The 255711-nt window shown below is 46.6% G+C and overlaps 5 protein-coding genes across 8 annotated transcripts; 4 read left to right on the top strand and 1 right to left on the bottom strand.

The window, feature by feature from the left end:
* Window positions 1-10266: 10266 nt before the first annotated feature.
* On the top strand, window positions 10267-59320 carry LOC108928017 (CTD small phosphatase-like protein). 3 transcript variants are annotated; one of them, XM_018741753.2, is made up of 8 exons: window positions 10267-11092; window positions 45630-45787; window positions 47230-47262; window positions 52766-52867; window positions 54941-54997; window positions 55649-55741; window positions 57464-57649; window positions 58379-59320. In XM_018741753.2, exons 1-8 carry the CDS (start codon window positions 11017-11019, stop codon window positions 58502-58504), a joined length of 831 nt encoding a protein of 276 aa, XP_018597269.1. In that variant the 5' UTR covers window positions 10267-11016; the 3' UTR covers window positions 58505-59320. The 3 variants fall into 3 exon arrangements, with proteins under 3 accessions (XP_018597269.1, XP_018597270.1, XP_018597268.1); XM_018741754.2 differs by lacking the exon at window positions 47230-47262; XM_018741752.2 differs by lacking the exons at window positions 10267-11092; window positions 45630-45787; window positions 47230-47262; window positions 52766-52867 and adding an exon at window positions 53273-53975.
* An 8924-nt stretch (window positions 59321-68244) lies between these two features.
* LOC108928009 (1-phosphatidylinositol 4,5-bisphosphate phosphodiesterase delta-1-like) lies at window positions 68245-92905 on the bottom strand. Of its 2 annotated transcripts, none has more exons than XM_018741732.2 (15): window positions 92781-92905; window positions 82669-82827; window positions 77508-77736; window positions 76972-77101; window positions 76374-76602; window positions 75996-76197; window positions 75479-75623; window positions 75215-75367; window positions 71649-71798; window positions 71150-71309; window positions 70901-71017; window positions 70498-70676; window positions 70256-70391; window positions 69896-70045; window positions 68245-69184 (listed from the first exon to the last, which is right to left on the bottom strand). In XM_018741732.2, the coding sequence occupies exons 1-15, from the start codon at window positions 92809-92811 to the stop codon at window positions 69093-69095; spliced, it is 2262 nt and encodes a 753-aa protein (XP_018597248.2). In that variant the 5' UTR covers window positions 92812-92905; the 3' UTR covers window positions 68245-69092. The 2 variants fall into 2 exon arrangements, with proteins under 2 accessions (XP_018597248.2, XP_029109317.1); XM_029253484.1 differs by lacking the exon at window positions 92781-92905 and adding an exon at window positions 87280-87548.
* Window positions 92906-113031: 20126 nt separating this feature from the next.
* Window positions 113032-153303, top strand: map3k22 (mitogen-activated protein kinase kinase kinase 22). Its single transcript, XM_029253485.1, has 19 exons — window positions 113032-113174; window positions 122298-122382; window positions 123180-123227; window positions 124401-124445; window positions 133028-133140; window positions 135005-135042; window positions 136732-136831; window positions 136999-137139; window positions 137908-138022; window positions 139240-139373; window positions 139484-139557; window positions 141012-141073; window positions 142543-142614; window positions 142960-143124; window positions 145749-145897; window positions 146297-146428; window positions 149266-149395; window positions 150245-150422; window positions 152711-153303. Exons 2-19 carry the CDS (start codon window positions 122364-122366, stop codon window positions 152937-152939), a joined length of 1944 nt encoding a protein of 647 aa, XP_029109318.1. The 5' UTR covers window positions 113032-113174; window positions 122298-122363; the 3' UTR covers window positions 152940-153303.
* Window positions 153304-168203: 14900 nt separating this feature from the next.
* Window positions 168204-236449, top strand: LOC108927988 (serine/threonine-protein kinase OSR1-like). The gene is made up of 18 exons (XM_029253587.1): window positions 168204-168454; window positions 182511-182623; window positions 201746-201854; window positions 206468-206609; window positions 217909-217964; window positions 223091-223200; window positions 224407-224508; window positions 225713-225846; window positions 226462-226510; window positions 227917-227982; window positions 229053-229175; window positions 231432-231467; window positions 231659-231817; window positions 232381-232445; window positions 233220-233272; window positions 233683-233751; window positions 234223-234287; window positions 234494-236449. Exons 1-18 carry the CDS (start codon window positions 168385-168387, stop codon window positions 234566-234568), a joined length of 1596 nt encoding a protein of 531 aa, XP_029109420.1. The 5' UTR covers window positions 168204-168384; the 3' UTR covers window positions 234569-236449.
* Window positions 236450-240488: 4039 nt separating this feature from the next.
* slc22a13a (solute carrier family 22 member 13a) lies at window positions 240489-250829 on the top strand. Its single transcript, XM_018741701.1, has 10 exons — window positions 240489-240863; window positions 241274-241377; window positions 241924-242078; window positions 242328-242496; window positions 243123-243243; window positions 243337-243431; window positions 243605-243819; window positions 249664-249772; window positions 250123-250326; window positions 250758-250829. The coding sequence occupies exons 1-10, from the start codon at window positions 240489-240491 to the stop codon at window positions 250819-250821; spliced, it is 1611 nt and encodes a 536-aa protein (XP_018597217.1). The 3' UTR covers window positions 250822-250829.
* The last annotated feature ends 4882 nt before the right edge of the window (window positions 250830-255711 follow it).

The raw sequence follows: 255711 nt of genomic DNA, 5'->3' as shown, positions 1-255711 counted from the left end.
CGTTAAGCGACACATGTCTGTATTATATTATAAGCAAGTTACAAATGTCAGCAAAACTCAACTGCACACACACACCTTGTCTGAAGCCGCTTGTCCCATGCGGGGTCGCGGGGAGCCAGAGCCTTACCCGGCAACACAGGGCAAGGGGCTGGGGGGGGAGGGGACACACCCAGGATGGGACGCCAGTCCATCGCAAGGCACCCTAAGCGGGACTCAAACCCCAGACCTACCAGGGAGCAAGACCCCGGTCCAACCCACTGCACCACCACACCCCCTCAACTTCCCTGTAATCATGCTATTTTATTCTCCTGGTTGTGCCGGTGCATGTGCTGTATCCTAACCCTACTATGTTTCTCTAATGTACTCCGTGCAAATATGAAATTATTAATTAATTTTAATCTTCCACCTGATGGGCAGCATCCTGTGTTGCCATAAATAGTGGCTATGTAGAAAAATAGGGTTCAGATGATAGGGGCCGTATAGATTGAATGAAGGAATGCTCTTCGAAGCTCTAAGAGTTCAGCTCTCTGGGTCTAAACTGTGGACTGCAATGTTCAGAACAGCAGCAGAATGTCGACAGGTCTACCATCACCTCAAGAGAGGGAAAAAAATTTACAAGCTTTATGATCGACTGCACTGTCTGGAAAGACATGATCAGCACCTCTCATGATATGATGGTCCCAAAGCCACCCAAGCAGAACGGGGTGAAACTATCACTCACTGCAAAACACACTTTTGCAGATATATTGTAGCGCAGTGCGCTCCGGCTTCGGATGGGGCAAAGAAGGACGCACGGACACCCTTCGTTACGAACATTTATCGGAACACTGGCACAAAAGAAATAACGTTCTTGGTCCGAGAATCCCATTTCCTCAAGGGCCTACACCTCAAGACAGCCCTCCCAGCCTACTTAGCATCTCTCAGACTTTCTTCCCTTCCCACTCCCAAACACAGTCAACCCCTTATATTCCCCGTAAATCCCCCTAGTGGTTGAACAGAATCCCATTTTACCCATAATTCAACTATTTACAATAAACACATTTTCCCGCTCAAAGCCTCGGTAAGGCGGGTCATTACATTATGTTCCTTTCACCTATTTGCTTTATTCAGACCCCAGACTTTCTGTTCTTTGTCCTCATCAACAGTTAAGAAGAACATTTTGATAAAAAAGCTTTTCAGGTTAGACATGGATGAAGTTTGGCTGACATAACCGGGGTGGAAAATATCCATACTCAATGTAGGATCCTGTAAAAAATGTCTTAATAAATACCTTTTATTATGCATTTTCAAAGACAAAGTTTCTCTGACCATTGGTTCCATGATCGATGCAATAAAGAGGAATACGAAAACCTCGCTCTTACCCATGACGCTGTAATTAGACTCTTTATCGAAGTCGACTGTATTTCTATTTCTCAATCATAGGACTCGAGCCATTTATTTCTGTTTACCACTGCAAACATGTCCACACTTGTAAGATCTCGGAAGCTAAGCAGCGTTGAACCCGGGTCGAACTCGGGAGGTGGTCCGAGTTACACTGGGTAAATAAAAATTCACAAGAGGCTATTGACCTACATGATTTCTTTGAGCAATCCATTGTGCTGCTTTACAAAACAACACTTCTATAAGTGCTGTATAAGTGAAAAAAATACACCAAATTCAACCAAACCTTTCAAAGAGAAGTATTTCTGGCACCGGCTTGCAAATGACTTCTCTTTCAATGTCAGTCCTCGGCGCTGAGTCCCGCCAGCTTGGCACAAAGCACTGCCTGAACGATGAGCGGCGTCCCTCATCCCGAGCGCGGACAGGCAGGACACGTCAGCCCAGATGTGATTTAGAGCCACAGGCTTGGCTCGTGAACTTGTCTCAGACATTCCCTTCCCCGGGGGGTCACCTTGGGGCTCCGGGTTTTCCGGCGCGGCTCGAGCGAACTCACGATTTCCTGCGAGGTCATCGGAGGCTGCCGTTTGGCTCAGCGCCTCCCCGCCGCCAGCCGGCCCCCGGCCCGTCGCGGGGCGTCATCTTCAAGGCAGAAATGTTTCGCCCGGGAACATCTTTGTCTTCCTACGAGATGAATTGTCAAGGGAACGCCCGTTTTCCTTCCTGCAACTTCCCGTTCCTTAACGATGCTCCGAGAAGGGTGCGGGACGTTTGACCTTGGAGAAACCTCGGCAAAGTGCTGAAAGGCACTTTTTCCCTTGGCTTCCACAGGGGCATGTGGATCTGCGTTACAGTAGGTGGGCCGCCCGCTCTATAATTAATAGTGCCGTCCTAACGTGCCAAGTTCCAGTGGAGCGGTGGAAGTTGGCAGCAGCAGCAGCAGCCTAGTAGCAAACTGCATGGTGTGACCCTCTCAATATTTGCTATGTGATTCAAGTCACCCCACGTATCGAACAGAACAGACCAGAACCCTGCACCATCACTCTTTGAATCTGCCTGATTAAACATCAGGAGCTCGATAACAAGATAAAAATCCCTGCCCTTGTGCAGTCAGTGAGATGCGTTTCAGTTAATAAACATTTCTTTCTAAATCGAAAATAACGTTCGGTTTTGTGCCCGTTGCGTCCGACAAAATCGATCAAATTTTACCCCCTGTTGTTCTAAGTTTGCAAGGCATTGTTTTTCCTGTTTTTTACATTTATTTATTTAGCAGGCGTTTTTCTCCAAAGCAACTTCCAATGAACTCTATGTAGTGTTACCAGCCCACACACCTTATTCACCGCGGTGACTTACACTGCTAGATACACTACTTACACTAGGTCACTCATCCATACATCAGTGGAACACGCACACTCTCTCTCACACACTATAAGGAACCTGAACAGCATGTCTTTGGAGTGTGGGAGGAAACCAGAGCACCCGCAGGAAAGTCACACAGACACGAGGAGGACATGCCAACTCTATACGGACTCAGCAGTGATCGAACCCACGTCCTCCTGCACCAATCAGGCGCTGTAAGACAGCAGTTTTTCATCTCCTGATGTCTGAATTAGCTTGATGAGGACGTTTCAGAAGAATGACACCAGACTGCACAATCAAACGGAACAGGTGAGTTAACCTGAGATCAACTGATGAGACCTCGAAATTACATGGTGAGGATAAGAGAAATCATTGATGCTATGCTGTAAATTTAAATTGCAGGGTACAGAGCACAGTCAAAATGTGGTATTTTACATAGGATAATTTTATGCAAATCTCTGATTAATTTCAATATTTTTTGCATTTCTACAACAAGCCTTAGTTTTGTACTCATAAAACTGGCAATGTCTCACTAGTGACATATTGTAACGCACAAATGGCTGGTGCACAGCTGTTGTTAAACCTTTATAACTGTTATAAACCTTTATAATTTAATTATTTAATGAACATTTCAACTTAACATAACAACATTAGTTACCCTATGATGGATTGGCATGTGAGTGGCGCAGTGGGTTGGATGGGGTCCTGGCCTCCGGTGGGTTTGGGGTTTGAGTCCCGCTTGGGGTGCCTTGTGGTGGACTGGGGTCCCGTCCTGGGTGTGTCCCCTCCCCCTCCAGCCTTACACCCTGTGTTGCCCGGTTAGTCTCTGGCTCCCTGCAACCCCCCCTATGGGAAAAGCGGTTTCAGATGTGTGTGTGTGTGTGTGTGTGTGTGTGTGTGTGTGTGTGTGTATGGATTGGTGTCCTGTCCAAGCTCTGCCCAATGCAGCTGGGATAGGCTCTGGATCCCCATGACTCTGCTCAGGACTAATGGTGATTGAAATTGGATGGATAATGATCAGACTTAAGGCCTTGGTCATGGCCTACAAAGCAGCAATAAAACTGCCCCCACATATCTAGAGGACTTGATCAACCACAACACCCCAAGCAGACTGCTACGCTCTTCCACATGTGCCCACTTGGTGGTCCCACGCACGAAGGTTCTCAGTTCTGGCTCCGCTGTGGTGGAATGACCTCCCCCTGTCACTCAGAACTGCTGAATCTCTGTCCACATTTAAAAAGGGGCTGAAAACTCATCTCTTCCAGACTCACTTGGCCCATCATCTCTTAAGTTCATGTAAGGTGTAAATGTTCATGCAGCATAAGATCATCCCTGAAGAACCCTTTACACAGCTACTGCTGTAATGTAACGTAAATGTTTTTATGTATCTCAAAAAAAAATATCACTGGGAAGATGGTCAGGAATCGTGGATATTCGGATAAAGTTTTATGCAGCTACTCGTGTGATGAACATTGATTTATATGGTGGAAAGAAACAAACTGCACTTAAAAATCACACATCTGCATCTAAGTGTCTCTTCCTGCTAATGTATTTTCTATGAGATGTTCATCGCTTTGGAGAAAAACGTCTGATAAATGAATAAATGTAAATGTAAATGTAATGATATTAGTAATATTTTTGACACAGGAAGCATATATGAATATGATAGGAAAGGACAGCTGCAAAAGGTAACTGCCTGTAAGGGTGAATTTTATGCTATAAATTGCATAGACTGGAAATTGCCTGAAATCTGGCGAGTAAATGAACTGAATCCCTCGAACCACTGCGAGGAAAAAAACGGCAGCAAAGCGATTGGCTGCTCCATGGTGAGCACGTCCTCATCCCACGCTCTGCCACTTATGCAATGGAACTGTAAACAAAAGGCGCAGACTCACGTTTTTTTTTTTTTTTTTTTCCCTACCCCCCATTTATTTATTTATTTCTCTCCAAGCTGTTACGTAACCGCTGTGCACAAGGACCACACAACAGCCCGTTTAATTTTCCTCCCTTTGCATCGAACAGAAACGCAGACACACAGGACTTACGGGACCAATTTCCTCTTTTCCAAACAATTATTGCACAATAAAAAACTCACTTTTTTTGCACTACCACTTTTAAATCTGTTTACATTTCCATTTACTGAGTCGACCACAGCACTGCACTTTATTCCAGGGTTTCGAGTTGAGTAGTTAGTTATCCTGAACTGTACTGTAGTATTAATAGTATATGTTGGATACGTTGTATATGTTGTCCTCTGTGTCACTCTGATGTCTCTTCTAAACATATTGCGGAAGTGACAATAAAGTTGACTTTCACTTGGGTTAAGGGGCTGCCGGCTCCGACTTCCAGCTATTGACACGCGTTTCATCTCTGCAGTCCCGTGACTTTCGCACGGCACTGCGCCGTGCAGTCGTTTCGCTCGAGAAGTAATCAAAACCATTGCATTTATTTATTCAGAAAGCGCTTTTCTCCAAAGCGACTTCCAATGAACTCTATGTAGTGTTACCAGCCCACACACCTTATTCACCGTGGTGACTTACACTGCTAGATAGACTACTTACAATGGGTCACTCATCCATACATCAGTGGAACACGCACAGTCTCTCTCACGCTCTGTCACTCACACACTATAAGGAACCTGAACAGCATGTCTTTGGAGTGTGGGAGGAAACCAGAGCACCCGCAGGAAAGCCACACAGACACGGGAGAACATGCAAACTTCACACAGACTGAGCAGGGATCAAACCCATCTCCTCTAACACCACCCAGGTGCTGTGAGACAGCAGCACAACTCGCTGTGCCACCGTTAAAAGTCATTCTCGGCAGCCCCAAGTGATCCTTAGCCTCGTTCTCACCAGTCGTACTCAACCCAGAGCTGCCACGTCCCTAAATGGAACCGCGGAGATCCTGCTGTCACGCTTCCTTCTCATCACGGAAGGATGAAGGATCCATCACTGTCCGGTTCACGTGACGCGTGAGCTTAATTTATGTGGCGTCTCTGTGACTCAGTGTCCCCGGTACAGCCGAACCCATAACTGCGCAGCTGTCGGAGTTCTGTACTCTGAGCGCTGACCAATGACCCTCTCGCCGTTGTCTTTGGTCCCCGCCTGCAAACATCCGTGTCGAACATTATATTTTGGCCCAATTTTGTCCACTTTTCTATCAGATGCTCCTTGATTCTTCATTTGGCCTCCTAACCCTCCCCCCATCCTCACAAAATCAGCTCCGTTACCAATTAATATAAACTCAAACTCACTCAGCTCTGTCCAAAGCCATCAAACGCGAGATCTCGTGGAATCGAGAAAGTCCACTTTTTTCTTAAACGAGACAGCTGGTTAAGACCGCGCCGCCGTTTTAATGAAATCCGGCCTCTGAAACCGTAATTGAATTTTGTACATTTTCCCCAGAGTGACAAACCAGCAGCGGAAAAGTTTGCTCACGTATGGATTACGATGCAGGCGCTGTGCTGCAAACACACACCGCTCTGATATCCGTCTAATAATGCGCTCTGTAGTTTGGTTTTTACACTTGGAATAATTTCAGTAAAGTTTTCTTCTTAAATTAGGTTTTACTACTGCAATGGACTGTTGATAAAATAACAACCTATCCTTCCAATGCTGTTGGACACCGAAGACCTTCGATATGAAAGTAAGACATATGGTACTTCTAACAATGGGGTGCGGTGGTGCGGTGAGTTTGACCGGGTCTTTCTCCCAGGGGGGTCTTGGGTTCAAGTTCTGCTTGGGGTGCCTTGTGACAGACTGGCGTCCCGTCCTGGGTGTGTCACCTCCCCCTCCAGCCTTAAGCCCTCTGCTGCTGGGTTAGGCTCTGGTTTCCTGCAGCCCCACTTGGGACAAGTGGTTTCAGTCAGTCATTAGGGGACAGAATTTGTGTTGTCCTGGTGCAGCAGGAGATTTTAATCCCCATTGTTTGGTCTTCCATACATGTGTCTGAGTCAACAGGTTTTTCCTCCTTATAATCCTCAGAAAGTCTCATACTTACATTTTACTTTTATTTACTTACTTTTCTCCAAAGCAACTTCCAATAAACTCTATGCAGTGTTATGAGCCCACACACCTTATTCACCACAGTGACTTACACTGCTAGATACACCACTTACACTGGGTCACTCATCCATACATCAGTGGAACACACACACACACACACTCTGTGTCACTCACACACTATGGGGGAACCTGAACAGCATGTGTTTGGAGTGTGGGAGGAAACCAGAGCACCCAGTGGAGAAAAAGCAAACTCCACACAGACTGAGCAGGAATTGAACCCACATCCTCTTGCACCACCCAGGTGCTGTGAGACAGCAGTGCTACCCCAGATTACAATTATGACTGTTACAAGCTTACAATTATTTACCCATTTAAAGAGATTTTTTTCTTCCCTTTTTCTTACAGGAGCAATTCAGGGTAAGTACCTTCCTCAAAGGTACTACAGCCAGAGGTGAGGATCAAACCAGCAACCTTCAGATCCAAAGGCAGCAGCTCTAATCTCTGTGCTACCAGTTGTCCCACTTTCTGCTTTGCTGCAGCGTCATAAAAATGAAAGCATCATGTGGACTGCTCACTGTGCCCTTACTCTCTCGCTGGGTGCATATGGTCAAATTAATTTGCCCCTAGAAAGAGATGGTGAGTGAGTCCTGTCAGCGAAGCTCTTCCACTGCTGAGCCCCTCCTCCCGCTGTCTTCAAAGCTGGAGTGTCCCCTTTACCATTTGTGCCCAGGGTAAGTCATACCTAAATATAGAGCATGGTGACAAGCCCTTCTCCCGTCCAGTCTGGCAGGCTCCAGGAGCGCGGTGTGGGCTGGATTAGGAAGCGTTCCTGTTACTGAAGGTGTGGTCAGAGACTGGTTGCCATCACTGCTGTCTGAGAGCAAGTTGGAAGGTAGAGCTGGAAGACCAGGAGTGGGTTCTGCTCTTCCCTCCCAGCAACACCGATTCCATCCTCATCGAGGGAAATCGTTCAGCGTTAGGAGCGATAGGTGCTTCCAGGGCCGGTAACGCTCACGCTGTGCTCAGGAAGGGAGGCTGCAGCTCACTGGAGTTCATTCAGCCTTAACGCCAAAGCCAAAGTGCGTTGTGAAGTAAACTATACTTTCATTGTTCTTTGCTCATTGCATAATTTGCAACCTAAAAAATCTTGCACTTTCCATTAAATGCACGAAGGATTTATTTAGAAAGGTCGTCACATTTACATATATAGCAGATGCTTTTCTTCAAAGCGACTTCCAATGAACTCTGTGTAGTGTTACCAGCCCACACACCTTATTCACCAGGGTAATTTACACTGCTAGATACACTACTTACACTGGGTCACTCATCCATACATCAGTGGAACACACTCTCTCTCTCACTCACACACTATACGGAACCTGAACAGCATGTCTTTGGAGTGTGGGAGGAAACCAGAGCACCCAGAGGAAACCCACGCAGACATAGGGAGAACATGCAAACTCCACACAGACTGAGGGCGGATCAAACCCATGTCCTCTCGTACCACCCAGGCGCTGTGAGACAGCAGCGCTATTCTCTGTGCCACACAACATCTGGCAAAATGTATTTTGGAAGTGTACCTAATACACACACACTTTCCAAACCGCTTATCCCATATGGGGTCGCGGGAGCCTACCCGGCAACTCAGGGCGTAAGGCCGGGGGGTGAGGGGACACACCCAGGACGGGACGCCAGTCCGCCTCAAAGCACCCCAAGAGGGACTCGAACCCCAGACCCACCGGAGAGCAGGACTTGGTCCAACCCACTGCACCACCGCACCCCCTTGTGTACCTAATAAATACAAGAAAAACAAGAAGGTTTATGTGTCAAATGCGTACAGATGCAATTTTATCCTAAAATACAAACATATAAAACAAGTAACTTATGGTGTACAAGGGCTGATTGTCTTTTACGTGGTGCTGACTCAAATACTATAAATAATAATCATAATAGTCAGAATAATGAGGAGAAATTAGGTAAACAGCCAAAGACAGTCACATGTGCGTTGAACATCCGTTTAAAAAGTCTCGCAAAAGCACTACCAGAAGCGTGATGCGCACGCACACACACACGCGTTAGCTCAACCCTCTAGCATGAATAACTGTGGAATATGAAACCCTATGACTTCTTCAGCAGGTTAAACTTTTACCAGCTGAGCAGACACTCAGAGATATATAAAAATGAGATTGAGCAACTCAAGTACAGTTTGATTTGATGACGTCTCCATGAGACTTGTGGAAGACCAAAGATCAGGTGAAGAGATAGTGTGGAAACAGTTGTCTCACAGCGCCTGGGCGGGGCTAGAGGATGTGGGTTCAATCTCCACTCAGCCTCTGTGGAGTTTGCATGTTCTCCCTCGGTCTGTGTGGGGTTCCTGCGGGTGCTCTGGTTTCCTCCCACACTCCAAACACATGCTGTTCAGGCTCACCGATAGCGTGAGAGTGACAGAGAGTGTGTGTGTGTTCCACTGATGTATGGATGAGTGACCCAGTGTAAGCAGTGTATCTAGCAGTGTAAGTCACCGCGGTGAATAAGGTGTGTGGGCTCATAACACTACATAGAGTTCGTTGGAAGTCGCTTTGGGGAAAAGTGTCTGCTGAATTAATAAATGTGAATGGATGAATGATTCCAAGAGATTGGACACAGGTTGGCTTTACAGTTTGGTCCAGAGCAAATGTATTTAATGCTCTCAAACCTGTGCATATATATATATAAATAAATCCACTGCCGTGCTGCCTGTTTAATCCCCAAAGTATGCCCTTGTTTCACCTCTCTCCATTTTCCGCCGATGGTTATTATTTGCAGCCCGCATCAATTCCTGCGCTCTGGCCCCGGCATACCAATAAGCCGAGGGTGTACAGCACTGTCACACACCGCAGTCATCACCATGCCCTGCCATTGCAGCAGGCGAATGGCCCTGTCCCTGTCCATTGCCTTTGAAAGGCACAGGAGAGAGCACCCATCACGGACCCCCTGCGTGTACTTAACCCCTTGAGATGTGTACCTGGACTGTTCATTCATTCATTCATTCATTCAACAGTTTTCTTTGTTTTTTGTTCTGCAGTATTCAGCTCATTCTAGTTTATGATCCTGTTTTGTAAATACCTGATACAAACACACACACACTCTATTATATTAATTATAGACATATTATGCCAATTTTTAACTGGGATGTAGTAACATCCGATGTTTAGAATAGCAAATAGAAAAATCAGATATATATATATATATATATATATATATATGAAAGAAAATCTTTTATTTTACATAAAAAAGAATTTTTATCTCCAATTTGGGCCTATTTTGGAATGCTACGGAATTTTCTGCGCGAACCTTCCACCCGCTTTTAGCTTTGAAACAAAACAAAGGCAGCCGTATCGCGACATAGATGAACAACACGGCGCGTAACGCTTCCATGCGCGAGATTCAGGTGAATCTCCCGCCTCGACGTCGCGACAAACGGCTCATCTCGCGCTCTCGCGAGCTGACGTCGCCGCGGAAACGCGTTCGTCGCGCGCGCCGGTGTCGCGACAGCGCGGATCAAACGTCGCGGCGAGCGCCCGAAGGGCTCGCGGCGCTCGCTCGCGTCGTCGACAGGGAACGGGATTCGCAAGCAAGCGCGTCGGAGGAGCGCGCCGTTTGATTTGTCGCGCGAGGGGCGGGGGCGTCGCGGAAAGCGCCTCCTCCTCCTCCTCCAGCGCCAGCGCCGCCGATCCGGTCGCGCGTCCCACACACCCGCCGCCTCCATGTTGGACTGGTCGCGGACGGACGGTTCCTGCTTCGGCGAGCGCTCTGCACGAGGACCAGGGCGACACGGTCGCGCGCCGCAGCGGCGGCGATAATAAATACGGCGAAAAGGACGCAGAGGGGCGCGGGGCTGCTTGCCTTTTTTATTTTAAATTTTATTTAATTCTATTTATTCTTTCTTCCAGCGCGAAGCTTTTGAACCGAGGCGCCGGCGTCGTCGAGCCCGGGGGTGCAAATACTAGCGTGCAGCTTCTTCTCTTTTCTTTTCTTTTTAATGTTTACGCTGGTAATGACTGAATTAGTAGTTTTATTTGCGGCTCGTGCGCGCGCGGAGGAGGCTGATGTTGCTCGGTGAGGGAGGAGGAGAGAGAGGAGCAGGGCAGGGGGCCGAGGCTCGCGCGCTGTTAGCTCTTAGCCGCTAGCCAGCAAACCCTTGTAAATCAGCAGTACATCAAAGTGAGTCGAACAACAACAACAACAACAAAAAAAAAATTGAGAAGGGAAAAGGAGTTAAAATCCAGTTTCCATGGACAACACGTCCATAATCACCCAGGTTTCGAACCCCAAGGAGGAGGAGATCATCTCGTCGAGCCAAGAAAAAGGTGAGCGCCTCTCTCTCTCTCTGCCAGCTGTGTTGTTGTTCTCCAAATTATAATGAACTGTTAATAATAATAACGGTAATAATGCAATGCGCGCAACTTGCTCCCCAACGCCGGGTGAGCCGTGGTGCTGCCTAGTTTGGTCCCTCGCTAACGTGCTACTACTAGTTAACTCCTAGTTACCGCGCGCGCTCACTTCTCTTCTGCCCTCCGCGCGCTGCGCTGGACGAGAAACGGTTCAAATCAATTTCGTTGATTGAATTTCGTCGCGGCGCGTGAAGAGCGACCGGCGCCGTTTGTTATGAAAGGTCGCGGCAGAGCCGTCAGTCCGCGCGCGCACTCTCAGCACCGAACGCCTCGTCGGCTTTTTTTTTTTTGATTTTATTATATTATGTTTAATGTTGCTCTGCTGTGTATTATTTTTATTAGTAACTTCATTATTCCGGTTCGCTTTTTTGGTTTTAATCTTTTTTTTTTTTTTTACGCTCGACTCGCGGGACGAATTACGGAACTGGCAGGTTTGTCAAAGATTTTTTTAGCTGCGAATAATAACGTGAATAAATATTATGGGCACGTAGCTTATGATTATGGGTGTTTTTACTGCAAAATGTGTAATCGTAACAATAACGGTGGAAACTCTGAGGTAAATGTGAGCAAAGGAAGATGTTATAACTGAGGTAACTGGTATTATATTATAAATATGATGTTGTATAATAATACTGGTAACTGAATAATGTTTATAGAAACTTGAGCAAAGGAAGCTTAATAATAATAATAATAATAATAATAATATAACAGTGATAACTGAGGTAAGTGTGGTACTGTAAACATGACATGTGAAATGTGTATAATACTGATAACTCAGCTAATCTATAGAAACCTGAGTAAGGAAACATTATTATTATTATTATTATTATAACTGAGGTAGCTGCGGTATATAAACATGTAAATTATTGTTGTCTAATAAAAATACCGATAACTGAGTTAATGTGTATAGGAACCTGAGCAAGGGTACCTACCCTAAATTGCTTAAGTAAAAAATTATGCAGCTGTATACGAGTAAATAACTGTAACCTTAACACTAAGTCGCTTTGGAGAAAAGTATCAGCTAAATTAATAAATGTAATGTAAAATGCAGGTGTTATAATAAAAACAATAGTAATAATTGTGATGACTGAGGTAACGGGTATAGCAACCTGTGTAAAGAAGCATAGTAACAGTGGTGAGTGCGCAAAATGTATAGAAATGTATAGAAACCTGAGGTAACAACAACAGTTATAACCAAGGTAAGTGTAGTAAAGATGAGTAATAACACTGAGTGTAATCATGTAGAGCCTGAGTAAGGTCATGTAATACTAATAGTCGTCATATTTGAGGTAAGTGTTTTCATAAAACTGTATAACAAGTGATGACTGAGGTAACCGATGTTTAAACCTCAATAAAGGTGCTTTATGATAGTAATACAAACATGGGTGAAGCTGTGTAATCATAAGTGATAACTGATGTAACTGGTATGTAAACCCGAGTGAGGGTGCGTTATTATAATAACTGGTAACGGTGAGACCTTGAGTAAAGCTGTGGAATAATAATAGTATCTGTGGAAGCTGAGGTCCCTGTGGTGTAGAAACCAAACGTGTGTAATGATAATAATTACAGTGATAGCTGAGGTAACAGTGGTGTTCCAATCTGTGGTGTATTAACTGTGATAACTATGGTGTAGATGACTGATTATCAATGATAATTGTGATAACAGTGGTGTAAAAAGTCATATAGTTGAATACTTCTCTACCGTTCTGCATTTTTCCCCTCACATATATTCCATTTTCCTGTTCATTTCTATTACATTTTCATTATATTTAAAATTTTTAGTATATTACTGTATTTCTAGATCATTATATTTCTTACCGTTATTTTTTTTTAACCTTATTTTATCTTATTTTTTATCAGTACATATTCTTTATATTTCTGGAGTGTTTCTAATTTCCTTTATTTGTATTTCCTTATTTTTATTATCTCTGCTATTAGTATGTATCACGGACAGTCGGAAAAGCATTTCACTGCACGTCGTACTAAGTGTGGTTGTGTATGTGACAAAGTTTGAATTTGATTTGAATTTTGAAAGGTGCATAAATCTGTGTGAAGAAAATTGACAGAGTGTGACGAGATGTGCGCTGGTAAAGGAGGCTGGACGCCCTGTTTGTTAGCAGCATGGTGCATCTACGCGTCCTCTGAGCTGCCTGCCCCCCATCCTCCCCGTTTGTTTTCCATTTTCTATACAGTTCGCTTTGATGTAATGACCACCATGCAGACTTGCACCGTGAGCTTGCACACCACGGGACATCAGCAGCAGATGCACACAACACAACACTTATATGGGGAATTTGAGAAAAGTAGTCAATACGAGTTGATGAGATGGTAAGAAACTGCAACCTGAACGTCTGTGAAACATCAGACAGATACCTGCAAATTATAACTTAGTGAACTATGTAGTGCTACAGAATGCGTATTTGGCTTTACTTGGGTGTCTTGTCATTGTAGGATTGTAGTATTCTAATTTTCACCTGGTTTTGCATTACTTCATCCCCAAATGTGTTGATTAAAATTATATCGTGTCTTTTGGGATATCCAGTTGCTTCTGTATAATAGTGGTTTTCCATGGCAATAAATTATGAAAATAATTTATTAATGGAGGTAACAAGCTATTAAGATCAGGACGTTTGAGGTAAGTTGCAGAACATTATATTTTCACCGTTTATTAAAAAAAAAAGAAAAAAGGTCAGTGATTATTGATTGATGCTTTCATTTCAGTGCACCAGTAAAATCACAGATGAGTAAATGGAGAAGAAAGGTTTTCACTTGGGCCAATTCATTAATTTGTAGAGGTATGTAGGAGCTTCTGGCAAATCTGCTCTATATTCAGTAGAATTTCTTCTTCTGAATGTAAGATCATCTTGGTTAATATTCTGCTTTTTTCTTCAGTTCGCCCTTTACATACGTAAAGTCGTTTTGCTTTCCCTCCTGGCTGTTAGTAGGATTTATCTAAATGGTAATAAAATTACTAAAACATACTGAAGCACTTTCTCTTTGTCAACACTCAAGTAAACTAGCTTTATATGCTTAGTTACGACCTGAACTAACTTTATATTGGCTAATCTCCAAACCATGTATAAGATGTGTTTATGTAATAGTCCTGGAAGGTGTTTTGTTTTCATGCTGTGTCATATATAATGGGAACTTTAGTGTTATGTCGAAGATTTAAAATAACCAGGGAGCTTTATTTGCTGTTGTACTTGCTGCAAACATTAATTCAGAAATGTTCTGAAATAATTGTGCCTGCTTTTCAGTGACCTTTTTGTTCAGCAGATTGTTCAATGCCTTTACATTTTACTTTGCTTTGTTGTTTTTTTTTTTAATTTTTGTTGTGTTCCTCAAATGTTCCCTCTTACTCTGTTTAGGAACATTTCAGAGACACTGTATTTGCACAGTTTGTGTAACCAAAAATTATAATCTTTGGAATTTTTCCCCCATTTTTCAAACTACTGTGCCGAACAACCTACGTTTATGAATACAGTAATCTTTCAAGTGTGATTTCCTCAAAGATTACCAAGAATTTGACATACAGGCATGTGTCGCTTAATGATGGCGAGAAGTTCTAAGAAATGTGTCGTTAGGCGATTTCATCGTTGTGCGAACATTCTAGAGTCTGTTAATACAAAGATAGATGGTATAGCCTCGATGCAGTCAAGAGACGGGGTAAACATGAGATTTATGACGCTGCTGCCAGCAAACTGTTTTACAGTAAACTTTATATAAGTAGAGAGTACACTGTAAAATAACGATAAGTACAGTGTAGTGAATACATAATCCAGTAGTATAGGTGTTTACCATTATCAAGTATTATGTATTGTACATAGTTGTATGTGCTATACTTTTATAAGATTGGCAGCGCAGTAGCACCACTATGAACATGTAACACGTTGCGTTACGACAGCTTTGATTTCAGTAGTCGATTAAAGAATTTTTCAGCTCCGTTATAATCTTATGGGACCACTGTTGTATACATGGTCAGTTGTTAAGCGAAACGTCGTTAAATGATGCATGACTATTTTCTTGTAGCGAGATTTTTATTTTCTTTTACCCTGTGTTGGTTTTAGAAGGATGGAAGGTGAACCTTAGAAAGGATGTTTTCTTGTGACTGGGGAGTTGCCATATTGGTCTGCTTGAAGGATCAGAAGATACTTCAGACATCTCAGGATCTTTCAGTTGGACTTTGAGGTATAATAATGATTCCTTAATGGAGAATTACAACTGTGTATGTGCTCTTGTTGCCTTCACCATGTTGGAATAGGCGTGCATTTTGAGCCTCAAGGTCACTGGCAATGCAAGTACACACTGAACAGTGAAATACATATTTGGTAGCTCAACAGGCCAGTGCAGTGGAGCTCTGAACAGTGTTCATTGGTCATCTGTACACCCCGCGAGTGTGTGTAGTGACTGGTCTGCCTCTACGTTGGGCTATGCCACTCGTATGGAGGAGAGCAACCAAACCGTTAACTCAGACTGCCTGACCTTCCATCGCTCTTCATGGTGGATTCTGACACACAGATTAGCCTGTCAAGAGCATTTGCTCTCCCTCTTGAGTAGCGAAATCACAACATGGCCTGAAGCTCTACATGTTGTTGCTACAGAGCGACACAAACAGAAGTTGTGTGCATTTCAGCCTTTATTGTGTCTTATTTTTCTTTTATTCCTCCTTGATTAGTAGGTTTTTAAATGAAACTGCAAACCTCCGTTTCAGATATGGTAGACTGAACCTCGTTGCCTAAAGAACACGGTAACAGTCTTTTATGTCTGTTAAACACAACAGCCTTCAGCTTCTCTGTTTTGCTTCTCTATTTTGACAGACACATTTAAACCTTTTAATGTTCTCTGGCCAACGTGTAAAAGGAGAACAGATTAAAATCTCCATGGTTGCTTCCACGTGTTTTTACAATTCCTCTGGCCCGCGGTCTCTGCAGGGCTTCCTAATGTCACACTGCCCCGTGGCTGTCCTCGTTGGGAGCTCTGTTCTGTGGCATTCCAAATTTGGTGAAGTATCTGTTACGGAAAGGGTTGTACGCGATGTAAATGCCAGTACTACAGCTGCCCTGTCACTCCCCAGACTCCTCAGTTGAAGACCATTGTCAGGTTGGCCTGCAAAGATAGCTGCACTCATGATGATGGTTTGTATGATTTTATGTGAGCAGCGATAGTGGCGTTGCTACCGTCCTCTTTTCCACTGTTATTTATTCTCTGTCTTATAGTTGGAGAACTTCTGTCGTTTTTGTTTGGGTTTTTTTTTTTTGCTAGTAGGTAATGGATACCTTTAGCATGGACTGGCTACTCCAGTGGTTTTTCAGAGGTTTTCACCAGGGCTGTGGAGTCGGTACACAAAACCTCTGACTCCAGTAACCTAATAATTGCTTCCAACTCCAGAAGTTTCACATTTATTTTGGGGGTTGACTTATCTAGCGAATATAGGCCTAAACCTATATTACACCTCTAATTTTTGGGGGTTGACTTATACGCCGGTATACCGGGTACATTTTCTTCGACTCCAGTAACCCAATAATTGCTTCTGACTCCACAGCACTGGTTTTCACGTTGATGCATGGTGGCTCTTTCTCATTTTGAGTGTACTGTGTGCCAAGGGTTCAGTTGTTTCTCCTTGGCTTGAGGATTCAGTAGAAGATCCATGGTGTCAATTTGACCCATTAGTGCAAGTTTCCCATCTGATAGACCCCACGTATCAGTGCTAAGATGGTTATTTTCACCAATGGTTGAGCTGTTTTGCCAACATCACCACTTTTGGTATCTGTTTACTTTGGCTTTATACAACTCCCTTTTTGGGGGGGATTGCAATTAGCACATTTTTGTCTGATAATGCAGGCATGTTTTTGTTGGCTTTTCAGTGAGTGTTGTGATTGCTTTGGAATGGATGTGGAGTGGCTTGTTAAAACAGGGTTTTTACGTTCCCATGTTGGATTACCGTGCCTTTTTTTTTTTTTTTTTTTTTTTTTTTTTGGCTGATGATCTGATATGGACTGCAGCAGCGGGCTTCTGTCAGTAGGTACCTGTTTTTGCCTTGCGTAGTTTTCACGTTCTGTGATCCCATGGATTTCCACCTGGTGCTTTGGTTTCATCTCTTAGTCCGAAGACGTGTTTTAGGTGAATTGGTGCATCTAGATTGCCTGTAGTGAGTGAATTTGTGGCTGCAATTACCCTGCAATAGACCGGTGTCCCAGCTGTATTGTACCTTGCTCTTCACCTTATGCTGCCTGCATACGCTTTGGACCACTACAGCCCTACTTTGGACATGCGGTCATTGAGGATGGATGGACAGCTTCTGAAGGTCCTCTGTTCCGTAGCAGAGTTTGTGTTTTTGCACAACCTGGTCGGTTTTTGCACGTGCTGGTCTCTCCCAGATCTCTCGTTTTGAGGCCGGTTCTTGCTGCGGCTGTTTTGTCATCTTGAGAACCCAGTGCTTGTGATCTTGGTCTAGGAACTTGTTGGCCCTTATGTGACTTCAGAAGTTAGGAATGAGGATGCTGCTGCACTGTGTCTTTTTTAGTGACACTGGCTGGAAAGAGGAAAGTTTTCACTCTTCTAGGTCATTTGCCACTGCAGTTACCATTGGTTTCTTCCTAGGGTTAGAAAGCAAGGTGTTTGGAGGGAGACAAAAAACATTCCAACCACTCAATGTATCTTATTCCCTGCTCCTGCATAATTTGGCGTCTCACTTTGTTCAATTCGCCATGAACCATTTACTAATTTTCACCACCTCATTTGTGTTTGTCAACACGGCAAGCTCCTCGACGCTGCCATGGGCGTGTTTGACACCGATTACATGGAGTTATAGCTCATCATAACACTCGCAGCCAAGTGCTGTGAATGGCTACCAAAGCATCTGACTCTGCAGGGGGATTTTGGGCTTTTTTTGCAGCGTTACTTTCACGCACACAGGCCTTACACCTGTACGTAATTTCTTTCAAGCTATTTGGTATTTTTGTGGAATTGGCACTCGCTGTTCCACTGTTGAGTACTTAGCGCCCAGCTGAACTCTTTTGCAGTGGAGCAGCTCACACTCCCACATAGCCTGCGGGGGATGCACCGTTATTATCGTCACATCCAGTCTGAGCACAGCCTGAACGGTTTCAGCACAGGTCCATTTAACGGACGCTGCAGGTGCTTTGCAACGGGACGGGCGTTTCATTCTGGGGATGTGAAGGTGTTGGCATGTTGTGCCGGGTTCAGCTGGGGAACCCGATTACAATTAGGCAGCATGGTGGCACAGCGACTAGTGCTGTTGTCTCACAGCACCTGGGTGGTGCAAGAGGACATGGGTTCGATCCTCACTCAGTCTGTCTGGAGTTTGCATGGTCTCTCGGTGTCTGTGTGGGTTTCCTCTGGGTGCTCTGGTCTCCTCTCGCAGTCCAAAGACATGCTGTTCTGGTTCACCCATAGTGTGTGAGTGACAAAGAGAGTGTGTGTGCGTGTTCCACTGATGTATGGATGAGTGACCCACTGTTAGTAGTGTATCTAGCAGTGTAAGTCACTGCGGTGAATAAGGTGTGTGGGCTGATAGCACTACAAAGAGTTCATTGGAAGTTGCTTTGGAGAAGACTGTCTGCTACATAAATGTAAATATAAATCACTGTTCCGGTCCACGTGTGGTGGCAGTGTAATTAGCTTTGAGCGTTACGGGGCTGTGGTGTGCTGGATTGTATGTGAATGAAACAGTGATGGGGCGAGGGGGTCTCGAGAAGGTTACAGTGACCACCTTCCCACCCCTTCTGTCCTTGTGTTTTTCTGGTGCAGATGGGCTCTCAGCAGTTGCTGACAATATTATCCGCAGGTAACAGGATGATCCTACAAAGATGGATGGATGGATACAGTAGTTCCTCCTTGATGCTCCCATTTTGTTTCTCTTTTTTTTTTCCCCGCCCTGTTTTTGTGTTTCCTGAGGATTAAGAATCTGTTAGGTCTTATTTATTACTGTATCACTATACAGTGTGTTGTTAGCATAATAATTAAAGCTGTAATGTTGCAATCTGAGGAAGTGGTTTCAAATGTAGCCCCCACTGCAGTAACTCTGAGTACAGTCCTTACCCTCAATTGCTACAGTAAAAATTACCCAGCTGTATAAAAGGTTAAATAATTGTAAGAAGTTCAGTATGCACACCTAAAATTTTAAATCAAACTGGAAAAAACATTCAGCTAAATTTATGAATAGTAATGATCATGAAAAATAATTTTGAAGGTTAATTCATTCAAATGTTATATTTTATGTCTAATGACATTTTGTATACATTCACTGTAAGAGTTGTATGTTTAAAATAGTTGTGACGATTCCTTGAGTAAGTTGAATTCCTACCCTTGAATCAAATGTTCTGTTTCGAGAACTCGTTACATTATTTTTTGTGACATTAACGTGTATCGTTCATTATTATATAGTTATGCACCTCACTGTGGAGCAGCACCGCACCGGGATGGTAATTGCAGTAGGTTGTGCCAGCAGCTGATATAACCGCACAGGATGAGAGGGTTTTTTGTTTTGGTTTGTTTCTGGGCAGAGGTGTGGACTCCTAATATGTCCACTGCACACTGCAGCCCAGTAATGCACCTTCCTTTGGTCTGCCAACCACCATTGCAACGTGTGTGTGTGTGTGTGTGTTGTCTTTTGCTGTTCTTCTAACCTTCTTGGGCATTGGTTTTTTTTCCTCCTACAAATGCCAAAAAGCCTTCCAATAAAACATACTTTATTTTTCATTGAAACCACATGCTCATGTTACGCTTACTTTATTCCTAACATGTACTTAAATTATAACTTGCACTTTTTTGCTCTACTTTCCATTCTAAGTAGAACATGGAATGATAAAATATGCAAAGCAGTGTTGATTTTCTTTATTTTGGTGTACTTGTGCCTTAGCTTTTGGATCTACCTTGGAAAGGAATTTGAAGGATGTTTTTTGTTGTTTATTGGATGTAATTAAGTTTTTTCTTTTTTTTTAAAGAAAAAAAAAACCCGATGTGTTGTTAATATGGTCCTTAAAGACTAAATGGCTGTCGTTTGCACTTAAGCTTATATTTTGTTTCAATTAAACATGCCCTGATAAAAATTTAAATTTTTATAAAACGAAACAAAGCAATTGGTCATTTTAAGAAACTTACTGTACTGTTTTCCTCTCCTGTATATTTTCCATTGCTGTTTAGTAAATGTACAAGTATTTATCTGAGTAGTTGATTAATTGGTAGAGTGCTTTATCATTAAAATAATAGTTACAAGCCCTAGTTTACACTGATTTCAGTGCCGATTGTTCACTGATGAGACCCTTCACCAGGAGATAGTGATGGTGTGACACTGGTGCGTAGCAGCCTGCACTCCAAGGGTCCGAAAGGAGAGGAAATCCCTTCCACGTTTGTCACTGATTGCACTGTGTTTGATCTTCAGGTGCGTTTGTGCCCAAGTGAGTTATACATTTTTATTGTACCTCTGAAATGGAGTTGCATTTTAAAGAAAGTGCTACGTTTGGCTTGGAATTAGTAGATGCTTGTTCCGGAGCGTAGGAGGTATGAAGCGAGCTGCCAGGGGAGGCCAGCGGAAGGATGGATCTGTGGGCCGAATGGAAAGATGAGCTGGAGGGAGGACAGGAGCTGGAGCGAAGAGTGCAGGCGGAGAGTGCGGAAGACGTCCTGTTTGCGGTTCCGACGGCTGCAGCTCCCGCTCGCGCTCTCCTTCGACGGAGCGTGGAAATGCCCTCCGGCAGCTGGCTTTCAGATGATAGAAGCCACATGAATGCGAGGCACTGTTTCTGGGGGGTTTGTTCTTTAGCCTGGGTGAGAGGCAGACCTGACCCTCCCCACACACACACCCCCCCCCCCCCATCTCTGTTGTTTTCCTGTGGAAATGAGGCTGGGGTTGGGGGGCAGTTCCGGTTGGCTTCGCGCCCTTTTGCCACATGCTTGATTAAGCCTCTCTCAAGCCTTCTGTTGAAGATCTTCAAGGATATATCCTCTTGTCTTTTTAAAACTGCCAGTATAAGAGATTAGCATCTCTTTCAGCTGCTGGTTTGTAACGTAGGCTCTTACACATTAATGCTCGGTGTTGTTGTTCAGCGCAAGATTCACCCCCCCCCCAGGCTTTTTCAGATTTTTTTTACATTTCCCCCCCCCCCGTGTACCATGATGGAAAAATGTAGTGGTATTGTTTTTCTGTTAGTGGAGCAATGTCTTTCATCGTGGTTGGCAGGGTATCCAAAAGGCCGGGGATGGAACTGAGTGAACGGCGCTCTCCTCAAAGCGTGTTACATCGCCCGATGTGGCCCATATCCCACAGAGTGAAATGAAAAGGGTGGCTTACAGCATGCACATCACAGGAGGTGTGTGACTGTGTTGGTGTGGGCGTTGTGCTTCGGGGGAGCTGTAAGAATTGTATAATTGGCCTTCGCTGAGTTGGGGTAAAACTGAAGGAGTAAATAATACGGTACAACAACAAATAACACGGGGGAGGTTTGAAAGTTAAATTGCACGTGTGGAGTCCAGTGTTGTAGACGTGTGACATCAGGCAGAGTGGTGAAATGTCCCTGTAAGGATGATGACTGGAGCAGTGCCACAAAAACATGGCTCTTTCCACCACCTTTGGGGATGTGATACAAACACTTCTTGGGTCTATGCTGTGTGGCCCAGCCGACTGCAAAGCTTTCACTAGATGTTGCTATTAGACTCAAGTGGTAAGTGGGTGTAGCACGCCGAGGGGGCGGAAACGGGGGCAAAGCAGCCACAGCTGGGGCTGATTACCTTCCCTATTTCTTCCCCGGTGCCTGGCAGTAGAGAGGAGAGCGAGAACAAGGAGGAGAACGAGACAGAGACGAACCCAAGCTTGAACTCGATCCCAGAGACGACACCCATGTCCCGACCGACCCGACTCTCTCAGCCCCCCTGACCCGCACGAAACCTCATCCTACCTGTTCCCTGGTCCCCCTTTTCCATCCCCTTCCTTCTCCCTGCTGTAAGCGCAAATAAAAGCCTTCTTCAATGGGCAGCTGCACCTCTTGTCTCCTGCCTCGTCTCTTACAATGGGTCTCCACCCTCCATGACCCCCTAGTAGGCCTCCGATCAACAGCAAAAAAAAAAAAAAAAAAAAACAGCCGGCTGCACCTGAATCCTCCTCAGTCCTATTCCCCTTCCTCCGACATAAGCTGAGTCATAGGTTCTTTCACAGCTCGTTGGCCAGCGAGGTTGAAATGGTCTGTCACCAGGACCAGTGTGGTTTTTAAACAAAAATTAATTCTGGAATCAGTAGCTAGAAAGAGTAGAACTGTAGCTCTAAGACCTTTTGAGACCCTTGTAAGAAACTGATGGACCGAGTGAATCGTCAAACCGCCTTGCAGAATTTCCCGTCATGCTTCGGGCTTTGATGTTTTGGGCAGCGTTGATCTCCAGGCTGCTTAACCATCTGCCAGCTGAGTAGCCTGTTAGCTCTGGTCTACATTTTGTAAACCGAAGAGGTAGTGGTGTGCCGGTTGGATGAAAAGATATGGATTATATCACGCTGTGAGTACCGAAAGGTAACAGTATGCCGCACTTTTGCAAATACAGTGATGTGGCACAAAATACACGTTTACTTTGCATCTAGAGTGACTTTGGTCTTCTTTTTTTTTCTTAACAAAGATTTCAGGTGTTATTTTAATGGGACTGACAGAAAGAAAACATGTCAATGATCAGTAGAATCTACAATATGAACACATGGTGTCTCCAGCTGTCAGATTGCTGTGTTCCAGCAGAACCACAAAATTTATTAGGTGAAACATTGAATGAGCACCAACATCTGTTCTAGCAGACACATCCCGAGTGGTGCTTGAGTTACTCTTGCAAGTCAGGTATTGAATTTTCTAAAACTGCACCTATATCTTTGTGTTCTCCCTTCATTCTTGCATGTGCTAGTGCTCTGCTTCGCTGTAGGTCCGATTAACCCAGGTTTCTGCTCACAAATCCGCCCGAGTCTCCCCTCTGGTTGACGGAGAGATCTCAGATTGACGAATTCCGCTGCAGCGCTGTCGTTCCTCACGTAGCTGAAAGGATTTGTCGTTCCACCTACGTAGCTGAAGGCAGAGTCGCTGACTGTTGCCCCAGTGGCTTGTTCTAAATTGATAGAAGCAAGAGATCTGTGTCTCTCAGGGTTCCAAAAAAATTGCGTGTGGGAATAGAAGACACGGTGAACCCTTCCTAAATTGATCTGTTTACCTGGATCAGCATCCACCCTTGCACCAAGCGCTTTGTATCTGCGCTAAGAGCCCACTGTCAGCATCTCCAGTGAGCGAGACGGCATCTTCCCATCATGTAGTCTCCTGGGATACGTATACAAAAACGTTTGATCGCAAAATATGTAGAAAAAGGTGATGGATCCTCGATGTCTCTTGTAGAAATATTCCTAAATACCCACGAATTCCTGAGTTCAGGAGTGTAATGTGCTGCTCAGAATAGGATCTAAATAATAGTTACTAGTAATTTAAATTGGAAAAAACATAACCAGAGTCTTGAACTTCTTGCGGATGATTACAGGAAGCCACTGGAACGAGACGAAGGGAGATTCATGCAGGCAAGTGAAATAAAACATGCTGCAGAGTTCTGTAACAATTGGAGAAGCTTCATAGACCAGAGGGGCTGGAAAACTAGATGACGGGACCTTGGAGTAGTTCTTGTGAGAGTTTAACGCAGCCTGGTTGAGGAACTGGGTAGAGTGTGGTTTGCGGAGCTGCAGGATTGGATGGATGTTGAAGAAGATATGTCTGCTAAAGGGAGTTATGGCTGTGGTGTGTTGGGAGAAGCAAAAGGAGTAATTTATTAGTCTCAGGCTTTTGACTGTTGGCGAGGAGACCCAAAGCCCACAACCTGTGAGTGAAGGCTCATTGTTTTGAGCTGTGAGAGTTCTGATATTCTCAGGAACTTCTTTATGGAAGGAAATTGTATGAGCTGTTTCGTCAAAGTCAACGGTGTCTTTTTGATTGAATGGAATCTCTTCATGTTAGCAGGAGCAGACACAAATGTCTTTGAATGTGCTTTTGTTATTGTCGATGCATTCCATCAGATTTGAGGGCAGCTCAGCCTGTCGCTGTGTTTCCAGGAAAGCAAGAGTCACAGAACAGCAGGGATGTGCTGCTGATTCTATCAAGAGTGTAAGGAAAAGGTTCAAGAAATCACGCAGGGCGCATGCAAGAAGATCGTGAGATCTGTGAGCTGCTCGGTCGCCTGTGAAAATGTCCTGTAAACATTAACAGTGTTGTTGGAGCGCACGCTGTCATGTCATGAAGTGGCCACTACTCATTTATCCCAGAAATACGTCTGCCTCTTGGCTGGTTTTGTTTCCGTTTTCCGTCACTCCACTCGACAGAGAAACCACAGAAAGCCGGGAGCTGATCTTTGCCTCTCTGTCCCTGCGACGCTGCCACTGACCCATTCGGCGCTGGAAATGCTGCTGCCTAAAGAGCTGCTCAGAGGTGCCGAAACACTGCCAGACATTGTGTGTAAAGCCACTAATACAACATTCCTTGATTTTCCGATAAGCATAAGATGTATAAACATTTGATAAGTGGAGTGATTCCTCTGGCTCCAGCTTTGTGACACACTGAGGACAATGAGGTGTGAACTCGGTGGCGTTTATAACACCCGTCTATCCTGTGGTCCCAGAATCGTGGGTTAGGAAGAAACCACATGGCTTTGCTGTAATAACTTTAAATCAACCAGATATCACTAAACAGACAGGGTTTTAATCTTTAATCACATTAGCATGATTCTGAGCACATGAACTCCAGCAGAAGAGCCAGTTAGATGCCTGTATTCTTCTGGAGCTTATTGAGGACACTTGGACCTCCATTACAAAGCCTGGGGTTACAGTAAATGCAGTAGCAACGTGTAGATGATATTCGGCTTTGCCCTCCCACTGTGGTCATCGTATGTCAGCTGCTATAGCTGGTTCCAGTGTCTGCTTGCGGTCATGAGAAATGAGTCAGATTAGGGAAACAGTGATTTATTTTGGTCCACTTGTGTCTTCTAATGCATGAAGACAGCTGCCATGCTGAGATAATACCAGTGTCAGTTATCGTCTATCATTTCAAAGGTCTTCTAGCAGTTTTGGTTGTATTTCAATGTATGGAAATGCACTGTGGAAGATGATGGATGAAATGATTGAACAGGGCACTAGGCTTGGGTTACACTAATGTGTTTCTGTTGTAATTTCATAATGCAATGGGCAGTGTAGTAACTAAGGCGCCAGACTCGGAACAGTATTTAGAAAACGGCTTTGTGTCTTTTATGCTTGCACCTGCGTGAGACTTTATAGTCATTCAAACTTTTTTAAACCTAGAACTTTTGGTTTTGTCTTTTTCAGTCGTAACTGCAGTGCTGTGAAGCCCGAGTAAAGAACGCGTTCGAGCTGCACGTGAGAATTTCTTGCCGAGCTTCCTCCGAAAGGGGCTGCTTCTCTCTCCAAAATCCTCAGTTGCCTGCAGACAGTTTGCTCCATCTGTTCTACCTGCCACCTGTGCTACACCCATTAATATCAGAACAGAAATGCATAAAAGGACAGATGAAATGTACCTTTCCTCTGTGTACTTATGTATTATGTACATCTTTGGGGGAAGAAACTGTAATTTTGGTTATGCTTTTCCCATTGGTCGCTACAAGTTCCAATTAAAACATTGTAATACGAGATGCACGGCTCGTACCCGGATACAGTGAGAAGCACCGTTTGGAGGGTCTCAGATTCTTTACCCCTTTTAGCTTGACCTGAACCGACATGTTTTATCGGTGGCATAAATAGGCCTGCTATTTAGGACCAGGCTCAGAACATTTGACCCCTGGTCGAGGGGTGGTTGGCTCATGTCTCTAGCAGAGCACGCAAAGTACCTGCTGAATTGCTGTAATAGGTCGATGGTGTGACCCTAACCCTCCTGCAGTGACTGACTGTCTCCAGCACATACTGCGTGCCAGCCTTCATGAGGGCATTTGGACATTATGCATGTTGCCGTAGGAGTGGAAACGCAACGGAAATGCAGTCATGGAAAGAGAATGGATGTGTATCATCGTGGTCTTCAAGACAACCTCCGTCACGTTCTCTTGGGTCATATTGTGGCTTGGAAATGCTTCATGAGAGATAGATAGTGGGTTTAACTTGCTTTCTGCAGGTTAAAATTTCAGAATCCAAAATGAACCTTTCGGAAGTAGTAGCACTGCAGGCAGGAAGAGCCCCAGTCGTGTGAAACGGCGACAGACAAATGTTGGGCTTTATCTTTTGGTCTCGACTCATACGTACTGTGGCATCCTACCGCTGGTGTAAATGTGTCATGGATTACTTTAGGGAATTGTTTCAACAAAAGTTTTTATTCCTCAGTGGTAAATTCTTTATTCATCATCAGTAACCACCTTTTCTAGTTGCAGGGTTGCGGAGGTCTGCAGCCTATGCTGGAAACATACGGCATGAGGCGGAAGGGGAGGGTCCGCACCTCTCTGGATTTTCTTACACACACACACAGCTGCTTTTTAAGGTGTAAAAAGTGGAGGAAGCAATGGCAGTTTAAAGGTGTTTAATTTGACCTGTCAGAAATGAGTGAGAAGAGAATTTTCCGAAACAAATGGGCGCTGTTGGGCTGTTGCTGAATGCTCAGCTTAACCAGGCCCCTTTTCATAGACGCAGCTCCTCAGCTCTTTGGTATGTGGCTCTGCCTAAGCTGTAGGACCTGGCACGCAGTTCTGATCACGTGTTTGCGCGTTGGGAGCGCTCTGTTTATTTGCGCCTATGAGCCGGTGGCTTGTCGACTCTTAAAGGGCCGAGTTGTGTCGTGTGATCTTTTCTGTGGTTACTTCTGTGCTCTTTTCCTCTTACTCCATTTTCTTTCACCTAGTTTTTTTTTTGTGGTTTATGCAGAGTCTCCAGGGTGATGCTTCCTCTTTGGTTTCAGTCAGCGTGTGGTTTGTACAGGTGAGCGGTGAACTGAAACTTGACTGCGGAGGGGTCTTCACATTAGTAACTGTGGGTACATGAAGTTCACCGAAACACTAACCCAAAACCACAGCGTGTGTAGTTATTTCCACATCCTCTGGAGATGTATGCAGTCGCATCTTATTAACCATTTATTTAGCCTCTTAGTTGACTTTTAGCTGCTCTCCTTGTCTTAGTGAGGTGATGGGCTGCACATTGGTCTGTATGAGGCAGAAGTTGAGGTTGTGTGCTGAGTATTTTTTAACCCTAACTTTACATAATGATATAATTTTGATGTTGCCAGGGGCAGCTGGCAGCGTAGTGGTTAAAGCTGCTGCCTTTGGACCCAAAGGTCACAGGTTCGAATCCCACCTCCAGCTGTAGTACCCTTGAGCAAGGTACTGCAGTAAAGTTACCCAGCTGTATAAATGGTAACTTACTAAGTAGGTTGACATGGTAAGTCCCATTGGAGAGGAGCATTGTCTAAATAAATGTAAAATAACTACAACTGAAGCTTCCGTTCTACGAAACTTGTTTGGCATCGTATCGGGAAGATAGCAGCAATTGTCAGTTCCAAAGCTCACTGGACAGCTGAAAACATGAAACGTGTCAGCTGACCTGTTGCACATAAACTTTTTTAAAGAAATGAGCTGCTCTGTGGATTGTCACCATTTTAGTACCACATTACATGCTTTAGCAATCTGCATTTTTGCCTTGCAGGCAGTTTTGTTTACAAAGGCTGTTGCCCCCCAGGTGTGAATGAATGGCGCTAAATAGACAACTTAACAACAGGTTTCTCTAAAGCCTATTAACCTTCTAGCTGTTATTTCCATAGAGAACTGCCAAGTGCTACGCTGCGTCCTGTTTGATGCAGTGCCGTTCAGAAAGTGGCAAAAAATTAATTACGGCCCCCTGAGATACGTTGCTGCTGCAATGGACATGAGAGGAAATCTGCGAACCCGGTGTTGCTTTGTAAGCAGAAACCTTTTGTTTGGGTGTCGTGTCTTCTGCGGAAAAATTGTTCAAAAAATTTTTTTTCCCTTTCTGAAACTCAAGTAGATTGAAGTATGTAACTTCCCCTTGTATGACTCCTGTTCCCAGAATGCATTTCAGTTGCTTCAGTGATCATGAATGCTAGAGCGGTTCTCGCTGACCATGGGTGGTCCTTGACCCGACCGTGTGATGCAGCTTGCGTACAATTTATGAAACCCAGCTGCTGCTAATGACCGTTTGAGTTGAGATGGGGTGGTTGGTAATGGGGTACCTTGTAGTCTAAGGTTTTCTGGTTGAAATCCCACTTGTGTTGTAACCAGAGCTGTGGAGTCGGTGGACAAAACCTTCAGCAAGGAGAACATACATTTATTCATTTAACTGACACTTTTCGCCAAAGCAACTTACAGTGTTAAGGTTACAATTATTTACCCATTTATACAGCTGGGTAATTTTATTGGAACAATTGAGGTTAAGTACCTTGCTCAAGGGTACTATAGCCAGAGGTGAAGCTTGAACCTGCAACCTTTGGGTCCAAAGGCAGTTGCTCTAACCACTACGTTACAGCCTGTCCCCGTGCAGAACCCACATTCTCTCTCACCACCCAGGTGCTCTGAGACAGCAGCGCTACTTGTGCCACCGTGCCACTGCGAGTCTGTACATTTTTACCGACTCCGATTCCACAGCACTGGCTGTAGCACCCTTGGTAAAGCTACCTATGCTGAATTTGTCAAGGTAAGAATACCTTGCTGTATAAATGGGTAAAACTCTTATAAGTCACGTTTTTTAAAGATGTTGACTCTATAACAATAAGGATTTCGGGGGGTTTTTTTGTTTTTTTTTTTTTTTTCTTTTCTTTTCTTTTTTTTTTTTGCTGCTGGCGATAGCGGTTGACTGACTTCTCCCCGGAAAGCTCTCGACACAGGAAGGTAAGTGACGGGCACATTTACCTTCAGCACCGTCATTCCGGAGGATAGGCTAAGTGGAAATGTGGCGTGCTCGTGCCCAGTCGCTGTATGTGGGGCATCCCGAGCTCGTCCACCTCACAGCAGCTATGGCAATACCTGGAAGGGCCCACGACTGGCACTGTTTGTACTCTTCTGGGGATGTGAGCCACTCTGCCGAGACACTTGAAGCAGCTCACCCTGGTCTCAGCTGGACTTTCCCCGGCGGCAGGAGCTTGTGGTTTATGGTTCTACGGCACATTTGTGAGCAACTGCTTAGAGCTTTGTAGCTGTCATGGTGGCAATGAGCAGTCGGGCCCTGTCCTAGAGAACATCCCAGCTGCTGGAAAGGACCGCTATTTGTGAAACGTTACTTGTGAACTGGAGATGTACATTATATTTATACAGCAGACCTTTAAAAGAGCAGTCCGGGGTTGAACATTAATTTTACAGTAAATGATCCTTACGCCATCATGGATCCTTTCTCGGTTTCATTATTTAGATATTTTTATGCAGATGCAATTTCGAAAAACCAACTGGGTATTTTTTTTAGTAGAGCAGTTATGTAGGCCAATTTGCCAAAAAGCTGTCTACACTTGCTGTCTTGAGGTAAATTTAATCAGCAGCTTCTGATTATCTGGTATTTTTGGTGTAAACCGATTTTTAGCTGTGCTGCATTGATTCTCTTGGCACACTGCTGTCTTGCAGTGGTTGAAGACCCCAAGCAGAAAGTCTGGAAGCCTGTGAGACTAAATGAGGTTCTTCTGGTGCCTGGAAGGGAATGTAAAGGAAATATAAATTTCACAAAGGAATTATTTGCCCGATAGGAACAGTTAGATTGAAAATGTGGAGTGGCACGGTGGCACAATGAGTAGTGCTGCTGTCTCACAGCACCTGGGTGGTGCAAGAAGACATGGGTTCGATCCTCACTCAGTCTGTCTGGAGTTTGCATGGTCTCCCCGTGTCTGTGTGGTTTTCCTCTGGGTGCTCTGGTTTCCTCCCACACTCCAAACACATGCTGTTCAGGTTCACCCAGAGAGTGTGTGTGTGTTCCACTGACGTATGGATGAGTGACCCAGTGTAAGTAGTGTATCTAGCAGTGTAAGTCACTGCGGTGAATAAGGTGTGTGGGCTCATAACACTACATGGAGTTCATTGGAAGTCGCTTTGGAGGAAAGTGTCTACTAAATAAATAAATGTAAATAAGTGAAAATAAATACGGGCGAGCAGGTAGCCTAGTGGTTCAGTCACATTCCATGCAATGGACTCAGTTTACCCTCAAGGGCTCTGTTAAAATTATTCAGCTCTATAAATGGTGAAACAATTGTACATATGTTAGTATGGAAGCCTCAAGTTGTAAGTCACTTTAGAAAGGAGTGTTGGGCACATCAGTCAATCAATCCAGGCTAAAGGCCATAACATGCAGCAGAATCACTGTTAATGAGAGAATTGAGATTTTCTTTGAAATTAGTACAATAGTGAGACAAAACTTGTGCTTTAGGTTTATCACTTAACAGATGCACTGCATTTATAGAGAGTTAGCAGACGGGTCCATAAAGCATATCTCACTGCAGGCCGGACTCTAAGTGGGACCATCGTGGTGCATTCAGACCATGTAGGACCCATCTACCTCCAGACAGGGCAAGACAGTCCCGATCAGGACGTCTTCGTTGACCAGATTAATTTTTTTCCAGTCTTGTTTGAGTTTTGCCTCCGGGAATTCATTGGACTGCAGGTTTTCTCTTGGTGAGGACATGGGTTACTGTCTAGGATGTGTCAGAAGATGCTGCTAAAGACTTGTGATGTTTGAATGGTACGTACTCCGTTTAACGAATACTTCTTTTCCGTCCTTCCGGCCGCTTCGGTCGCACTCTCCGCCGTCTGTCCCTTTTCGCCGTTCCCTTTGACTGCCAGCCGCAAGGCGGCCCACATCTGTGTTTGTGCTCCCTTTGAAACGTCAGTAATGCAGAGTCCGTTTTAAAATATTCATGGAGTTTCTCTCACTCGGTTTTTAGTAGTCCAGTTCAGCAGCGCTTATACACTCACTCTGCGAAATTCCGGTTGAGGATTCGGAATAATCTGGTTATGTTTATGACGTTAATACTGTTTGCACGCGTTATTTGTAATCGTGAATTTGAGACTTTTTTTTTTTTTCCCCGAGCTGTTTTCGTGATGCCGAGTACTGTTAGAGCAGTTTAAGGAGCTTGATTAGCAGCCAAGAAAGAGATCTGCTGTACTCGTGTAGTTTATAACCTGAACTGCAGTGTGCACAACCAGCTGTATAAACAGCCGCATAGGAGTTTGTAAAACTGTGAGTCAATTTGGGTAAATAAGTGTCTGCTGTGTAAGTAAGTAATGGGTTATAATGTAATCTAAGAATTCCACACAGGTCCTGGTACATTGTCGTAACTCAGTGGAAGTGCTGAATACCAGGAATTCAGCGATGTCCTCCAGAGAAGAGACTTTCTTCCAAGGCAGAGGTTTTAATCTGAGCTTTGCACTATTTGTATAGCTGTGCATGTCCAGCAGTGAATGTTCCTCACCGTGTTTCCGCTCAACATGGGGATCATGGTGTCACATCCGTCTGGCTGCGGCGTCAAAAACCGCTCCCAACTGTCTCATCTGCAGGCTTCTTCCAGCATTGCTGGAACCTTAAGCTGCTCCAGATACGGTTACCCGCCGCGAAGACGATAATGGGCTGTCAGATTTCCTTTAACTGCACCACACAGCCAAGGAAATGTCTTTTGTACCTCTGAAAATGCAGTCTCTTGAAGGTTATAGAATGTGTTGAAGGTATCATTGCGATAACACTTGTAAAGGTCAGCGTGAAATGATCAGTTTCCCCCATGTTTTCAGTCTATTTTACTTCCGTCGAAAAAGATGGAGCCCACGGACCGATAAAGTAACCATCACTTTGACAGGTGACACGTTTCTGACATCTTGTCTACAATATATTTGTTAGCGTTTACCAGTTGAATGGAAAATTATTTAAAAATCCACAGAAATCCACGTAGGGCAAGGCGAAGGCTATTTGAACCCATGTTTTGTAGCCCCCAGTTAGGTGGACCACTTTGACATTGTAGTCATTTCATCTCCTTTCCACATGGTTTTGTTCTCTTATTGCATCTGTAACTTTTTTTCTGAGAAATCAATCTTCAGTCATCCTCATTATAAAAATGTGAAATTCCTGCCAAGAGTACAGGCCAGTGAAGCACTTCATTTTCTTTGGGCAGTGGTCCACGGTCTGTTTGCCCATTCCTAAGAAGAGTTTCTCACAACACAGCACTTCTCATCCTCAGTCTAAGATTTGAAGAACCCTTAGGTAACATTGTGTCCGATTCTCAAAAGTTGAGAGCATGTGCTACTCCACCACTGGACCACCACTGGTTAGCTGGCCGTGGTTACTGTGCTGTAAAATGTATTGTGTCGCTTGCGATTTCTGTTCTGCCATCTTTACCTTGGTGCCCTGCTGTGTGGTCTTGTTCTGTACCTGTTGACTTTCACTTAGGCAGTTCATTTCTGTCACCTTCTCATAAGGGTTTTTTTCCCGCCTACAGTCTCAGTTTTGTTATGGCTGTATTCTTAGCCACGTCATGAGTGAATCTGCAGGTGGAGAGAAGGAGTTCTGTGAGGAGGGGAACCGTGATGGAGCAATGGCTTGGGGGACTTGCCAGCTGCTACCAGGGCTGTGGAGTTGGTACACAAAACCTTCGACTACAGTGACCCAATAATTGCTTCCAACTCCACAGCACTGCCCAAAAGTTGCACGTTATTTTGGGGGTTGTCTTATTTGGCAAACATAGGCCTAAATCTATATTACACCTCTAATTTTTGGGGGTCAGTTTATATGCTGGATCGATTTATATGCCGGCATACCCTGTATGATACATTTAGTCGGAGTTGGTAAATTTTTTCCGACTCCAGTAACCCAATAATTGCTTCCAACTCCACAGCACTGGCTGCTACAAGGACTTTGAGGAGCAGAACACATCGCACTGTTGGTTGCGCTCCTAAGAAGAGACAGTTGGGAGTCCATGCTGGGGCCAGGCAGTGTAGTACCAGTGGTGTCCCGTTTCTGTAGTAGCAGTGAAATGTTATTTATTTGTGCAAAGCTGAAAGTCAGCCGGGGGGCGCGGTGGCACAGCGGGTTTGGCCTGTGCCTGCTCTCTGGTGGGTCTGGGGTTCGAGTCCTGCTTGGGGTGCCTTGTGACGGACTGGCGTCTTGTCCTGGATGTGTTCCCTCCCTCTCCAGCCTTGCACTCTGTTTTGTGTGTGTGTGAGAGAGAAAGTCAGCCCCATGTTTAAGCCTCACATGTTATTGCTTGCTATAGGACTTAACGTTCAAGGAAGTACTCGCTTCTTACTGTACTTCACCCTCCCTCAAAGAGCACTTTTTTCCCCGCCTAACTCTGTGTTTGGGAGGGTGTCAAGCCGACGTATCGGGCCGTCGACCATTGCTCTGCTATTCCATCGATCCTCACACCACGCTGCGGGATCAAGCAGACCGGAGCCCACTGAGGAGCCACTGTGTGCACACGGTAAGACAGAAGCAATGTACCACCCCCTTACCACGGCCAAAACCCATCAGGCAGGAGCTATTAGGGAATATGGCGTGGGTGGACATTCCTTTCTCAGCTGCAGAACAAGAATGAACTGGTGCCAGTTGGCATTGTTCCCACACAGATGCCTGTCTCACCCTCTATATATGTGTAGGTGTGTGTATATGTGTGCGTGTGTCTTTTTTGTGTGTGTCTGACTTACTACGGGTAGTGAATACTGTAACATTTCAGGCTGCTGTCAATCGTCCGCCTTAATGCCACATTTAAACAGCAGTGGGCTTTCGAAGGCGCGCTTAAGCCCTCGGAGATCAGCGATACTCATCAGCTGCACTGACTGACAATTGGAAACTTTTTTTTAGAAAGTGGTTATTTAAAAAGCAAGGCGGTAATTGTGTGTGGGTGCCTTGTTCTAGGTGTTCCGGTTGATATGAAGTCTCATGTCCTGATTTTCTCTCGGTGGGTTGCTGCTTAAGTGCATCCTGATATTGTTGAATTTCTCATTGCTTTGTGTAACCAGTTTGAAACAACCTTTGAATGTAAAACATGTTGTTTTCCTCCCCCATTAGTCAAAAGACTGGATGTTACAGAAAATAAAAATTAATAATATGTAGTCTCGATCCTGTTCCTTACACAGAATGACTGAATGGGATTTGTATATCCCAGCCTCGTGTAGCACCTTCTTCTTGTGTCTTTTCAGCCTTGACTCGCAGTGCTGTGGAGTCGGAAGCAATTATTGGGTCACAGGAGTCAGTAAAAATGTACCGACTCTGCCTAAACGTATCGTATATGTCGGCGTATAAGTTGATCCAGCATACAAGTCGACCCCCAAAATTAGGGGTGTAATATAGGTTTGGGCCTCTATTCGCCGGATAAGTTGACCCCCAAAATGATGTGCAACTTTTGGGAAGTGCTGTGGAGTCAAAGTCGGAAGCAGTTATTGGGTCACTGCAGTCGGGAGTTGATGGTTTTGTGCACCGACTCCACAGCCCTGTTGACTAGACAGCATCTCGGCCGCAAACCCCGAGAACCGATGAATGAGAATATCGTTGTCAAGGTATTTGGCTTTAATAAGTCATAAGATGCAGGTGAGATAAAACGAAGGCGGTTTCACTCAGAGTCATGAGTGTAGTGGTGGTGAATGTCCGCGCTGCTTTTGTCTATGAGCAAAGGTCCATCTCCCAGTCCTAGTTTGTCATTTACGCCGCTTCTCATGAACTCTTTCTGTTCTCTGAAAGGGGCAATGGTGTGTTTACATCAATCAAAATCTGTACGGAAACGCAGTGACAGAATGCGCTCACACCCAGCCTGGGCGTTTAGTGTTCAGACCCCTTTTTATTGTTCACCCCCACAGAAAACGCATATGCAGTACGGTGCCTTAGTAGCGTTGTACCTTTTACTGAACATCCTCACTTTTCCCTTTCACTCAGCATATAAACACATCCTCTACTCCTGCTTCATTTTTTCCCCCTCAAAACTTTTTGGTTCAGGGTGATCTCATAGGTTCAGCGTTTTTAGACACGGTGGTACATACGCAAATTGGCTCTTCGTAGGAAAAATACTAAATTTATCTTACACACCGAACGTCTGCATTGTTGTACATCACCTCTTCTTTTCTCCTCCCATGTTGGACTGTTGGCTCATGTTGTACCAGACAATATCATTTGTGCTTAGCTGTTCTCAAGTGTATGCAGATGCTCCTCTACTTACGATGTTAAACAACCGCGAGTGTAAACAAGCGATACTGCGTTGAAAGCATTTTTTATTTTGTGTTTTCGCATCCCATCATATCTACTAAACGCCCATGTGTGTCTCCTGCTTAAATTTGCCAAGCTGTGGACCATGTTGTTCAATAGGTACGCTACTGTATTCTTTTTCCACTTACGATGGGTTTATCGGAACATAACCTCATCGTAAATCGAGGAGCATCTGTATTGTGTTTGTTGCATCTGAGAAACATTTGTTTGTGTACATGCCTTAAGTGTGGAGTCCTTATGTCGAGCACAGTGACGATTATTGCCGACATGACGTCTCTGGCCTTGGTGCTGGCTGCCGGAGAGCTTTGGGGAGATTGTGCAAAACCCTTCTGGTGTAGCTCCATTGCTGGATCAGTGCCAGGCCAACACTGCATGTTTCGGTGGCCCCTCATTGAGAAATCGAAATTTTACTGCTTGTCCCTGAAGACATTCAAGTGTTAGGAGTCATCACAGAGTAGAGCTTTGTGACTTGAGTCCTTGTCATCGCTCACGTCTGCTCATTATGCTGCTTTGGGAGATCTTTGCAATTATGCACCACAGCAGCCCTTTCGGCGATACATTCTGGGCAACAAAAGGGTTAATGCTGGTCATCAAAGCTCTAGTTGCATAGGAAGCGTGGCTAACGATTCAAAAGCAAATTCAAGAGCTCTCAGGCCAAGAATGTGACACTTGTAATGTTTGAGGTGATCCAGGCACCCTTTTGCAGCGCATTTGCCAGCTCAACCCTCTTTTTGAATAATGTTATAAGCACATTAAAGGTGACTCGGCTGTCTTTTGCAGGCCACTCCCTCTTGGGTGCTTCTCCCTTTTCCCTCCATGTCTTTCCAACTATGTTTTTTTTTTTTTTTTTTTTTTATAAAAAAAACCAGCAAGGGGACACATTGATTCGTCTTAAGCCCGGCCATTGTTCAGGTTAATGATCCGTGAACACACTCAGCTGTTCACCCTCTGAAAATGTTGTGGCACTGCAGTCAACAGCAGGGAGAGTTCAAGGCCTGAAAGTAGCCAACCCATGACCTCTGTGCAAAGTTGAGTTCTTACCAGAGCAGCGGTAGTTGAAATCATGTTGCACTAGTAGAAGAGTGGTCAATGGTTGGAGGCTGTTTGTCCGCTAACTGCTTGCTTCTTTTTGTGTAAATTAGCCATGGAGCAAGATGATCTTCAATAAGACCCCTATGCTTAATATGTGCTCTTTTAGTCGTCTGACGCTGCTTTAGTCACTAGCGGTGGTACTGTGCAGTAATGTCCTCAACTAGTTGGTTTTCTTGGGCTTTAGACTAACTGTTATATCTTGGATTTTGTTTCACATTAATGTTTAAACTTTGTTAGAGTCCTTGGTATTCTTTAATTCTTCATTTGTCACTATTCTTTATAGCCACTGTCAATAAATCAGTTTTTCCATGTACAGTCATGCGCCACTTAATGACGTTTTACTTAATGACTGAGCTAATATATGACGGTGGTCCCATAAGATTATAATGGATCTGAAAAACTCTGATCGACTAGTGACGTCGTTGCGCAGTGTGTCACTCGCGTGTTCGTGGTGGTGCTGCTGTCAACAAACCTACTGCGCTGCCACTCTTTATATAAAAGTATAGCACATACAGACTGGAATTTAGCATCTTTCGGAGTAGACCGCGTCGTCGTAGAAACTAATCCCAACATTTCGTTTCCTATGTTGGAAACATCCTCAGCGTTCTGCATCGTAAACCGTTAGACGTTGTCTTCACGGATCATGGTGACTTGGTATAGCACATATAATTATGTACAGTACATGACAATGATAATAAACACCTATGTTACTGGTTTATGTATTTACTATACTGTACTTTATTGTTGTTTTACAGTGTACTCTTTCTACTTATAAAAAAATTTACTGTAAAACAGTATGCTGTGTTATGCCAGCAGCAGCGTCATGAATCTCGTATTTACCGCGTCTCTTGACTGCATCGAGGTCATACCATCTAGGTTTGTATAAGTTCACACAATGACGAAATTGCCCAATGACACATTTCCTAGAACGTATCCCCTTCGATAAGCGACACGTGTCTGTATGTTCAGGGTTTATTTGCCAACTGAAGACAAGGTCTTGAAATGATCCCCTTGACATAGTTAGAACACTCCTACCAGCAAAACGGGTATGTGTTCTTTTCTGTTTTTCTGTGTACCGGCACTATCACCTCTGCCCTAGAAATAACCCTCTTGGGCTCTGGGTGATGCCGGAGATACCGTGGTTGTCAGGCAGTCCCGCAGTGTGCCGAGTAACTGTAGAGCGTTTGGCCCGATCCCAAGTGTTATATAGTTATTGCACGCTTAGTTTAGTCTCTAATGCATATGAGGAGTTGTTTGTGCTTTGAGCTCACAGTGAGTAGACGTTAGCTTTATCTGTGACAGCAAGAGTTTTTACCCTCAGTAAAAATACCACGGGCCTCTTATTGCATCAGCAGTGTCAGGTTTGTTGTTTTTTTCCTTCATTTCAAGCCCTGTTTGCAGTCATTTATTTGAGGGTTTGCAGAACATGCTTTGAAACTTCAAATAGTTGTTCCACCCTCTCCTCTTCCTCCTGTGAGCTATTAAAAAATTCATTTGAATTATGCTGAGCCCGACAGCCTTTGAGGAGTGCGAGCTTTAAGATCGAACTCAAAAGATAAATATGTCGTCAAAAGGATCGAGGTGATATCTTTGCAGACAGTCAGAAGAAATGGACTACCATACTTGAAGTTGAGCTCTGGAGCATTGTGGCAACGGCTGAATTCCTCAGTCGTTCTTTGGATTACCTACACTGGAGAGCTCTCCCCATTGCTGCCCCATGCCGTTTCGGTGGTGTCAGTACAGTGCCAACCTCTGCAGCATCGTTTGGAGCTTGGATCCATCCGATGGAATAATTCAGAAGCCTTGAAGCACACTGTTCAGGAGGGTGCTGGCTGGCCAAGAGCTGCTTGAAATACTTGATTTTTTTTCTTCCTTTTCACCGAGCTTCATTTACTAGGACAATGGGGAAGTCCTTGGTTTGTCTGTCGTCTTGAGACGATTGCCGGAGACGCAATTTGTTTGTGTTTGAGATGTAATTGCTGAGTGCCAATTCTATCTATTGTTCTGTGTTTTTGTTTGTTTTTCAATCCAAGTGTATTCCCAATGTTGATGCACATGAGGAGAAAAAAAACATCAGTATGACCTTGAAGGAGTATAAATGAATAAGTCTTTTTATTTAATGGGCATATTTATGGGCGTTTAAGGAAAACACAAGGTTTCTGGCAAGGAGGCAGCCGTGCCTGTCGGCAGCTAGGATGTGAAGTTGTTGACCATATGTTAGTTGGTAATTTGAAATGTAGTCCTCAACAAGAAGGAAACCGCCTCTGTTCTTCCTACAGCAGCCAGTTTCATCTTGCCCATCTCATCTCCTTAGCTCTTTGTGGTTGCAGGTTGCTCAGTTGTGATGCAGGAAGCTTGATGCCTCCACCGTTTTAAAATTGATATTAATTCCTCTACTTTCAGTTAATTGATACAATGGTTTTGTTACACACCGATCAGCCACAACATTAAAACCACTGAGAGGTGGAGATTTTGGTCCATCTTCTGCTGGGAAACCTTGGGTCCTGGCATTCATGTGGATGTTCCTGGCTTTCATGTGGATGTTACTTGGACACGTACCACCTACCCAACGATTGTTGCAGACCACGTGCACCCCTTCATGGCAACGGTATTCCCTGAGGGCAGTGGCCCTGCCACACTGCAAAAATTTTTCAGGAATGGTTTAAGTAACATGGCTAAGAGTTCAAGGTGTCGACTTGGCTTCCAAAATCCCCAGATCTCAATCCGATCGAGCATATGTGGGATGTGCTGCAGAAACAAGTCCAATCCACGGAGGCCCCACCTCGCAACTTATAGGACTTGAAGGATCTCTTGCTAGCGTCTTGGTTCCAGATACCATAGCACATCTTCAGAGGTCTTGTGGAGTCGATTGCTCGATGGATCAGAGCTGCTTTGGCGGAACGAGGGGGACCTACACAATATCAGCCAGGTGATTTTAATGTTGTCGCTGATCGGTGTATTTTCTTTATTATAACAGGTATATTCTGAGGTTTCCAGTGTTTCCCTGATCATGGCAATGAGATAGTGGGTGTTATGAACTGCAGGTGGCGTAGTGGTTAGAGCCACAACTGAATGTGAATCTCCGCTCCTGCTGTAGGACCCTTAAGGTACAGTCTTCCCCCACCCCACGAAGGTGATGTTTGTGAAAAATCCTTTGTAAGGTGAATTCTCATAACGAAGTAAAGATGTGATTACAATTAGTTTCAATAGTAATTTTTATGTGTTCATGAGCCCCAAAATTGAGATGCATTTCTGCTGAAATATCGTCAGCTTCCATCCAGATGGATACAGTTACTTTGGTAGTTATTACATTAGTTGTAAGTAGCTTATTATACAAACTTCACACTGTCAGTCGCTTGGAGAAAAGTGTCAGATGAATAAATTTATAATAAGTACTGCGTCACAGAGCCGGTATTTCATGCTTGGTTCATGCACATTCCCATGCCTCTAATAACCGCCTTGTTCCACGAGAAGGAAATTGGTTTGGAACATACAGGAAGATGGTACTTCACCGTGGTCCGCTCCCTCGGTGCATCGGCCGGAGGTGTCCCCACACCTACTGAGTGAGTTCACTGTCTCATCCGATCGTCGTACATTTTTCAGTAGGCCTTTCTTACACTCCGCAAGTGTTGACGGTGCCATTGAAAACCACCAGTGTTTTCCATGTGAATTATTAAACTGCCCGAGAGTGAGGGCTCCCCCCCGACCCCCACCTTCATATCTCTGCAGCTCTTCTCTCTGTACGCAGGTGTACATACGGGTTTCACAACCATAACCCCTAACACCCCCCCCATGGCTGCATTAGTTGTTCAGCAGTGCCGTCGTTGAAACGGGTTTTTGAAACCGTGTTAATACGACTTTAATATTGCAGTTATTTTTATGGATCTAGGAGGTGGTGTGTTTTTTTTAGGAAAGCGAATAGATATGAATAGTACAGAAACCCAGACAATGTGAGGTTCCATTCAGTGACTTTACAAATAGTGCAGATAATTAATAATTGGCCAAATTTTTTGGATTGTGAAAAAGCACAATTTACATGATACTTTTCTCTAAAGCAACTTAGTGTTAAGCTGTTTACAGTTATTTACCTATTTATACAGCTGGGTATTTTTAGGGTAAGTACCTTGCTCAATGGTACTACAGCCGGGGGTGGGGATCGAACCTGTGACCTTGGGGTGCAAAGGCAGCAGCTCTAACCACTACTGTACTACTGCTGTCCCCAGCAGCCACACCGCTCATGTTGTTGATCGTTTTACTCAAGCGAACAGGAGAGAGGAGCGGATGCCTGTTAGTTCTGCCCTAAGCTGGGGTCTGTCGTGTCTCGCACCCCCCCAAACGAAGCGGTGTTTTTCCACTCTGTGGGCTCTTCCTGTCAGGAATGACTGGAATTTCCTGTGTTTCATTGCTGGCTGTTTTTCGACTGGGTGCGGACCCACCCTCACCCATCCTCCACTACATGCTCCACCCCTGGCTGTCATGTGGCCGTGTGACAGCATTGAGGTATGTGTGTGGAAGCAGGCGACACCCTTCAGTCCTCTTCTTGACAGCTGCAGGGTTTCTCGCCCTCTTTTAGTTGTAAGTGCAGCGCTGTTTAGAAAGTCTTAAAGGTGCCGGAGTGGTCCCTCGTGGGCAGAGTGAGCCTTGGGGTCTGCAGGCTTCCGTTGTGTCCCTATACACTGATTGACCGTTCTTCATTTAGGAAGAAAATTAATCTTCCAGCATCACCTTATTTCCTTTCAGGCAGAAATGAAGCCGCTGGTGGGAAATTGGTCCAAACTCAGCATTGGTTTCTATGCAGAAAAATGTATCATCATATAAATGATCAGTTAGGAAAGAACATTTTTTTTATTTAACAGATGCTTTTCTCCAAAGCGACTTCCAATGAACTCTATGTAGTGTCATCAGCCCACACACCTTATTCACCAGGGTGACTTACACTGCTAGATACACTACTTACACTGGGTCACTCATCCATACATCAGTGAAACACACTCTCTCTGTGTCACTCACACACTATAGGGAAACTGAACCACATGTCTTCGGACTGTGGGAGGAAACCAGAGCACCCAGAGGAAACGCATGCAAATACGGGGAGAACATGCAAACTCCACACAGACTGAGCGGGGATCGAACCCCCGTCAGACAGCAGCACTGCTCACTGCGCCACCCTGAAACAAACCATAGAACAATAGGACATGCTGGGAAAGAACAGGAAACCTGTAGCGAGAGGTACGTCGGTGATGGCTGCTGTGAGGGCTGTCTGGATCTTCACTTTGTACAGCCCCCCCCACTGTAACCGTAACTCACTGTAATTACCATGGGGCAGCTGGTAGCGTAGCGGTTTGGACCCAAAGGTCGCAGGTTTGAGTCACACCTTCAGCTGTAGTACCCTTGAGCAAAGTTCTTACTTTAAATTGCTCCAGTAAAATTACCCAGCTGTATAATTGGGTAAATAATTGTAAACAGCTTAATATTGAAGGTTCCTTTTGGGTGTCAGTTAAATAAACGTAAATGCAAACTGATATCCTACCGGTTCCCTGCTTCACAAGACTATGTACCTGGAGAATAAACCAGAAATGGACCCAGAAGGCCACTTCGGTCCTTCCGTTGGAAGTGGTGCTGTCAATGATTGTAGTGCAACACAGGGACTGTCGCTTGCGTCCTCACTGTAATGTGAGCATTTTGAACAATATCATCTTTGCACACGTGAAGTTGTTCTGGAAGTTACCGTGAACTGCTGTACTACGTGAGGACGTGTGCTTGGTGGAGCCTTGTTACGCTGTCGCACTGATGTTTACCTTTGCTGCGCATTACTGTTTCAGGTGGGTCTGTGGTCCAGTAGCTGTGTGTATGGAGGACGGCAGTGGAGCTGTGAGCGAGGGCCAGGGAGCCTCGGCTGTGTTTCAGCGGGTCAGCATGGCCGCGCGGCCTGGGATGTGACAGCGCACTGTGATCCTCACCTGGATTTAGGCCAATTCCAGGCCAACGGGAGCATCGGTCAGCACAGCCGATCTGACAGCGACACTGCACTCGCTCGCTGTTCCCTGCGGAGTCCGGATGGGGGTGGGCTCTGCCTGCTGCCTGGAGGGCGTGGAGGTGGAACGCAGCCCTTACATAGGCTGCGCACGGTTCCCTCCCTCTGTCAGCTTGCTACGCTCCAAGGGCAGCGAGGAGCGCGGGAAAATAGAGACAAGCCCTCGAAATGGAGGGGCCGCCAGCCAGTGGGGCGGGACGGGGCGGCTCATTTTTCCACTGCGGCCCTATTTATAAAGCCCCACTTGTTGATGACCTCAGTGCTGGTTTTTAGCCCTGTGGTGAAGGCCCTGGAATGGAGGGGGATCATTAAGACCATAGAGCTGCGTACTCTTGTCAACTGTACGTTGGCTACTGTGGTATCAGGTGACCCGACCCCTGGAAACTAATTCTGGTCCTTGCTTGGAGCTCTCGCACTGCTGCCACCTTCCTCTTGCTTCTTATGGCAAGAATATATATTATATATATAATTTTTTTTTTTTTTTTTTTTTTTTTTTTTTTTTTTTTTTTTTAAGCAGCTGTGCAACTTGCACCGTACGAGGACATAACAGAAATGATTTTTTAAAAGTTTGGCGGGACACACTTAACGAGCACTCTTTCTCGGCGGAGTTTAAGCCTTTTCCTTTCGGCAGGTGCTGCAGCCTGCACTTCCCACCCACTCACGATCGGCCGCCGACTTCGCCGTTGCCATGGTTTTCTCGGCTTCTCTTATATTGCAGAAGTGCTCGCAATGTGGACGCCGCCCTCCGTGTGTTTTTCATAGCTCCTCGACGTGATAAGGGGGGGCAGTGCTGTCAGGATACGCGGCAAGGGTCAGTAGCCCTTTTTCAGTCACTAAGGGCAGGGGTTACAGTGGTATCTGAAAAATGTGATGGTGTCCTACTCTTGTTGTTGTTTACAGTGCGATGTTTATTGCGACGCTGCGGAGTAAAGCGTGGCGCCCGCAGCCCTCGGTGAAAGTGTCGAAGCGAAGGCCAGCGACCTGGAGACCTGGGCCACATGTTTTTACTTCGCTGCAACCGCTCGCTTTGGGATAGGAGGGGCAGGTTTAGAGCCTTGTTACCCGTCTCAGTTTGTAGAGCTTCGGCTTTTATGGAGTGCCAGGGTGAGCAGCTGCGGTGCGGTGCGAGAGCCGGTTGGCCCCGCCTTCCTGACCGGTGGGGTGGCCCTTGGGCCTGTTCACAACACCAGGCATTCCGGGCCTGTTCACAACACCAGGCATTCCGGGCCTGTTCACAACACCAGGCATTCCAGGCCTGCAGTCGTGCATGAGAGACTTTTCTGGTGTTGAGAGAACCCTGCCGTAGTGTTGAGAAGGGCACCACCTGGAACAAGAGGCCCCCCCGACACAGGGAATAGCTGCGTGTCATCGGCGGGCTGTGAGCACAGCCATGGTGGTATATATGGATCCGCTTCCGGAAGCTTCTCAGCATCCACAGCGCCTCCCTCGAAAAGGATGAAAACATCAGTCCCCCTCTCACCGGGGTCACACACTTGCAGCTGGAAATGCCTTTTTCCCAGTCATGCAATTAGATCTCAGGGAGTGTGTGTGTGTGTGTGTGTGTGTTTGCGCACAAACGCACATGCATGTTTTGAGGAATTCCCAATTTTTTTCTTTTTTTTTGGCGGGCGTTGGTAATGCAGTTGAAACCCAGCCCCTCAAAAGCAGAAGGGAAAAGAAAGTGTATGAAATTGCATGCTGCGAGCGGTGCGACAACGGTCTCCGCAAACAGTTAAACTCGTGCACTTTTCCTCGGCTCAGGTTGCGCGATGCGAAACAGAAAGGCCTGTGTGTTGCATAATGTGTGTGAGTCACCCTGGTGGTCTGTTATGGTAATCTCAGCTTTCAGCCGCCGCTCCGAGACGCTGTTCCCACCCTCCTCCTACATGCACATCGGCCTCCGTACAGGGCTCGACGAGAGCAGGCGCAGGCTTCGTTTTTACCTTCACTATGTCTAACTGGACTGCGACACTCTACACATCCAGCAGGGGTTTTTTTTTAATTAGGTTGTGGGTTGAATTTCTTGCTTCCATAGATGATACAACCTTGTATGATACAGACATGATATGATATAGAGCTCATATTGTGGTTCCAAGTGCAGGGTGTACATTTACAGTTTCTCCAAAGCGACTTATACTTTTAAGGTACTTACAGCTATTTACTCATTAATACATCTGAGTAATTTTACTGGAGCAATTCAGGGTAAGTACCTTCCTCAAGGGTTATACAGCTGGAGGTGGGATTCAAACCTGCAACCTTTGGGTCCAAAGGCAGCAGCTCTAAGCACTACGCTACCAGCTGCCTCCCTGTGTGTCCATCATATATACCTTCAGCACAGTGCACATCTGATGTACCTCGAGTCGTTAACTACAGCCATTCACACTATTTGCCGTATAACACGCACATTAAGTCACACATACACACACACGCTGGGGTAATTCAGAGTCACAGGTTTAACTGAAACACATGTCTTTGGACTGTGGGAGGAAACCAGAGCACCCAAAGGATACCCGTGAAAACTCCGCACTTGTGGGAGGAAACCAGAGCACCGAGAGGATCCCCATGAAAACTCTGCACTTGCTGAGCCGGGTTTGAGCCCGTCGCCCAGGAGCCACGGGGCACCAGCGCTACCTGCTGTGCCACTGTTACTGTCGGTGGAGGGTGCGAAGGCCCGTTAGCCACAGTCACACATGTCGTCATCCCTTTGCCCGGTCATGCGTTTGCCCCTCCTCGTCCCAGCTCACCCTTATGCCTCGCAGCCCAGCCACAGGAGAGCAAGGATGAAGCGGTAGCTGTCAGGCGCTGATTTGGTGTTGGCAGGAGAAGCACCGTTTGATTAAGTGGAAGTAAAGCAGCAGTGGCAGGATCTCCCTTTACCCGCAATGCTGGCCAAAGCGGGAGTCTCGCTGCCGAAAGCTGCCGTAACCCCCAAGTGGCCCCCTACCGCACCGGTGCGCATCACAACACGTTACCGCGTTTGGCACCGTGGTGAGTGTGCTGCTGATATGATGGTGCAGCCGCTTATTTCCCGCATAAATGGTTGCAGACGGCTGCTGTCGCCACATTGCTGCGTCGGGATGTCGTGCCATGAAAAAAGTTTGGAAGAGTAACAGCCCTTCTTTCACTCCTCCCCCCCATTTCCCCTATTTCAGTTTCCCAGTCCAACAGCAGCTTGAAGAAACAAAGGAGCAGGAGCATCTTCAGTACTTTCTTTTGCTGCTTCCGGAGCTACAATGTGGAGCCTCCTTCCTCCAACAATAACACCAGCTCCCTGCCACCCCCTGTGGAGGAGAATGGGACTCTGCCCAAGGTGAGAGTGTTCGGCGCTGCCCCCTACAGGCTGATCTCTGTGTGTGTGCGTGCGCGCGTCCGTGCGTCCGTGTATGTGTGTGGGGCACAGACCTGCTGGCTGCTGCTGCTGGAAAGAGCTGTGCGAACACTGTAGACCTCTTATTTAGGTGAGTTTGTTTTTATAGTTTGGCTCCGCTCTTTGTCCCAAACATCTTGCCACACGCAGCTTTTAAATCATCCCCGTTTCCTTTTGTGGTGACAGAGAGGCATGAACTTTGGTGTTTTTCGTAGAGAAACACGCAAGCAAAAAATTAAATTTATTAGCAATGATGTTGCGAGGCACTAGTGAACTCGTTGAACCCAGAGGGAGGCTACTGGCTCTCAGCAGGGTGGAGAGGCTTTGCTCGCAAGGTGCTGCCAGCGGCTCCTGTGATCCTCCCGCTCCCCATCCGGCCCAGAGCGACGCCCACTAGGAGAGGCCCCCCCTCAGCAGCTCTGCCCATAAGCAGCCGAAGGTCCCTCCCGCTTAAGAGTCCAGCGCTGAGATCCCATCGCAAGGCACCGCGGCTCGATTTGAAGCCATGCCACATGTGCCATCTGCTGTCCACTGCTCGCCACCGGGCCCCTGCTGCAGATGTTCGGCGCACGAGCTGCTCGGAACCAAGCGAGAGCGGTTGGCAGAACTCGTGCTCCCATTCCCTTCACACGGTCCGAAGGAGGAACCCGTGTGTTTTGAGTGCACGTTATTGCCAGAGATAGGAAATTGTCGCTTCTAGTTTTCAATGAGGGTACAGATTCACAGTGTAAAGTTCTAACAAGTGTGTGGCCAAATATAACAGTCGGAGAGGTTGGATCTCCTGACCTCACTGACAGTGGGCGGAGCTCTGCAGGCTCTTCGCGCTACACGGTGAGGCCATGTATGGAGGGGTGAAACAGGAGCTCTGGGACGGCCCTCTCCATCTCAGCGTGGGACATGGAGCCTGACGTGTTGTGACACACACACACACACCCACACACACACACACACACACACACAGGGTGGATCGTGCGATCAGCGGTTGTCTGCTGCCGACCCCACGCTTTAGTACCCAGACCCCATGTGAGTGGTTCTGCAGCTGCGATCTGTATCCAGAGGCCTGATGGTCCCCTCTTCTGTGTGTGTGTGTGTGTGTGGCATCCAAGTACACATGGGACAGATGATTGGTCACCTACCAGGGTGTCAGAGTGTGCAGAGAGCTGGTGTGTAACGCACGATAAGAATACGCACATTTGTCAAGTTCTGCAGGATGAACGACAGGAACAGCGCACTGCTGTGCTTTCCATCCGCAGCCTTTGAGCCAGTAGTGTGTATAGCGTGTTGTGTCGTTGCGCTTTGTATTTCGGAGCTGTGTTCGCCCTCTCTCCATCAAGTCTCCTCTTTGCCGTGATGTTCATACTCTGTGTTTCTGTTTTCCTTCCCAGTGTGACCCGGTCCAGGTCATTCCCATCCCCAGTGTATGTATTCTCTTTGGATTTTTCTTTTTACTTTTACCCGCTGCTTTTGCATGCTGCCTTTGCTAACTTTGTCCAGCACTTGATCCCACATCCCAGATCGCTTGGCTGCTTATTGCACGGGTTAGGGGTGTTTGCATCACGGTGTGCTATCCTGTTAAAGCCGTAGTTTTCCAAGCCGTTGTGCTCGTGCTTCTGACCATCAGTTTTACTAAATGCCAGCGTCACGTAAACATGTTCCTTCAGGTTGTCTCCCTGAACAACGCTTGTCGAATTGGACAACAGCATCTCCAAGTGGACTCCTGACAGTGGTTTATGCAAATTAGTTTGAGTGTATGTTGCACCTCAGTATACAATGACAGTTTAACCACACTCGGGGGTGCGGTGGCACAGCGGGTTCGGCCGGGTCCTGCTCTCTGGCGGGTCTGGGGTTCAAGTCCCACTTGGGGTGCCTTGTGCCGGACTGGCGTCCCATCCTCGGTGTGTCCCCTCCAGCCTTGCGCCCTGTGTTGCCGGGTTAGGCTCTGGCTCACTGTGACCCCGCTTGGGAGAGGCAGCTTCAGCCTGTGAGTGTGTGAGAGAGAGAGTTTAACCACAATAAATTCAAAGTTAAGAAATGTGCATTTGGTTCCCAAGGTGCCCAATGCTTTCTCCTTTCTTTTCTTGGAGCAACTTGTACTCTCTGTGTTTGTTTGTTTGTTTTTTATTACTGACTATTTGCTTGTGATCAGGTTACACAGAGTAGCTCCGGTGCTACATAAATACTTCATAGCAGAAATGTGCTGTTCCAAATTTACAGATTTCCAAAGCAATTTAAGCAACTTGTAATCTTATACTTGTAATTTTATGTCAATTTTTAGATGCTTTTCTTAAAGAAAAAGCAGCAGCTCTGATCAGAGATGGAGCAGCGCTTTTCTTGAGACGCGATTTGGCAGATTTTTCTAGTTAAATCCTTGGACCGCAGTTGTTTTGTGTATAACGGGCACATTCTGTGAGTCATTGTTAGTGCATTAGCAGCGCAACATTTTCGTGACCTAAGGATGAGGTCACCGGAGCGTTGCCGTCCTGTTGATGGGCGTTAGGTTGAGCTCCGTGCCGGTTCCGGTTGGACGAGCGGCTCTAGAGCGCCATTGGGAGTTTCCTCTTTAAAGGAGAACAAGGATGAGCGTCGCCCGACAGGCGAGCAGCCGAGCACCGAGCTGCAAGATCAGCGGTCAGACCTCTGCGGTCACCTTGGACACGACCTTTAACAGAGCTGCTTGGTCCCCGTCTGCTGCGCTTCTCGCACGTACGTCCGCACGTCTCCGTCAGCTTGTGTTCTTACAAGCATGAGTCTCTTGGGTTGTGCCGACGGCATACTGCGCTCCAACCTATGTACAGTGTTCACTGTAATATCTCCCGCTGCACACATCCTGCACTTGTTTCCGCATTCATCCCCGGTCATTCTTACATAATTGATTTCTCATTTATTCTTCTATTCTCAATTATATTTCTTATTATTTAGGAGAAGTGTTCCATAACTGTTTCTGTCTGCACTCAGGTGCCTCTAATCACACAAGCATCGCAAAAGCTGTTGATCAGCACACAGACGCCGTGTGTACATGATGCCCCCTCGATACACAGAAGCGACGATATTGTCATCGGCACAACCCATCTGTGTATGCGTTCCTATCAAGGCGGGCAACAAGGTGGTGGTGGCGGCGGCCAGCTCTCTAAATGCAATCGGTCCCACTGTGCTCATTTCTGTTTCTTCTGGAATTTACATTTATTTGTCAGACACTTTTCTCTAAAGTGACTTCCAGTGAACTCTATGTAGAGTTATCAGCCTACACAGCTGATTCACCATGGTGACTTACACTGCTAGATACACTACTTACACTGGGCCACTCATCCATACATCAGTGGAACACACACACACACAGCATGTCTTTGGAGTGTGGGAGGAAACCAGAGCACTTGGAGGAAACCCACGCAGATACAGGGAGAACATGCGAACTCCACACAGACTGAGTGGGGATCGAACCCACGTGCTCTCACACCACCCAGGGGCTGTGAGACAGCAGCGCTACTCGCTGTGCCACCATGTCTCCCACCGTATCACCTTTACGAGTGTTACTGATGCATTTGACAAGATGAACTCCTCCTTATTGCTGCATGGCACCGAAACCCTTTTCTGATTATGTGCACGCTTGGCACCTGCTACAGGAATGGATCTTTTCTTCCCTGTCCAACCTGCTACAAAAACTGCGTGCGTGCGTGCGTGCGTGTGTGTATGTGTTTCTGTGCAAGTACCACGAGTGTTCTGACATCAGTAAAAATCTGTGTGGAAGAGAGAATGCACATTTCTGGTATTTGCACATGATTCCTCGTAGATGGTGCAACATTTCTAACCTTTAACAAGTGTACTACAGCAAACGCTCATTTAACTCAGTAAAATAACTGAACGCACGAGATCAGTGTTGTTGACACAGTTTAATTTCGTCGGATCTCGTCTATCCATGTAGGCAGAATCAATTATGTGAGTCGTGTTTATCGTTCGTCGCACCTTCGGGGGGGGGATCGGCAGTCCCAGCATGCACTGTGACTTCCTGTCCTGGTTTTACTTGGTGCTTAAGGTGAAACTGACTGAAGAGAAAGTAACGTGAGGAATTATCGTACGGTTTCTTTGTGCGACGGAATGCATCTTTTCCGACGTGTGTACGCTCTCCTTTTTTTTTTTTATTAATAACTGGGGGGGGGAGTCCAATTCACTGTTAGGGCTTTGAATCACGCTCTATAATTATGCTTATATACATATATAATATATACATGGATATAGAATTATTATATACGTTTTTATACAAATTAAAATTGATATGTGGTGCTTTGCAAATTTTTACGTTGATTAAACTTTACTTATATATAAAAATTTAAAAAGTGTTTTCGGTGGGTAATGTACTGTTCAGAGCCTTTGCCAAGACCCTCTAGGTTCAAATCCCTTTTTTCCCCTGTTGTACTGCTGATCACTGTACTTACCGTGAATTACTGCAGGAAAACATGGCCGAGCTGTGTAAATTGGTGATTGTAAGTCCACTGGCACCTCGTGTTGCAAATATTTGAGTTAGCAATTTTCAACAATATTTTTTTCCCCGCTCTTTTGTTTTATTTTCTGTTTCCAAAACAGAGGTGGAGTGTGGAACCAGGCTCATTGGGGTGTTTGCAGCTCATCTCTGGAGTTTGTCAGTGTGGCTAATGGGTATGAAGATGGAGAACGTTGTACGTGTTGATGGGATAAATCCGTTGAGAGTCGACACCAAACAGGAGCTTACGGGGATGCTTTTTTTTAATTTTTTTTTATTTTTTATTTTAAATACAACATGCTGTGAGCTGCTGGCGTCCTGTGCGCGGTGTACTGTACCCTGCCTCAGCCCTGCCCTTTGTTTGCAGGATAGACTGAGGAACACCGTCCCCTTGCAGCAGTTAATGACAGTGAATACAGACAGTCCCTTATTTATTTGGAAAATATCGAAAATGTCGAAAATGCATTTAACACACCTAACCTACCGAACATCATCGCTTCTTATCCTTTCAGATGGTCGATTGTGAAAGTCCAGGTTCACTTACGATGTCCATTATGGGTTTGTCGCCTTCATGCTGGGAAGTTATCTTGAGTTACTTCTCAACAGTAATTTCCTTCCTCCTCCTCCTCTTCCCGCCAGTAGCTGGAGATGCAGACGGGCGTTTCGTACACATGACGGATACACAAAACACAAGATAGATACGGGTGGGGTATCCAAAAAAAATGCCGGAAGCACAGAACACTGCAGAGTATCGGTCGTAGGCACTGGTGACCATGTTGCAGACTGGGGGATGTGGATCGCTGCTGCTACCCAACATCACGAGAGAGTATCGTACCGCGTATCGCTTGCCAAGGAAAAAAATCAAAGTTCGAAGTACGGTTTCTACTGAACGTCTATCGCTATCGCGCCATCATAAAGTCGAAAAATCGTAAGTCGGACCATCGGAACTTGGGGACTGACTGTAAATGAATGAAAGTTTTACTGCGGTTAATTCAGCGCAGGGTTATCTGAGGTTTTTACCTGAACCCAGTCTGTGCAGTGGAGGAATCTGTTGTTGAGCTTTTATTGATTCTTATATGGAGTAAAAGGGAACGTGGATTCACTAGCAAAGTGAGTTACGAACCAAACGTAGCGAGTCGCTTTGCACAAAGACGTCAGAGAAGCAGAGAATAATTACTGCGATTTACATGGCAAGTTTTTAAAGGGACTGAACGTGTAAATCTGGACACTTTGCAGCAGCGGTACTGTGTTTTCAGTGCTTCGGCGCAACTCGCCACTCGTCGTGTCCGCTGCTCGCATTGATAATGGGAAGGAAGAAAAGGAGAGCGTTTCTGTGCTTTCAAAGGGTAACGTAGGCGAGCCAGAAGGGACGGGCGTTGAGACACATTTTTGCATGCTCTTGCATCAGTCTGGCCCGATGAGCGCTATGCAGAGGCTTTTTGTGCTTCTCTTCCAAACACCAGTCTGATCCTTATTCACGCGCACTGAGTGCTGATGGCGAAGCGTCCTTCCGTTGTCGTCCCCCCCCCCACCTGCTCCGCGATCGGCCTTTCGATCTGCTTTCGATCGGCTCTTCCCCCTCGGCCGCTCCCAACAAATGATGCGCGGCCCGGCGACGGGCCGGTGTCATTCCGTCGTTGGATCACTGCCGCCAGCAGCCCGCGTTTCCAAAAACAAGCCTCAAAGAAGATGCGGGAGTTGAGCCGTCACTTCATTGCCGTTAACTGCGTGCACTACAAGGTTGCCGTGGTTCGGGGCTTATCGGGTTACCTGTTGTGCCTTAGTGCGTTTAAAAATGGATAGTAATAATAATAATAATAATAATAATAATTGTACTTGTTGTGTAACCTGTATCAAAGTGTACGCTGGCAAACGTGACCCACTTCCTTAAATCCAGATTAGTTGTTCAGCTGAGGGTTCTCCCTCAGGGACAGAACTCGTCCCCGTGGTATTGTGAGAATATGTGCAGTGAGGCGTCGTGTGAGATTACGGTCATTGGTTTGCGGAAGGTGCGGACGTTGGTTTGCGCGGCTCACTCGGGACGGAAACGGTACGTCGCGGCGACCGTACGCGCCGCCCTTTCGGCTTGGGAAGCCGACTCGGGTTTTGGTGAGCGACGCCCGCGGATGGAGCCCTGGCCGTGGCTCTTTTGACGGTGATGGCACGAGTCCTGCGGTGCATCGGTGATTCATCCCCCTTCCCCACACTGAATGTCAGCCCCCAGATGTCTTCCACAGTCCTAAAGGCAGAGCCCCTCATCCTCCTCCTCCTGTGAGCATGTGTGTGTGTGTGTGTGTGTGTGTGTGTCCGTCCGTCCGTCCGTCCGTCCGTCCGTCCCCCTTTATCCCCCTCTTTCTGTGCCTCCAATAACCCCCCATCTTCTCTGCCCCCATTGTAGGATGACAGTCTGCACTTCATGTTGTTGATGGTCTTCTTTACCTCTCCAGCCACCAACCAAATACCTCCTGCCCGAGATGAACATATCGGACTACGGCAAGAAATGCGTGGTGATCGACTTAGACGAAACCCTGGTGCACAGCTCGTTCAAGGTAACGGGGCACCGAGGTGCTGCCTTTTCCCCTCTCCCTCTCCACCTGCGCATGTGAGACCACGTCACAGGCGTGTGAACCAAGCCTTACGTTCCAGTTCCGTCTCTGGTTGTGATGCTTGTCGTTTAGCTTCGCTATCAGATGACTCTTCTCACATCACTTGCAGCGTCTGAGGAGGAAACGCTGCTTGCTTTTCACCAGAGCACAAATGACCTCTTTCCCTCTGCACGGCCCACCCCTCGGACCAAACCCGTGATGCCGAAGGGGATGAGCTCATAGCTTGTGTCTGTGCTCCTCACTACTCCCGGTGGACACTCCCAGGACTCACACACCAACTCTGTACGTGTGTGTGCGCGCGCGTGTGTGTGTGTGTGTGTGTGTGTGTGTGTGTGTGTGTGTAAAGCAATGGATTGAACAAGGTGCATTGCGACCATGGTCCTGGGTGGTGTTGAAGGTTGTCCTTACAGCCTCCTGTTCCGATGTTCCCGTCTTCCTCTATTCCTTTATTCGGTACAGTTGTGTAATTAAAATTATATTAAAAAAAATAAAAAATTTTAAAAAAAGGTTGGCTGTGAAATGTCTTTCAGCTCAGCCTTCCTGTTGTCTGCGCGAACGAGAGAGGGAGTAAAGAGAGAGAGAGGGCGAGAGGGAGGAACGGAGGGAGTGGGAGGGAGTTGTCTGCCAGAGTGGGGCCCGAAGAAGGAGAGAGGACAGCAATACACACTCGAGTACACAAATGCGTGCGCGCGCACACACACACACACACACACACACACACACACACACACAAACACAGGGGTGTGTCCGTCTGCAGATTCAAGTCCTCACACAGACCATCAACATTCAGCAGCGAGACATTTTAGTTAGAGAGATGACTCAAGAGCAGAGATTTTTTTTTATTATTATTTCTTCAGGATTTTCCCCCCCTTTTTATTTGATATCCCCGAGTCCTATTGAGTTAAGACCTGCTCCTTTCTCTCCACGGCATTTCAATCAAACGTCAGCGGGACACGAAAGGATTTCAGATGGCCGATTTTCCAGAAAATATCCAATCAGTAGAAAGGGAGGTGGACGGAGGAGCCTTTCTGAAAAAGCGCTTATTAACAAAGTGGGTGAGAGTGTCTTTAATTATAATGGGTCCGTATGATTTTTTTTTTTTTTTTTTTGGACTTGAGTTTTTTTTTTCTCATTTTAATTTTGTGATCTCACTGTGCTCAGCACTCCAGCTTCACATCTGAGGACACTTTGATCTTCGGCTTTTCAAAACCGAACAGTTGACTGCTGATGTTTTCCTTTAATTCAGAAGGACAAGTCCAGTTTTACCGCGAGCTGAAGACGAGCAGCACGGTGAGGTACCGAACCAAGGGAATGCGTCTCGAGTGCCGTGCTTGTGGACTGAACTCTTCAGACGCCGCACGTCGCCGCTGGTGCTACGGAGGAAGATTTGTTTTCCAAGTGCGAAGCATTTTAATGAGCCCCCTTTGACTGTGTTTTTATTTTCTTCTTCTAACGCAAGCGCTAAGCAGCAGGTCCGCATGCTTCGCAACCCAGAATCCGGATCTGCAGAAAGGGAGACAGCCGTCTTAGGGCCTCGGTCGGAGGGAAAACAGCTTGTTTTTATGATGGCTGGAGTGCTGGTCTACAAGGGAGGGCTGCATTCCAGTGCTGTGGCCAAGCGAGGAAACATGGCTGCAGAAGACCGCTGGCGCCCTCCTCTGCCGAGTCCTCGCACTGTCCTCCGTCACGCAGTCCGAGCGCATTCGGACCGCCGCACTTGACGTTTACTTTCATCCAGCGCAGCGCTCGGGACTATGATTCGCACTCATCCAGATGTACCGTTACGGTTTCTTGTAGGTCTCCGTGGCTCATTTTGCTGGTTGACATGGTCTTGTCGGCAGGGTGATGTTTAGGGATTTGGTTGATCGGTTTCTCAAAAGAGCACTTCCCGTGCAGGCCTACTTCCCGAAGTCTGCTGTGGGAACGGAGAGAGGCCGCGCTGTGAGTTCGCTCCAGGCCGAGGGGGTAAGGCGTCCCAACCAGCGGCAACTGACGTGTGTTTTTTGTGTGTTGCAGCCCATTAGCAATGCAGACTTCATCGTGCCTGTGGAGATCGATGGTACAGTTCATCAGGTACAGTGCAAAGGCAACCTCAGGATGCCCCTTTTCTCCTTCACCTCCGCACACTCTTCTACATTCATATCTTCTAGTGTTCCTCCATTATACATATGTATTTCTCTCGTTGTACAGCTTTCTGTGAACCTTTTGGTCAGTTACGACGAGAACCGAGAGGCACGTCCTATGTCGGTCGTGCTAAATTGAATCCTGAATTCTTTCTAAAGTTCATATCTTGCAGGATGTTTCTTTGCTTTTCAATCAGGTGTACGAGAGAGGTGACGAGTGCAAAGGGCAGAACGGGGAGCGCGTCTAAAAATGAGTTGCCGAGCCGCGTGTTCGCCTGGCTTGTGTGCCGAGCGGCCTGCGGAAAAGAGGTGGCTGCACCCTGGTTCAAGTAATCCAGGATAGGCTGTGTGCGTCCAGGTTGGCCTATTCATGATTACTTGCACTGGAGGGCTGCCCATTGTCCTCAGGAACAAAGGGGAAGAGTCGGAGGGAACAAGGCCGCAGCCGTCGCTCGTCATCCGCTCCAGAACGCTTAGCTGTTTTCCAAAGCGGCCCCTCGACCTTGAGACAGAGAGCTTCGAGTCACCAGTTAGCGGGCGTGTCGCGCTCGGCCACTCGTCTTTTTTTCAGGCCCATTAAGCTCCTTCTCTTGTGTTGCAGGTCTACGTGCTGAAAAGGCCACACGTGGACGAGTTTCTACAGAAGATGGGCGAGCTGTTCGAGTGCGTTCTCTTCACGGCAAGTTTGGCCAAGGTTGGTCGCAGGCCCACGACGCGATGCCGCCGTTGCGATTCCGAGAGAACTGTGCGAGCAGCGCACTTGTCTCTTGTGCCTTTCCCTTCGAAAACTAACCGTCCTTCCCGTTCGGTTGCTTTTCTTTCCGCACCGCTGTGTTCTGTCCACTAACGCACGGGTGAGTCCCTCTCAGTAACTGACATGCCGGTGTCTGCGCTGCAGCCAGGAAGACACCGCTTAGGTGTGTGTGGAGTATAATAGATCGCTGCAGTAGCCCTAGGTTTCGCTTTTTTGGTTTAGCTGGTTGTTCCAGGCTTTAGCATCACGTTGTTGTTGATAGTAGTTGTTATAATAATAATAATAAGAATTATTATTATTATTGACTCGTGTTGCTGATGCTTTTCTCCAAAACGCCTTCCAGTGTTAGGTCTCTACATGAAGCTGTTATTGTTTTCCCAGTTTTTTTTTTACAGCCTGAGTAACTTCTATTGGAAAAAGAACAAGATACTCAACTTGCAGCAAAATAAGGAATGAAGGGCTGGTGCTCAAAATGCCTTGTTGAGTGTAACATTTTGAGCGCTGGAGGGAGAAGTGAGTAGTATAGTGGTTAGAGCTGCTGTATCGGACCCAGAGGTTGCAGGTTTAAATCCCACCTCCAGCTGTAGTTCACCCGAGCACGGTGCTTACCCTAAATTGCTCCAGTAAAAATTACCCAAGAGTATAAATGACTAAATAATTGTAAATGGCTTCACATTGGAAGTTGCTTTGGAGAAAAGCGTCACATAAATGAGTAAATGTAAGTGTGGAGTTTGGCATAAACACCTGGACTGAGATTTGAACCAAAGAGGGTTTTAACCACTCTGGTTTACATATATACAGTCTTGAAATGTCAGCTGACCCCAAAAAAACACTCCTGCATGCAGTGTAGATTCGGATCTGCTAGTATAGTGGTAAAGGGTCACGCACACGCACATGCACAGCACTAAAGGGAGAAACTGAGAGGCTGATTTCCATTATGGGATTTCACCCTCTCTAAAGCTTGCTTTCGAACCAGCCTTTGGGTTTTTGATCCTGCACTTCTTTTATTAAAGCCATTCGAAAAGTAACAATTAAACGTGCCACTCTGGCTCCCACTTTTGTCATTTACAGCAGGCTGAATGGCCGGGAGTGCAGCCGTGGACTAAACAGATGTCCTTCCTGAGTGCCCCGGGTCCTCGTGGTTCGCTCCAGATACTCTTGGCATGCAACGTTATCGCTAGATGAGGTTATCAGTGGCGCAGCCCCCACACCCCCAGCCAAACACTAGTAGCGTACGTTGTGTCGGGCTGTGCGGCTCTCAGCAGTCTGGCATTCACGTGCTGTCAGTTTAGCTGTGTGTGACTGATGGCCAGACGATGCCAAAAAGTGTGAGGTGTTCCTCGTGCCTCTTAAACGTAAGCAGTCGGAGCGCTTCTTGTACTCCCTTGCGGAGTGAACTGTCCAGAACGATGTCCAAGACTCTCCTCCGCTTTGTCATGGTACATCTTGCCACTGCAGATGGGCTCTTGGTTGAGCTTCCTTGTAGAATCGGGAAATATGAGGAGGCAGTGAGAAGTTAAGAGGAGGTAACGCTCAAAAGGATCCAAGGTTTGTCACCTTGTGCTTGGAAACAGCTCGATTCCTCTTCCCGATTGCGCTCTCTCTCTCTCTCTCTCTCTCTCTCTCTCTCTCTCTCTCTCTCTCTCTCTCTCTCTCTCTCAGTACGCTGACCCCGTGGCAGACCTCCTGGACCAGTGGGGGGTGTTCCGAGCACGGCTCTTCAGGGAGTCCTGCGTGTTTCACCGTGGGAACTACGTCAAAGACCTCAGCCGGCTTGGGAGGGAGCTCAGTAGCGTGATCATAGTGGACAACTCGCCGGCGTCGTACATCTTCCATCCTGAGAATGCCGTAAGTGCCTTGCTGAAGACGCGTGGCACACAACACACACCTAAGAACAGCAGTTAACATTTGTTAACGTTCGTCAGTCTAGTCTGTTTACTTTTCCAGCAAATTCTCAAATAAATTAATAAGCGATTGTGTTTTTTCAAGCCCAATTAAATTGGTTCTTTACAGACATTTGTAGACCACTGACATGGAAATCTTTTTTGATTTGTGAAGGTCAAATGTATCAAAGTGTTTTTGTTTGAGAAGTAAAAATGTTCTTGAGATGGATCCCTGCTGCCATGTAAAATGGACAAAGAAAGATTAGTGGCGCTGCTGTTTCCATGGCGATGGGAAAACAATGAGCTTGGCGCTCTGTTCTCCTCACTTTGAACACGAGACGTTCGCCGCCTCTTAAGTGGGTCGAGAGGTAGCCGGGTCGTGCAGAATCGACCCACCCAGCAGCCCCCGGCACGACAGCACTGGATTACCTATTTATTCACCTTTAATTCAACTTCCCGGAACTGTCGAGCGATGCACTAGCTTAGCATCAGCTGCCTGTGGGTCGTCGTCGGCTCGCTCGTGTTGCACGTCGCACCGCCGTTCCAAGCGTCATCTCCGTGTTCAGTGATGAGTGCTAGGGCCGATCGTTTGTCGTGAATATTTGTCATTGCGTGGTATTTAAATCCAGGATGGAGCTCGTTGCTGCCAAATGACCCCATGCCCCGCTGCTGTCGCCTCCGGCTCGCCACGTAGGTCCCGGTGCAGTCGTGGTTTGACGACATGACGGATACGGAGCTCCTGGACCTCCTCCCCTTCTTCGAAGGACTGAGCAGAGAACAGGATGTCTACAGCGTCCTGCAGAACTTGAGGAGCAGGTAGCGCGGTCTCTGCGAGCCTTTCCCCGTCCAAAACGCGCCCCGGCTGGTACGCGGCCTGTCCTCCGGCTCCTCTTTGCCCCCTGCTTCTCCAGCGTGGCTCAGGTACTGTCCTGCCAGTTGCGAGAACATCCCACGGAGAGCTACCGGCAGCGTGCTCGGTGTCCACGGTGGCACGGCAGCAGGTTGCGGACAGAGCGCCGGCAAGATCTCCCGGCAGCGGCGGAAGAGCGGAGCGCGATCTCGGCCAGAACGCCGCGTGTGCTTTCATTCATTCATTCATTCATTCATACACACACATATATATTTCTAATTTGGAGGGAAAGACAAGAAAAACGGAAAGAACTTAATTTTTTAAACCAAGAGACAGTTTTGCTATCCTGTTAAGTTCTTTATATTTACCAAAAACGTGCTTTTTACGGAATGGAGTGAAAAGGAGTGAATCATTTTTGGTCCTATTGTTGCTATGCAGGCAGTTTCTCTCAATCTCCAGTAGTTTAAACGACTGTGATTCTTTCTTTTCTTACTGATTGAAGTGCCTTTTTCGAATGTTGTTTTTACGGGGAAAACAAAGATACATTTTGTACGCAGCATATTTCCAGAGAACTTACGTCTTTTAACGAATATATGCTTTAAAACGGAAGCGGATATGAATCTTTATATGAAGCACTGTTATTTATCCTAAAAGATTTTTTTTTATATCATTGGACGCTGGGTACATACATGTCTCCATAATATTCTAAATGGTGTTTCTTTCAGTTGGTTGTAACTCTTGCCATTAATATAGAAGTGGTTTTTCTTTATTAAACATTATAGATATGTGTTAATGTCACTAGCGCTCATTGAAGTTGGGGAATATGCATTTGCGATTATTTTATGTCACTGTTTACCTTGGCAGACGCTCCCACGACAAAACCTCTTGTGTATTATGGGGTGGGGGGGTGTGTGTGTGTGTAATGCCCATAAGTGACCGAGTGCCAATGGCCGTGTTGCAGAGCGTTGCCACACACTGGAGTTCGTGCGCTCGTTCCAGTCGAGGAAGGGGTTCCGTTAAGCGCACTGCGACGCTGCGGTCGGGAGAGCGGTGCAGCTCGTCGTACCGATGGTTCGCGTTCATTTACACGTGTTTCAACTGTTGTTCTTAATTTAATGTCCATCACGCTGCTTGAAAGCGCTTGGGTTTAAACCGTATGTTTGGTTTGAGAGCTGTGGCTCGAAGCATCCTGTGTGCGTGCGTGCGTGCATGCGTGCGCGCGCCTAAAATGGCATGCGACTTATCGTGACACAATTGTAAATGTAACTTTTTTTTTTTTTTCCCCCCCCTCCTTTTCCTTAAATGAACCTCCCTTGTATGGAAAGCCTGCTTATTTTTTAAATTTTGTTTTTATTCTATTTCACCATTAACCCCTTAATGGTTTTTCCTCCTCTCCCCTATAAGCAGAAAGGGTTCGTTTTTCTTTGTTTTTACCGTCACCCCACTGTGCTGCTGCTACCATAGAGAGACCGTACGGTGTCACCGCCGTGCCTACGACAGGAGGAGCCGCAGGCCCTGGGCAATAACCCCACCCCCGGCTTCCACACCGCTCTCAACTACCCTCCATTGTCCCCCCCCTACCCACCCAGGTCCACATTCAGTAATTCTTTTTGGAACAATTTTATTTTCACTTCTTGATCGAAGCAGGCACAGTAGAGCTCTTCTCAGTGTTCGGTGCCCTTATTGTGTTTGGAATCCGTGTGTGTCTGTGTGTGAGAGAGAGAAAGAGAGACGCGATGGTGTTTTGGCCACAGTTTTCCCTCGCCCTCACACAGACACACACACACACACCCGACTCCTTACGCTTTTTCCACCACAAATCCCACCCCCAGCGTTGAGCTCCGGGACCTTTGTCATAATACCTGCTGGTGGTGGTTTTCCCAGAGTCGCTTGGGATGGCGAGAGGGTTCTCTCACCGTTTCGTTACTCGTTTGGGTTCCTTTTTCTCGTAGTTTTTCCACTTAAGTTCAGGGTCACCGTTCAGCTCTCGGCAATAATGTTGAGCACAGGATCGTGTGTCGGTTCACAGGACTGTGATGGGGGGCGACGGGGGCCCCTCCTCCGCGGAACCCAAAGCGACGGGTTTATTGGAAGAGCATTACTGCGCCGTGTTAGTGACATTTTCTCAGTGCAGTGTTCCATGGTTTGTGGCGACGTCTTTCTGACAAAGTCATATTAAAGCACCTTTTTAAAGAACTGATAATGTTAATGTTGTGTTTTATTTATTTCTCTATTTATTTGTTTTATTAAATTGTATTCCTCTCTGGTACATTCTGAAATGTGCTCTGAACAACTCGTTTGGCCAGGTGCCCTCAGCAGTACATAGTAATTAGTATTTATTCATGTAGCTGCTCCTTCCTCCCAAATCGAGCGACAGCGTGAGGTTTTTACACTCAGCTACTTGGTGATTCACACATTTATACAGCTGGGCAGCTCTTACTGAAGCAGCCAAGGTAAGTTCCGTGATTATGGGTATTAAGTGAGAAGTGAGGATTTGAACCCTGGAACTTCGGATCCTGAGATGAGCCATAACCAGACCACCGCCTGGTGGCCCATAAATGGTAAAATATGTTAAACTACGAAGCGGCGCTTGCGTCAGCTATTTCATTCGCCACACTTCGATACCATTTAATTCACAGTGGGCAAGAAGAAGTGCTGCATTATGGGACATGCAGACTTAAGTGTGGTTAACAACTCTTTGGTGTGGGGTGGGGTGGGGGGGGGGTACAGACAAGGACTCGGCCTGGACGTGTCCTGCGTGTGGACGCTGCCCAGGGCCTATGCCTCACATACCTGCATCTTTCACCACGATTTGCTGCTATCTGTCTGTCTGTCTATCTATCTATCTATCTATCTATCTATCTATTTTTTTAGAAGTCTGAAAATATTTTCTACCTGGAATGAAACAATCATATTTATATTATTTGGGATTTAATTGAACTGTTTATTATTTTGTAATTATTAGAACAATGAGTACCTGATGCACAGTGACCAGTGTGGAGCCCTTCTTGCCTTTAATTCCACTCTTTCACTCTTTCTCCTGCTTTTAAGCAGTTAGATGTGCTCACGTAGTCCAGCCTTCCACATTTTGGACTTAACTTTTAACGATGTTCTTACTTATCCAGGTCTGATGCAAATAAAATAGAAATTTAGCCCACGAATTATTTTCAGCGAGTCGTTCCGTTGGACGTTTCTACGTTTGCTGGATGTCTCTTCAGCCTTCGCTGCACTACAGCACTTGCGCAGGGTGAAGATGTGGCATTATTGAGGTCAATTTCCCATTTTCCTTAATCTAAGTCCCTCCTCCAAAGTGCGTGGACTAGTTTCAGGTTGAATTGGAGGTAATTTAGTGAGTTGGGTTCCAGACCGGTGGGGACGTGACATCTGGTGGCTGAACACCGATCTGAAGCTCGAAACACCTCGACTCGGCACCTTCATGCCTGGAATCTGTCGTTCCATCCGTCTGGTTCGTGTCTCCTGGTCCCGGTTAAATGGTGTGAACCTTCAATGTTGCTTCAAAAACATCTTCTTCTGTTGATGTTGCTTTCAGATCTAATCATATTATGTTCTTGTACTGTCATTCTTTCGTACCGGAGGTTCTCCTTTTCTAGGCCACGGACCCCTTTAAGAACCTATTAAGTTCACCACGGTACCATGGAATCGTAGTAAGTAGCCATCTTTAAGTTGTGGATCCTTCCAGGAAAAATTTCTACAAATTATTAGCAAAAACTTGGTTACCGTCACATGGAGCTCTGTCCTGGATCACTATGGCAGAGCAATAATTTTACTCTATTTTAAAATTTTACTGTGATTTTCAAAGCAAGCCTGCTGACCATGGACCTGATGCCCAACTGTGGGACCCCGTGCTTAAGAGCACCTACTTTATATACTGTCTGTGACCAGCAGGTGGCGTAACAGTCACAGTGGCTGCCTTCTGCTTGAAGGACTCCCCTCCAGCTATAGAGCCCTTGACTAGGGTAAAAATTACCTGCTTGTATTGAATGTTGGCCAAATACTTATGTAGCTTTGCACTGGGAGCGCATACCGCAAGTCACTGTGGAGAAGGAAAAACAAATCCCTCTTATATGAAGAGGCACTTAATTGGAAGTTTGACACGGTCTCTGAGTTGCAGCCACAAATTTTTTAAAGATGCTCCTTCATGTGTGAAAAGAGTGTATCGATCCCAGATGCTTTAATTGCCTTTCGAACCCCTGACATCTCCATTAGGTCCGAGTTTGGTGTTTGGTAGGCAGCAGATCCGAGCCGAGCCGGATGCCGTGGGGAGATGACCGACTGAAAACCGCTTGTACTGCGGTAATTAGTTACATTTATTTATCTATCAGACACTTTTCTCCAAAGCGACTTCCAGTGAACTCTATGTAGTGTTATGAGCCCACACACCTTATTCACCACGGTGACTTACACTGCTAGATACACTACTTACACTGGGTCACTCATCCATACATCAGTGGAACACGCACTATGGGGGACCTGAACAGCATGTCTTTGGAGTGTGGGAGGGAACCAGAGCACCCAGAGGAAACCCACACAGACATGGGGAGAACATGTAAACTCCACACAGATTGAGTGGGAATTGAACCCATGTCCCATCAGTGAAACGTGGTTTATTTAAAAAATATATATATTTTCATATTCATTCTTTGGTTTATTTTTTTATCATCTTAGTCTTTTTATGATTTCACCAAACACAGTACAGTAGTAAATGTATCATTTTTTTAGTTAGTGTTTTATAATTTTTAAAATACAGTTCTTTAGTTTTTACTTCATTTACCGACTGGCAACTGAGAGATGCTGTGATGTACTCTGCTGGATATTGTCTGGGGGTCACTATCGCACGCACGCACGCACGCACACACGTTAGCGCTGGCAGACGTGCCACCAAGCGTAATTTTTATATTTACATTTTTTTTTTCCCCCGAATTTATAGTTTTTTTTTTTTTTTTTTCCCTCGGTTCTATTTTCTGTTAGTTGTTAAGTCGCACAGGTCGTAAGTAGAGGAGAGGCTGTATTTATCACTGTTTGAACTCAATTTATTTTTATAGAGCGCTCTTCTCACGCAGTGACACAGAGCGCTTTAACACAGGCATCGTGTTTATATTTGGGCGGCACAGCGGGCAGTGTTGGTGCCACATGTCCTGCAGGTTCAGACGCGGGTTTGAATCCGAATTGCCCAGTGTGCAGTTTGCATGTCCTCTGTGCGTGTTCATTGGTGCCTCACGCCCTGTGCTTCCGGGATAGGCTCCGCACCCCTGCGACCCTGCGCTGGACCAGCACTTATTGATGATGGATCTTTAATATTTTTCTTCTCTCGCTCTGCATGTTATACTTTCTCCACGTGGAACTACAGAAATTATTCCGACTGCTTCATGGCTGACGCAGAACCCCTAATAACGTGGTATGTCTCCCGTTTCTTGCAGTGCTTTGCTCACCATGCTGATGTGTAAAGGTTTCTCATTATGCCAAATAATTTTTTTTGGCGTTTCATTTAATTTGTCACTTGTGTTGTTTGTTACGCAACTACGTTGATGCTTCCTTGGTGCTGTAATGCGCTGTGCCATTGAATTCATGGTGATTTTTACCTTGCTTCCCGGTATGAATGTGGAGACCGTACTGTAGCGTGAAGCTTTACAGCATGTGTTGCTGCTACGTATTGATGGTGATGTGGAAGAAATCTTTTCCCACAGATACACATTCAGTGCTGCTTGAAAGTGTGTGAACCCCTTGTGTCCCTTGTTTTACCACAAAATGAGTATTTAATGAGAATCAGTGTTTTGCATGTGACATAATAGTAATTATAGTATATTAATTATTAAATAATAGATGTGTAATGACCAATATGGTCCATATGTTACTTTAGAGGAAATCGTGCGTGTAGTAGAAACGCACAAATAGCGCAGGTCTAAAATAAGCCAATCCAAGTTGAACTGGGTAAACCAGGTAAGTAGGTAGGTTCAGGGGTGTAAATCATCATAAGCGAACTGGGTTCAAATCCATATTCAAATCCACGGCCCAGGAGCTGTGAGACTCCGCTGGACTCGTGCTTACGTTTATTCACTCAACTTTTAATTTGGACGGACGTGTAAGTATTAGAGATTAATTTCTTCAACACATTGATCCAAATTCCTGTTTCATCTGTAAAGTATATTGTATAAGAAACTTTTACAATTACTCATTTATCTGATGCTTTTCTCCAAAGTGACTTTATGTTAATCCACTTACAATTATTTACCCATTTATACAGCTGGGTAATATTTACTGGAGTACTTTAGGGTAAGTACCTTGCTCAAGGGTACTACAGCTGGAGGTGGGATTCGAACCTGCGATCTTTGGGTCCAAAGGCAGCAGCTCCAAGCACTACGCCACCGGCTGTCCCCACATTTATATAATATACTGTATAAAATTTCTATAATATACTGTACAGATGATATAGAAACAGCAGTTTGCAGCAGTGCAGTTCAGAAGTTAGTCAACAGTATGAATACATATATATATATATATATATATATATATATATATACTGTATATATATACACACACACACACACGTATGTACTGTTGATTGATTTTAATTTCTGAAACGCATTCCATGACACAGCAGCATTAGTTCAGTCTTCAGTCCCGTTCCGTTTTTCCTCCTTGGAAACACCCGGAATGATGGAGCATCGCACCGCTGTTGCCCGGCAACTGTTGCCCAGGTGACGGAAAGTGGGTGAGGTTCCCTCTTTCTACAAGTACCGCAGGAGATCACGGTGGGACGGTGTTAGGAAAGAATATTAATTTTTCAGGACTGATTCACTGCACTGACTCTGAATGGCTGCTGTTGGCAGAGACTGGAAAAAGTACCGCGGTAATTTGTGTGGACGGTCCAAACTTGCACGCTGTGCTCTGCTCATTGATGAGATCAGTTGTGTGGGATGTTCTTCACTTTGAAAGTCTGCTGTTTGTTAGTATTTTACAGCTGTTTGAATACTTCGCATGATCCAGTACCACACTTTGTATCCTTTTAGTTTCTGAATTTACCATGTTAACCTTTACCTTTTTTTTTTTTTTTATTTAAGTAACAGCCTTACATCTCGTGCTTTGTGTTCCCACCCAGTACTCTTGAGCGGTTTGTCTCTCTCTGAAAGCGACTCCTTTGTGCTGGACACCCTGTTACTTGCAGGACATGTGTGGACCTCCATGTGGCCTCATAGTCACTTGCACTCAAAGAACTGGGTTCGAATCCCACCTCCTGTGATGGTAATGTTCACCAAGACACCAAGTTTGATCCCCACTCGCTCTGTGTGGAGTTTATATGTTCTCCCTGTGTCTGTGGGTTTCCTCCCACACTCCAAAGACATGCTGTTCAGGTTCCCCCATAGTGTGTGTGTGAGAGAGAGAGAGAGAGAGAGAGAGAGAGAGAGAGAGTGTGTGTGTTACACTGGGTCACTCATCCATGCATCAGTGTAAGTCACCGCGATGAATAAGGTGTGTGGGCTCATAACACTACATAGAATTCATTGGAAGTTGCTCTGGAGAAAAGTGTGTGCTGAATAAATGTAAAATAAAGGCAATAAGGAAAAGCAGGATATCACTGAGCTCTCTGGTGCCTGTGTGTGTGTGTGTGCGCGCGCGTGCGTGTGCGCAGCAGGGAGCTGGAGAGGCCATAAGCTGGTCTGAATGGCCCATCCCAAGGCCCTGTCTGAAGAGCTGCCTGGATTAATAATTATGAAGAAATATTGAATGAACACATTAATAGGGTCCAGCAGTAACAGTGTCCCAGATCATGAACGTTTTAATGACCGTTTTGTAACTTTTGATACATCGATTGCTCGGCTCGTCGTGCCGTTGCCGGTCCTGCTCTTCCTGCGCTCGCCTCCCATTCCCACAATGGCGGTGCTCTGCGTCGTTTCTCATCCGTACCGTTATTCACCGTGGGCGTATTTGACCTCATTCTGTTTCAAAGCATCAGCTCCGGCTTCTTCCCGCACTGTCGTTTCCGCGGCGACTGAAGGCAGGAGCTTTCTGGCTCCCCGCAGAGCTCAGAGCGGAGCCTCCCTTCCATACTAATGCCCCCTACCCCACCCCACCCCACCCCACCGGCACTTTCATTCAACGTTCCGCAGTTTTCCAAGCGCTCGTTGTTTTTCGCCAACTGGGTAGCAAAGGGAGCCGAGTAAAGTTTTACTAAATGTATGGGAAACGTGGTAAATGACATCAATCCTCTTACCATTAATAATTGGAACTCGGTTCCAAATGTAATTGAATCTCAGTTCTGCGCTGGTCGTGCGAGTGGGTTTCTGAACGGTGGGGTCTTACAGCTTTTATAGAACAGACAGCCCACTGCGCTCAGACCGTAGCCAGGTGGCGCTGGCCTTGGTGACGGTCTGTTGAGCGTTCGGGGAGTTGATCTGAATCAACGTGCCGGAGGAAATATGGTGCATAAAACTAGCCCCAGCGCCCCGACCGTTAGAAGGCCTCACTTGACAGACGCCAGATCACGTCTGCGGAGGCATTGCCGTCCATTCAGGGGAGTTGGTAACGCTGTCGGCCCTTAACCTAGATCGTGTGACTCTGGACGTTATGGGTTTGCAGCCCAGGAGGAGGGTTATCGTTCTACTCTTGCGTTGTATAAGGATGGACAGCAGGGGGGAGTCATGTCGCATTAGCAAACCTCTTCGCAGCTGGACCGCAGGATTCTGTGGATCTTCTCCTCTGCTACAGATTGTCACCATTTCTGCCATCACACACTTCCCCGCTGGACATCTGCAGCGTTTTTCCCCTCTTTCAGCTGCTGCTGTTCCATTGTGTCCATTTCATTCCACTGTAATTCCCTTGGGTTTATTTCTCTTTGCTTCACTCAAGTCTCTGTCCAAGGTGACTTACAGCATTTATCATCTTCACAGTGATGTACCACCCCTTTAGGTGGTACAGTACCTCACTGTGTCAACAGGGTTGAGATTTGAAGCAAGAGGCTCCAAGGCAACAGGTTTCCCCCATTTAACATCTTAAAGAGCTATCGGACACATTTTTGTAAAAAGCCCCCAGGCAGTTAATATACTTATTGGTCAGCAGTTACTGCCTTATACTCAAAGGACTTAGGTTCAAATCCCACCTCCTGCTCTATAAATGGCTAAATGAGAAGCAGCATCAGCTACATGAACAAACAGAACCTGCTGCTTTTTACAAAAATTTTAAAAACAGCAAAACCTGCTGTTTAACACTGTCAGGGTTTAGATTTATTAAGGCTTCTTGAATTGGTTGACCTGAGCAGGAAACAAGGCCTTGTTTTTTTTATTTATGGATCAGCTTTGCAGGAATAAGTCTCACTGCTTCGGCCTCATTTGTGTTCAGTCGCCCTCTTTCATATTGAGCAGCATTGTTGTGTTTTTTTAAATTTAAAAAAAAAAAAAAAAAAAAAAAACAGCTGCACCCCATGTGTGTTTGGAGGAAGTTAGGGATCTTCTGCTCCCTGCAGTAATCAGCTATGAGCATTTACTGGTTACACAGATGAGCTCATGGTCACTGACTTAGAGCACGGTAAATCTAAAATATTACCTAAAACAACACGTTACCATCTGGACAGAATGTCGCTTTGCTGAGAACAGACTTGCTTGGGCAACATTGCCTTTCCTCACCGGTGAGATAGGAACTCAACAACCATGAGTTCTGATCATCCTGCAGTGTGTGGGGCATTCGACGTGGAAAGACACTGTGGAAATGGGATTTTTGCAATCTTTATTGAACCTTTTACCACGGTTTCTGAAATTTAAGGAAAAAAAAAAAAAAGTTACAGCAAAAGAGAAAGGCAAGTCCCAGAGATTGGCAGCGTTTCATTCTGACACACACACACACACACCTGTTCTTTGGCAGCGAGGTCACTGAGCTAATGATAAAGTGTGTGTAGCGACATGGACATGGCTCGAGAGTACATTTATTTTAAAATGAGGCGCTCTTTACACCATGCGATCAGTAGACACCTACGACAGCAAAGCGACAACGTTCAAATTATGCACTCAGTTTTTCAAGAACATGCATGAGAACAGCCTTTCCTCAACATACTGATCGTAGAGCGGGACACAGTCATACGTGGTAACGGTACAATGCGCACAGGACGCGCACTGGCCCCAGCGCTCACATCTATCTTGCCTCATAATAAAGCTCAGAAATTAACACAGAAACCAAAAGGTTCAGTGATGGTGAAGTGATGTCACAGATCTTCATTTTCATCCATTAAGACACTGGAGTGTTTAATAATCCCCCCCAGTCCAATGTGTCAGTTGTTCTGGAGTGGCTCTGACCAAAGTGACCACTCATGCTCACTGTCTTGCTTTTTATTTATATAAAAAAAAAAAAAAAAAAAATTAAAAATATCAGATTCTAGCATGAATTAAATCACTGCACTGCTCTTTGATTTGGAAAAGCAGAGAATCCAAAATGTCCTGTTATGTGACTGATGGCGGGATTTTCGTTTTAAGACTTTGGCTCTTGAGGGAGTGCAACGTCCACACCCTTTGGCCTTCGTTGCTGCAGGCCACGGGGGGGGGGGGATGTTGCTCTACTCAGCCTCTACCGCCATGATGTGAACAAAGAGTGCCGCTGAGGGGATGATGTCGCCGTTCTTTGTGAGCAGGGGGACGTGTCGGTATCCTGAGGGGGGCGACAGGAGGGATCAGTTAGGGATCACAGCTGTTCGTGAGATTTAAGGAATGCAGATGTTAAGTGTTGGGGGAGGGGGAGGTCAAGTCCCTGAAAGGAAATGAGCCTGGACCGTTCTGATTTTGCTGCTATGAACGTATCAAGTGAACGTCTGTCCAGAAACGGCCCTTCTGGGGTTATTCGCAGCAAGACCTGCGATTCCCCTCCACGCTGGAAAACACAAGGACTTCAGCAGCTCATCCCGCTTTAGACAACTTCCTGGACGGCACACAGGCAGGAAATTTGAGTGCTCGGGATAGATGGCCCTCGGCTTCCCTTCCGTTTGAAAGTTTAATAAATTCTGAATTCCCCAGATAAAACAACACCGTCTGCCCCCGGGGCTGTAATACTGCCATTACATTTTGAAAACTCTTTAGTGACTGAGCTGCGATGAGCACATGTGCCTGGAAGTGCTGTTCTGGACAAGACGCTTCCTGACTTTCTGCTGATCTCTACACTTGTCAAGTGGGAACTCGACAACATTCATTAAGCACCGGTCCTGTTATGGAGGCTGAAATGAGAGCCCCTGCTGACCAGAATGTAGACCATGTGCCCGAAACGTGAGAGGTAAACATCTGGTACTGCAGTGGTTAGAGCTGCTGCCTCTGGAGCAGAATGTCACCAGTTCAAATCCCACCTCCAGCTGTAGGAGAGAGAACTCACCGTTCTGTAAACTGGTGAAGGGCAGTGTGTACTGTCCAATGAGGTCGTTCTGAGAAGTGGAATCGTAGTCCTCCACCACAAAACGCACCAGCGCCAGTTCGGGCACGCAGACGTCAAACTGGAAGTTTTCGTTCCACATCGGATTGAACCCTGATGCAAAGAGAATGACTATCATTCAGCAAAATTCATACTTCCGGAGACAGGAAGCACAAGAAGATCGCAGTCCATTCTCTGTAAGATGGTGTAATGATGTTTACCAACACAATAACGTGTACTACACTCGTGCGGCTGTGCCCATAACGCTTTGCTATTTTCCCTGCTCATGGCTGTCTGGTCCTTAAGCGGAAGGACATCCCCTACCGTTGTCCTCAATGTAGTCTGTCTCTCTGCTGGCCGCATCAGCGGGTACGCCGTGGATCTCCACCCTCACCAGAGGGTCTACTATGGAGGACTCCTTTTTCTTGTTAATTTTGGGCAGTTGCTGGGCTGAAATGACCTGATGAAACATGACCGCAACACATTGTCCTCATCGCAGCGCCAATGTGTCATGCGGAACTTCTGCTCCTACGGCCATCATAAACAACCCTGGGATGACCACCTACCATGACGTGGAGAGTCTTGTGCTGCAGCCACTTCCCCTTTGTCAGGTTGACCGGGTTGAATTCAGACGCGCGGTCCCGCAGGAACTCCGGCTTCATGAGGTAGCCGCTCATACCGTTGGGCAAGAACCAGCCCTGGTTCAGGTCCATCTCATCAGAGGGTGTCTGGAAGTTCAAGGCCACTAAGGATGGAGACCAGAGAAGGTAAGTAACAAACCCTGCAGGTTATTTACTTGTCAATTAGAAGGAAGGAGTCACACACATACTGGAGACACGCCCCCCACCCCCACCTCTACACCTGCTGGGTTTTTTTCCCCAATATGACTTCATGAATGTCAATGATGGACTCCATGTGGTGGTAAGAGAAATACAGTGGAAGCAGGAAGAGGACTGAAGCCTCACGTACCTATTTGACAGCCAGCAGTCCACAGGGGAACGGGATTATAGTTGGACGAGTCCGCTCTGGACCCTGCTGGGTAGATCCGGCTCAGCTTGTCCACGTTGTGACAAACGAACTCATTTGCTGCAAGTGTAAAGCAGACGTGTTTGTGAGACAGGTGTCAGCCGAAGGAGCTCTTACAGAATGTTACGCATGGCACTTGTGTGGTGGAGGACCGAGCCTTCCAGAAGTGGCGCCGCGACTCCCACGCATCACCTGACTCCTCCGCCAGTTTCTCCGCCTTGCCCTCCTTGAAGGAGGACATCTCGTAAAACTCCTGGCTCTCTCTCGCATGCTCGAATCCTTGGAAGTGGACGCTCTTGCAGTAGATGACAAGGTCAGAAAGCTCCTTTGCCAGTTTCATCTTCTTTGACTTCTGTATTATAGAGCAAATATGATGCTGGACTAAATCTTTCAATGACAGACAGACTCAATTACTGGCATCACACACAGCATGCGCAGCATCCCTAACTCTTCTCTACGGTTTTCCATATAAATTGGTTACAACCGCAATCGTATCCTAGCAACTGGAAGAACTCCAGGCAGACGGATACTAAAGGGCACTTGACAACAACACAACTGGAACATTCTTTACTGGACTTCCTTACACACTCCTGCTTGTAGAGCCACTCGGGGTTGTGTCCTGTTCTCCTGTGTTGTGTCCATCCCCCTGTTCCTCTCCATCGAGTCTCTGCCACGTTCTTCCCCATCTTACCTTCGGCTTCTTCTCCGCGTCCTCCACCATGTCGGCGGCCTCGTCATCCTCTGATATGCTCTCGTTCTCATCCGTCGTGCTGCTGGGGCTGAAGGCCTCCTCCAGCTTGTTCAGACGCTTCCCCTTTATCAGGAACCGGCCTTTCAGCTCCTGTGACATGACACACAGACACGCATACATACACACGCTCGCTCACTGTACTGTGTACAAAGGTCCCTTTGTCACAAACCTACAGCTCCTGTGAGACAATAGAAAGCTGCGCCAAGATACAGTTTCACTTGTTCAGGGGGGGTCTCGATTGCTCCTCTTCCCATTATCTGGAGAAAGAAATTGCTGAGCTCAGCGCTTAACTGAAGGAGAGCAAAGCATCAAATATTTACAAAACTGGATGATTAAGGCGGAAATGTGCGTGCAGCCAAAACATTGCCATAGAACCCTGGTATTAACAGTACCTACTCCAGCCTGCCATGTGTCATTGTCTGCTATGTAGGGCCAGCAGGTGGCGCACCGGCTAGAGCTGTCTGCTTGCATTACAAGGACCTTGGTTTGAATCCCTGTTCCTGTCAGTCTTAATCAAGGCACTTACCCCAAGCTGATACAGTAAAAATTACCCAGCTATATACTAAATGGGTAAACTGTTGCGAGTAGCTCAGTACTAAGTGCCTGGAGAAAAGCATCAGCTGAATGAATGAATGAATGAATGAATGAAAATGTGACATCAGAAAGCAGCCCACCACACCCATGGGACACAACGCTGTCAAGTGAAACAATTACTTCATGGTTAGCGTAGCCATTGGTCTCCAGGTTAATACCACGTGACGGTAACATTCCACAGATGTTTACTATGCTGTCGTGCTGGAGAACTTTAGCGCTTCCTTGTCTGGGTGGTGCTCCAAGACACCGAATATAAACACAGCGCCTTTCATCCCACAGGAGTGTTTACTTAAGTCACGCGTTCTGAGCTCATCCGGCTCAAGGAAAACGGCTAAATAGGAGGCAGCTGCATGGATTCCAGGCCTTCTTGCCTCAAAGTGCTCCTGCGCAAACGGACGAGGCCACTTCCCGCTGGCACCCTGCCCTCAACTCGTGCCTTTGTCACACCGGGGAATAAAAAGACCTCTAACACAGAGCCTGTGTATATTTACACCTTCCCCCTGGGTGTAAGCTTGGAGTGCGAGGACACACTTTCCCGGGAATGGTAACATGCCTTGCTTTGCAGTGCGGGGCTAATACCGCAGTAAGGTGCTGAGCTGTACCGCCCAAGGTATGACAACAATGTGCTCACAATCCTCGCCGCCTGTGTTCTTCGTAGAAGCAGCCCCCTGATATTTTGCCGAAAGTCACGTGGACTTTTCCCTCGCGCTTTAGGGTTAGTGTTTTAGCACCCACCCCCACCCCCACCAGGAATGCCACCAAGAAACCCGCTCTTGTTCTCGAGAGATGACCGGGCAAGTTTCTGCAGCGAAATGCCCACAGGGGCATAAGACTTCAGTAAATTACAGCACAGCTATGGCTGGGTAGGGGCCGGCGTTCTGGACCACAGGTCCACGCTTGCAGAGGAAACCCCGCACCCCGTACCTCCATACCTTCATACCTCCGCCGCTCCAGTAACTTCCAACCCCAACCAGAGCGCAAAACTTTTCCTGCGAGTAATTTCTCCCACTTCTTGCATGTTTCGGAAATTGTTTCCGCTTGACTTACGTAAAGCCTCTCACTGATTACAGTAAATTTAAAATTTACCCCAGCGCAATTACAACAAATTTTGGAATTTGTTCCCTTTTCTGGAACTTTGAGTACGTGACCACTCCTGCTAAATGTGGTCACCTTCCACCCCGGTGCTGTTTTTACTTGCATCAGTACATGTTTCATTTGCTCAGTGAACGAGTTCTGTTGATGATGTCACTTCTGCTGTCAATTTAAAAATAAACAAGTATTTTAAGCTGTAGAGTACATTATGAGGCCACCTGTATCCAAAGAACATCAGCAGTGTTGTCATTCAACACACTGATGGGAAATACAAGATGACTACATTAAAAATGCTCCAAATTTCCAATTGTCAGTATATAAGTGTGTGTAATATATGGCAGCAGCATATAAAATGGAGCCTAAAAGAAGTGACTGTACTACTATTATGACATTTGCTTGGTGTTGACGATAATGAAAGAAAATTGCAATCATAGGTACAAGACACTAATTGCCCCCTAAATTTAATTAGCCAAATTAAGGGGTTATTGGGGTCAACTGTGAATATAATGAGGCCTGATTTGGACCAGCCCTGTGCAACACAGTTTAACTACTTGCAGCTCTTCGCAGCAAAAGTTAGAAAAACATACATTTACAGAAACACATCATGTCACCCTCAAAGGATCTTTCTGAAGACCTCTGCAGAAAAGGTGGACAAGGCTGCATAGCCATCTCCAAGACTTCGACCCTCAATGAAACCATGGACAGAGCCATAGTCAACAAATGGAAACGTGCAACAGTGGTAAACGTGCATAGAAGCAGCCATCCTACCAAAGTCTCTCCATTAGCCAGGTGTAGAGAGCATTAATGAACTCGAGAAGAAGCCCAGGACAACGTCTAGGAAATCGCAGCTCTCTCGCTTCTGCTCAAATCGGTGTTCACGACCCCATGATAAAGAAGGGCACTGCAAAAAGGGGATGGACGAGAGTGGCAAGGTGGAAACCACTGCTCGCAAACATAAAAGCTCTCCTACAATCTGCCAAAAACAGCTGGATGTCTCTCCAGACTCCAGGAAAAATGTTCTGTGAACTAAAGAGTCAGAAGTAGAACTTGAATTGCTGCATGACCCATTTGTGCGTCAGCTTCAAGATAACGATTCCAAGTAGACAAGCAAGTCAACATCAGAATGGCTGAAAAAGGAAGGGAGGGATTGTGATGTCCTAGTCAAAGTCTTAACCTGAATCCAACTGAGATGTTGTGGTGAGACCTGGAAAGAGCTCTTCATGCTCTTAAACCTGCAAATGTTGCTGAGCTAAAGCAGTCCTGCATGGAGGAGAGGGTCAAAATTCCTCCACAGCAACTCAAGCTCCTGGTCATCAGCTGCAGGAAGTGTTTAGTTGCAGTCATTGCAGCTAAAGGTGGAGAGACCAGTTACTGGCTGATGGAGCAACTACTTCTCCATGCTCATGACTGCACATTCTCATCTTCCACACCAAGGAAATTACATAAATGCAGTTTTTGTATCACTTTCTCTCTGCTATATTCATATATTACTAGAACTGACAAAAAGAATCAGATTTTTAAAGAAGAAGATTAAAAAGCTGCAAAAACAGTGAAAAAGGGAAAGTGGAAAATACTTTCCACTGAACCATATAAAGTTGGCAAAGGAAATCGATTCCTGCTCGTTTTTTTCCGTTGTAAAATTCGGTCCAAGTCTGCAACATTCTTGAAGTTTCCATCTAGTCACATGGTAAGCAGGAACCTACCTACCATAAACACAAGCACCAGTCTTTTAAAGTTCCACTGATTTGAGTCCTATGTATCCATTCTCAATGACAGTATGGAACTTATTTCCTTCACAATGGATGTCTGCAACTGCTCACCTCAGGTGAAGGGAAAGTTGTGGGCATCTCATCTCCTAGGGGCTTGGCAAGCAGAGCATCACCCAAGATGGAAGTCATGTGTTTGGCCATGAGCTTCTGTTGCTCCAGGCTGCAGTGGTTCTCCAGGGAGAGGATCACCGGGTACTCCGAGGTCTGGCAGGAGAGAGGAGAAAAAGTGCCCTCTGAACACATGGCTCCTGAAACACACTGGAAGAAATACCTTCAAGCATCGTCCCATACAACACGTCTGCTTCCAGGACAAACCTTAAAGGCATACTCCTTAATAGCTTTGATGACATCTTTGAACAGAATCTTGGAGGTGAGCGTGTAGCCATGGTAGATGATCGGCTCGCCATCTGACCCGTCCCAGCAGTCGAGCTCCACGCAGCGGCAGCTCTTCATTAAAGCCCTGATGAGAACAACAGCTGTGAGGAGGATGGGACCTTTGCTAATGCATGTTAGAGGAGCAAGTAGTAGAAATTAATACATTTCTGTAAGAGCTGTGATGACATGTACTCTTTTCACTGGTACTATACATCTGGGCAACATCTGTACAGGATGAGCTGGTCGGAGGTGTCCTAAATTTCTGGAAGCTGCTGCAGAAGAGCTGGGCAGACATGGTTTTCTAGCTTAAACTGCGCAACCAAATGCCTTGTAGGGGAAAATAATAGTTTCAAACTATTTGCTGGCTCTGTATTTCATGATGTACGCCACATGTACTCTATAAATCAGGTTTGGAAACAGGAAGAGATGTTATGTGGTCTATTCAGATGCTGCTCACCTTATGTAGGCCTCTGTGCTGCTAGGGCCCTTCAGCTGATCCTCCATCAGGTAGGTGTTGTGAGAGGAAGAGATGAAGTAATGGCTAAGGGGCTGGGTCATGTCCTGGTAAACATCTTTGTGGGCAGGATTTAAGATCATGCCCTCCGGCTGGTGTAGGTACATCAGGAATCCATCCTTAGTCATTTGCTGCTTCTCCTTGGCTGAAAGCCCAGAAAAGGAAGATAATACACATGTTGTTGCTCTGCAGCGGGGCACAGCGGCAACGTGTACATATATCCAGTATGAAACTGGTTCCAGTTCCGTCTTCAAAGAACAAACAAACAGCGTATTAACAGTAATGAAGTACTGACAAAGGAAAATGGACAATTGCCCTCACCTGCATTGTCCACCTCATACTTCTCTATGAGCTTCAGGGCATCATCCAAGGAAACACCTTCTTGTTGCTCATTCTGCAGGAAGCTGAGAAGGTCCTTGGCACTCATCTGTCTGTTTGTCTGGGCATACTTGTCATAGATGACATCGATTTCCTCCCGCGCGGTCAGAAGTTTGTAGAAATATTCGATTTCAGAACCTTCCAATTGTCCTGACTTGGACTTGTCACATTTCTGCATGACAGGATTTAACAGACAAAAGCTGGCATGAGTACAATGAACCAAAACACGCTGCTGAAGCTATGCTACGTTTACTCTGAGCATCACACAACATTCCCCTTAAAACACGCCGATATCGGCAAAAAGACTTCAGCAATCCCGGGATCTGCCGGGAACATGGGCAAAAGTGTCAGACAACTACCTAAGGATGATAAATGCTACCAAAGATGCTTTCCAGCAAACGGTGAGTTCATAGGCTTCAACTTGGGCTTGACAACTTGTAACTCAATTACCCCTAGTGAAGCAAAACCAAAAGCTAAGCACCCCATGTGAGAATCGAGACATTTGGTCTCCAATCATGCCCACGCTGGCTTGCACCCTCACCGCAAAGAGCATCTGAGCATATTCGTCATCAACTTCTATGTTGATCTGGTGCAGGAAGTGCTTGAGTTCCTTCAGGCTCATTTTGTTGTCGCTGTTTTTGTCAGCATTGCGCATGCAGTTGTAGATCCAGCTGAGGTGGTGATGTAAGGATGGCACACGTAGAGCAAACTGATGCTTGTCTGCTCCAAGTTTCCCCTGCATCTGCCATAAACTGCATCGTCCCACCTGAATAAACTCATCAAGTATAAAGTTTCACAAAGCTACATTAACGATTAGAAGACGGAGCGTTGAGAAAGCAACACCCAGAAGGACGTGGTACAAGGTCAAGCTTCACAATTATAGAAAATGTATCCCATTTTGCAGCAAGATAACCTTCCTGACTCCAAATCTGAAGCCCTGCTCTCTTATCTCTCAGATAAGCATGTGGACACAGCATTTGAGCACATTGCATCCCCGTGGGATGAGGTCATGTGTTTGGGACATGTCCTCAGGCGCGACTGCCCCACCCTGAGCACAGCAGATAGGCAGAAGGATACTGCTCCGTCTTCTGCTTGCTGCTCAGATTGCGTAGGTTGGTGATGACCTTCTCCAGGCTGGTGACCCACTTGCAGGCGTCCTCCTTCGAGCTGGCAATGAGATCCAGGTTCTTGCGGCGGCCCTTGAAGATAATGGAGAAGCAGCGGTCTTCCAGGGCTTCCTCCGTATACTTCTGAAGGCCTTCGGACTGCCGGCCCAGCCGCACCGCCTCGATATCATCGATGGAGACTGCAGGAAACAACAGCATGATGTGCAGTGATTCTATGAGGCGAGAGAGATGCGTCTCACAGCAAGAGTAGGGATTCGAACCAGAGTCCCTTGATTGCAAGGCAATAGCCCTGATCATCGCTCCACATCAGTCGAGAGCATTCCACCTACTAGATCAGTTAACATGGCATCACCACCCAAACTGTCATATGTTCATTGTGTTCAGTAAGTACTAGGAGGAGTATTTACCACTGAAAGTTCCAATAGCTATTATTAAAATCGGTTAAAATTTATTAAAAAAAAAAAAGTCCAAGAGTGCCACAAAGTGTGCGAATGTAAATTAAGTACAAGCAGACAGGACACATGGAGAGTTTCCAGTAATAACAAAGGGAGTGGACAGGAATGATTATAGAGGAGTGGAGGAAATAAAGTACTTTTAGCTTAGACCGGCATACATTTGTGTATTACTTTGTGTTAGAATTGATTATTCCAGCTGCACATAAAGCTCTCAAATTATACATATTCAGAATTTTGAAAATAAAAAAAAATTGCTCCAACAAGATATGTTTATGTGATTGTGGCAGTAATATATGAAAATATGATGGCAACAAAAAGATTATTGCTGCTGTGATATTTCCAGGTACCACCTTTTACAACGTCATAAAATCACAAGTCAGTCTTCCTTCGTATCGTTTGCATTCGCTAAATTTGGACTAAATGCATTTTCACCGAAGGCACAATACAGGGGTCACCTGACCGCCCTGCAACAGCCAGAAAGCAAACACGGTCATAATGGCAGTGCTGTAGCTTGATTTAGCTAATTATTAGTTCATCAAATAAAGCCGCACCCTTGATTGTACATGGACAAAAGTTTACTGCAGGGAATTGTCCATGACCTCGCAGAGGGTTCTTTGCTGATGGTTCACAGAAAGGTTGAACCAAGTTACTTTTAATATTTAACATTTCGCATTATCATCTAGTTACCATTTTATATCACATTACTCCAAATTGTACTTTGTACACAGTTTGGTTCTGAGTTTGAGAAATCTCTCTTTTTTAAATTTATATTTATTGATTTAGTAGATACTTTTCTCCAAAGCAACACACATTTCATAGAAAATACAATGTGTTCAGGGGGCGCAGTGGCACAGTGGGTTGGACCGGGTCCTGCTCTCCGGTAGGTCTGGGGCTCGAGTCCCGCTTGGGGTGCCTTGCGGCGGACTGGCGTCCCGTCCTGGGTGTGTCCCCTCCCCTTCTGGCCATACGCCGTGTTACTGGGTAGGCTCCCGTTCCCCGTGACCCCGTATGGGACAAGCGGTTCCGAAAGTGTGTGTGTGCGTGTGTGTACAATGTGTTCATTACATTAGCAGAAAGACACTTCGATGCAGATGTGTGATTAAGTACAGTTAATTTCTTTCACCATATGAACCAGTGTTCATCACATGAGTAGCTGCATAAAACTTCAGAATATCCACAATTCCTGTTCACCTTATTTTTTTTTTTTTTTGAGATGAATACAAACATTTACGTTACATTACAGGAGTAGCTGTGTAAAGGTTTATCCAGGCATGATCATTTACACTTTACGTAAAGTAAAGAGATCATTGGTGAAGTGAGTTTTCAGGTCCTTTTTAAATGTGGACAGAGATTCAGCAGTTCTGAGTGAGAGGGGGAGGTCGTTCCACCACAGCGTAGCCATAACCCAGAGCCTCCGTGTTTTACCTTTAAATGAGTTATGCTTTGAGAATAGTTGGAATCACAGTCTTAGTAAAGCTGGATTCAAGTGCTTTCGTTCGACAAAGTGTTCAGACATCTAAAGTGATGCCACTGAAAATTGGAGCGTTGCAAAAAACCCAAAAGGACCCCCAGCAAACCTTTCAAGACCAAAGCCATTTCTTCCTTCACTCACAGTCATTCAATTACCTTGCTGTAATATGAGATGTGTTCAAAATATGAATATTCTGCAAAACATAGATGAATGGAAATTAAGGAAAAACCCAAACGTCAGAAAACTGTCCAAGATTTGAAGACAGTTGGGGAACCCAAGCAGTTTGAGCACGGAGCTGCTGTCAATCAAACACAACGAGCGTGTCTGGTGTGAACGTTTGCGAGATACACGTTAACATCCTGGCCGGCGAGTCGCCTAGGGGCCAGGACCATTGTTCTCAGGCATAATACGCGGAAGTTTAAGTGAGGCCCCACCGATGACATAACCCCCTCATCCCATTGGCTTGGCAGGCAGCCAGGGCCAAAGGTGCTTCCCTATTCAAACACCGCAGAGCTCGGCGAGAAGTCATCCTCGCGTCCGACCGCCGTTCACACACAGGGAGCCACTGCTGCCGTTCCCCGCTTGCCAGATGTTACTGTGCGCCGAATAGTTTTGGTCCCACAATTCCCGTTCTCTCACGTTATTCTCGTGTCTTTTCCAGCGTGCGTCACGTATGCCTTGGTTTTTGCTCCAGGGAGACATGCCGGATTCATCGTTGCATCAACACAAGGTCAAACGAGCGCAGGCCAAGGGGTGATGAAATCCTCACCATCTTCTGCGAGGCTCAGTGAGGAAGGTCTTCAGCCAAACAGCACTTCCCTTAGGAGAACATTAGAAGCTTGGACTTTGTTTTCAAATGTCTCCATTTACAGTTACCAAAATGATCAAGGGCAGACAGCATTTTCACCCTCATCGCTCTCGTCGAATGCATGACCGCTTTTTTCAGAGCGAAATCAAGCATCAGCCACCACCTACAGAGCTCTGCCAAGTGGCATGACTGAACACACAGGAGAGGTTTCAAAGTACAAGTTTTACTGCCACCAGAGTGCCAAAGGTACGTGACAAAACCCACTATGTTAGACACTGTAAAACAAAACACAGAACAGCAAAACATGAAGCAGCCAACAACTGGGAAGTGGACTTTAATGACAATGCTGCTTGAAAGTATGTGAACCCTACAGTGATAGTCATTACTCTTGTATAAAATATTAAAAAACATCTGAATGTTAAATCTTAGAGTAAACTTAAAAAAAAATCATTTACACACTTGATTCTACTTAACTTGGTTTAATCAATGAAACCTTGGGCTTCGCTTTTTAAACCTGCACTACTTGCATCTTTCTATCTCTCACACACACACACACACACACAATTTCCAACAAACACGGAATTGGTCATTACACACCTGTTATGTCACGTAAGAATGCTTTTCATTAAATAGCCACTTTGTGTTAAACTAAGGGAATCTAATTGCTTAAAAGGTTCTCATACTCTCAAGCAGCATCGTCTGTAATGGAGAGCCGAGAGCCCGACCTGTCTACTGCTTCCAAATTCGGATAAAATCCTCATCTATACGCTGCGGAAAGACTTGTTTAAAATTCGTTACGTTTCATGGTAAATGTGACAACATAGCTGTGGACTGCTTTTCAGACGGCGCTTGGAGCCGTGATACACCGGAGTCCTCGAACCACATGCTGCGCGCATCCAATTCTCAGTGCTGGAACCGTTCGGAAATTGTCTCCGGTGTGTGTTTGGGGAGCTGTGTATCGTGCCTGTGATCCTAGCAGCAGCGTTGCCTCTCGGGGTCTCGCTGCGCAGGACGCCTTGGCTATCCAGCCCGCTTTCAAGTCCCACTTTCACAGTGGGATACCGAGGCGCATGTTCTGAACGCGTTAGTATTCAGAGCTGCTCCATGTGTGAAGAGGAGCAGGAAAAACAACAGACAGGTCCATTTCCTCCAGCCCAGAAATATGCCTAAAATTGCGCCGTCTTGTTTTCATTCCCTCGCTGTGCTGCTGTGGCGTCCAATCCGTGTCACGCCCACAGTAAACAAGGACCGTGCCAAGGCCTCCAAACAAGCCGCGCCTTCCCGACATCTGCATTCCCGAGCCGAGGGGCCGCGATCCCAGGCCCTCGTCCTGCCCCCGCAAGCGCAACGGCCCTGCGGAGCACCAGATGTAGCCGTGCACAGATAAACTAGGCCTGATAAGCACAGCCAGGCGACCCCTCTCCTGGCCGGGACACCGCAGAGAGGGCGATGAAGGGCGGGGGGACGGAAACACACGGGAGGAAGCCAAGCGGTGGGCGGAGCCCTGGGAGAGGGAAGCTGGACTGGGCCAGAGAGATAAAGACAAACATGTTTGTTTTCCCTCAGCGAAGCTTCCATTGTTTCCACTCCACCCAAAGTCAGAGCCAATGGCCCAGTGAGGCACGGTTGGGGATGGTCCAATGGGCTCGTCTTGTGTGACTGCAGAGCAAAGAGGCCAGCTGGAGGTGGGAGCTGCGTTCATAACAACACACTTCCAAACTTGAGTGTCTGACCCACCACAAGAACTTGGGTACTAGTATGTTTGTTTGTGTGTGTGTGTGTGTGTGTGTGTGCGCGCATGCAGATATATACCCGCCCCCCCCACAACCACACCTGCTGTCTTTCTTTTAAGGGCTCTCTTAAGAGACTAATTTGAGTTGCTTAGACAAAAATATGCAACTTGATTGTAGTTCAAAAAGTTTTTACTCCTGCTTACATGGATGCCTGAAACAAATCAGATTAAGCACCTTACATTTACTTAGCAGACACTTTTGTCCAAAGCGACTTCCAATGAACTCTATGTAGTGTTATCAGTCCACACACCTTATTCACCATGGTGACTTACACTGCTAGATACACTACTTGCACTGGGTCACTCACCCATACATCAGTGGAACACACACACACTCTCTCTCCGCACTCACACACTATGGGTGAACCTGAACAGCATGTCTTTGGACTGTGGGAGGAAACCCCCACACACACAGGGAGAACATGTAAACGCCACACAGACTGAGTGGGGATCGAACCCATGTCCTGCTGCCACATGTAACGCACTTCTCTTATTTTTGTGCAATGAGTCGTGTTTCAGTTCCTTTTTCTACACATTCAAGGCTTGTTTCAGATCCAGTTTAAAACGGGAGAGCAAAACACTTACATGTTTGGCTGGACCTCATGGCTTTACGGGACTCCTGCCATATGGTTCTGCAGTCCTCCTGCAGCTTGAAGGTGCGATTCTTCTTCCAGGAGTTGGAGCGCACCTTCAGGAGCTCCCCCCCCGCAAGCAGAAACTGGAGGTCAGCATCCCCTTCCAAGCCTAAGAGAGAGAGATGACATCATAAAGCAAGCAAGGTAACTCCCTTAACTCAGCATTCATACTTAAAACCACAATGATGTTAATATTATGCGAGCAGGGAATAAATTTATATTTTTTTTCCAAGTTACAAACAATTCCAAAGTCATGTTTGCCTGCAAGTTGCAATCAGTAAAAGATGAGTAATACACAGATCTCTGTACTTTCTGATAGCGGTATCAATGATCACTTGTTCAATTAAGGGTCATCCCAGAAACAGGGAGTGAGACTGGGTGCACCCTGGACAGGATGCCACTACACTGCAGTGTATCTTAAAACTTGTATGAAATTACTGAAAATAATAAATACATCTCATCTCTATACTGCCACACTGCTGTTGACCAGTTCATGCACATAACCACTTTATTTCTTTATACGCACAATTAATAAAATGTCCTTCAACTGATTTTTGGGTAAGGCTATTTAGGTTATGTAATATCTTTAATGAGGCTATAGTTCAGACTTTTCATTTAAACATTTTATTTCCTTGGAACTCCTCTGAGCTGTGAACACTGGAAGTGAGTTGAACAAAGGTGGTCCATCTCTAATGTTTTCCTCCACCGTGTGCTTTCCTTTTGCCTCTGGCAAAACAGTAGGACATAGAAACGCAGGATGTTTTCACTCAGACGTGTATTAGAAAATGAAACTAACAGGCAATTTACAATAAACCAACTTTTAAATGTATTTTTTAACATATTTCCCAACTGTATATTTCCCTGGTTAACACTCCCCAGAGTGCTGTCTGCATGGCACAGCACTGAGACTCAGAGGAGGTGGGATCCAAAGTCTGTTAACAGTAGAAGGAAATGGTCCGGGTGCAAGGAAGAGTGATTCATTACTCATGTAGATGCTCAAATGAGAGACACATTAAAGCTCATAAGGAAAGAAATGGGTAAAATAATTAAATTAAACGTATTCAAGCAAAAAGCCTTATTGGATCACAGGCCCGACCTGCGAGAGGGCTGCTGGGTATTTCAGACATGCGAGCACATAGCAGCTTATTCCTCCGAGCAGACGAGGGGAGATCAGCGGCTCGAGAAGTTCGGGTTCCGAGATGGGATAACGCCACATTCTGCAGAGTGGCGCGAGCCTCTCCGTCGTAGGGCGTGGGCACATTAAGAACACAGGGGACATTTCACAAGACCCTGCCAATGTCCTGAGGCTGTGTTTGTGTCCTCGCAGCATAGCTGTTGGGGAGGGGGAACCTACATGTGTTTTTTGTTATTCTGGTAAATTAAAGAAAAAAGAAAAAAAACGGCACAGCCCGGATCTCAGCGGAACGTGCTGAAACACGCTGTATTAAGGGGAAAAAAGTTCATTTGTGCCTTGTTAAACTGGTTTAAATGACCACGGAAACAGGTACAACCACCAACACACACTAGATGACCAAACAGTGATGTTTATTCATTGATTAGTGGGGATCTTTTATTATTCAACTGTCATGCATTAGCATGAAATAAACATACGGAGCTGCTTTGACATGGCAAACTCCATCATGTAAACATATTGCGCAATGACTCAAGCTGGCGAACCTGCGACCTTTAGATGCGAAGGCAACGGCTCTATCCACTACGCTACCAGCTGTCCACGTTACTCAAGCAGTTTACTCATTGCTGTCCACCATTACTCAAGGCAAGGTCACACCGCACCATCACATACAGTAGATAAGCTTTTCGAACTTTCGCCACGAAAACAACATCTGAAAGTTGGGCAAACAGAGGAGACACTTTGCGGTTTGATTTCTGAGAAACACAGTAAATGCATACAAAGTGTACCCAGCAGATGGGATGGATCCCATCTCAACCATGACCGTGCCAGACGTTACAGGCAGGAGATGCCAAGGCTCTCCCTATTGTACTGTGTGTCCAAGCACTACCCCATAAGTGGGCTACACAGACTGGACTTGATACAGTGTCTTATCGTTTTTAAATATTTCGATTCCCAGAGACTGAAAAATCATTCATAGTTCTGTGTGACAACCCTGCCCCCTCAGCACCCAGGGTTTGTCAGCAAGGACCATCTAAACAAGGAGCTCTTTTCTAAGCACTTTAGGGTTACGGGCAGAATCCATAGTCCCACCTTGTTCCATGGAATGCGGAAAGGCGTTTCTGGAACACCGAGGTTGTTGACATACACTCTCGATTCCCCAATCTCAGCAACCTTTACTACGATGTGCTTCTGTTAAGATCTTGAACGCCATCTTTAATCAGTCTCAGATGTTTGTTTGCAGAAAGAACAGAACTGCTGTGTGCCGGAATTCTCAGTAAACAATATGCAAATTATGGACCCCTTCCCAAAATTCCTGCAGTCACAAGAAATCGGCAAGAGTCCATGGAGCGAAACCAACGTCTCCTTTGTGAACAGCGGCCGAGCGGTGGTTTTCCCCTCTTCTCCCTAGACCACAGTCACAATCCCTCCTTGTTACATGACGTTGAATGGCCAAAGAGCAATGCCATCTAAATTTGTCTTTAAATCACATCAAATCTGCAACGAATGCCTCTCTACATTCTCTTGGTGGCAACTGAAAAACAGGCCTTTTTCCGCCAAAACTATTCCACTAGCAAAGCCAAGAGAACTCACAAACACAGTCAAACTGCTTGTCCCAAGCGGGGTCTTGGCAAACTGGAGCCTAACCCGGCAACACAGGGCGCAGGGCTGGAGGGGGAGGGGACACACCCAGGACAGGACGCCAGTCCATTGCAAGGCACCCCAAGCGGGACTCGAACCCCAGACCCACCTGAGAGCGGGACCCGGCCAAACCCACTGTGCCACCACACCCCCCCCCCAAGAGGACTCTCTTGGGGCTCAAATCCAGAGTCAAAGTGCCTTCCTGCCCAGGGAATGAGGTTACACAGGATGGTACCCAGGTATCCATGGCGATGGGGAGCATTCAGGACTTGGTGGGAAACAAGTAGCCCAGGAGTCACCTGGTGTTACCCCATTGTTACCATAATTAAAACCTCACAAAAGACACTTTACTCATAGTGTAAAAGCACTAATCTAGTAAGTAATCCAGCAGGTCTGAACTGCAAAGCCTCCTGATTCTACAGTCGCCACAACACCCCTGAGGTGCTGGAAACTGAGTGAAATTCAATATCAAAATTAGATGCTGTGTGACACCAAAAAATGCAAAGTCCTACAAGAGAACCAAAAGATCACAGTCGGAAGGGATCTAATGCCATCCAAGTGAAGGAAACTCATAGGGTCGTTTCCCGTGGGAAGTCATGCGTTTAAAGCCTTTGGCAGGTACTTTGTGTCGTCTTCAATGCAACAAAGCAGAATTTGGGCACATTACACAGAGCTTTGGAACAGGTTCCTGCTCCCACTTTGAGTGTTTTGGAGCCATTCAGAGATTTCCACTGAACAGAGGAACAGTGATACTATTTATATTAATTCATTTAGCTGATGCTTTTCTCCAAAGCAACTTACAATTATTACAAGCTTACAGTTATTCACCCCTTTATACAGCTGGGTAATTTTTACTGGAGCAATTCCAGGTAAGTACTTTGCTCAAGGGTACCACAGCCTGCAGAGGAGGGATTGAACCTGCAACCTTCTGAGCTAAAGCCAGTAACTCTAACCACTACACTACCAGCTCTTCCATAATATTATGGGGCATAATATAACACCCCATAATATATCACTAAAATGACAGGGTTTTATTTTGCAGAAATGTGTCCTTGCAGGTACCTTTACACACAGCTCCACAAACAATTACAGGAGCTCATTTAAAAAAATATTAATAAAGTTTCAGTTCAATTTGGTGTCACTCTGACATCTGCATTAATCCGCAACGTCAAAGTATAGGAGCCCAGCCAACCCCACCCCCGAGCTACACACACCTTCCGAACAAACACTGCTGTTCCATATGCTCCTGGGGGGGGGGGGGAGGCGGTTGTCGTAGAAACTAGTAAAAGAAAGTCTTGGAAAAAAAACACCCATTTTTTTATTCATGTCTATTTAAAGAGAATGGGAAGAATCTAATAAAACTCATTTTCCACCATTCCGAAGACAAAATCGTGTCGCGTTCAGCACAACACGAGGCTGATTAATTTTGGAGAAATGACGCGCCACACAGTTTTTAGGTCATTTTGTTCGGGAAAGTTCGACATCTTGGTGCGCTTCGCCAAACCGTGACAGGCAGTGCAAATGTTTGCTGAAGGTTCGCGCCGGGTTTACACACCGCGCCAGGGCGCGCATCACCGAAAGGGTTCGAATCCCCGGGTCGGGGGAGCGGAGCGGCGCGGCGCGGCGCGGCGCGGCGCGGACACAGACCCTCCCCGGCCCGGGGACCGAGTTTGTTCGCCAGGAACTTCTTCTGCGGCTCCGGTTTATTCGTCGCGGACTCGCTCCGTCGTCACGCGCCTCCCGCCAAGTTCAGCGGGGCGGGAGGGGGGTCTCGCGGCGCTCGCTCACCGATCAGCCTCCCGTTCTCGCTCGCCGCCGCCTTGCGGTGCGCCTCGTACACCAGCTCGTCGGAGCGGCTCCTCTTCGGCTCTCTCCGTAAACACTGCATCATGCTGGAGCTCTTTCCCCCGCCACATTCACTCACACAGATACACGCAGCCCAGCTCGGCTTGGAAGTTTTCTTGAGAGGAAGCGGCTCGCGGGCGGACTCAGAGGGCGCGCGACGTGCTCCATTCCTGCCGCGCTCTGCTCGAGCGGAGGCGTGTCCTCGCGCCGCGCCTTCGGGTTACACACCGTTTACTGTCCGCCGCGAGCGCGGCCTCTCACGTTTCATAAGTCGGAATAAGACGCCGCGGTAGCGCATCGCTGTGAAAGTTTAGTCAGAGTTGAACAAAACAAACTTTTCCCTCCCGCTTCGCGAACGTGACGCGCTCCTGAAAATCCCTTCGTGTGAGGCGAACCAGTCTTGCGTCGTAAGACGTTAACCGTCGCTTTCCTGAAGCACCGAAAGTGACACAGATTTATGCTTAAAATCCCATTAAAATTGACGCGATTTCCTCAAAATAATTAACATTAGTTAACAGTACAATAACAGAATTACCTCGACGTGCACGACTTGTTCAGTCAGGGCTGAGCTCCTTCGTACTTCAAGGTCAAACACATACATATTCAGTGGGGCTTTTAATCCCAAAGACCCCTCAGGTGAACTGGTCACCCTAAACAGTAAGTGGACAGCGATGTAACATTACACACTTTAACCGTCTGTCACAATGTTCAATGTTTTCTGCCGTGTCTTATTTTAAAAAAAGGGCCCCGTAATTTGCCGTTTTAGTATACGCACTTTTTTAGTCCATGTTACGGTTATAAAACTGGACTCACCCAGGCTTTTAATGAAAATATTTGTTTCGCTGCTCCCTCAATTATGGTGTGGTGGCAGCATTTAAAATCTGTCATTTTGTAGAAGAGCCTTTGGAAAGTTTAGTAGAGATACACACACCCCCTCCAGTGTTTAGTGGCCGTCACATGGAAACAGACACCAACCCCAATGCTTCCAAGTAAGCCTGCTGGACCCTCCTCATTACAACTCTTTAACTTGGGACATATGAAAAGCATCCTGCGACAATAAAGGCACATGAACATGATGAGCAGCGACTTCCTGGAGTGCCCCTTCTAGGCTGGAAGAGGCAAAATCCCACAACACAGCTATTTTAACCACTTTTCTTCTCCTACAAGAGTAAATACACACTGATATCCACATAACACTCTGAATGGCGCAAATTACGTTACAGATTTGTATTTGCACTCGTGTGTCCTGTTCAATTAAGTCAATTTTTTTTTTAAAAAAAAAGTTATACCCTCCAGACATTTAAACACTGATCAAAGATGATGTCTATCTCCACAGACCTTGAGAGAACAAACCTTCTTTCGGCTGAATTCTTAATTTTTTTTCCCTAGAGTCTCCGGTTCCAGCAGGACTTCAGTTGCATCATCAGAAGTCTATAGGACACACCCACTTTGGTACACCCCTCAGGATTAGCAGATAAGTATTCCAACCCTAATGTGACTAATGGCATGTGGATGCTCAGGGCAAAAGAGATTGTGTGTTTCAATGTGACTGAAAGTGTTCCTTTGCATTTTATCAATATATTGTATATCGAAAATACTCAACATCGGCAGCCTCTGTGAAGATGTTTTATGCATTATTCCAGTATATCTAATTCTAGTGTATTGGTCTCATGCAACATAAAAGGTGTGTAATGACCAATTCCAAATGTTACTTTAGAGGAAATCATTTGTGTAGTAGAAACACACAAGTAGTGCATGTGTAAAAGTGAGTTAACCCTAAGTTGCATCGGTTAAATCAAGTAGGTAAGTAGAATCAGATGCATAAATCAGTCACTGGCAAGTTTAAGATTTAGATTTTAAAAGTTTATTAAAATAATGACCAACCCTACAGGGTTCACATACTTTCAAGCAGCACTATATTCATAGCTTATAGTGATTACCGCATTGAAGTTGTTTTAAAGTACTTTAAGATGGTCTTGCATCCTACAGTAAGGTATTTTATGTCATCAGCTGCGGTTAAATCCCTGGTGAGAAACACCGAAGTAGACAAGTCCCACGTTGTGGTGGGAATTGTGTTATTGCGCCTCCTTGTGGCTCATTGACAAACTGCGGAAAGGAAAGAAAAAGTAAACTGCACAGCTGCGTGCATTTGACGGAAGCCTGGAAATGTCACATTACTTAATCTCTGTGTTGAAACACATTTGTCCTCAAAAAAGTAATTGGGAGTCACAGTTTGAGTGACTAGCAAGTATATTCATATCCAGACCCCTTTGCTGTTAAATGCCAGCCTATTGGCTATACCAACATTTATGGCATTTCTATCTGTATTGCTCTTGTAGCCTCAATGTTTATGTCATGGGTTGTTTAGGACCGTTTTAAGATGGTACTGAGTGCCTTCAGAAAGTATTTCTCCTTTGGACTGTTGTCATACTAAAAGGAAATTCTTCGCTTTGTCCAACGTTCTGAGGGTTCTGGAGCAGCTTTTTCTCAAGAAACTCCCCATTTGTCACTCCCTCATTACTGACCAGTCTACTAGCCCCTGCTGCTGAGAAACATCCCCAGTGCATGATGCTGCCACCACCATACTTCACTGTAGGGAATGTTTTAGGTGTTGAGTGGTACCAGGCTTTTACCAGACATGAAGTTTGGGATACAAGCCAAAGAATTAAACTGGTTTTATCTGACTAGAGAACCTTTCTCCAAGCACTAAGAATTCTTTACATTACATCTGGCAAACTCTACCTAGGCTGTCATTTAACTTTTACTAATGAATGGCTTCTGTTTAGCTACTCCATCATAGAGCACTGCAGAGATGGTTGTCTTTTTGGCAGGTTCTCTTATGTGTACACAAGAGCTCTGAACTTTGTTAGAATGACCATTGGGTTCTTGGTCACCTCCCTGACCAGAATGCTTCTTGCCAAAATACCAAATTTGGACAGATGGCCAGCACCAGTAGGAGTATTGGTGGTTCTACACTTCTTCCATTTGACAGTGGTGGAGGCTTCAGTGAGCCTTCAATACACTGGCAATTTTTAATACCCTTTAATACCCTTTTCCAAGTTTATGTACTATATGTACACAATCATATCTTAGATGTCTAGAGAGAGTTCATAGAACTCCATGGCTTAGATTTTACTCTGGTACATTAACTGCAGGACCTTATGAAGACAGATGTGAGCCTTTCTAGCATCTAGTCCAATCAAGTCACTTTGCCACAGGTTCACTCCAAATTCTAGAGACATCACAGCAATTATTGGACAAAACAAATGCATCTGAGCTCATTTTGGAACGTCACAGTAAAGGGTCTGAATACGTATGCAAATCAGATTTTAATTTTTTTGCTTAATATATTTACAAACAATTCCAAAGGTGTTTTCACTTTGTCATTTATTAATGGAAAGGAGAATCAATCCATCTTGAAATACACCTACAACAAATTTAGAAAAAGAGGGGTCTGAAAACTTTGACTCTATACATTAATATTAACTTTAAATTACAGTGTTTACGTGGAGTAAATATTAGACAAACGAAAATATTCGCAGCTGCCCAGTGTCGAGAAACCTTGGAATTATGAGGGAACGCAAAACTAAGTATATGACAGTGAATAACGCATAATTAACCCTTTAATAATTATTTTAAGGAACGCTTCAAAAGAACATTCAACTTTGATAGAGTTGGAAATGGGAAAGAGTAAAAACATACCACAATGATTACGTGGGGCTAAGGGTGAAATTCTTGTGATCAAAGAAGGTCAAGTCTCAGCAGCAAAGCCTGGTGAGGTGATGGTTGGAGGCCGAAGAGCGATCACACTGTGGACACGTGGACCGCTCATATTTCTCACTTTTACACACACACGCCTGGAAAAAAGCGCTCAAGGCTACGAGCCAGAGATCTCAGTTTTGCTCCACGATGACACCGCGAGGAGCACGTGCGCCTCCTGCTTGCTTGCGTCCCGGAGCGCTGGCTCCCTATGACGTCAGCGCGCTGTCAAAATGCGGAGCTGCCGGTTGTAAAATTACAGAAAGACCTGCGGAGTCTTGGTCGTAAATCCCACCAACAACTGGGTTTGGAGCAGCGGGTCCTGAGCGCAGCTGCCGTTTACGGTCATGAGGATGATGATGATGACTGTGCAGTAAAGCAGCAGTGCACTGCAGCCCAAACGTCTTCCACGTGCGGTCGCTTCCCCTCCCCGAACTCCTTTTTTACTCCGCTACAAACAGGTTTTGGCACATTTTTCTTAAAATGCTGCGTTCAACACTTTTTCTGACTCGTCATTTCTCACGGCGAGGTCAGCAAACACCGCGCACCTCTTAGTTTTAGTGAAATAATGAACAGCGGTTATTTCCAATGATCGATCAGATCACTCACTGCTGCGCTCGAGTACTGGACTGCGGGAGAGTGAAGATGTTGGAGATTCTATTCAGTGTGCTCTCATGTTGGTGAAGTATCGATCACATGACCTTTGTTGTGCGTGATGTGTTCTGATGAAGCACGTATGTAAATAAATGTTCTCCCCTTCCGGTTTAAGCAAACCGATGGTGTGAGCGTGTACTTTGTTACCTCCGTTAAGTATAATCTATTTACCACTTCTCAAACGCAGAGATGGCTGCGCCAACAGAAGAAACTACGGGATTCATTCTTAAAACTTTCAAGACCAGTTTTAAGTCAGAGCAAATAAAACACGTTTTGCTGGTACAAAGAGCGACCTCGGAATTTTCTGATGATGCCAGTTTCAACACCCTGGTGTGTATGTGAGAGAGACGAAGCGCTTTCTTCATCGGTTTCACCATCTTCATGTAGTTTGTATCGCTGTGATATAAATTAGTTTTGTTTAGGCAGCATCATTCACCCTGGAGATCGATAAAGTGCATCGTCACTGTGATAAATCAGGGTAAAAAATTCCTGTCTGAACTCGGACGGCGGTCCTAGGAATCCACCCCAAGACATCTCTCGGATTAAGCTTCATCGTAACTAGTATCTTACATGAGTTTACCCGGATACTATTCCTTAATCGAGATTTTAGCCATTTTAATACGGTTAGCAAGAGGAAACCCGACCGGCGCGAGACCGTCTCCCCGCAGCGCGACTCCCGGCACCATTTTTCCAAGAAATTCGTTTAAAAACAAAAAATAATAAATTTAATGCGATCCTGAAGCAGAATAGAAAAGAAAAAAAAAAGTTGGCCTTGATTATATACAACTGCAACACCGACTGTCTGAACAGCTGAGTATCGCCGGTGCGTCTTTGCGGAGAGAAATTAACACACTGTAAAAACAGGTCACGGCTCCCATTCACAGAACGAAATGATAGTGATAAAAAGAACAGAATCACGGCGCTGTCACACACCCCGCAAACTCCGGAGCGAGCGTGCGCGCACACACACACTCTCGCTGTCTATCTTATCAACCTGGCGGCGCCGTGTGACTCGACTCGGCTTCGCTCACCTTGTTTCCCGGCGCTGCCGTTCAGCTCCATTCTGTCCGCTTTAAAATCCCGCTTCTGCACGTCGCGCCGATCCGTCTTCAGGCGACGGGAGAGCGTGGAGAAACGCGCCTTCTCGCGGAGACGCGCGCACTCCCGCGCCACTTGACTCGGCGGGGCGCGCGCCTGCCACGCCCCCTTCCACGAGCTCGGACTGCCCCGGGCTCGGAGGGCAGCGTCGGCTCATCATCAGCATCCATCGACCCATGGGTAAACCATAAGGTGTGTGTGTGAGTGTGTGAGAGAGAGAGAGAACTTAATTCAGGTGTTTTTTCATTTTGCTGGAAGTGCCTTGCGCATGCGTTTTAATTTCTTCCTACTTTCTTTCTTTCTTTCTTTTCTTGTTTGTTTTATTTATTTAGATTTCTTTTCCTTTTCCTTTTTCTTTCTTTGTGTTGGCGCAGCCATCTCTGCGTTTGAGAAGTGGTAAATAGATTATACTTAACGGAGGTAACAAAGTACACGTTCACACCATCGGTTTGCTTAAACCGGAAGGGGAGAACATTTATTTACATACGTGCTTCATCAGAACACATCACGCACAACAAAGGTCATGTGATCGATACTTCACCAACATGAGAGCACACTGAATAGAATCTCCAACACTTTGCGAGAAGCTCCAGCACGTCCCCGAAATGAATTGACGGCACGGCGCGCCCCCGGGCCCGTTGGCGCACCCGATGGCTCCCCGCTGGGAATGCTGGGAATCCGCACCCAAATTAAAGAATTACTAAAACACACACCATGAGCACAATGTGTGCGCTCGGACAGCTCCCAGCAAAGGCCAACTGAAGGTTATAAGCGAACCAGAGTACAGTTTGTGCTCCGCTGCACACCGGTAATCCAGCTAACTTTCCTTTATGAACTACGAAGGAAATAGCTTCATACGCACCAGGCTGTAACCAGGGCTGGCAATTATTAATTTACTGGACAGTTTTCTCAAGGTGATTTAGAACAGGTCTGCAGAACGCGCAACGCAAAGATTTTCCCTTTTATAAACCAAAATGTTCTTGCTGTATTAATTCAGGGTATGTTCCTTGATCAAGGGTGGGATTCAAACTGAGAGCCACGTGATTGAAGGGAATGACCCTAAGAGCTACACCCCCTGCTGCCCCAGTGTGTCGTAATGTAGAGAAGATCAGTGCGGTGATCGTTGCGGAAAACGCTTCTCTCTGTTGCCCTGTGACGGGTCGGAGGTGCAGTGTCACAGCCCACGTGGACTGATGAACCACAGCGGCCTGGCCCTGGAGCACCGTAAGCATCGGTTGGGGGAGGGGCGACACACCCTCCGAGCAGCTTGAAAAGAGCAATGATCTCTTTTGCCTCTGGTTCACGTTACATTCATGAAAAGCAGAGGCCGGAAAGCAAACGTCTCTGCTGCACCACATATGTTGGCATCGTGGGCAGCATGGTGGCACAGCAAGTAGCGCTTGTGTCTCGCAGCGCCTGGGTGGTGTGGGAGGACATGAGTTCGATCCCCACTCAGTCTGTGTGGAGTGTGCATGTTCTCCCTGTATCTGCATGGGTTTCCTCCCACACTCCAAAGACATGCTGTTCAGGTTCACCCCTGGTGTGTGAGTGACACAGAGAGTGTGTGTGTTCCACTGATGTATAGATGAGTGACCCAGTGTAAGTAGTGTATCTAGCGGTGTAAGTCACCGTGGTGAATAAGGTGTGTGGGCTCATAACACTACATAGAGTTCATTGGAAGTCGTTTTGGAGAAACGTGTCTGCTATATATGTAAATGTGACGACCTTTCTAAATAAATCCTTCGTGCATTTAATGGAAAGTGCAAGATTTTTTAGGTTGCAAATTATGCAATGAGCAAAGAACAATGAAAGTATAGTTTACTTCACAACGCACTTTGGCTTTGGCGTTAAGGCTGAATGAACTCCAGTGAGCTGCAGCCTCCCTTCCTGAGCACAGCGTGAGCGTTACCGGCCCTGGAAGCACCTATCGCTGAATAAAGGGGTGCGGTGGCGCAGTGGGTTGGACTGGGTCCTGCTCTCCAGTGGGTCTGGGGTTCGAGTCCCGCTTGGGGTGCCTTGCGACGGACTGGCGTCCCGTCCTGGGTGTGTCCCCTCCCCCTCTGGCCTTACGCCCTGTGTTGCCGGGTTAGGCTCTGGCTCCCTGCGACCCCGTATGGGACAAGCGGTTTGGAAAATGTGTGTGTGTCTGCCGAATAAATAAATGTAAATGGAAGCTCGTTCACAGCCCAAAATCGTGGGCCATACCGGAGAAACGCCTGCTACGTCACCCAAAGCACATGTTTCAAACAAATGGAATGTGTGTGAGTGTGACCCGCGAAGGAATGTGAGGCGCGAGTTTAATTTTCACTTTAGATTCCTTTCAGTGAGGTTGCGTTTTGCTTTCACCATTTGCACTCATATTTACACTTAAACCAAATTGCTTAAATTCCGTTCAGGAGTCATGAATAGTTAAGCTTTGACCAAATCTCCAAAATAACACACCCACCTGAAAAAAGCCAACGCCCGGACAGTGAGAAGCGATGCATCGAATTTCAGTAGGAGAGTTCAGGTGACTTTTATTGAGGTCAGGACTGGGCCCCGAAGGTCTGAAACTCTCCGCTTTTACAAGGCCGGGGGCACGAGGTCCACAGCGGGGCCATTGTGAACACGTGCTGTTAGCTTTGGGAACAGTTCAAACAGCATAAATCCCCGTAAACTTGTATAAATAAATAATCTGTAGAACAAATAATTCTGTGTGTTCTGTATTGTTTGCTCAACAAATGTGTGTTTGTTTACGAGCTTACCTCCTGCGTAAAAAAAGGAGGTAAAAGACAAGTACTTGCTGGTGACGCAACTGAAATCCTGCCTTCGGTGGAGACAAAAGGAAGAGACTTCATGGTCCTTGTCCTTTGCAACATTTGCGAGCAACTTGAAATCAACAAGTGTGCATCATTTTGATAGATATTAAAAAACCACTGATGTACTGTAGGTACAAAAACTTTCATTTTTAGTTACATACTGATGTTAAACATTTCAACAGCTGAGGTCAAACTTCGCCGGTGAGATCCTGAAATGTCCAGTGTTATACAACCTAGTTATTCAAATCAAATCAAGTTCCAAATAATAATAATAATAATAATAATAATAATAGGGGGGTGCAGTGATGCAGCAGGTTGGACCGGGTCCTGCTCTCCAGTGGGTCTGGGGTTCAAGTTCCGCTTGAATGCCTTGCGATGGACTGGCGTCCCATCCTAGGTGTGTCCCCTCCCCCTCCAGCCTTGCGCCCTGTGTTGCTGGGTTAGGCTCCGGCTCCTCGCGACCCCCTATGGGACAAGTGGTTCAGATGATGTGATGTGATGATGATATTATTATTATTATTATTATTATTATTATTAAATAAACTATGGGCAGCACGGTGGCACAGCTAGTAGCGCTGCTGGCTCACGGCGCTTGGGTGGCGTGAAAGGACGTGGGTTCGATCCACAATCAGCCTGAGTGGAGTTTGCATGTTCTCCCTGTGTCTGCATGGTTTCCCTCTGGGTGCTCTGGTTTCCTCCTACAGTCCAAAGAAATGCTGTTCAAGATTCCCCCATAGTGTGTGAGTAACAGAGAGAGAGAGAGTGTGTGTTCCACTGATGTATGGATGAGTGACCCAGTGTAAGTAGTGTATCTAGCCGTGTAAGTCACCGTGGTGAATAAGGTGTGTGGGCTGATAACACTACCTAGAGTTCATTGGAAGTCGCTTTGGAGGAAAGTGTCTGCTAAATAAATAAACTTAAATTGCCAGTGTAGATTGCTTTGTATCTTAGTACAATAAATCAGCCCTTTATTGAGATGGGTGGTAAACAGGCATGGCACATAATCGAGTGTTTGACCACTGTCCACACAGGGACACAGAACCAAGTCCCCCAGGATCCCTTTCAGCCCTCCAGCCTCTCTGAAAAGGCACAGCAAACCAACTGGACAGCATTGTTGGCTCTCCTGAAATTTTTACCATGTAAGTACAGCCTTTTAAAATATGTAACCGGTCAGAGGTGCCACTGCACATTTCTCAAAGTTTCTGTGACTGGCGGCTATTTGAAATAAATATGTGTGCTACTAGTTACTTACTGTATTTATTTAGCTGACAGTTTCCTTCAAAGCAGCTAAGAATGTGAAACTATCACTTACAGTTATTTAACAACTTGTAGAGGTTATTTTTAACTGGAGCAGTTCCAGGAAAGTATGATGCCGAACGATACCAGAGTGGGAATGAGACTGGGACCTGGGTCTTTTGAGTCCAGGAGGCTGACAGCTGTAGCTGCTGCACTACCTGCTGGAAAGAGCGAAGAGATACCGCTATTAAACATGCATATTTTTGCATGTTGTATGTTTAGCAAAAAGTACATGGTTTGCTGCCATATTTACTTTTCTTTGACATTATGAGAAATAAATAGTAGAGCAAACTGTGAACACGCCTTGTTCCATTAAAGGGCCATACACTTGTACATTTCATAAAAATGTTGAGAAAGATAGCTCTCCAGCATGAGGAAATGACACACTCCTTCTAATCTGGGGAGTGACTCCGATGTCCACAAAGAGCTCTTTATAGTGGCGATAATGTGTTGTGTAGAACAGCTCATGGAAAATATCTGGAGCAGTTCGCCGCAATGCTCGGCCCCGGCGGTGGGGGAACAATGGTCTGTGGGGCACCGGCAGCCATGTTTCGCATGCTGCTCAGCGTTTCCATTCAGGCCTGGCTTACTCCCACTGCAGAGTCAGCGGAGACTGGGTGGAGGTGGTGGAGGTGGTGGGTTTTGATCTCACACAGCCATGCATTCTCTGGCCACCTCTGGGAACTCCTGCCAGAACACTGGTTCAGGACAACACCAAGACATCGCTCCTCGGTCAGGTTCCAAGTGTAAGCACCCTGCCATCAGCAGTGACAAAACACCCCTGTGGTTGTTGTTCGGTTGTTGTTCGGTTGTTGGGGGGGGGGCGGTCAAGAAGTGTCCGCAGTATTACAAATTTGATGTAATGGTCGACTTGTGTTTTTTAATTTCATCTGAAAGGCTGAGGTCCATGAAAGTTGTTAAGTGCTGGAAAAGCGCATTAATATTGCAGGTAAGAAATGAGGGTAAACTGACACTCATCCCCACACCACCTGTCTGCTATTATTATGTGTAACATTAGAGATACTGTTGAACCAGGTATTTAACATAATATTCCTGCAGATCTATATCTGTTTCACACACATCCCTGTGCATGTCCAACACACCGGCCAACGCACGCTCAACACACCCTTTGGTCTCCATGCAGTATATGAAACCATACAGTTTTATGCCTTGAGTGTGGAAAAGTAGGCGGCACGGTGGCACAGCAAGTAGTGCTTCTGTCTCGCAGCGCCCGGGTGCTGTGGGAGGACATGAGCTCGATCCCCGCTCACTCTCTCTGGAGTGTGCATGTTCTCCCCATGTCTGCGTGAGTTTCCTCCGGTTGCTCTGGTTTCCTCCCACAGTCTAAAGACATGCAGTTTAGGTTAGTGGTGTGTAAGTCACAAAGAGAGTGTGTGTGTGTGTGTGTGTGTGTTCCACTGATGTATGGATGAGTGAGCCAGTGTAAGTAGTGTATCTAGCAGTGTAAGTTACCCTGGTGAATAAGGTGTGTGGGCTGATAACACTACCTAGAGTTCATTGGAAGGTGTTTTGGAGAAAAGCATTTGTAAATGCAGTTTTATGCCTTCAGTGTAGAAAATAAAGTCTTGTGCGACCACAGTTCACTGCTTGTTCTCACTCCAGAACAGCTTCTTTGTGAAATATCCACTGATTTCAATAACAGATATTTGTGTGTGTGTGTGTGTGTGTGTGAGGCACACAGGGCTTCAGCGCCACGAGCAGCTTCCTCATACCGATACACATCTCGTCTTACAGCAGTTTCTGGAAAGTCTTTCACCGCGGTATCGTGGTGCATCGCGCAGCACAGAGATGCCGCTGTGTGAAATAAATGGCGGGTGAATGTGGGAAGACTGGACGTGGGTTAAAAACAATGCAAATCATTTTTTAGGAAAATTGCCTGCAAGAGCAAGGCTGATTTGAGGGTTTCAAAGTTTTATGAAAAACACGTTTCGCGTCTCTGCCGGGGAGCAGAAACGGATGTTCCTGGCAGCGCGCGAGCTCCGGATCTCAAGGAGCGGGGAGCTTTTCGGGCTTGAGAGCATCGGTTTGGAAGGGCGTGCTGTGTCTTGCGTGTGCCATTGGGGCGGAAAGCAAACAGCGGCTCGGCTCGGGGGCTTTCGTAATGCGTCTCCACGCGTGGCATGCGAAATATGCCTGGCAGGAGGACAAGTATGCTTCTCACAACATCAGTTTCACAAGGAAGCGTCTGCGGGGAGGACCTGCGCCATAGTATCGGAGCCCGTCTGGCCTCGCATGAAACTAGTGCCTTCCCTCGGTCCCGGTGCCAAGCAGCAACTACACAAACACAGATCGGCCTTTGTTCTCCCGTCGCTCCATCGCTTGGGTCGAATACAGAAGTTTAACCCCCGGCTTCCATAACCCTATCAGCGCCTCCCGCTCATATCCATCTTTTCCGTTTTTCCGGTTCTTCTTCTCCATTATTATGTCACCGCTCATTTGAAGCTTTTGTAGCTGTTTACACAGCTGTGTTTCAGGGTAAGTACCTTTTTCCACACGCTGTGGGAGATGGTTCTTTAACCGCTCCGCTCCATTGTGAGTCGACCCAGGTGGGTGGGACCTGAATTCTCTGCAAAGCACATAGAAACCCAGTGTCTGGAATTTACTCCCCGAAGAGTGCAGTGTTCTGCAAATCTGTGCCCTTAACCACAATGCTCTCATTGCACTATCAGCTTCATTACATTTACATTTATTTATTTATTCAGCAGCTACTTTTCGCCAAATGAACTTAATGTAGTGTTATGAGCCCACACACCTTATTCACCAGAGTAACTTACAATGGGTCACTCATCCATACATCAGTGAAACACACACTCTCTCTCACATGCTATGGGGGAACCTCAACAGCATGTCTTTGGACTGTGGGAGGAAACCAGATCACCCAGAAGAAACCCATGCACACATGGGGAGAAGATGCAAACTCCACACAAACTGAGCGGGGATCAAACCCACATCCTCTCGCACCACCCAGGCGCTGTGAGACAGCAGCAGTACTCGCTGTGCCAGCGTGCCAGTTTACAGCTTTCTTTTAGCGATATGCCTTTAACTTGTACTAAAAAGGCATGAATGTAATGTCCACAAAATGCTGTTTGCTTTTTTGAATATTTAGAAGACCAAACTAACGTCAACAACCGCTTGTCACAACTTAAGCCAGGCCGCAGCAAGCCAGAGCTTATCGCAGAAGCACGGGGCCGAATGGGGAGGGGATGCACCCTGGACGGGACGCCAGTGCATTGCAAGGCACTCCAAGTGGGACTCAAGCCCCCGACCCCCCACACAGTGGGCACCGGCCAAACCCGCCTCGCCACCACAACCCCCCCTTTACAGAAGCTGAATATAATAATTTACTGAGAAATTTAATCCAAAGTAATTACAGACAGTGAATGTAAGATCAGAGTAGGAAGGAAGCACGGGGAATGAAATGAAATGTTTTACATCTCATAAAGTAGTGGTTTTCAGTGCGTAACCTGTGAAAAGGTGTGTGAACAATCATAACAGTGCACTCCATCCAACAACAAGAATGTGATCTTTCTTGCTGGGCAGGATAGGGTTTCAAGACGGCCGCGTAGAGACGTGTTGATTCACGCCGCGGTGCCCAGACGTGACAGACTGCCTTCTTGTTTTTGGAATAAATCACATTTTCCCAGTGAAAACATAATTATAGATAAAAAACATATAAATCATGTATAGAATGCTTTGGAAAAGTCCACATAGCAGCATAATTCATATGTTTCGCTTTGTTTTTCTCAACTGTAAATTTAAATTAAACATCCTTTCCACTGATGCAAAAATGTACTTGTTGCTGGAGTTAAATAAAAGCTGGATATTGAATTCCTAACAAAACCTCAGACATATTACAAATACACATTTATTTATCAGATGCTTTTCTCCAAAGTGACTTCCAATGACCTCTGTGTAGTGTTACCAGCCCACACACCTTATTCACCAGGGTAATTTACACTGCTAGATACACTACTTACACTGGGTCACTTATTCACACATCAGTGGAACACACACACACTTTGTTACTCACACACTATAGGTGAATCTGCACAGTATGTCTTTGGAGTGTGGGAGGAAACAAGAGCACCCAGAGGAAACCCACACAGACACGGGGAGAACATGCAAACTCCACACAGACTGAACGGGGATTGAACCCACATCCTCTTCCACCACCCAGGCACTGTGAGACAGCAGCACTACTCGCTGTGCCACGGTGCCAAATTGGAAGAATGCCCTCGCTGCTACGCCATAGATTGTGTCACCCTTCATCTGGCCCAGCCTATCATACAGGAGTCCTGTTTCAACGGCAGACAACACACTTGAGATGGGCACTTGGCGAAACGCAGTGCACGTTCCGCTTCCTGCCGGAGGTGTAACGGGGACGGAAATGAACATGCGGCTCGATGACCTCGGTGTTCACTTAGGGCCACTTTCCCAAATTATCTCATGTTCCGTCGCCTCTTCTGCACCGCAGCCTAACCCCGCAAAGAAATTATCGCCTCTGTTGCTGCTCATGCCGGCTTTGGAAACACTAAGCCGTGCTTGAGATTGCGCAGACAGTCCGTCGGGTTGTCCCACCCTCATCCGCCACAATAGGTAATGCCCCTGAGGTCAGTTAACTCCCTCAACGTGGTATGTGCACCACAAAAGGTTTCGGTCTGGTTTCCATAGCAGCACTGCTACCGCCCACCTGGGTCGACAAACAACGGGAGCGCAGTGGTTAAGGACGCGGCTCTCGGCGACTCTCCTGCCGGGCTCCTGTTTCCGAACGCGACACCGCAGTAGTACCCTCGAGCAAAGTTTATACCACGATTTGTTGCAGCGTGCTGCGCAGCTGCGTAAATGAACGGTTTGCATTGTGCAAGACTGGCCATGCGGACTTTTAACATTTAAATTATGCAAAAAGTTGGATCGCTTCCTTGTCCTTCAAAGATGCGCCATATAAAACGCACTGAGGAAGTGAGAAACCCCATTTCTAGGCCCAGCCACTTTAGCACTAACTGCTCAGCTTTCAATTTTTTCTATGGCTCATTAACTGCTCTAATAATTACATTTATTCACTTAGTAGATGCTTTTCTCCAAAGTGACTTATAATGTTAAGGTACTTACCCATTCGTACAGTGGTTAATTTTAGGAGAGCAATTTAGGGGAAGTACCTTACTCAGCTGTACTGCAGTTAGAGATGGGAATGAAACCTACAACCTTTGGGTCTGAAGGTAGTAGCTGTAACCACTACGCTACCAGCTGTCTCACATTAAGGGAGTCTCTGAAGACTCTGGTGAAGCAGAACGGCTGAATAGATGATGCAGCTGCAGGTCAACTCATCAATACACACTTGTGGGCAGTAAGTAGCGCTGCTGTGTTACAGCACCTGGGTGGTGCAAGAGGACGTGGGTTTGATCCCCGCTTAGTCTGTGTGAAGCATGCGTGTTCTCCCTACGTCTGTGTGGGTTTCCTCTGGGTGCTCTGGTTTCCTCCCACACTCCAAAGACATGCTGTCAGGTTTGCCCATATTGTGTGAATGACAGAGGGTGTGTGTTCCACTGATGTATGGATGAGTGACCCAGGGTAAGTAGTGTATCTAGCAGTGTAAGTTACCCTGGAGAATAAGGTGTGTGGGCTCATAACACTACATAGAGTTCATTGGAAGTCGCTTTGGAGAAAAGCGTCTGATACATAAATAAATTTAAAACTATGAGCCATTTGTCTTTGCTCAGAATAAAACACTCAGTTTTGTGCATCATGTTAAGTGTTCATATAATGAAAGGTCATCACTTGCATTTTTGAAGTGCGGTTTCAGCTAAAAACACAGGAGGAAGACACACTTCTTCTTTACAGAGACGAATTCCAGCGATCAGCATTCTTCAGTCCACATGCCGACACAAAACAGAACAGAACAGATGCACATTTGTACATGTAACCATAGCGATATGACTGTTCTGTGACTCAGTGTGATGGTCATGTGACTGGGCGTTTCTGGGTGTGCACACTTGCAGAACACAGAGTGCCAGAAAGTGTCAGCGTGAAGAAAAATTAATACATTGATTAATAGTGCCAGCTTGTCAGTTTTATTGTCACTGCTCTTTTTCATTCATTCATTTTTCTGACACTTTCCTCCAAAGCAACTTGTTCTGTTAAGTTGCTTACAGTTGCCCATTGACACAGCTGGGTAACTTTGCTGTAGTAATTTTAGGTAAGTACCTTGATCAAAAGTACTATAACTAGAGGTGGGATTTGAACTTATGACCAATAGGACTGAAGACAGCAACTGTAAGCACTGCACTACCAACCATAGAATGCATAGAAACCTCAGAGTCGGTGGCGGTTGAGTGGAACGCGGAGTAGCTCCTGAGCTGTAGGTACGAATTCGGCTCAGTCTGCGTGGAGTAGATTGAAGAGACGTGATTTATTTATTGAATAAAGATTTTAATTGTCGGAAATGATGAATGGAGACATTTTTATCTATCGAGCTGGATAGCGTGTGGAACCAGACACCTTTGGTGGGCTGGTAATCCATGGAAATTTGAGGGGAAAATGTGTTTCCTTTGAGTGCTCTGGTTTCCTCTCACAGTCTACGGACGCATTTCAGATGAACTGGTGGCTCAAAATTGCCCATACATGTGTCACGTGTGGTCGAATGTCGGGAGATTCGTGCAGTGTACCTGTCATTTGTAAGTCACCTGGGGTAAAGGTGTCACTCAGTAGCTAAAATAACATCGGAAATGAGTGGGTCTTCTTTCTGTTTTCGAGGGAAAAGCAACAGCGTTGGAGGTTGGACATCCATGAGCCTGAGTGGGCTGCTCAAGGCTGAAAACGCAAGAGCCAACCCTGGTCCTGCTCTTCTCTCTAGACCTCCACTGGGCTTCAGCTTAAACTAGACTTCTGTTTGAAAACCCTTAAAAATGAAAACTAACTGCACAGTTCAGCAAACTGGAATCTTGATATCGAATCTGTTGGGCATCACCTTGGCAACTGGAAGTCATAGGCACTGGACAATGGTTCCGAGTAGTAAAATGTTGTGCTATGTTGTGGGTGTGTCCTGTGTTTGCAACCTAGGGTGGACCTGTTGGGTTTGGTTTATTTGATGTGGTTAGTTTTTCTGATTTGGGGCAGGTCCAGTAGATCACTGTACTGTTGGAGTCATCCATCCATCCATCCATCCATCCATCCATCCATCCATCCTCATTAACCACTTATCCTGGTCAGGGTCATGGGGGTCCTGAGCCTATCCCAAAATCCCTGGGCACAAGGATGGGGGGTACGCCATGGACGGGATGCCAGTCCATCACAGTGTTGTACTCGTGTTTTTTGGTCATTAATTTCTTCTTATTTCCTTATAAGCAGTTTTGCATCCTTTAAGCAACCCCCCCCCAATGCCAACCACCTGAGACTTACAAAATACAGTACAACCTTTCTGAAAAAAAAATTCATAGATAAATATACATATACAAACTCACATATATACCATTTTCACGTCAGCAAAAAGTCCTTCACACTTGCTGTACGGCTGTTCTGTACCGAAGTTGTGTTTTATAGATTTACTCAGCACTGTGAAATCATCTCAGGGCCCTGGGTGTCGAACCCAACCCAACGGGCAGGGAAATATCGCAGCAGGAAAAGGTCCCCGACAACACCCTGTATACACAACAAGTGACACAATGGTCTACGACTCTGCTCACCACTTATTTTGTGGTCCCCGCTTGAGTCGACTTTGCTTTGACTCCACAAAGACGTTATGAAACTTGTTGACATGTTTCGAATTCCGCCAGGATGTTCTCCCAGGCTTAATTTGGGGTGTCTCTCCATGTCCCGTTGAGTAACCGTGGACGAGGCGTGGATTGAGCAAAGCCTCGGCGCACCATCTTGCGTCATGTGCAAATGGGCCCAGGCGGCTCGGCGTGGAAAGAGCAGGTCCAGCCCGCAGACGTGTGATTCAAGGTTTCTCGCGGTTCCGTCGTCCGCGTTCGCTCTCTCCGCCGTTCGCTCGCAGGAAATTCTGCGGAAAGGGAACAGAGAAAAGGAGGGACTCAGAAGTCTGCGAGCTGCTCCCAGCCGAGCCGCAGAGCGGAGATGCGCAGGAAAGGCGACGATTTTTTTCTTCTGCTTTCTTTCCCGTCACCCACAGATACCAGGGTAACCCGGGGTAACTCACACTGTTGACACAAGTTTCACACGTTGCTTTGTTTTCTTGCCATGCATTTGAGGCACACGGATTCAGGCCTACAATTCAGTGTGTGATCCTACAAACCCGTTCGTGTGTGAGCCTTACAGCATTGGTAGAGCAGCTGGTTGCGTAGTGGTTAGAGCTATGGCCTTTGGCTCCAAGGGTTGATGGTTTAAATCCCACCTCCTGTAGCAGCACCTTTAAGCAAGGATCTTACCATATGTCCAGTAAAGTTAGCCATCTGTAAAAATGGGTAAATAATTCCAAGCAGCTTAATGCTCTAAGAAGCTTTTGCGAGAAGTGTCAAATGAGTGTAAATGGTTCCCAAAAACTGCTCACAGCATCACGATGACATCATGAGCTATTTTAATGGGCATCTCTTCATCAGTGTGCCTGACAAGTGCAAAAGTGTGGAGGAACACCATTCTGGTAGATGCTGAGAAGTTTCTCCACCATGATCTTCACCACCTGGACCTCGTGGGTCAGGTCACATGGTTCTACCAGCACCGGTCAGGTCCAAACATGTTGCTTTGCTGCTTGTTGGTGCAAATGCTGCAAACATCTTAATCTCCATGGCAACGGTCCGTTTCTTCACCCGTCACGTTGGGCCGTTCACTTCTCTGTACGTTCAGGAGCCGAACGGGTTGATCTTTAGCAAGACCGCCTTCTTCAGCTCTTTCATACTTTGCCATTAATACTGAGCTCCTTTTTCTGCCAAAGGTCAAAAAACAAGGTCCCCCAACAGACACACGCACCATAAAACAGTCCGATATGTTTCGAACAACTAGTATGCTGTCTTCCAAATCAAACAATTTTCTCCGCATTTTCGCAATATATTGTGGGAAATTCCTGAAAACACTGTGGCTTGGAATGCGCCTCGCAAATACTTCTCAGTCCCCCACAAATTAAGCCGAATTAAGAAGACACTGACACTTTTGTTACTTCTTAGAAAAGAATTTAAACTACGGGCCTTTGCTTAATTTCTGTTGCCAGTGACCTAAACGAAAATGGAAAATGGTAAAGGCCAAGCCTCGTCGAGGGCCACGCTCAGCTGAGGAGAACATCTGGTGTGGAGGAGAACGGGTCCAACATCTGAGGTTCCTCCATCGTTCAGAGCTGATGATCCATTAGTGCATAATATCAACAGAAGGAGAGATTTGGATGAAGACATGTGATTCTAGAGTACAGTTAATTTGTCCATTACCACCGTATAAACCAGCGTACATTGCACCAGTAGCTGTATACAGACATGCGTTGCTTAACGACGGGGATACATTCTGAGAAATGCATCGTTAGGCGATTCCATCATTGTGCGAACATCACAGAGTGTACTTATACACACCTAGATGGTATAGCCTCGATCATAGAGTGTACTGATACACACCGAGATGGTATTGCCTCGATCATAGAGTGTGCTAGTACACACCGAGCTGGTATAGCCTCGATCTTAGAGTGTACTTATGCAAACCTAGATGGTATAGCCTCGATCATAGAGTGTACTTATACACACACCTAGATGGTATAGCCTCGATCTTAGAGTGTACTTATGCAAACCTAGATGGTATAGCCTCAATCATTGAGTGTACTGATACACACCTAGATGGTATAGCCTCAATCACAGAGTGTACTTATACACACCTAGATGGTATAGCCTTGATCGTAGAGCGTACTTATACACACCTAGATGGTATAGCCTCGATGCAGTCAAGAGATGCGGTAAACAAGAGATTTATGATGCTGCTGCTGGTGTAACACAGCATATTGTTTTACAGTAAACTTTTTTTATAAGTAGAGTACACTGTAAAATAACAATAAAAAGTATAGTAAACACATAAAGCAGTAAGATAGGTGTTTATTATCATTATCAAGTATTATGCACTGTACATAGTTGTATGTGCTATATTTTATACGACTGGTAGCGCGAAGGTTTGTTTACAGCAGCAACACCATGAACACGTGAGTAACACGTTGCGCTACGACACTACAATGGCTACAACGTCAGTAGTTGCTAACACTTTTTCAGATCATTGTAATCTCATGTAAGCACCGTCGTATATGCGGTCAGTCGTTAAGCGATGCATGACTGTATTGGCTTTTCTATTATTCGAGAAAAATAAGACAACAAAATTTTTCAAAGTTCTTAGTTATGTTGATTTTTGTGTTAATTTTGATTAGTTACAGTTTACTGATTATGCAAATACCGCTAATTCTTCTAGAGTGTCATTTTTTGTTTGGTACTTTACAGCCATTGGGAGATTCTAGACGGTGCCAGAACATTCTAGAAAGCATCAGATTCTAAAAACACTTGAATATTTGGTGCTTGAAACCCAATGGCAAAATTAACCAGAATGTGGAGTATTGTTCTAAAAAACTGACATATGGGACAAACTAACGCCAAAAGTACAATTAATCTAACAAAACTGAATGGGAAATGCAAAAAAATTTGATGTTATAAAATTTCTGTTACATTGTGTTATTAAACATAAACACACACTTATCATGCACTTACCAGATGAGGGGAGAAGTGAGTCCGAAACAGGTGAGTTTTGACACACTTAAATGCAGAGAGGGATTCAGCAGTTCTGAGTCGGGGGGGGACTTTTGTTGAAACTTTTGTTGTTCCAATAGGTCACCGAAAGGGCCGAAGAGCTCACCTCTTTGCTGTTTTCAATAATCATGTGTTTTGGTCCTGCCTGACTAGAGGTTCCCAGAAAAACTGCTCTCCTATCTGCTGCGAACGAATACTTGAGTTCACTACATATAACAGTTTTACGGCTGCAGGGCATGCAGTGATTGGAGCCGTTGCCTAGCAACCGAAAGACTCAGGTTCAAATCCATAGTGATCATGAGCAAGGTACTTACTCTGAATGAATATACTGCAGTAAAACTCAGCCTGCTCTATAAATGGGTAAATCACAGTAAATTGCTTGCTGTATGAAAGGAGCAGTATAAATCGCCTTGGAAAAAACGCTGAATAATAATAATAATAAAAATTTATGCCAGGAAAAAGTTTTATTCCAGCGGTAGGCCATGGCGTCGGTTGCATCAATAGATCTGACGCCCAGCATAGGGCTCCCGCAGAGGTGGGATAAGAAAAGTACCGCAGATGGTCTTACAAACAGCCGCAGTGGAAAAGCAGACGAGAAACACGAGCGGCATTCGAACCCCAAACCATGAAAAAAGCCCAAACACAGAAGTAGTGTGCAGGCACGGGGCGGGGCTTCTCCTCTAATAACCCCCGTCGATGGAGAATTCAATTAACCGAGGCGTTCGGTGAAATATTCATGACCGTGTACATATTTCCTCCCCGCAGGACGTTCCAGCGCTTCAATTTTACACAGCGACACATCTGTCAGGATATTAAGTGTGTGCGCAGACAAACACCCCCGGGTGACGCTTCAAGAACCTAACAAGAGAGGGTCTTGTAAATGTTTATTTGCGTTGGGACAGCAGCAAAGACGAAAGCGCCACAAAGTACCCAGAGATGCCAAACACATGTCAACAAAATAACAAGATAATAATCTGTTTTCTGACATCCATGTTTGGCATTTTAATGCATCCAAGACATACAGTATTATTATTATTACTATTATTATTTGTTCACTTACCTCCAAAGCCACAGGCAGTGGGACTTTTGTATGCTCTAAACACAAATAATAACATTTACTTGATGTTTTTCTTGATGGATGAGTGACCCAGTGTAAGTAGTGTATCTAGCAGTGTAAATCACCGCGGTGAATAAGATGTGTGGGCTGATAACACTACATAGAGTTCATTGGAAGTCACTTTGGAGAAAAGTGGCTGCTAAATAAATAAATGTAAATGTTTTCTCCAAAGTAACTTATAACGTTAAATTACTTACAATTATTTACCCTTTTATACAGCTTGCTAATTTTACTGGAACAATTTATGGTAAGTACCTTGCTCAAGGATACTACACCTAGAGGTGAGAGTCGAATCTGCAACCTTTGGGTTCAAAGGCAGCATGTCTAATCGTGTATAAATAATAATAAATAATAATAATAATAAGAAGAAATAAGAAGTTAGCTATACATTCAATTATTAATTATGCATTATTTACACTCATTTGGGTATTTACTGGGTGAGCTCTATAAATACCTCAATGAAGGCTATCATGGTGGCACAACAGCACAGCGAGTAGCGCTGCTGTCTCACAGTGCCTGGGTGGAGTTTGCATGTTCTCCCCGTGTCTGCGTGGGTTTTCTCCGGGTGCTCTGGTTTCCTCCCACATTCCAAGACATGCTGTTCAGGTTCGCCCATAGTGTGTGAGTGACAGAGAGAGAGAGTGTGTGTTCCACTGATGTATGGATGAGTGACCCAGTGCAAGTAGTGTATCTAGCAGTGTAGGTCACCACAGTGAATTAGGTGTGTGGGCTCATAACACTACATAGAGTTCATTGGAAGTTGCTTTGGACAAAAGCGTCTGCTAAGTAAATAAATGTAAATGTACCGTATGTGTCACCAACAACTCACAGATGAGTGTCAATGGTGTAAATGATGGTAATCAGAGCTTAGTGTGGTGTACCGTTATAAACCTGCAACCATCTAAGGACAGCTGGTGATGTAGTGGTTAGAGTTACTGCTATTGGACGCAAAGGTCACAGGTTTGATGCCCACGTCAAGCTGTAATACCCTTGAGCAAGGTACTTACCATAAATTGCTCCAGTAAAGATTATCCAGCTGTGCGAATGGGTAAAGAAGTGTAAATACCTCAACATTGTAAGTCACTTTGGAGAAAAGTGTCAGCAAAACTTAAAATCTAATATTGATCACACTATTTGATCTAATACACTACATGAGGCAGTAAAGCCAATTCTGCCGCCCAGATTTACTCATTTAGCAGAGTCTTTTCCCCAAAGCAACATACAATAACTGCTACGCAGGATTTAGCTGACACCTCATCCACGGTGACTTACCGCGTTAGTTACACTGCGCTACAGGCCCTACAGTCATTCACACATTTACAGAGCAGAGCAAGGAAACACATGCAATCACACACTAGAGGCCGTTTAAAGGGGCCAGTTGACCTGAAATGCGCGTCTTTGGCGTGTGGGAGGAAACCAGAGCACCTGGAGGAAGCCTACGTGAATACAGGGAGAACATGCCTCGTCGGTGTTTATTCCACTTATTTTCACGTACTGAACACTGGACTAAAGCTTCAGTATGAAAGTGAGTAAAGAAGCAGTTAATTATCGCTGTAATATTTATGGTGGCTAATGACATTTATTTCTTTATGTAACTAATAATCTCTGAGTGTGAAATGGGAAATACTTGACAGAACTCTGAACTCAATTTTCTATCTCCTCTCTTCTGAATCAAAAAAAAAATAAATAAAATTTATGTAAATTATTAACCCCAGAAGGTCATCATTGTGAAATGATCAGATAATTAACACATGGTGAGCAATGGTGTATAGTGGTTTGCACTGATTTATATCCAAGCTATTTCTTAAAATATATATAATTTTAATTTAGGCTATCAGGATATCCAGAATAAATTATAAATAAGATAATACAATTTCAGACACATGCCCGACCTTAAAATCTTGAGTGATTCAATAATATGCGCATAAATATGTCCTTTGGTCGCATGTATCAAGTAAATGACATTTATTATGTTACATAATGAATTTTGATTAATGCAGACATACCTTGTTGGAATTTTTTTAAAATTCTGCATTAAAAAAACATTTTACAAGACAATTCTTATAAAAAACAAATGCTGTACTGTAATTTTAACACAAACTCTCTATCCCCCTCTAGTGGAAATATTTTAAATAATCCGTCCGAACAACTTTCATCCCAAAACATGGATCAATTAAAGACGATGGTTAATTTATGCAGAAATACACACACACACACACATTTTCAGAACTGCTTGTCCCATATGGGGTCACGGGGAACCGGAGCCTAACCCGGCAACACAGGGCGTAAGGCCAGAGGGGGAAGGGACACACCCAGGACGGGACGCCAGTCCATCGCAAGGCACCCCAAGCGGGACTCGAACCCCAGACCCACCGGAGAGCAGGACCCGGTCCAACCCACTGCGCCACCGCGCTCCCCCTATGCAGAAATATTTAATGTTAATTATATTTAATGTTAATTAGTAATATTGTGGGTGCACAAATACAACCGATGGTCGAAAAGTTAGCGGTCAAAGGCACTTTGTCTTTCTTCTAGTGGAAGATGCAGAAGACAAAAGGCCCCAGACTCACCAGGGTGCAGCCTGCACCACACCTTTGGTCTGTGGGAGGAAACCAGAGCACCTGGAGCACATGAACATGGGGAGAACATGCAGACGCCACACAAACTGGGCCAAAATCAAACCCGTGCTCAAGCATATCATTATTACTGTTAGTAGCAACTATTATTTTTCAGACCTCATTGTCCAGTTTGACTTATAATGAACTTTACAGTGGTTTGTACCTTACAGTGATTTATCCCGGTACAACAGGGTATTCTTGTACCAGTTCAGCATGCACTTCATAATCAGGAGTAGAGGAGCAGGATTCAAATCAGCAACCTTGAGACTGTAAGGGGACGACTCTCTCTAGGACAGCACCCACTTTCTGTCTGAGCTCAGCTCCCCAGGGGGCGGCAGAGCAGAGGTGTGAAGTGGGTGGCACTGTGGCACAGCGGCACAGCGAGTAGTGCTGCTGTCTTTTAGCGCCTGAGTGGTGCGAGGGGACATGGGGTTTATCCCCCCTCAGTCTGTGTGGAGTTTCCATGTTCTCCCTGTGTCTGTGTGGGTTTCCTCCGGGTGCTCTGGTTCCTCCCACACTCCAAAGACATGCTGTTCAGGTTCCCCCATAGTATGTGAGTGACAGAGAGAGAGAGAGAGAGAGAGAGAGAGAGAGAGTGTGTGTGTGTGTGTGCGTATGTGTGTGTGTTCCAGTGATGCCACAACATGTGGAGACACAGCAGAGGCTCTACCAGGGTGTACCACGATGTTACCACAGTTTATACTTATAGCATCCCAGGGGCAGGGAGTGCAGTGCTTAACACTGTACAGTTGTGACCTTGCAATCTGAAGGCTGTCGGTTCGAATCCCCCTCCAGCCACGGTACCTTGCAGTGACAGCACAAGGATACCCTGCGGAGTGAAGCTGAACGGTGGTAAATCACGGTTAATTAAAATACAGTAATAAATCTTAAGCCCGTTTCACGGTCGTATTTTTAAAAGAAAATAAAAAAAGATCGAGAAGGAGCTCGTGTCAAAGTGTGTCCAGAGGAAGCTGGGCTGTTACACACACACACACACACACACACACACACTCAACTGCGCGCCTTCGCCACGGGCGCGAGAGCGCATCCGACGTGGCACGAGGCTCCCCTTGCACAGAGCTCGCGCGCCCGTCGGAGGGCAGCAGCCGCACGCGCAGAGGCGCTCGGCGTGTCTGTGCGAGCGCGCGCTCTCTCGCTCGCTCGCTCCCTCGCTCGCTCGCGCTCCGTGCCCGTCACCGTTTCCTGGATCTCACGTTGCCGCTGACATCAGACTCGGCACTCGGCCGATGGGAGCGCGCGCACTGTCCGGAGGAGCGGAGCCGAGAGACGCGGCGGGGAGAGAAAGTTTGGTTCGAGCGGAGCCCCCGATCGCGCGCCCGCTCGAGCCGCTCGCGGGGGTCTGCCGCGCGCTGGGATTACACACTCACTTTGCACGGTGGCCTCGCGCGTCTTTTACTCCAATGCACCGGAGGATTTTCTCGAGCGCCGAACGCGACGCCTCGTAACGGATTTTTTTTTTTTGGGGGGTTTTTTTTTTTTTTTTTTTTTTTTTTTGAAATTCTTCCTCGTCCGCGTGCGGATCTTGCGACGCCCGACACCGGAGTCACGCGGAGACCCGAACAACTCGCGGCGGCGGCGGCGGCAGGAGGGGGCGGGGGGGGGCGGGAAGCGGTTCCGCATCGCCTGTATCGGCGGTTTCCCGCGCGCGCACGCGCGCGCCTGGCTCCGCGAGCACCTGAGCAGAGCGACACCTGTCCCCTCCCGCGTGCCGCCCGTCGGACCATGAGGCTCCGCAGGTGAACAGGTGAGCGCGCGACACGGGGACGCGCAGATATGCGCGTGCAGCGCGAGGGAAAGTATCGTTTCCCACGGGCCACGAAAGTGGCGTTTGATGACCGGACATGTCTGTTTGGCAGAGTAACTTTAAATGACGCGCGCGACCTGAACCAACACGGGCCGCATGTGAGGTTGAGGAAGATGAGGAGGAGGATGGAAAGTGGTCATGATGGTACTAGTAGTCATGGTGATGCTTGGTGCTCATGATGATGATGATGATGATGTGATCGTGCCGTTGATGACAGTCAGTATTCTGATGATGACGATGATGATGATGGTCACAGGTGTGCAGCACACACACCTGATCATCCCTTCCTGGTCCCCCACAGAAAGCCCTGCACTTGGCTCTATTGCTGAGATTTAAAAGACAAAAAAAAGAAAAAAAATTGCAGGGTTCAACCTGTTCTGTCCTCTCCCAGGGAGAAGAAATTTTAAAATAATTTCTTTAAAAAATTTTTATTTATTTAAAAAAGAGCGCAATTTGTCCTGTATTTACAGAACAGCACTTAAAAAAAATTAATAATTTAATTAAAATCTCAGTAATATTGGTTGACACATCTCGCTGTCTCCTCTCTCTATTTGCATGACGCCGAACCACGAAATCATGCAAATACACCAAGTACCGAGGCGCTACTGTTATGTTTTCCAAGTGAGCTCTTCCTGTAGTCCTGGAAAAATGTTTCCCGCATTTTTTCCAAACTTTGCTGTCCAAAATTTTCGTTTTCCTTTCGTTTCTCGGTGGCGGAAACCTCACTCTGACATTATTATTCAGATGAGTGCTAAAAACAAAACCTTTGCACTGCCCGCCTAACCGATGGAGGACGATTGTCCAAAACGCCCTACGAGAAGTTTATAGTCAAGCTCTTTGTCGCTACACCATTAATACCGTGTTTCGTACCACATTATGCCACTACCATAAACTTGGTTTGACACTTAATTTCAGCAGGTACATTATTTTACTGGCGCGCTAGAGGATCCTGTACGATATATGGCTCGGGGGCTCTTCTGATCTGAGGCCATGGCTTTGCCCCGTTCCCGTGGAGCGATCGTTCGGGGAGGGAGGTGCCCCCGATGCAAATAATGACGATCGCCACCCCCCCCCACCGCGAGCGGAAAACGGCCCTCGTTGGAACGGAGATGAATGGTTTCCGTGCAGCAGCCCACAGGAGAGATTCCCTCTCCAACGAGAACATCCGACGGATGAAGTTACTCACCGCCGTGGTATGCCTGCGAGGACAGGAATAGAGTCTGCGGTTACTCACTGGAGGAGCAGTAGGGAGGCCCAGCTGTCACCGGGGGGGGGGTGGGGGTTCCTAGGGATCGGAGCAGCGCAGGCCAAGGGGCACAGACCCAAGAGCGACCGCAGGGCCTTGACGCCTGGAGAGGACAGCAAAGCAACATCATCCTGGCGCTCAGTTCACACTGGGCGCCGTGTTACATTTTCTTTGCTTTATTTCCGTTTAAGCATTAAGGTATTTAAAGTTTTACAGCTGAATAATTTAGGGTAAGTACATTGCTCAAGGGTACTACGTTGGAGGTGGGGATTGAACCTGCAACCTTCAGGTCTAAAGGCACTAATGCTAACCACTGCCCTACCAGCTGCCTCGCATGTAATTGTGCAGCTGGGTATTTTTTACCGGGGCGATTCGGGGTAAACTCCTTGCTCAAGGGTACCACTTTCATGGAAACGTGACGGGTCAAAGCGGCTCTCTCTCCGCATGGCCGGTTTATGCAAATGAATTTGCAGCGAAACATGTGCGGTAATTAATTCAACACCGTTTGAACGCCAAGCCTTTTTGGAGAACACCTGAGTTTGAGTATTTCCACGTTCGTCCCGTCTAGGGATGCTCCGGGATAGGCTCAGGACCGCCGCAACCCCGTGTCGGACGAGCAGTTATTGATCGCGGATGGAACGTAGCCGAGCGTCGGTCCGTCGGTCCGGCTGGCTCTCGTTCGCCACCGCACCGCGGTAAAGACGTGGCCTGCGCTCCAGCTTCCAGCTCGGTGCCTCGAGGTACTTTCCCAGGACTGATTTCATTGAAAACGCGTTGCATCACGCTATGTTGCAATTTCCCTTTTTGTTCAGGCTCCAGTAGCCTGTTGATAGTGATCAAAAACAAATGGAACGCGATCCTGACACGACGGCTGTCCCCCCGCCCACTTGTGACATTTTCCCTCCCATTTGAAGTTTTATCGGAGGCTTTTCTTTCTTCTTTCGGCCTCTTTTTCTTCATTTGCAGAGACGATGCCGCTTTCCGCCGTGACCCGGCTCGGTTCGCGTGCGCTTCCTTGCCCGTGTCGTTCTTCCCTCGTTTCTATGGCTTGACGAGAACCGTGGCTCTAAAGAGCGCCGCGACGTCCGGCAGCCGGTTCGACGAACCGAAATTCGGAACGTGCACGGCTGCGGTCGCGTGTGAGCTTTCGTCACCGCTGTTGTTCGTGCTCGGTCGCCGTTTGTGTTTCTGGGCCCGAACCCAACGAGGTAACGGGTCGGTCTCTTAAAGGTTCCTGAATGTTTCGCTGCTGGAACGGCTCGGTGGGGAGATTCGCGGTCGCTTGGAAAAGAACCGGTCCGCGCGTGGCGATTGCGGGCGGTCGGTCGGTCCCCTGCGGCCTTTAGGGACCGTGCGTTTCGGTCCGAATCGCCCTCCCGGCTTCGGCGGCCAGAAGGGCGACCGTGGTCTCCGCGCCTCGTAGATTAGTGCGAAATCACGTGGCCGTGGCTTGGATCGCAGTCGCTATAGAGACGATGTCAGCTTCTGGCATCTTTAGCTCCGCCGTGCTGGAGGTTCTCACCCCTGCGGACCACCGTCTCACCCCCCGTCCCCTCTCGCCGGGGGTGGCCGCGCACGCCTTAAGCTTAAGCGAGACTAAACGCGAGGCGCAATAGACGTCCCCCGCCAGGTCAAAGGTCGAAATTGCACGGCTTTGCACGACAGGCCTTCAAGGAAAATCCCGACCCGGTTCACGTTCCACCTGCAGTCGGAGAGGCCAGATTACGGCACGTTGCATCAGCCTCGTCCCGCCTGTTGATATTGGCCTCTAATTGTAGCTTTTAAGCCCATTGTCCCCGTTGTAAATTTCCCGCTCTTGCACACAACGTGTAATTTCTCTGACGGCTGTATCTGCACTTATAGCGAGGGGCGTAAAACCCGCCGGTCATTTTACGCCGCGTTTACCTGGAGGCGTTCAGGATAACGAGCTGGAGCTGGAACCTAAAGGTTGTTGGTTTTAGTCCCCGGGGCGGTGCTGCCGTATTGCCTTCGATCAGGGTGTCGGATGTGTGTGAGACCGGAAAACGTAGAATTTTTAAAATCAGTTAATTTTATTAAGCAGAGTGACAGAGTGCTGAACAACTGATCAGCTGATGATGACAAAGTAATTAAGAGCGCGGTCCCTTCTGTTTTACCTTTGAGAAAACTAGCTTTTACATAAAGAATTACATATCCTCTAATTTACCTCCGTATTGACATGGTAAAAAAAAATTACAATTATATCTCTGCTTTATTATTTTAAAATAAATACATAAACACGAGGGGCCCTGTGGATGAACCTTTGAGACGGTTTGTGTGGGGAGTTACATGTCCTCTACTTGTATTCACTCCTCTGTTCATAGGGTGAGAAATAGTTACATCCTGCTTTGTTATATTAAAAACAGCGGTAAACATTAGGGCCCCTGCCGTTGAACCTTTGAATCAGTTGCGTAAACGTTTCCATTCCCTCTGCTTGAATTTCTTCTATTGATGAGGTGAGAAATTTCCATTACCTTCCCGCCTTATTATATGCGATGTGCTCCATGTGATAATGAGGATTTGGACTCGGAAACGTGGCAGAAATGCCCGCGCGTGGTGGCACGGTGACCGCGGAGCCCTTCGCCGCCCAACTTTGCCGTTCTCTGTTTTGTGTTCCTCCCCTTAGAGCCGGTGGGTGTTGAATGCAAATAAGCGCCTGTGCAAATAATTGCGCGTCACGCGCCGGTGGTCTGCAGGCTCCCTTTCTCAGTTCGCTTATTATCCGGTGTGACGGAGCAACGGATGCGAGGCTCAAATGTGCGTCTCCTCTCGGGGTGTGCGTAGTCGCCTCCCCGCTTCTGGCCGCCCCTCTCCTTGCGCTGCTATTTTTGACACCTGCCCCCCGGCGGGGCTTCGCCGCAGGAGCCCGCTCGCTTCCCGGAAACGGACCTCGTCGCCTCGCGTGACACGGAGGGAGGCAAACCAGTGAAATCCCAGCTCGCGGTCGGACCAGGTGACGGCAGCGGTTGCCCGAGACCGCGCCGTCCGGAGAGGGGAGCGCGGTTTCCCTCCGATGGGAGGCCGTCACGTCACCCACGTTCCCCCTCTCCCGTCCCTCCACCTCGCGGTGATCACGTGGCCACGCTGCGATCTTATCATCCTGCTCCACTGCCTCCACCCCCGTGGTCGCATTCCATCTGTAGCAGAGTGGAAGGTGTGTGTGCGTGAGTGGTGTGTGTGTGTGTGGGGGGGGGGGTTGGCGCTCCGCGGGACTCTGCTTTCAGACGTGCTCTTCCATCTTGCGTCTCGAGTTTCTCGTGCCGCCGACATCAAAGATTCAGAGCAACAGGAAAAGGAAAATGGTTTAAAGAAGAAGGCCTCAGCAGGGGCTGAACAAAGAGTGCACGGCGTGTTGGTAACACCACATTAACGATGAGATACTGTATGAATTATGGCTTTGTGTGTCTGCGTGTGTGTGTGTGTGTGTGTGTGTGTGTGTGTGCGTGCGCACGCAAGGTCTGCAGCAACTTGTGCGGTTATGTCCCACTGTTCCCTCCTTCCATATTTTCAACGAGGCTTTCCCAGAGCTGCCCTGGGTCATTCGCGTGTGTATCATTTTAATATGCACCAGCAGAACTGCTGTGTTTGCACCCTAAGGTCGCAGGTTTGAATCCCACCTCCAGTTGTAGAACCCTTAAGCAAGGTACTTACCCTAAATTGCTCCAGTAAAATTACCCAGCTGTATAAATGGGATGTGGGGGGCGCGGTGGTGCAGTGGGTTGGACCGGGTCCTGCTCTCCGGTGGGTCTGGGGTTCGAATCCCACTTGGGGCGCTTTGCGATGGACTGGCATCCCGTCCTGGGTGTGTCCCCTCCCCCTCCGGCCTTACGCCCTGTGTTGCCGGTTTAGGCTCCGGTTCCTCGCGACCCCGTATGGGACAAGCGGTTTAGACTGTGTGTGTGTGTGTAAATGGGTAAGTAACTTAACATGGTAAGCTGGGGAGAAGGCTCAGTAAGTGTGTGTTTAAACACACATGCCGTTATGGCCACATCGGCGGTCCCTGTTTTGTTTCCATGGTTTCCCCGGGCCTTTGGACCGCGCCGGTTCATCCTGAGACTGAGGTCCCTGTGAACTCCCCAGGGCGGCCGCGCTAAGCAGCGACGTTGTTCCTTTTACGGGCGGTCGCCGGCGTTTAATAGACCTCCGTCGAGCGCTCGTAAACGTGCCGATGAGCGGAAGCACCGGTGGTAGGCGCCCGCTGCGTGTTGTTCGCCGGCACGGCGCGTGCTGGAAATCCCTGTGGAGGATGCGAGTCGCGGAGCTGTAAAGCTTCCTTGCGGGAACCAGCCCACCGCGTGCAGTAAGAAGCTTGCTGGATATTCGAATTTCCTCTTGTAATCCACTTTGTGCCACGCAATGGGTTCGTTTCGGTTTCCGCAGCTGGACCGAACGTCATTTTCGCCGAAAAGCTGAAAGGGAGCTTCAGCGGTGCGTGACCTCATCGCCGATGACCTCATGAGAGCTCCTTGCTGTGAAAGTGATGTAATCCAATAAAGGGGAACAGCAGCATCGATGAGCGTGCGGCACTCGCACCCGTAGAGCGGAGCGAAGGGTCGTCTGTGGCCGAACTGGACGGGAGGACTCATTCCGTCGCACGAGCACAGCGTGCGTACTCGGCGTATCTGTTCTCCTCCGGTGCTAAACGCCCCCTCGATCCATCGAAATGCACGGGACACGCTTCCGTTCTGACGGAGCAGGTCGCCGAACAGCTGCCGAATCGGCCAGGAACGATGCGGCTGAAGGTGGCGACGATGTAAAAATATTCAAGAGATGCGTTGGTCCTCCGTCGAGGCCCCGGGTTAATTTCAGATGTGCGTGAACATGAAGGAAAGTGCAAATGCCTGAGCATCACCCGCGATGGAGAGAGGTGTTGGTGGGTTTAATAGAGCTTCCAGGCCTGTAGCCAAAAGTGGAGGGACGGGGGCGGGGGGTTGTGGGTGGTGGCATCGTGGCCTTCGCTCTGGAAACCAACAGCCACCTTTTTGGCAGCGGGGCCACGTCTGTCCCCTCCGCCGCTTGTCTGGAGAAGCCTTGCCGGCAGCGATTCGGCAACGTCCTGCTTGTTGGAATGAGAAGCGAGAGGGGAATCCCTGTAGAGGCAGTCCTCGAATTACGAACGAGTTCCATTCTTCAGTCTGTCTTTAAGTCAAATTTTTATGTCAGTCAGTACAGTTCGTATCTAACGTCAGTTAGTCAAATGTTTGTCTTAGTATATAGTGTATAGTGTACCTTTCTATGCATAAAAACATTAAGGAAACACTTCCAGATAAACTAAGACAGCTTTAATATCACAAGAAAGTAATAATAATAATACAATGTAGTGATGTAAGGATAATAATAACAATAATAATAATACAATAATATAAATGTAACTACAATATTTATAATAGAGAGAGACACACAGAAAGAAATAATAAATGTTACTGCTGTCGTGTTGAACAGAGGACGCGGAGGAGACCGGACCAAAGTGCAGGATCGTTTATTCGGAATCAAAGGACCGGACGTGTTCTCGTGGTCGGGGACGGGCGAACGGCCGGTCGATCGGCGAACTGAACGGAGGCGAGGATCCGAAATCGTGGTCGAGGGACGAGGTGGGCGGATGTGGAACGGGACCGGGGGACGATGAGGGACAGGAGTTGGAAGGGCAAAGCGAGGGAGGTTAGAGAACGCGGCGGAGACGGTTGTTTCGAGTGAAATTCCGCAGCTGGGAAGAGGTTGAGAAGTGTCTTTTATAGCAGAGTGCTCTCGGAATTAGAGCAGGTGTGTGTGTGTGTCTGCAAACCATTAAAGAAACTTTAATGTTCACTTTTCCAATGTTCGTTGGCATTTCACCTTTTTCCGATCGCTTTATTTCCACTTTAGTTTCAGTCGTGATCGTTTTCCTTTTCTTTGATGCATCACCATCGCTTGCATCACATTTACGCTTTGGTCCCATGGTTATGAGGGTAAAAACAAAAAGAATTAAAGCCAAATACAGTAACACACGAGACACTGTTAAGAGCAAAGTGGTCCGACTGAAAAGAACCAAATTTTTGTCCTACCTGAGAATCACGAGCCAACGAACCGCTGTAGACATGCAGTGTTTTGATGCTCATCGCAAAGTAATGCACACACACACATTTTCAGAACCGCTTGTCCCATACGGGGTCACGGGGGAACCGGAGCCTACCCGGCAACACAGGGTGTAAGGCCAGAGGGGGAGGGGACACACCCAGGACGGGACGCCAGTCCGTCACAAGGCACCCTAAGCGGGACTCGAACCCCAGACCCACTGGAGAGCAGGACCGTGGTCCAACCCACTGCGCCACCGCGCCACCGCGCCCCCGCGCCCCCATCTGCAAAGTAACGACTGTTTGTTATTACGAAATATTGTTTGCAACTCAAATTTCTAACATAGTAGTTTTTACGGAGGATGGTTTGTATCTGCGGGTTGTATGTAAGTCAGATGTTCGTAACCCAGGGATCACCTGTAGTTTCTTCGCGAACCCTCCCCAGGATGCACGAGCCTCCGCATCAGCACCGGGCCCCGCGGTACGTGCAACATTTACCCCGTCATCCTCGAAGGAGCTTCAGAAATGCCTCCTCGGACGTTGAGCGCAGCCCCAGAATAATTCGGCGACGTGCTGCAAAAGTACGTTATTACGTATTCCGCGTAAGAAGTCGCTCTCGCGCTCGGAGGCTCGGGCGTCGCTCCGGAACGCGCTCACGTTTTTCTTTTCTTTTCCTTCAAAAAACCCGCAAATAAACAGATCTCCTTTCTCGATACCTCCGTAATTGGAGGCTCTTTGAAAGCGCTCGCAGCTACACGGCAGGGTCAGGCAAACGTAATTACCGTTGAAGTCAATAGATGTTTACAGGATTGCGAGCGCATTCACCGTAACGCATAAACAGATAGTTAATTGTACTTAACGAGCCACGGGTCTCCCCTCGAAACTGTTATAATGTTCATTGGGGGAAAAAAAAAGCACATAATTATGAAGATTGTGTAAATCGTTACGTGCTCTCTATTTATTTTACGCCTTTCGTAAAAACGTGAAATTTGTATTGTTCGGCTAACGGCCCGCGCTGCGCGATGTGAAATAGTTCCGTGTCCGTTGCGTTAATATCTGTTTTCTCTGAAAGGACGGCTTGTAATTTATTCCATTCCCATTTTTCGGTGCCTCCAAGCCTCAAATAAGGAATAAATACGTTAGATGTCGGTTGGAAGGCGTTTTTTTTTTTTTTTTCTTTTTTTTTCCCCCTCGCTCTTAAAGCATTGTGTTGCCTTTTGTGCTCGGTTACGTTAGGCCCTAAATGAAAGGGAGAGCCGTCGTCGTTTTCTTCTTTCGCCCGTGAAATTCCCTGTTCCCGAACCCGAGGTTGCGAGAGCCCTTCCCTCTGGAACGAAGCGTCTCCGCGAGACTCGACGCTTCTGTCGTTCGTTTGAAGGGTATGACGTCTGCAGCTGTTCGGCGCCCCTCTGTTCTGCATTTAAATCCTTGATGTCGGGTCTTGAAAATTCCTCTCTCGCAGCGATCCTCCTCCAGAAATGTTACAATAAGCAGGATTTAATTACCGCGTTATTTTTTATTGCTGTTTTTATACGTCTGGCATTCCATACGTGCCACTTTGCTGGAAAAAAAAAAAAAACAGAGTCACGCAAATGTGCGAATGAAATCTCATTCCTGCGGCCGCGACTCATGACAGCGGCGCTCTACAGGTGGGTGTGTGTAACGGAGCTCTAGTTGCTCCAGGTAAGGGCACCTGCTTTACCGATCCGATCGGTGCCGAGGTTCTGAAACTCGCCTTGTGCTTACCAGGGTGAGGACGTCGCCGAGCGGGGAAAAATCCGCCTCTGCGCTTGAGTTCAACGAAGCCGCCTCCTGATGATGACCGTAAACATGGGTGAGTACCAAACATCTCCTTGACCTTCCGGGAGGAGGAAGAGGGCAATCCGAAGCAATGCGTCGCATACATTTGCATATTGATGCCTTTTTTTTTTTTTGCGCCGAGAACACGCACGTTCATCATGCATATATCTAAAGTAGGGGTCATCCGTGCATTCCTGCCACACCAGACGGGTTTAATACTTGGACTCGCTTAGGAATTCATTAGTCCTTCGTGACCATGAACGTGCGCCCCGAATACACTCGCGCCCTGACTGCCTGGATCCGAGGAGGTGCGGGTCACGATGGATTGTTCGCGAAGCCGCTCGGGTTAAATACTTCCCCGAGAACACAGCGGAACGGCTCTTATCGACCGCGCCGAACCTGCAACCTTCCGATAACAAGTCCGGCTCCTGCCCTGTGTGTGCGGAGTTCTCCGGCAGGGGACCCTTCCCATAGCGATAATGATGCTGTACAGGATACACCGATTTGGGGAGGGGATTACACCCGTTTGCTCGAGGGATCTGGCAGATTTTCGCTCGAACGCGGTCTTGCCGAAGAACACGAGCAAACGTGGTAAACCTCGCCGCTGATGAAATGAGTTCCTTGCAGTCCCCGGGGTTTACAGCATCGTGATTTCTGTATTCGAGGAGCTCAAATCAGTGGAAGCATTCAGGGGCGAAGCACGATTACATAAGCGCAGTTACTTTAGGAATTTGTGTGGGTATAAATATTTTTCTCTGGAAGATGAGGCGGCGCTCAAGGGTAAACCGGTGTGGTTTTGTGTTGAAGACATGTCCTCTTTCCCGCTGGCAGGTCCCAGCACCACACGGCGGGCCGCGTCGTTCGCACGCGCGCAAACAGGTCAGTGTGCGGAGAGCTGCACGCGCTGTTCCCTGTCCGTCCTGCTCCGCTCTTCGCGCTACGCCGCGTCCTCGAATTACAAACCCAGCCGGGACCCAGAAGTTCCTCGGTCGTTTGTTTTCTTCGTTACCGCTGAATCGCCGTCGGCCCTGGCCGCGTTTTTCATTTTATTGTCGAACGCCAGCCGTAAAATTGAGGCATCGTGAAAAGCGCAGTGGAGGCTCACGCTCCAAATTCTTTGGGTGCGCTTTACTAATATCTATCCGTTCCCTGGGTAAAAACAGGTGGTCGTTGACTTAGAACCTCGAGACGTTCCAACGACCTCGTTCTTATACCGTATGAGCCATTAGGATATATAAACAGTGTGTATGTTAGGATTTCATGTGTCTATATATACACAACCAATTTCGCATGTTATTCACATTAAAATGATACTAATATAGAATAGCAATGTAAATACAGGTATTATTATATGTAAAAGCATTATAAGTATTAAGCATTATAAACGTTATATGTAAATATACAATATTATATTTTCATACTGCGCTTTTTTTCTTTTTTTTAATTCCTGTTTTTCAAAATTTCTATTCTGCGCCACCAGAACGCACACATTTTTTGCTAGCCGGCCACTGTGAAAAGAAAAAAAGTAACTCGAATGGGATGGGAAACAAAACACTGTGCAAGTGAAATTAATTTTTTGTCCGTAAAACACAGACGGTCGAGAAGAAATGTTGCTGCCCGACAGCGGCGCGCTCGGCAGATGCCGTCGTAGAGCGCGTGTCGTCAGACGTCACGCCCAAACACGGGAACTCGGAAATTATATAGCGAGGTCGACGGGACGGCTGTCGGAAGTCGACGACGTCGTAAGTCGAGGTCGACCTGTACGGCTCGCTTTCACTTTCGTCGTTGGAAAAAAAAAAACACGATTTATCGTAAATAAACTGGAAAATGTATTTTTGAAATTCCCTAATCTTGACCGTTCGAGCCAGCGCATCGTGGCTTTGCCCGCCTCGCCAGAGACGTAGCGCTGCCTGTGTGTTTTGTGTGTGTCGATGTGTGGAAGGCGAAGCGCCTCGTACCTGGAATACGCCGCGACTCGGCGACCACGGGCGCTCGCCCTGTTAGCCGAGCGCTCGCACGCGCCGCCTGACCGCGTCTCCCTCTGCTTCGCAGACGATGGCGTCCCCGGCGGACCCGGCCTTCACAGGAACTCGAAAGGTAGGAGGGGGTGCGCTTACCCACGCAGTCTGGTTTACGTGTTGAGGTTTTCACAGGGGAAAGGCCAAGTGTCCCATGAGTCACTGTTTACTCTGTCCTTAAATGGTGCCAAAAATGGCACTCGGACATAGGAAAGGAAAACCCGGTGCGGTGATCTGCATGGAATCTGGGGGCTGGGGGGGTGCGGTTGTTGCAGGACCGACTCAGATAAGCGCCGGTACATTAAAGCGAGTTATATACGAAAATGCCATTCATGCGTTGGTACGCACTTTGTGATTTAAAACCAGGAATGCCCAATAGCTGGATATAAATATAGTAGCTGTGTGGAATTTTCCGGCAATAGTAAGACAAATGGGCCATTAAAAGTGTGTTCCGGCGAGTGTGAGTTTTACAGGGTTGTTCGTTGCTCTCCGGCTTGCTGGGCGTTGCATCTCAGTTAGTTGCGTGGTCGGGATTCTTCGGGCCTAATTAGTCCGTCTGGATGTTCTGACGCCGCACCGCCGTCCTTCGGGGAATCCTCGGAGCCAAGCCGACCGCCGTCGAGGCGAAGCGGCCGCCCGCAACTCGCCGCGAATAATTTGTCTGCCCGACGGGGTCCGACGAAGGGATCTTCGCTAAGAGCGACCCGGTGCTCCTCCTTTGCATGGGCCTCGCAGATTCCGGAGTTCCGCTGTCGGGACGGTCGGATCCCATCGAAACCGACGTGGACCTTCCGCGGATCAGCGTTCGCAAAACTTCCCCGGATCAGTTTCATTCCTTATTGAAGGTCCGTGCAACTTCTCCTCCGAAAGCCCTCTGGGAAATCGTGCACCTGTCCGTTGGACGACCGACTTATTTCCCGGGGTCATTTACTCCACGCCCGGATGGTGCCGCCTTCAAGGTTACAACCTCGTAACGCTTTCACCTTAAGGTTTTGCCGAATCGGTGGGAATCCGTGGCAATGGCCGCACTCGTTTGAAAAGGAACGTGCTCGCAGCGGTTAAAGAGTTCTGGAATGCAGGACTTTCCACTGCAGGGGTTCTAAATGCCTATCTGTTTTTTTTCGAGAAGATAAACAACGTGCTTTGTTCAGCGTTATCTGCTCTCGTTCTTGTCCGCCTTTGTTCTCCCAAGACGCAATTCCCTGGGTGCGACTCCGCGGTCCGGTTATCGGGCGACAACCAAGTCGAGGAGACACTGGTATTTAGTGAAGGAAGCTGCCACAGGCCCCTCTTTCCATTATGTAATCAGTTCTGTCTGAGCCCAGCAAATTAGGGAGCGTGTTGAACATCACTGGCGTGCTTATTTATTTATTTCATTTAGCTGATGCTTTTCTCCAAAGCAGCTTACAATATTAAGGTCAGAATTATTTACCCTTTTATACAGCTGGGTGTAGTGGCACAGTGGGTTTGGCCTGTGCTCCAGTGGGTCTGGGGTTCAAGTTCCACTTGGGGCACCTTGGGACTGGCTGGCATCCCTTCCGGGGTGCGTCCCCTCCCCCTCCAGCCTTGCACCCCGTGTTTGCCGGGTTAGGCTCCGGCTCACCACGACCCCACTTGGGAGAAGCAGTTTCAGACAACGTGTGCGTACACAGCTGGGTAATTTTACTGGAGCAATTCAGGGTAAATACCAAGGGTACTACACCCAGAGATGGGGATCAAACCTGTAACCTTGGGATCCAAAGGCACTGGTTCTATCCATCACGCTACCAGCTGCCCCTACTTCTAAATGCGAGATGAATGACATCACACTTGTGGCGGCAGAAGAAAATCAAAGCAGATGATTTTGAACTCGTCCACCTGACGCAAGAGCTGCGGCTCCCTAGTTCTCGCTTTGGGTTCTAGACTCTCGGTCTCGCCCGTTGCCTTATTTCCACGTTGTTTAATCTCCGGACCGCACCGGAATCCTCTGCTCCGAGAAGTCGAAAATTATTTCCGTTCTCAGCCGCATCTTGGCCGCGTCAGACTCGCCTCCTTCGGTCGAGCCTTTTTAATTGGAGATGTTTTGTAACGATAAACAGTTCAAAGTCTCCTCGGGATCAAGCACGGTGCTGTTTGCTGCCTCCTTACCTGATGAGATTTTGTGAGTTTAGTTTTCTTTTTTTTTTTTAATGCTAATTTCCACACCCGTCTCACCGAATCGCGAATCGCGACGATGCGAATGTATTTTTAGATTATTGCGTGAACTCTGGGTTTTCGGACTTATTTTTTCACGTCCGTCTCTTCTGCGCACGTGCGGAAGGGCCGATGCCTTCCAATAACCCGAATAACCAGAGAGTAAATAAAATGAAAGTACAGTATTCTAAGCATCGGAGGAGTTTCGAGAAGGTAGGAAATTTGTGCAGAAGATTAATGTTTATGTGGTAGGAAAACACTCGACAATCTTTCCGAACTCTTCCAGACATGAGACTTGGACACTTTGTCCTGTTTCACATGAGTGCCTGGGGGGGATGGGGGGGGTTGATGCTCCCGTGTGCAGCCGCGCATGTCGGCACGACCGTGTTCTCCTTGTCCTGCTCGGCGGCTCTCCGGGTCCCTATATGGGACATGGAGAACAGGCACATCTGCTCGCTCTCCAGCGGTCGGCTGGACCCCCGGGGGGTGGGGGGGGGACAATGTAGGTTGTCGCGAACCTCCAAATTCTCGGAGCGCATCTTGCATTTATTCCTCTAGCTCAGGGGTCCACGAACCCCTTAGGAGTCCGCAGATGATCTTTAGAGGGTCTGTAAAATACACCCTTGCCTTGAGAATAATATCGTTCCACCGAATAAAAGTTTAAAGTATTAATATTACTGTGCTGTCACTATCCTAGACAAAATTAATTGTGACGATAATCAAGATCCAATGTAATTAACTGAGTGCAATATTTTCTCTGAATTAATTTAAAGACGTGTTCTAGGAGGGGTCCGTAGAATTCTCTAGATGTTTATTGGGGTCCACGGCCTGTAAAAGGTAATTAAGGACCTTTGATCTGGCTGATGCTTTTCTCCAAAGCAAATTATGAAGTTTAGCTTCTTATGCATTTACACTGCAATTTTACTGAAGGAAACCGGGGTAAGCGAGGGCGGAATGGTGGCACAGTGAGTTGCGCTGCTGTCTCTCAGCACCTGGTTGGTGCGAGAGGACGTGGGTTTGATCCTCGCTCAGTCTGTGTGGAGTTTGCATGTTTCCTCCAGGCGCTCTGGTTTCCTCCCACACTCCAAAGACATGCTGTTCAGATTCCACCATAGTGTGTGAGTGACAGAGAGAGTGTGTGTTCCACTGATGTATGGGTGAGTGACCCAGTGCAAGTAGTGTATCTAGCAGTGTAAGTCACCGCGGTGAATAAGGTGTGTGGGTCGATAACGCTACGTAGAGTTTGTTGGAGGTTGCTTCGGATAAAAGTGTCCCATGAATAAATAAGTGTAAAGGTAAGTACCATGCTTGAGGACACTACTGAGGCAGGAAGGATCGGAACCCGGGATCTTCAAGTCCAGAGGCAGCAGCTCCGGCCGCTGAGCCACCCGTGCGTGAATCTGCGGGAATGTCGCTCTACTGCGGTTCGATCTGATTGGAAACACCTTTGATTGCGTAGAACCTACAAATGGAAGCCATACGTTCGGTGGCACGCGCTTTAGGTGACGCGTGGATCGTGATCCCTCGTGTGAGGGGAACAAAAGGAGCGTAGATGGGAATCGAAGGCCCCCGTTCTTTCCGGATCACTCGGAACGGAAACAACGGATCGACCTTGAGCGGCGACGTGTCGGCCGTGCCGCGAGCGCGCCGGTACCGGGACGAGCGGCATTGTGGGCCGAGAGCTTGCGTAGCCGTCGCGTGACCGCCAGGCATCCCGACATCGCCGAGTTCAATGAGCCGTAATTAATCATCGCCTCTTCACTTCAACAGATACGTGGTGAGCTAAGGTAAAATGCATATTAATCATCATCGCCTGACTCGACTAATTGGCTCAATTAGAGACCCTTGAAAGTGAAAATGTTAATTCATAACACACCGATTAGCCTGATTGCTCCCATTTACAAACGCGTGTGACGAGATGAAAGACCGAGGAAGGATATTTTTTGTTATTTTTTAAAAATAAAAAAAAAAAGAAAAAAAGGAAGTGCCCATGCCGACTTCTCTTCAATCTATCGTCATTATTTCATCAGGCCCCAAGTCTTTGACTGAACCTGACAGAAAAACGGTGCCCCCCCCTCCCCCCCCACCTCCCCGGAGCCACTTAGTTCTCAATGTCACCCTTGTCTCTTCCTCCGTGCTCCCTCTGCATCCGCGGTACGCCGACAGCGCCGCGTCATTGGCTTGCTTTCATGCTCGCCCGGCCTCGCCCCGCGCCCGGCGGCTCCTCGCGGAAATCGGCGACGCGTGTTCGTTCCAGGGCCGGATCGATGTTGAATCGTTTTACCGAATCCGCATTTAAATTTTCAATTTCAAAACATGAAAATAGCCTCGTTCCGGAATTTCCCACGGAGGCGAAAAGAAAGGAATTCGGCATGACCTTGGCGCACGGGCTGGGATGAAATCGCAGGTCCTCTGAAAATCACCTTGGCGATTTCTGCACTCATTTATTGTTAAACATTGCTTTGCATTATTCCGTTTGAACTGATTTTGGATCGGCTCTCGGGCTCCGTTCGGAGTGCCCCGGCGCTTTTATCTCGGATAGAGACAGCGTTTTGCATTATTAAAATCTCCCTCTCTGTCATACATGCTGCTTTTAGACTTTAAACAGCGCAGGTCCTGATTTTTACCCGACGAATGTCAAGTGGTCCTTTAATTAGACGGGACCGCGAGGGGTGCCGCGGTGCCCGAGAGGCACTTTGTTGATGATTAAGGGTTCGCTTTTTGGTGGCCGGCTTGGTGTTTGTCGCACGGTCTCTAACATCGACGGCTGTGGTCCGGGACTGGTCCGGGACCGTCCCGGAGATGTGAGCGTCTGCAGAAAGGCACAAAAGGATGATTAAGGGATAGAGGACGGAGCGATCCAAGCCTAACCCGAACCCCGTGCTGATGCGAGCAGCCGCTCCGCCGCGGTGATCCTGCGGAGGCGCCTTATAAGCGCCGTTGAACTTCTTTTTTTTTTTTTTTTTTTCGCCATGTCAGCTCCAAGTACCGCTGGGCAACCTGGGTAAGACTTGTAGGAGAAGAATTGGACAGAAGAGTGAAAGCAAAGCAAGACACAAGCGTTCGTCTCGCTTCTCCGGGAAGTGCTGCAGAAGAGCCGCGACGACGTGGTGCCTCGGTTCCTCTTCAGACCTCTCAAGCAGATGCCTGGTGGAAGAAAAGAAACCGTTTCCTGCAAATATACTCAGATTTCTGGCCGGTGCTGTAGATGTTCTCCTAATCAAGTTTCTCCTCCGACCGACCGCCGCAGTCCTCCACGCTGGGAAGTGAGGAGGTTGATGGTAAATGGTGCTCCAGGATGGTCCTCCAGGATGGTCCTCCAGCTCTGAACCCTCGGCGAGGCCCGTCCGTTGTGCTCGCTCAGCGCTTTCCGGACGTTGTTCTGCTGCTCCCAGCAGCAGCGCTTCCCGTGACCCAGCATCGCGCTTCTCCAGCCGGTCAGACGCTGACTGGAGCGGAGCCAGAGCTAACCCTGGGATGGCGTGTTTTATTGGCGAAAGGACACAACACGCCGCCTCCGAGACCGCGAGCTCTGCTCTTGACCACATTTCGCTCGAGCATCGTCGCCCCTCCTGAATGCATCGTTTCAAAAGTATGATTATAAAAAATGAAATAAATGGGAAGAAGCGAGGCCTGTACGCCGGAGGATGAAGCGTCCGTCGTCGACTTTGTTTGTAAAGAAAGCCGCAGGGTGTTTCGTTAACCGAAGCCACTTGGCGTGTGCCGCATTCCGAGCGACATCTGTTCCCGCTCGCCGTCCCCCGCCGCGTGATTCGGGGACCCGGCGCTGCATCCGAGCATCGGGACGCCGTCTTTGCGAGGCCCCGCGATGCGTGCAAAGGCGATCTTGCCGGATGACGCGAAGCAGCTGCGTCGCTTTGGCTCCGCTAGCTCAGAGGAAGGAGAAAGCCAGCCAGTCGTGACTTCCTGGAGTCGCTCGGCACACCTGTGAACGCTCGATGTGCCGCGCAAGGCCTGGTCTCCGATGGCCGAAACCGATTTCGACTCGACTTCTTTTGTCGCTACACCAGACTCCTATCGCTGGGGCTCATCACACATATGTATTCCCGTATCTGTTCAGGCTCAAACTTAATCTTCAGCGTGTTCTGGTATTATGCAATTATAATTACATTTACATTTTTATTTATTTAGCAGACGCTTTTCTCCAAAGTGACTTCCGATGAACTCTATGTAGAGTTATCAGCCCACACAGCTTATTCACCATGGTGACTTACGCTGCTAGATGCACTACTTACACTGGGTCACTCATCCATACATCGGTGGAACACACACACTCTTTCTGTCACTCACACACTATGGGGGAATCTGAACAGCACATCTTTGGAGTGTGGGAGGAAACCAGAGCACCCGGAGGAAACCCACGCAGACACGGGGAGAACATGCAAACTCCACACAGACTGAGTGGGTCTCGAACCCACATCCTTTCGCACCACCCAGCGCTATGAGACAGCAGCGCTACTCATTTACTATAATAAATGCATTGTTTGTTTTTTGTAAGAATAAGGAAAGGATTTCTGCTGTTGTAGCAGCTTTTAAATTACACACCTGCGCTGTTCTGTCTGTATTGTCATTATTATTCTTTCCTTTGCAAAAATGCGAAGCGGTTTAGATGCTGTAGTAATACCGATGTGGGTACGCCGGGACTCCCCGATATCATGATATCTTCGATGGTAGCAGTTGGAAATGCGTCTGATGCCCACACTTTGCGCTGCCTGTTGGAAAGAGCTCAGAAAAAGGTGTTGAGAAAAGCGGCGTCATCCCTGAGCTCGTCTTCGGCAGGTCGGTGGCTCGGATTCGCAGGAGGGCCTTGCTGATAAAGCGGGAGACGGGATTAGGGGAGCGGGTCCGATGCGTGTGTTACGGTAATGCACAAAACACACAGTTTTAAGACGCAAACGCCGGCAGCGTTACAGAAGGCCGTCGCTATCGTATTGTGTCCGAGGAACAGATGTGCAGCGCGAGTCAAAAGTACCGATCCACCTGAGAAACTTGCAAAGTTAAATTATTAATAATGTAATGGTAACAGTATGAAAGTATTGGCTGATAAAGTTACATATATATGTAGTATGACATATTAATTACTTTAAATAATTTGTTATATATGATTAACTAATTTGTTATGTATACCAAATTATTTAAATAACTTTTTTTATTGAAATTGTTTCATTTATTTATATATGTAAATATATGAGAGAGAGAGCGCGCATGTCTTTCCAGTTGAATAACACACCTCCGCTCTGCTTTTTTCTCCGTCTTATGTACCATGCTCCCGCTGAAATGATGTTCCTGCTCTGCAGTTGGTGTTCTGGGTTCGAACGCCGAAATGTGCATTTTCGTGCAGGATGCCGCCCCGTTTGAGTCCAGCTTGTGCTTCACGCCAGCGACCACGCGCAAGATGCATCACGCCGGCTGACGGCATGTGCTCAAACTTTTGATTCCGTAGACTGGGGATGGAGCCTCGTAGCCGATGCTCCAGGAATGTTATCCCCACCTACGCTAAAAATAGGCAAAATATTTTTAGTAGGATTGACCGACGTGTTTCAGCGGGCATTTAATCAGTTCCAGTTATTTACCTAGTCGGTGGTTAGGCGTGTTTGCTCGAGCGGAGGCATCGAGGCATTACGTAAATATTCACGCGGGCTACTTTCCAAGATTGCGCAATCGACTCGTCTTATCGGAGGGTGCTGCTCCCTCGGTGGCCCCGGGCGGCGACGCGATTCGCAGCGGGGCACCGGCCGAGCGGGAGCCGCACCGGGGCGCGTCGCCGCCGTCCGCGATTAGGCCTCGGCGGGCGAGGAGATCGCGGATTCAGTTGGGCGCGGTGGTCCGAGGTCCCCCGAGAGCTTCCTCCGGTGTTTTACGACCTCAAAATGGATTCGCGGCACCTGCTGCTGTCAGGCCCGGAGGTGCCGGGAGAGATCGCCTCGTCTCGGAGGAACGGGAACTTTGAACGATCTATATTTACCTGTTCGGCATCTCGTTGCGGTTTCCAATCACGGCTGACTTAATGTTGTGTAACGAAGAAGCTCCGCGGCCGATTTGCGACAACCCCGGGAGTTTTGTTTCGGTGGGAGCGGAGGCTTCGCGAACCCATTATTGCGCGGTTGAGTCGTGCGCATCCCGGATGGCGCGGGAATTATCTCGCCGTTAAGTGTGCGGGAAGCCCTCTTTGCTCCGCACCTGCCGCTGGAGAAATGTGTTTACTCGCAACCATCTCATCTTACGAGAGTAATCGCCCTAGTTGAGCGCGCTGTCCCCCCGTGGATGGCGGGATTCGCATCCGCTCTCCCGCAGCGGCGCGCTTGAGCCGGGCTGTCGGTAACCACGGCGCTGCGATCCAAGCCACACTCTAACCTGACCGTAATCCTCAGATCTGTCGTGTCATTAACCGAAACACCGGTCCGGTGCGATAGATGCTCCCGCTGCGACCCGCAGACATCCACGTGACTCTTGCGTGTCCGTCTGCAGATGACGAAGAAGCGCTGAACTCCATCATGAAGGATCTGGCCGCCTTGGGCCGCTGCTGGCCTCAACTCAACAGCGGCAGCAAGGCCTCGAGCAAGGATCAGCTCTTCAAGCAGGTATGCTCGGCGTCCTCTGAAGCATCTTGCCCGGGAGAGCCGGAAAACCAGCTGCGCCGCGCTCCTCCGGGACCCGAGGCTCCCTCGCTCACGCGTTTGCAATTCATTACCTCTCGGCTAATCAGTCATCCACTCAACCCGCTTGACCTCTCTACGCGAGAGCCCCTGAGAATGCGGGCAAGTCGAGCGCTGCGCCGCCAGAGTGGTTCTCAGCAGAAAAATACCACCGGATGACCTACCTTAACATTTTCCTGTCTTTGCGGTATTTCTTTTCTCCGGCGCACGTCTCGGGCACGGCGGCGAGAGTCTCGGCAGCGCAGCTATCTGGGTCGCCGCGACCGCTCGCTCGTTTTTCCGTGGACGGTTCGGCCGAGTCGAACATTCGCATCCTTCGCCGCCGCGTCGATTTGGCCGACGTCCAGATGGCTTTGAGGCCGAAAGCGTGACGACGGCACAGCTTAAGCTAATAGTCACATGGGTGTTTCTCTTTTCGTTTACCAAAAATAAGCCTTGGCTCGGACCGGCCGCGCGCTCGCCTTGACACAAAGGAGGGAGTTTCCCTTTCGCAGCACGTCGTCTTCTGCTCCGCTGCGCCTTTCCCTTAAAGCACAAAGCTGTAGGATCGTGTCCAGCCACCCCCGAGGCATTTCGGGTGGTGCTTTTTGGACCTCTGCCGCTCGCCGCGGCACACGAGAGCTCCCGGGTGAACGGCTCCCCGCACGGAGGGAGGTGCCTCGGCCGAAGCCCGAGCCCCGTCTGGCGACGCGGCCCCCCTCGCGCTAAGAGCGAACGCGTCGCGTCGGCGTAGCAACGAGACCTTGTTTTCATCGCGTCGCTGCCAAAATTTGGCCGCTGCCTCCTTCCGCGGAAGAGTCGCGTCAGCGCCGTGAGGCCAGCGCTTCTCGACGGCCCATGCCGGCTCTCGGGTGTCGCCGGGCGCTTCGCCGCGCTCCTCCGGCCTCCCTTTTCTCTGGGATGGAGGCGAGCGCGATCTCTGAGCGGAGCAGATGGCCTCGGTTAGCAGCGCTGCGTAAACAGAACCCCCTTTTCGGTTCGTCCGCCGCATCCTTCATTCCTCTGGCTTTCCCCCCCGCTCGGCTCTCCAAAACGAGACGCGGCATCACGATTCTCGTCGCGATCCATACGTATAGTCGGTCGCTTTCGGTATTACTGCCACTTAGGCCATTCGGCACTTGTGCAACTTACAGATTACATACGTTATGTCGTCTTAAAATCGAGTCTCCAATTCCAGCTATTCCCCCGAGGGGATCGGTAAACATCTGTAAACGTACGGCTCGACGATACGAGGTGCCTGATAAGAACAAACTGTCGGAACACTTCGAGTTATTTCTCGCTTGTCCTTAGGACCCCGGTTTCTGCTTCTGCCATCAATTTATTTTGCATAGTTTTTTTTTTCCTTTGAGTTTCACCCAGATGTTGGGAACGAAATCTCCTTTCCGCGCAAAGTTTACGTTGAAAAACTCCCGACGCCGCGTCACCTTTATGGCAGGCTGGATTCGCGTTTGTTTCTTCGCTGCAAAATAATTCCCGGATTGCATGTCCGTAAAGGTGCAGAGGGCGCGTTGTGTTCCAAAGAAAGAACAGAGCCCAAAATTACCGGTCAAAGTGTAAGGTCCACATCGAGAAATTTGCTTACGCAGTTAACTTGCACAGGTATATGACTATTGTCCCTTTATCGTCACGATTAAGGAATTTTCTTCCTGTTTTCACTGTTTTTTTTTTTTTTGCTCTTGTCGTCATGGGAACCGGGACAAACCAGTGATTAGCGGCCTTTTATGAATGTAACGGCAACACGGTTACCTCTTCCACGCGTCATCTGCGCTCTTTCCTCTCCCCTCGGCAGGATCTGCGGATAAAGCTGGAGCACGAGGGCGAGAAACGGTGAGTGGGGAGACTCTCGTGTCGGCCTGGCTTCGCTCCCCGGGCCCTGTTTTCGAGAAAAATTTGACAGGGTGCTTTTTCACGGCGCGCTGCGGGTTCAAGTCGATGCAAATGGGACATCGCCGGCGGCTGTCGAAACCACGCGACGGCGCAGGAAGCGGGACGCCTTTGCGTTTTCGGTCTCCGATAGGGCGGCGAGCCTCCGAACGAAGCGCGGTCTGCAGCCGCTGCAAACCGCGACGCGCCGCAAGAAGTCTCAAGTTATTATTTCGACAAATTGTGACACCATATCACATCGCATGTATATCACACGCCGGACCACCTATATTTGACATCATTCGCACAAACGCCGAAACTCCCGAACGGGCGCCGTCGCCCAAAGCCGCGTCACGTGGACCGCAGCGTAACGGTAGCTGTTTATGCGGCATTTAAAGCCGGTTTAGCACCTCGTTAGAGAATAAACCCACCTTGCAGTAATTCACCCCTTTTTAATATCGTGCAAAAAAACACTACATCATCACTTTGAACCGAGGTCATTTTTGCAGCCCTTTAAAGTGTTTCGTTTGCATATTTACTTTGAACATAAATCAGCGTCCGTTTGGGCAAACGCCCCGGATAGTCGGCCGAAGCGGCTGCTCATTAAACATATGTATGTAAATCGGCTCCGGTGCCGATTTAGGACGGAGGGATTAAAGCGGAGAGCGGCGCGTAACCTTGAACGCACCAGGAGCTCTACCAGATGCCCCGCTGCGGGTTTCCTGGCGGTTCCGCGAGCCCCGCGTGGCCCACGTGCCCTGCGCGCACCGCTGCCGCGGCTCGCAGAAGCCGTTTCTAGGTGGGCGTGTGCCTCCAAAGCCGCTGGGACCTGAAAGAGGAAGTAGCGCCCTGCGGGGGTGAGGCGGTAAACAAGCTCGCGCAGGAAGGAGATGCACGCGCCTCCGATCATTGGCCCGAAGAGCCTGCGGCCGACCGTCACCTGTGTCTGCCTCTGCCTCACTAGGGGTGCGGTGGGGTGGGGTGGGGTGGGGTGGGGTGGGGGGGGATCCGCACGGTCGGTGTTCCGCTGTGCCCTTTAACCTTTTGCCGGAGTTTCCTCCCGAAGGGTTAATCGCACCCACGCCGCATGGCGGATGAGCACATCCCCGCGTGGCAGGAGGTCAGATGTTCTCTTTTCCTCCCTCTAAATCTGCGCTGAGCTCTCGGGGGGGTCCGGTCGATGTTTAGACGCAGGACGAAGTCCGCCGTTGCGCGCACCGACTTGGCCGAACTCCCGTTCGCCGGCCTCCGGCTGCGGCTCCGCTCGCCGTAGACGTTCCGGCGGCGACTCGGCCAGGATGGCCGGAGCACCGCGGTGCCGGGGAAACGCCGAGGACGTTCAACGCTGACACCGCGAAGACCTGACCTTGCGCTCGCTGCTGCTCGAATAAATTAGTGAAACACGAACACAAATGCATCATGCAAATGAAAACATTGAATGAAAAACGTTCAAGAAATTCAGACGAGAGAAGGCGGCGTCGAAGCGGCACTTATTGTGATTTCAACGAACCTGCAGGAGCGAGAGGTTTATTAACACTCTTGTAGAGTTGCGGTCACTCGGCGTTACTGCGGATAGTAACGGAGTCCCTCGGAACGGACCGTGCCGTCCGGCGTCCTTCCCGGCGTCCTCTCATTTGCCCTGTCCCATCGCAGCATCATTCCGTTCCCGAGGCCGTTGAAGTTCCGAGAGCTTCTCCAGAAGGTGACCAATGCCTTCGGACAGCAGATGGACTTGTTCTACGCTGACAAAGAGGTACCGCCGAGCGACAGATACACACCGATAAGGCCTCGATGGGGCTGTTGCCTTGGAGCCCCGTTTTAGGAGCTCTCGATTTTGTGGGGTGAAACCGCTACGCGGGGTTATTTTTTACACTCTGTGTGTGTGGTGTGTTTGTGTGATTGCCCCCCCCCCCCCACCAGCTGCTGCTCCCCTTGAGGTCCCAAGAAGACCTGGACAGGGTCGTGTCGAACTTGGACCGCAGCCCCGCCGCCACCAGCCTTCGACTCGTGCTCAAGGCGCCCCAGGACGATCGGCCGAGTCCGGCCGACGCTCGCCTGCAGGTATTTGGGGTTTACCGCGGTCTTAGAGCGGAAGAGGGAGCCTCAATGCCTGGCCTCACGAACAACCTCAGTCGCGGTAACGTCGGAGCCGGAGACCCGATCGGGGACTTTCACTCGGCAAACGTGTCCTGTTCACCTTCTCGGAGTAGTTAAGGTTAAAGATTGAAGGTTCACAAAAAATGCAAGAACGCATGTCGGGGTAATAATTAGACAGGACGGCTTTTCGTCACGTCGTTCTCCGGGAATGATGTCATCGAACGGGGACGTGCTCTCGCTCATTTTCCTAAAAATCTCGGCCAATCAGCGGAGGCATTAATCGCCAATTTCCCGTTCAGGACCATAAAGCATTTTCCGCCTCATTAAGTGTTATGCTAATGTCCAGTCACATGTTCATTGAAGCCCCAGGAGTGTATAGGCAGTAAGTGAGTGTGTAATTAGAATATTTTGGAGACATTTCATTATTTTAGATTTATTTATTTATTTATTTATTTATTTATTTATTTATCTATCTCCCACTCAGTTAATTAAAGCATTGTCTCTTTCTGATGAGCTTGCTAGATGTCCGTCCCGTTTTACCGAGAGCCGCCGGTCCTCACAAACACGTGCGCGGCGCCTGTGTTATTTCCGTCCAGGCGTAAAGCCGCTGCCCGAGCAAGTGTTACTGTTACCGTGGTACCGAAGCCTGCCCCGCTCCCCCACCCCCCACGCGCATTGTGACCTGATTATGTTAATGATCGCGTTGTCGAAACTGCCCTCCCTCCTGTGTAGTACCTGCAGGTGAACCGCTTGGACAAACGGAGCGAGATGATATCCACGACGTCGCTCGTGAACCTCGAGGTTTCCCCGTTCAAAGACGCGGAGAGAACGCGCAAGCACTCCACAGGTGGGTCTCCCTCTGCTCCTTGTTCTCTCGTCCCCGCGCTGCCGTGCCTCTTGCTGCCTGGGCGTCTCGTCCGTTACAAGAACCAGATGTTATTTTATCGTTACTATTATTATGTCTTCTTTTTTTTTTTTTATCCCCCACCCTCTCATAAGTGCACCTCTCGATGGGATGTCATTAAGCGGTGCGATGGCCTCATTAGCAGGGATTTGTTTAATCGTTCGACATAAGCCTCTGACAGTTTTCCTGCCCATTAGCTGTTAATTAATTGGATACACCTTGCAAAGTGTGAGTTCGGAGCTCTTCGCCGTGGACGGCCTCAGGAGCAACCCGCGGGGAGAAGCGCGTCATGGAAATTTGGAAAGGCGAGGTTTGCAGAGGAATCCCTCTGGGTGGGGCTGGGGTGTCTCGGTAGAGGGGAGCAAGGTCCTGCGAGGTCCCGTCTTGCGCGGTGTTTGTCGGCCGTCGCAGCTCCTGGGGTTAATACGTTCTCCAGAATGCGAAAGTCGTGTTAGTATTATCGCTTCCACAGAAATCCCCCGCCCCCGTCAAGCGGCACATCCGTGCATCGTCCGCAATCAAATCAAACCTCATTTGCAGGCACGCGATAAGTGGCGTCGCTCCTAGAGCTTCTACCTGCGATTTATTTTGCTCAAGAGGGTGATTGAGCTTCTTAACCACCTGCCGGGGGGCTTCAGTGCTGTTTTTATAGCCGGCGTGTAACAGCGGGAGGGCGGCGCCTTCGTCGGCCGTCGTTTGCGTCGTCGGTTGCGAGCGCTCGACGCCTTGCGCCCAGCTGCACTGCGCGGTGAGCGGGGGCCCCCGTGTTCGCCGAGTCCCCCCCCCCCCGTCATGCGGCTGCACTCGAACCGTATCCGTGCCTCCTCCCTGAGCGGTGACGCGGGGCAGCCGCCCTGTGCCGCGCTTGATAGGATTGCCACGGTGGGCGGCGGAACGGGGGCGGGGCCTCGCGTCCGAGCACGCTCCACGCCTTTGTCGTGCCGCTCCGCCCACGGGCGCTCCGGGACCGCGGCCGTAGGCTGCTGCCATGTGGCATCTGCGTGACGGTAACGGCAGAGGGGAGGAGGTGACTTCACGCCACTGCGGCTGAACGAAACTGCCTTGGTGACAATGACGTGAGCGGCGTGAAGTTCTGCTTTTAAAGAGCTTTTACCACGACGGCCTGTCCTCGTGTCTCTGCCCCGCCGCTCTGGCTCCAGGTTCCCTGCGCACGGGCCGCAGCTCCCCCCCTCCCGGCAGCGTGCCCGAGGAGCAGCAGCAGATCGCCCGCCAGGGCTCCTACACCAGCATCAACAGCGAGGGCGAGTTCATCCCCGAGACCCTGGAGCGGAACGTGAGTTCCCGCTGACGCGTCCTCGCTCACCCTGCTCGGCGAACGAACGAACGAACGAACGAACGAATCTGTCCTCGGCCTCACTGGGATCACGCTCGTTCTTTCTTCAGATCCTGGAGCCTTTCGGAAGTCCGGACGACTCGTTATCTGACAACTGTCATTCCCTGGACCAGTCGCTGGACAGGTGAGGGGGGTCGTCATCCTCTGTCGTCGGTGTGTCAGTGCGTACCGTGCCTGAGCGCGCTCGCGTGTGTGTTTGGGTGGGAGTGTTCAAGTTAAAGCGTTTCTCCAAAGGTGATTCAGGGTTCATCTCAAACCAGTCTGCGCGGTGAAGGGGTGTCTTCGGGGGAGGGGGGGCCTCTGACGTCAGCAGCCTTCGGCGGGGCGGCGGCAGACCCTGCAGGCAGGCCAGCCTCGAAAGCACCCTGCGATCGCCGCGGCGATGGGCCGCTTATCGGCGCGGCCGGACGTCACTGCTGGTAACAAGGTTACCTGCACGTGCCGTATCTTGGCCCGCGAAGTGGCGACAATTGCAGGAAACTGCAGCACGGGATACCCCACCCGCTCCGTACGTGCACGCCAACCCGCAGTGACCCCTCTTCGGTGCCAGCTTCCCTGCTCCGCTTCCGTTAATGGCACCTTTACGCAGTACCGTCACGCTCCCGAACGCTGTACCGCAGTAGCAGTGTAAAATATGAACATTATTCTATATTAGTATATTTTCAACATGATAACGTGTGAAATTAGTGAAAAAAATAAACTGGGGACTGCTGCAGAGGAGCTGGGAGGACATTCTGGCTCATTTATTGATCGAACTTTTTTACCATGTGAAAAACAAACCGTTTTCCGGAAAGTGGCCTCAAATTTTTCGGCGCTTCTGTAATTCTGTCTCAATTTTCTAAATTTTGAGGAATAGTTTGAGTCTGACGCCGACTCCATATCCGTTGCTGTAATGGGTGGCACGGCGAGTAGCTCTGCTGTCTCACAGCACCTTGGTGGTGTGAGAGGATGTGGGTTCAATCCTCACTCAGTCTGTGTGGAGTTTGCATGTTATCTCTGTGTGGGTTTCTTCTAGGTGCTCTGGTTTCCTCCCACAGTCCAAAGACATACTGTTCAGGTTCAACCATAGTGTGTAACACAGAGAGAGAGAGAGAGAGAGAGTGTGTGTTCCACTGATGTATGGATGAGTGACTCAGTGTAAGTAGTGTATCTAGCAGTGTAAATCACTGCGGTGAATAAGGTGTGTGGGCTCATAACACTACATAGAGTTCATTGGAAGTTGCTTTGAAGAAACGTGTCTGTGAAATAAATACATTTAAATGATGGCATAGTTAATTATAAATTACATGAAAAAAGCTACACGTCAGCACTTCTTCAGTTCCAAAACATCTACAGCAGTTTCCACCTTGTGTTCGCTGTGTAGGTTTCACCGACTTTTCTGCTTCGTTCCTCCTGGTTGGAAAAAGGAGAGCGCCGCACGCGGGCCTGGGGACGTTCAATGTGAACGGATCCCAGCTCGCCTCCGTATGTGGGGCAGGCCGCGCTGCGAACGGGGAGGGTTCTCGAAACGAGAACGAGAGAGTTAAGGACGAAAATAGCCCCAGTCATTTGTCTTCCTCTGCCTCTTTGTCATTACAGCCCCCCCTTCTCCCAGGCCGGCAGGGACAGTAATTACCTGAGCCTCGGCTACGAATACAAAGGTAGGAGACTCGGACGGCGGACCCCGGCGCCCCGCGGGGAGCCTCGCGACCGAGGCTCGGCTCTCGTCCACCATTAGAGCGGCCGGCCGGATTTATTCCCGCTTGATGCCGTTCTTCCTTCGCAGCCTTTATTCCCCTAATGAGAGAACGGTGGCAGTACGGTAACGAACTCGTGAAGGATCGTGACAGTTGACGGCGTGATGAGGAGGAACGAGGATTGGCGTCGCTGGCGTTCGGGCTCGCCCAGATTGCTCAACGCTGTTGGGTAAAATGGCACGTTCCGGGTGCACCGTGCAAGCCGTATAGCATTACATCAAATTGGCATTTCCGTAAAAGCTGCATATTAATTGAAGCCTAGTGAATGTTGTGTGCAGTGAAACAGATGTTCTAACAGCAGGCAGTGTCGTGGTTAGATTTGCTACCGCTGGACTTCCGTATTCAAATTCTGCCGCTGCTCCAAGTACCCCTGAGCAAAGTAAAAGTTACCCTGCTGTATAAGTGGATAAATCGCTGTATGTAGCTTAGTGTTGTAAGTTGCTTTGGAGAAAAGTGTCATATAAGTGTAAATGTTAATTCTGGCCCTCTAGGAGAAGCATGGGAGAAAACATCATGACATATTTTCAGGCTGTTGCAATTTTCCTTTGTTTTTTGTCTTTTGCTTTCGCTTCCTGTTGCTCAAGACAGCGGCCTAATAAATGCAGCCTGTTCGACTCTTAAGTCTGTGGCATTTCGGAAGATCTCTCATCTGGTACAGAGTGAAATTTTCTCAGCGTCCCGGCTCAGGACTGGATCACAACCAAAAGGCGTACACACACGCGCGCACGCGCACACACACATACACACACACACACACACACACAGAGTCCATCTCAAAAGCGGTTGCATACACTTCCTGAAAACATGACCTCACATGAACACGCAAGGGCTCATCCATACACGCAATGCACAGTTGAACCCCCCCCTCCCACAGCCCGTGCTCTCCGACGCAGTTTTCCTGCACTCGGACCATATTTTCTCCCCGTAACGTAACACAGCAGGGATGAATCAACAGTGTATTCTGCTGCCAGTGCTGTGGGTTTGTTCTCTTCCCATCCTGACACTTTTTTTCCACATTCTGCCGCACCAAAAAAAGCCCCAAATGCTCCATCTCCCTGGGAGACGGTAACAAAAACAAGGCAGAGGACATAGTGACTCGGGGCTCCGCGCAGCTGCTTTCAATCGCGCGGGGCCTCGCAGCTTGGTGGCGAATAGCCTCGAGCGGCCTGCAGCCGCTCGCCGTCGCTCGCTCGGAACTTTGCGCGGTTTTCCTTTCGCCGAAGCAGCTATCGGTCTCTTTCATCCTCTTGCTCTAGAGGCTCTGTGCCGCACCTCTTCTGAAGACAAATAGAGCGAGGCCTTTGAAAGTCCTGTGCCGCTCGTACGCGTTTTTCGTTCGAGTCGATCTCATCGCTCCACGGTTCCCCCTACAGGCAGACATGGAAAAGGCGGCACGTTCCCCAGGCAGTTCCACCTGCCCGGCCACAGAAAGGACTACAAAGACGGTGAGTTTCGGCGCACGGCCGGCGCCGCTCCTCCCGCTCGGTCTCAGCCGGAACGGTTCGGCGTCGTCGTACGCAAACCGGGAGTTCGTTCACACCGTGCAACTCACTTTAACCGGCATCTGGTCCGGCCGGGGATTACCGCGATTTATATTCTGTTCGTGCTCCGTGTTCACTGGAACGGCAGTACAGTGCTTTACTACAGCTACAGCTAGTAGGGAAGTCTTAAACAGGATATGGTGTGTTCCTCCTGGAGCCTGAGGCAGCCTGTCTTCACTGACTGTTCTCCATTTCGGTCCTGTGTGTGTGTGTGTGTGTGCGTGTGTGTGCGTGTTTCCGCTCCCTCAGGCCGGAGGACCTTTCCACGCAGCTTCATGCCCCAGGAGAACCTGTTCCAGCTGGTGCCGCCCAGCCGCACGCGCAGCTACGGGGACGGAACGATGCACGGCTGCGACACTCGAACCCTGGACTGGTCCCTCGAGATGAACGCTCAGCTTACCTGCCCCTCCAAGTGTGAGTGTCCTTCGTTTACCGCGTTTGCGCACACGCCCACGAAACGGAGTTCGTTCGTACGTCTTACGTCACGGTGGGGTAGTGGTAAGCGCTGCTGCCTTTGGACCCAAAGGTTGCAGGATTTAATGGATTCAAAGGTCGCAGGATTGAATCCCAGCTGCAGTCCCCTTGATAAAGATACTTACCCTAAAATTGCTGCAGTAAAAAAAAATTACTTAGCTGCATAAATGGATAAATCATTAAGTAGCTTAACATTGTAAGTTGCTGTGGAAAAAATTGTGAGATAAATGAGTGAAAATGCAATGTAAGATCACAAAAATGAACCGTAGATTCTGTATCGGAGGAATAAAGAGGACTACAGCCAAAAAAGCTGCTTTTTTTGCACTGTACGCCAGTGCTTCTTAACCTTTTTGCCCCCAAGGCCTCCCTCGTGTCACGTAAAATATTCCAGGGCCCATTAATGAGATTATAATTGTGTTTATTACACTTTCCACCTGTCAAAACATGAGAAAAATGCTTTGAAAAGTATTTGTTCATTAAAACAAAAATACTGCTTCCCTTTTGATATGTTTCTTTCCAAATGTTTTCTCAAGGAAAGCATTGCTTTAGAATTGTGAGGCTCTTACTGATGAAATAACAACATGCTAAGCAGTAATGTAGTATTTTTTTCCTCCCCAGCTAGGGATTGTGGGTAAGAATCCCACCTGGAGTAGGGAAGGGACTCCAAACTGATCGTTCAAACTGATCTATAAGTCCAGTTTCTGAACCCCCCCCCCGACACACACACCACCACCACCGCCCTGCTGCGATACCTTTGAGCAGAGTTCTTGTCCTGAACTGGTACGGTAAAAATTACCCTGCTGTATAAATGGGTGAATCGCTGTAAGAAGTGAAGTGTACAAAAACCTCGCATTGTAAGTTACTGCAGAGAAAGACATCAGGGAAATGAACAGCAAACGATAATAATTTATATATATATATAATAACTTGCATTGCTTTTCTCGCACTTCTTGAGTCAGAACATCATGTCATGAAAGAGCGTTTCTGCTTTCCGTCTTTTACTTCTAGGGGCAGTTGGTAGCGTAGCGGTTAGAGCCGTCGCCTGCGGACGGAAAGGTTGCTAGTTTGAATCCCAGCTGCAGCACCCTTGAGCAACTTACTTACTCTAAACTGCTCCAGAAAAATTATCTGGCTCTATACAATGGTAAATACAGACACCCTCCTACTTACGTAAAATCCGAATTTACGTAAAAAATTCCCCGCATGCATTATTTACGCTTTTATTTTACGCAAAACATCTGAAATCCATTGAATGCAAGTTGGCATAACCAGACTAGGCAGGAAGCTGCATCTTCCCCGTTCCCGCGTGTTTTGAGCTGCGAACACATCTCCTCTCGTTAGTTTAGTGCTTTTTCCCCCCATATTTTTTGCCCATTTCATTATTCACAATACCTGGTGGTAAACGAGCACTTGAAGGAAAACGAGAAGCATCTCGAAAGCGTACACCAATCGACTCGGAGATGAAATTGAAAATAATAAGGAACTATGAAGGTGGACAAAGATTACGGTCTATAGCACGGGAACCGGGGTTGTTCGCAGGTCGTATCGACTGTGAATACGATAGCGAAGATGCACGTATAAAGGAGAAGTGAAAGGAACAGCTGGCATGAAAACAACGCTAATAACGAAGAAACGTCAAGGTGCAATAACTGAGATGGAAAAATTATTAATAATATTATTATGCTGAATGGTGGGGGAGGAGGGGAATCCGACACACGTAACTTTCGACTTACGTAAGGGGTTGCAGAGCGGTCTGTTTGCATAAGTCGAGGGGGGTCTGTAACCGTAAGTGCCTTAAGATTGTAAGTCGCTTTGGAGGAAAGTGCGAGATAAATGAATAAATATAAATGTAGTCTGATGCACCAACCCGTGTCCTTCGCAGCCCAGACCCGCAATAAAGAGAAACGCAGTCGGGGAAGGCACGGTCGCAACGTTTCCCAGGTCACGGCATAATCGTGGCAATAACAGCTTTTAAAATGATGGGAAAAATCAGTGGGAAAAGATGTTGTACCCTCAAGGAATATTTAATTTTTGCTTTTCTTCTGAGAAATTATTGTCCCTGCGCTCGCTGATTTTGCTCATTCTGTTAACAGAATGGGATTTTAATAACCATAAATTTGTTATAGGGTGGTTTTTGTGCTTTCGTGCTGCGTATAATGGCTTGTTTGACTGCGCATTGTTTAATAGGGCCCTGATTAAATTTGAATCGGTACAGAATTTACATGAAAAGCTTCGCTCCGGTGCTGAATTTTAAACAATCCTGCGATCGTCGCCCCCTCGCCGCCCACCCACCGGCGGAGCCTCCTTCTGCAGAGGAATGCTCTGTGTATTCCAGAAGTTTCCGACCAAACTGGCACTGCTGCGTCACTTTTAATTGATCCCTTTCAGTGACTCAGCTGGACCGGCATCCAGTAAATCCCTTTCCTGTCAGTCTAGACGGTGATGAATGCGAGGCTGCGGCGTGAGATGAATTACGATGAGCCGGGATTCGGGTTACGCCGTAGTCTGTGTCGCCGCCCGTCGTCATTCCCCGTCTCCTTGTCTCCCCCCTCCATCCCCCGCAGCCCCTCAGGGACCTGTCAACTGGAGACTGGGGAAACTGCTGGGTCGGGGTGCCTTCGGAGAGGTCTACCTCTGTTACGATGCCGATACGGGCCGGGAGCTCGCCGTCAAACAGGTGCCCTTTGACCCCGAGTGCCAGGAGACGAGCAAGGTTAGTGAGGTCCCTGGAAACGTCGCTTTGGGTCGTTCCGCGAAGCCTGATCTTCAACCCTGCCCCCGTTTCTTTCACGAAACACGGTACCGGCCAAAAAGCGCGAGTCCACTTGCCGGGAAGTAGGCGCGCGCCTGCTTAACCGGTTTGATCCGGAAATGAGCTTCCACGTCTACCCAGCTCTTCTGCCGTTATTTCGAGGCGCCGGACACTCGTGCGTCGCCTTGCTTCTCGCTCTGCCGCCCGGTTCGCCCGATGCGGGTTCTTTCGCAGGGGGCCGAGGTGCGCTCAAACTTTTGACCGGTACCGTGGATAGAGCCGCGCCGCCGATAGAGGCACGTTGAACGTCCGGCCGTGACCCCGGTATTTGTGTGCACGTGTGTGTGTCCCCGTGCGCAGGAAGTGAACGCGTTGGAGTGCGAGATCCAGCTGCTGAAGAACCTGCGGCACGAGCGCATCGTTCAGTACTACGGCTGCCTGCGGGACCCCGAGCGCCGCAAGCTCTCCATCTTCGTCGAGTTCATGGCCGGGGTGAGCGACGCGCTCGACGCGCTCGACACGCTGGACACGCTGGCCTGTCAGAGCACACTTCGAAAGTTTGTGAGTGCGAATGGTGCCCGGGAGGCCGGCGGGAGGACGCGGGCGCAGGCGGCTCCACCCGTTTCCTCCCGCTCCTCTCGGAGGTCGGAACCGCGGTCCGTTCCTCCTTTAGGGTCTCTCACCGCGGTGACGCCGTCCGCACGAGAACGTGATCCCGCGCTTCGTTACGCTAATCGGGCTCGATGTAGAGGATTCGTTTCAGTAAATGGGCCTGGGGGGGGAGCGGCGGTTAGAGCCGCCGCCTTGTGAATTCGAGGACCCGGGTTCAAATCCCACCTCCTGAGCAATGTGCTTATCCTGAACTGATAGAGTAAAAAAAATACCTGGCTGTATAAATGGATAAATCAGCGTAAGCAGCTTAGTGCACAAACGTAACACTGCAAATTGCACTGGAGAGAAACGCCACGTCGTGAATTAATGATAAATCCGTATAACAAAAAAATCCAAGTAAAACCGCGTTATTCCAGGGTAGCCTGTTTTTATTCCTTCGAGGAGGTAAAGCGTGTGTTGGAGTGAAAAGAGGACACCGTCTTACCGTGGGGTGAATACGTAAGGCTGGAGGGAACGCGGTCGGGAAATCGATCGCGGGGCTCCGCGTCTGCGGGCGCGAAGAGTATTGAGACGTCGGCGTTTCTCGGGTGCGTCACGCGCTTGCGTTATCGGCGAAAGGGCTCCGCTTGACCGTCGCTTACTTTCCATCGACTGTGAATTTTTAAAAAATGATTGGGGGGGGGGGGGGTGTTTGCGTTGCGGGGAACTCGCTGGCGGCGCTGGACTCGCGGCACCCAGGGCCCCCGCCGAGTCTCTTTTTGCAGAGTCTCGTTCCCCTCCCGCGACCGGGCCTCACACCGCTGTGACACATTGATAAGATTCCCAGGCTGGGGACGCTCGCGGGGGCTTGGCTTTCTGCCGGGACCTCTTCCGATAAGGAAACGGGGTGGGGGTTGCGGGGGGGTGCCGGGTCGTCTCTACGGAGGCGCCGTGAGGAAGAGCGGCTCGGCGTTCGGGGTTCAGCTCCGGGTGCCGCCGGCGCGCGCGCGTCTTCTCCCGAAAGCAGGAAACCTCAAGACGTTCGTGAGGTTTGCTGCTCGGAGGTCCGTCAGAACCAGCGTAGACTCATAAAGTACAAAACGAAAATGCGTTTTCAGGTGGACTGGTGGCTGCGTGTGCGTGTGCGTGTGCGTGTGTTACGTCACTCTGCGATACGCAGCTAGTCCACAATTTATGACTTATGCGACTTATGACAACCCATAGTAACGATCACCATCCAGGCAACGTTACTATACTATACTATACTATGCTGTACCATGCCACATTACACTACACTACACTATACTATACTATGCTATACTATGCTGTACCATGTGACATTACACTACACTACACTATACTGTACTATACCACACCGCATTATACCACACAACACTACACTATACTATGTTATGCTATACTATGCTATACTATGCTTTACTATACTATACTTTACTATGCTGTACCATGCCACATTACACTACACTATACTGTACTATACCACACCGCATTATACCACACAACACTACACTATACTATGTTATGCTATACTATGCTTTACTATACTATACTATACTATGCTGTACCATGCCACATTACACTACACTATACTGTACTATACCACACCGCATTATACCACACAACACTACACTATACTATGTTATGCTATACTATGCTATACTATGCTTTACTATACTATACTGTACTATGCTGTACCATGCCACATTACACTACACTATACTGTACTATACCACACCGCATTATACCACACAACACTACACTATACTATGTTATGCTATACTATGCTTTACTATACTATACTATACTATGCTGTACCATGCCACATTACACTACACTATACTGTACTATACCACACCGCATTATACCACACAACACTACACTATACTATGTTATGCTATACTATGCTATACTATGCTTTACTATACTATACTGTACTATGCTGTACCATGCCACATTACACTACACTACACTATACTATACTATGCTATACTATGCTGTACCATGTGACATTACACTACACTATACTGTACTATACCACACCGCATTATACCACACAACACTACACTACACTATACTGCACTATACTATGCTATGCTATACCACACTATACTATACTATGCTGTGCTATACTATACTGTACTATACTCTGCTGTTCTTTTCTATTCTTGGTTGTAATGTCTACGATGAACGTTCCACCTGCTATACGATAATGTTGCTTGGCCGCATTGACACAAGGTACCATATTTCTTACTGACCGATGGTGTGTCTGTCGGCGTTTTATTTACTCAAATGTTGTTTTCTTTAGAGAATGTTTGTTTTGTGATTTTCGCCGAGTTACTTTTTATTTACGATAGTAAGCTAGCCAGCAGAAACGAACATCGGTGCAGGTACAGAGAAGGAAGCAAATGTGGAAGTGGTGAAAATATAACACCATAAAATATGATATTATTCTACATTGGTATTTTAACGTGAATCGCGTGAATGTAATCAGAGGGTTTGCGATTTTCGACAAAGTCGACTCACGGCGACGTCGCTGGAATGGAACGCCGTCGTAAGTGAAGGGCGTCCTGCGGATGGGCAGGGTAACTAGCACAGTAAATCGGTGGACGGTATCAATTAATGATAAAAAACTGGAACTCGAGGACACGGTTTTCAGACCTGCTCCGTCAATTGATCATAAGGGCAGCATTGTGATGCTTCTGTGATCGACTCATCAGGGCTCTATAAAGGACCAGCTGAAGGCGTACGGAGCCCTGACCGAGAAGGTGACGCGCAGGTACACCCGGCAGATCCTCCAAGGGGTCCTGTATCTCCACGGCAACATGATTGTGCACAGAGACATTAAAGGTAAGACTATTTATAGTCTCGCGTCTGATTGGCTCGTCCTGCTGAGGGTACCGCACTCCCATACTTAGTGTACCATACCAGTTGTGCCGTACTCCTTTAGCGTACCATGCTCCTTAGTTTACCATAGTCCACTGTGTTCTCTTCTCTTCAACATATCCTCCTCCTATCCTAGTGCATCATACTCAATGTACCGTACTCTTCAGTGTGCCATACTCCTCACCGTACCGTACCCAGTGTAGTATATCCTTAGTGTACTGTACTCCATAATGTACCATACTCAGTGTAGCGTACTCCTCAGTGACCGAACCGTTATCGTGACTCAGGTTCGACACAGTCACACCGGAACGAGTCAAACTTATCTTTATCGAGGGTGGCGAATGTAGTAAACACGGTAAGAGCAGCGATGGACTGGAAGGCATCTGCCATCATTCAGCGTTTTCTCCGCGCGGAACCCGCGCACTCCTTGGGCGTGGAGGGCTGGTGCGTGGGGCGAATTAGTCACTCTTCAAATAACAACCGTAGCTGAGCTCCGCTGGAAAAACACGGGGCTGCAGGGCAGGGTGGGGCGGGACGCGCGGCAGGTCTGGCTCCGGTCAGTCCCATGCGGACGCGGGGCACACGGCGACATGGGGAGCGTGTGGAATCAAGGCTCTCGCGCACACTGCGTTTGCATACTGCGGTTTTAGTGTGTGTTTTCATTTCCGCTAAAGGAAAGTGTGACGAGACTTTGCTCGGGACGGGATCAGGGCAGGGTTTTCTTGTGTCTGTGTTCGCGGTCGGATCAGAAACTCAACTTATTGATCGGTTTGGACACCCCCCCCCCCCCCAACCCCCCTTCTCTCACCCCAGGTGCTAACATCCTGAGGGACTCCTCTGGAAACGTGAAGCTTGGCGACTTTGGCGCCAGCAAGCGCATTCAGACCATCTGCATGTCAGGAACAGGGATGAAATCGGTGACCGGCACCCCCTACTGGATGAGCCCGGAAGTGATCAACGGAGAGGGATACGGGCGCAAGGCCGACATCTGGTGCGTGACCCAAACACCTACCGTTCCCTGGCTCCGAATGCTGCCATGAATGTGCCGAACAAGCGTGTCTGCTCGCTCAGAACTGACGCGACCCGTTTGTGACGGCATGAACCGCTGGAACCGTTCACATTGCGCTCGGTACATGATGTGGCGATAATAAAACTCTCTGTTAACTTGCCTGGGATCTCCTCTGACCAATGAACGTCTTTACTTGCGTAATCATTTTCCACCGCTGTAAGACCCCGAATCGCTCATTGCTGCCCTTCACACGGAGCAAAGAATTGGCATTTAATTAATGCCTCCTGTTATTCTTCTCGGATGAATTTGCCACAGTGAATTGATTTACGTCGGCTACAGGAAGTCGTGGCTCGGTGTTCGCCGTCCGTGTCCTAAAAACCCTCGGCCGCTATCCACGAGGAGGAAGGAGGGCTCAGCCGACGCCACGTAAAACCCAGTCGTAAAATACAGTATTCGGGTTCGAACTGCTGAAGGACCCAAGTTCAAATCCCCCTGCTGCTGTACTTTGATCAAGGCATTCACCCTGAATTGATAAAGTAAAAATGGGGTAAATCACTGTCAAAGGCTTAGAATACAAACCTAATTGTGCATCGCCTTAGAGGAAGGTGTCAGCTAAATCCACCCATCCATCCAGTTTAAATAATCACTTGTCCTAATCAGGGTCCTGGTGAACTGGAGCCTATCCCAGAAGCATTGTTCACAAGGTGGAAGGGGGCACCCTGGACAAGATACCAGTCCATTGCAGCGTAGCCACACACACACACACACACACACACAGAGTCACTCACCCATTCACACACTAATCACTAAGGGAAATTTAACATCACAAATCCACTCTTGTCTTTGGACTGTGGGGGGAAACCAGAGCACCCTCAGGAAACCCACATAGGCTCCACACAGACTCGCTGTGCCTCTCTTCTGCCCCATCAGCGAAATAGCGCTTAATAATGGCAATAACGGCACTTTGTGGCCTTTGTGCTGTAGTTAGTGCACAAGTGTGCCTTTTGTTAATAACTTTGTTCATGGAAATTCTGCAGCGGTGACGCAAGCGGTGGCGCGGCGGTGTGGGCTCACTGTGGCGCACAGCCCGCCCCCTCGTTTCCGCAGCTCCTCTGGAGTGAAGCGTAAAGCGATTTGAGGCCTGATTTCCTGTGATAAGGACGCGGTCATCCTGTCCGGCGCAGACGCATTGTTGGCGTGTGCCGTGAGCTCGGCTCGTGTTGGCGTGTTTGCTGGGCTTTGCAGCGCGTGTTGTGGCCAGCGATTTCCGCAGATAGCCATATCTAAGAGACTGCAAACTTTTTAATTAAAAACGATTAATAGCTGAGTTTATTTATCCGAATATTTGTTTGCTGTGTCGTTTCTGACGGCGCTTCATGGACTCTTGGAAGTGTTTCGTTTTCGGAACGGATTAAAGACAACGGATTAAATAGCGGTGGCACTACGGGTACCGCTAGTTCATTGCAGATCAGGCTCTGGTTCGAGATGTGGGTTCGAACGCGACTCCGTCTGTGTGGAGTTTGCATGTTCTCCCTGTGTCTGCGTGGGTTTCCTCTGGGTGCTCTGGTTTCCTCCCACACTCCAAAGACATGCTGTTCAGGTTCCTCCATAGTGTGTGTGTGTTCCACTGATGTATGGATGAGTGACCCAGTGTAAGTAGTCTATCTAGCAGTGTAAGTCACCACGGTGAATAAGGCGTGTGAGCTGATAACCCTACATAGAGTTCATTGGGAGTTGCTTTGGACAAAACCCTAAATAAATATAAATTTTACATTTATCTGGCACTTTTCTCCAAAGCAACTTACAGTTGTTTACCCATTGACACAGCTGGGTAGTTTCACTGCATTTTAGGGTAAGTACCTTGCTCAAGGGTACTACAGCAAGAAGTGGGTTTTGAACCTACAACCTTTGCATCCAAAGGCAGCAGCTCACTACACTACCAGCTACCCTTGAGCAAAATATTTAAATGTACATTTATTTATTTAGCAGATGCTTTTTACCCTGAACCAATTTACCCTGAGTAGGTAAAGTAAGTCGCTTTGGAGAAAAGTGTCAGATTAATGATTGTAAATGTAAATGTCTCATCCCCACTGTGTGTGTGTGTGTGTGTGTGTGTGTGTGTGTGTGTGTTGGGTTTGTTCAAGAGCCCCACTGTGTTCCCAGAAGACCCCGTTGAGCTGTGCTCTGTGTGGCTGGACTTCATTCACGATTCATTCACGATTCATTCACGGTAACCCCTTGTCTTACCACGGCCCTTGTGCTCACCCCAGGAGTGTGGCCTGCACGGTAGTGGAGATGCTCACCCAGAAACCCCCTTGGGCCGAGTTCGAAGCCATGGCTGCCATCTTCAAGATCGCCACGCAGCCCACCAAGCCGACGCTTCCCGAGGACGTGTCCGAATCCTGCCGGGACTTCCTGCGCCTGGTCTTCGTGGAGGAGAAGCGGCGGCCGACGGCCGAGCAGCTGCTCGCTCACCCCTTCGTCCAGGGCGTCTCGTAGTGGCTCCGTGGCCGGCGCCGTTCCACTTCGCACTTTGACAAGCACCCCTCTGCCTTCCAGAGTCACCAGCAAGCTCCCCAGAGACCCCGCCGGGGGTTGGCCGTCCCCGCCGGCAGACGTGCGGCTCCCCCTCTCCGCGGCAGCTTCACTCCGCCTGCCACCGGGGGGCGCCACCAGTGCCTCTGTCCCTCAGAGAACACGCTGCCAAAGGAAGTTCTTCCCAAGTCGAGAAAGTTTCGGTTCGCTCGGAACGGGAACCCGTGACTGCTCATCGCTCGATATCGCTTGACTCATCCAGCATCGTGAGAGTTTAACTGAAATCACAGAAAAGCAGTACCGCTAACATTGCAGTACTAGTATTGCCTGTAGTACTGGTGTAGTGGTCTACCTGTAGCATTGGTGTACCTGTAGTACAGACATGCAGACGTGCGTCGCTTAACGACGGGGATATATTCAGAGGAGTGCGCTGATGGGCGATTTCGCCGTTGTGCGAACATCATACAGTGCACTTATACACACCTAGATGGTATAGCCTCGATCACAGAGTGTACTTATACACACCTAGATGGTATAGCCTCGATCACAGAGTGTACTTATACACACCTAGATAGTATAGCCTCGATCACAGAGTGTACTTATACACACCTAGATGGTATAGCCTCGATCACAGAGTGTACTTAGACACATCTAGATGGTATAGCCTCGATGCAGTCAAAAGATGTGGTAAACAAGAGATTTATGATGCTGCTGCCGGTGTAACACAGCATACTGTTTTACAGTAAACTTTCTTTATAAGTACAAAGAGTACACTGTAAAATAGCGATGAAAAGTCCAGTATAGTAAATGCATAAAGCAGTAACATATGTGTTTGTTATCATTATCAAGTATTATGTGCTGTACTTTTATACGACTGGCAGCGCAGAAGGTTTGTTTACAGCAGCACCACCATGAACACGTAACACGCTGCGCTACGACGTCACTAGTCGATCAGAATTTTTCAGATCCATTATAATCTAATGGGACCACTGTCGTATTTGCGCTCAGTCGTTAAGCGAAACATCGTTAAGCGGCGCATGACTGTACTGGTGTACTCTAGTAATGTTGTAGGAACCTCAGTAAAATCAGATGCCCTTTTCAGGCTCTTGTACTGAAGCGAGCCGTACCTCCTTGCTCCAGCCTTTGTGCTTCTCATGCTGCTTTTTTACAAAGAGCTGGTCCTGGTCCTGGTCCTAGTCCTGGTCATAGTCCTGGTTCTGGTCCTGGGCTCCTTGGACTCTTCTCATGTCACCATGAACAGAACCGTGGAAAATCTGGTAGCAGCTGCAGCGTCATGGAACCTTGATCCGCGTTCTTATGTAATACATGTTGTTTATTGATCAAACCCAACAGTATTAGTTTTCGCAGCAAAGGCCTCAGCTATTTAAAGAATAAGCAAAGTCGCACTTTTTGACAGTTTATAAACCAGCTCACAGTAACCGAATACGAATAAAATCATTCCCTAGTCAACGAAGCGTACGGAAACGGTCGTTTTCCCCCCAAAAGTTGAAAGGATTTTCTCGTTTTTCTGGTGGAGAGAAGGGAAGAGATCGAGAGGAGGAGAAGACGACCTCCCGCTGTGGTACGGCTGGGCTGAGTGCAAAAGCGCGAAAAGGGTGCAAGATGCTGGAAGCCGTCTTTGTGGCCCGTATGGTCCGGCGCACGCGGAATGCCTTCGTCTCGGAGGTCAGCGGTCAGAGGTCTCGTCGTGAGCAGAGACGGCTGGGCCGAACGAGTCCGAACGCGGACGAGTCCGTTGGAAATAATACCCGTTCAGTTTTTAGCGCCACGTTCACAGGTATCGGTCGTCCTGCTCAAGAAAAGGTTCGGCGCTTTTCCTCGTGCCCAGGAGACAGGTGTGTGCGGAAAACTTACCGTAGGCCTATGTACTGTACCACGGGAAAGTACTCTCCCCCATCGCAAGAACGTTTACTCCAAGCGGACCTTTAACCATTCCTGCTCCAAACCCGTAAACCATTTTTTCCTCCCATGCACTTTTTCTATTGTATATTAATAAGAGCAAATATGTAGAATAATCCATTTGAGAAGCGAAAGTGATATTTTTAGGTAGTTTTAAAATACATTTTTTAAGTCATTTTTGTGCCGCCGGATGTTTTTCTTGGTTTGATGTAACGTTTACACAAAAAGAAAAAAAAATCGAAGGACAAAAAAACCATTTTATATCATTTGAATAGGTTGAATGTCGCGACTGCAGAGCAATACTCTGAAGCAGACAATCAGGACTGGATTCAGGCTTGGGGGGTGGGGGGGTCGAGGTCCGTTTTACTCCAACCCCACAGAAATGACCAAAGATTGTAAACAGCTCTCACTCCAATACAGCTCTGAAGCCAGCCGATTGTTTGAGCCCCGTCCCGTGTCGAGTCCCAGCCACGTCTCATTAATTACTACGAAATAAAATCCAAATCGCCGTACAGCGGTGTACGAACACGGTACAGCACGGTCATTCCTTCACTCTTAAAGTAAAGCACTGTAACAGCAGTGCACATGTGCTTAGTGAATGTTTCCATTGCAGCCCACAACTGTTATTTCTAGCCAAAGGCCGTATTTTGATTTTTTTTTTTACTCCGTTTTTCTGTAGTCTGCTGGCCCACACACACACTCATCCGACAGTGTAAGACAAAAAAAAGTTATGGGGAAAAACCCCGCTGTTGCGAAACAACTTAGACATTGCAACAGCAGAGAGGGACAAAAGGTTCTGCATTGTGCCATCGAAGGGTCTGAGACAGGCTTCTTGGGAAACCCTCCGACGCCCACCAGCACCCTGGCTACACCGCACCGCAGTCATCGACTTTGTCTGCCGCGGATGCATCGGGAGGTGACGCAACGAGCTTCCCCTTGTGCAATTGCCAGAATGTGGTTAACGCCGCCACGTTGTATACCTATACAATATACTGTAAACAAAGTGTTTGTTTGGTTGCCATGGTGACAGATGAACAGAAATGTGAGCCACCTAAGAAAAGTGTTTTCCCTCCAAAACGGCTGTTTTTAGATGCATCGTCTCAGAAGGAATGAAACGCGTATGGCTGCGTGCAGCAGTGGAGGTGATCGAACCTGCGCTGGAACAGCTAGGTTTTTTTTTTTGAGGGGAAAGTCAAGGTAGCAAATATTCCCGTTTCACGCAAACCTGCGTCGCCGTTTCCCCGAACGGCCCGACACGAAGAGCGATTTCGGGCTGTTCTAGGTGCCTTTTCGAATGTGCTTTCGGAGAAGTGAGAGGTGGGAAACGCAGCCTGCGGTGACGGAATGTCGATCCGGTGCGAAAGAGACGATCCAGTGTCGCCCGGCCCGTCGTCTTCGTGGGGGCGACTGTGCCACGGACACACTCGTGCACTTTCGTCCCGTTATTTTTTTTCTTTTTTTATTTTTTTTTTAATTTCCAGTCTGAGGAGGGTTGCTGTTGTGCGCTGTCCGCAGGCCTGAGGACCCTGGAGCGCCTCAGTTAAGGTGCTCCCCTGTCACACCTCGATGGCATTCAGTATGCAATAGTTGCGTGACGGGTTTCGAAGAAGGCCAACAGTGGTGCGCGCGCGCGCGTTTGTGTGTGTGCGTGCGTGCGGCCGTCTATGACAAACCCAGCAAGCATTTATCCTTTTAATCGGTTCTTGTACATGGAAAAATATGAATTATTAAACATATTTTTAAGACCTTCATTTCTTGCTGTGTCTTTCTTTTTTTTTTTTTTTTAGAAATAAGACCTTCTGTTAATGGTTCCTCTGAGGGGGTGAATCCTGCTTGGCGGTTACACGTTTGCGCGAACATGGTGTCCTTGTGCAGAAGGACTCATTGCAGCATAGTCACACACACACACACACACACACACACACACACAGAGTCACTCAACCATTCACACACTAAGGGAAATTTAACATCACCAGTCCACCCAAACTGCATGTCCTTGGACTGTGGGAGGAAACCAGAGCACCCTCAAGAAACCCACAGGGGCTCCACACCGACTCCCTGCACCTCTGCGGACTTACCCGAGTTGAACGTGTGTGTGTGTGTGTCCCCAGGCTACCCAGGTAGATAAATAACTGTAAGTCACTTTGATCATGAATGTCAGAGAGTTTTAGCCATGTATATATCTAGATATTTTTACATTAATCTAACATTTTCCTCCAAAGCAACTTAGTTATTTACCCATTTATACAGCTGAGTAATTTTACTGGAGCCATTAGGGTGAGTACCTTGCTGAAGGGCACTACAGCTGGAGGGGGGGGGGATTTAAACCTGCGACCTTTGGGTCCAAAGAAAGCAGCTCGAACCACTACGCTACCACACGCTCCTTTTTGCGACATGCTCCGGGTCTGTGTACTTTTCCCAAAATTACTACAGCAGAGTGTCTGCTGAGATTTGAACAGACAACCTTCTGGTTCCGAGCACGTGACCCTCATAGTGACTTTGATTCTGGATTCTTATCCTTCCTCTTTCCTCATCCTCCTCTTCCACATCTTACATCTGCTCGCTTTCTGCTGAGGAGACTTTGCCACGAAGGCGTGAAGCCGATGTATAAAAATGAAGCTCAATGCAGTATTCATTCTCCTGTTTCCTTTCATAGCCTCAACCGAACTAGACCTTTGAAAGTTTCATGCCCGTTGTTCCGCAACTGCTACGTTCTGTGTACATTTACATGACGTTTATTTATTTAGCAGATGCTTTTCTGCAAAGAGACGTACATCTCGTAGAAAATACAATGTGTTCACTAGAGACACTTGGATGCAAACGTGCGATTCTTAATTTAGTTTCTTTCCATCGTATGAACCGATGTTCATCACACAAGCAGCTGCATAAAATTTTATCCGAATATAGATGATTCCTGATCACCTTCCTAGTATTTTATTTTTTCTGAGATACATGTAAACATTTATGTTACATTACAGGAGTAGCTGTGTAAAGGTTTATCCGGCATCATCTTAAAGTTATGGTGCATGAACATTTACCCCTTACATGAACTGAACAGATGATGGGCCGAATGAGTCTGGAAGAGGTCAGTTTTCAGACGCTTTTTAAATGCGGACAGAGATTCAGCAGTTCTGAGTGACAGGGGGAGGTCGTTCCACCACAACGGGGCCAGAACCGAGAATCTTTGTGCTTTATAAATAAATAAATACATACATACAACCGATTGCTTCTATCTATCCACGAATCCCCCTCTTCACGTACAGATGCGGTTACACTGACACGCCGATCCCTTGTGACGCGCTCTCAATACTTAGAGCAGGTGGCAGTCTTCCGGCAGCGTTCCCTCGAACCTCCGCATCCAGGCCTTGTAGACGACAATTGGAGTGAAGAAAAAAAAAAAGAACGGCGGCCTGCGGTCAGCGGGATGGGTCCAGGGAACGCGTGGGATGCGGATGTGTCACTTCCTCTCCGCCACTGGCCGGATTTTGGCCTCTTCTTTCCAGCCTCACTTTTGGTGTCATGGCAAGGAGGTGTCGCCTCACTGGGCAGCAGGACGCCGGTCACTGCAGTGGCCACAGAGGGGTGAGTAACTGAAAACCCATCAGTCGTAACCGAAGCCATTTTCTCCATAATTCACCGAAGGGGTTGGGTGACAAATGCGGTCGGATTTTGTTTTGGTTTCTAGTGACGCATTAGGGTCTCGAGGGTCTGGAGGTGGACAGCGGCACATGGACGTCTGCTTCTGGCTCTAGGCTGAAGTTCAGCCCTTCGGGAGTCAGTTCTGCAGCAAGGAGAACGTGATATTTAACGACGTCTCTAGGTTAGCAGGCTCTCGCTGGGTCGGTGAAAGTCTCCGAATATTCAAGAATGGGAAGGGCATGTATTGCGAGAGGGCATCATATCTTTTCCTAGATATACACAATATGAAAAGTGTTTTTACTTTTACTGGAGAAAATAAAGCGAGAAAAAATGGAAGAGCAGCAACTGCGAATGGATTCAATGCCAAACTGCAGAATTATTGTGCCTGATTTATATTGTCATATATATATCCATGTTATATATATGCATCTATATATATATATATATATATATACACAATATATAATACTGTACAGTATCATTATTATTGCATATATAATGCATATTATACACACATATTGTAATATGAATAATAATAATAACATAATATTATGTCTTATTATATATTATTATGTATACTATATAATATGCATATAATGTATATTCATATTTAAAGCTGTTGAGCTGATGCTTGAGCAGACATTCGTCCATCGAGCTCACTCAGACTGGTTCATTGTTGAGCATCTCACTAGACTTAAAGCAGCTCGGCAATGGGGGATGTTTTTAAAATCTGTAGAAAAACCATAGCAGCATAACTGATAAGCACCTCAGTCCAAGTAATGGAGCAGTTATACTTGGTTTTCACTCAGACAGTTTCTATTTGTTGACACTTTTCAGCAAAACTGCCTCCCCTGCATTATTTAGAAGCCATTTCTATTCAAATGCGGAGAATAAAAAGTTTTCATAATTTATTTAAAAATTTGCATTTTAAGGGGGCGCAGCGGGTGAAGCTGCTGCCCCGCAGCGCCCGGTCTGGCCGGCTGGAGTCTGAACGTTCTCCCCACGCTCTGTGTGTTTCGGGTTAGCCGATGACTCTAAATTGCCAGCGGAGGATGATTGTGCGTGTGACTCGCATCCCATCCGGCCGTACCCCACCCCCTCCCGCCAGCCTACGGCCCCCAGTGATTTTAGGATAGGCTCCGGCCTGCCGGGACCCCAGCAAGGACAAGCGGTTGCTGAGAGTGAGTGACTGAATTTACATTTTAGACTAATTCCCCTAATAGTGTGTATTTTCAGCTCATTAAAAGGCAAGAAATCATCTGAGAAATATTTCTAAGATGCCAAAAAAAATGGTGTGGTGATCATTATCATTGGAATAAAATGAACACTTTTTCTCGATAAAACTGGGAAACGTCTCTCCAATAAAACGAGACATTTTTGCATGTAAATAATTTGCATAATTGTTTCATTTGCGATGACAAATAAGTTCAGTGTTAATCATGCATATAAATTTGCCAAGCATTTAATTGGCAACAAACACTGTTTATAACTTGAGCATGATGAAAAACATATATTAATCTCCTGGAAACATTTGGCCCCCCTAGTGACAAAACATCGTCCTCAATTTAGTCGGAAAATTTTGACACAAAGTAACTACGACAACTATCACTGCCGTGCTGGCGGAGGAAATAACCTAACGGGAAGTCCAGTGTGATAAAACGCGAGATTTGACCAATTTGTTGTTTCAGCCGTGTGCCACCTTAGGATTGTATTTGGTTTTTATTTTTACTACATTTTTAAATAATTGAACATTGCCTTTAAATAATGTAATGTGGCTGATAGCATAGTGGTTGAAGATGCTATCTTTGTTCCAAAGGTTGCAGGGTTGAATCCCACCTCCAGCTATCATACTCTTGAATAAGATACTTACCATAAAAGTGCTCCTATCAAAATTACCCTGCTGTATAAATGGGTAAATAACTGTAAGTAGCTGAATGTTATAAATCATTACAATGCATTTTTTTTTTTTTTTTTAAGTTAGACGTTAACATCAACATGTTGGGTTTCCGAGCCACCTGCACGTAAATGTCAACCAAGGGGACAGCTGGTAGTGTAGTTGTTAGAGTTACTGCCTTTGGCCCCCAAGGTCACAGGTTTGAATCCCACTTCCACCTATAGTAGCCTTGAACAAGGTACTTATCCTAAAAATTGCTCCAGTAAAATTACCCAGCTGTATAAGTGGGTAAATAATTGTTAATCGCATGGGAAGAAAGTGTCAGATAAATGTAAAACGTGACCCTCAACATGTCCATCACACGGAACGAAGCTTGACGAAGCGGTGCACGTGTTTGGCCGGGAACAGGAGCGCGTGTTCGTGAGACGAAACGAGCGTTCGGCTCTCGCCAAGACGCTCCACAGATGGACAGCTATGAGTTACCCAACCATTACTCACTGGCATAATCCTATGAAAGTCAAAATTTGCCCTTCTGTGCACAGTGTCCACCTGAGGCTAAAGTCCCCTTATCCCTCATAGGCTCCTATCTCTCCGTATAGCCAATAAATATAGTGCACCTTCAGGTTGTCCAGAGATATACACATTTCCCCTTGCACGGATCTCCTTTTTATCTCCCTCCTCACCCCACCTTCACATAAATCTATTAATTTCCTTCACGATGCTCTCCTTGTCTGCATTATCAGCTGCCTGACACCTTCCATTCGTACCCAGCCCCTGCCTTCTTCCCACATGCGCTAAATTTGTACCGTCTCTCGCTAAGGCGAAAACGTGCTGAAAATCCCCTCTGTCGAGGCGGCTCACCGTTGGGTGTACGAGTTCACGAGCGCCCCCGCCAGACGACCGATCTTATATATCCTCTGTTCTGTTTCACAATGACTGAATCATGGTTGTGGACTTCGGGATAGCTTCCGTTGCGCGTTCATCTTTCTGAGATAATTGGTAGCATAAAGCCCTACCCTGCAGATGATCTCACTAGTAATATTTACAACCAACTAACCCAACCAAATTCAATAACCGCTTGTCCCGAACGGGGTCGCACCCAGCCGGAGCCTATCCGGGACACATTGTGCATAAGGTTGAAGGGGTGGGCACACCCTGGAGGGGACACCAGTCCATCACAGGACCACAACTTTGTATCCAGTCACATAGCTGGGCAAAGGTATTGGAGAAATTGCAGAAGAAGCACCTTGTTTAAGGGTACTACAGCCAGAAGGAGGGATCAGACCACCGACCTTCGGAGCCAAAGGTAGCTGCTCCAACCATGACGCCACCAGCTGCCCTAGGTCAAGTCAGCTTACAGAGATGAGGTGCAGCGGCTAATGGACTGGTGCAGAGCTAACAACCTGTCCCTGAACGTGGAGAAAACAAAAGAGATGGTTGTTGACTTCAGGAGCGCATGGAGTGACCACACTATGCTGAAGATCAGCGGCTCCTCCGTGGAGATCACCAAGGCGTTCACCTGGCAGAGAACCTCACCTGGTCCCTCAACACCAGCTCCATATCCAGGAAACCCCAGCAGCGTCTCTACTTTCTGCGTAGGTTGAGAAAAACCCATCTCCCACCACCCATCCTCACCACATTCCGCAGAGGGACTATCGAGAGCATCCCGTGCAGCTGCACCACTGCCTGGTTCGGTAATCGCACCGTTTTGGACCGCAAGACCTTGCAGCGGATAGTGAGCACAGCTGAGAAGATCATTGGGGTCTCCGTTCCCTCCATCACAGACATTTACACCACATTCTGCGTCCGCAAAGCCACCAGCATTGCAATGACCACTCACGCCCGTCACACAAACTCTTCACCTGTAGCACCGTGGTCCTGAAGGAACATTGTTTCGTTTTACTGTGTCCTCTAACAGCTGTATATGGTTAAAATGACCATAATTCCTCTCTTGACCCTTGATATTTACAATGGATTTTTATTTTATAAAACATTAAGATCTTGGCTTTCAGCATGTTGGGTCAACATGTCAACATGTTGGGTTTCCCAGCCACCTGCACGTAAACGTTAACCCAATTTGAATGCAAGGACCGGAGGTGCGATTAGCAGCCCAGTGTTATTCGCATGGTCGCCGACTTTGTACAAGACGGCTGTTGTTCGGCTCGCTTCCACCACTCATTTAAATGAGAAAAAACGAGGCCAAAGGCTTAACGTTTTCTTTTGCCCTGATCTGCAACCTCCTCCAGGAAGATGTTTCTCTATCACAACTGGAACACATGTGGGCAAAGCAAAGCTGAGGGCTTTCAGAGAGCGAAATTAGAGAAGGGTGAATTGTGCCCCTGTCCTTCCACAGGTGGAAACACTGAGCAGCCGTTTAGCGCTGTAAAACAACGCTGCGGAATACTAGCCTTCAGTTCCTTAACTAAAAATAAACCCACTTTGGCCCTTATCCATGAAGCATCTTACAAGTGCACTGTTCCTCCAAAAAAGCCATTAACCGCTGGGCTCATCTCCAAAGCAAGACAACACCAAACTCCTGAACTCTGGGCTTTGAAGGTGTAGTAAAATCATGCAAACTTCTGGATTCGCTTTTTGTTGTTAAACACTCGATGTCGACCCCTGATGACTGCGCATACTGTTTCCAGAACATTCCGTCCTCGCTTTGACTCCATGAGCAGGATGTGACTGGGTCTATCTGCCTGATTTCTGGTCGCACTCCTCTGCCTCCAACTTCTGCAAACATCACAATCTTGGTGTGTGTTCCATCCAGCCGCTTTCAGCAATTGTTTTTCAGAATACAGATGCTCCTCGACTATCGATGGGGTTACGTTCTGATAAACCCATCGTAAGTGGAAAAAGAATACAGTACCGCACCTACCGAACATCATAGCCTAGCCTACCTTAACCATGCTCAGAACACTTACCATAGTCTACAGTTGGGCAAATTTAAGCAGGAGACACACATGGGCATTTAGTAGACATGGGATACAAAAACGCAAGATAAAAAATTCTTTCAACAGAGTATCACTTGTTTACACTCATTGGTGTGATTGCTACAGAGACTACGAGCGTGGTTGACTGGATCCTGCACCTCAATGCCATCACCCAACATCGAGAGAGAGTATCGTACCGCATATCACAAGTGCGGGAACGGATCGAAATTCAAAATATGAAGTCCGGATTCTACCGAATGCGTATCGCTATTGTACCATCGTAACTTTGAAAAATCGGAAGTCGAACCATCGTAAGTAGAGGAACTTCTGTACAGTCGTAATGATCCAGGATATAACCTTTGAAGCATCTGGTTATGAATCCTGAACAGAAGAGCGATATTCCTGATACAGATGTAGTCATCCATTCAGCATCAATGACTGCTTGTCTCGTGCAGGATCACGGAGGTCCAGACCCTATCGCAGAAGCACGGGGTGTAAGGCAGGGTACACACTGGCAGGATACCAGTCCACCGCAAAGCATTAACACACACATATCACCGGAAATCTGCGTGAATACGGGGTAACGTGCAAACTCAACACTGGCTGAGCTGCATTGGAACCAACGTCCACACCCAGAGCCCAGGCACATGCACTAACCACTGTGACACCCCAACTGTCATTTCACTTTCACCTAACATGGTATCTGAACTGTGGTACAAACAAACATCTGGGCGACGACTTATCTGCTGCGCTGTAGATGCCGTGGAGATACCTGCTGCATCCCATCACTGCCGAAGCGAGGGGTTACACACAGCACACACGGCTCTACTGCTCCACACAAACTCCACTCAACTCACACCCGAATGGTTTATTTAATCTTCGATCAGACACTGAAGCACTACACCAATGGGCTGTTCTTTTTATGGTATTAACCAAATTGTTTTAAAGAACCTTGGGAGGTCCTCTTGGAGACCTGGTAGAATATTTAAATGCTGTGCTCTTCACATTTACTGCACATTTTACATTGTCCTTTATCTCGTTTTTGTATGTTTGATGTAATCAGGCATAGTTTTTTTAATTACAGTACATTTACATTTATTTATTTATCAGACACTTTTCTCCAAAGCAACTTACAACGCATACTATGTTGTGTCACCACTCCACACACCTTATTCACCGCGGTGACTTACACTGCTAGATACACTACTTACACTGGGTCACTCATCCATACATCAGTGGAACGCACACACACTCTCTCTGTCACTCACACACCATGGGTGAACCTGAACTGCATGTCTTTGGAGTGTGTGAGGAAACCAGAGCACTTGGAGGAAACCCACGCAAACACGGATGAACATGCAAACTCCACACAAACTGAGCGGGGATCGAACCCACCAATGCGCTGTTCTGAAATGATTTTTTTTCATAAGGCCTCCCATGAAAACCTGGTGTTAAAACACCTCACCTTCCTATGTAGCACAGTCCACCCCCCTAAATTCACTGATTTGGTTCATCAGCGGGTTGGTAGCTGAACCTTAAGCAGACCCTTGGCATGAGCATCACAGCTCTGATCACATAGAGTGCTGATCTACCACGAGTTTGGAAAAGAGTCGCTCGCATTACACAACCAAGCAACGAAGGAAGCTTGTACAACGTGGCATTGATAGCCATGGAGGTAAAGCGAGCAGCAAAATGTCGTTTTTAGAGCTTCTAAACCATGTTCTCCCAAACTGGAAGAACATTTGCATTCTGCGTCTTTGCCAAACGTGACTTCGCATGGGGAAGAATGAAGCAACATGACAAGCAAAAAGAAAGACCATGAAATGTGGCACACAAACTGCAACTTTCCAGTAGATGATATTCTGAAAAGACGTCCAAATCCTTGTCAAGGGTATAAAAATAAAAAATAAAGCAGATACATTTTTGCTAATCCCCAAACACTTTTTGGTTTATGCAGGCAACATTGGCTGTTTTGCTCTGTATACAGTACAGTCGTCCCCCCTTATCCGTGGTTTCAGTTTCCCGCGGTCCGAAAACATTGAAAGGAAAATTCCAGAAACAAGCAAATCATAAGTTTTAAATTCCCGTCCAGGGTGACGCGGCTAGCCGGAGCCTTACCCGGCAACACAGGGCGCAAGGCCGAAAGGGGAGGGGACACACACCCGGGATGGGATGCCAGTCTGTCGCAAGGCACCCCAAGAAGAGCTCGAACCCCAGACCCACCACAGAGTGGGCACTGAATATGAACATATTATTCAGTATTTTTTGGACCACCGTTTGAGGCCAAAGTAGGTGATCTCCACATTAACCGCCCCTGTTTTTGCTTTGTTTCTATTGCACTGCTGCTCAATCGCAGGCCGACGTTATATATGAAATAGCTTTGACAGCCTCCGTATCAGTTGGCCTCCGCCCATGGGGCTGACGGCAGGACTGCGAGGAGAAGGTCGGTGACAAACCCCGGAACGGCTCCGAAAAGGTGCAAAAAAACAAAAACAGTCTGCTGTGGTCCAACCAGGATAAAAAGAACGAGACCTGAGCTCAGAGTCCATGCGGTGGCCCTGGTACGATGGCCGATTCCACGTGCCCATTCTCCATCTCATGTGACGGGCTCTTCAAAAAACGACTTTGGGGAACCTTGACCAGGAGGGAGGCTCCCGGCGTTCGAGGAAGAGGCGGTCAACGCGCTGTACTTCCCCCCACTCCCACTGCATGGCAGCAGAAGCCAGACAGACCGCTGGCCAGCGGCGAGGCGCTCGGCATTGCCAGCCATGCGCTAAGCAACAGGAAGAAGGAACGTGGCCGGCTGCCGCAAGGCTTTGTCCCGGCATGACCCGAACCCCGTTCCCGCTCCACGCTCACATGCGCAGACCGCCGCAGCGAACGGCCCACGGAGACACGGGCGAAAGCTCACCCTCTTCCTCCCTTCCCCTCCCGCCCCCCTCCCCTCCCCTCTCTTTTGCTGACATCACACTGCCAGGCCGGTTTCCAACCGAAATAAGAGCCATATGTCAGCATCTGACAGCGGCACCGTCACAAAGACAAAGGTGACCATTAGTGCACTACGAAGAAATTACTCCAGGAATGCCTTCGATTATTACACTCTAATTCTCTCTGCAAGAAATGGAGCGAAGGCAGAAGCATGACGGTGGCATCCTGGAACCCGGGCAGATCGTATCAGTGCTCGGTCACATCTTTTCACCAGATGGCACGATCCCTCTGGGTGGGTGTCCATCGCAAGGTCCACCTGCCCAAGTACACAAAGAAAACAAGAAGAGAGCGTACTTTTCTCGACAGGTCGCTATTGCGTGATGCCGAGGATGTGCTCAAAAGGGTGAAACGTTACCGTAAAAGTTTTCGAAACCAAGAGCCAAAGCAGACTTTTGAAACGCGTTCACAACTGGCCGCACGATGGCTGCTGCTGACTCGGTATTTTGTTTTGCTTTTCGATTTTTAAAAAATTTAACGTTGTGCTGAAGTATTGGACACGAGAGCCCGGCTAGACGTAAAACGGGCCTCTCGTCTGTTTACCGCGGTGCTGCTCCAGCCTAGCTTCTGGGCTTCTCGATATCCAGGCATCTCAGGCTTCGGCCGTTCATTTCACACTTGCGGGTGAAATGATTCATCACCCTCCAAAACTGTAAAGAGTTCTACATTTATCAGACACTTTTCTCCAAATACACTTGCAATGTTAAGGTTACAATAATTTACCCAATTATACAGGTGGGTAATTTTACTGGAGCAAATTTAGGGTAAGTACCTTGCTCAAGGGTACTACAGCCACAGGTGGGGATCAGACCTGCAACCTCTGGACCCAAAGTAATTAACATTCCTACCCGTTGTGCCATGAAAGTGTCCAAAACGGTACTGTATACACCATCTTTACCTTATTCTCTAGTGTACCAAACTATGCGTCGGACCGTGCTGATTTAATTCATTTTTTCCCACTACAATAACGTTAAATTCATTATTACATTGGAAAAATGTTAAAAAACTAATGACCCTCAAATACCTCTGGACTCAATAAAGCTGCATAGCTTGTTCTGATGAAAAATGATTAACACTTTTCTTGTATTTATTCATTTATTAGTATTATTTGCAACAGCAGCATAACTGAGAGGAAGCCACTTGTCAGTTCTTCTGCTCCTTTGAGTGAAGTCATTTTTAACCACTGGAATTTCTTAAATTTGTTATTATTGGTATTGGTTTGCCAGAGGAAAGATGACGAAGCGACTCGCTTCTCTGGTGCATCTCAGAACCTTCTCAATGAAAGCGGAAGTCTCGCTGTAGAAAAGCGGCAGCGTATTTTTCGTTTGATTGACAGGAGAAGTAGCCAATGAGTGGTAGGCTGCTTAAATTTCGTCCAATTACAGTCGTGAATGCGTAGTGGTCATACCTTTTCCTCAACCGCAGTGCATGACAGCAGTTCTTGTCTGCCATTAATAGTGTGGCAATTTTATGCAAATTAGTTCTGAAGAGAAAATTGTGTTGCTACTGGTATTACAGATTATTAAATATGTAAGGAGAATTCAGAGTGATTCACCTGCACTGTCCTTAGCTTTATGTTGGTCAGAATGTAGAAGGTAAAACATATGTACATTAACTATTCACTTAGTTGCTTCTACTTTAAAGTCAATAGGCAAAAAAACTGAAAATATATTAGAGGAGGTTAAAAACTGGAAATTGTGACGTTCTCTAACTTCCTGTACTGCGAAGTTAGTGAATTACTTTGAATCCACGAGCAGAGTGAGAACCTGGAGCGAAGCACTTGCCACAACAAAAATGGCGCCTTTCTTCGTCCGCTTGCCGCTCGTGGCGGAAGCGCGGTGGGCGGGGAGTGCGGCGCTAGAAGCAAAGTTTGGGATTGATAGTGTGAGCTGTGGAAGACTGCAAGTGAAAGGAAGGTTGCGCCCTTTTCTCACACGTCGGGAATAATAACTACTTTTTAGTTTTCCGACTGCGAACGCGCGAATTTCGCGGTTCAGCGTCGCCGCTCGTCGCGCAGCTTTGAAGGCGAACCACAGCCATGTCCGAGGACCCGAGCTGCCAACCTTGGTCCATCAACAAAGATGACTATGAGCTGCAGGAGGTGATCGGTGAGTGTGTTCGCGTCGCGCGCCGCGCCTGCCCGCCTGCCTGCGGCGCGTGTCCGGCCTCGGGTGTCCGCGCGGCGTTCCGTCGCACCGCGGCGACGAGCGGACGCGCAAGTTGTCGGCGTTTGCGCGGCTCCCGCGCGGCTGGTGGCTTCATGTGGGGCCGGCGGCACCTCCTCCTCGCGGGCAGCCGCGCGCGTGTCTCTGGGACTGGGTGTGTATCACCTGTGCTGTGCGCGCGCGCGCCCCATGGACCGGGCGACGACGACTGTGTGTGTGTGTGTGTGTGTGTGTGTGTGTGAAGAAAGTCAAAGTCAGAAGTGGCCTCCCACAGCAGGTCCTTCTTCTAACCGTGCCAGACTGTCATCATTCTTCATCATCCATCATCATCATTCATCACTGCTCACATCGTCGGCCTCTCATCATGACATCAGTAACAACACATGTTGTAACAATATGGTAACAATGGAGTATTACCCTCCTCATCCCTGCCTGGCCTGCAGACTACTCTGCTTATATGTTATTTGCTCTTATTATTGCACGTGCTGTTACTACCCTAGTAATTACTCCATGTTTTGTGTTACTACTGCAGTTATTGCTGGAGGTATTACCAGTTCTTATATTTTACCACTTTAGCTGTTACATTTAGTCATTATCTGATGCTTTTCTCCAAAGTGACTTAGAAGGTTAATGTACCTGCAGTTATTTACTTATTTATACACTTTTGTAGTTTTACTGGCACAGCTTTAGGGTAAGTACCTTGCTCTAGGGTGTTACAGCCGGAGGGTGGGGATCGAACCTGTGACCTCTGGATCAGCTGCAGCAGCTCTAACCACTATGCTGCCAGCTGTCCCTGATACTGCATGTTTTACCATATCCTTGTAATACTACAGTAATTTGTGCTTCAGCTCTTGTTCCTGTTATTAATGCATGTTTTGTGTCATTACTGTACATATTGGCTCGCGGTACATGTTACACATGTCTGCATACGTGATTGATGTCGGCGTAGTTATTGCTACTTTTTATTGGTTGCTCACATGACAAATTTTGCATATTAATGAATGTGTGAATTGTTATGCTGCTGTAGGTATAACTACAGTGCTGAGTGACCACAGTCCATGAGTTTCCAGTGACTGCTCATTTTACATATATAAATTGGGACTGAGTTCGGGGGGGGGGGGTTTGAGGTCCTGTGTTCACTGGTGCTTTTGGGCTGTGAATGAAAGGTAAATAAATCACAACACTTCACTACAACAGCTGCCTGTATCGGGAGCTCTGTTGTGATGTTGTTACTGTTATTAATTTATGGCTCGGTCCAGAATTGGGGGTGCAGTGGCGCAGCGGGCTTGGCCGGGTCTTGCTCTCTGGTGGGTCTGGGGTTCGAGTCCCGCTTTGGGTGCCATGTGATGGACTGGCATCCCGTCCAGGGTGTGTCCTCCTCCCTCTCTGGCTTTGCGCCCTGTGTTGCTGGGTTAGGCTCTGGCTCGTCGCGACCCCGCTTGGGATTAGCGGCTTCAGTCAGTGTGTGTGTGGTCCAAAATTGTTACAGTATGTTTGTAAAGTGTCAGGATTGTTGCAGTGCATTATTGTAGCAATCACATGGTCATCTGTGGTTGGCCCTGCAGTTAATGTAGGATCACACTTCTGGACACGAACAAAACCAAGTGGTTGGATTAAACATAAAATGACATTTTGGCATGAAAATATCTCATGAATAAAGTACATATTGATTTGAGACTGATGAGGCGGGCGTGTGGTAAAAGCCTACGGTAATAGCGTTAAACAGTGATGGAACAGTCCCAACGTGTCCTCCTTGAGGAGACGCTGAGCAGTAATAAATGATATAAAATTATGGTTTGAAGTTTATACATGTTTAGGAACAAAGATTCCTCTAAACTTGAGGGGCTACTGTGTTTGCATTAACAGAAGGCCTCAGTGGTGTTGAAGGTATGGAAAGTATGCTGATGATATGAGAAATATACTGTACTCAAATATGATTATATAGTATCCTTATACATCATTTCTGGTAAGTTCATTTTGTTATTCACAATGAGCTGGTTTCCGTGTTTGTTAGGAACCTAATCAAAGACGACTCTTGCTTGACCTGTAAAGTACTGAAAAAAGTAAAGTTTTACATTAACTTTAGTGTCATACTGTACATCTTGCATCACGATGGTTTCCAGTACAGGTGTTCCATTATCGAGTCCTAACGGGCAGCTCGCAGCCTTTAAGATCCTGCAGGTAGCATTAAGTGAAGGAACGGCATTTGACCGCTAATCCGGACCCCCTGCCAATTGGATTTCTGTAAGTTTTTGTTATAGGCTGTTTTGAAAAGCCGTTGTGAAAGTGTTCTCTCTCTTTCGAATTCCCGTACATTCCTCATCTTAATGAACAGGGGTGCCATTTATTTTTGTAATTTTGCTGGGAAGCGATCTGCGTGCGATGTTAGGAATCGTTCTCTTCGGCCTGCCTGCCGGTGGGGTCGCTCCCCACTGTTTAAAATCAAATTAACCTCTTCAGTCTGGAAGTGACCGTAGGCATCCCGTGATGCTGATCTGCTAGTTAACCTAATTTCCTTTCGGCAAAAAGCGGCGAGCGTCGGTTGGCACGATCCGCAACCAGATGGTGAAGCATGTGCTGTAGGTGTTCGGTTCCTAGTTATACAGACTGTTGAACATCTAATCGGGTCTCTGCTTTCCGTGTTATTACTATTGAACATATTTCCGCCACTCAACAGACATGTTATGGCATTTTTTAGCACGTTTTTCTTGGGCTCCACCCACTGCCTTTTGTCTTGCGTTTCTTCTTTTGCTTTTGCTTATGTCAATGTCCATGTAGACTATATCTGCCATCACTTGCAGTGAATTGGCTCAGTTTTGCGTTCTCTCAGACGGACCAGTAAACGGTTATTTGCTCGGTACTGAGTTCCAGCTGTATTGATATTATCCGACACCTTGTGCCTGGTGGCCTAATTTTGGTCCAGGTTGTTATTTTCTTTTCTTTTTCAGTTATTCACATGTCCAATTTGATAAGTCGTAAAACTTTGGCCACGAGCCTCCAGGCTCGGATGTCTCTTTCCACTCTGGAGTTCTGCAATTCCAATGCCTGCTTTGTACGTTTACACCTTTTGAGTTTGCTGTTTTGTATCGTGGATTAGAAAGGTATTCCATCGTGAGCTAAGTTAGACCCTGTGTTCCCGTTTTGAGTCTTGTGATTAAATGTCATTCGATATTTTGCCTGCGCTTTGAGCCGAGCTTTGAGGTTCTGTCTCGTTGCGTGTCGGGCAAAGAGCACGTTGCTTATAGATGAACTGTGTGTGAGTGTTTATGGAAACACAAGTTTGTCTTTCTGTCAGTGCTTGTAGGCTACAATGTTTGCCTTTCATTCTGCTAGTTAATGACAGTGTTGTCTGCTTCTCCAGCTGAACTAAAATTACAGCGTAGGGTTGATAGGATTCATTTACTTTAGCGCTTACGCTACATTTCCTCGGAGGGATGACTCTACAAGCACGGTAGGATAGAATTCCCTTGTTGCGGCATTAACACGGGGAGGCTGCTGGGGATAAAGCTCCTTTCATGCACGCAACTTAAGACGTGACGTCAGAATTTTGCCGTTGACAGCAGGGACACCTTGCCCAGGTGATTCGGGTGGGGTTGCGACCTACAACGGGTTGTCGCGGGGAAATAAAGCGATGAGCCGTTTCGTTTTACAAAGCCGAATATCCTTCTTAAAGTGCAACCTTCGCTCTACCGAGCAAGAAAATTGCATGTCAGAGACTAAATTCTGACTTTGCTTTCTTAGAGAAGAAAGCCGTTTTTAATTCTGATGGTCGTACCAGGCGCTGTGGAGGAGCTTGGAGGGAACAGCCTGGCCGTTTTCCGTTTTCGTGGCTGCTGACCCATCGCCTGCGCTCTTGGTCGTCAGCTGGAGTTTACCTGCAGAGGTGACTCATTAATAAGGGTCTATAAATGTGCTGAGATGCACATCTGCAGAGCTCGGCCGTTGGGGGGGATTGCGTTAGGTCATCTCGGGGTCAGCTGGCGGACTTCCTTACTGGAGTGTGGCAGCGAGCGAATCCAACGCAACGCCTCGGACGACTTTCGGCAGTCCTCGCTATTTTTGGGCCCTTCAACAGCGTGCATCCCCACAACTCTGGCATCGCTCAGTGCTGCTCCCAGACAACATTTTTAAGATCTTTCCCACAGGGTAAGAGGGCTTCCGTGTAATTCTTCCCCCCACCTTCACAAAATCGGAGTGCTTTCGAAACTGATTGCAGCCCGTGATATCAGACATGGCGAGAAGTTTAGCACATTCTTTCTTACCTTCCTGAAATTGCATCACACTCTTTAAAACAAGATATTAGTTAAAATTCCAGACTTTCTGGATTAGGCTTTGGGCTGTATCATTTTTTAAATTTTTTTTCGGATTGTTGAAGATTTGACAGACTTGACCTGGCTATACGTGACTTTATTTTTTCTTATCTTATTAAATTGGCATCAGCCTGGAGGTAATTTTGAAGCAGTGATCCTTTACAGTGAGTTAATTCAGAACTTGTTTGACGGTTGTGTGTGTATAATACATATATATATATATATATATATATATACACACACACACAGTAAAGCTGTCTACGATGCATTGATTTACAGCTTTTCCTCCATCGCGGTTGTAAGTAGCTCCAGTGTCAGATAGTAAGTGATATGAGATATAGCTGTGATATATGGGGCCTTTCAGCAGTAAAGGGGAAGTTGGGATGTAACGATCACATGGTTTATCGGACCGGTGTTTGTCATCGCTGGGGAATCTTTCCAATCTAAGTGCGTAAGAGAAGAACTGCGGCCGTGACATGTGGGTGGGTGAAGCTGGGGAGCTGGCTGCGGGGCCTGCGAGCTGGGGGAGCAGAAGTTCGGAGGAGGGGATCCTGACTTTGTCCGGGAAGAAAAGGAGGGGATGGGTTATGACTCCGCCCATGGGTGGGGTTGAATAAGATCATAAATGCTGTACAGCCCACCCTTTCAACAGAGGTTCATGTATGACATTGTATGTGTTCACGCCCTACCTTGTTTTCATGGCAGGCTGTGATTTTGCAGAGTAAATCAGGTCTAAAGGGAACCTTTTCAATTGAAAAAAATGCTCCCGGTGTTTGGACCTGCAAAATGTGTTGGTCCACAGGAAGCATCTCTTTACCGAGTGTTCGTTCCTGTGTGGTTAATTCGACGTGTGTATTCATTATCGTTTCTGCATGTTTTTTTAATTGCAGAAGTGCGTTGGTTGCTGTAGTTATTTCATCTGCTTCTATCAGAGTTCCTTTCTAACATCCATACGCTTCGAAAGAATTAACATTTTGAGCTTGACAACAGCTCCCGCGCTGTCGTTCATTTGTGTCGTTGTCGTGAAACCTTTCTTCTGCAGATCCAAAAAAAAAAAAAAAAAAATCGGGAGGATAAAAGTGGCAGTTTCATTTTGTCTGGATTCTTTGCAGGCTTGTCAGCTCTACCTTTTAATTTAACACTATAAATGGATATTGAACTAGACGACGGCATTTTGCTTTGAGATAAGATGGAAAATGATCTTAATTGTATCTTAATTCCTTAAATATGTTCAGATGATATCAGGCTGTAATACATTTTGGATTGTAACAGTTACCAGCTTTGTGAATTGTAGCTTTGCATTTAATCTCTCTCTCTCTCACACACACAGGCAAATTGACATTCAGATCTGCCATAGGGAGGCAGCTTACACAGCAAATGCAGTAGTGTGCTGAGTCTTGCTTGAACCTTTGACCTCGTAGTGGCAGTGAATCGCATTAATGGGCTTTTTAAACAAAACTCTTGCCTCCATTATACTTCTTAATGGAGTGGAATTTTGGTAGTTTCCCAAGTTTTTTTAAATATGCGACTATTTCGCAATGGTATTTTTAATCCCAGTTTATTCATCAGTGACACGTGTTTGTTTGCTTGGTGTACTGGGTGGTTCGAGAGGGCGTTGATTCGATCCCTGCTCAGTCCATGTGGAGTTTGCATGTTCTCCCCCGTGGGTTTCCTTTGGGTGCTCTGGTTTCCTCCCACACTCCAAAGATGTGCTGTTCAGGTTCCCCCATAGTGTGTGATTGACAGAGAGTGTGTGTGTTCCACTGATGTTTGGATGAGTGACCCAGTGTAAGTGGTGTATCTAGCAGTGTAAGTCACCGCGGTGAATAAGGTGTGTGGGCTCATACACTACGTAGAGTTCATTGGAAGTCGCTTTGGAGAAGAGCATCTGCTAAATAAACGTAAATGTAAAAGCCAGATATTTTTTTTTAATCCCAAAAATTACAAAACTGATGTTGTTACTTGGTAGATGCACACTTCTCAGTATTTCAGCGCAGCGTTTTCCGAGCAGGACGGCACGGGTCAAGTCTTCAGGAGGAGAACGAGGAGCAGAACTTCGAGGCGGCACTCGCAGCCAAAATGGTGGACGGGGCGCCGTTGTTGTTGCCGCTCTGCATCGTACCGGAATGGCCCGTCTTCCTCCCGTGGCAGCTCCTGTCTGACAGATTGACTGCAAGTGATTTTGGCAGCTTGCGGACTTGGCTTCGGCACCAGGCAAGACTGTGCTTGCTCACCTGGGGGGGGAAAGAAGAGCTTATGTTTTCTAGGTGTGTTTACTTGGCTATTTCTTCCCACCCTAAGTAGCATAAGCCCAGAATAAATATTACTGGAGATCGTTGGGTGAATTCTGTTGCCGTTGTTCCTTTCGCGTTTCATTAGCGCTCTCTCTGCACTTCGTTCAATGGCGTTCTGGCCTCGCCCCCGACAGCGTTCGCCTGCCCGACGGGCTTGAAAAGGTCAGGTGTTTAGCTGAGGCCGCCGCTGACGCGTTCGATTCTTTTCTCGCGCCGTTTCGGCCGGAGTCCATCGGGCTCCGACGACCGCCTTCGCTCTCTCTTGCTTCCAGGCGGAAGTCGCTCTCCGCTGTCATCGTGTCGCGTGCGCAAATCGGATGGCTTGGAAGTTTGTTTGGGAAACTAGAATTTTGCACCCGGTCATCACGTTTGTCGTCTTTGGTTTCCGCTCTTCGCTCTTTGGGTCGCAGAGCAGTGTGAACTCGGAGGTGGTTCCAGTTTGTGTGTCGCTCGCATGCCCTTTGCCACATTTTTTTTTAATGTACTTTTTCGGTTAGCGGGCTCATGTGCAGAGTTGGTCTCGAAACATTTGCTGTTTAGTTATTTAAATACAGTAGCTTACTTTTAGGCTAAACTCGCAGCTGAATTTCCCTCAGTTTTAGTAGAGGCAAAATGTAATCTTTTTCCAAATTTTTATTTTATTTCACTTTATCCTAAAAACATTGACTTTTTGGGAGCCATATACAAGATGCTTCTCGACTTACGATGGTTCGACTTAGCGTTACACATTCATTAGAAACCGTACTTCAAATTTTTATTCCCCCCTTCCCCCCCCGGGCAAGCAATATGTGGTACGATACTCTCTCGTGATTCTGGGCGGCGGCAGCCATCTACATCTCCCAGTGTGCCACGCGGTCACCAGTGTACACGACCGATACTCTACAGTGTTCTGTGTTGCCAGCGTATTTTTTGGAGACGCCCCTGTATCTACATTGTGTTTTGTGCATCCATCATGTCTATGGAACACGCCTGTGTCTCCTGCTACTGGTGAGAAGAAGAGGAGAGCAATTACTCTTGAGGAGAAACTCGAGATAATTGCCCAGCGCGAAGGCGGCAAACCCGTAATGGCCATTGCGCATACGCTAGGCTCTGATGTTCGGTGCACGAAATGCATATTCGACTTGCAATCGATTTCGCAGAACGGAACCTCATCGTAAGTCTGGGGCCACCTGTATGGCTATGCTCATTTCAAAGCTATTCTTTACCAGCGTGTTGAAGTTCCCTTGTAGGTATTGTCTTAATGATACACTTCCAGGATTTACAATTACATTAATCCATATTTACGTTTTATTAGTTTAACGGTTTTCTTCAAGCTGATGCATGATTCACAGCGATTTATTAAGTTATTGAACGCTTATTCTGCAGTCAAACCAACTGTTATGTCTTTTAAACAGCCTTTTGTTGCTCTGTGTTAACAGATGACTCTTACGTGCTTGCTGATCTAAAACCGATTAACCATCCTTATTTGAGCCTATGTATTTATGACTTGCTAGTTAAGGGAATTTAATGTCGAAGCTGCCGAGTCCTGGGAGAGAAGCCTTCTGATGAGGTTTTATTGCTCTCAAATTGATAACTGCTTGTCCAGGTCAGGGTTGTGGAGGCGCAGGGCCTATCTTGGAAGCACAGGACACACGACTAGTCAGGGTACACCCTGGATGGGCCGCCAGTCAGTTGCATGTTAAACAGAGTTTGTGGGCAATTTAGTCAGCAGTCCACATGAAACGCACGTCACTGCGCCGCCCACAAATAAGACTTTTAATGAATGGCCACATTCTTCTGTACTTTGCATCTGCATTAAGGGTTTTGTGAGACAGCAGCTTAGTTCATAGTTCCTTTAAAAAAAACTCTGGATGGAGACCGATTTCACTGTACTATCTCCAGGAATTGTTCTTTTATGGTAATATTTTCATATTTTTCTCTTTGAAGTCTCTAGATATAGGTGTTTCTAGTGTGGTAGTTCAGGCTGTAAGTATGAATTTCCAGTTAGTCGGATGTCCAAAAAAATACTGGGTGGATATTTTGGATGGCTTTAAGAAGCATCAATCAGAACACAGGATTCTAAACTGTTTGACAGTTTCTGGTGAAATACAGTTGGGTCTCTGTGCACTTGTAGTGATATTTGTCTGCAGGAAGACGTCCCAAAGGTGAAAGCGACTGAGCTCACTGTTGGCTTCACGTTTACGTGTACTTTTATTCATTTAGCAGATGCTTTTCTCCAAAGTGCCGTACATTTCAGAGAAAAATATGAGTGCATCACATGAACTGAAGGAGAGGTTTGGTGGGATACGCGTTAATTACGGTCACTTTGTCACGTACCATAGTATAAACCAGTTTACATTACACAAGTGGGTGTGTTATAGGCTTTCCCATCATTAAACTATTAAACATTATGAGATGAGATACTTTGTCATTTCATGCAGTGCAATACAACAAAATGTGTGGAATGGCAGCAGAAGAAAGAAAACACTTAAATAGGTAAAGACATAAGAATTAGACTGAAAATTAAACTTTGAAGTCCTTCATTATGAAATATTATTAAATATAACAAACATGTACATGTTAAACATGCACATGAGAGACCAGGGAAGAAGTGAGTCTGATAGTTGTTTTGAGACCCTTCTTAAATGTTAAAGATTCGGATGTTCTGAGTGAGAGGGGAGGTCATTCCAACACATTGGACCAAAAACCTTTGTGCTTTTGACTTTAGGCCTCTTGTGTGTAGGACCACCCAGCAGGCAAAGGTGAAGGACCGTAGCAGTCTGGTTTGGGTGTACCAAGCGGGCGATCAGGTCTTGTAGACACTGGAGAGCAGATCCATTGATGGTTTTGTAGGGCACGTAACCAGTGTCGAACTTGATCTGGGCAGCTGTAGGAAGCCAATGTGTAACGATGGGGGGGGGGGTACATGGGAATGCTTCAGCTGGTCAGACACGACTCGTGCAGCAGCCTTCTGTATCAGCTGAAGAGGTTTTGTCCTATCATGTCCTAGTATCCTCACCCATAACTCCACAGATGCGGAACTAGGATGTGTGGAAGGGAGCTTCTCGGCGGATAGCTCTTGTTACCGCACCTTCCCTTGAGGCCTTGTTTCTATGCAGCCCCTGCCAACTTTCTCCACTGCCATGCACACTGAGATGCTGCGGATAAGGCAGGAAGTTGGGTGGGGGGGCGGATGTTTGGTTTGTTTTGATGCTTTCCTCTAAAGGTAGAAACGGCAAACTGGTTTCTCATGTCTTTGCTGAAGTCATTGATGAAGATCAAGTGTCATGAGTACTGCAATTGTCACATTCAGTTATTTTCGGTAACAGTACTCTAATACTCTTTTCATAAAGTACAAATAAGGTAGTGCTGTGGCCTCAGCTTTGGCACTCGGCAGTTTTAACTAAATGCTCTATTTTATGGGGATGACAATGAAAATAACAAATGATAAACTAAGGTATCTCGTCCTGTTTGTCATCGCATCACACGGCCCGTTCTTTGGAGCAGTTCGCACTAAGTTTTCACTCTGCAAGATCAGCGTTGGTGAACCTGTTTTGAAAAAACTACTCTTGAATCCTTGTCAGTTTTAATAAATTTTTACCCAGAATCACCTGTTCATCTTGTCCTTCCAGAAATGCTCATAGATCTTAGTGCAACAAATGGTTTATAAAAGGTTTATAGCTTCATCGGTGGCCTGAAATGAGGTGGTCTGCACTTGCTTTTCTGCCTTCAGCTCTCAGCTGGGCGTCAGAGGGTATTTACAGTTCTACTTTAGATCTCCGGTGCTTCCTGTTGGTCCACCTAGTATTTACATTTATTCATTTAGCATGGGCTTTTCCCCAAAGCAAAGTACAATTGAGAGTAAACATACTTAGGATTTTGATCGTCAACACACACTTTGTCTGACCGCACTATACACAAGCAGCTGCATATGGAATTGAGTCTGACGGGCGACACGAAGGTAATCATGACATGTTATGATGCGGATCTATATAAATGTATGGAAGTGTTGGGAGATCTGGAAAGGAGTTGGTCTGCAGGAGCTGTTTTTAAGACACTGACACTCAACATATGACGGCGTTGAACTGTTGTCTTTGTATGACCACCGTATGGTGTGTTGTTGCTTTGCGCCCCACATTCTGTTTATGGACCTTTATGGACCTTGGTGTGTGTTTGAGCTGGTTCTTTTCCACCATGCGTTTTAACGTATAGCAGCCTGGAGGCCCCTAGTCTCCTCAGGATGACACCGGGAATGTCTGCCTTGACCATCCAAGCCAGGTTCGGACTGCAGCCTCCCGCCCTGGAGCAGCAGCGGACCTGTCAAACCTCATCGTTCTTCAGAATCTAACTCCACAGCCATCATGGTGACATGATTTACTGATCCAGGCCCTTTTCACCATTGTGCTTAACCTCTAGCTCTTTCGATTTTCTGCTTGCAAGGACCTAAATTTAGCTTTCAGTTCTCACCTGGCCAGATGTCCAACTGGCCAGTGTCTTCAGCAGTAATAGCATGTCAACTTTCTCTCTATACTTTCCAACACAGATGATATTTTTTGGATGTTTGGTTTCTCTTTGAGACACTCGTGTCGTATCGACACTTCAGAATTTAGTGTCGCCAAAAAAGATGCTTTCTTATCTGTAGTAATTCTCAGATTAGTCTTGATGGGATTAGATGGAAGGCATTTTGTCTGTTCCATGTTACTGCATAGATCTTGGGCTCATCCTCAAAAGAACTTGTTGCGGGTTATCCCAGGACAGCCCTGTTTCAGATTCGCTGCATCATTTGACACCCCAGATGAAATAATTTGAGCAACTGCGCGGGAATAACGACAGCGCGGCTCTGAGTGTGTGGCGGGAAACACAACGCGAGGGTTTCTAATGAGGGCGCACACACACACAAGCACACCTTTCCCCATGGTGGCAGTCCCACGGCTCGAGACTAATCTCTGCTACCTGCCATCCTCAGTGTTCATATAAAGTAAATACACTTTAGTTTTATCCAAAATCTTTTATTTTTTTTTTTTTTTTAATGACAAACTCTACTTTAGAATGATGCTTGTCAGAGTAATGCATGGAGCTGCAGGGCCACTTTGTCTTCATTTCTTCAGAACCCCTCTGGATTGGGCACTTCTTTCCAGTGACAGATTAATGTTGACAGTGGATTCATATACTCAGTTCCTCCCTGGGGCCAAGTATGATATCAATGTCCGCCGAGGGCCTGTTGCGACCGCCGCATGACCCCCCTTCCCCATGTCCCGCCATCGCCCTAGTCGCCGTCCTTGGGTGTTTGACCTTGACAAATGGCTATTTGAGAGATGTCCTCTGTTATAAATGTTCCCCTATCTCAGTGTGCGGGAGAAGTGATCTCTCCATCGTTGGTCTCGTTGTCCGAGGATGACCAGACTGACCTCTTCCGGCTCCGTTGTAATGCGAAATGAGCACGATGGCGACCGTCTAGGATTCTGTTCAACTCACTGCCATTGTGTTTTCCCCCAAGATATTCCTTTCTGGTCATATGTTAACTAGTTGTACTGGTCAGCATCTTCACTCTACCTGGCATCACTGTGTTACTGCAAAAAACACAAAAGTCGTTTTCGTCCTTGGCTTTGCAGTTGAAATGTGTAACAAGTCCCTCTAAGCTTTTCTTAGTCTGACTTTTCAGAAGCTCTACCTAATGAGTTGAGGTAAGACTGCTTCTGTGTGGTTTTTTGGGTGTTTTAGTTTTCTTTTTTTGCTTGCTATTAAACTCCGTATCGAAGCAGTTACCTGTAAAGTCGTCATCTGCCGACATTGTTTGTAAACTTTTTTTTTTTTAACATTGGCCTTCAGTTCTTGCAAGAGTGAATGTGTTGGCTCACGGCGAACATGAGGGTGTATTGACTATTACTTTGGAACTGCGGCCCGAGTTTTTATTTGGCTTCTGCAAACTCCTGGCTGAAGTGTTCTTGAACAGCGAAGTGTGTGTTTGTGTCTGGGCACAGTGTTCTGGATGTTGAGAGAAGCTCAACTCTACTAGCCTTCCTCTTTTGTCCTCCATTGTACTCGAAGGCCCTTGCGGAGGGATGCAACGGCTAGCTGATGCACGGTCACACCACGCAATCTAAAAGGAAGGGAAACGTGTGTGTGTGTGTGTGTGTGTCTGTCTGTCTGTCTGTCTGTCTGATTTTTGGATTCGTCCGTGTTTTAGGAGGAGAATTCGGCGCGATCGGCCACAGGGGGGTGGCATGTAATTATCTGCAAGGCCTCCTGGAAGGGTGTTTCCTTTGGATGGTGACGACGGTCTTTGGCGCGGAGCGGTGTGGCTTGGCGTGGCCTCTGGAACGGTTGCTCAAGTCAGTGTTGGACCTCAGCAGAGCGGACCTGGGCTCTCAGTGAACAGTTGGCAGGGCTCCCCCTGGAAGCGCCGTCACTGCTGAGCCCCACGATATGACGTGCGCTGCTGCTTTAGACACTTGGCCACTTAAGAAGGTCTTGGGGTGACTGCAGAACAGGCTGTCCTCGGTTGACCTTTGTGGCGAGCGCACGTTCTGTGTCGCAGGAAGAAGCACCACCGGTGGATGTAGTCGAGCCCACTTGGTAAATAATGGAGACTGTTGAACGGCTGTCGGCTTCCGGACCTCTTGGGGGTTTTTGCTCGCCCTGTGATCAGGTCCAGTCCTCTGGATCTGAGCCTGAAACAAGTGACTCTGGGATCGTTGCTTAGAAGTAAAGAGTCTGATCCTGAGAGATTTTCAAGGAAGCATTTAAATCAAAGTAACATTCGAAGCCCACCGATATTTCATAAGCCATAAGAGCGTAATTTGGAAGACTGTTCAGCGCTCTTTAAGAAGGTAACTGGGCCCTACAGAGGGAATGTGAGATCTCTAGGATGTTATAGCAGATGATGAGGGTGCAGCATTGTGTGCCGTGTCCTCACTCTTTCCCCTCTGTGCCAGTCTGTTCCCCAGTCTGCGCCCGTCAGCACCAATCACATCCTGCTGCTCCCGACTGCTACTCGTTTGTCTGTGACCCAGACAGCCGGGGCAGGGAGCAGACCCAGGAGCTGGCAGCGCACCCGCTGTGTGCTCCCCGCTGTGGCTCTTGCCTCATGGGAATTTGCCTCCTGGGCTCAGTGGCTTGTTGCTACCCAGCCTCAAGGCAGCACTCGGTCTCAGGTGAAGAGTCACACTGTGAGGGGGGTGGTGTGACACACAGTGTGAGACCATCCTAGATGTAGCTCTTCTGACAGGTTGCTAAAGTTCAATGGACAGTCAGTTGGCAGCCCAGACTTGGGAAGACCCAGGCTGTCATCGACTTCTGGCTCTCTGTGTGTGTGTGTGTGTGTGTGTGTGTGTGTGTGTGTGTGTGTGTGTGTGTGTGTGTGTGTGTGTGTGAGAGATTGCATTCTGCTCCCTGAGCTCTGTCACTTTTCCACAGGGAGCGGTGCCACAGCGGTGGTCCAGGCGGCCCACTGCATTCCCCGGAAGGAGAGGGTGGCTATCAAGCGCATCAACCTGGAGAAGTGTCAGACCAGCATGGACGAGCTCCTGGTAAAGACAGACACGCACACAGGCGCACGACTTTCACATGTGCTGTTATATAAACCACTTAAATATTTGTAGTCACTCCGATAAAACATAGTTTCCACAGAAGGCTACATTATGGTTTCATTACAGTTTATTGTCTGTCTGTTAAATCCATGGTGTAGATCAAGTGACCTGTTTAATTGTACTGATTGTGTGTTTTTGTTCACGTGCCTTTTTAATGTAAAAGGAGGGTAAATTGGTCAGCTGGCACTGTCTCAACAGTGTGTAGTTTTAAGTCTCTGAGCTCACAGATGCGACTGACATTCACAGCATGTGCTTAGAAAGGATCAGTCACTAACAAAGGGAACAGATGTGAGTAGCTGAGTGGAAAAGGGGTGGGGTTCCTGGCAGGGGGAGGGGCCTATGAGATGACATAGCAGGTTTGGGTGCGACACCTCACAATACACTGTCCTCAGGTGACTTTCTGCTGAAACATGCATCATTAGATACACATTTTATCATTTATTATCAAAGTTCATTTACACAGCTACCTTTTGTTTATTCATTACCTAATCTGCAGTGTTCTGTCTGGCACTCAGCGTCTGGACCGTCTGCGTTTATGACCCTTTAGTGTGGCATCAGGCCATTATGAAGGCAGAGGAAGTGAGCTCACACGTGGGGCCCTTCACGGTGACTCGGCAGAGCGCACCGCGATCGAATGCCATCGGAGATCTAGCGCCATCAGGGTTTCTCCAAATCGGAGTCCCCCCGCCATTCCTCGCCTTCATTCGCAGAGTCCTGTCACGAAGGGAGCCTCTGCTTGGCCTGAATGGAAGCGAAACCTGTTGAACAACATTGTTCCCGTGGCTGAATAATTCCCATCGGCCTCCTCCCATCGTCGACATTTTCCCGTTCTGTTCCTGTAGGTTCAAGCCCCATGCAGCTGGAGATTCTGCACACCAGTTTGTCTAGTTGCTTCTTTCCTCTCATCAGCACCCTGAACCCCAGTTGATTATTTTACTTATGCGGCCGCTGTTTCATAAAATAAATTGCATATTATCCGTCCAATGTATGAATAGGTGCTTAAGCCCTGTTCCATTAAGTCTTTTCCCCTCAAAAATGAAATTCACACAGTAATTCAGAACACTTAGTGTCCAGTCATTACTATATTATTCATGCTACTTCATTACCCGGCAGTGTCAGACAGTATAAATGGATAACATGTGTTTCAGCCCTTGATGTTCGCAACGCTCTCTAACAGCAGGTGTGTACGGTGCGCACCTGTCAGTGTAAAGGTGTGTAGTGCTGATACACATCTTGACTCATTTCCTCTGCGCTGACAGCTCATTTACAAATGTCACAGCTCATGAGTACTTTGGTGGTGGTAGCTGGTGCGAGGAGTAGTGGTACAGCTGGTAAGGTCAGTTTTCTGACACAGCACCCTCTTGGTTTATTGCCAGCCAGTAAATAAAATGTTTTCATTTAAATTTAATTTGCAGAGCTCATCCTTGGCAGCAGTGGTAAAAATATAATATTTCATTGCACAGAGACTGGGAGTTGGTCACTTGACATCGGAGAGCTTCACCGTAGTTAAACGTTGCATTTTGCTTATGTTCATATTTTTATGTAAATGCCTTCATAATGACTGTCTGTGCAGGTCTCAAGGACTGTGGATGTTACATATGACCTTTCATTGCTACTCATAATGTGCTCTTTCTCCAGCAACTTGTTCTAAACCGCAATCTTTGAAATACATGACTAAGCTGTGAAGCAAACATTAGTAGCACACGGAGACCCTTGCTTTCGTACGCAGTAGTGTTTTCCAGCCCGCCTTTTGAGGTCATGCTCGAGGAAGAATAAGGAATCTTGAAGGCATTTTCTCTCCCTTTTCCAAGGTTTAAAAACCAGGTGTAAATAGTGTTCGATTACCACACCATAGCCCATGAATCTTTAACTCACATTTTCCCGTTGACACTAAAACGGATTCATCGTAATATGACGCAGAAATGACAGCAACGAGTTCTCAACTGTGGTGTAAATGTCAGAAGAGGTTGAGCGAATTTGAACTTGTGCCTCAGTTCCTAGAAAGGAGCTTTTGGGGAACCTTAGAAAGCTCTCTTTCCAGCTGCAGGGCCCGTACGCCAAAATAGTTTGTTTTCACAGTGAATAATGCTCTCCTTTGAGCTGCGGTTCTGGAAGCCCGTTGAGGCCCGCGGTCCAGGCGTCCTTGTGGTGGTCTTAAGGGCCGAGCTGTAGATCAACGTTCTCATTCATGCCCTCTTACGGAACTCCATATTCGTTGCCAACCAGGAGCTCAGACTTACACCTCCCCCCTCCTACTATTTACTCCCACTTGCCTTTGGAGTCACTGAGAACAAAGACACTTTGTTTTGCATTGAATAGGTATGTCCAAGTGTTTTCCCATAGCTCTTTAAATAGATTTCAACTTTAGTTTTTGCTTTTTAAAATTTCAAGGGAAGAACTTGTAGTTATAGTGGACTCTTTAAGTAGAATTAGAGGAAAATCCTAAAAGTTATGATGTGGCTAGTTACCTCCTTGTCTTGTCCATGGAATGTCCCCCCAGGGGTCAAAGGAACCACCCATGGTGTACGCCTGGCCGACCTCCTGCCCTGCACTTTATTGCCCTTTCTCCCTCAAGATGTTCCGGTAAAAGTGCTAACTTGAGCTGACTCTTTCAGGGCTTTATTTTTCCTTTTGAGCTGTGGGATGTGAAACCAGCAGTGGTGGATTCCATCTCATTGGAACCTCTGCAGGGATTTATTTCTTACTTATGTCAAAAAAATTTAAGTAATCGTGTGCGATTTAGAAAAAGACAGCAAATTTTATTGATTTGCCATATGCACACCTAATTGTTTTTGGTTGTTTATGGCCTCTGTATGTCTCAGATGCAATTGAAACCCAAGGTTGTAGAGGGGGAAGTAGGAAGGTAGGAAATTTTCCATTGAAAAGAATCTGCTGTTGCTTCTGCTAGAAAGTTTATCTGCAAAAGGGCTGCCTACACTCTATTCTGCTCTGAGAATTTCTCGTGTGACCCTACAGAATCAATGGAAGTCTGCAGGTTTTATTGCTCAAGCTCATCATTTGATGTAGATATGACTCTGAGAGAATTTAAAAATGTCTAGGGAATTTGGAAACAAAGTAAAACATAAAAATAACAAAAATATCCGTGTTTTAAAACGCAGTCACGTGTTTTCAGCATTTCATAGCTCAACTTCCACATTCGTTGTTGGGAGCTGCTCTGTCAACAGTCTTCAGGTATGAAGACGACTGACCCAGCGGTGAGAAATGGCACCTGTCAGTGCTCATCAGATGCTCGCAATATTTTCTCGACACTCTGATGCTTGGCAGTTATGTAACAAAAGGCCTTCCCATTCATAATGTGGTGATATAACTGTCCACACCATTTCAGGGCCAGGACTAAAAATGAAAAACTGGTGCCAAAGGTCCTCCAGTCTCTTAAGACAGGCTTGAGGCTCATTTTTTGGGTGAAATCCCATAATTATAAACTCTGGTGGTTTTATAAACAGTAAAATAGACCAGCTTCTTCAGATTTAAGATCCAAAACTCTTCTGGACTACAGATGTTTAATCTCAGTGAAGCACTTTTGAAGACCCTTTATCAGTCAAGTAAACAATAATGTAAGGTTTCAGAAATGTGAAGAGGGAACTATAACACCTTGACAGAGCATTACCTTTTAAAAATATTCTACATCTAGACTTTTTGGGATAAACATTATTCTCAGTATCGATTAGTTTCTTGAACAGCCTTGTATGGTTTGTCAACTAAGGCTTTTCCGTTTTTCCTTTTTTGTTCTCCTGGACTATGTGAAGATTTTCGATTTGATAACTGACACAGCATATACATGTTACACTGTTACTACTATAACTTTGGAAAGACCAGCATTAAACTGATAAATGTTGTGATGACAGAAATGAGATGTTTTGTGGCTTAATATTGAGTGTACATCTTAAAAATGACCATATTGATAGTGGGGAAATTGTGTTGAGCAGAATTGAAATGAGCATTGCTAGGTAATTCCTTATTCAGGTCATCAAGAAGTTGCCGTAAAATTTGTTATATGGGTCCATTTAAGGAAATTGAATCATCTTTTCTGTCTGTTTCTCTTTAATGGGTTTAAAGTTGGTTCCTTTTCAGTTGTAGCTGCCCCTCATAGAGCAGCTCTTACAAGGATAACTTACTCCTTCTAGATATGCTACACTGAGACATTCTGGGACACGTCTGGTCGGCGTTGTCAAGTGGAAGATTAAGTTGCTCTATAGTCGGGCACCACAAGTGTTCACTGCTTTCCTTGTGCACGCAACTTTTTTTTTTTCCCCTTCGGGAAAGGAGAATGAATCCTGTTGTTTCTATTGTACCCGTGAGGGCTGGATATTAATGGAGCTCCCTACTTTTATATTTGAATAAGCCGCGGTATTTGCTGGTAACTCTCGGGCTATTTTGAGACATCTTATGAAACAAATTTGACCAGATAAGAAGTCTTTATTCTTCTACCTTAAGTTATCTATGTTGTGGTTGACATTGTTCACCTAAATCAACTTGCTTATAGATTTTGGACCATTTTGTGGATGAATTAATGGACCTGGCAAATGGATTCTGGTCCGATCTTATGGAGAACTGTTGGCAGCAGTCCATGCTGTAGGGCCGTCTGCCAAGGTAGGTGAATCTTGCAGTTCCTGCAGCAGGGAGTGACACGTTAATCCTCGTAATGGAATCGGAGGCATCGTGTGTCACACAGCAATCAGTGCGATGGAGTGACGTTCAACTGGGCCCCTTTGAGAAGGGCGATCCGCCGTCTGCAACAAAGTCTTTAAATCCTTAAACTCTTGTTCTCTAAGGTGAGCCCCTCCTCGTAGATGTCACCCTGGCAAAAGTGTACCGTGCCAGCAGATGCACATCTCTGGTCTCTCACTATTTGGAATATTAAAAAATGAGAAACGGCATCTTTCAGCAGCCTGTGAGGTGCATGTCACTCAGCGGTGCTGTAATCTAATCCAGGGAACTTGTCTGGTGCATTCCTCTACTCAAAGCTCATCTGTTTTACTGTGTCAGGAGGAGTCAGTGATTCGGCACTGTCGCACGAGGGGCACGCAGCCTCTCGTGGGACATCTGCTGTCGGTCTCCGGAAAGACGGCCGAACGTGATGAGCCGCCATCGAGTTCTTTGAGCCGGAGCGTCCCGTCACCCAACCTGTCTACGGCAAATGCTCAGCGTGTCACAGCTGCTCCGGTGGGACCAGCATGTCTTTAATTTTCCTTTGTCCTTCTTAGGGTTCCTGCAGTCTATTCCTTTGGATATCTTCCTCACTGGCTGCCCTAACCAAACATTGTTCCTATTGTTTGGGAGCTAAAGAGGTTATGAAATGATGGTCCCCCCACATCTCTAGCTCATTTCTGCACTTACATGAAAGTGAATCCAAAATCATGCAGTCATTTTAGCATTTTATCCCTCCCTCGCAATTGCTAGAGCAGCACTGTTTGGATGTTTAGTTTTCTTTGGCATCGTGGCCAAATGGAGACTCCTAATTCAGTTTAGCTTCGCTTCCATGTGGGAGTTTTTACTCCTAATGTAAAGGCAATCAGATCAAGTGTGATCATGGCTTACAGATGTTTAACCCACTTCTGGTTTTATTAGTACCCTTAAATAGATTGTATTGATCACTCTATTGATCTGGTTTGACCTCTTGTATCATTTGCCATTTATGCCTTGTTCAGGCGTAATTGAATCTGATACATCAAAAGCATAGGCTGTTAGGATCCATTTCTTTATCGAGTTACAGTCCCTTTCCATGTACTTTCTCCTTTTGCAGAGAATTCCTGTTCGATGTAACAGAGTATCTGCGATGGCTGCAGGAAGGATTTGAGTCACCTGAGACTCTTCAGCGAATTACCATAATCACATCAGTACCTTTCGTTTTCTGTGCTTGTGTTACTTTACAAATCAGATTTCCACCCCGTATCGACAGCTTTTTGAACTTCACTGAAGTCTTTTCCAGAATTTTCTTTCAAGAAATAAAAACAGAAGCTGCCCTTTGATTCCCTTGAAGACAAATGTTTTCCTCCAGATGTACCTGGCAGCTGCATGCCGCGTGGACTCATGGGTGTACCGTGCTGTCCCATGTTCTGGATTGTAGTCAACGGGGTTTCTCCCTTTGACTTCTCGAAGCCCTGCTGTGGAAGCGATTCTGGGCCTTTTAACTTTGCAGCTGCTCGCTGCCGTGACAGGTGTCCGGGCCGTCTGGTTGGGGTGGCGGTGGTGGGGGGGAATGCAGAGGGTGAGGGGTTTTAGAAGCTGGGGGGAGGTAGGAGTGGAACCATTGTGAGCACAGAGCTTCCTGGCAGGGCGCGGTAATATCTCTGCCAGGGACGTCACTGGTCCAATACTGCTGATCTGAGCCACTGCAGACATCCAACTAATTAGCAAAAAAAAAAAAAGTCTGGAAAGAATTTGGGGACTCGGGCGTGGCGTTGAGATGAAGGCTGCAGCACCAACGCTTTACGTTTTGTTCGGCTCTGCTGCACCAAGCCGCAAAGAACGGCGCCGCTTAGTGTCCCCCCGCGGCCCAAAGGGTGTCAAAGTTAAAACGCTCCTGCTAATTATTCATTCGGCTCTTTTGTTGTCACCGTGCGGCGGAACGCTTTCGGTTGTGCGGAAAGAATACTTGGGGCTAATTGGCTAGATGTACGCCGCAGGACGCTGCCTTTCTTCGCCTTCCCTCAGAAAGAGCTTCTTAAGTTACACGGCACATGAAGCGAGATGCGGTGAGAAAATTACATGTGAACGTTACCTCTGTAGGAAATCTGACTAAACAGTTGTAGAAATCTTAGAAGAGAAGGAAAAGGATTTTTAGTGTGTTAAACAATCGACAGTGGATCTCATGCGTTTTCTCACGTGAGGGATTGTATTCTCCAAAAAATGTGTGTGACAGTGTGTTCTGCTCATCTGTGGATGAGTGAGCCATTGTAAGTAGTGTATCTAGCAGTGTAAGTCACCGCAGTGAATAAGGTGTGTGGGCTGATAACACTACATAGAGTTCATTGGAAGTTGCTTTGGAGAAACATGTCTGCTAAATAAATGTAAAATTTAAAAAATGTTTCTTACAAATCTGTTAATTTTTCGTTCGCTTTCATTTTTTTTCCTTTCCCCAAAACTCAAGACACACAATACGTGAGCTGTGCCAGCCCTGCCGTTGCGTCCCGGATCTTTTCCCGCTGCCCCTGTGTTTGTGGTCCCAGTTTACCTGTCCGCCACCATGGCCCGGATTGCTGATCTTTGTGACTCTCTGTATGCCTCGCTCCAAAGCTCGCACCCATACTTGCCCAATCTCTCTTAATCTCTGTACTTATGAAGGCACCTGCAGGTCAGTTGCTCACAATTGCGCTCATCTTGCCTCATGGCTGTGACCGAGACACTGGCTTTCCTCGGCTATGTGGATTTGGACCTCCGGTTTTATTTTCCACGAATGACGCAAAAAGAGAATTGTAAATACTCTGCTTTGATTTTGGTGATTTGTCTCCCTTATCCCGATGGAGTGATGTCATCTCTTGGAGCACTAGTGGGTAACAAATACCAAACTGGTGAAGGATTCCAGCAGTTGCATGCTAACTGTTACTTCCCTGGGGACCCGGTAGCATCAGCACAAAGCTGGATCAACACTTGGTCCAGGGAATGTGGTACTAGCCTGTGATTTTTGGTGACTCAGGCCTTTGGGGTTCACTTTTTTTTTTTTGTAGGATTGTGTTCAGCAGGCAGAGAGGCCATGGCTATTTTTTCCTCCTGTCTTTGTTGCTGGCATGTTCCATAATGACATCATGATCCCACTTGGACGTAATGGGGCTAGAACCTCCACTCGCTTTGACTGTCCTTGCTCCACTCGCCATCCTTGACCCAACTTCAGCCTCCTCATATCCTTGTGGACTTTCCAGCTCGGACCATCTTCCTCATATAAACCTGCCTTCCCTTGACTGACATGACTTTACAACTAATCAAACTGAGAACCAATAGAAGAGATGGCAGCAGGGCAGCTCAGTACTGCTCATCTCTGGGCCACATTTACATTTATTCATTTATCTGGAACTTTTTTTCCCCCAGAGTGACTTGCAGTGTTAATCTGCCTACAATTACTTACCCATTTATGCAGCTGGGTAATTTTACTGGAGCAATTTTGGGGTCAGTACCTTGCTTAAAGGTGCTACAACTGGAGGTGAGATTTGAATCGGCAACCTTGGGGTCCAAAGGAAGCTGTTGTAACCATCACGCTACCAGTTGTCCCCCATAAATAGAAATGTCATTAGAACATAGTCCTTTACCATCTTTCACCATGTAAAAAATATCTGTTTCTTGTCATTTGCAACACATACTGTTGTTGATGTTTTCATGTTCAACTGGAGGAGTCGGGTAGCTGGGGTTAGGCTTAGATTCAAATATCTCAAATTGGCCTAAATATGTTTCCGGAAAATCCCGAAAAAAATTTCTAAATATCTTAAAAAAATTATCCAAATATCCTGTAAATTTTTTTTCCTCAAATGCCTAAATATCTGTATACATATCTGTATTATTTTAAAGATTGTGTTGTCTATGAAAGGATGAGACTGACAAGCGTGTAAAAACGGTTTTATTGCGTATTTGAAATTACTCGAATCTCAGAACTTTCATGCCTGATTCAGGTTCCAGTGGATTGGCAGAAAAGTTATTAAAGTGTCGAATCCAAAACAACAAAACGTGTACAGAGGCTGGCTATTGTTGGATTTATACACTAAGGATCAGCATTCGACCAATCATTACCGATGGCCCTTCATCAACTCTTTGTTTGGCTGAGATGTTTGGCTCGTTTTTCCTAAGTGCTGACAGAGAACGGCGATTCCCTTGAGTGTTGGTCGACAACTTTCTTTTTCTAGACGAATCACTTGATGCTGGAACTTTGAGACGATCTAAAAGGGACACCACTTTGTCTTCCCCTCACTGTTGTACTAGTACTGGAAGTTTGAGCTTTGGGGGTGTGCCTGTCAACGTGACCCGTATCTTCTACGTTGGATTGCACCAGGCATTGCGGGATGCATTATGAAATAGTAAAGCTGCTGGATGATTAGCTTGCCGGCTCAGTAAAACCGACGGAAATGAGAGAAACCCTCAAAGTAGACTCAAAACTATGCTTCATTTTTCTAAATATCCCAGGGTCTCAGTTTCTTTCTAAATATCTCGAAAAATTAATATCTCAAATTTGTAAATATCTCCAGAAATATTTAGATATTTGTATCTAAGCCTAGCCGGGGGCTTTATTCCAGCATGTACCTTGTAGTGAGGATCTGTGAAGTTAAACTGGACATGGTTAATACAAGTGACTAGGCTGTGTGTTTGTGTTTTGCTTCAGTCCTGCACCCCAGTTTGAACACAACCAACCCAATTTGGCCTAAAGTAAATAAAAAAAAAAAAAAAAAAAAAAAAAAGATCCAAAGAACTCTTACTGAGATGAGCTGACGTTTTAGCTCTTGATGTCTAGCTGAGAATTGTCATGTCTTTGTGCACCTCTGTAGTTTTTACTTTTTCGTTGTGTTGTACCCTGGTAGGTGCCTAGTTTGTATTTCATAACTTTCAGTTAATTGTTTTTATGAACATAGAAATACTTCACCTTTCATGCTTCCTCTCCCACAAGATGATCAAAACAGCAAGCAATTTCACATCCTGAGAAAGCCTGCTGTTATTATCAAAGTAAAGAATGGTTCTGATTTCTCGTTAGCTATGACGACAGTGGTCAAAAGCAATCGGCCCATACTTTCATGACCTCTTCAGAAACATGCAGCGGGGACCATGTGTTTCCTGTTGGCCACGTGTTTTCTATTCTGCTGGTTACCTGGGTTGTCTTATGCTAGATGGCTTAAGATGTGAGAAGTTGATAAGCAAATCTGTCAAGTTGGTTTTGATAATGAAATAAGTTAACATAGTATCTTGAATAATAATAGTCTTCCTTATAAATCTAATTCATTCCCGAAAGCCCCTTAGGTGAGTTCTCATAACTCAAAGATGCAGTTAGTTTCAATGGTAAAAGCTCCAAAACAGACACCTGCTTTTGCTAAAATACCTCCAAATCTCATTGAAGCGGACTCTGTTTTTACAGTAGTTAACATCAGTTGTCATAAAGGAGGGCAGTTTACCTTCGTTAATCACTCAGTAATACCGTGTCACACGTGTGTGTAATTACTCAGTAATACCGTGAAGGATACGTTATAATAAATTTAGAGAAAAAGAACATGTAATAAACTTTTTATAAAAACATGCGATTATGTGTAAATGCATAAAAACCACAGTATATACAGCATCAATGCCTCCCTGTGAATAAATCCCTGTGGGTAAATCAGCTAAATGCCAGTTAATAATCATTGTAATTGCTAAGTGAATGAATGTAATTGTTTCACGTCGCTCAGCAGTCTGGAAGCACAAAATCCAAACTCTGCCCCCGTAAACCTGAAGTAACGCCTTGCGAGTCGAAGTTGAGGTATTAAATGAAACTCCACGTGAAGTCAAATTCTCGGAACTCGAAGGGATGAGTATTGGGGGATGAGTAGCTCTTCAAGAAATCATGTCGACTGATTACTTTGAATGTAGTTTACTGGTGCATTAAGTGATAGATACAGGACAGGTCAGCCTAATCTAGTCTACGAAGGAAGCTGGAAATTAACATTTCTGTAGAAATTCCTAATGTTGGAGCGTTTTTTTTTTTTTTTTTTTTTTTTGGGGGGGGGGGGGGGGGGGGAATGTACTGTTAATTGGCAAGTTTTCCCTCCCTGCTAAAGCATCATTGAGCTTTTTGTCACCTGCGGGATTCGACTCCTTGCACCGTCCCGCTGAGCTCGATAGGATGGGCGAAGTCGTGCAGTCGCGCACAAAGCATCGCCAAGCACACGCTCAACACGTTACTCCCCACTTCCTCCGTGGAGTTCAAAAGGTTTCCACTGATGTCAACGGCGCCCTCATTCTTACTCCGTCATCCTTTTGTCCTACCGGCATGTGGATAATTCCACTTAGCAGAGGATAATTGCAGCGCTCAGGTCTTTGAATAGAGTCCACCACGAAGGACTGGGCGCTTTCTTCTGTATGCAAATGTGATTATATTGTTTGCCCAGCACTCTGGCAGTGGAGGCGGCGAAGCGCCGAATTGTTTTTGGGCTAGCGCAGGCATTCTTTCGCACAAAGTGCGCGAAAAGGTACACAAACAATACGCATGGTGGTTCATTTCAGCAGCGCACTGTTGGTGCCAGTTTGTAAAATTCTCACACTCCTCCCCACAGATCGACCTCCACTGTGCAGCTGAACAACTTTTCGGGCTCGGAGCAGCTGAAAATAGAGATATTTAGGGAGGGGGGAAAAAAATTTTGATGTGCTCATGATGGGTACAGTTTTTTTTTTAACTTTCTTTATTGAGAGCTCTGACACTGCAGAATGTTTACATTTGTCATGGTATTTATGGGACATCTAGACTCCTTAGTTGAGTTGAAATACTGCAGGATTTTCACCATTCTAAACTTGGAGGCGAACACATTCACCAGGTGGAGCAGATGAGAAAGGTGTTTCCTTTTTTTTCCTAGGAGTGAAGGTTCTTCTTTTTGACGTTAACAGCCTTCAGTGTGATTCCCTCCCTCCCCAAAAAAATGTCTCACTTTCTGTCATACTTAAAGCCCTTGGCACTCAAGTGACATTTGTGTCTTTTGAGGATGCACATGTCAGTTTAGAGACTTAGAAGGCATTTGATATGTTGTTCCTTAAAAATATATATATTTTTTTTTTTTTTTTTTTCTTTCTTTCTTTCCCCCCTCCCTCCTGTTAGGATATTTCCAGGTAACCTAAGCCGCTTTTGAAAGATGCGGTTTAACTTGATTAATTTGAAAAGTTCAGCAGTTACTGGTTGCCTCAAAATGAAATGGCACTCTTTCTAGAAAAATCTAAACTGGAAAGAAATTTCTCGAACATTGATAATACAACGCCATTTTTGTTTTTAATCATCTATCGCTTCTTCTTAAATTTCCGCTATTTTCTTTCAGTATATTTCTGTTAGGGAACTGACAGCATATTTGATTTGTATCAACAATCAAACTGTATGAAGGCATTATTTTTCTGTTTTCTTATTGAATAGCTTGCAATCTGTTGAAATGAAAATATTTTACACTGAAAATGATTCTCTAATGGGAAATGGTATGATGGAATTTTTACCCCTTTGGAAAAAGGGAGTCTGCTAAATGAATAAATGTACAAGCAAATAAATTTGTAGTAATCTCTATTTTTAGTTTTGGAATATAGTTAGACGACATACAGTTTAATGCTGACTGAAAAGTCAAGTTATTCAATAATCATATAAAGTCATGATTTACTTGGTTCTGAACTTAAATGTCTGGAAGTCTAGTTTTTAATTGTGCTATGAATAATACCTTTTATATTACTATTGAAGTTTAAATGGCACTAGAACTGTCATTATTTTGGAATTGTAATTGCCATGGATATTATTTTTAGGTTAATCTCTACTAAAATCAAACTCTTCATTAAAGGTTCATAAGTGGGGGAAAAAAACAAAGAAATTCATGCAAGAATCGGGGGAAAAATAAGCATCTAATTGTCCATAATTTGGTGGCTTCACATCCTCACTTATTGTTGAGGCCACCTTTAGATGGCAGGGGGCCCACATGGGGCAGGAGACCCAAAGGAAGGTCTGAGGATGATGCTCGGAGAAGAACTGACTTTGTCCTGGTGCGTTTCACAGATAACGGAACATTTATAAAAGAATTTCGATTGGGCAGAAAATCAAAAAAACTGTTTGTTTCCGTGTTCTGGATTGAAATACCAAACACATTAGAAGTCTAGAATTTGGTCATAATGTTGGATTAAGATTTAATTTTTGTTACAACACAGTGGTTCATGTGATAGGTATCGTTTGCAGACGGAGCATCTTGATTTGATTTTACTTTATTGGTAGTAGAGTAACGACCTTAACCATCAGCTCTTTGAAATTGCAGCAGTTTGCAAGCTGGAATAAAGAAGTTTCCATGGACTAAAACATTGCAGACTGTCGCGACTCGCTTAGGAATCTCGTGTTTCTAGAGGCGTGCGCTTCCACATGGGTAGGAGCGTGTAACGCAAGTTGCAGCAGTGTCTAGCTTGGCTGGATTCCTTCGTTTTTACATGGAACCCACTGAATGTTAACGTCGTAACTCCTGTTCCCCCCCAGCTTCCCCATAGGAAGAGTCTCACACTGTTTACTGTGTTTCTTTGGCGGTGGGGAAAGGATTCCGCCGTGCAGCCTCCCATTGTCACACACTTTGTGCGTGTCGCTCCTGGATCACAAGGTTACAAGTGGAGGCAACTGCTTCACAGTATGCTGCTTCTAAATAGTTTTCTTTAGGTTCCGTGGTTATTCTGGAAAAAATGTGCAATAAATATTTAGTTTCATGTGAAAAATGTACTTGTGGGATGTTTATTTATTTATTTGAAAACATTCCCAGGTCTGATAGGAATCAAATTCCACGTAAGAAAAGGTACGGCACTTTGAGCGAGCTCTTCCGAGTAGTTGGGGGGAGCTTTAAGGTGCTTTGAAGTACGCTTCTCCTCCTTTCCGAGTCGAGCATACCACACAATACCCAGTTCGTTCTGAATTATTTATGTGTTTGGTGGTTCTCTTTACTTGCGTAGGTAGTTGGGGAGAAATACTGTCCTGAGTTGGAAGTGTGCCTTCAGCAGTTTCTCGGCTTCTTCCAGAGAAGTCGTCCTTTGCTGACATTTGGGTGGATAGTTTACTGCCTCCACAAGGCCGCAGGGAGTGGACACAACTCACGATGATACAGCTGTCAAAGTCACTTTGGGGCTTCCTTCCCCTAGCTTATTGCTCGAACCGGAGTCTACGTTCTACCGTTTGCATCTGAGGATATGCTGGTTATGCTGAATTAGCACTGACCTGAAGCATCCAGCAGCCTTGTCCTCACTCGGGGGGGTTCAGGCACAGTGACCAGGGATGCTGTCACCACCTTGTCAAAATTCACTGCAAAATATTCACATCCAAGATGTAAAATAGTGTAATAATGTGAAACGAAGGTGACAGGATTGCTCTCCATGGGCATTGGGGGAAAGGGGTGGTGAACAGCCTTCGCCAGGACCAGGAAGACTGTCTTTTGCCGTAGTGACATAATTACACCGGAGACTCGCACATTAACGCTCGCGCTGTCCCTGCCAATGTGGGGGTCCTCGCGATGCTGCTGTGCACCCCTGTGGGCTCAGTCCTTGTGAACGGATGATGGATGTCATTCCTGCGCAGGTCTCGGAAGGAAAAATAGGCTGTGGGCACCAGGCCGAGCTTCCATTGAAGGGCTTTCGTACCTGTGTGTGTGTGTGTGTGTGTGTGTTTTTCTTGAAGACGACTTGTGATGACCACATCGGTGCGGTAAACCATCACTTTTGATCTTTACCTTAATAAACAGGTAAAAATGTGTTGATGACTAGCTGGCAATAATTAGCACCAGCTCATCCTACAAATTAATATTAATTTTAAAAAAAAAAAAAAAGTATGAATACTTAGCTGGTTGGAAACTTGACGCAGTCCATCATGAGCTAATCTTACACTGAGATGTACACACACTGGGCAGTTTTGAGTCACCTGTTCACTTGAAACACCTCTTTAATTCCTAGGAATGAATAAAAATACCTGGAGCAGGTAAGACCTGGTTTCCGTGCGCATGGGACCCTGTTTAGAGCACGTTTTAAACAACGGTGAGAACGTTGCTCCACCATTGATTCCTCATCGCTTCATTGGGCTCATAAGTGCACATTGAAGACAACAGCCAACCCACACACTTATTGTCTTTCTTTCTTTTTTCTGTCTCAATTCATCTGCTACATGACTTCATGTGGTGTTGCGTGTGTTGTTGTGCCAGATGAGTAACTCGGGCGATTGAGCGCAACTGCTGACGCAAATGCGGCCGAGTTCAACCATCTGATTTGAGTTCTGTTTTTTCAGCTGAAATGGAAGTTTTTTCTTCTGCAACAATTGCCCAGGGTAATTAAACCATTTTCCTTATAAATACATTTAGAAATTGTACGCAAAAAGGATTTACTGACTCAGATGTCATCCGGAGTCCAGATGAACACGACTGCTGTAGCTCAGAGTGGCTCAGGGATGAAAAGCTTTGAATGGTACCCAAGTGTCCACAAGCTCAAAACCCTGTAGTTGACGACATTTTTGTGTTAAACCAACACAAAATTTTACTTTGAACCACTAAGGCTGTATTTAAGCACCGGTGGAAAGTCCCTCAACTGACGATGTTAACACTGTCGTTGGTTTACTTCATCAAAAGTGACAATTTTTGCCTATTCATAGAGGTGGATTTTTGCACCGGCACAATCTGTGCTTCATTCCATCCTCAAGGGTTCAGCCGCAGGGCTCCTTCTGTGACTGTGGCCTCAGCCTTCGCTTTACACATCACTCTGCTTTACCACAGTGCTGCCTGCTGCCCTTTACGCCATTCGGTAGATGGTGGGACAGCTGGTAGTGTGGCGGATAGAGCTGCTGTCTTTGAATCCACAGGTTGCTACTTGGAATCCCACATACTGCTGCAATACCTTTGAGTGAGATTTTTACCCTAAATTGCTCCAGTAAAATTACCCAGCTGTGTAAATGGATAAATAATTGTAAATAGATTACTTTGGAGAAAAGCATCAGATAAATGAATAAAAGTGCGGTGGCAGAGTGAGTAGGCTGCTGTCTCACAGTGCCTCGGTGGTGCGAGAGGACATGGGTTCGACCCCCGCTCAGCCTGTATGGAGTTTGCATGTTCTCCCCATGTTTGCATGGGTTTCCTCTGGGTGCTCTGGTTTCCTCCCACAGTCCAAAGACATGCTGTTCAGGTTCCCCCATAGTGTGTGTGTGTGTGTGTGTGTGTGTGTTCCACTGATGTATGGATGAGTGACCCAGTATAAGTAGTGTATCTAGCAGTGCAAGTCACCACGGTGAATAGTGTGTGTGGGCTGATAACACTACATAGAGTTCATTGGAAGTCACGTTGGAGAAAAATGTGTGCTAAATAAATGTAAGTTTAAGTTGAAGCTTAATGCCATAATTCCTGGAAGGGAAAATTGCTCGAGTTCCAATTTATTCAAATCAGAAGGTACGTTATAAAAAAAGTCTGAAAACTGTTTTGTGGAGCCTCCTGTGTGAAATCGTATCTGATTTAGGAGCATCCGGCTTTCCAGGAGTCTGCGCCTTCCAGGTCTTTCCATTCACGTTCTCCAGCAAAACGTGGTGCTTTCAAAACTGAGGGTTCTGTCAGCGGCAGCGTGGCGGTTCATCCGTGTTGATGCATCACGTTAGAAGGCAGACATCGTTTACAGTATATTGACAGTCCTTCAGTTGCCTGCGTTGCCTCTTAGCATCTCTTAGCATATGAGTAACAGAGCGACCGACCCAGATATTAAGAGGAAAAGGCACGGCTGCAGCTTCCTTACTTTAATATGCAAATACTATAATCCCAGAGATGGAGGAGTCTCTTCTGGGTTTTTTTATATTTAGATGATCCGTTTAGATGATGAACACGCTGTACACTTTTTGATAAACTGTGGTATTTAGCGACACGGTACAAAGGCACATTCTTGGGAAGACTTCGCATCCCGACAGGAATTTGTAGGCATTGTAGGCATTGACCTTTAGCGTTCGGGTTTAGGGTGAAACGTAGGCCTTAAATTCAAAAGTGTGAGATGATCCATGTAACTGCAGAGAGTAATGACACTCGTATGGAGGAGCTCCCAGAAGGATGTCTGCTGGCTACAGGGGGGGGGGGGGGCTATTTTCTTGGATGGGGTCTTTGGGGTTCGAATGGTGTTGAGTTGGGTGCAGATTCACATTGAATAAAAGTGGGCAGGAACATCTGAAGGGCTGCAGCTTCTTCTTGTTCTTATTTATTCTAGGTCCGTCTTGCAGGAGAAATCAACAAGTGATCACAGTGCTGCCCCTGTTACTGTCTCTTTGAATAACCTGTCACAGCTACATTCTGCTTGGTGAACAGGTTCTCTGTGTGTGTGTGTGTGTGTGTTTTGAAAGAACGGGATCCTTTCATTTCCCACTTTTCTTCAGTGCGCAACTCAACAAGCGCAGCTTTCCGGTTTCTTGTCCTACTTTCACCTGTCGTTTGTCACCACTGTTCTGCTGCCCCCCTTTACAGAGCAGACTTGGACTCACCTCTCCAGCGAACCAGGTCCATTTTTGAAGCCTGAAGGATTTTTTTTGTCAGCGTGCATTGGCTCTGGACCCTGGTGGATTTGCGCACATTTGCCAGACTTGGAGTTTGAACCCGACCGCTCGTGGCCCTGTCTGGGCACGGGGCATTTCGATATGGCCCTGGGATGGCGAAATAGTCTCGTTGTTGGTCCACCTCCTGTCGGAGCAAAGACCTCCCTGGCAAACACTTCCTTTGGAAAACTGTCGTTTTTACATTTATTCATTTAGCTGACGGTTTTCTCCCAAACAACTTGGTGTTTTACCTATTGCCTACCAGCTGAGTAATTTTACTGGAGCTATTTATGGTAAGTACCTTGCTCAGGGCTTCTACACCTGGAGGTGGGGATTGAACCTGCAACCTTTGCATTCAAAGGCAGTAACTCTAACCACTCAACTACCAGCTGTCCTCTATATTTTAATGAGACACCGTATTCTGATGAATGAAACTGTTTTAAAGCATTCATTGACATTTAATTCACTAATGTCTTGGCAGTAGTATTTTTTTTGTAAGGACAGCATGGTGGCACAGCAAGAAGCACTGGTGCCCTGCGGCTCCCGGCCTGTGGCTGTGTGTTTACACACGACTTCCAATCCGCCTCAGCCTATGCGGGTTTCCTCCCACAGTCCAAAGACGTGTGCGTTTCAGGTGAACTGGTGATTCTGGATAGCGTGTTCTGTGTGCGTGGCAGCGAGTGCATGTGATTTCTACCCCCTCCACCTAGAGTGCTCCCTGCCTCGTACCCTGTGGTGATTGATCCCAGTTGGATGAATAGTTTTTCGAAGACATTAAGAATCAGCTTGGAGTATAGTGGTTTCGGGTGCAGCTTTTGGACCCAAAGGTCACAGGTTCAAATCCCACCTCCAGCTGTAGTACCCTTATGCAAGGTACAAATAGGTAAATAATTAAGTAGACTGACACTGTAATTCCCTTTGGAGAAAAGTGTGAGATAAATGTAAGAATACACACCACACACACAGACGGTGTCTGAAACCGCTTGACCCAAGAGGGGTTGAAGCAAGCCAGCACCTAACCCGGCAACACAGGGCACAAGGCTGGAGATGGGACTTCGGTCGGGACTCAGTCCACCGCAAGGCACCCCAAGCGGGATTTAAACCCCAGACCCGCCAATGTAAGAATGATTAATGAAAAATAATCGGGTTGATCGTTGAACTGGAAACGTGAGCTACTATGGTGAATTTTGCTATGCGTTTTTGTCGTATTTAATGGCAGTGGTACTTTTGTGGTAAGAGCCCTTTACTGTTGGGGTCACTGCAGTAACAGAAGGTGTATCTGCGCACTTCTCTACCCTCCGTTCGACCCACAGTCCAGGTTGACGGTAACGGGGACCGTGGACCCCGGCTTGCTCTACATTGGCCGCTCTCGTCGCCCCCCTGCCTGGCCGTCTCTCCCATTCGCTCTCCTCGCTCGTCGGTGCCGTGGGAGCTGGCAGACACTTTGGGCGCGTGAATCACCAGGATTTGAACTGCACAATCAAACAGACGTCTCCGGCGGTGACACTCAAGGAGAAAAGGGAGGGCAGACAGGCTTCCTCTGTTCAGCTCCAAGACGGAGCGACTGTGTTAGGTGAGATAGGGCAGCCCGCTTTGGCAGGATGACATCATCCCGGCCTTGTCTCAGGGTGCAAGCGCACGCTCGCGTGAATATTAACAGCGTTTTTTAACAGAATGGGAGGGGTAGAGTTTTCACACGGTAACATGAACACAAAGGGGAAAAATGAATTGCAGAAAGGTCCCATTGATGCAATGATTTATCTAGGCTGATGTGTGACACTCTCTCTCTCCCTCTCTCTCTCTCTTTCTCTCCCTCTCTCTCCTCTCCCCCCCCCCCATTTTCCCTACAGAAAGAGATCCAGGCCATGAGTCAGTGCCATCACCCCAACATCGTTTCCTACTACACTTCGTTTGTGGTGAAAGATGAACTGTGGCTGGTGATGAAGTTACTTAGCGGCGGTAAGTGAAAGAACGAGCTGCTGTGACATCACTCTCACTGTTTCCAGCCCTCCTTCCCTCTGTCCCAGAATGGCCCTCTTTGCCTTGGTTACCACGTTTTGTTTCCCAATTCCATTTTGGGTCACCACAGCGATGCAGCCGGTAGAGCTGATGCCGCACAGCTACGGGTTCCCCCCCAAAGTCCAAAGATGTATTTCTGGTGAACTGGTGATGCTAAAGTACCCCTAATGTGTATATGAGTGAGTGACTGCATGCAATTGGCTCATGAAGAAATGGAGCACCCTGCCTCACACCCTGTGTTTCTGGGAAAGGCACTGGATCATGGTGACCCTGCTCCGGACAAGCTCTTAACGATGGGCGAATGGATAGACGTGTTATCAAAAATAACATTTTGCATCTTCTTTCGAAACGTTGAGCTCCCAGCGTGCAGGAATTTAGCGTCTGCATTCTGCCGTCGGCCTCCATCCATCTGCTTTCGCCCGAGCGGCCGACCCGTAACGAGTCATTAGCGCCACTTTGCAGAATCAAACAAGAGTGTGTGCTGGGAATGGAGAGCGACTTGCCCGCGTGGAGCGCCAGGCTGTCGGACGACTATGTGGGCTTCATCTGTGCAGATAATGACACTGCAGATGTAATACCAGCCTAAGAAGGCTAGCGCTCAAAGTAAGAGGTGATGAGAGGACAGGACTCCGACACTTTGTATTACTGATCAGGGGGTGTCGACTCGATTAATTCCTTTCACTTCCTACAGCAATATTTCAATTTTTTCCCTCCCCAAGCAACCTAGTTTCTTCAATTTTTTTTTTTTTTTTTTTTCCTCCTCATAAGTAAGTAAATGCTGATAAATAGTGTGTTTTTGGCTGCCGCCCAGCTGAGCCCGTTGCTTTAAGGCTTTCTGCTCCTCAGGAGGGAGGCTCTCCAGGCCGTGAGGGTAATCGGGCACGGCATGTACGCGTCTTCCTCTGCGAGCTGTGTGCTGCTCCCCCCCTTACTCCCCACCTACTCCCTTCCCCTAGAGGCCGGGCTGCTTCCGCTGCCACATGTCCGAGCGACAGCAGATACCAAGGTCATGGATGCGAAGCCTGGCAGCGGCTTGGCAGCCAGATTCAGGCCCCCTGCCTGGGGATTGCTGCCAAGAAGCAGTCCCATCCCCTCTGCACGCCCACCCCCCTCCCACGCCTTCTGGGTCTCTGATCAAGGCTCCCGATCTCTTTTTATTTCGACTCGCAATGAAATGCCGTCCTCGGCGGAGGAGAGCAGCGGGGATGGATTTGATTTGAGGAGCGCTTTATTGCCTAAAGTAAGAAAGAGGAGACACAGACGAGTCCCAGGTGACTGCGTTGATGCCTGATGGGATCTCGGTCTCTGCATGGGGGTGGGGGGTGGTGACGGCCCGCAATCACCGCAGCTCTCTGGTGTCTGCATTATGGAGTCTCTTACTGGAGAAGAATGTGACGCGCAAGTCTGCCACTTCGGACGTTGCTTTGCAAAGGTGGTAAAGCTCGATAGCATTTTGAACAAATAACGGTATACAAATATGGCCAGCTGTACACATCAAGCCTCGAACAATTATTAATCAGTAAATGATCAAGTAGTAGATCCGATTATAATCATTAATTAAAACCAAGATGAGTGGTATTTTTGTCAATTGATCAAGAATCTTGGTGTGACTAACATTCAGATCACATTTGTCACACACAACTTATGTATTGTGGGGGGGGGGGGGGGAGTGTAAAAAGCATGTTATGGTTATGTAGAAGTGAAAATCACAATCCTTTTGGATTCATGGAGTAAGAAAATTACTCTTAATCCTCATCTTCAGCACTCATCTGGGGTATGACCTTCCCGTTTCGAGCGCCGTCCCTTACCGTCTTTGTCGCTTTACTCTTACTCTCAAGGCTACAGTGGTGAACCTTGGCTATCTGTTCTATATTTTAAAGTGTTTCCTCCGCTTTCCTGACAAACACAACGCTCTTAATGATTACATTTTGTCTGGCTACTGGCGCCTTTTTCAAGGTCAGTTCTGTTTCTTAAGCCATTTTTCACCTCTGTAAACCGCTGGATAATTAATGAGACTGTAAAGGTCACAAAGCTTGATAAAGTACAGCAGGCGTGTATCAGTGTGGATTTCAACCTTCTCAGCTGGTGGCCTTCAGCTGTCAAGGGTGCCATTCAGTTCCAGCATAGCATATGAAATATAGAGCAGAGCACAGATCCAACTGGAATATTGTTATCTTTAGTAGCAGCTGCTTTGCTGATACTTTTACCCAAAGTGACCTGTGGTATTTGACAGATTAAACAGTTTTTTGTCCTCTAACAACTGAGCAGTTACCTTGTTTCAGGATAATATAGCAGTACACAATAGTGAGACTCAGGATGCTCACCTTCAGTGTACAAATCCATATCCTTCATTGCTACTGCCCCGATCAGCAAAAAAGAATTTTTAAAAAAAAAAAAAAGCTGTAGGTGAGGGTCGTACCTGTAATTACTACACTACCAGCTGCCCTGTTTGCCTTTCATTTACCCTAAATGGCTCCAGTAAAATTATCCAGCTGTTTAAATGGGTAAATAATTGTAAGTAGATTGTAAGTCACTTTGGGGGGGGGGGTGGAGTCTGAAAAAATGAATCAGTGTAAATGTAGTAATTTTCTTGTTGGATGCCTGCTTTACTCTTTGTTTGGGTCTAAAAAGAAATCTGTATTGTATATTGATGTTTATCACCTGAGCAGTAGTAGTCTTCTAGCTGGGCTGAAATCCATCACTCATGTTATTGCTCACGAGCAGCACAGGGACAGACGCAGCGGTCTTCGCTTGATCCCGAATGTCCCAGCATGGATCTGGGCAAATCCAGCATTGTCAAATACCGCCGATCCTTTCCGCTGCGGCTCTCGCATCACGTCGCACCTCCCGTAAACAAGATGGATATCCACGAATTCTGTCCTGCATCATCAGGCAGGTGCGGCAGCCCACGTGTCGTGTACGACGGCCCTTATTCTTCGATTGACAAGACCCCCTCGCCTTCCGCTCTGCTCTGAGTCATTCATGGCGTCTGACTGACTGACTCATTGCTATTCCTCATCGCGTGTCTCAAATCTGAACAGCATCTGTCACTTAGCAGTCCCTCGAACGCCAATATGGAAACGAGTGTCCTTTGCAGAAGAGATTTTTCAGGTCTTGTCGCATTCTGGAGAACGCGTCTGGAGCCCGTCAGGTGCTCCTCTCTTATGCAATTGTATTTTTAAGAATTCAAGGGCTTCATGCATTGCTGACTCTAAAGGGCATAATTAAATGTTCTCTTTAACTATGGAGTAAGGTTTGCATTTAGTTATCAGCATTTGACAGAGGGCTTGTTAGGAAGAGGAAGGGGGTAGCTGTGCTTTGGAGATGTCCAGTCTCTGGCACTGCTAATCCTCCCTGCTTCTGCTGTCATCCTTGCCAAAGCTCCATCTCATCCAGCTGCTGCACACCTGCACTGTAAGGACGTGTCCGCATCAAGTGACCTTGAACACTCAGCCAAGTTCTGTTTGACACTGGCAATGTCCACCGAGCAGCCTCGCTCTCCACATGTTATTCCTCCTCCTTCCTTCTCATTATCGTCCTCATCGGTGTCCTAATGGCGCACAAGCCCACTTGTCTTGCTAGCTTCACTCCTCCCGGCATTTCTTAATCCGTGGCTCGACTGCTGCCGGAATCCAATTTGCCGTGCAGTCGGCGTCGCACCGTGTTTATCTGGCTCCGTGCGATATGCCGGCGTTTAGGCACAAATGCGGTTTGCTCGGTTTATGCTGCTCTGTCATTGAGATTTCTGCTGCTTGGCCTAAGGGAGTCGGAGCGGGTCAGTCTCCGTGACACGGCAGCGCGGGTGGCCGGCTCCCGTCACGGTTGGCCTGCCGCACCCCGGAGATGCCCTGCGCGACAGACAGAGGCACGTTGGGAGAAGTCCCCTACGGCAGTGACCTGTGTTATTAAACCACTGAAGGGTTTAGTCTCCATGAGCTCCTGTGGATAAATATCTCATGTCTCCCCTCTGGTTCTCCAGCCATCGGCACAGGGGGGAAAAAAAAAACGAGATGGGCAGCCTTTTAGCCGTTAGAACAGAAGGACCTTCATCAGTGGCAGTTCCACTTCTGAAGTGGTTGGGTCACTGTGTGTCCACATTTGGGCAGCAAGATCTTTGTCATGGAGCTCACGTGCGACTCCAGGTGGTGTAGGTTGTAGCCAGTTGGGTGACCCTCCCGGAAATGACCAGAAACAGTTTCCTCCCTGTTCTGTAAATTTTACACTGTAAAATAGGGAGTGCTTCCCACATTCTTGGCTTGTTTTTGTATCTGAGCCTGGTTCAAGCCCATTCTGCCTATGTTCTCCTCGTGTTCATGTGGGTTTCCTCCCGCAGTCCATGCTCAGAAGGAGGCAACATTCAACCGCTTGCGTATCGATAGTTCATTGCAATGAAAACCATGTGAATGGTCTCCTAAAGTCAATCACGAGAAAGCGAGGATATGATAAATCATCCTGGTATGACTTGACATTTGGACACACATTAACTGAAGCTCAGAGTTGAAAGAGCATGTTCTTCCTCCACAAATAATTTGTCCATCTCCTTTCTATCGCAGGCTCTGTGCTGGACATAATCAAGCACATCATATCAAGGGGTGAACACAAGACGGGCGTTCTGGATGAGGCCAGCATAGCCACCATCCTGAAGGAGGTGCTGGAAGGGCTGGAGTACCTCCATAAAAATGGCCAGATCCACAGGTAAGGTTCTGGGGCAACAGCTGAGACTGGAACACAGTCTTATGTTTCATACCGCTTCATGTTCCCATGCTTGGTTTTGGTTAGTTCACATTTTTATTCTTAGCTATTATGTCCTTTGGGTTTTATTTTTGTTTGTATCATCATCATTATGTAATGTAACAAAAATTGCATTATGTTGATTTTGTTTTTTGTTCTTTTTAAGTTTTCCATTCAGTTTTGTTACATTAGTCGTACTTTTGGTGTCACTTTTTAGAAAAATATTCCACATTCTAGACATTAGTAAATCTTGGCAAATTTTGGTACTGGGTTCCAAGCACCGAATATTCCGGTGCCTTCTAGGATATGATGCTTTCTATAATGTTTTGCTACTCTCTAGAATCTTGAAACAGCTATAAAGTACCAAACTAAAACTGACACTAGAAGAATTAGTGTTATTTTTTCAGTCAGTCAACTTTAACTAATCATAATCAATGCAAGAATCGTAAATTTTGTTACGTTTATTTTTTCCCCAATTACAAGTACAGTTAACTCGGGCTGTAGGTACTTAAGATCTTTGGGAACTTTATCACATATTCTATGAATTCATGCAGCTTTCAGATGTTTCTTTACTTTATATCCTTTGCTGTGACCTTGATCCCTGTGTAGCCAGCAGAGCTTGACCCTGGTGATGTGGCAGAGATGACTGACCTGGGGATGAGCACCGCTTATAGATTTAGCAAGGGTCCTTGCTCTGATCTTCTTCTGAACATACCGATTCAGAAGGGTACGCTGCCAGACAGATGCCTCTTACACGGTGACTTGCATGGCTGACGAGGAGATTAAAAACCGTTCTCGGGCGCGGAACTTTAAAGGTTTAAGCTTGAAAATTTCTGCGAGCCGAACGGGTCCTTTGTAAGGTAAAGTTGTGAAGTCAGGTAGGTGAGTCAGCTGTTCTCATCTTAAAAGGCTGCATTCTGCAGAGACCAGCAGTCAGCAAGTGAAAGAGGCACTCTTACATTTCTTTGAACACATTTGTTTTTTCCTTCTCCTTCACATGTAGTAAAGCCAGTACAAAATGCTATTTCGGAAGGACGTCCTCAACGTTTGGCACAAGCAGTTATGAAGACATATGCTGTAACAAATATCGTGCTCTGCTCAGTCTTTTGTGCGGGCATTGTCAACACTGTACGACAAAAAATGATATATGATGAGTTTCCAGTAGACTTATCTTTCCATTTTTGTAAACCGGTTTGTCTTACTGTCTCCCTGGAAGCTGAAATGAAATCCATTATCCAGTGGGATGCATGTGGTCTTATTTTTGATGTCTGGCTGCACGAGTGCACCGCAGCAATAGGGAACGTCAGCTTGTCAGTCAGTGTTACACGTTCAAAGTGTGGTACGAACAGGGTAGAGCGGCGCCGATGCAGCAAGGAGGGTCAGTAGGCGCAGAAGGGAGTGACGACCATCAGAAGCACAGCGGGGGCTGGGAGTGTGGAGGAGTCAGACACAGCCGTCGTGCACCACGGGGTCCGAATGAGTCACATGGCGCTCGAAAGCCCGCAGCACGAGACAAGGCGTCCGGCGCGCTCGGCCGGAGATGAGATGTGCAAAACGTGCGTCACGAAAGATCCCGACTGAGCAAAGTCTTCACTCCATTGTCATATTTAAACGTGGGGAGACTTCATAAAAGCTGCCCTTTGGATGCAAAGGAACATTTGCAAGCTCTCCTCTTGGATGGTTCCTGACAAAGGCCTGCGCACATTTTCCTTGGAAATGATTTATGAACAAATAAACGATGCACTTTTGTCACAAAGACACAGAGTAATGATTTCGACACAAAGCTGACCGCTCAATTCGTTTTTAACTCCAGCAAAACAGCAGCCTGTCACACGAGGAAATCGGGACATTTTTGATACTGAGCTTGGCGATACTGATGCCATGGAAGAATCTTAAATGTGGGGGGAAAACTCTATTAGAAACATTTCATGAGAGTTTTCATTCACGAATAGCAGACAATGACAACTGCCTTATTGACAAATGTTGATTATTACGCAGTAATGACCACTTTTTATTGCTGCTATGCTGTCATCACAAGTGAATCAAAGGAAAGGGGAAGTGGAAGCGATGCTTCTCAGCCTGGTTGAGAGGTGGAGAAAGAAGTGTGAAGTCTGAATGGCTGGAGGAGGTCCGTCTTGTTCTAATGACGGTGGAGAGGTAGGGCGTACTCTCTTTACCCAGCCATGCTTCAGAGCCCTTTAGTGAGGGACGGAAAGCTCACTCTTATCAAGAATTCATGGGAGTCGTTAGCCTTGATTTGTGAGCCGAGCAGACGCTTCCCCCCATTTCCTTGCTCTTCATAGCCTCCGACTGCCTCGGCAACGTTTAATATGGTAAAGAGCAGAGCGCCGAGCAACGCGAGACAAGCGAAGCCTTGTACAGCTTTATCGCTAAAAGTCAATACCTTAATCATGTAAAATTCTTCTCGCCGCACGCTGACTTTTTTCAGCTTAAAACCCAAGAAATAGCTGACTTCGGTAATGAGTTTTATGCAGATTTCGTCTGCATAGTAATGGCCTGACAAGGGAAGGAATTTCGGCTGAGAAGTTGAAGTTTATGGCAGTGCCATCACCCCACCGTTGAAGAAAACAAGATCATGTGACGGGGGGGCGCGGGTTGCGTAATGTGTTTGTGAACTCCTTGGGTAAGCCATGTCATATGAGCAGGAGTTGAGAGATGGTTCACGTGGCATGTGACCCACCGCAGCAAAATATAATAGGACCCTCTGGATCCTTGGCCATGAGACTGGGGAAGGAGGTGGCCTGCTTCCAGGCTGCCCTCAGGTGTGTCCCCTTCCCAGCTCAGAAGACTCGGATGGTTGGAAGGCAAAGTTTTTAAGACTGCAGTTGTTGGAGTTGGCGAGTTGGGAAGCACTTAATACATCTTTGATTTGGTTTTGTCTCTTACAAGCAGCACTCATCACTGTTGATGCGTGTGTATTTCCCTTGATGGAACCCCCAGGCATGTTCTTAGGCCTCGATCAGCTCGTCTTCTGGAAGCATCCCTCTACGTGTCGCAGGACTGTTAAATTCTGTTTGTGGAGGGACATATTCCCGCAGGCTTTTTAGCTGCTCTTGTTCCCCCCCGACAACTTGTACACCATCCAATGTGTTCAGTCAAGGCGAGTCATAGAATTAGAGCATTTTGGTTACACATTCTTACTGTAGTTTACTTTTTAGTGGGGTGGTCATTTGTAGACAGGAAGCTCGTTGTGAAGCACAGACAAACTATTGTGATAATTGCTTAGTCCATTCATACGATAAGTCAAAAGTGAGTACACCTGGTCAGTGCTTTCACGGGACAAGCTGGACAGAGGAGTCAAAGCAAAGCCACCCACAAGTGTCTTATGTCCCTGGGACTGGCTGCAGAGGAGCTGAGAAGATGTGTCCGTTCATTTCCTGCTCACAGAACCGGGTTTCCAGCAGGTGGGCTCATACTTTTCCCTGCTGCTTTAGGTTTAAATCCAAAAATGGATTGAACTCTGGCTTGTTCATGCTATCAGTTTGTCATTTTTAAATGTCAATGTTTTTCTCTGCCTCCTTTGGTAACCTCAGGGCATGTTGATAAGGGCGGTAAATGGGGAACTGCTACACCCTTTTTGGTATCCTCCCTACGCTGGCTTCCAGGCGTTGGCAGTAAGACCGTCGCTTTCCGTGATCTTCGGGAACGTGCCCTTCTCTCCTGGACCTCTTACCGAGGTTGATCGTGGTGCAGGATGCCAGTTCTGACTTAATCGCCATCCACAAGCAGAGGGAGAGGACTGTGGAAGGACTGCTGTCACTGGCTTGTGTTACATTGCTTAATTTGTACTTGGGACCAAAAGAGAGAATCATGTCATGCTTTGGTTGGACGTAACCATAACCTTCAGTGTCTTGTAATGGTTCCAAGGTCTCCTTTCTCAAAGGCTCAATTACAGGTTTGCAGACCACAACAGTTGTTTCCCTTCCGTTAGGAGAACATGAGAAGCCTGTCTGCCTGATACGCTGCTGAGATGGGGATGCCGATGACTTGGAATCATCGTGTTCTTGTTTTGTCAGTGTTTTCTTGTCTCCTACCGCATGGTCCATGAGGTTCTCAGAGCTTGGGAAATCTCATACGGCATACTCCGTTTCCTACCTCTGCGTTCCTGATCCTGTTTAATATTTCAATTGAATATGCCTTGTGTTTTGTTATTGCCTGTATTTGTATGAATTTTAACAGCAAGAAAACAATTACTGCCTCTACATACTAATTTTTGTGGAACAAATGCAGGGAGCTGACAGCTAAAAGTAAAATCCCACCATTAGGGAAGCAATAGACTGTGGCTCAGTGGGTTTTGTTAATGTAATTGTTTTTAATGCAGCGGACTGCATGTGGTAATGATGTTTTGGGCCAACACATAATGACTCTCAGCATGTTAAGAGGCATTTAAAGTGAAAACTAATAGTTTCTAAGACTCTTATTTATTGGTGTTACTATGTCAGTACATTTTACCTTTTGTGTTATTTTTTATCATTTTTAGTTGATCACATTACAGCTGGTTCAGTGAGTGTGTGTGCCATTGTCCTGCGATGGTGTCCTATTCAGGGTGTACTCTGCCTCATGCCCCGTGCTTTCTAGGATAGGCTCCGGACCACCACGGCCCTGGTTGGGTCCAGTGGTTAATTGTCGATGGGTGTTGTGTATTGGAGGAGTCGGAGTAGGTGGACAGGTGCAGTGGTAGGGCCCTCATTGAACTAATGATATGCACTTGGGTGGCACACCTCTGGAGCACCCCCCCACATGACTTCACTGTGTTATATAGGCTGTGATGGTATGGCTGTTTTTGAAATCATCCGTTTTCTTGCATCCACCACCATGACAAGTCAGTTAGTACAGCAGGTAAAAATTTCCCTTCTTGCAGCACGGTGGTGCAGCAGGTAGTGCTGGTGCCTGAGCTGTGATATTAGGTGTAGGTTTGAGTGCTGCTTGAGGTGTGTAGAGATCGTTCTCCTTGAGTTGGAATCCAAAGATGCGTGGAAGAAGGCAGTAGTAAACCACTTCCATGCCCTGCTTTACCGTGAAAACGACACAAGTGGTCGTCGTGAATCCAGTTTGACTTGATGGGGTTACGTGGCGTCGTTCACCTTTATTTTTCCTCACACCTGCCGGGAGTATGGAAAGCCAGGAGCAAGTGAAAGGAGACAAATGTGTTCTTGTCGACTGTGAGAAAAGCGGCGTTACCCTCGGCGAAAGCAGCCTCAGTCCTCATCCTCCGTTCCTCGCTCTCTGATGTCGAAAGAAGGTTGAGGGTGTCGGACGAGCTCGGGCACGGTCCGCGTTCAAGAAGGCAAACGTACCTACACGCTCTAGAGGTGCTCCTTCCTGTCCCGTTTGTGAGGAGGAGGTTCTAAGCTGGCGGGGTAACCTTGAGCGCGAACGCGGTGCGAATACCCTCCCTGTCGTATCCCATCTCCATCTTCAGGCAGGCGGTTAGATAACACACATTACATCAGGGCTATATTTGTGTGTGGATGTGTGCACCAATCCATGCGAAGCCTGGTGCGGGTCCAACCCACCCCAGCTCAGCTGAGTGCTGTTTTAATTATTCACTCACTTTGCACACTTGTTTATCCAACACCACTTGGAGTGCCTGTGTATTGCAGATGGGCTGCGTGTGTGTGTCCGTCCGTGTCCGTTCTTTCAACTGGTTATAGAAGAATTCTTTTTTTTCTACCTGAAAGTGGTGGCATCCCAGTGAAGATTGAAGCCCTCATGGGGGGTAGCTGGTAGCATAGTGGTTAGAGTGGTCAGAGCTGCTGCCTTCGGACCCAAATGTTGCAGGTTCAAATCCCACCTCTAGCTGTAGTACTTTTGAGCAAGGTACTTACTCTAAATTGCTCCAGTGAAAGTACTCAGCTGTATAAATGGGTAAGTAATACAGTAGTAGGCAGTTTAAGAATTCATCTTGCTTTGGAGAAGAGCATCGGAAAGTGAATAAATCGCTGAAACACTGAGGATGAGTTCTCAAGATGACTGATCATTTTGTCTGCATTGACTACATTTATTTGTTCAGCACATGCTTTCTCCAAAGCAGCTTATAATTACTCATTTATACAACAGGTTAATTTTAGTAGAGTAATTTTAAGGCAGGTTCACTACAGGTGAAGGTTGAATTCGAACCTCCAACCTTTGGGTCCGAAGGAGACATCTTTCACCATTACAATACCAGCTGTCTGGCTACAGATCATATATTCTGCTTTTAGGATCCTTTTTCCTCTTTGCACCAGTCTATAGGACCTCCTATATATGACAGCTGATATTATATTCAAGTCAATGGCTTTTGTGACTTTGTTTAATTTATGCATATTTATTATGTTGACTTTGACTGTGGCTCCTCCCGGTGGATGGGCGCAGTAGTAACTCAGCTGAACTTTTTTTTTTTTTTCTTTCATGTGGTGCAGACATCACATTCACAGAGAAAGGCATAGTTATTTGAATTTTGTGAACTTAAGCATTTTTCTGGATCAAAATAAAAATATATCAAAGTCAGATGCTTCTCCAAAGTGCTGAGAAAGTGGTTGCAGACGATCTATTGAAAGACATTAATCACACGGAGCCACGGACCCCTGCGGACTCTTAATCGTCATGTCGCCCGTGTCTGCAACTTAATCTGCATCGGGACGCTCTTGAAGTTTGCATGTAGAAGACAGACTTGGGAAGTGAGGGTCGCAGGGACACGACTTTCCGCGAAGTCGTCGTGCGACTTGGTGAACGCTCAGCGTCGGCACTCTCGACTCGCATCTGAAAAGACGCGTTAGTCAAAGAGCCGCGTTAAATCACTGATTGGAAGGTCACTTTGCCACACTTTGTTCTTGGAGATTAAGTATTCATTTCATACTTCCTTGTGATCTCGAATTTCCTAAAAAAAAAAAGGCTCTTGAACGTGGCAAAGCAAATGTATAAACAAATATATAAAGGACTCCTCCCCCCCTTGAGAGATTAGTTTCTGCTCTGTTTCATCAGGTTCTTTCTTTTAGTGGAGTTGTAAGATGTATGTTTCTCTTGCATTAATAATGTAATGGGAGGTTTTTCTTCCCTATCAATTGGTGTTGGATGATCTCCCCCCCCCCCCAAGGTGATGGCCGAGAGAGTTTTCCAATTCTCACGATGGCACCCAAGCCAGGGTGGAACTGGGCTGTCGGACAGGAGCCCGCGGTAGTTGGCATTTCCAAGTGCTGGTGGACCCGTGTCGGACCTGGTACTGTGCCCTGGGGAACCTTTCCTGGGCCTGGCACTAGAGGTGTGAGCAGTGCCCTCAGTTTTCCGTTTGACCTGATAGCGGTGAAAGGTATCCCTGCAGGATCTCTGCTCCTGGCACCGTGGCTGTACAAGAACAACACCCGGCTGCTCTCGTCCTGGTTTTGCAGAGGTCAGAAACGTTGTCTTATTGCCACAACAGTATCTCATGCACTTTTTGGCTTTGAACAGAAAACCAGAGAAAGAAGGTAAAAGTCACAATTCACTGTAATATTAAAGAGCATTTCTGTGCTTTTCTGCTTTCTAATATTGAAACATCTTTAATTTCTATTGCAATTAAAATTTTAATGTCTTTGCTGGTGTGCCCCATCCCCTACCCCCCGCCGCCAGACATCTTTCAGACGGAAATCTGAGTTTCTTGTTGACAGAATTGCCGGTGCCCTTATGTAGATTGGGTCTCCATGGCAACTTGCACACTATGGCTGGACAATAACCAGGCATTGAATCCCTGCACAGGATGTTTCCTGTTGGGGGGGAAAAAAACTTAATAGCACTTTGGAATGTCATCTATATGAGCTGATAATGAGTGATCGGACCCATGACTGCTCACTGATAATGGGCCAATGATAAAGAACATTACCAGAGAAAAGGCCCTGGTTCTTTGTACTGGAAATTTGTCCTTTTAATGAGGTTCCCATTCCCTGTTCTTTTTTTCCAGCAGGAAATGCATTTATGCTCATCAGAGAACTACTTTAAGGGTGTGAATAAAAACCGGGTTGCGGTTCGTCCGCTAGCAGCGGTTGCACTCAAAAACTGTTGGCATCACGTGAAGTTCCGCAAAGTGTCCTTAATATCATCACCAGTTCCGCTGACGCCTTTTTTCCAGGGCAACTCGCTGGAGATTGATGCACATCGTGGTGCTTTAACCATTTTCTTGTTCCTTAGTTGACTTCTTTGAGAACCTTGCTTTAAGACTGATCTCAGGAACCTTTATTGATACTTTTGTCTGTTTTCCTCCACCTTTGACCACTTAGATTTTTTTCATGGAGGAAAAACAGACTGTGGATTCCTACTAGATTGAGACGATTACCTACTTTTTCTGAAATGAAGCCCATAACTTTAATGAGATGAAATGTAATATTGATTTTTAGATTTTTAAAAACTCAACACGTTTGATTTGCTGTAATTTAAGACTAAAGATTTGTTCGTCTGCTGGCAGCAATATAGTATTTTATTGATGTGATAATCTTAAAATACGTCTCTTTATTTAATTAACCCACAGAAGAAATAAAACGCGGTTACAGGTTTTGAGCGAATCTGTTTATCAGCCTCCTACCTTTAAAACTGTTAAGAGTTCTATAGTTTGGGGCCTTTCATGTGCCGATGAATCGCTAATGGGATTAAATGGAGAATAACTTCCATGTGTGGAGGGTTTAGTGAGTCAGCAGCACCCGTGTTTGGTTCGATACTGGAAAAAAATGTGGTACGTGCAGATAGCAAGAGGTATGGGATTATTACCTGAAGATACTTTAAATGCGTTTCGTTGTGGCCGGGATTGGGAGCATTCGCAGCAGGCTCTAATGTCAGTGTGACCGCCCTCACCCTCGCACCGTTTGCGGCTCTCGGATTTGATGGCATACAAACACACCTCGTGCTCCAAATGTGTGCGGCACATACGCTGTCCCAGTTCCTCTGCCGGGAGCGTGTCTTTACCGTGGTTGATTGCGGCAGTTGCCGAGAGAGGTGCCAGCGGGACCCCGGGGGTCTCTCAGTCCTGCCGTAATACAAGCTTTGCATTTCCTGGCCAAATAAAAAGCCCTCTTTCATTGTCGGCAAGTGTCGGTATTTTTTGGAGTGTCTTATTTATCGAGTTTACTTTATGTAACAGGTCCACTCCAGGAACATGATGACCTGCCTTGGAGGGCAGAGGGGTGGGTGTGAAATAAAGTTGGGATTTATGCAACTGTGGTTAACGAAACGACGTTACCTCTCTGCCGTTATTAGTGCAGGTCTCTAATGTTCAAGTGTGTAATCGTTCTGTATTTTCACCCTGTAGTCGTCCCTCCCCGAAAATCCCTTCATAAGGCATACGTTGAAGGCATAATTACGATTAGTTTAAATAGTAAAATTTTTTTTTTTTACGTGTTTGAGTCCCAAAATTGACACCCATTTATGCTGAAATATGACCAAGTCTCATATAATTGGACAGTTAGTTCGGTAGGTAAGACGTGAAACGCTGTAATAGTTTTCACTGACTTGTACCGTCTTACCTAATGAGCCGATGTGAGGTGTCGCACGACCTGGGGTCTACTGTTGGACATGGGTTTCGTTCCCTGCACAGTCTCGCTGTAGTTAGAGAGGCTTTACCCCCAAAGATGTGTTTCAGGTAAATTGGTGACCCTAAACTGTGTGTGTGTGTGTGTGTGTGTGTGTGTGTGTGTGTTCGCTTTTGAGGCATGCAAAACGTTCAGTGATCCATCAGAGCGGGTCACAGTGGCGCCCAGCATCATGGTGTCACTTGACAAGCGCTCAGCGTAACACGGAGCCCACGCTGCTCTCACACTCATCCCCAGTCGATGAATGGGATCAGCGGGGGACCTTTATCTCCCCGTTCAAAGCCTCCGCAGCTCGGTTTTAAGCACAAGAAAGGCTCCTGCGGGGGATTGTTTGCGGGGATTAAAAATAACTTAAGGACTGCAATTAACTGTTAAAAACAAGAACTTTCCCTCTTTCGCTGCTGGATTATTTTTCTCTGAACATTCCTGTCATGGGGACCTTTACACACCACTTTTGGTATTTCTACCCACAATGCAACTGAATATTCGTTCAGTTAATCAACGGTTGGCTGTTCCAGGTCCAGAAAGGATGGAGGATGAGGGCTGGATGTATGGTGCCCTTCATTTTGTAGAGTGGCATGTGACTTTTTTTACTCACCATTTCAATATTTATTTTTTAAATTATTTTTCATTTCTGGCTTAACTGATGTTCTGTTTATGTTCTAAAACTGGACACCGTAATATAGATTGTCATTATGCCAGTCTTGGTTTTGGTAAAATCTATTTAATGAACTTGCACTTTTCATAAATCTGGACTACGTTACATGTTCAAAGTTTTACTGATTTATTTCTGACTTCTTACTTTTTTTTTTTTTTTTTTTGAATCTGGTCTTAACATTTGGGCTGCTGTACTGGACATTTGTTTTCTTGCGGAAGTATCTGTTTTGCCAGCATCTGTGTTGAAATCTCTCCGTCATGCACTTTTTATGAAAATATTCATGTCTGTGTGCATTAAAATTTAAACAGGGTGATTGTTTAAATCCCTCCTTTTCGAGAGCTTTTTTTTTTTTTTTTGGTGTGTTCTGGCCGTTTTGCTTTGAAATCGTACTTGCAAGAATGTGTTGGTCTGCTGTGGACGGGCACGGGATCACACCTTCTGCAGGGCTTTGTTTACTGACAGCGACGTGTAGGTAGCAGGAGGTCGTTGGTATGCACGCTCTCCAGATGGGCCCAGGGACGAGACGGGGTGGGCGGGTTCTTCGCACCCTGCTCAGATCTGTGCCGAGCAGCTGCTGCTTGCAGATGTTGTACCTGTGTTTCCAAGGACGAGCAGCTCCATTATGAGGTGACGCCTGCTGATGGGTGGGGGCGGGGGGGGTCGCCAAAGAAGAGTGGGCTGTGGATGCAGTGTGTTGCATCGTCCTACTGGCAGGGTAGCCTTGGCTGGACTCGCCCCTTCCCATATCTTTGCTCCCAAATTACGCGTCGATACCTCACTGAGTTTTCTAGGATTTGCTCAGATTCGAAGGGTGATAAACACAGTATGGTAGAATACGGTAGTATTACATCACCACATATCCAGAGGTTAACTAAGCTGATTTTTGACACCCCAGGTTCGTGAATTTGGCCGCAACCAAATGCAAAAGCTCCGAAATCTTCATTTATTTCTGTGTTGTCCTGCACTTCTCGCTCCTCCTGTCGTCCTCCACAGGGCCTCTTACTCTGCACACGGGACGTTAATATTTGCTTCTTGCTGTTTATCTTGGCAGGGATGTGAAGGCTGGGAACATTCTCCTGGGTGAAGATGGTTCTGTACAAATCGCAGGTAAGGTGAGGAATGATGGAGCGTGTGTGCACGTGTGTGAGAGGGAAAGCGCGACTGTGTCAAAGTGTGTGTTGTACTATTTGACCTATCACAAAGCTCAAGATCAGCCACGTTAACATCGTTATTTGTATTCTTGGATCGCACTTTATAAGTGTTACAGAAAATGCATTCTGTATTTGATACACGGCTTACCCTGGGGCATACTGGTGATGCACTTAGCTGCCAGAACTTTTTACGTTATGTAATTTTTCCTTTTGCATTCAGGTTTGTATTCTTTTTCAACTTTATTTCAAATATCAAGTTGTAATAGGTTTGCATTAATATTAATTTATTTGTAATAAATGTTTAGAGAAAATGTAAGATGAGCTTTTGCTTCTGATGAGACGAAGATAATTGTGTCCTGACAATTTGCTGCATCAGGACTGAGTCAGGCTCTTTGAACCCATTGCCAGCTGTTTCCGTCCAGCAGCAGGGTGGGGGTGCGATCACGTGACACCAAGGGTCCCCTCTTTGTCTGCTGCTGTTCCCAGACTCATTTAGGTGGCACCATCTCGTTGACCCGATCCCTTCGTTATGAGCAGCCCTCCACCGGAGAACGTGAATCGCTCCCGTCTCAGATGGGAGAAGCTGTCTGGTGTCATGTCACTTGGCATCTTTGCACATCACTTTAATGAATTTCCTCTTCATTTCAGTTCTGACAAATTCGCTCCCAAAACAGTCCATTGGGATTCTGTGCCTAAAAATTGGAAGTACAATTAGTGTGTCTTTTCTAATGGGATTTTGATGGTACAGCGCATTATAGATAATTGTGTGTTTACATGCAATTTGAAGAATACATGGGCTGTGGAAAAGCGAGCAGCATAGGACAGTTAGAAAAAAAAAGTGTCTAAGGACTTCATAGCTTCTTGGAGTCCTGGGGTTTTCTCCACTGTACCATGGTATTAACAGGAATGTCACTCTGTCACTTCTTTAGCTGTCATGTTTGGACAGACCTGTTTCACTGCGCATGACCCTACGATCTTCAGCCAGGGACCACGAGGGGTCCTGTGTGGGTACATAATCAGGACTGAACCCTGCAAACTATTGTACGGGATTCAGTAGCGTTTTAAATTGACCAAATCTGTGATAATGTCCCGATTTACATTTGATGCTTTTCTCCAAAGCGACTTACAATTATTTACCCATTTATACAGCTGGGTAATTTTACTGGAGCAATTTAGGGTAAGTACTGTATCTTGCTCAAGGGTACTACAGCTGGAGGTGGGAATCGAACATGCAACCTTTGGATCCAGTGGCTCTACCCGCTACACTGCCAGCTCAACTGATTGACACGTTCAGATCATTAGTGTAAAGTCTAGCACCAGATGTAGTTTGTTTATTTTATGGGATTTTTGGCAGGAGCACAATCGCATTTGTAACGTAGCAGAAAATTGTATCATCTCGACACTGTAAATCCGTATGTTGCGCTGAGATTTTTGTGTTTTTACACTCGAGTTTGTGTGTTTGTCTTTAAACTAACTTCAGGTATGGGCAGCTGCGCGGCGGGCAGATAAGGGCCGCATTGCGAGGACGGTCCCGACTGCGTTCTTCGCGTTATCGCCCTCGGCGAGGAAAACATTCAAAGGGCCGAGAAATGCCATGGATATCCTTCAAACGACATGCGTTTGCAGCGCTGGCATTTCAGCGGTGTGTTTGAGCCCTGAGCACAGGCAGCTGTTCCTCCAGAAGAACAAGACTCGCTCGTGACATGTTTACATTTCTGTCACACGGAACCGTGTTTGAGGGCAGGGAATTTTCCAGTGGCACTATGCGTGTCAGAATGCTCCAGAAAGGAGCGGTGGATGCAAACGCATCCGCGAACGTTTCCTCTTCCTTCAGGCTGGTCGACTTGTTCTTGGATCGCTCTCCTTTGTTGTTCTTGGATTGGCCCGTTCTTGGATTGGATTTGGGCAGGATTTGATAATATATGTGAGGTTCTGTTGTTCACCGTGTCGTCGTCGTCTTGGGGTTCAGAAGGCCCCGAGAGCTTTAATCAAACGCTGCGTGAGAGCTCGGTTCTAGTAAGGTGCAGGTGCGAGAACGATGATCAGGATTCAGTAACTGGTGTGTACTGTGCTGCTTGAAAGTATATGAAACCCTTGTGTCCCTTAGTTTTACCATGAAATGGTTACTCCTCCTCTCATCTACTTTTGCTTGCTTGGTGGTCCTGCGCACAAAAGGTAAAACACCAAGGTTCTTGGTTCCGGCTCTGTTGTGATCGAACGACCTCCCCCTCTCGCTCAGAACTGCCGAAACTCTGTCTACATTCAAATAGGGTCTGAAAACTCGCCTTTTTCAGACTCACTTCGCCCAAGATCTCTCCAGCACATGTGTGGTGTAAATGTTGATGCACCGTAACTTTATGATCATCCCCAGATAAGCCTTTACGCAGCCGCTACTCCTGTATTGTATGTAAATGTTTGTGTACCTCATAACCTTCCTACAGATTTTTTTTTTTAATCAGGATTATGTATTCTGCATTTTATGTACTTACTCGAGCAAAGAACATCGTTGCATCAAGTGGAAAGTTAGGTTTATTTAAGAATCACGTGTTTGCAGCTATGTCTGTTTCTCTTAATGTAATACACAAATTTGTATTTTTCTCCTGAGATGTGCGTCGCTTTGGAGGAAAGCGTCTGCTAAATGAATAAATGTAAAGGTAAATTTAGTGAGAAGCAATGTTTCTTGTGACATAATAGGTGTGTAATGACCAATTCCATATGTTACTTTAGAGGAGATCATGTGTCGTAGAGACACGCAAGGAGTGCGAGTGTAGAATCAGTGTAAATCAGTCATTTATTCCCTTTATAAGTTTATTTTAAGATTTAACATTTAGATTTTACACATCTATTTTAATTTCTACAAGAATATTGGCAGGCAAAACCTTACAGGTTTCATGTACTTTCAAGCAGCTTTTTAATGGAGATGTCAGTTATTAAACCAGCTCTGATGACAGGGAGTTGATCGAAAGCGTGCGCTCTGATTTGTGTCCCTTCACTATGTTGAAACGTAGTGTGATTTGGAGCAAAGCACCCCGTTTTCCTTCAGCAGATGCAAACATCGTCACAAAGTGATTCTGCACTTAGATGGTTTTGTGTGGTCACCTCTGTGTGCCCCTGTCTGTTCGCACTGTGCTTTTTGGCGAATGTCTGTTAAAGGAGTTTGGAGTCATGCTCTGAGGTTATGGAGCGCAGTTTGAGGGATTAATTTCCATCATATAACCTCAGCTCACGTGTCATTTTGTTCTACTTCTGTCTTTGGAGTACAGCCTCGCAACTAATGCTTTTCCTCCCTACATCCTCTCACCAGTGTGTGTTTACTGCGAGCGACTCTGCTTCCGTCTGCAGGGCTCTTGAGCTGAACGCTTTAAAAATTCATTCCGCTCTACAGACACGTATTCCTTGCCGCTCGTCGGCTCCAAATTGAATCTTCGGCGTCAAACTTATCCTAAATAAATCAATTTATATGAGGGCACATCCATCACGGGTGATGTCTGTTTCGCACAAAGACGTCAGTCTGTACATGATGTGCCTGCGTTATGGACTTGATCACGACGCTGATATCGTTAAAACACCAGTGTGTCATTTGCTGAATATGATTAAGTTGTGTTTTGGCCCGAAGTGACTTGTGCAGGAGTGCGAGTACATTATGAGTGTGCCGTGTCGACCGCTGACACCACATTTCTCCACCTTTCAAGGCAAGCAAGACTGGTTGTTGATGCCGAGATGGTGGCAGGACCAGGGGAGGGGGGCACGTTGAACCCAGATCAGCCCATCTTTGCCGGGTGTCGGAGCACAAGGGCGATTCTCAAAGGCTCAACACATATGTTTACATTTATGGATTTTTCTGATGTTTTTATCCAAAGCAGCTGAAATTATTTATCCATTTATACAGCTGGGTCATTTTACTGGAGTAATCTAGTGTAAGTACCTTGCTCAAGGGTCCTAGTCCTTTCTAGTTCCTAGGGAACTTGGCCTGCTGTCTTCACCCTCGAACACGTCACGTTTTCTGCCGATGCCGACTGCTCATCTGCTCACGTCTCCCTCACGACTTCCTGTCTGCACCTGAGCTGTGTGAGGGCTGCGGGGAGCAGGATGACACTTAATTAAAACGCTGCAGCATGGGGACCAACCTCGAAATTACTCTGTCAATTCAGTCCCCGCGGACGCTCTGTTGAGGCTGTTGCTCCTCGTGTTCCTGTACGGGTCGTTCTCGACGTAGGACCCAGTTTTGCTTCGTTGTGTTCCGTTCCTCGGGCTAAGTCACAAATCCCCATGTCCTTGATTAAAATAACCTTAAGGGCAAATAAACAGTTAACTTACAGTAGTTTAAATCGTGCTTTATGTTTCTGCTCATTTCACATAGTACTCATGATCATATAATAGTCAGTTATATAATGAGGTTAAAGGGACGACTGTCGCCAGTCTTGGCTTGTTAGGTCACGTAAGTCGAGGACTTCCTGTGTTCATGGGCCGTTTTCTTTCAGGGTTTGCAAAGGAAAAGAATCTTCTGGAGCTCTTGGCCCACAGAATACACACAGAAGAAGATTGTGGCTGAGTGAGCAGGGGTTTGCTCACCGTGGAGGCTGTTGGCCAGTTTAGGGTTCTTCGTGGTCGTTTCTGTGATGTGCTTTTCCAGCTTATTGTCCCCCAATTGTCTACTTCTGGAGCTTCCGGTTCAGATGGAGAAGCGTTTGTGCACAACGGGAGTTACTGCTCCACCCTGGCAGACCTTCCCAGGGCTGGATGTCACCACACTCCAGTTTCAGCATCAAGTATCGACGCTGTGCTGTCGGCACAATGCGGTCATCCATCTGACCGGGATTCTGTGACTTCCTCCATAATTTCAGGATGTTCAAACAAGCAAACCTTGTGTAGACCAGACCAGACGTAACCCAGGGGACAGACACGTCACCTGTCAGCGATGTTCTGCAACCGTTAAAGCCGAGCCATCTCTTACACGTCTCATTACTTTGAGTGTTACAGCTGCACAGTGCTGTCGTAGCTCAGCGTTGCTTCTCTGTAGATGATGGTGTCTGTCAGCGCGACATGTGAATGAATGACTGACTGCTCTGTGTCTTCTCTCAGACTTTGGTGTCAGTGCCTTTCTAGCCACGGGAGGCGACATCACGAGAAACAAGGTGCGGAAGACATTCGTGGGGACCCCCTGCTGGATGGCCCCGGAGGTGATGGAACAGGTCAGTAGCCACGTGTTGTCCTAGTACCTCGCTTTATGTGATCACGTGTCACAAGCAGTGTCTTGGGTTTGATGCTTATTTTCAATCGAGAGACCTTTGGTCTCTCTGCGAGGAATATTTAGACACTGTCATCTTCCCATGACTGAACCAAAGCACCTAATGCATTTTAAATGCGCTGTTTTTTTTTTTTTCTGTAAAATGTATTCATTTATGGTACTTTTAGCATCTTTGTCTTAACTGAATCTCACTATGCACGTATCAGCAGTACGAATATGGCGGCAGGTACTTTAGTGCTTATAGCTGCACGCCTCTGGATTTGGAGGTTCTGGATTGCAATCCCATCTCCTGCTGTGTTGTACCATTGAACGAAGTAAAACCCTGAATTGCTCTACAAAGAAGCTGTACAAATGAGTAAATCATTGTATGTAAGTCACATCGCCTACGTGAATAAAGGTACAGTGAGAGTACGAGTCCTGCCATGACGGAGTGACGAATCCAACACTTACACGTCTGAATTCTCTTTGCTTAATTTCCTGGTGACTAAACGCCTCTCTTTGGTAATTACTCTTTAGTGTGGCTAAATTCATACACCTCCCATGGTTGTCACTTAGTAACGGCTTTTAATGGAACCAGCACCAGCAGGCCCTTTTCTCGACCGCTTCTTCCTCGGCTGCGCCGTCCTTGATCTCGAAACGGGCTTCGGCGATAACAAGGAGGCAACGATGGGGCGTACAAGTGGCCTCTCCACCCTTGTCATTTGACAAAAGGTCCGATTTTCATTACGGCAGCGCAGCGTGGTTCCTAAAAAGTGATTAACAGTACACTTTACACACTGGCATTTACAGCCGACTTCTGTGTCGAGCTGGAAAAACATTATTAAGCAGAACAAAGTAATCCCTTAAGCACTCTTCTCTGAAGAAATGAGCTTTCCTCTGGGGGCTCTAAATTTCCCACTCAAATTTAGGTATTCCTAACCTGACATTAACATTCTTTGCTTCTCCTTCAGATGTCCTGCTGCTATGGAAATATTTTGTTCAAATGGTTTTGCTCCCACCAATTATCTATTATCACTTGTAATTTTTTTTCTTTGTTTGCATAGCGTCCACGTTTGTTTGTAAATGCATCTTAAGTGCTACGTTTTCCGTTTTCTGCACGAATCAAGGACGTGGCAGTAGGTGAGGATGTCCGCTCTCCTCCTCTCTACAGGTTCGAGGCTATGACTTCAAAGCAGACATCTGGAGTTTTGGGATCACGGCCATTGAGCTGGCGACCGGAGCTGCTCCCTACCACAAATATCCTCCCATGAAGGTTGGCAAAGGGGCTTATTTATAAGCACGGCATAAGGAGTTTGTACCACAATTTAGTGAAGTTAAACAAATTGCTTCTCAGGCTTAAGTTTTGATGTGAAGTCTGTGGAGCGGTCTTTAGATACGATGGGCATCGATTGTTAGAACAGCCTTCTTTAGTCGAAAGAAAAACATGAAGAAATCGAGCTGTTGGGAGAAAACGAAAGATCTGTTGCTTACGCACACACGTGTAAGTATGTAATAAATACATTATACATTACATTATAACATGTAGTATGTGTATCAGCAGTGGTTCTTGCCTTTTTGTTAGATGTTTAAAACCCAGAACATGTTAAAATGATCCCTTGATAGTCGGCGTCAAGGTTTCAGTGATGACGGGTCAATCTGTCATGATACATTTACTGCAACACAATTACAGCTTGCAGCCCTTCGTAAATCTGCTCCATTTCATATGATTTTTCAACTGATGCGGTGCCTAGGAAGGAATTAAAGACAATCCACAGGTGGATTTCAGTGTAAAAGTTGAAAGAAGAACATCAAAGCAGTGGCATTACCGCAATTCCCGGGTCACACAGGGTAACACACCCTCCCATGTTTGCTTTATTGGATGGCAAAGAAGAGCTTTATGAATTACAGTGAAGCTGAGGGTTCATTTTTGTGGCTTCTGTTACTCTCTGATTCACGGGGGTACACAGATGTTACTGTGGTTGGAAAGTCAAGCTGAGACTCAGCGCGGTACTTGTATTTGAAGGGATTGCTCAAATCCTCTATTGATTGTCGGGTGTAATGTAAGCCAGTCTTCACTCACTCCGCCTGTGATAATGGTTCAGAACAGGCCTGTGGGACTCTAATGTGGTTTACTGCTTGACATGGAGACCAGAGCAGCTGTGATTCAGTTTCACACATAAAATAACTCCTGGAGATTTATTTATTTTGAATGTAGGGATTTCCAGGTTAAAACTTGTGAAATTGCTGGCAATATTTAATTATTTCCAGTTATTATTAAGCACCACGGCCATGAAGACTGGAGCTACTGAGACGTCCTGTCACATGTGATCGGACCTGACCGTAGACTGTTGAGACTCAAGGGTCGGAACTGACTGAACTTTAACTTGAAATGAGTGAATTTTTAGATGCTACTTTTACCAGAGTAAAAGTGTCATGGTTCTACCAGTGCAGCATTTTCTCTTGGGTGTTTCTCCTAGGTGCTCATGCTGACCCTGCAGAACGACCCTCCCGTACTAGAGACGGGTGTCACAGACAAGGAAATGGTGAAGAAATACGGCAAGTCCTTCAGGAAGATGATCTCGTTGTGTCTACAGAAGGACCCAGAGAAAAGGTGAGCGGCTCCCGAATTGAAGTGCTGAGATGCTTAACAAGAAACGCACACGCGTCCCAAGGACATAAGCCAGGCTCTACTTGACTAGTGTTGCTTTTTGCATGAAGCGAGCAATGCTGCACCTGCCTCACCTGGAGCCAAAGGCTTTTCTGACTCGGAGCAGCTCAAACACCGAAAGCCAGAGAGCAACTTAACCAATAGGAAGTACAACAGCAGCTCGTAAACTGACCACTTCTGTACAACGGCAAATGCAATACTGGTCATATGACCACCTTGGTTTTCCTTCAGCCCCCACAAAGTATTTCTGAATGAGTAGCATTGCAGCCGTGCGGCCAGAATATCGTTGTTAGAGAGATTTGACTAATTTTCCTGCTTTTTTTGGCCTCGAGTGGTGTGCAGAAGAATGTGCTGCTGAGCTTTCAAAGGCTTGGTGTACTGGGTGCTCTAACCCTCCTGTTCCAGAATTTCAGCCACTCTGACAAGTGCCTGTTAGTTTGAAGTGTGATGCCTTCGACAGACAAAGTGAGAGCCAGGCAGACCCACCAGTGTAGGATTCTGGTCTTTCAATATGTACACTCACTAATTAGATTGAATGATTCATGTTTCCTCTTTCAGACCAACGGCTGCGGAGCTATTAAAGCACAAATTCTTCACAAAAGCAAAGGTATGACTGTCCTGGTCTATATTCCGTGCTCTTCTTATCAAATGTATCCTCAGACATATTGACCAAGGTATAAATTTTGGGGGTAGTTCTGTACCCTCTTCAAGTGTCTCTTGTACCCATCTAATGGAGCCCAGGTCCCATCACTGACATGGTCCCCTGAGTCTGCTCTACCTGTCTAATGTTGCCCAAGCGAGGTCTTTCACCATCCACTGGCTGTAGGCCTCTAATGGAACTCTGCTTCCACTGCTGGAATGTGTCACGAGTCTGGTCCCCTGGACTTGATGTGTCCATTTGTTGCACACCTAGCTCGAGCTTTCTGGGGCAGGGTGCCATGAGCGCTGCTCTCCAAACGATGTGTGATCCAACAATAGAGGTGGATTAACCACCCGGGCAGACACAGGCTCCACCAGTGATGGCTGTAGTGCTAGCTCAGCACTCTGCTGCCCCAGTTACTCTACCAGGCTTCGCTCCGTCCCCTAAATCAGGACATGGCTGTTGTCCAGTTGATAGGCCCTACGAGATGTCTGCAGGCATGCTTTCAAAAAAGACTCCGGACCGTAACCATCGTTACTGGAAATCCGGACCTGGCTCTGGTCCACTTCCACTTGTGCCCACTGTCCAAAGTGGCCTGACCAGAGTCTGCAGTGATTTTGGACTGGGATCGTGCGACTGGCAGAGGTCCTGCAGTGGGCATGGAGCGATGTGGTCTTGCTGATGCATGCCGTGTAGCTCCTCGTTCCCTTTTAAAATCTGGTTACGCACCGATTTAGACATTTAAGGCATTTTGGCAACACACACTGTTGTTAATTGTTGGGGATTTGCTAACCCTAGAAGTATTTCCGTGAAGCCAGCAAATTCTCTTATCGTGTTGGATTGGGGGGGGATGACAGCCAAGTAGATTTTTCATAAGGTTGATAATTAACTTTCTCAGATAAAGTCCCCAAAACATTGGTGCAGGGATTGCTATGTACACATGTTCTAACTCCACGCTGTAAAATATGCCTGGCTTACATTGCTACAAATGGAAATTTATGTTTAGATCAATACATTTTATGAAATTACATGAAATTAGAGCAGTGTGCACCAGTAGTTTTCGCTTCTGTGCTGTGATGAATCATAATAAATTAGTTTTTCTGGCTGCCATGTGTATTAGTAGTGACAGTACGTGAGGAGTAATTTCTCGCAGAAACGCCTGTAATAAAGTATTCTCAAGACAGTCTGTTCATTTTTAAATCTGCCGTAAAACAGTTAAATGGTTGCGACTTCAAAGAAAATATATGCTGTATGCATGTCTTCCCCCCCCCCCCCCCCCCCTCAATCTCTTTTGCTGGAAACAAGTGACTTTAATGTAATCATCTGATTGTAGGCAGTCCATTCAACATGGTGCCCTTCTTTTTCTTTTCTAGAATAATGAATATTTACAAGAAAAGTTACTCCAGAGGGCCCCGACAATACTCGAAAGATCCAAAAAGGTAAGTGTCCCCAAGTGCAACATACGCACACTGGAGGGAGGGGGGGGGGGGGTGGGTCTCGTAGTTTTATTCCGGCGTAAAATCCTGTAACTGTTGCACAGGTTACCTTTGTGCCTGGCTTGTTTTGTTTGGCTGGTGCTGAAAGGCGGCTGAGGAATGAGGAGAGCCTTAAGCCCCGCGGTGTCCCACACCTGCGTTTGAAGTGCCGCGTTTGAAGTGCAGCCGCGAAAGTCCGCCCGACCTCGGGAAGGCGGCGCCGCTCCGGGCCGCATCGCACCGCACCGCGTCCACCGCTCCATTATCTCAAAGGGCTTTTTATGCGGCTTCCGAGCGCAGACGGGTCTACGCCCTCGTCCAGCCACGTCTCGAGATCCGCTTCCGGAGGTGGGGGTGGGAACCGGGGGTTGGGGGACAGGGAGACGACTCCCGTCGCTGTGCCTTGTTATCTCTCCGTGCCAGATTGGTCACAGTTTAAAGTGAAGGTGCCCCCTTGTTTCCCGACTGACATTTCTGCTGGTGGAATCCGTCGAACGTGCTTGTTTTTCCACGCAGGCGTCAAATATGTGGCTTTCTCCTTCCTGCCAGCGAGTGCAGGTCGCGGCACGGTTTACTGAAACGTGTCACCTTTAGTGGACCACACTCCCCATTTTCCAGAGCGGTTTTCTTTTTTAAAGGGGTGCATACAATTATTCTGCATGAATAGAAAAAAGCACAGCATCGGGGAAGAAATGGATGAATATTTAAAGAGCCCAGGCGCGCAGAGGCATCGGAACGTGATTGTAGCTAGAACGTTCGCTGTACGGGGAAAGAGTATCTGTGCACTTGGGCAAAGGAACGCAGGGCTGCACTTTATTCTTTAAATCATTTGCAGTCATTTCATAGCACAAATCTGTTAGTCAGCTAAAACACTTCCACCGCACGTTATGTGTACTTGGCGCAGAGTGCCTGCTGAGGGAGAGCTGCTGAACAATTGTTTCTGCGTGCGTGCGTGCGTGCGTGCGTGCCTCTACCTCCATGTTTCTCTCTCGGTCTGCATGTGTTCAAATCTGTCCCGCTGTCCTCCTGTCCAGGTACGCAGGGTGCCCGGCTCCAGCGGGCGGCTCCACAAGACGGAGGACGGCGAGTGGGAGTGGAGCGATGACGAACTGGATGTGGAGAGCGAGGAGGGCAAGGCGGCCGTGGCGGCCCTGCGGGTGAGCCTCCGCACCTGAGCACTACTCCGTTTTAGCACCCAGGCATTACATTCTGGAACAGGCAGCAGTGGTGCATCGTAGCCATAATACAAAACACTCGCTTCTCCAAGGAATCACCTACCTAGGGGTGTATTCAGGTTTTTAGCAAAAAACACTATTTCTTGTTTTTGAAATTAGTTTTTTTCTTACATTTACTTATCACACACTTTTCTCCAAAACGACTTCCAATGAACTCTGTGTAGTGTTATCAGCCCACACACCTTATTCACCGCGGTGACTTACACTGCTAGATACACTACTTACACTGGGTTACTCATCCATACATCAGTGGAACACACACACACTCTCTGTCACTTACACACTATGGGTGAACCTGAACGGTGTGTCTTTGGACTGTGGGAGGAAACCAAAGCACCCAGAGGAAACCCACACAGACACAGGGAGAACATTCAAACTCCACATGGACTGAGCAGGGATCGAATCCACCTCCTCTCGCACCACCCAGGTGCTGTGAAACAGCAACGCTACTCGCTGTGCCACCTTGCCGCTCCATTTTAAGAGCTTTATAGGGCTGTTATTGAGTGCCAGATGTTGGACCGTTTTCCCCACCTGGGTTCTGGAACATTGCATATATAAGGAGTGAAAGTTTATTCCTGAAACGGAGCAGACAGAATGGAAAACGCGGCAGTGAGTAATTTCTGCACAGGGCTGCTTTCATTGGAATACCTTTTAATAGCACCTTACTAATAAACCACATGGGACTTATGAACTGTCAGAATTTGAACCTGGATCAATTCAGGGTCACGGCGCAGCATGGAAAGCAACACTAATGAATCATTACGCCTTTCTCCAATGACAGTGAGTTGTGGGGATAAGGGGAGGTGGGGGTTGGGGGGTTATGCATATCTGTGCTGAAGGTACAAGCTTTTTTTTTTTTTTTTTTTTAAATTTAAAGTTTGAGACTGTGGCACAGTGCTGCAACTTCTGTAATGCAATGTTTCTGGGGAAAAAAAAGAAATATTTCAGCGGACAGTTGCTTCTGTAGTGGTTAGAGCTACTGCCTTTGGATCTGAAGGTCGCAGGTTTGATCGCCACCTCTGCCTGTAGTATTCTTGAGCGAGGTACTTATCCTCAACTGCTCCAGTAAAATTACCCAGCTGTATAAATGGGTAAATTATTGTAAGCTTGTAATAACTGTAACCTTACTTTTCTCTAAAGCAACTTACAATGTATCAGATAAATGGAAATATTTCTGCTTAAAATAGTAGTGTGTAAGAAAGAGAAGAACAAAATATTCCAATATAGTTGACTATTGAGCATTGCTAATGTTAACCTGAAATGCTATAAATTGTGTTTAATAGCTTGTTTCCTTTGTTTTGGAATCTTAAGTGTATCGTCTCTTGTGTAGCTAATAATCTACATTTCATTACCTCTGGTGTGTGAGACTCCACTGAATACAGAGTGTACTGTGCTGCTCAGTTTGCATGCGCTTGTCAGCGTCTCTCAGTCTGGGGTCGAACCCTCCCTGCGGTGGCGTTTGCAAGAGCTCGCTGTGTGGGCACTGACCCTCCTTAGCTGTTCACTCGCTCTGCAACTCTGTGACCCCCAGCGGTGGGGAGTGGGGCAGCCTCTCTGGGCTGGTTTTTGAGATAACAGCAGGGCTTCTGCACCTGCAACAAGTACTGCTGAATGTAATTTTTTTTATATTTTTTTTTTTTTTTTAAAAAGACGTAAGGGTACGAAAACTGCGGTGAAAGGATCAGCGGGGTTGGCACCTGGAACAGCAGTTTTTGCCTCCCGGTGACTTTTGGCCCTTCAGTTCTTTATGTGTCACTCAACTCGGGCCTGGTTACAAAAAGCACTAGTACAACAACTGAAGACGTGTGTGTGCTGAGGGGTGAATGGTGGCACAGCGGGTAGTGCTGGTGCCTTACAGCTCCTGGGCTCTGGGTATGGATGCCAGTTTGAATCCAGCTCTGTGTGAAATTTGCACGTTCTCTTCATGGACACTTGTGCTTCCACGCTGTGCTCTGGTTTCCTCCCGCAGTCCACAGATTTGTATTTCAAATGGATTGGTGGCTCTGAATTGCTGTGTGTGAGTGTGTGATTGCCCTGCGATGGGCATGCATACTATTCATAGTGTACCCTTCCTTGCACTCCGCTTCCCGGATAGGCTCCAGACCACAGCAACCCTGTGCTCAACCACTCACCAGTGATGATTGTTGGATGTTCATGCTGTTTTTCTTTGTTTTTCAGTCACCGAGAGTGAAGGAGGGGTCTCAGAATACAGAGGTGCGTATTGGTAATATATCATGAGGAACAAATGTCATATTCTTACACTATTTCTGTTTGTATAATAATAATAAAAATTATCCAGTGTCACGGAGCTATAAAGTTCTGGCTAAATAATGGCATTACTCATCTGTCAATATGTTTGTCCCTCCTGTTGACGTGTGCTTCGTTCCTCTGTTGTTTGTCTTAAGATTTTTCCAACGACGGAGCCTTTAAGTAGTCACCTGCAGCCTTCGGCGCCCGGCCAAGCCCAGCTACCTCAGCCTGCTGCTCCTCCAGCCAACGTCCCGCCCGCAGCCCAGGCCGCGGCGTCTGCGCAGGGCCCGCCCACCACTCCTCCAGCTGCACCGGTACGCTACTTTCTTGTACCTCTACCATTTGTCTCCCATGGGATCTGGCGGGTCTAAATTAGTGTGCGAGTGCTTTTTGAAGTAGGTAAACACACGTAGTCTTAACAGGTGGCCTCAGAATGAAATGATCAAACGAAACTGTAATAAGACATAAGGGCCATCGGAAATTGGATCGATAATCTAGACGTCAGATCATTTGCGAGAGAGGAAAAAAAATTGAATTTGCAGGGAAAATGTCTAAATGTGCTTCCGAGTCGTAATTGAGCTCATCAGTCTGCGATGGCTGTGAAAAGCAAGAGCTTCTCTCCTTATTCACTCTGAGATACGAGTCTCCCAGCCCCCAGCACAGACTCCAGCACCGACTAGGGCAGGTAAACCATGGCTTGAGCTCATGAATAAAGGAAAGGGACCAGCACTTGTCGTAGAGATCTGGTGTGTGCTTTTGGGAGTCTGAAATAACCATCCTGAAAGCACCAAAAAGGTGATTTCCACCTGTTGTGTACTTATTTTTTGCTCGAAGACAGTTAATTTGTTCAGATGATTTGCTCATTTTGTTTTCTCAGGCTCCGGCCGCTGCACCAGCCTACGACGCGACCAGATCCCCCATCAGCTTGGTATTAAGGTTGAGGTGCGTATGTCTTCTGCAGGTCCGTCCTCTGACCGTCCTCTCTGTCCATCTGCTGGAGAACTTGCTTGTGCTTGTCAGTAAAAGCGTGTGGTCTCATCTCTACACCTTCCTTGTACTCGGTCAGAGTCATTTTTTCCTAATAGAAAAGTTTCCCTTTGTCTTATTTCTTCATGTTACTGTGTTACGGTCACTGTTACTGCGCTCCAGGAAAGGAGCCCTTTGGATGCTCAAGGCGCCAAATTAGCTATAATAAAAACACTCTTAGATCACGGGTTGTCCATCGGCGATCCGCAACACACACTTCCTCTCCCGCGCTCCGTCACAATATGGCGCGCGGCTCTTTGACTCTCTCTATTCTGTGTCTGGAGTAATTATCTTTGAGCGATGCGAGTCGTCGGCGGCAATCTTAATTGAATCTTTCAGACACTTAATTACCTTGCCCCAACCCCAACACAAAAAAAAGTTTAATTGGCCCGGCAGTAAATTGTCAGTTGATAAATTTGTGGAAATTAAACGCTGAACTGCCAGCATCCACATGCTTAATAGTCTGAATCCTAAGCTTCCAGTAGGGGGCAGTAGCGCTTCAGGTTCTTTTTAGCCTGGCGGAGCGGCCTCTGTGAAATACAAGTGCTGTTGGCGGGGAGGAGGTTCTCGGGCCGGAAAAATACAAGGCTGACAATGCAGTAGAAAGCTGAAGCGGCGCGCGCTGAAAACGGCTCTATCGCACACCCACGCTCACACCCCACCGTTGTTGGTTTTCCTGTTTTCCTGCAGAAATTTAAAGAAGGAGCTGAATGATATAAGATTTGAATTCATGCCCGGAAGAGGTGAGCTGACCCTTTCTTGGTGATGTTTTGCTGTTGCTCTCTGGGACAGTGTTTGTTGAGGGCTTCACTGTAACCCTGGTGTCAGCATGTAGAACGGTTTGGGGATGTCTCCATTCCGCCGCCCCCCCCCCTTAAAAAAAAAAGGTTCTGCATGTCTTTAGAAACACTTTGCTTTCACCAGATCCTTGCAGTTTAATACCTGCTGCAGAAAGGTTCGAGGGCCTTCAAAGTACAGCAGGATCACCTCAAGTGTAGCACAGTTTACTTTTGCAATAGCTGCATTCCTCTGTGTTGGATTCGCCTGCTGGAGACACTGGTTGTGCTCTGGAGACTGTTCCACGAGTACGTGGAGAGAAGGTGAACCCTCCCCCTCCCCTCAGTGAAACGCTCTCCTACATGTTTCTCCCTAGACACAGCAGACGGGGTTTCCCAGGAGCTGGTGTCTGCAGGCCTGGTGGATGGAAGAGACTTAGTAATAGGTGCGTAAGAGAGTGACTGATGTTCTCCAGCTATAAGAGCTCCTGTAAGGGGTGACAGAGAGTAAAATGAAGTTTCTGAGCTGTTATATTGTGTTAATGAGGACGGAGGCAGTGTAGCCTTGAGGGTCCCAGGTTGGAATCATTGCTCCTGCTTGTACCCTTGAATCATGGCTAGTGCTAGAGGGGGTCGGGGTGGACAGTGCCCACCCTAGATTTCCACTCTGACCCCCCGCGTGCCAAGTACGGTCTTTCATAAATTAAAGTTATGCGCGCCCATTACATGTCACTGCCCCCCCGATGACCAGGCATATATATTATATATATAATAATAATAATAAATACCAGAGTTTTTTCAGTGGTCAGTCAGGCAAGTGAGTTTACAGAGCAGTCAACGCCAGGATCATTTCACACACTGTGCGTGCGTGTGCGCGCACGTACACTGCCCAACACCAGTCTGTGCTCTCATCTCAGTTGCTGCCAATCTGCAGAAGATCGTTGATGAGCCTCAAACCAACAGAAATGTGACTTTCAAGCTGGTAAGAATAGTTAATATTTAATCTTTTGTTGCTTAATTTGTCATAAAACGAGGTTTAATGAAAAGCTCAGTCGTCACTAATGGAAGTTGGAAATTTTTTGTGAACTTGTACCAGGCTGCATGTTGGTTGATGTTAAAAGATCAAGTTTGACAAGATATCCCGTTTAGAAAGAAACTAAACCCAAATGTTTGTTTTCATTTTTCCAGGCTTCTGGTGTGGAGGGATCTGAGATTCCAGATGATGTTAAACTTATGGGATTTGCACAGCTCAGCATTAGTTAAACCATAGTACTAACATGGACCCAACTTGCCTAAAACAAAGAAGAAGAAGAAGAAACAGTATTGCACACCTTGTGCATTTTATTTTCTTTTACTGGCCTAAAGGAACCACTACTGCCAAAGAAATTACTTATCACCCCATAGGATTCGGAAACATTTCTTGACTAAATAGGATTGTTCATTGCTAATGCAGAGTACAGTATAGGAATCACACTAAATATATTGTTTACAGTGTTTGTCTAGAAGGATCTCGGTCGTCGTCATCCACTCATGAGATTTTCACTGATTTTTAATTTTTTTTCCTCTTTTGTAATATGGCTTTTATTTGCACATTCTCAGCTTATTCTCTCAAGGTCCTGGTGATGTAAGAACGCCTTATCGGTGACAGTACTACTGAGTAAATAGCGGCTTGCTTGGTCCCTGTATGCAGAGACGGACACGGGGTGCGTTTGGAAGCGCCAGCTGTTTCTGTAGGGAACCATAGATGCACGGTGGCTGAACGCAACACACACAGATTGCATGTCCTCGTGTCACATGCCTGCATCTGGTATATCTGGTTTGGATGTTTTGCTGAATGATGCATTAAAGCTGAAGGTGGAGTTAATAGATAATTGTTAATTAGTTGGACTGAGGTCATGTTAACACACTTCTGAAATGTTCTGTCTAGATGTTTGTCCTGCTGCCGTTTTTGAAGGAATATCATAAATGGGATGAGTGTCATTTTAATCTGGCCAGATATGTCTGCTGCATTTTTCTCGATCCATATTTTAGAGGCTGCGTGTATGCTGGAGCGTGACGACTGCTTTGAAAGACGGGCGGAATGGACCCGACGAGGCGCCGCCACGTTCACACCTCGAGTTTCAAACGGCGAGCGGTTTATTTCAGGAAGCTGCCGTCTGGCTCCCTGTTGTTATCCATCGCAAGCAGGCAGCCGGCGCTCTCGTGGCGGTCAGAGAGCTGCCTAGGAGCTCTCGAGAGGTCCGTGACAAGGGTTTGTGGGTGCTGCTCAGGTGCTCTGAGGGAGGGGGTGGTGGTGGTGGTGGTAGGAGGGGGTTGCTCAGTTTGAAGAACGGTCCCCAGAAGCTGGAGTGCTCATCTTTAACCAGAGATGTGCAGGCTGATTCGGGAGGCGGCGGCCTAGATGAAACAAACAGGACGGTGAGCGCAAGCCCCCCCAGTGGCGGATTACGGGGTCGTCACTCCTTCGCCGCTCAACTGCACACCTCTCACCGTGGACAAAGTGACTTGGCATCGTTTCCCCGTTTGGTTAACAGCGTCGCCTTTGTGTTTAATAATTACATTTTAGTGTCGGTTTATTTTCTGAACGGTCTTTGCGCACGTTGGCCTTTTTTCAAATTTTTTTTTTTTTTTCTTTTTGAAGATGGCTGCATTTCTTGCGTAGGAATAGGACAGAACAAATACAGCTCGTTTTCGTTTCTCTCGCACCACGTAGCTTCACAGCAGGGTTTAATTCGGAAAGAGCGGCACTCGTCTATGTTCAAGGGCTCACCTTCCGCTTCGAGTTGACATTTGCAGACCTTCCCTCACGGCTGCCTGCACGCCCAGAAGGCAACGGGGAGGTGATGCTGCCGCTCTGGGTAAAGTATCCTAATCTGGCCTTTTATCAGTTCTGCCAAAAATACTATACCATATTCTGACTCGGACAGCTCTCCGGTGTACTCTCGTTCCCCTTCGTCTCCGATACTTCACTTGAGAGGTTCGCCACATTTTGGGCAATGCACATCTTTTGTCTCTTAGTGAATTTCCCATTTAGTCACCAGCTTTATTTACCGTGGTGTAGGATCCTGCTGTTGTGCCAGTTTTGATGCTTTCTAACTGTGGCCTTGAATACGTCGTCTGCATGTTCTCACCTGTCCACAGGTATCCACCCACCACTTTGTGTGTGCGTTGACACCCCATCACCATGATAGGATAACCAAGAGGGATCTGGGTTTTTTTTTTCCTCCCCTCTTGATTAAAACTACAATCACACCTTTTAAGACATTTAGTCAACATGGCAGTGGTCATTTTAGACCTGTTGGGCTCTTGTCACAATTGTTTCTCAGCAACCATTTTCCCACAATGCCTTTAGTTATCACATTCCAGCAACAGGTAAAAGTGTCTTTTAAGTTTGATATCTTCACTGTCACCAGCTTAAAACTTTGGCAGTCCATATCTAAGGGTGCGTTTGGTGGCTGGGAAAAAAAAAAAATCACAAGTGTTTCTCTTATTTTTTTTGTTCTAGAGTAGAATTAACTGTAGGTTAACACCTCTCGATTATAGAAGTATAGGACCGAGCACTTCGATGGGAGAATGTTTAGAGGGGTCACTTGTTTTAAAGGGTTTTTCTCACAGCTATCGGTGTGTGTTACTGGAAGTGGATGGTGTCTGTCGGCGTGTGGCCAATTCTGCCAATTTTTGATCGTCACGTCTCGGCTCTCCAGTACTGCTCGAGAACCATCATTTCTGAAGCCCTGCATTTTAACATATAAAAGGAACCGTGCTACCAGCTACAGCACCAGTTTTAGTGCATCGCAGATACGCTGGGGATGTATTGCAGATCCCCCCGGTGGTGTTTAGCATTCGCGTCCTCGGTGTGTTGCACCGCGCTCTCGCTGTACTTGTACACTGAGAATGCCGTGTTGGCTGCTGCGAGCGTGCTTGATGCGGATGATTCTTTCTTGTTGAGCAGTAGGTTATGTTCTTTAATAGTATTGATTAAATGAATAAAGGGGAAATGTCAAGAATCGAGTATTATCCTCACTTTGAAGTATTGAGTGCCATTGTCCTGTACTACAAGCTAAGATACAGGTGTGCAGTTGAACATAACCCTTCTCCATACTGTGGTGTGTTCTGGATTTAACCCTGGATTCAACTGCATTGACTTATTTTAGTTATTTTGTCACTTTTTCCTGTTCATTTTGTTACTCAACTGTAATAAATCCAATTAAATTAACCATACATAGAAATGGGACAGACTGCATTTACAGATGACTTTGTGTAATTTAGGATATAACACAAAGCTGTACAATATTCCAGTTTCTATTTCTTTTATTTTTCATTTTATTTCATTGTTTGTTTATTCTAGTTTTGATTTCAATGCATGTTTCCCTAATTGTTTTTAATCAATAAAGATTGAAATTATTATTGCGTTCACCTGGATGTTTTTTGTTTACTTCAATCAAGAAATGGTATCTAATCACTTTGCAAAGATATGTTAACTTTTTTTTTTTTTTTTTTCCTGACAAAGTTGAAATTTGGGAGCTGCTTAGCATCCATTTCTTGTGCTGCGCTGTGGGGTTCCGGTTGTTCGTCTGAGTCGACTTCGCCCTGAAAGCACCCAGGAAGCGGCACTGTAAGACCGACCATGAACCACACATGCTGTGTCTTTGCGTCTCCTCCTGCGCTTAAGTTTGCAGAAGCTCTGCAGGTGCTGTACAAGGATCCTCCACCATGAGATTATTGCTTTCCCAGAATACCCCCAGCTTCTGTTCTCAGCCACCTCCAGGAGACGCATGCTGCCTTTTTTTTTTTTTTTTTGGAGGAGCTGCTGTTGATGTGACACAGATGATGCTGAGATGATCCACCATAAATAACATTGCCTTTTAGGGCATTCCACTGGGATTTTTCAGGAAGGAGATTTTTTGGGGCAGGAGAACAGTGCGCAGGCAGTTATAAGGCCCCGCAAATTTTATGTTATCACTTCCGTATGCTGAATAGATAAAGTAAACTGCTTTAGGCAGATCCTGGCAGCAACGGCATATTCGGAGGTCTCCCATCAGCCTCTACTTTGGATGCTCTAGACACCTCCCTCAGTGTCAGTAAATGCGTGTTCCACCATACCTCAAAAATTCATGTACTCTGCCTTTTTTGCTCTGGGCCTTTTGAGAAGTGCAGGATATTTGGTTCAGTTTATTAAAATTACTTTGCCTCGTTCAAGTACTGAGAATGGTGTGAGAATCAAAGAGTGCGAAAAGTTGAAATGCATCAAAATTTCAAGTGCGGAGTTGGGCTTTTCCTGCAGGGGATCCAGGCCAGCAGAAAGAGCTGCGGAGGTATGGTAGGTGATGAAAGCGGCTCACGGAGCTCAGGAGTGTACAGCAGTGGGGTCTGTCTTTGGAGTTAACGTTTTACATTTCCAGATGGGGTTTTGTTCCGATAAACTCAATTGTAAGTCAAAAATCCGTTTAATATACCTAATCTACCAAACATCATCACTTCTCGTTTAAGATGGTCGAGATCGTCGACAATGGGGGGCATGGCGGATTCGGCCGGTGCCAGCTGTGCGGCGGGTCTGGGGTTCGAGCCCTGCTTGGGGTGCCTCGTAATGGATTGGCACCCCGTCCCGGGTGTGTCCCCTCCCCCTTCGGCCTCGCGCACTGTGTTGCCAGAGGAATGCTCCAGCTCGCCGTGGCTCTGCAGACAAGCGATTGTTGACGATGGATGGAGATCATTGACTGTGAAAGTCCAAGTTCGCGTGCGATGGTCGTTATGGGCTTGTTGCCTTCATGCTCGGCAATTATCTTGAGTTTCTTCTCAAGAGTAGTCGGCTACTCCTTCCCACCAATAGCAGGAGACACAGATGGGCGTTTCATAGACATGATGGATTCAAAACATAAATATAGGGAGGGGGGGCCTCCAAAAAAACACTGGCAACACAGAACACTGTAGAGTATCGATTGTAGACGCTAGTGACCGCGTGGTAGACTGGGAGATGTGGATCGCCGCCGCCGCCCAGCATCACGAGAGAGTATCGTACCGCATATCACTTGCCCAGGAAGAAATCAAGATTTGAAGTACGGTTTCTACTGAATGTCTATCGCTATGGCACCATCGTAAAGTTGAAAAATCGTAAGTCGAGGAGCATCTGTACATTTATTTAGCTTTTCTCTAAAGAGACTTCCAGTGAACTCTATGTAGTCGTTATCTGCCCGCACACCTTATTCACCGTGGTGACTTACACTGCTAGATACACTACTTGCAATGGGTCACTCATCCATACATCAGTGGAACACTCTTCTGTTGTTTTCACTGACATGACACGATGAGAAAAGATTGACACCGTCCATCACGTGGAAAGACGGTCTGATACCGATAAAGACATGGCTGCTGCATGAAATTAAAACGTCGATCCATCCATCCACACGTGACCAATAACCGCTTTTCTGATGCAGAGTCCTTGTAGTCCAGAGCCTGTCCTAGGAAGACTGGGCATGAGGTCACTGCTCTACTGCAGTCCCAACACAGGTGGAAGTACAACCTTTGTGTGGAGTTTCATCCATTTTTGCAGCTCATATGTGTGTGCTGGATATTTTAATGACTATTTGCTGTTTATTTGTGTAATTTCCAAACAGGACTAAATATCTGCAGCAGTTTTTTTTGTTTTTTTTTTTTTTTTTTGGGACCGAACCCTGAGTTCAAGACTCACGGGAACTCTTGGGAGGGCCGCTCAACCCTACTGGACACTTGTATGAAAAGGGCCTGAGGAGTATTTCCGTGGGCAATTCTTGCTGCTTGCGTCTCTTCTGAAGACTTTCGTGTGTTTGGGTTCGACGTTTTAGTCGTTCCTTTTGCAGTTTGTGCCTAATGGTCATTTTTCCTCTTTTACCTTATTTTACTTCCTTACCGTTTTATGTGTCTGAGTTTTCTTCTGGAACATTTGTTTGAAACAACTAAAAGTCCTTCCACGAGACGCACCCCATCATCACAATGTCAACATAAATGTGTCCTTGAAATTTTCAGTTAGATGCTAACCTCTTGAAGGTACAGGAGGAAGTGTTTCATAGCTCAGACAACAAGCTGTATGATAGAAAAATGGTTTCATTTGAAAACCAACTTTATGGTCTTCTGCAGAGTTAAACATTAATTGAGATTGGTCCCATGTCAAGAACATTTTCTCATTTTCTTCAGTCTGAGTCTCGCCATGGCAGGCTTCGGCGACATCCTCTGTGCTATCGGAGATTTTGGGCTCTTTCAGAAGCTTCTGCTGATGGGCCTCTGTTATCCCAGCGTCATGCTGGCTTTCCAGATCTACAGCCTGTTGTTCACGCAGGCGGGCAGCTCGTACCACTGCAACACTGACTGGATTCTCCAAGACAACCCCAACCTGACCACAGGGGAGCAGCTCAACCTCACGGTACCCAGGAAGGAGGATGGCTCTTTGGACAAGTGTCGCATGTTCACCCCCACGGACTGGGACATTGATGACATCAGGGAGCACGGGCTCAACGAGACCACCGGCTGCATTAACGGATGGGTGTACGACACCTCCTTGTTCCAGAGCTCCATCGTCTCCGAAGTGAGCGTGGCTGGGAGGGACGCCCCATCTTCAATGTTATCATTATACAATATCGCTTTATCTGCAGATTTTTCAAAGGAGGAAGCGGTCATTCGGAATTAAAATTCGGCTACGTATTTTTTCCTTCTGCTGCAACAAAATTCGATATAACGATAATATCAATGACAGTAAAGGGTCAATTTCAAAATGTTAATTTTACATAGTTTAACAATCACAGGGCTTTGTTTTTAATCTGTCATATTCTTTACAAAAATTATATCCGTCAAATGGTTCTCATATTTAAGGGAGTTAGTTCTACACGATACTTGATGGCAAACACAAAGTGTGTATTTACCACGAGCAGTGTGAAGCGAATGGAGGTGCAACGGTGAAAGAGGGCATGTTTGTTATTCGGTTTTGTTATTCTGCAGTTTGACCTCGTCTGTGACAAAGCGTTCTTGCTGGGAGTTGGACAAACCGTGTATATGGCTGGTATTCTTTGTGGCACCATCACGTTTGGGGCTCTCGCAGATATGTGAGTTTTTGTCCAAATTTAAGAAAACAGAACACTAGTAATAAATTATTTAAAAAAAAAAATTCAAATAATTTAAAAAAATTTAGTTCCCATAAAAAAGGCTTTCTGCTGTTGTAGCATTTTAAAGAATTTTTTTTAGTAATTGTAGAGTTGGTAGCATAGTGGTTAGAGCAACTGCCTTTGGGCCTAAAGGTCACAGGTTGAAGCCTCACCTCTGCCTGTAGTACTCTTGAGCAAGGTACTTACCCTGAATTGCTCCAGTAAAATTACCCAGCGGTATAAGTGGGTAAATATTTGTAACCTTAACATTGTAAGTTGCTTTGGAGAAAAGCATCAGCTAAATGAATAAGTGTAATGTAAATGTCAGTAATAAATTATTTTTAAGCAATAAAAAAAAGAAATTCCCATGAAAAAAGGCTTTCTGCTGTTGTAACATTTGATCAGATCAAGCTTATTTTCTTGGGTTTTGCCTGTGTGAGTTGAAGGAAAAAACAGTGTACATTTCATGGTGAGCTATTGGTAATTGAGCACTTCTGTCTCTCGTAGATTTGGGCGAAAACGAGCAACTCAGATGCCACTCTTATTACTGACTGTTTTCGTAACGGCAACTGCATTTGCTCCAAACTTGTATTTGTACATGGTTTTCCAGTTTGTGGCTAGTATGTCATACGGAGGCTTTCGAGTTAATGGCATCGTGTTAGGTAAGGTATTTATTGGGTATTTATATCTTACACCATTTAAGTACTGTGCATAGAAAAGTGTACTTTTTTTAAGGAATCCAATCAGAGAGTGAGCTTTGTACATATTACTGGATTTAAAGATTTAATGTCATATGCAACTGGACATAAAACGTAATTATGTCCACTGTCAGCTCCTTTTTTTATCTATATTGACTAAATACATATTAACAGGCAACTTTATGGATGCAATAAGAACTTCTTTCTCTTCAGCGGCAGAGTGGCTCGGGGTGACAAAGCGATCCTTAGCCTCTTGTTTCAGCCAAGTTATGGGGGGTGTTGGACAGTGTGTCATGGCTGGGATTGCGTACTTCATCCGTCGATGGAGAATCGCTCAGCTGGCCTTGGCATCCTCTATGTTGCCTGTCATCATCTACGTATGGTGGGCCATACTTGTTTTCCCAAATTCTCTTTTCCAGCTCGGAGGGTTTTATCACTTTTGATTACAGCACGATCTTCGTTTAAAATTCCCCTACTTGTCTCAGAGACAACAGTAGTCCATTTTTATTTTTTTTGTCTCAGGGTGTTATGGGGTCAGTAAACACTGGAAATCTCCGGTGATATTTCACACCTGATCTTCAGGTCACAGATTAGTCATTACACAACAAACTTTTACAAAGTTCTCAATTATGTCGATTTTTATGTTGATCATGACTAGCTAAAGTTTTCACTGATTACAAAAATACCAGTAGTTCTTCTAGAGTGTCAGTTTTAATGTGGTACGTTACAGTCATTGCAGGATTCTAGGAAGAACCAGAACATTCTAGAAAGCATCAGATCCTAATAGGTACTGAAATATTTAGTGCTTGGAACCTGGTGCCAAAGTTTGCAAGAATTTGCTCATTTCAAAAATGTGGAATATTTTTTCGAAAACTTGACATATAGAACAAACTAGTGCCAAAAGTATGATTGATCTAACAAAACTGAATGGAAAATGAAACGAAATAACATAAGAAAATTTTTCTTACATTGTGTTATCAAACTGGACCAACCGTCTGTCCTCTACAGGTGGATTCCGGAGTCTGCAAGGTGGTTGCTCGGTCACGGTAGAACCGAAGAAGCAAATAAACTGATTCTCATGGCTGCATCGGTCAACAAACGTACCGTTCCGAGCCAAATCCTCGACAAGGTGTGTGAGCTCTTTCATTGTCACCGCTGTGTTGCTTATTCATGTCACTTGTATCACTGTCGCAATGCGTAGATTTTCTCTTTCGTTTTGCAGGTTGTTACACAGAAGAAAGGAAATGCAGTGACTATAAAAGATCTCTTTGCATCACCGATCCTTAGAAAATATTTTTTAATTTTATCATTTGCATGGTAATTATTTATATTCAGTGCTGTTTGCAGTGTGGTGCTCAAAACAGATTAAGTCCCTCTTTGAAAAACATCACTGAAAACAATAGTGTTTGAGCTCTAACATATATTGTGCTTTTATATAACAGTGCCATTTAATAATGTGTTGTCTTATCCCCCCCCCCACGACCTTCCAGGTTTTCTCTAGCACTTGCCTATAACTGTTTCAACTTAAACGTTGGAAACTTTGGCCTGAATATCTTCCTGATGCAACTCATCTTTGGCTTGACTGACATACCAGGTCACATACTTTGCATCTGGTTACTAGAAGCTCTGGGAAGAAAAATATCTTTTGCATCCACTCTTATTTTTGGTGGATGCATTTCTCTGCTAACATTGGCTTTTTCAGAAGGTATGAAATGTATTCATGCAGTGGAAAACAATGGACTAACAACCATTACCGAAATTTCACCAGAATTTAACCAGAGTAAACAGAACATTTAAGAAGCTTTTTTGGCTTGTGGCGTAATGGGCAGGTAGTGGATTTGGTTTATAGAATCAGAAAGGCTACATCAAGTCTATTACAGGCTCGAATGAAGCTAGGCAACACTTAGGATGCAGTGCTTCCCCAAAGGATGCGGTGGTACAGCTATGATCCTATTGAATTTGGACTCATATGTTAATTTTAAACTGTAACAATCCAGGATTTAATTGCTGTTAAACCCAAGGGGTGCAGCTTTATTGCAATTACAGACACCCCTCTACTTATGTGAATTCGACTTAGGTACATCCGGGTGTAACGGGGCTCTGTGTAGGGGTAGCACCTTTGCTTTTCATCAGCGGCATCCTACCAGTAGGATGGCCGGAAACACTGGTCCCCATCCATCTCCTAAATCTCTCACGTGCTGGCTCCAAGCGCCACACCCCGGGCAACGGACTCAGCTGTCCGGCTAAACCACGTGAAAGGGGATGCAAAGTCGGCATCTCTAATACTGCATCTCTGGATGCACGATTCTCCACATCGAGACCCCTGAAGATATCATTGACTAAGCGTTCGCGACCAGGGCAGGCCTCTAGTTAACTGTGGACAGGATCTGCGGCCCACCAACTATGGTTGAAATAGTAGGGGAGGCTGACCTCCTCAGCTTTGGTCAGCAGTCTGATATAAAACCTACGGCCTGAGGACCTCATCGCCACTGTCTCAACTTGCTAGGCTATGGCAGATGAACCTCAGGCTTAAAGGGTGGGATCAGCTCTGCGCACACTGTATTCTACCTTAAAGCTCCTTTGCGCGGTCTTTAGGATACATCCATGACTACTTTAAGTCAGGTCCTGTAGAGATGGGAAAGAGGCGAAAACGGCAGGTGGAAGATGTCACTAGAAGACGCAGTCTCAATCCTGCATGCAGGTGGCTCAGGTGTACAGGCTGTCTGGTGTTGACCCGGAAATGACATCTCCCTAACACCTAGTTGCCTTACCGCTACCAACGGGCATCTTAAACAGTGGTCGAAACACAAAGAGGAATCATATTCCACCCAGAGGTGGAAAGGGACTCAAGTTCGCTTGCTGGAATATCAGAACCATGCTGGACTCGAAAGACAGCAATTGTCCAGAACGTCGTTCAGCCTTAGTTGCACTCAAACTTGCCAGGCTGAATGTAGGCATAGCTGCTCTCAGCGAAGTCCGCCTCCCCAAGAAAGATAGTCCCCAAGAACGTGGCGTAGGTTACAACTTATACCGGTCAGGGAAACCGAAAGCGGAAAAACATCTATCCGGCGTTGGTTTCATGGTCAGGAACTCCATTGCCAAAAAGCTAATAAGCCTGCCATCTGGTCACTCAGACCGTATTGTATCCATACGACTTCCACTTGGAAACCAGCAACATGCCACTATCTTCAGTGTCTACGCACTAACTCTTCAGGCAGAGCCTTCAGAAGTAGACAGGTTCTATGATGACTTGCGCAATCTGCTACAAAAAAACCAGTCCCTCCCATGCAGCCGCTGTGGCGGACTCCGCCTGTCTCGCACTGGCCTTATCAGCCACCAAAGTGCCTGCATCAGATGTGGACCCTATCTTTCCTAATCTTCGTTTGCGAAGCCATGCCGAGACATCCGGATTTACATGAAAAATTCCCAGCACGCATATTATTTACTAATAGTGCTTTTATTTTATGCAAAACGTCTGAAATATGTTAAACACAAGTCGGCGTAACCAGACAAGGCAGGAAGCTGCATCTTTCCAGATATTGCGCGTTTTGAGCCGTGAACACATCTCCTCTTGTAGGTGTAGTGCTTTTTTCGCGTATCTTCTACCCTTTTCATTGTTCACAATCCCTGGTAGTAAACGTGCACTTAAAGGAAAACGAGAACCACCTCACAAGCATACAGCAATCAATTTCGAGATAAAATTGAAAATAATAAGGAAGTATGAAGGTGGACAAAGATTATCGTCTATAGCACAGAAATCAGGTTTAGCTGTATCGACTGAACACGACAGTGAAGGATGCTGCACGTATAAAGGAACAGTGAAAGGAGCAGCTGGCATGAAAACAACGCTAATAATGACAAGGTGCAATAACTGAGATGGAAAAATTATTAATGTTATCCTGTTGAATGGTATCTCCATGCAAGAGATTAAGAGTACAACATGTTCCCTGCCCGGAATAGGGTCACCGGGACCTACTTCTGGAGCCAGGCCTGCGGGTAGTGTTCCTGGACAAGCGCCTGGTGGGCAGGCAGCCCACGTAACCTGGCTGGGCTCAGCCTGAAAAGGCAACTATGGGGGGCCCACCACCTGCAGGGTCCAACATGGGTTTGGGTGCAATGCCTTTCAGGCAACAGGAGGGGGCAGGATAGCGCATGGTGCCGCAGACCCTCGCAGCAGAAACTGGCTCTCGGCACATGGAATGTCAAGTCACTGGGGGGAAAGGAGCTGGAATTGGTGCAGGAGGTTAAGAGATACCAACTAGATATAGTTGGGCTCACCTCCATTCACAGTGTCGGCACTGGAACCAAACTCCTCGATTGGAGGTGGTCTCTCTCCTGCTGAGGAGTTGCACAGGGTGAAAGGTGCCAGGCAGGTGTGGGGATACTCGGAAGCCCCTGGCTGGCTGCTGTACAGTTGGAGTTTGTCCCGGTGGACGAGAGGGACATCTCAGCGACTTAAGGTCACAGAGAGGAAAACTCTGTCCTTATGCACTAAACGGCAGTTCAGAGTATTCGATCTTTTTGGAGAAGGTGGGTGGGGTTTTGGACAGAGCCCCACCTACAGACTCCATAGTCCTGCTGAGGGACTTCAATGCTCACGTCGGCAATGACTGGGAAATCTGGCGGGGGGTGATTGGGAAGAACGGCCTGCCCGATCTGAACCCGAGTGGTGAAATGTTATTGGACTTCTGTGCTAGTCATGGTTTGTCCATAACAAACACCATGTTCGAACACAACGATGCTCAGAAGTGTACTTGCTACCAGAGCTCCTTGCGCTAAAGGTCAATGATAGACTTTGCAGTCATTTCATCTGACTTGAAGCCACATGTTCTGGACACTCGGGTGAAGAGAGGTACCGAGCTGACAACTGATCACCATCTGGTGGTGAGCTGGATCAGATGGCGAGGAAAACTGACGGACAGATCCAGTAAACCCAAGCGTATAGTGAGGGTGTGCTGGGAACGACTGTTGGAGGACCCTCTCCGGAATGATTTTAACTCCCACCTCCATGAGAACTTCTCTCAGGTCCCGGAGGAGGTAGGGGACATGGAGTCTGAATGGACCCTGTTCAAAACCTCCATTGTGGAAGCAGCCAGAGGCAGCTGTGGCCGAAAGCTTGTGGGTGCCAGTCATGGCTGTAACCCAAGAACCCGCTGTCAGACACCAGTGGTGAGGGAAGCCGTCAAGGTGAAGAAGGAGGCCTTTAGGGCCTGGTTGGCTCTGAGGACTCCTGACTCAGCAGATAGGTACCAGCAGGCAAAAAAGGCGGCAGCGGCTTCGGTTGCAGAAGCAAAATCCAGAGCTTGGGAGGAGTTTGGAGGGGCAATGGAAAATGACTTTTGGTCAGCTTCAAAGAGATTCTGGAGAACCATCCGATGGCTCAGGAGGAGTCGGAGGAGCTTCGCTCAAGCTGTGCTCAGCAAAAGTGGAGAAACTCTGACCTCAAATGAGGACATTGGCGGGAGGTGGAAGGAGCACTTTGAGGAACTCCTAAACCTGAGAGATATCACATTTCTCAGCCTTCCCAGGAAAGTCTATGCCAGGGTGCTGGAAAGGAGGCCCCGGCTGATAGTTGAACCTCAGACTGAAGAGAAACAAAACGGATTCCATCCTGGCCGTGGAACAGTGGACTATCTTTTTACCTTCTCACAGATAATTGAGGAGGCATGGAAGTTTGCTAATCCAGTCTACATATGTTTTCTGGACTTGGAGAAGGCCTACGACTGTATTTCCCGAGAAATTCTGTGGGAGGTGCTTCTGGAGTATGGGGTGCCGGGGTCACTACTGCAGGCCATTCGTCTCTGTACACTCGTAGCGAGAGCTGTGTCCACATACTCGGCATTAGGTCAAGTCTATTCAGTGTGGGTGTTGGGCTCTGCCAAGGTTGTTCCTTGTCCCCACTACTGTTTGAGGTTTTCATGGACAGGATATCAAGGTGCAGCCGAGGTCAGGAAGGCATTCTATGTGGGGCCTGGAAGGTGGTGCATCTGCTTTTTTGCGGATGTTGTCCTTTTTTTGGCACCGTCACATGGTTGCCTTCAGCATGCACTGGAATGGTTTGCAGCCGAGTGTAAACCAATTGGTATGAGGATCAGAACCTCCAAGTCTGAGTCCATGGTTCTCTCACGGAAATGGATGGCATGCCCATTTCAAGTAAGGGGAGAGAATTTGCCCCAGGTGGACAAGTTTAAGATCTTGGGGTCTTGTTCATGAGTGAGAGGAGAAGGAAGTGTGAGATTGGCTGCAGCCTGGGAGCAGTGGCAGCAGTAATGCAGTCGCTGTACTAGACTGTAGTGGTGAAGAGGGAGCGGAGCCATAAGGCAAAGGTCATGAACTCTGGGTAATGATTGAAAAAATAAGATGTTGAATACAAGCAGCTGAAATGAGTTTTCTGCGCAGACTGGTGGGACTCACTCTCCGTGACAGGGTGAAGAGTTTGGCCTTCCGGGAGGGACTCAAAGTAGAGCTGCTACTCCTCCGCTTTGAGAGGAGCCAGTTGAGGTGGTTCGGGCATCTGGTAAGGATGCCCCGTGGGCACCTCCCTTTTGGAGGCATACCAGGTACAGCCAACTGGGATGAGGCCCCGAGGTCTGCTCAGGACCCACTGGAGAGGTTGTATCTCTCAATTGGCCTGGGAGTGGCTGGGGATCCCCTGGGTGGAGCTGGAGGAAGTCACGAGGGACAGGGAGATCTGGGCTTCTCCGCTCTCCCTATTGCCACCGCGATCCTAGTTGGACATCGGTCAGGAAAATGGATGGATGGAATGGATGTTGAATGGTGGGGGAGGAGGGGGGATCTGACATACATAATTTTTGATTTACGTAATATGGTGTTTTACACCAAGAACAAATCATTGAGAGTTTTGTAAAACAAAGGTTCCTGCCAGCCTGTGGGGTGTAAGTTGACAAAGGTTAATTGTCATTGGTTAATTCTTAATTGAAGCGGGAATTGTTATAGGTTGTACTGGGTCTAACACGGGCTTTTTCGAGCTGGAGCAAAAGAGGTACCGCAGTGTGATTGTGACACGAGCTGCGGTTCTCAATAAACTCTTTAATTTGTGCACTCAAAGTGTTCCAGTGCTGCGTTTCGGTAAAACCTCCAAAGAACGGTGTACCTTCCTTTCGGATACCACGCGTAAGGGGCTGAAGAACAGTCTATTTGCATAAGTCGAGGGGCATCTGTGTTATGTTAGGTTAAAAAAAAAAACGTTTGGCATAGGTTGCTTTGGTGTCAGGTTTTATAACAGCTGAAGTTTCACTAAGGGTGTGTAGACTTTTGATATCCCCTCTTACACGCACACACACACGCTCACATATACACATATATACACACAAGTACAGACAGTTACTCCACCGAAAATGCTAAATGCCTCCAAGTAACAGCGATTGTTTACAACATTCTTATTATTTGCTAAAGAGTCCAAAAGGCGTAACTGGAGGCAGCAGGTAGCATACTGGTTAGCACTTTTGCACTGATTTATTATTGTTTAATCACTTATCTGACAATTTTAAGCCATGCTAACAAAAAATTTCCCCCTTTTCCATTTCAGACAGCGTAATTGCAGTTGTTGCCTTTGTGACAACTGGGAGGGTTTTTATGAACTGGGCAGGAACCATCTGCAATGTCTACATTCAAGAGTTGTTCCCCACGTCCTTCCGGTATTGTCCGCTCCTGTCGCTTCCATTGCACTCTCGAGAGGAGACCACGAAATCAGCTGGTCTTCCTCATTTTGGATCTTACGCAGCGCTCTGAATAATTTGGTCTCATTTCCATCAGCAGACTAAGGAAAATTTGGCAGCTGTTCAAAATGAACGTCTTCGCTCTTATAGCTGGACTGTAACCAACATTTTGGACCGTTTTGCACAGTTCACGTCTGTTTTTGATAAGGTTTATGTCTAATCTTAAATATTAAAGCAAAGAAACATAAATTACTGTGCTCTCCTATAACTTTGTGTCTTTTTAATTCCGTTCGTGAGTATATGTGTCTCTGTATCCTGTCTTTGTGCAGCCAAAGAGCCATCAGTATGGCTTCCATAGCATACAGAGTAGCACCCGTGTTGGCTCCCTTGGTGAACTCCCTGGTGATGTACCACAGGGCTGCACCCACGCTGGTGTACGGCATCCTTCCTGTGGTCAGCGGCTCTCTGTGCCTCCTGCTGCCTGAGACCCGTAGGACGGATCTGCCGGACACCACCGAGCAGCTGGAAGAGCGGTGAGCCTAAAGTGGCCCGGCATCTTCCGCATGTTACACCACAGCACACTTACACAATGGGTACATTACATTAGGAGAAAGAGAGTTGTTGTTGAGGGGGGCGTGGTGGCACGGTGGGTTGGACCGGGTCCTGCTCTCCGGTGGGTCTGGGGTTCGAGTCCCGCTTGGGGTGCCTTGCGATGATGGACTGGCATCCTGTCCTGGGCGCGTCCCCTCCCCCTCCAGCCTTATGCCCTGTGTTGCCGGGTTAGGCTTCAGCTCCCCACGACCCCATATGGGACAAGCAGTTTCAGATGATGTGTGTGTGTGAGTCATTATTGAAAATAATGCACAATGAGCACTTTTGTTATTTTCTAAAGAGTAAACGTAGGTTTTACAGGTTGGCTCCTTATCTGGGTACAATGAATTAATGCATCTGCTTTTATCGACAGGGATACGAAGGCCATGGATGTCCCTGATGCCAATGATCAAAATGTAATATCAACCAAACTGTAACAGCACTGCATTCTGCTCATTCCACTCTGGCAAGACTGTGAATGCTGTGAAAGGCTGCAAATTCACGGTCCTTTCGATGCTGGATGTTCAACCTGAAAATTAACAATTACGAAAAAATATTATTTAAAGATGAAATAGGACGATAGTCCCAGAGATGAGACAAGCAACTGATAATCCAGTTATGCTGAAATATAAACAAGTTATGTATTACCTTAAAATCATTTTAAAAATAAATCCGTATTTTCCTGGGTAAAAGCACTTGAAGTTATTTTTGAGAAAGTACTGCTGTGTTTGTTTCTAAATAGGCCTTATGAGATTTATGAACCGCTATTTTTATTTTAAGCATAATGCATACGTATTTTTAAAAATGATCGCTTGTTTCCATAGAATTGTGAACTCATTGATGTGCTGTTCTGCACTTGCCTCCTCTGATTATTACACTTACCAGTATGTGCTGTAATTGGACAGATACATGGAATAATATTAAAATAGTGACATTGCCTTATAACGGACCATGAACCTTACGGAATATTGTAACATAAGTTTGTGCTTGTACAAAATAGCAACTCAGTTATTCATAAACATAAGAGCCAAGTTTAAAAATACTATATTTAGTGGACAGTTGGACCTGTACTAGGAATACACTCTTTAGCTTTATTTCTGTTGCTGACATACTGAAGGAGGATCTGGGGGAATCGTGAATTGACCGCAGCTATTTCAGTTGGAATACAGCACATTCAGAAGTGTCCCTCACACACTGAAATTCTTTTTTTTACATATTTTTCCTCTAAAAAGTGTGTTGCCAGGCTTAAGCTGAGGCCATGAAAGTTAAATGGAAGATGCGATCGCTACGATAATATGCACAATGGAAAAGCAGAAAGAAAAATTCAGTTTTTATTGAAGACGTCTAGATACATACAGATTGCTTAATTAGGTAATAAAAGACAATTGATCATACAGATGTTTTTGTTTTGAAGCAAATATAATTAATAAAGGCTATATACTAGGTAATTGGTTAGATTTGGCAAAATTAAAAACTAATTTCTTCCACAATTCTATGATACAATTAGTTTTTAACACTAATCACAGTCTGCATATTTGAACGTCTCCCAGATGTGATTATCCATTTAAAAAACTTTAACTCTCTATGTCATCAATCATTTAAAATCAGTCTTTAGTTTTTATTAATACATTCACCCATATGGAAATGCAGATGGACGTGGGTTCAGGAGTGACACAGTTTGCAAACATTTTTGAAATGATAAGTTGCATCGGCAGAAAAAGCTTCGAACCCGATCCGTATGCAAATGAGCTGGTGCCGAAGACGGGAAATCGTTTTTCCAGATGTGTATCGTACATACTTATATTTCTGTTTCTGCTTTGAGTTCACGTTACTTTGAGTCCACTCATCTTCCGCTATTGTGTCTCCCAGTGTCTTTTTTTCCATCTGCCCTGTCCAGGATTATCACAGCCACTTTGTTCCATCTCCCGCATCTGGTCCAGGCCTGCAATTTTCAGTCTGTTCATAATAAACTGAGACTACGTTTGAAAGCAGTGCAGAGAAGGTGTTTGAGAAAGACAGTGAGATGCGCTGCTTTAACTTCCTTGTTATTCCTTCCTTTAAAAGTGACATATAACCTCCCTTTTCTTCAAACCATTCGGTGTGCACTACCACAGTGACTATGGTTTATGAAATCATTAGTTTCTATACACTGCACCCTTTATGAATTAAATTTCTTGCTGGCTGTTACTTTACAGACACAGAATGCGTGCTCTGTGGGGGGTCCTGGCACTGTCATCATCCTCAGCAGCAGTGTGGAAGCGAAGAAGAAAAATAGCAACTATATTTATAATTTAAAGCTGGAGGAAAAAAGAAGTTAAATATAAAATATAATTAAATAAAAAATATCATTATTCTTTTCTCAGTTCGGAAGGGGATGGAAAAAAAATAGCATTTTTTTCCCCATTAAAAATAACGGAATAAGTAACTTCATTGTCTGCTTTTTCTACATTAGGTAAGTGTCAGGAATGTTTAATGGGGAATTAGAGTGATTTCTTTATAAATTTGTCCTGGAACTGGTCTTACAGGATGATTATACTGGAGAAGCGCAATGTTTTTTTTTTTTTCTTTTTTATCTGCCTTACATAACTTTATATATATTAATTATTCATTTTGGTCATGAATGAAAACCTTGATTGCATCAATTAATAAAACATCAGCAAAATTAGGTGTATAAATTTGCTGATAGTTTTTCCAATTACTTTTTTTATGTGTATGCTAAGAAGAATAACTGTTAGTACAAATTAGTCTAATAACTATAGCCAGTGTGTTACATAAAATTGTAAATGTACAATTGAAAATTGTATGTATCACCTGTATTGATCTAGTAGACCTCACTTCTGCTTTAGATGGTCTAATCGATTCTGTGTTGTGTGAGAAAGTGCCCCAGATATTGCTGGTGGTTTTTGTTAGCCTAATAAGTCATCCATCCAGTTCTCCTTGGTGCTTTCAGATGCTGATGTTGCTGAGTTCTTGCTAAAGGGGTCTAGAAATCCGTCTGTTTGCTCAACTGGAATATCTGGTTTAGCTGCTTGTGATATCAAGGCCTCTGATGCAAATAAGTCATTGGGTAACAAGCTGTCTTCACCAGGGGCAGAAGTGTTTTCAAAAAGGTTGCTCCCAGATGTTTTCTCTAAGTTAAATAAGTCATGGGAAGCTTTGGGATCTCCACGAGATGCTTGCACCGTCAAGCTTTCTCCACCAACTGGAAATTCCTCTTTTCCAACAATGTCACCTGAGAAAGCTGATGAGGTTGCAAAGATGTCTAAACCTGCAATGCCCTTGTCAGATGTCCCAGAAGCATCTGAGAAACCTGGGACCTCACTGCTGGTACAAAAAATGTCAAAAACTACATCCTGACCTTCTGAATCAGCTACGTTTGGTGGAGTCATCGAATGAAATGGATTGTTGCCGTGAGCCTCAGTGGAACTAACTGTGGTGCCTCGATATGATCCTGGCTCAGGAATCACAGAATTGTTTTCAAATATAAACAGTTTTTCTTCAATGGGTCTTGCGGGATTATCACTCAAACCAAAGAGATCCTCTGGAATATTTGATTCTGTGATATTTCCAGGATTTTGTGATAGTACATCAGCAAACATTCCATCTTTGTTAACTGCTTCTTGTATACCTGCTTGCCCAAATGGATCTGGGGATTCTGCAAGAGACTCAGTGGGATTTGGAAAAAACAGATTTTCACTGCTGTTGATGTTAGTTTGAGACTGGTCAAATAAATCAGGTAATGTAGAAAAATGCCTATTGTCTTTCTCTTCAGCTGCCTTCGAGCTGGAATCTGCTCTAGGCTCATTAGACACATCAATAGCAGAATCCAAAAGTGCCAAGTCATCATCGGTACCCTTCTGCGCAGTTGTCACTGACGCAGTCCCTGGGGGGGTGTCTTCAGGTTTGTCCATGTCGAAATGTGTCCAAATCTCCCTGTCAGCTTCTTCATCCTGATTACCTGAAAGAAACTTTTCGTCCTTTGCCTCTTGCACAGCAGGTTCAGTGGAGGATGATTTGAACAATTTTCCTAGGATGGACCTGGGTTTCGCTTCTGGTTTCTTACCCTCCACAGATTCTTTCTTGTCTGTTTTGTCCTTTGTACCAGAAGTGAAAAGCTTGGACAGGGCACTCTTTCCTTGACCAGACATTTTTGACCAAGAATCTTTACGGACGTGGGTCTTCGCATTCTGCTTGTTAGCAGCACTTTGGGCGTTAGGCTTCGGGACAGTCCTTGTCCGACTGTCTAGCACATCAGGCGTGTCGACTCGATTCCTTTCACCTTCCAGGTGATCAGCATTTCCCGCCCCTTCCTCTGTGATGCTTTCTGTATTCATCTCCTCTGAATTCAAGGTTGTTTTCTCGGACGGATCTTTGTATCCTGAATCTCCTTCATTCAGGTCCAGTGTTTTAGTGTCACATCCCTCTGTGAGATCTTGCTTCTTTATTTTATCATCTCCAAACTTTTCATGTACTTGGACATACGAATTCTTGGCATCGGTGCGACACACTATCTGCTTGCTCGGGATTTTAACATTTTCGACCACAGTTGAAACAACTTCATCTTGTATAACTTTTGTGTCCGCTGGGGTTTGGTAAATCTGCTTTCCATTCATGTCAGCACCTTCTAAATTGTCTGACTGAGAAATATTTAATTGTTTTTTGTTTCTTTGCATCTCTTCTTCTGATGGACAGTCGTAGGGATTGACTATACATTCATCTCCGTCTTCTGTTACCTCACCTGCCTTGTCTTCCAGCTGCATGAAGTTGCCATCTTCTGCAGTATTAAGATCAATGTCCATAGTGTTATCGCCACATGTGTGGTCATGGTTTTGTCGGAGTGTGTCCGAGTTTGACTCTACTTTTGATGTACTCTCTGTGTCAATGTCTATGCTTGATGAAAAGTGAACAGATTTTTTTGTCTTTCCAGAAGGAGTTGCTTCCATGTTTGAAAGAGAGAGCGTGTTTTTCACTGCAGGGGATGTAGACTCGGGCACTAAACCCGGCTTTTTGGTCAAAGAATTTTCCAGAGCCGTTTCTGAGACATCGTGAGAAGGGAATGTACTTTTAGGCTTTGCTGGAGCACACTGCTGAAAAAGAGCTATTTTATGGGTGACGCTCCATGGACGGGAGACTTTCAACAAAGCTTTGTCAGCCTCGTCCGAGGAAGAAGCTTTAGCTTTCTCTTTCACAAATGAGCCTGAGACAGGAGAGGAATCGTGGGATCTTAATGTGACAGACCAGGGGACCGGTTTATTTTCTCTAGTTTGACCAGACTTTGAACTGTTCTTGTCTTGTCCTTTTGAAGAATTTCCTAACCTCTGTTGACT

Source organism: Scleropages formosus, chromosome 7, assembly GCF_900964775.1.
Source record: "Scleropages formosus chromosome 7, fSclFor1.1, whole genome shotgun sequence".
NCBI classification, from domain to species: Eukaryota; Metazoa; Chordata; class Actinopteri; order Osteoglossiformes; family Osteoglossidae; genus Scleropages; species Scleropages formosus.
The sequence above is the reverse complement of the archived record's forward strand: the minus strand, read 5'-3'. Positions and strand labels throughout refer to the sequence as shown.

What these genes read in the sequence shown, in the direction of transcription:
- LOC108928017 (XM_018741752.2), top strand. Translation starts at nt 53,604, where the DNA reads ATGCGTGCGCGCGCACACACACACACACACACACACACACACACACAC. An exon ending in TCACGGCAAGTTTGGCCAAG is followed by an intron (nt 55,742 to 57,463) that starts GTTGGTCGCAGG and finishes TCTCTCTCTCAG; the next exon opens with TACGCTGACCCCGTGGCAGA. An exon ending in TCTTCCATCCTGAGAATGCC is followed by an intron (nt 57,650 to 58,378) that starts GTAAGTGCCTTG and finishes CTCGCCACGTAG; the next exon opens with GTCCCGGTGCAGTCGTGGTT.
- LOC108928009 (XM_029253484.1), bottom strand. Translation starts at nt 87,382, where the DNA reads ATGATGCAGTGTTTACGGAGAGAGCCGAAGAGGAGCCGCTCCGACGAG. An exon ending in CGAGAACGGGAGGCTGATCG is followed by an intron (nt 82,828 to 87,279) that starts GTGAGCGAGCGC and finishes TCTCTCTCTTAG; the next exon opens with GCTTGGAAGGGGATGCTGAC. An exon ending in AGCACAGAGGCCTACATAAG is followed by an intron (nt 75,624 to 75,995) that starts GTGAGCAGCATC and finishes TGTTCTCATCAG; the next exon opens with GGCTTTAATGAAGAGCTGCC.
- map3k22 (XM_029253485.1), top strand. An exon ending in AGTGCCAGGAGACGAGCAAG is followed by an intron (nt 145,898 to 146,296) that starts GTTAGTGAGGTC and finishes CCCCGTGCGCAG; the next exon opens with GAAGTGAACGCGTTGGAGTG. An exon ending in GGGCGCAAGGCCGACATCTG is followed by an intron (nt 150,423 to 152,710) that starts GTGCGTGACCCA and finishes TGCTCACCCCAG; the next exon opens with GAGTGTGGCCTGCACGGTAG.
- LOC108927988 (XM_029253587.1), top strand. Translation starts at nt 168,385, where the DNA reads ATGTCCGAGGACCCGAGCTGCCAACCTTGGTCCATCAACAAAGATGAC. An exon ending in TGAGCTGCAGGAGGTGATCG is followed by an intron (nt 168,455 to 182,510) that starts GTGAGTGTGTTC and finishes ACTTTTCCACAG; the next exon opens with GGAGCGGTGCCACAGCGGTG. An exon ending in AGGGGTCTCAGAATACAGAG is followed by an intron (nt 231,468 to 231,658) that starts GTGCGTATTGGT and finishes GTTTGTCTTAAG; the next exon opens with ATTTTTCCAACGACGGAGCC.
- slc22a13a (XM_018741701.1), top strand. Translation starts at nt 240,489, where the DNA reads ATGGCAGGCTTCGGCGACATCCTCTGTGCTATCGGAGATTTTGGGCTC. An exon ending in AGAGCTCCATCGTCTCCGAA is followed by an intron (nt 240,864 to 241,273) that starts GTGAGCGTGGCT and finishes GTTATTCTGCAG; the next exon opens with TTTGACCTCGTCTGTGACAA. An exon ending in ACCGAGCAGCTGGAAGAGCG is followed by an intron (nt 250,327 to 250,757) that starts GTGAGCCTAAAG and finishes TTTTATCGACAG; the next exon opens with GGATACGAAGGCCATGGATG.